At 46.4% G+C, this 243793-nt stretch overlaps 7 protein-coding genes across 11 annotated transcripts; 6 read left to right on the top strand and 1 right to left on the bottom strand.

Annotated features, from left to right (window-relative positions):
* Positions 1-1495: 1495 nt before the first annotated feature.
* Positions 1496-31053, top strand: IPPK (inositol-pentakisphosphate 2-kinase). 3 transcript variants are annotated; one of them, XM_068201544.1, is made up of 13 exons: positions 1496-1672; positions 15094-15141; positions 18212-18307; positions 19071-19137; positions 20626-20747; positions 21152-21241; positions 21838-21896; positions 22250-22322; positions 23477-23756; positions 24956-25106; positions 26183-26285; positions 26766-26845; positions 27851-31053. In XM_068201544.1, the coding sequence occupies exons 1-13, from the start codon at positions 1592-1594 to the stop codon at positions 28074-28076; spliced, it is 1476 nt and encodes a 491-aa protein (XP_068057645.1). In that variant the 5' UTR covers positions 1496-1591; the 3' UTR covers positions 28077-31053. The 3 variants fall into 3 exon arrangements, with proteins under 3 accessions (XP_068057645.1, XP_068057643.1, XP_068057644.1); XM_068201542.1 differs by lacking the exon at positions 1496-1672 and adding an exon at positions 1869-2028; XM_068201543.1 differs by lacking the exons at positions 1496-1672; positions 15094-15141 and adding an exon at positions 17257-17588.
* Positions 30845-143549, bottom strand: CENPP (centromere protein P). 3 transcript variants are annotated; one of them, XM_068201548.1, is made up of 9 exons: positions 143392-143549; positions 142054-142202; positions 141454-141611; positions 140967-141055; positions 138135-138223; positions 133030-133126; positions 33190-33269; positions 31447-31538; positions 30845-31200 (listed from the first exon to the last, which is right to left on the bottom strand). In XM_068201548.1, the coding sequence occupies exons 2-9, from the start codon at positions 142188-142190 to the stop codon at positions 31079-31081; spliced, it is 864 nt and encodes a 287-aa protein (XP_068057649.1). In that variant the 5' UTR covers positions 142191-142202; positions 143392-143549; the 3' UTR covers positions 30845-31078. The 3 variants fall into 3 exon arrangements, with proteins under 3 accessions (XP_068057649.1, XP_068057651.1, XP_068057650.1); XM_068201550.1 differs by lacking the exons at positions 142054-142202; positions 143392-143549 and having other exon boundaries at positions 140967-141049; positions 141447-141470; XM_068201549.1 differs by lacking the exons at positions 30845-31200; positions 31447-31538; positions 33190-33269 and adding an exon at positions 110941-111156.
* Positions 48523-63361, top strand: ECM2 (extracellular matrix protein 2). The gene is made up of 10 exons (XM_068201539.1): positions 48523-48752; positions 52119-52398; positions 56325-56513; positions 57767-58246; positions 58559-58674; positions 59356-59491; positions 60259-60416; positions 60735-60874; positions 61971-62297; positions 62959-63361. Exons 2-10 carry the CDS (start codon positions 52143-52145, stop codon positions 63161-63163), a joined length of 2007 nt encoding a protein of 668 aa, XP_068057640.1. The 5' UTR covers positions 48523-48752; positions 52119-52142; the 3' UTR covers positions 63164-63361.
* On the top strand, positions 76762-91447 carry ASPN (asporin). Its single transcript, XM_068201546.1, has 8 exons — positions 76762-77101; positions 81093-81363; positions 82736-82848; positions 85135-85348; positions 85726-85836; positions 88264-88357; positions 89499-89637; positions 90199-91447. The coding sequence occupies exons 2-8, from the start codon at positions 81117-81119 to the stop codon at positions 90394-90396; spliced, it is 1116 nt and encodes a 371-aa protein (XP_068057647.1). The 5' UTR covers positions 76762-77101; positions 81093-81116; the 3' UTR covers positions 90397-91447.
* Positions 104342-110454, top strand: OMD (osteomodulin). Its single transcript, XM_068201545.1, has 3 exons — positions 104342-104612; positions 106920-107875; positions 108416-110454. The coding sequence occupies exons 2-3, from the start codon at positions 106942-106944 to the stop codon at positions 108733-108735; spliced, it is 1254 nt and encodes a 417-aa protein (XP_068057646.1). The 5' UTR covers positions 104342-104612; positions 106920-106941; the 3' UTR covers positions 108736-110454.
* Positions 118011-130899, top strand: OGN (osteoglycin). The gene is made up of 7 exons (XM_068201547.1): positions 118011-118409; positions 119033-119285; positions 124452-124536; positions 126508-126666; positions 127191-127393; positions 127962-128057; positions 128358-130899. The coding sequence occupies exons 2-7, from the start codon at positions 119118-119120 to the stop codon at positions 128526-128528; spliced, it is 882 nt and encodes a 293-aa protein (XP_068057648.1). The 5' UTR covers positions 118011-118409; positions 119033-119117; the 3' UTR covers positions 128529-130899.
* A 1416-nt stretch (positions 143550-144965) lies between the features above and the next one.
* On the top strand, positions 144966-155491 carry NOL8 (nucleolar protein 8). Its single transcript, XM_068201538.1, has 17 exons — positions 144966-145012; positions 145460-145642; positions 145785-145847; positions 146650-146728; positions 147016-147163; positions 148033-148101; positions 148413-150287; positions 150572-150688; positions 151017-151136; positions 151466-151550; positions 151905-152049; positions 152558-152641; positions 153219-153493; positions 153705-153831; positions 154285-154355; positions 155029-155111; positions 155421-155491. The coding sequence occupies exons 2-17, from the start codon at positions 145504-145506 to the stop codon at positions 155472-155474; spliced, it is 3534 nt and encodes a 1177-aa protein (XP_068057639.1). The 5' UTR covers positions 144966-145012; positions 145460-145503; the 3' UTR covers positions 155475-155491.
* Positions 155492-243793: the final 88302 nt, after the last annotated feature.

Raw genomic sequence — 243793 nt, 5'->3', positions numbered from 1 at the left:
CACATTGGAAGGGACTGCCCCGGGGGATGGTGGACTCACTGGGAGTGACTGGAGGTGTTTAAGGAAAGACTGGATGTAGCACTCAGTGTCAGGTTTAAAGGTGGTGACTGGTTGTAAGTTGGACTTGATGGTGTCCTAGTTTAGGGCAAATTTGGGAGAAAACCTCCGGAAGGAGCCCCCAGAAAGCAAACCCCCCCACGGCCCTTCCCCCACCTGGTTCAGGAAGAATTTCCGCGGAGAGAAGTGGAAAAAACCTGTTTATTCAAATAGTAAAACACTCCCCCTACAAAAAAAAAAAAAACAAAAAAAAAAAAAAAAAAAAAAAAAAAAAAAACAAAAAAAAAAAAACCCAACACCAGATGACAAAACTCTTTCACCGCTCTGAAGAGATGACAAATTCAGAAAGTCTCTACTAGGAGCTGTTGCCCAGTTCTCGGTCTCCGGCGCTGGGGATGGCTGCTGCAGGCCACAAAATGCAGACTCTCGGTGTTTCTTGGTGTTTCCCAGGTCCCAGTCTGGAGCAGGTTCGGATGGTATCCAGGAAAGGGAAAGGAAAAAAACCAGTCCAGGGTAAAAAATTGGACTGCCTAGCTAAACTAACTAATAAGCAAAAGCAAGGGCAAAAGCAAAAAGCAGGAACAAGAGCAAAGCAAAAGCAAGCCAGCCAGCAAGCCAGCAAAACCAGCAAGCCCTAGCCTCTCCTAGACACCGACCGTGGGGGCAGGCGAGCCCGCTGATAACAAGACAAAACAAACCTTCACTTTTCGGAGCCAGTGCTGAAGGCACAAAACATGGCATCAAGCATAAACAGAACACACGACTGGGGATACAAGCACCATCATGTCACCCTAGGACAGATGGTCTTGAAGTCTTTTCCAGCCTAATTGATTCTGTGAAACGCAATCCCAAAGCGAGCATGTCATACGGGCACCCCATACCGCAGAACACACGGAGCTGCAAGGGCCCATTGGGATGAGAGTCCAGCTCCTGGACAGCCCCAGATCCCACCCTGTCCCTGAGAGCATTGTCCAAACTCTCCTTGAGCTCTGCCAGCCTCGGGGCTGTGACCGAGGGGAGGCTGTTCAGTGCCAGACCCCACTCTGGGTGGGTTACTGATAAACGTGAGGTCTCCCCCCAGTCTCCGTCTCTCTAGGCTGAACAAACCGAGGGCCCTCAGCTGCTCCTCAGAAGCCTTTCCCTCCCGGTCTTTCTGCAACCCTATGGCCTCCTTTGCATGCTCTCTAACAGCTTAGTCCCTATTTTTATAGAGTGGTGCCCAAAGCTACACACAGGAGTGAAGGTGAGACCGTTGCAGAGCAGAGCATCCCCTCCTTTGCCCGGCCGTTCTCGGAGGCAGATGATGCTTTTCCGCCGCCGGTTCTGCCCGGGCGGCGCCTGAGGGCTCCCGCTGCCCCGGCGGCGCTGCCCGGCCCCGCCATGGCGGCGGCGGCGGTGCTGCCCGGCTCCAAGATGGCGCCCGCGGCGGGCGGGACTTCCCGCGGCTGAGGGCGGGCGGCGCAGCCGCGATGGTGGCGGCGTGAGGCGGCGGGGCCGGCGGCTGCTCCTGCCCTCCGCGCGGCCCGGGCCGGGCATGGAAGTGGAGAAGATGGATGAGAATGAATGGAAGTACCATGGCGAAGGCAACCAGAGCCTCGTCGTCTCACACTGCCAGGTACGGGGGAGCCCCAAGCCGGGCCCGCGTGAAGGGGGCGGCCCGGCGGGAGCGGCCGCTCGGCCCCACCGCCCGCCCTCGCTGCTTTCTTTCCCGGAGGAGTTTTCTGTCCCGGGGAGGTCGGGCCCCTCCCGTGGGGAAGATGAACGGCCGTTTCTCCGGATCCTCCGTCACGGCCAGCAAGGATGGGAGGGACAGCAGCCGATGGCCGGGCAGCTGCCGCCTGGAGATGGGAGCTGTGAGGAAAAGTGCTAAAAATTCGCCTTTTCTCTCATCATTCCCGGGTGTGGGTGATGTGACAGGAGAAAGCGACCTGGTGAAGGCGTGTTTTTCCCTTTGTCACCGACTCTGGCTCTGTGAGGGGTTTGAGCACTCGCTGCAGTGCTGGGCCGGGCTCCCTACTCTAATTTAGGTTTTTGGCTTTGCCACGGAGCTGCTGGGATGTGACCCCGCCGGTCACTTCATCCCCATTTTCCCATGTACCTGTTGGTCTGGCTTTTTCTTTTGTTGATTTTTTTCCCCCTTTTTGTTTGTCTGGGTTTTTTTTTTGGGTGGAAGGGGCCACAGAGGATGGAGGTGTATTTTATTTAAAAATACCAGTATAATAGATTCAGCACTTGAAGCAGTAATGATTAAACGAAGCCGAATCCAATCAAGCAGACTCTGTGTCATTTTATGCTAACAGTGTATTCGTGCCCCCCTTGCACGTGCATTATTTACTTAATATATTGGGATACATGCCCCTTGAAGGAGTTTGTTCATTTTCTAAAAAGTTCCTGTGGCCGTGTTTGTGCTTTAAAGATGTATTTGTATTTTAGTTTAAAAGCTGGTATGGATTTGCCACAGAATGTTCTTGATGATTCATAGATCAAAACTCAACAAAGCCAGAATGTTGAAATTGAGGATTTTTGTAGAAAAAGAGCTATAATAAGAGTTGAATCTTGAGAATAATTTTTAAAAATTATGTCTAAATGAATGACTGAAAATAGTGCATTATTTTAATGTTTGTTTTCTGTGTTATAAGTATGGATTAGATGTAAAATATTAACAAACACCAAGCCTGAGAAAATGCTAGAAATCTTGTGGTGCTCTGCAAACTTTAGTAGAGGCACTTCTGTGGCTCTGGCTTTCCTCCCCCTCTTTTTCTTTATATCAAATACTATTTAAAAGCAATTTTTGGTGCAGGAAGAACATGTATGATTTTGTTTCCTGTCACATTTAACTTTGAAAAAGGCAGTGTAGAAACTACTCAGTCACTGGATGACGGGAGTCAGGATAAATAATGGATTATTAGTGATGTAATTGTGATTATCTTTAAAGATGTGGAAAGTGAGGAAGTCAGCCAGTGATTCAGAATAGCTGCTGAGCGTGCCAGTTCTCTTTTTAACAAGATGCTAAAACTTTTTAAAGATAGAGTGAAAGTGAAATAGATACAATTTTTCCTTTATAGACAACTTTGAAACAGTAAGGCTTACATTTTGGATTTTGTGTCTACTGATGACAAAGTCTGGTAAACTTGAAGCCTATAAATACTATTTAGATGTTAATTGTAACTTTGTGCCTCTTAGGAACAGGATATGCCTGCACCATTAATCATCGTTCTTGTGATCTGGTGTTAAGTTATTCTCAGGTTTGTTTGGATGGATCAGCAGCCCAGCTAAGACATTTTGACTGTCCTCTCTTCATTCTGTAGCTTCCCAGTTCATGTTTTTTGTGTATCAGTGCAAGAGGAGGGGATAGGGACTTGGTGGTGGTGGGAGAGACATGAATGGATGCTCAGATACAAGTGAGAGGCCAGACTGGAACAGTGCATGTGCTTGTTGTTTCCATGTTCTGATGTGTAGTGGCGTTTTGAAGTGTGGAGAGAAAGCTGCTCCCTGCTTCTCTTGGTCTAAGCCTCTCTTCCTTGCTTCTGGAAAATTTGAGAAGTTTTGTTTTTCAAACATGAACAAAAAAGTGAATCCCTGTCCTTTTGGAGAAGAGGGCATGAGCTGCTTTGCCTCTCAGAAAACGAGGTCTGGGGTGTTGTGTTTGAGCTCCTGCTCTCTGCACCGCTCCTTGGAGCACTGATAACAGCCGTGTGCAAGGTCATGTCTGCAGTGCAGGGTGTGTGGGCTGGGGTGGGCAGCCTGGCTGGACACTCCCATTCCTGCCTGCGAGGGCTTTGGCTGGCTTGGGGATGGACAGAAAGGGCTATAAGACCCATGTCTTCACAGGGTGCTCTCCTGTGTTTAAGGCTCTGCTTAATTCCTGGGGTTGCTCCATTCCCTGTAGGTTGCCCTTTAAGACATGAATGTAACGCATTGTTAATCCAGTACAGTACCAAATTAAAAAGTTGGTCATGGAAAAATCACATGCCCAACAAACAGCTCTGCTGGCAGTGAGCTGATAAGCCCTGGACGCAGGCGACACACAGCCGCTTTTCCAGTGTGTGTCCAGACAAAGCTTTGTCTGGCAGTGGGATGCTGGCATCCTATGGAAAGTGCTCTGTTGTTTCCATGAAAGTGCTGTCAGTGCTTGCTGCCCTTTTTCCTCTTGCTGGTTATTAATCCTGCAGGATGTAACAGTGACAGGAGTAGCACTGTGTGCTGAAATCACTGCAAGTGCATCTCTGTTCCTTATCGCTCCAGTGCAGGATAAGGATCCATGGCACGGGCTACTCAACACGTCTCTTCTTACAGTGGTAGTTTTATAGAGTTACTTTTATTAGTTCGGCAGTATTTTGACAGTGATCTGGTGAATAAAGATGGAATGCCTGCCGAGCATTTCCAGTTCCCATTGTTATCACTGGAGCTCTGTGCTTGCTTGCTTGATGAGCTCTCAAACTTCTGCTTTCATTAATTTTTAAAGTTTCGGTTCTGGAGAGTCTGAAATTCCAGAAGATGTACAGAACTATGGTACAAATTTCTCTGGTAGTCAGGCTTTTCCTTTCGGTTTTTATTGAAGCTGTGAATGAATTAAGTCAAATTGAAACTGAATTGTGGCTGAAAGGCCTTTGTGTAGTCTTGCAGTCTGCTGAAGTGCTAGAATGATCAGACAACTTTGCTACCTCATGATTCTGGTGTGAAATACAGCTGGTAACTCTGAGGTGTTGGTGAGACATCTGTGCTGCAGGACAGATACAGATAGAGCTCCACAAACCCCCAACCAAGCACCATCATAGCCATCCAGGTAGTTTAGAAAGGAGGTTTCTTTTTCCCAGAGTATTTATTGGAGAGTTGCTCCTTCTGCTTCAAATTTGGCTTCAGATTTAAAAAGAGAGCGAAGCAGTACTTTCCCTTCTCTTCCCTACTCGTGAGCAGTGGAGAGGGTTCAGAGGAACTGCTGCAGAAGTTATCTCCTGGTTAGCTGTTGTGTCTTTCTGCAGCTCAGCTCAGAAGTGAGCTGGAAATCCTCCTTTGGAGTTCTGCACCTCAGTCAGTTGTTTGCTCTTATGGGACACTTAACACTTCATTTCAAAAGGCTTCAGTAGATGTTTGTAGAAAGTAGTGTAAGCAACTCTAGGAATAATAACTTGGATTTCTTTCTGCTGTTGAAACATGTGCTTGTAGTCTGCAGTAGTTGCTCTATGACATGAAGTATGTACATTCCTCCTGGCCTCTGTTTTACTTCTTGTGTGTTGGGATACTGTGGTAACCAAAAACCTAATTTTGAAATACATTTGAACATTAAACTTGTATTTCAGGGTGAGTATGGAGAAGTGGAAAATAGGAGGCTTTTTCCTCCAGCTTGGTTTTTATTCAGTGAGATAGTCTAGAACAACCTTGTCATGTTGTTGCAAAAGGTTGTGGTTTATGACTTGAGATGCCTGGATTGTTAGTGTTCATCTACTTCATGTCTTGGAATGTTTGCAGCTCTAGCAGATATCTTTGGGTTTTGGTACAGGACTTAATTAGTAAATGCATAAACCATCTCCAGAGCATGTGTGAGCTTGTAAGTAGGAAAAGGGAGAGGAGGGGAGATGGAGAAGGGAAGGGAAAGCTTAAATGTAGCTAAGGAGTCTGGATGAGGGAGTCAAGCCAGGTAATGAAGCTTGCAGAAGATTCTCAAAATTGGTGCCTGTAGTAAACAAATAATATGTCTCTTCTCTGTGATGTTTATTTTCCCTTCAAGACCTGTGGTAAAGATGGAGGATGTCCAGTGCTACCTTAGAAGCATCCTTCCCCATCCTTGTGCTGGCTGCACAGGGGACTGTAGTGAGCGGAGGTGCAGGGAGAGAAGGGGATCTTGTGTTGTAGCAGCAGTCTCTGCTTTCACTGCATCTGTAGCTGCTTCTGCTGGCACCTGCATTATGATGCCTGCAAAGCAGGTGCAGGAAGTCACTTTCTGCATAGAGGGGAGGGGGACTTTGAAATAACTCTATGAGAAGGGGATTTGTGTCAAATCAGGGTAGATAATTGTTCCTCGTAGTGCCTTTGCATTATGAAATAGTTCTCCTGTGGCTGTTGATTGTTTTGTTTTTAAGAATAATGACAAGTTCAGTAATGTTGCAATAAACTTACTTGAAGAGAGGACAGGATTGTATGTTTAGACAGGAGGGTGTTGGTGAAAGAGTAGAAAGCTTCTAGTTGGAATTACTTAATTATCTGCAACTTTCCTCTGGTCTTGTTTGGCACAAAGGGATGATGCTGATCATTAATTGCTGTCTTGTTGAGAGAATCTTCTTAAGGTGCTTTTTCTGATGATGTCATTTTGTACATGTCCCAAAACTTGTGTGGCCTGTTTCTTCTGTTGTTTTTCTGTGTAGAGTTGCCTGAATCTGTTTTGTGCTGTTGAAGTTTGTGTAAGTACTGATGCCCCCCAAACTTCCAAGTTGTTCCTGAGAAATTCCAGATCGCTGACTATAAAACAGATTTTTAAAAGTTGTGTTCTGTTTTTTGTTTAATTGTGTTCTGATTGTTTTTTTTTTTTTCATTAATATCTATGTATGTCTTGATTTCATGGAAAAATAGAACAGGCTGATGATTCCTGTATTAAAGAATCTTCAGTTAGGGAAATTGTGCTGTTCCTGTGATTGTAAATACACTAGTTTATTAATAATGGCCTTCTTTGAACATTGCTCTGATTAAATATGGCCACATATATTGATTCTTTTACAGAAATATGTTACCAGAAAAAGTAAAATACAACTTGTATTTCTTGGATTTTAACTTAACTAATTGGGAAAGGCATAGTTATGGTAAGACTTGAACTTAAACATTTTTGTCTCCGTAATGAGATTCTAGTATTTACATTCCAAACCTGTGCTGATTCCTGCTTCTGATGGATTTGGCAATCATGTAATGTAGGGAGAAGTTCTGCATTTGATTCTGTCAAATTTTCTGCTTCTTCTGTTTGATATTTGGATGTTTTGGCTTGGTTGGTGGTTTTTTTTTTTTTTTTTTTTTTTTTTTTTTTTTTTTTTTAATTTTATTTTATTTTAAATTTCATAGGGCATTTGTTTGACCTGGATTCTCCAGCATTCTTTTTCTTTTTTTTTTTTGGTGTGTGCATATCTCAGCAGTGTCTTACTCTAAACATTGTTTAACAAAGCCCCCACACCTGCACATCTTTTGCCTGCTCAGACAAAATGACAGGAAGACAGCTTGAAGACTAAAGATAATAGTCCTTCTTTCTTAGTTGTCATTGCTTTTGATTTTTTAGCATTTTATTTACTTGTTGCAAACAAGTGGAGGAGCTTCTGCCCAAATTGACTGAAGCAGCTATGAAAAGCAGTTGAAAAAGCCAAGTATGTGATCAGATGTGTCATCAGTGAAAAGAAAAGAAGAGACGCCCCTCTTGCTGGGAAAAACAATGAAGTTTTTATGAACAGAGGGCAATCACCAGTTTGAGTTGGAATTTGGGAACCTTTGTGACACCTGTATGAAACTATAGGATTCCTTGCATCAGCCTTGGCTAATTGATATTTAGATTCACAACTATGGTCAGTGGATGAAAAAAAAGACAGTTTTGTATTTGTTTGTGTTTAGTTCTTTGACTAAACAGGTACAATGTGACTGTTGATGCCATAACTAATTGGCCTAACTCTACTTGAGTACAATCTACAAAGGTTTTATTATAAACAAAGAATTAAAAGTTGAAAGTACTTCCAGTTCTGTGAATTAGCTGTGAAGCTTTTTATTGACACATGCTTTCCCCATGTTATTAGGTTGAGTCAGCATCAAGGAATTTTAATTCTGTATCAGGATTTCAATTCAATATTGTACCAGTAGTTAAATTTAAAGTTTTTTTTGTGTTTACCAGGTTTCTGCACTGGAAGGATGCTCTGAATGCAGAGTGGTTTAGTGTCTTCCATGAAGTGAAAGGGAAGGTGGCACTGGGTAGCAGGGCTGAATGTAGAGAGGAGAGAGAGAAGAAAGGCAGCAATTAAAACTTCTCTTGTATGAGTGCCTTAAGTTTTGTAGATGCAGATGGGGAAACACAGCATGTGTGAGAGACAGAAGCTCTGTGGTCTAACACTAATCCCATATGACAGTGATCATTTAACTGCAGCAGCAGCAACACATCTCTCCTCCCTGCAGAATACTTGTTTCAGAGGTGCTATCTTTTGCTAATAATGAGTATTGGAGCAGACTTGTCTTTTGATGACCTTCTCTGGAAATTCAAACTCTACTTTGGGTCTATTTTTTTATTTTCTTTCTTTTTTTTCCTTTTTTTTTTTTTTTTTTTTGGTGGGACTTTTGAGAATGCTGAAGTCTATATTCAGTGAAAATGTAAAACAAATCCCAGTTTTGCAGTCAAGCTCACGAGGTCATTAGCCTTGATTAAAAATGATCCTGTTTTTTTTTCTGGTTGGGTTCAGTGCTGGCTCAAACTTGAATGAGTTCCTTTTGCAGTTGAGATCAAGTTGTTATCGCAGAAATATTTTGTGTCTGTTACAAGTGCTTGTAATGCAGTGATGGAGTTTCTGTGCCTTTTTTGTGTCTGCCCTCAGCTGACAGTGGCCGTGGGCTGGTTGCTTTGGATAAAGAAGCCTGGCTGACCCAAAGCTGTGTAGGAGTGCTCAGTCTTAAGATATGCTACTTTATTCACTCTTTTGGTTCTTCCTTCCTCCCAGCTTTTCAGTGGCTGCTCCTTTTGCCTCAGTGGGTTTGTCTGTGACATGGAATAAAGTGTCAAGGAGGTGTTCTGACCTCCTTGAAGTGTCCTCCCTGACCTGCTTTGACTTGGGAAGGAACAGTCACTGGATTCTACATGAGCACAAGGCTTGCTTAGGTGCCTTCTGGTTCACTTGTTCTGGATGCTGAGAATTATTCACTTGTTCTAACTGTCCATTTAATTATTTAACTTAATTCTGATCCCTCTTATTGTTTTGACTCTTTATTTCCTCCCCCCCATTAATAATTTCCTGGAATGCCTGGTTTCCCCAGCATAACATCAGATGACTTGGCAGCTCAGTGCTGGGAAATGTGTGTTGCTGATAGAGGGGGCTTTAGAGCAGCTTAAAGGGAGGAAGCTTAGGATGTGTTTTTATGTTTTGATTGGTACAACTCACCTGTTTGACAGATGGATGAGGTATTTGATATGCTTTTAAATGTTAAGGGCCATTTTTCCTTGTTTCACAGCAAGGACGTCAGGGCCATGTGCTGTGCTACCCAGACAGTGCTAATGCACACTGAGGACCAGGCATCAATGGGTTTATTCATCCTGTTCTCTCTCTGGTATGTGTTTCCACCTCATACCAGTGGGTGTTTCACTCGATATCATTTCAGGTGCTCTGATTAGTTGCTTTGGCTGAAGGGCAGACATTTCCTCCTCACTCTTGCAGAGTGAAATCATTAAATTCTCTTGGAATTGGTACCATCTGTGCATTGCAAGGTTATAGAAGCTTAACTATAAAGTGAAACCTGAAGTAGTGCTTGACTCTCACGGGAATCAAGATCATAACCAAGCAGAAAAAAAAAATTGTAATGAGCACCTGAGTCACAGCTCACAGAGCTGTGAGCTCTGTGCTAAAGAAAACAAGTGTCATGGGGGGTTTGCTTGCAAATAAGGGTTTGCCATATTGAATGGTGTAAAGCCAGATGCCATACCAGAAATCCTTTATTCATGTTAAGAAATAAAACCATTGTTCTTCAAGGACTCCTGTGCTAAATAAAAGAGTATTGTTCCTATTTCTGAATGCTTCTTTGCACTATGGGTGAGCAATTGCTAAACTTCCTCCATACTGGCAGGAAATGTAGCTTTCCTCACTTTGTTTTGTGTGATCTTATCCACCTTACGTAGAACAAAACTGAGTTGGAAAACAATTGTGTATGATACTACCAGTGTATTTAATTCAAAAGCTGCAAAATTTTCTAGTACTTAGTTTGTTTCCATCTCTCATAACCCTTCACATTGCACAGCACACTGACCCTGGATGAGGAGACCCTTAAAAATGTCTTATGTTGAGTATCATGAAGGTGAGCTTTGGCTGAAGTGCCCTGGGCAGCGTGGTGGGCATGTTTTCACTGAGGTCTACCATATCTCAGAGGGACAAACTCTCCCTGTCACTGTCTTCTCTGAGATGTGAAGATAACACTTCTTTGTCCATTTTTCTCCTTCCCAGAAATTGCATTTTCTGAATAGAAAACCATTGTTTTCTGTTCAAATCCCTAAAACTAGAATTGGAATTGAAGGGGTTGTGGGATGTAGATTTGGAATAAAAAAAGAATAATTTTTTTAGTTGGCAAATTCTGCATGGAGTGTGTTACTGCAGGAGTAGCTTAATATCAGCTAAACAATTCCATAGTTTATGTTGAGTACCCTTGGAACTGTCAATAATCAGTATTTGCATATCACTGTGTTCAGTTTGTTTCCCTCCCTTGGACTGGAAATTAGAATAATTAGAATGTACTTTCTGTAGGTGCCATTGCTGTAGGTTGTTGGGAACACTGAATAACCGCAGTGGTAGGTTCATCCTTAGAGCTGTGTTTGATAAGTTCTGGGTAGCTCTTCAGGGTCAGCAAAACAGTGAATTAAGTGACCAGTTACAAAGAAATTCAGAGCCTTTACAGACCCTATTTTCTCCAAAAGTATTTGACTTTGTATCTTCATCTCCTTTGGCCGTGGCTGGTGGGGGTGTGTGAAATTAGTTGCAAAAAATAGCAGAGTAAGAATTGCAGAGAAGATTTGTTACCAGTCTTTGAGAGTGTTTCACCCATGTTTATAATTGGAAACTTGTGACTTTTATACCCACAACTTTAAAAGAAAGATGGGTTTTCTTATCTGTTTCTGTATTGTGTGCCTTTTTAAGCAAGAGGTAGGTAACTGTGTCATGTAAAATTGCAGATAGTGCCTGCAAAAATACTGGTGAGTTTTTAGATGCCAGAATTTATGAGGTGTTGTGGAGTGAGGGAGATGGTGGGTGTGGGAAGGGGGGTGGAGTTCCTTTTGGGACTTAAAAGTCGCTTCTCAGAGTCTTGTTCTCTACCAGTCGGTCTTACATATGTGAGCCCAAGCTGGGAATCAACGAGATGAGAATCTTTTCCAGTTTCGGAAGGAGAGATGTCAGAGTAGTGCTTTGCCTCCAGACAAAAGCAGTTAATGTGAGCTGCTTAGAATAATAATAGAGTAATAACAAATGACGTGAACCTGCTTATTTGGAAAAGGAGAAGCTGATGTTTCCCAGGCTTTGTGTTTGGACAGGCTAATTCTCCGTATTTTTTGTACAGAAACTTATTTTGAACCCGTGTGAGCAGAGGTGGTAAGAGCAGAGGGAAAACATACATCTTTCTGTATATCTAAGCAACTTTACCAGCAGTTGAGCTAATTTTAATTTTTCCTATTTCTTTCACTGCCACCAACTCTTATCTGGATTTTTGTTACTAGTGTGGCAAGAGACCTGAAAAAAAATCTCCATGATGCAAACGAGGTTGTTCCCTGAAGGGGAATATAAAGATTATAGATTTGCCCCAGTTGCGTTTAACTTCTAAAAACTCTCCAGTTCAGGAGGCCTGCATTTTATAAGAGTGAGGTCATAGAATAAGGTCATTATCAAACACCAAGCTGGAAAGAAACAAACGTAAGCTTTTATCCTGGTTTCATAATTCTACTGCCTAATCCAAAGTACCTGGATTGATTCCAGTCATATTTTGGCCGAGCTACCAAGGATTACTTTATTTTTTGGATTTTATTAAGATTAATATAATAGCTGTATTAACTGCTCCGGAGAATAAAAATTCTTACAGGTAAGCTTTTGGGGACCAAGCCCAGGACACTGGTTTTCCCAGGACACACGAAGACAAGAGCTGTGTGTGTACACATGCCGCTGGTTCTGTGATGCCACGGATTTTGAGTATTTTCACAGCTCCTCCCACAGCTCCTTCTCTCCTTAATTTTGTTCTGCTCTAACCCAAACAATTGTTTGATGATGGGGTGCTAAAGAAATGTTTGCCTTTCTTGGTGGGGCTGTAAACTGCGGGCTGCAGACTCCAAAGCTGTGGCTTGGGATCGTGCTGCCCCGGAACACCGCTGGCTACATCATCGCCGGCCCAGCGCTTGTGGATGTGTTTTCAAGAGACCCGGGTTTTGGTATCCTTGTTGCTAGTGTTTGTTTTCAGTTTTCCATAACAGTTGGAAATGGTTGTTGTTGTAGGCCTAGTATGGGCCTGGAGCCACTAAGAACATTGTTATCTGCCATCAAGCTGCTCTGCTCTCATGTGAGAGTTGTCCTTAAATTCCTTATTTGAGAGTAGGAGCAGTAGTGTGTGATGTTCTGATGGGTTGGTTATTTTTAGTCTTTTGTCACTAAATGGAGACTGAAGACGTGCAGGGATAAAAAAAATTGTAGAGAATTCTTCCTTTGAATTAATTATTTTTCTAACTTATCTTTCATCAAAAGATTTGAAGGCTTTTACTGTTTTATGTGTTACATTTGCCTACATCCATGCACTGTTTCTTTTTTTTTTTTTTTTTTTTCCCTTTGCTTGCAGCCTGCTTTTTTCCTCTTTTTATCTCTCTGGGACTGTTATCCAGCTAACTAAATACTCTGATGGTGCCAGTGCTTTGATGGAAGTGGTGCTAGGTGCCTCTGTAAGCCCTTCCGCTGGTTGTGGAGAAGGAAATGTAGGGAGCATTAGGATCTAGTTGATCTGACTCAAAGTGCTAAGGAATAGTGACAGCCTCTTCAGAGACCCATTCCCTTTGGAATTTGGGCCATTCTCGTGCATGCAGATAAGTATGGCACATACTGGTGTTCAATCTGTAAATATAAAAAAATTGAAGGCATTTTAATATAACTGACAAAAAACCTCATGGCAACAACCACCCACAGTATTTCCAAGTAAAGAATCAGCCAAGTGAATCAGAAATGCAATAGCATGAAAAATGTGGGCCAATATTTTTGGTGGTGATACTTCTGAGGCAGTTGGCATCTGAGACATCTGATGGGTTGACCTTGGTGCTGTGGAACCGGTGTTGAAATGCACAAAGGGATGTATCTAGCTGGAAATTGCCTCAAAATAGGAAAGAAGTGTTTTGAGGGTTTTTTTGATGTTTGGTTTTGGGGTGAGTTTTTGTTAGGTGATGGTTTTGGTTTTTTATTTCCTCTAATCCTCTAATAGTCTTACTGAAATGTAGTTTGGGCTGGCTGGTTTAAGTGCATCTGTGAAGTTTTGTTTGAACAGTGCTGTGTTTCCTTTTGACCTCTTTAGGCCAGCAACATGTTCTTCTTTTGCCATATGTAATTTTGGTCATTTTGCCAAATCAGAAATGACTTGCTGATGAACAAATACCGTCCTGAGTCCTGTGAGAGCAAATCAGGTTTTCCAGAGCACTGGTTGGAATCTTGGCTGGGAACTGATTAAAATATAAATATCTACACTAGCCTTGAAAGATTACAGAATCATTCTGAACAGATTAGATGTAATAATCAGATCATTCCATCACTGATCCACTTACTTATGAATAAGTAAAGCAGGAGATCCAAATGGTTGAAACACTGTAAGAATAACACTCTGCGCACAGAGCAACAGGCTTATCAGGCCTGGGCTCTGTTACTCATGTGTAGGGCATAATGAGAGAGAGAGAGAGGAAATGTCACCAGGAATCTTGTCAAATCCAGGTGACTGTAATTACCACTCTGGTGTTATCTCCTTTACTTTTGGGGCACTCATCTTGCAGGACAAATCAAATTCACAGCAAAGTATCCTTTTATGTGAGAGTGTTTTCCACATGTGGGTGAACGCTGAGATTTATGGTGGCGTGAGACTTTATAGATCTGGAAGGGGCCTTGTCTGGTTTTCAGTGGCAATGTCTGAACCTGGACCTAGTCTTGTTATTGTTTTGGATGGCACATTGCCATTAGTTTTACTTCTTTCCTCTTTCTCTCCATGTTAGTAATTAAAGATATCTGCAACTCTCTCCCTCAGCATGTGCAGAAACAGCTTTCAGCTCTGAAATATGGAATAGATCTGGTGCTGTCATGCTATGTGAAGTTTTTTAATGGCAAATAATTTGGAAGGGAAAAAGCTTGGATTCCATAAACACGAAGTACAACTGGGACATTTTGTCTGCATTGCCTTTGTCAGCGAATCTGAATGTACTTCTGTGGCAGTGCTTTAAATTGATGTAATCCTTTTTGGTGTCTTGGGAAGGCCCAAATGGAGACAGACTGGCTAAGAGATAACTGGAAAACAGCTGTTTGTCTGTACCTTCTGTGATGCCCGCTTGTTAATATCCCTACTGTACCTGAATAGGCTGAACTACATCGGTGGAAGTAAGTATCTCTAGGATATTTAGGCAGACCAGAGGCAGGGCTGTGTGTTGCCTTTTAAGGCAGCAGGTGCCTTAACACCGTGTCAGACTTTGATTTTAATTTGTCAACTGTCAAGCTTTTTGAGTTGTTACAAAACTGATAACAATTGTAAAAATTACAAAATTTAGTGAGTTTTTCTATAGTTTTAAGGTAAAATACTTGGAAACATGCTATATTTGTTCCTGTGTTATGTATTTACTCTGCAGAAGTTTATAAGCAGGAGGGTTTCGTTTAGTGTTAAGTTCAGCTGTGTAGCTGCTGCTGGTAATTGGTGTCTCCTTTAATAATTTGTAATGCTCTGCTGATGCTGTAAATGAAATGGGCCTTGTGTCTCTTTTGGGGAGCTTTGGTGCACAAATGCCAGGGTGGGGGTGTTTGTGGTTCCATGTGAGCTTTCCCAGATTGTCAGAGCAGTGCTGTAAGCTAAGGTAGCATTTCCCTGGTGTCCTTGGTGACTGGAAATGCAGAGTGGCTGCCTCGTCAAACTGATGGCAGAGCTGGCAGTAGACATTGCTGTGTTTGATTTCAGCTGGCATATTTGATTTCAAGTTGAGTGAAATAACCATCTAAAATGTGCTTTTCTAGTTTTTTTCCCCCCTTAATTTCTCAGAGAGGTACACTGGGGAATCAGACAATTGTATTTATAAATGCTAATGAATCCCTATTCTTTCCTGTTTTCCTCCAGCGCTGTGTGGTGCTACGGTTTCTGAAGTCCCCCCCCAACCAGAATAAGGTAAGATTTAAACCTATCCTGTTGCTGAATGCCCTGGGGTAAACTAATAGCCAGTGTGAGGAGAAACAAGAAACCTGTGAAAGAGCTGTGACTGGCAGGAGTAAGAACGAATGGATGTTTTGAAATGTGCCTGTGTTTCAGGGGGTTTGTCAACAGGAGGAAATCTGAGGTTGTCTTATGTAACTGGGATGATGTGAGTGCTGATACCAAGAGCTCTGTGTGGGGCAGGGTGTGAGGCTGCTGTGTGTCAGAGGGCAGAGCTTTCAGCTGTGGCACAGTGTAAATGTTCCATAATGTTCCACGGGAGCACAGGGATGCTGAGGAAGAAAGGAGTTTTCCTGACTGTAGCCAGGTGGGACAGAAGAGGAGCCACACAGAACTGGTGTCATGGTCAAGGTCTGCTGTTGACCATCTGTTCAGTAGCTAAAAAGCCATGGAATCTGAACAAACACATGAAATGTTCACAGAGTACCCTTTGTCAGTGAGTGATTTAGTGTCCTAGCTGTTACAAAAAGAACCTGGCAGGACACATTCTTCCAGTTTCTTCCATGGTACAAAAAGGTTTTCCTGCTCGAGAAGGAACTGGAGTGAGTTACTTTAGATTTCTTCTAACAGGGATAAAAAATGATCAAAAACCAAAGGTGGAGCATAAACACAGTGTTCCAAGGAAGAAAAATAAGAAAAGAGAGCACAAGGTTCAAATTCTTTCATTTCCTCAACCTTGAGAGAAGTCTTTAGGGTGTGTTACCTGAGAGATACAGGGAATGGCTTGAGTTACAGCAGCCCCTGAAGCACGGCTTTGTGAGGCACAGTGACACGTTGTTCTGATGAGGGGAATTCAAAAACCATTGGGGTTCTACTGAGAACTGGTGTGTCTGCCTAATTTTAGGAAAAAAGAAACAAGGATGAATGTACACTAAACATCTAGAAAGGGCATTTTATTTCTTTAAATCAGGAAGATGAATGTGAAAAGCATTCAGTTTTACAAGGGACAAGTTGCTATAGCAGAGGAAAGCAAAATTAGTGAACACAACATAGGAGTTATTTGATGGTCTTTCTGCAACTATTTAACTTGAAAAAAGGTCTAGTAAAACCAGAGTATGATTGGAGTAGATTTTTGAGCTGCTTTTATTGGCAGGATTTCAAAAATGTATCTTGTGCTTTGGTAGCAGCCCAAGATAATAATGTTTAGTGTTAACAAGAAGAGTGATGAGTCCAGAGCACCACAAGAAAGGAAACAGTGCTTATCTCAATTTTTAGTATAGCAGGAGAGGACTAGACCACAACTTTACATAAAAATCAGTCTGTTGCAGATTATTTAAGAAAACAGAACACTGAATGCCTGCCCCTTTTCCTTTTTAGTTTTTCAATTTTTAAATTTTAAGTTCAAAGAGATTGTTGCATAGTAATTGTTTTTAAACAATTGACAAAGTGTGAGAGAGTCACAAAGGAAGGCAGGAAGTGACTTTTCAGTTACCCACCACAGCACTGAGGCTGGGCATACACATTCCAGCGTTGAATGTTGAGGAGAACTGGCTCCAGTGTTTTGCATTTGCCATGCGTTTGGGAGTGTGTGGACTTCGTGATACGCAATTCCCTCTAAATAGAAGGTTTTGTAATTTGAATATATTTACTTAATCTGGTGATTGATTTTTTTTTTAAAGGACCATTTTTTCTTGGAGCAGAACAGAATAAATATTTTGTCATCAGATCAGTAAACAAATCCTGGAGAATCAGTTTTGGGATGAACTTGCACCTTGCTCTTAGAAGACGTTTTAAGCTTGATTTATAATTTTATGCTTGTATTGATCTTTTTAATTGGTGAGTCTTTCCATGTAGTAAAGGTGACAGCAGTAAATTTTAATGAAATGCCCATTTCAAAGTGTGAGAGTGTGTGTGTATATGTTAACCCCAACCAAACCAAACACAAACCTGTGGGTGATGTGTACGTCAGCAAACAGGTCAGAACCATCTGTAAATGGGAATTAGCTGAGATTTCCGTTACTGATGAGATGGTGTAATGTTCCTTCTCACCATTCAGGATTTGTGTAAGTTAAAGAAGGGGCTGTTGTCATTTGTGATTAGTGCTGGATGTGGTCTTTCCTCCTTTCTCTAGGCTAGTCAGTGTCAGGGTGTTGTCCTCTAGTATTTTATTTCCTCTTACTCTGCTCTGTTTATTATTTTTCCTCCTGCTCTTGTTTTTCCTCTTTGATTTGCTGACATGTACCCAAGTGTTGCACTTTCTTTTCCTCCACTTAATCTTTTTGTGAGGTTTTATGAGGGTTTTGTGTGTGTGTGTGTTACAAAAGGACAGAGTAGCTTTGAGGTTATCTATTGTAACAATGAAATACCTTGCAGAGAAGCAGAGTGTGCTGGAGTGCTGGGAATGAGATGATGTTGCTGTAAAGCTCCTTTGCTCCCTCCTCAGTGAGTGAGAGTCTGTCCAAGTCTGACTGTGCAGTTGTCCCTGTCCTGCTTCCAGTACTCATGGAGCTTCTAGCTTTTGGCATCTTGTCTCATAGAAAACCTTTTCTTATGAAATTACAGAATATCACATTACAGTAAGATTTTTCACTGGCTGGGGCAGGATTTGGGACAGATGGCAAGTTCTGTACCTGTTCATGCCAAGGTTGGAATATGGCTCAGTCTTTGCAGCCGTTCTTCCCAATCTCCATGATGTATTTTGTAACACTCCAAGCCTCTTCTGCTCTGCAGCTGTTGGGTACCTCTTTGGACTGCTGGAGTTCTCTGAGCTGTTTTAAGAATAATGGTCAGAGTAGGTCTTGAGCAGTCTCCCCTTGCTCCACTTTTGTCACTTTCTCTCTCCTTTGTCCCCTGAAACCCAAGAAGAATCATCTTTTCTGACCATTTTTCTGTTTGTCCCAGCCCCTGAGGTGGCAGTAGGGAAACAAATTTAGCACGTTCGATGAGTCTGTTTGACTTCAGTGTGCACTGACCTGACAAGCTCAGCAATTAAGTTATTTGTTAAATCACTGACCAGGGTGAGTGTGTGTTCTAGAGTGTTGTTATCATTATTTTGGAGTTCATTTACTACATTTCTGTCTTCCAGACTCCAGAGGAAATACTACACCATCTGCAAAACATTGTAGACTTTGGAAAACACGTGATGAAGCAGTTCTTTGGGGAGAACTATGTTCACCATGGGGTAAATTATTTGTTTTTAAAATAAATGGCTTAGGCATGGTAAACACTGAAGTGTTTGGGGGAACACTGAGTTCCAGTGAAAGGAACTAACAGGGTTTGCAGACAGGAAGCATTTGGATGCAGACAGGGAGCCTGCTCTCTGCTTATGAGGTGATTGGATTGTACTCAGTGGTCTGGCTATTTCAAGTTACTGAAGAAAAGTGTGGTCATTTCTTTGCTCTGCCTAAGGCAAGAGGGGCATGTGTGTGAGAAAGATTTTTAGACTAACTGCAAAACAAGGGGAGAGACCTGGTTCATATCAATTGCTGAGATTTCTGTGCAGTCAGAGGTCACCTTTCCCCTTGCTCTGTTCTTCAGGGCAGCCAGATCTTGTTCACTGAACATCAGATAAGAGAAAAAGTTACAGCTTCACCTGGAACTTGAGTTACGCAGTTCTGTCTCGGAAGGGTGGGATGTGAGACATGGGACTTTTTCATTTGTGGAAAGGACAAAGTGATGCAGGTTCCTTCACACACATTAAACTTGCAATGAAAATGCTCTTTGTCATGCATTTATTTAAATTAGTCCTTGGTTTTTATAGAGGAGCAGGTGTTGCCTGTGATTGCAGGTACAGGTGTTCACAGAGTGAATCAGAGGAAGAAGCTGCTGACTGCATACTTCAGTGTACTTTGTGTGACCCACTGAACTTTGCTGTTCCATTTCAAGACTCCCAAACTGGGTATTAATTTTTGCATTAAAATGTTTTCTTTTTTGCCCCCCAATAGGAAATTATTCAACTGCCTTTAGACTTTGTAAGACAGCTGTGTTTGAAAATCCAGCCAGAGAGGCCAGGTAAGTGGCAGGGGTGAGATTAGAAAGGGGCTTCCTCAAGCTGTAAAGCATTTTTCTTTGTTCCAAAGTAAAAAAAGCATTACACTACAGAATATAAGGAAACTTTTTTTTAATATTTAGACAATGATAAGTTGAAAATTTGTTGTGGAAAAAATGGATTGTGTTCTGGAATTAAAAGTAGTATGTAATAGCTCTAAAATAGGCAAAACACCCTTGTGGTGTTTTATGTCCCCAAATGTTCCTGGAAGTGGCCAGAAACTCCTGCTTTAGCAAAACTCCTTGAAGATAAATACAGTGTTAAACCTAAGTACTGTGGTCAAGTGCTTTGATACCTTTGATCCAGGAAAAAAAAAAGGAATTAATTTATAGTGAGCACAGGAGACACTATTGTTGATTTCTCCTCACCTGTTTGAGTAAAAATTCCATAGGAACCAGTGAGTAAAGTTAATAGTGTCTAATAAAAGTTTAAAAACCAGTGATACTTTGGTGGAAGTGAATGATAGAATTTAGTTTTATTTTGCAAAGTTAAACTTTGTGTGTCCACAGCTGCTGGGGATTGCAGTGTGGTGGTGGGGAAGTGGCAGGTGCTTCACAACAGTGAATCTCACTTTTAGCAGGATTTTTTTTTAAACCTCAAGGATTTTTTTTTCAATGTTGCTTTTCATGTAGGCCTATGTAACACACAAAAGAGTTTCTCTAATACTTCAAAAATCTTTACCTTTCTGATTTGGCAAGTGGCTTTCAGCTGTGAAGGTGTGAAGGATGTACTTTTGCTTAAATTTAGAGAAAGAAAACAAACGTCAACATTTGGTTGGAGACAGAAGGCTTCTTGCTCATCCTGGTGAAGCAGTATGGCATGACAGGCTGGTGCCTGAGGCTTTGGTTTCTTAGATTTATTTTTTCTATTGCACTATTGCAATATATTTTTCAGAGTGAGCACTTTTCTTAGCAGTGGAAACTATAACAGGAACGTGTGTTCTTCGTGTCTGTTCAGTAACAGGTACTTGGAAAATCTGGGGGTGTGTGCTCTTGTTAACTTTGAACTACAATCTCACAGACCTTTCTGTGCCCCAAAGGATGCACGTGGAGAGAGGTTTTCAAAGGATTTTTATGCAGAATGCCTCTTGAATTTATGATATTCCTGCCAGTTTTCAGATTCTTTTGACTCAGCTGAGGGACGGTAGGTCATGCATAGGAAGCAAAGGGGAGATCACATCTTTGAATAAATACACGAATGGGTCACTTTATCTGTTGTTGGCCAGTCCATTTCCTTGCTGTTTCAGGCCTCACCTTTCTTGGGATGAGCTGGGAGCTGGCCTTTAACAGCAGCTCTTGGGACATGCATAATTGGCTGAAAGCTGATAAACCGCGTGTCCTGTCCTTCCACGCTTGTTCCCACGCCCCACCTGGTGAATGAGACTGCTCCAGAGTGAGCAAACACCCCAGAGCTAATCTCCCTGTGTTGTTGTTTGTCCCCTGCTGTCCCAGAGTGTCGCTGTGACAAGGACATGGACACGCTGAGCGGTTACGCGATGTGCCTTCCCAACCTGACGCGGCTGCAGCCCTTCCGCTTCGCCGAGCACCGGCCCATCCTCTGCATCGAGATCAAGGTGTGCAGGGGACAGAGCCTCAGGCCAGAGGGGTTTGTTTGCCTTCTTGAACTACACTGTGGCCCCAGCAGTTTTCAAGGACTGCAGCAGTGGGGGAAGGCAGAGCTCACTGCTTTCACTATGGCCCATAGGGGGAAACAGCCCCCTCTCTCTTCCAATTCCCCATCTTTTGAAACTTGGGAAATTCCCAGGTGTTACTAGGCTTTTCTGTAGGCCACAACAGTTTGGTGTGTTGTTATTTTTTAAAATAATAGGGAGTAATTCAGCGTTTAAGTGCTGGAACTTTTTATAATTTTAAAACAATTTCCTTTAACTGGAAAGTTTTGCATATTGCATGCCTTTATATTTCTAGAGAGAGAGAGATTTGTATTTACAATCTTATTTTGTTTGTTTGTTTGTTTTAGCCAAAGTGTGGCTTCATTCCTTTTTCCAGCCATGTTTCACAGGAGATAAAGCACAAGGTGTGTCGTTACTGTATGCATCAGCATCTAAAGGTAATTATTAAGTCACCCTGCTTTCCTTTGGCTGTACTGTGCTCTATTTGCTGTTCCAGGCTTGCTTTCCTGTTGAAACTTGCTCAAACTCTGATATGACTAAAGCTGGTAGGAGGATACACAGCTGAGTTGCTGGGTGTGAATTTGTTTAGTGAGAGATGGAACAAGTTCTGTGGGAAGCTGGAAGCAAACAAATACAATATCAGCCTTTGGGGACTATGAATGCTGTGACTGGGTCAACTCTGATGTGGAACTTCCTTCCCAGATCAGCTCACCAAGTGCATTCTGTGACTTAGAACAAACAGCACGTAACAGGCACGGAGATCATGGATTTGTGCCTGCTGTGACTCTGGAATGGTGTGACTGTGGCTCCCTGGCATTTAATGTGACCTTTCTCCCTTGTGAATGCAGTTTGAGTGACTTGAGTTTAAAATGACTGGGAAGCACCCCCAGTGGTCATGAGTTTTGTGTTCAAAGTTGTTTAAACGTCCTGACCTCTGAAGGCAGGATGTCAGTGCCACACACCTGACTGTTAAAATGGTAGAGCAGCTGTTCCAGATAGAGAGGGTAACAGCAATGCTCTGGGTCTTCCACAGGTAGCCAATGGAAAATGGAAGCGACCAAGTAAATATTGCCCACTGGATCTCTTCTCAGGGTAAGAATTCTGTGGTTTTGCTCCCCTCCCCCGCAAAAGGAATCTGCATTACAGATTTCTTGCTTGGATTACTTGCCTTTCACTGAGGTATTATGATTGATCAATGCTGGCTTGTCTGGACCTTTACAGTGATTATATCTGGTGCTATTTCCCCCTTTACACCTATCTCGGCAATCAGAGCTGTCTTTTGCAGCATAACATTGCACCCAAGAGCTGTTTAGTGTACTCAGATCTGAAGTTCCCTTTGCCTGTGCCATGACCTCAGTGGGAGTAATGTGCTCAGTGCATGTGCTCATGCCAGGTGTGAACATCCAAAGGCTGTGGTGAAACATTCTTGGCTTTGTTTTCCCTAGAAATAAACAAAGAATGCACTTTGCTTTGAAGAGCTTATTACAGGAGGCACAGAACAACTTGAAAATATTTAAGGTAAACAGTTACATCTCTTTTTGCTTTTTTGCCTTGGATTTTAAACAATTTGACTTGAGCATCTAAACAGTCAAGATCTTCCTTCAAACCTACCTAATCAGACCATCACTGTTGGAGCTCATCAAGAGGAGGAAATGGGGAAGTTCTTAGTTAGATTTCAGATGAGGACAGAGAAATAATAATTACCCAGAATTAACAGACTCAGAATATCCTGAGTTAGAAGGACCCATGGGGATTGTCCAAGTCTAAATTCTGGCCCTGCACAGGTACCCAAACAATCCCACCCTGTGGCTAAGAGCATTTTCCAAATGCTTCTGAAGCTCTGGCAGCCTTGGGGCTGTGACCATTCCCTGGGGAATGAATTACTGGGAAAGAATCACTGAGGAGCAATTAATAGAAAAGGACTCTTAAGATGACCAAAGTTTTAAAACTTTATGTACTGCTTCAGGAAGAAGAAAATGGAGAACTTTGCATATTGCTGCAAACACTTTGTTTTAGATTCCTGTTAGAGCACTGATGCAGGCCCAGGGCACAGCAGGCCTCACTGAGGAAGGAAAAAGTGGCATCCCATGGCACTCATGTAGGAAAAATATGAAGCAGTAACTAATGATTTGTGTAGATTTTCAGATTAATTCTAGGAAACAAGATACTTTCAGTTTATTTCCAATATTAAATCAACTATTTGAATTACTTAAACTTCTATGAGCTGCCCTCTTTTTGTACCAGTAGGTAGCTATCACATCTTTTCTGTTCCCTATCACAGCCTTCCCTTTGCCAGTCTGGGCTGGTAAAAAAGGGTGTTTCACATGGTGCTTTTTCACTCCTGACATTATTCAGAAAGAAGTGATTGGAAAATGTGCCAAGTATCATTCACCTGTATTGTTCTGATTCCTTACAAGCCATTAAGTTGGGAAAGTAGCTCTTGATTTAAACAGTGGTTTTGGTTTTCATTCAGAGGTTGTTACCTGCAGGTTCTGATTAGACTTAAGAGGACAAATCTTTAAGAGATTGGAAATGTGTGTGTCTGTATGCAGATTGTTAAGGTAATAACACTTTTCTATGCTTAAAATATTAGATCTGATGCTCTGAATAGCTCAGCATGAATAACTTGACTTCCTGATGTGCCTAAAGACTCCTTTTTCTCCTTGTTGCAGAATGGGGAACTAATTTATGGCTGTAAGGATGACCAGGACTGTGTCTCTGACTGGAATGAACTTGCTCGTCACTTAAAACCTTTCTTTTTCCCTTCCAACGGGCTGGTCAGTGGCCCCCACTGCACAAGGACAGTTGTTAAGGAATTAATCCACGTGATCACCATGGCTCTACTGAGTAGCACCGACAGCTGCAGGACAGGTGACATGAAGACAGTTCCCATTTCACAAGGGAGAAGCTACTGTGAAGCAAGTGCTTTTAATAAGGAGCTAGTAAGAAATGGTAAGGGATATAATTTTGTAAAAACTGCCCATAATTTACTGTTCATGGAATCCCAGAGTGGTGTGGGTTGGAAGGGAACGTTACAGGCCACCCAGCCCAGCCCCCTGCCATGGGCAGGAACACCTTCCATCCGAGCAGGTATCTCAGAGCCTTGTCTGATGTAACAATTCAGATCTTTGTCTCTTGGTTAGAAATACTGATATGAGAACAGAAACAGGGGAATTCTGGTGGCATTTAAAAAAAGAGTTCTGAGCTGCATAGCTGCCAGGTAATTGTTGTTAATATAATGTGATGTTGTAGTGAGCACTTACAGCACTGTATCTAATAAAAAATAAATTCAGGAGGTGGTGCAGGAAAAATTGAAGAAAATAGCAGTTTGAGCTGATAACAATCATAGATATTCCAAACAAGTGGGGAATTTTTATGTTGTATGTGATGAAGTTGGGCTGTTTTGGTTGGCTTATTGCAATACCTGTACTTTGCCTTTCTCTGCTCCTCCTGTCAACCCTCACCAGGGCACAGCTCATGTTCTTTTCTTCAGTTGCTCTTCTGGTGAAGAGGTCTGAATACTGGAGGGAAAAGCAATGGGAAGTGAGAAGGGGAAAACTGTAAATTATGTTAATTCCTCAGTGCATAAGTTCTGTAAACCTCTAATTATTCAAGATGCTGCCAGTTATCCTACTTACATAAACAGCACACTTCTTACTCTGCTTTTGAGGAAGACCTTTTTCACTGCCCATGGTTTGTTGTAGTGCTGGAGGAAGAGCTGTCTTAGAGAAATTATAGCAAATACAATTCTTGATACTGTACAAGAAAGATCCCAGAGCTGAAATGCTAAATTATGGTCAGCAGTTGATACTGTTCAAAGTGAATTTGTGGTGGCTTCAAACTCAGATGAGACATTTCTCCTGTGGACTCAAAATGAGTAGATTGCAGTGGATGTGGGTGTGTTTTGGTGTTTTTTTAGGTAGTTTGTAGAGTTGAATACCAGGTGTTTTATCCTGCAGTCCAAGATGAGCTGTTTAGATGTGCAGGTCAGTACCTGCACCTTGCACTTTTGTTTGGAAACTGAAGTGTTTTGAGGTTTCCCCCTACCCGTGACTGGACTGAAAATATTTGGACTTTTAAACAAGCACATGTAATGGCAAATTGAAGCTAAGACTTGTGTCTGCCTTATTTTAAAATGCATTTTCTTCTAGGTAAACATAAGTTGGAAAGCTCTGGTTTACCGAGGGGTTGTCTCCTTTATAAAACCCTTCAGGCTCAGATGCTTGACATGCTGGATATTGAAGGACTCTATCCTTTGTACAGTAGAGTTGAACAGTACTTGGAGGAATTTCCTGAAGAGAGGTAAGACTTGATGGCTTTTCTTTCCAGACCTGAGTAACCAGGACTGCAGGCAGGATTGGCTCTGTGCACACACTCTGTGGCACTGCACATTCTGAATTTCTAACTGAACTTCCAGCTGATGTTGGTCACTTTGGCCTGAATTTTAATGATTTTGGAATGTTCACAACAGGCTAAGAGAGGAGAATGCTCTCTAAGTACTGGGGGTTGTGTATTTGCAGAAAGGTACTGCAAATGAAAGGGGTGGTTTCTCCAGTCCCCAGTACCTGCTGGGAATGTCTGCAGGGGTAATAATGTTCTGCAATGATGAATGCAAGCTGCTGTGGTTTTTTTCCTCAAATAAGGCTTATTAGTGTAATAATAATTGCTCCAAGCAGCCTCCACTGGGGTGCTGTTCCTCTCCTGTGCTCACACGAGGGCACTCTGGCTTCGCTCAGGAGCTGCTGCTGCTTGTGCATAGCACTGGAAAATGTGTTCTTTGGTCTGTGGGGGGTTTGTGTGGGACAAACTCCCCTGGGAGGGTTCAGTTTCTCAGCAGGGGCTCAGCTCTTCAAAGGGGCAAAGAAGGAGGCCAGGACACCCCCCATTAGCACATGGTGTTGGAGCAGGGCCCTGTCAGATATGCCTTTGCCCCAGTTTATACTTTTTATGTACAAAATAATATAATATACATATAAAATAGATATCATTATACTATTATATATTTCTTATGTATGTATTTTCAGTAAGGCTTCTGGAGCTCCTGCAGACTGCTACAAATTTTGAAACTTACCCTTTTTTTTTTTTTTGCAAAAACCCCATAATTTTTCAGTGATACAGAGATTGCAGTAGATTAAGAATGATTCATGTTTATAAAACCCCGCACGACCCAGATCCTAAGCAGCAGCAAATCTTGAGTGATTTGAGAATAGCAGGGACTGTTGTGATGTTGGTTGGCAGTGGGTTAATACTTGGATATGTTTATCACTGTTATTGTTGGGTTGTTCTAATCTCAGTGTCTGGGCTGCTGAGGAAAGAGCACACTGAAAACCAGCACGTCATTTTGGCTGTCTGTAAATCTTCTTTTAACATTTATTTAGAAGTACATTACAGATAGATGGACCTTACAATGAAGTGTTTTATGAGAAGCTGCTGGACCTTTCCCTGGAAGATGATGGGACAGTGGCGTTTGCATTAACGAAGGTACTTCTCAACTTGTTGAGGGTGTTTGGTCTGTCAGTGTTAATTAACCTCTGTCTCACTGAAAGGGCTGGATAATTCATGGAGGCAGCACTGCTGGCTTGTCGGGGTCTGTGCAGTGAAAATTCTTCATTGTGTCAGGGTGCAGCTTTATACCAGAAGCAGTTAAAAACAAGCTTGTAGCACCAGTTCCTGAGAGAAAAATAAAACTGTTTATTTGCTTTCTAGACTGAGGAAACATTTGCAGGAACCGGTGCTGTTTGGCCTTTAGGAATATGATCTGTAGGAATTAAACGTGACTCTTATACAGGATGCTGCAAAAGCATCTGCTCCTGCCAACCTTCTGTTCCAGAGAGAATCTCCAGCTCTTGAAGTGCCAACATACCAATACAGGGGGTGCAGTGCTGCTTTTTGTAAGGAACAGGATGCTTTACTCAGGTAAACACCAATCTAAGAAAATGTGTGTTATTTTCTGTTGTACAGGTGCAGCAGTACAGAATAGCAATGACTGCTAAAGACTGCTCCATCATGATTGCCCTTTCCCCCTGCCTGCAAGATGAATGGTAAGAGCTGCCTGCACCTGCTTTGGAATGGCTCCAGTTGTTTAGAAATTGGGATGTTTGTACTGTTCAGGCAATTCAATCACTTAAAAAAAGTGTGGGGGTGTATGGGGGGGGGTGGTGTGTCCAAGTATTTGGCTGTGAGCATTTTAGTATAGTTCTGATTTAAGATATTTATGACCACTGTCTCTTTCTAAAGTTTTAAGTTGATCAAAAGGATCACAGTTTTATATGTATTCCCTTCTTAAACTTTGATTTGACTGTTCATAGTAGCACTGGATGGTTTTAACTAGGTACAGTTTTTCTGCCTTGGTGCTCTCATAGAAGAGATTTTTCAAGCTGAGTTGCCTTTAATGGCCTAGTTAGAATAAAACCAAAGCAATAATCAAGAGGTGACAGCTTTGGCTGTCAGGCAGGAGGCTTTGCCATAATATTATCCCTTTTGGTTTGTGTCAGCAGTGCTAATCTGTTCTTCTGCAGGGGGCTTTGCTTCACCAGAGCCCTTTTATTTTTAGAGAATGCTGTTTTCTGCATTTGTCCTGCAGTTCTCCAGTGAAGTGTTAGTGATGGACATGACTTGTGCAACATCTGACTTCAGAACTCCTCCATACCACAGCAGGCTTGGACAGCATACTAAATGTTTTATTACCTTGAGCCTAAGTAGGAGTTGCAGTCCCTTTTCTGCTTTTGCTGTTAATAAGGCTGTTGCTTTGTATGCACCACCTAGAAACAGCTTAGATTTACTAAATACAGTAAGTAAGAGTGATGTTTGCCTTCAGCTGCATGGAAGCTGAAAGGAAAATGAAAAGAAGAGATTCCAGCAAGGTCCCATCAGGACTGGTAGAGCTGGAGCTATAGTTTCCTAAGTGCTACATTAGCTGCAGTTAATTTTCTTGAGCTCCCACAAAAGTTCTAAGATAAACATTAGAGTCACTTCTGTAAAGGGACACATAAATTAATAATACTGGTTTCAGTGACTCAGATGTGCAATGTGGTTTTATTTTCCAGCTCTGAGCAAAGACCTGTGGTACTGACATCCAAATCCAGATTCACCTTCTCTGTTTCTGTGCTGGACTTGGACCTGAAGCCCTATGAAAGCATCCCCCACCAGTACAAACTCGATGGTGAAATAGTCAGCTATTACCTGAAAAATGTACAGGCCAAAGAGGACCCAGTTATGTCCAACCTCTTCAAGGAGAATGAAGACTGCACATTAGTTCTCCATAAAGTGTAACCATTCCCTTAAGGTTATTTTTATTCAAACACATGAGAAAGCGAAATATTATTGGAATACAGTTATGGTGATTTTTTTTTCCTTTTCTATTGTGTTCAGTGCAGTTTTCAGCTGTGAATGTTTTTGCTTTATGAAATGATTTCTAATGGGTAATGCCTTCTCAGAGACCTGGGATAGCTCTAAGCCACATGTTTGCTAGATAACCTTAATGAATGTATTTAATGTGACAGAACAGGTAATGTGCCATACCTTGGAACTAGAGGACAGATCAAATTAATATGAAAAGTCTACTTCCTTAGAATTGAAAGAGCACAGAATTAAAGGTTTCCTGAAGTATTGCACTAACATAGAAAGCCTAATTACTAACAAGAGAATTACCTTGGACCCTGTGCTTTGAGTCTCCCTCATCCTTATTAAAGGAGGGAATGCTCTGGCAAAACCTATACAACACTTTAGCATTAATCCACTGGAAATACAACCATGCAGTGGCTGCTCTGTGGAACTGCCCTGGCACTGCAGAACATTTCAGTACTAATGCATGGACTAGGAACACCATTTCCAGAAGCTCCAGAAGCTGTGTGATCACCTTGTATCTACTTAAAGCTTCTGAAGCAAAGTGCAAAGGGTTAAGGTAAGCAACCTTGAGTTTTACATGATAGTTGGGCTTAACTCACCTGCCATACTGGTTTTTATTGTCTCTGTACATTATATGCTGCTATTGGAGGTGAAACCACAACTTGCTCTTGCCTAATTTAAATTGAGCTATAAGAAGAATATGTTCTGAGTTTTACAGGTCATTTCAGGTCTTTCAGATAGTGTCAAACATTGGCACTATTACACTGATGCCCCACACACTGTGTAGCATGAGCAGCTGCTTTCAGGTTCTTTTGCTGTAAATGACATAGGAAAAAGGTGACAGAACCCCATTTTCTTCCCTACAGCTGCAGTGGGGTCAGTTTTGTGCCAGGGTGAGCTTGTGTCAATGCTGCAGATGAGCAGTGCTTTGTGCAGCTGAAAGCTGGGGAGGTGCTGCAGCAAAGCCATCCTTGGGGAAGATCCTGAGCTGGAACTGAAGGGTATTACCAAACCTGAGGGTGCAATGATAAAAACTGCAGCTCCTTTTCCCTCCAGGATTACACCCCCTGAATGGTGCAGAGATACTCCTCCAGCCCCCGTGAACAGCTCTTACCTGGATACAGCCTGTGCTTACCAGTAATAGTGTTCAGGGTCCTGAAAACAGTGTAACCTTTGAATTGTTCCACTTTACCTGAAATTCAAAAACAGGACCCCCTGTACCTTGGCACAACTCAAGGAAGAAATGTGAAACACAGAGCCACTACTGTCCCTGTGCCAGAAACCTGAGCTGGCAGTGCTGGCACCCAGTGCCAGGAGCCCTTCTGGGGCAGGGCCTGAGATGTGAGACTACAACAGTGCAATGAGCTGGCAGCAGGAATAACCCCTTCCTCCCAGAGAAAACCTGGAGGAGGAGAGCTCCTTACAAATCCAGAAACCCTCCAGCTATTAGAAAGAGGAGGAAGGAAGGGAAGTTCTGCACAGCTGGAAGTTCCCAGGTTTTTATGCTGTAACTTTACACACGTTTCATATGCAAACAGCGGTGTCTGTGCTGAGCAAACACTTTTGTTTTCAGGCAAGGAGGAAGGAGCTAAAGATGAACTGAAGGTTACACAAAACTGGCTCAACCAGTTCCATGTCAGTGGAGAAGTAGGAAGGAATTTTGCCTGTGTACTGGATTCTAATCTTGAAAAGAGCCTGCCTTATCTAACAAGATAGAGCTGCCATTAATCAAAACCCAATCTCTGGAGTTGCTCAGAGTCTGGCAGAAACCAGGCTCTGGTCTGTCAGTTTCTCCTAACCTACCAGAACAGTGGGACACCATTTCAGTGATCAAATAGTGGAATATTACATTTATGGGATTAGAAATATACTGTTGCTTTAGTTCAGACTTCACCTCTTTCCCCATTGCTGCATGGAGTGGGTGGTTGTTCTGCCAGGGGCTTCAGCAGCTCTGGCCTTGGAAAGGAGGGCTCTTCTTACCAGGAGAGCCCAGAGCTGATGGGTTTGGGCTCTTGGTTCGAGGAACTGTTACTCCCCACCTGAGAAGTACCTGACTTCCAGTCACATCAGTTTGGCTGGGGTGCAGTGCTAGTGCAGAGCAGGAACTCCTGGAAACACTGCGAGTTCCCAGGTGGGCTCGTGGCACATCTGATGGAAGTGAAGGGAGAGGCAAGACATTCGTCTGAGCTGTTTTATTTCTTCAGGGATAAATGTGTGAAAGGTGATGCTTAGGTAATGTGTTGCCGGGATTTCCTCCTGGAAGTCAGAAATGCAAAAGAAGTGCTGCAGTGGGCAGGAGGTGACTGGCTCACCTGTTCCCAGGGGTGCCATGGGCCTCTCTGGGTTAAGCTTAACGCTGTGTCAACACACATTGTGGAACAAAGTTACTTCATACAGTTACCTTTGGGTTTTTTAGCATTGTGTGTCTTTGAAATCTTCAAATTGTCTTCTTCTGCCCTAATTTAATGAGAAAGCTGTTTAACTCTTTGTTCTAGGAGTCTCTTACTGTTCTTTTGTCATTTTAAAATCACTGTACTTTTACAGAGCTGTGAAACGAATTGGATTTTTATGGACTTGATTTTGACAGTGCATGGTCTTTTAACAATTTCCAGGTATCTAGAAAATGTTAAGAAGATAAACCACTCTGGTACATTAATGATTCAGAAAGATAAATTTATAATGAAATCACTCTGTACATGTAACTATTTTATTTGGCATTTTTGTATTTAAATGGCTGTATTTATTTTCATGTCATGACAATTTATATATAACGTGCCATAATTGTACAGATAGCATGTTTTATGAGTATGGTTTCTAAATGGAAAATAACTTAATGTTTATATTCAATAAAATTACAGACTGTGTAACACAATATCTTAATTAAAACTACTTTTGAAATTGCTACCTGGTGTAAGTAATGCTGGCATTCATTCTTCTGAGCCCAGCACTTTGATCAGGTTCTCGATGGCTGCCTCGATCCCGAAGAGCCGGAGCGCGCTCCGGAAGTTGCCAGGGATGCTCTCCACACTCCTCATCTTCTGCTCCAGGACTGCAGGAGAAAGAGAGCAGTGCAGGTTATTTTCCAAGAGTTGCAGCAGGGCTGACAGCAGGTGGGTAAAGCAGGATGCCTGCAGGCAGACAGGGTTTGTGTGCCCTTGGAGATTACACAGGAGGTGAAGTGCAGCTGCTGCTGAATTGGGGTGGGTTTGTGTGGCTGGGCTCTGGGAGCTGGAGTTCCATGGCCAAAACCAAGGCCTGGCAGTTCAGGAACAGTCCCTGAAGTGATTGAGATTACCTTGCTCTGGTACTTTGGGCAGCAGGTCCAGGACAGGTGTAGTGATCCCTTCTTCATCAAGATGGATCTTCCAGACAATCATCAATTCAAACCTGTACCAGGTGCACAGGAAAAGCAGGGGTCAGGTTAACCAGGTGCTGTCTTTGAGGTTCCTTCAAAGCCAAAAGTGCAGCAGTCACGAGGCTCAACCTCGTGCTCTGCGACAAAATTCACCTCATATAATGCAAGAACCATCTCTGGATTCAGGAACACATAATCCAATGACAAGGAAAGGTTCTGGCTACATGCAGATTTGCACAGTGCAGTAAGTGAGAGGAAAGCAAAGGAGAGCACTGAGTGTCCCCTGGCTCTACCCCTCATGTAATAGCTACACTCAGGATCAGGTGCTGAGAACAGGAAACTTGTTTCAGAAGTGTTTGCATAAATAGTGATGTGCTGGGTTTGGAATAAGGACTATTCATGGCCTTTATAGACTAATGGCAGGTAGACATCTGTCCAAGGTCTACATTCCTGCAGTTCTTTGTTTTTAATTAAAAAAAAAAACCAAACAACTTAAGCCTAACAACATCATTACTTCTTCAGGAATTGTGTTGGTGGTTGTGCAAGGCCAGTCATGATTCCCAGCTTTCTCAGTGGGATGGGATCACTGCACCATCCCGAGGGAACAGTGAGGCAGGAGCTGAGTCCAGAACAAGATCCTCAGCAGAGCTGCTGCTTTACAGCTCCCTCTGTTCCCTCCAACCCTCACCTCCCTTACTGGAGGTAAGGCTTTCCTAATCCAAAGCTGGTCTGCACAGTGAGTCACTGTGAGGAGCAAGATCCCTTTCTCAGTGGTGTTCAACCCATCATGACTCTAAGAGTTTCCTTCCAATGTGATTTGTCAGCCTTTTGCCACTTTATTTTTACAAATCCTTTGGGAATTTGTGCACAGCTTGTTCTGTGATTTTGCAAACAAATTACCATAGCAGTTTGTTTTCTACCAAGCTACTGAAATGGCTTTTATATTCCTTTGTTTCATGACTGTGGGGTGAGAGGGAATGAGGGTAATGGAACTGGCACCAGAGGAGAAACTAAAATAAAGCAAGTTCTACCCTTTGTGGGATAGCCTAAGAACAATTCATTCCTGCACCCCCAAGCTGAAGCATTTAGATTTAAAGGGCAAGTTTGGCTGAATGAAGCAGCATCTTCTATTAGGGTTTGTTTGCTAGTTCTACACACAAACATAATGAAGGGAGCTGTGCCTTATTTTCATGTAAATTAAATCATGTTAAAGCAAGGTGTAACAGGAGAAGGGAATGCTCTGATCCTGTCACAAAATAATTGCTTTTCATGGCCCTTGCACAATTCCTGACAGTGATAGTTACACCATCTTACATTTAACTGTAAGGATTTTTTCCCCTGCTGAAAATCCTAAATGTACTGGAACATCTCTCATGGGGAGGCCAAACAAATCCCATGTGTCTGGTAGGTAATAATTCCTTCATCTAACTGATTTCCTTCTAAAACAAAAGAAAAGTATAGCCACAGTTGCTTTGCTTCCATTGCACAGTAAATGCCCTTGTCTTTCTGTTCTTTAATGGCAAGACACAAAGGCAATGGCAAGGAACTGGGCTTTGCTGGGAGGGGACTGGGATCTCTGCTCCTCCTGCCAGAGAAGGAACCCAGAGCTGCAGCACAAGGCTGCTGCTCTGCCTGTGCAATCCCTCCCCTGTGTAAATACAGAAATGCATTTTATTGGCTTACCCAGAAACTTTGGGGTTCCTTAGAATTATAAAATCTCCCAGCAGTCCTTCGGGAAGGGTCACGATGTCAGGATACTTGGCCTGTGAACAAAAAGGTTCAACTGTTCATAAAAATCACAGCAGATAAGGTGGTTCCTACCCAGTCACAGTGGATTGCACCAAGTTAAGAGTAACAATACTCACTCTCTGAAATTCTGACCTGGTGGTTTATTTTTTTAGAGATCCTTATATAAAACCCAGGAAACCTTGAAAGAAAATGTTTATTTTAACTAAGTGTGTTAATTGGATTTAATAACACCTTATAATACATCACAATGTCACCCCCCCACCTCTGTGAGTGATGACACCTCACTGGTACACTCTGGTTTGAGATGGACACCGAGCTGCACAGAAGGCTTTGAAAAGAGTAATTAAACCAATGACATACCAAAATAACCAATGTTAGCAACATGATCAAACAAAAATACTGGCTTCTATTAAAATTTCATGTTTCTGGGAATTATTTTCAGTTACTACAATGTGCAAAGGTTGCTGGTTGCTCCATTACTTTGTTAGTCCATATGATGTGTTTGACATGTCTTGTGAAAGCCTCAGAACTTCAGAGCTCTTTTAGAAGCACTCGTAGCTCTGTATGGATCCTGCAGGTGCCAGGTTACCCAGAGAAGGAGGGGATGCACAGACACCAAGGAGCAGCATCCTGCAGGGACGTGCTGCTGGAAAAGGAAATGGAATGGAGCCACAGACTCCAGGGCTGTGCCCTGCTTGTCCTGCCTCATATGTGGGACACAAAGCTGTGTTCCAAACCTTGCAGTTTATAAAGTGTGAGAAGTCTCCCAGCCTGAATCATTCCACAGAACTCCCAGTACAAGCAGCAGGTTTTATGGAAAAGGAGCAGGAGAGCTCGGCTTCGAGCAGCATTGGAGAAAATGAGTTTGGTTTTATGGGATTACGCCTCATCTGGCAGAGCAAAATTGCTACCAGATGTGACCTTGCTCTGGTTTAGGAATTTCTGACAAACTGAAGGGGGGCTGTGCAGGATGCCAAATGACATACAGCACATGGAATTTGCTCATTTTAATTTCTACCCAGTATTCAGTACTGTATTTACTGCGAGGATAACAACCAGGATCTATCCTGGGAACACAGACACAGGAGGGAGGACACTGAGCAGGGCAGTTACAGTGCTACAGGTGTGGCTGATCAAAGGTCACTCATCTGGCAGAGCAGGAATCCTCTTCCAGCTTCACTCCCTGTGGAAGTATGCCCCTCCGATAACAAAACAAGTTTTCCAGGCTTTCCTCCTCAATAACCCATGCCTGACTGCCACTATGAGCTCTCCTAGCTTGGTGTCAGAAGCCTGGGAGGATCCAGCAATCCTTTAGCTCCAAGCAGTAGATACTGGAAATGCAGAATTAGCTTCTACCTGGAACTCGGCTCGTGCATCCCTCATTTACAAGGGATCCCAAATATCCCGTAGCTAAACACTGAGTCACACTTCATCCACACACACCCAGACATTTGGGAATCACCAGAGAAAATAGATCAGAGGGAACCAGATAAGAGTTACAATTGCCAAAACACTGAAATGCTCCCAGGGCTGTCTCAGGAGTTCCTGTGCAGCTGGCACGTTCCCCCAAGCTGGGGGAGCGGGTGTTTATGTTCTGTGGAAGCCAGAGGGAACTCAAGGAAAGCCCAGTGTATGATTTTCTGTGGAAAAGCTTCCCTATACCTGGGAGAGGGAGCTCCAGTGAGCTCTGCACACAGCGAGGGCTGTTCTGTGCCTTCCCTCAGTGCCGGGGTTCTGGCAACCAACCTGAATGCTGTGAGAAACCAATCCTGTGTGAAATTCACAGGATTTGGGATAAAATCCAGCTTTTCAGTGGGAAAGGTAATATTTTAGCTATCCACAAAACACACAAAAAGCCAAACCACAAATACCTACATCCCTGTTTGCTATAACCCAAGCCCAGACCCGTGTGAGGATCCCGGCTGCCATTCCCACCTTCCACCAAGTGGGGACAGGAAGCAAAGCTACCACCCCCAGGCTCAAGCAGCAACCTTAAATACTGACAATTCCAGGAATGAGCTCTGGGAAATGCAATCACACAATCTGCCTCTTATATTCCACACAGAAAATACTGAATACAGGTTCTGAAACCCGCAGTTAAAGATGTGGGGATCTGACAGGTGACTGAACAGCCAGGCACAGGGTGAGCATGGACAGATCCCCAGTTCCAAACACTCTGTGGGTACCACATTACCACCTCATCTTCTCTCCTGAGCAACTTTCCAAGTTTTCCTTAAGGAAAAGAAAAGCTGAGCAATAAAACCGGAGTAACAGAATGAACTGAGCCCCTGAAATGTCTCTTGGGAAAGCCAGGAACTCCTAAGGGATCTTGTAAACCAGACCCAAGGCCAGGGAAAGAGATCCCATCAAGGACGTGACAGCAGATGGGAAGGATCAGCCTCAACTGCATCAAACAAAACCTGCCTTTAATCAAGAAATATCTTTCCTCAGATGACTTTTAAATGTCAGCTTATGATCAAAACCAAAAGCCCAAGCTATTATTATTACTCCTAGACGGAAATTGTTTTTCCAGCTCCTTCAGGAGTCCAAGCAGGGAATGTTATGGGAACTTTTGTCTCAAACAGGAATAGTCTCAAACCACAAAGGGACTGTGGTGATGGAGTGCACAGCTTTCCTCTGCTCCCATGACAGATTTTACACACACAAGGAGCCATCCCAGGGAATACACTTGTAGCAGCTATTTCTCAACAAAATATATTATTCTGCAGCTGTTTAAAGCTGCACTGCAATTTTCTGCACTTGAAGTCTCTGCTAAGGAAATTGTTATAAACGTGTTCAGCTTAAGAGCTGTAGCTACAAATGCAAAACAAAATTGGCAAGGGAGATGCCAGATAAAAGCAGATAAATTTGCTTCTGTCCCACTTAGCAAGAAAACACACGACTGCTCCCAGCTGGAACAACAGCTCCCTTTTACTGCTAATTCTGAACTTGCTGTTCTGGAAGAAGGATGTATATAAAGAGTTATGGTACCATGAGCTCCTCTACAGGGAGAAGCAATTTCTAAATCTGCCCAGGAGGCTCTGATCGGGCTCTGGTTGGGTAATTTCTCTGTATGGTTTGCTCAACTATGGCCACGTTATCACCCACTAAAATCACACATGGCTGGGAGCACCAAGACCTCAAATCCCAACACAGCCAGCACATCAGTAATTTTTTAAAGGAGTTTCACTAAAGCAATAAAGGCACATTTAGAAAGTGGAATTTTCTCACTTTGCAACTAAAGGAACTATAACCAAGAACCCTTCAACTAAATTACACCCCATAGAAACACTGTATTTTCAGAATGGATTTATGAAGCTTCACCACTCGTAATTAAGTCTCAGAATAAATACAGCTTCCATCTTCCCATCTTGAGGCAAAGTTCCTCAAGCAAACCAGTCCTGCTGGTGATCCCTGTGATGCCAATCACCCAAACCTCCGGCGCCGGCAGAACCAAGGACGAGAAGAGCACAAGGTCAAAGCGGTTTTGTCTAAAATGATAAAGTGGTTTTGTCCCCGTGGCAGTCCCAGCCCACCCCCCATGCTCAGTCAGGCTCAGTCCTCTGCTTTTAAAAGTAAAATCCCAAGTGACACAACCAGCATGCAAGTCTCACTTTTTAGAAGAGGAAAGGAGAACTTTGGGAGCAGTTTTGAGGGCCAATAAGAAGGTATGACAATGGCAAGTAGTGACAGGAGAACAGGGAACTGCTTCCCACTGCCAGAGGGCAGGGCCGGATGGGATATTGGGAAGGAATCGTTCCCTGTGAGGGTGGGCAGGCCCTGGCACAGGGTGCCCAGAGCAGCTGTGGCTGCCCCTGGATTCCTGGAAGTGTCCAAGGCCAGGCTGGAGGGGGCTGGGAGCAACCTGGGATAGTGGGATGACATGATCTTTAAAGGTCCCTTCCAACCCCAGCCATCCTGGGATTCTATAAATACCAGTTTGACTGTCACCCTGGACAGGGCAAATCTTTGCAAACATTTACCAGAATCTCTCCCAGGCTCAGGACACACCTGGTTCCCTCCTGCAGCACAAGCACAGCTGGTTGGTTACTTGGATAAAAAGTGCTCTGCACCCACCTGGTTTCAGACCTGCCCTTTTTATCAGCCCAGACCTGTGACCTGAGCCATTGATCCCTCTGCTAAGATTCAATCTTGCAGTTACCCCTTGTAGATCAGCCCATGCTCTGCACATGTACCTGAAACACTGACCACCAGCCCCAAATCCAGTGGCCTGTGCTCATTGCCAGGGAAATCCCTCTGCTTTGTTCTTTCTTTCCTTTTCTCTTCCCTTGCTCATAGCTTCTCTGTTTTGGTCCCCACTCTATTTCCATTGCCACTTATTTTCCTCCTTCCATATTTTCATAAAATTATTATTTTTCGTGCTTGACTCCACCATGAGTTTACATGACTCAATTTGTCACCATGCTCACAATGTGACCAATAATTTTCCATAATTTTTATATTTTTCCTAATTGGATCTAAGCTGTAGGTCTACAGAAGAGCCAACCCAGCATAACCAAGGCCTGAGTACACAAAATTCTGTACCTCATTTCCTTTCAATATCACTTTGTCATATGGCAACCATGTGTTTATCTGCAACTTAATTACAGCAGACTGGGAATAAATTAAAATACATAGTGGAGGTTTATTTTTGTGAGGAAAAATAGAATTAAATGAACATGAAACCTCAGGAAGAACAGGAGGGGGTAGATCATAAACAGGGAACACAGAGGCTACAGATGCTTTTTTTTCCACTTTTTTTCTTGCTGGGCAAGAGGCAAATCTTCTCTCCAGTATTTCTCTTTAAAATTGTCGAGGTAAAAGATTTCCACTAGTTTATGAATGTTTTAAGCCCTACATTTTACTAGATTAACATTATTTTTTGGCATTTTATTTAGATTTTAAAATACACTGTGTTAACACTGAGCTGGCAGTGGAGCCGGGGCCTGGCACAGGGCACAGGAACTCGTTGGGATGTCGTGGGAGAGCACTGACACTGCCCCATGACATTTATTTTGGGGGAAATACCCAGAAAACAAGCAGAGCTCAGCAGGTTCTGTGCTTCCTCCACAACTTTACTGATATATTAGTTTTCATTCTGTTGTATTTTGAGTCCCCTGCCCTCCCTCTGCAGCTAGGTATAATTAAATATTTCTTGATGATAAACTTTATGAACGGCACCGTGTGGAAGCCAGCAGAGATGTCTAATTTAGCAAGGGATGATGAGTAGCCAAGGACAATACAGAGATGAAAAATTATGGAAGGAAAAAAGATGTCATATTGCAGAGCAGCACGAAGCATCAACAGTCTGTGAAGAAACAATTGTGAGCCAAATTTTCAATAATCTGAAGGAAGTAGAGTGCAGGAAAGGCATTTTTAGGAGAGAAATTAAGCCAAGTTTGTGTTTTCTTCCATTATAACAGAAGAAAGATACCTCATAGATCTTTATTTTTTTCTGTATAAAAGTTGCTGCAAGATTCTCTATAAGCCTTTTTGATGTCTCAATAAAAGGATCCAGAATTGCATAAAGCAACTTGAAGTACCACACAAAAGTTGATTATCAAATGTGGCCCAACTTGCTTTTGTAGTTTACATTATCAAGCTTGTCCAGACAGGCCAATTTAAACTTCATCTAAATAAAAGCATCTGAATTTAGCTAATGACTTGGCTCTACCACTGTGTTAGGTTTTCCCCAAATAGGCAGATTAATTTAAAAAATAAACTATAGGACACAATGAAGAACATCTAGTTCATCTAAATTGGCTCAAGGTTAGGCATTTACTTTTAAAAAAGTGTGATTAAAGAAAGTTTTTAGACAAGGTACTCAGCTGCTGTGGATTTTTAATCTTTCTTGAAGGTCTGAAGAGTTATTTGCTTCTATGTGGGCCAATTTATCTTACCTGGTAAAGATAGGTACATCCATAGACCCACCTGGAATATCCCAAATACCATTTTCATTTCTCACCAGGAGCTCCAAATGGATTGAGAGGTCAGTCTATCACTTAGAGCAAAGTGTCCCACAGCACAGGGGGTTTGGCCAAAATCTGCCCCATCTGCCTGTGCTGTCCCATTGGTGTCCTCAGGAGCAGCTGTGCCTCCACTGCACACCAGTCACACAGGAGGAACGTGGGCTGGCACAAAACAACCCCAAAACCTCCTGTGGGACTGGCACTCCAATAAAGCTGTGCTCCAGTTTTAGCTCCACCTGTATTTGATACCAGTGAGGAATGGCAAAGTCCACAGCACAGCTCCTCCTTAATGTGTACAATAACCACCCAGCAGCCTCCAGAGGATCAGCTTTTTCCTTTAACACACACAGGTATGTCCATGTGCACCCTCCCTTCACAAATACCTCTGCAGTATTTCTAGTATTCTTCCTGAGCTTTACAAAAAGGTTTAACATCTGCATTAGATAAAAAGTAAAGCTTTACCTATAGACCTATATTTTCTCTAAAGCATATACTGCAGATCCACTGAAATCTTTCCCGCAAGACATCCACCCTCTTCTACAAAGCATTCCATTTTGGACAGACTCCACAGAAATTTGCCACCCAGTAGCTTTCATTTGTCTGGTTATTTACAATTATCAGCTGCTCATGTGAAAATAAATATTAACATGCAGTGCTGAAGTGCCTGTTGCTATCAACATGAGCAGGAATGGGTCCAGCTGAAAAGCCCTTGAAAGCTTTGAACCCACAGAATTCTTTTCATGTCATACCCAAATACAGTCCTTTAGATCTGGCTGTCAACAACACCACATTTCAGATTTCCAAACACATCCTTAGCACAAAATAGAGGGACACAGGAAATATTCTTGAGAAGACACAAACATCTCCAAGAAGAGATTCACCAATTTATAATTATTGTACGTGTGAGAGTGTAAAGTTGTCAATCCACTGGTAAATAACAGGCTTGCAAAATTGGTTAACTATCCTCAAACTTTGATCTACTCAACAACTTCCAAAAGAAAGCTGCAAAACCTCCCCAAAAAAACAAAACAGAAGCAAAAATAAGGAACACTAAAAACCTGTAGCACTGTACGTGTGCAAACTTTGTTATACTTTTGACCAAATCTCTCACAACAAACTGGATTTTGACTCAAATATCTGTGTACTGGTGAGTAGAAAAGAATTTAGGGCTGCAGGGAGAATTCTTTAGTGTATCCAGGAGCAGAAATCACAGGCGGCTGCCAGGCAAAAACATCTCCTTATGCTCCACCTTATTTGGTTTATAAAGGCCAAAGTTGCACTGCCCAGGAATGCTGTGTGATGCGTGTGGATAAATATTTGTTTCATTGCTTAGGTACTGCAACAACACAAAGAGAACTCACTGACAATACCAGTGCAGCTGTCAGTGCATTTCATTCACTCTCAATGCAAACTTGAGGCATTTCATAATTTGAATTTCAATTGCTGGCCTTGCAGAAGCATTTCAAAACTGTTGGTGCCAATATGTTTTGTTCTGGTAGTAGCCCAGTTGAAAGGAAAACCTTCTCTTTTTTCCTTCTTCAGTTTCCCAAGCAATCAGTTCAGTTCTCCTGTGTTTTTAAAGCTCAAAGGAAGTAAAGTGACCCAAACATTCCTGTGTGCAAACGTGGTGAATGTTTAAAGTTTTCCTTGTGTACAAAGCAAGAGATTTGTCCTAAAAGCTGTGGAATGCCCGCTGCAGCCTGGATCCTGGAGCACCAATCTTTCCCAGCCTTTCACACAGATAGATCTGAGGAAGGAGCCCTCAACCCTTTCGAGTAAAAATAGTTCAAGAAAAAGGAAATTAAAGCAACAGACAGAAGGAAGATTTCCATTCCCAGAATTTAAACATGGAGTTACCCCCAGCTCATATAAAAAACAAGGCTGTAACACTCAGTCTCCATTCCCAAACCCAGGCTGAGTCCCACAGCAGGAACTATAAGGGAAATCCAGACAATCCCTTGGACAACTCGAGAAGAAAGGCAAGCACCACCATGTTCTTTAAAATGGAGTTCTGATTACTTCCATATTCATTTTTCCACTGTAGAAAGACCTCTGGATGACTCTTCCCAAACACACTGAGCTCTAACATCTGAGGCCTCCAGCATATTCTTCACCTTTGGCTCTTCCTATTTTCCCCCCTCCCTGTTTTGGACTCAGCTCCTGCATTAGCATTTCTTGCAGCTGCCCCTGCCAGTGCAGAAGTAGCACTGTCTAGACTATGCACATATTTGTGCCTCCTAAAACCTCTTAAAACAATTCTAATTGTAGTTGTATAGCTCCTAGACCTCCAAAATCACGTTTCTGATCTCTGGCATATCCCTATGAATTCAGAATTATTGTCTAACAGTTCAAGCCTTATTAACTCACAGGATCTTTTTTGCTAATTGCCATGAGACAAAAATACCATAACGTTCAGTTCCCAAAGTACTTGCCGTGAATGGACCTTATAAAATGTCCCAGCTTGCTGAAACAAAATCAGTTTATTCCACCTTGGACAATTCACGTTGTGTAAGAGAAACAAAGGTCATGAAATACAGAAAAAGTAGCAAAGAAATCATAGAAAAATAGAATATTCAGAGGGGCAAGGGACCCACAGGGATCATTGATATCAAAGCCTGTGCAAGAATTTCCACAGGGATAGTCCAAAAGGGAAGCTGGGATTGTCTAGCACATGGGATATGCTGGTACAACAGGAATTACAAGGGAACCCATCTCTGTCCCCAGCCCCAAATTTCTCTTCATCTTGTATCATGAAAACAAAACTCAGTGTTTCAGAAATAACTCTCCTTGATCTCCAGCCATTTGATGATTCCTCCAGTTCCCAAAGGAAAGGGAACACACAGCATTTAATGTGAAGAACAGAGAGAAAAAATAATAAAAATTATTGGCAAAGTCTGTCTGATCCCGGGAAAAAACCAAACCATGCCAACGATCTCCTTCAACAAGAAATGTTTATAAACCATACACAGAGCCATCCAGAAAAACATAACCTGCTTAGAGGTCTTTTTTGTTTGTTTTTAACATTTCCCTCCTGGAAGATGACACAGGGGGAGCTGTGCTGGAGTGTCAGGAGATACACAACTCCTATTTGTTTGGAGTTGCCAAAGTTTGGCCACAAATGCCCATCAGACCATAAAGTGAACATAATTAATCACTTAATGGGTGTTTCTGACTCACAGTCAATTATGAATTTTGTGCACTCTGGAATAATAAATCTCTAGAAAGGTGATAATCAGAAATACCAATATGGTATGAATAGTTAAATTTAAAATTAGATATCTGTACATACACACACATACATTTATCCTGCCATTATGCCCCTTCAGACTCTCACTGGTAGCTGCAGAACTGCTGTACAAGTCATTTTTGTCATTGCCCATTAATTCACCCAAACAAACTATTTGATGCTACCGTTTGTAATGGGGAAAACATGAATCAACAGGCAAAGACAACTAATTTTTAAATCTAAGAGGAAACCACAAGCAAACTTTGTTCTTGTCCTCAAAGTGTCTTCTTGTCCCAGCTGCCAACAAATCCTTCATTTTGATGAAAATGCTTCAAAATATGTGTCCTCAGTTTGCATCTCCTTCCTGAGACAGTCTCTCAGTGGAGAGGCATCCTGTTACTAATTCCTGCTTAAATTTAAAACCAAGGGGAAAACATCTGAGGCCCCAAACAACAGGGATATCAGCAGCAAGTCACATGAACCCAACCCCATCTCCCTAATGACATTTCGAACCACCAGTTTTATCTGTAAGATCAAGCTGAATTTTCATGCCAATTCTGATACAGTCTGAGATGGAAATAGAGCACAAGAGAGGCTTAAAAAAAGATGCATTCACTTCTTTGAGAAGTACATAGTGTTTTATATGGAAATGGAAAGTGCAACCAAGCGCGAGCAAGAAAATGGAAACCAGACAAGAAGGGCATACAAATAGAGAAAGACCATTAGAATAATGACATACTCTTAATTTAGATAATTAATATATTTAAAATGCAGATTTTTAGGTATTTAAATACTTTCAGTATTTCCTATAAATAAATGATATATTTCTAGATATAGTTATTTAAAACAGAATTTTCTATCTGTTCATTATAGCCCAATCTTTATTTAAGAGAAACACTGTCCCTTTGCTCTGGGATGTAGTTGCCTTTTGAAGAAATGGAACTGGGTATGAGAAGCAATGACATCAATGAAAACCTACAGGAGGCCTATGGCTCATGCTGGAAACTGAACAACTGCTGCAAAACACAATTATTTTGGAAAAACGTTGGAAACCTCCAAGTGCTATTGATGAGTAACAATGCTCATTACTGGCACAGGAGAGAACCAAGCCCCAGGCTGAGCTCTTTGTGCTGTTTCAGACACACAGAAGATGTGCTGACTTGAGTATTTTGGAAAGACATGAGTCAGCAAATGGCTGAGACAGACCTACCCAATACACATGGAAGTGTGACCATTTGAACCCCAAAAAAGCAGTGATACTATTTGACAGGAAGGCAGGAGGACAGGGGAAATCTTTCACGTTTCCTTACAATGGCCAGGGGTTTAAAGTTGTATTTATTCAAGGTAGGTGGGCACCTTGCTTTGGACCACCACAGGGAACAGCTCCAGGTAATGATATAATAAAGATTCCACTACATTGCTTCACTAATGCACACAGAGTCAATATGTAAAAGCTTAAATTTCAGGCAGCTCTGAAGAAAGGCTTTACAAATTATTTAATCTGTTTGGTCACTGGCATTTCAGATATAATGCGAAAAAAAACATACCACAAATTAAAACTGATGCTCTGGGACTGAACAGAAACCTAACCAAGAGACAACAAGTTGTGACAATAATTAGTGTCCTCAGAAAGTTATACTAATGAATATTAATATTCTGTTCACTGCAGTAAAGAACTGGAATTAGGATGCAGTTACAGTTGAAAATTAAGCTTTTTAAAATGTAAATAGATCCCAGCCACACCCATCTCCCATTGCACTTTTAGGTTTATTCCCACCTAACAATGTACCCCATGCTTTTTGCAATGTATTGTTAATATTTTTAAATGTGAGGAAAATCTGTGTTTAATATCTCAAGGTTTACCAGCAGTATTTTGTCTTTTCCTGTATTTTTTTCCATAAGGATATTCGCGACCACTGATTACAGAAGGAATGCAGTAACTGGTACAGGTTTCAGAAATGCGGTGTACTGCCAATCCCAAATTCCTCATCTCATGTTTTGTGCTGACTTTAACAGTTATAAATTTTTTCCCCATTGCTACTTTTTTCCAACTATAAACTTGTGTGTTTGATGTTAAAAAAAGTAAACCACATAAGTAATTGCAAAGTTTAGGATTCGGTCTTTGTCTCTGATCAAAATCAGTCAGCAACTGCATGGATTCATCATGACAACTAAGAGTAAAGCAATTAAAAAATGTCATTTCATTCTTATATTTCACTGGAAGGTTAAAAAACTGCTGCTGTAATTTTCAGTTGTCTCTTTTTATTCCAATTCTTGAACAAAGCAGAAATAACCTCACATTCCTGAATGTGGATGTGTTTTTTGACTCATGGAAATGATATTTTGATCAATGTTTTAATTAAATAACAGATCCAACTTCAACACAGCCCTTCTGTAAATAACCTAGCAAGCCAGGAGGCATAAGGAAAATATCTATTCATGATACAATGTGAGAGAAAGCTGTTAAAATTAAGGATGACTTGTGGAACATTTAAATCTATAGAATGCACTCGTGGTGCCAGGTGAGACGTGGTAACAGGTACTGAGGTTTGGGGTTCCCCCCAAGGAAATGGATATTTTGCAAGCATATAAAATTATCAGAGGTCTGCATATGGCTACTGCTCACCTGTGGCACCAGGAGGGAGATACCACAAAGGGTTTCAGGACAGAGATAAGAAAAGGAAAATGCTGTATATGTAGGTGGCCACTGCCCTGCAGTGCCCCATACCAGGCTGTACCATGCAAAGGCAGAATATTGAAGAGTTAAAAAGGAAGGATGGGGAGTACCAGTTTTCCTCTGATGCTCAAGAAAAAGAGGATAGGACAACCAGATTGTAATTATTAAATAAAGGTATAAGTCTGCAAAATGGAGTCTGTAGGGAAGCTGTAAACCTTGGCTGTGTATTTTGAAATGGCTGAGGAAAGAACTTGTGAGGGTGAAAGGGGAGGAAAGGGAATAAAGGAATAGAAGGTAAAGCAAATAATGAGATCTGGGCAGCCAAGAGGAGCTGCCTCTGTCCTTGCTGCCTTTCAAAAAGCAGCTGGACAAAGCCCTGCTCTGGCCCCTTGCCCTGCTCCCAGAGCAGGCTGGACTTGCTGGCCTGCCCAAGCTCCTGAGTGCAGCCAGGTGAACTTTGGGGAGGCAATTCCAGCAACATGGAAATGATCAGGGCTGGCTGAAGTGAACTCTTGATTTCCTCTGCTTTGCTAAGCCAGGCTACACCTGTCATCCACTGCCTCAGTGAAGGCTATTCCTGCTCCCATCCTGCTTGGTGTGGCCATTATGCAGATAAAAGATTCCATTTCTGAAAGGTATGATACAGAACTGAGTTTCATGGTCTCTGTATGCTGTGACCATAAACAGTTATTTCAACTCTTCTTTCTCTGTACTCTTCCTACATACAGAGTACTCTGTACTCTTCAGACTTTCTATACTTAAGTTGGCTTAATTATTTTTATTTTCAAGATATTCTCCTTCTATTCCTTCAGCCTGCTGGCTTTCTTTGATGACAAAGATCACTGGAGGCACCTTGAAGGCTTTTGAGAAACAGAAGTTATTCCTCCTGTTTCACCATTCTCCATGTGTTTAAATGGCCTTTCAGACAGAAGATGAAAATTTATAAGCTCTTCTCAGCATCACAATTCTGTTAACTTATACATTAATTTGACCTCCTCTGAGGTTTAGAACAGGGGCACAACAGTAGTGAATGTTTTTCCTCCCTCCATTACCTCCTACATAAAGAAGCAAAATTGATAAGAAGGAAAACAACAACAGTATTATTGTACAATGACTAATAGTTCTTGTTGGGAGAGGAAAAGAGAAGAACCCATGCCAGAGGCTCCAGCCTTCCACAGCCATTTCTCACATCCTATGGCTCTTGCTCAAGGCACAAACCAACAGTGGCAGTTTGCCCTAAAATATAAAATCATAAAAAGTTCTAATTCTACTTATTATTCACTGCTGTTTAGTCTGCCTCTTCTCTCCTCAAAGGACACAATTCCACACTGAGGCATCTTAACAGACCATAGCATTCCCACTGCACAACTCATTCCAGCAACTGGCCATGGGATAGACGGGCATAACACGACTTGCAGATGAAGCAGAGATTGGCAGCTTGGTCTGTGCTCTTGGATGAACCATTCCCATAAAAACAGTCAATATCAGATCCCTGAGGACAAGCAGTGTTTGCACTCACACAGAAACTACCTGCACTGTGTATGTCTGAAAAAATTTGCCATCGTACTCTGAACTTTTAGCCGAATATATAGCATTTTTTCTTTAGTTATTATGACACACAAGTGTATGTGGAAAATTTTAATGTAAATAACAATATTAAAGCCAATCTAATTATTAATCTTACACAGATTTAAATCGTATTGAAAGGCAGAAGATTATGTCCATTTTCATACACATTTTCTTTCCAATTAAAAATCCTAAACCTTCTTGATATCAGGCAGCCATGGGCCACTCTTTAACAGTTCCTACAATTTTCAAGTGTTACTGCTCATTGCAGGAAGGTGCAATGCCATTTTCATGAAGAGGGACCTGTGTCTTTGCAGATCCCTCAGTCTGTCTTTACTTTTTCCTTCCTTGAGAAGTTAAGCAAGGGCCTCACAGACATACAGTGAAAATCCTAAATCCCCTAAGCTGACTGAAGGATCTCAAGGCGTGTTTGAACCTACACCTCGCTAATGAAGACAGGTTGAGAGACTTGGGGCTGTTCAGCCAGGAGAAGAGAAGGCTTTGGGGACACCTCAGAGCCCTTTCCAGGGCCTAAAGGGGCCCCCAGAGAGCTGGAGAGGGGCTTGGGACAAGGGCCTGGAGTGACAGGACAAGGGGGAAAGGCCTTAAACTGAAGGAGGGCAGGGTTAGATGAGATTGAGAAGAAATTCTTCCCTGAGAGGGACTTGGGCAGGCCCTGACACAGGTGCCCAGGGCAGCTGTGGCTGCCCCTGGTTCCCTGGAAATGTCCAAGGCCAGGCTGGACACTGGGGCTTGGAGCACCCTGGGACAGTGGAACGTGTCCCTGCCCAGAGCAGAGAGGCGGAAAGGGATAAACTTTAAGGTTCCTTCCATCCAGATTTTCACTCAATTTTTTATGTGACTGTCTCCTTTCCTTTCACACAACTCCAGATAAATTACCAAAGTTTAATATTTCTTCTTTTGGCTTTGCAACGCAGAGCACAGTAGGAACTGGATGCCTATTTTAAGAGACAATGTGTTCTCCCAGTATCTTTCCACCACACACCAGTTAACAATTATGGTTAACTCAATGGTTACACCATTCCATGACTATCTGTCTAAATATTCCTCAGGCTGTGAGTTCAAGGAAACGACAGATTTTTAATGTCAGCAGAACTCAGAAAACTCAGTGTCCCAGGTGAAATTGTCATTTTGAAGCTCAGCAGACCCATCCCATCATCCCCCGGACATTTGGAGCGACCTGGGGATGCAGGAAAAGGCTCTGCTGGCACACACAGGACTTGTGGTAATGTACCTTTAATTCCCTCCCTTCTCCTCTCTGGATCACCAACTTCCCTGCAAATTCTGCAGAACTGAGCTTCAGGATCATGTTTCAGGATGTAATTAGCCTTACAAAGAGAAAAAATGAAGGGAAAGTGCTTCGGTCGTTTTATTTTCCATGCATAAGCTACAACTTGCAGTGAAATCATCGCTGTAAATGGACAAAAGAAAAACTTTCCATGCTAAAACTTCAACAAAAAGGCTTGCTACTTATAGATGACAGGCTTTAAGTGCAGAAGTGGATTAGGAAAACATGAATTGAAAAAAAAGTTCTAATTTTAATAAATGTTTTAATGTTATGGCTACATCTGCCAAAGTGTATTAGATCTTATTATTTTATAAAAATCTACATTAAAGTCATGCCACCTGGAAACTGAACTTCTAAATACAGAAACCAGCACTGAATAAAACACACATTTTTGTTTCTTTTGCAAACATTCCATTTCCTTGTTCCTTATGTGACTGTAAGTACTGGAAAAGGATTTCCAGCTGTGCCTTGTCAGCCTCGGGACCGAAGGCATTGTGCTGCTCCTCATTTGCCCAAGCGAGGTTCCAGTGCTCCGAGCACCAGCACAGGCTGAGGCTCTGCACACAGAACTCGGCTCTGGCTCCCCAGGGGAAGAAGCTATTCCAGACTTAACTAAGGAATCATCTCACATGTTTCAACAATCCCTACAGTTTCTCTGTTTGTTTTAAAGATATCACTGAGATTTTGTTTCATTTGCAACGGGAGACTAAATGACAGCAAGCAGAATCTGCTGTTAGGTTAGATTTCAAGGTAAAATGTTTTACATTTTAAATTACTGCTTAAAGCATGGTGTTGAATGGCTTAAACTTCATGTTAACTTTGCAAATATGTAATATTTGAAATGAAATAATGTGGGCTGAATTTAGCAATACTGAACAGAAATGCCTTTCTAGATTAAGTGTGCAATACCCGTTGAGCTGCTTTATGTTCTGTCTGAATGTTTGCCACGCACATCCAACTTAAACTAACGGAAAGTGCAACTGCTCTGGCTGCTATGGATAAATGTAACTCATTTTTGTGCAATGCATTTAAAAAAGAGTGAGTGAAAAATCTTGGCAAAGCACTTTAAACCCTGTGTGTCATGAGAAATCACGCTGACATCTTGAGATGTGTTTGAATTTTGACTGAATGGATGAAGATAGATTATTTAATAAATTCTGATATTCTGGTATTTCTAACAGGTCTCTCCTTTAAAAATTAACTATTTCCATTAACAAAATAGCAAGCTGACAGGTACTGAAGATAAAGGTACAAATTACTGAACACATTACAAAGTAAATGTAAAGGTAATAAAGATGCTTTCACATACTGTTCCTGATCTAAATATTTATGGGTAAAATGAAAAAAGGTACAGCAATGCAGCCACGTTGAGACTTGTCTGGCAACACAAACAGTTAATAATTTTATTACACAGGCTATCTATAATTTTATTTTACTATGGAATGATTTATTATAAAAGTCATACATTGAATAGGCTGAATTTTCCCCAAATTAAAAATTGGCTGGCCCTATACAAAACCCAACCTCCTGAGAGATAATCTGAGGATCCCAGACATGGGCAGGAAAGGCCCAAAGCACCCAAGGCCTTTCACAATTTGGGCCTTAAAACGTGAGGCAACACTTATTAACAAAGCCAAGGAAAGGAATTCAGCAGCCCAGTGTTTTGCATGCAAAGAACATAATTTGGTTGAAAGTAGCAATATTAAGCTTTCAGTGCTAAAGAGTTAAATTGGTGTAAAAAATTAGCATATAAACACACATATGTGAACAAGATTAGTTTATAAAGACATTTTTTGGGGGTGTGTGGTGTGTTTTCTATTGTTTTGTTTTTGATTTTTAAAAATTTGTATTTATAAAGGACATTATAAAACCAAGTTTCACTTTAAAGTAATTTGCTTTACTATAGAATTTTACTCTTTAAGTTCCTAGCAAAACATCTTTTAATGTACGTTAACATCTGTACAGTTAATGTAATATAATTCACTCCATGTTATTCCTGACTTTTGAAAAGAAATGGAGAATGGAAAAAAAATTCAGTCATGCCTTTATGTGCCTCTGGTCACAGGAAGAAATGGTTAAATGTTAAAAAAGCCTAAGTGCAATGTAGCAGCATTGTAACTGCACAGCTCTGGTGTTATTATAGAGTATCCCAGAAAAATGGAACCATAATTAGGATGTCAGAAACTTGACAGAATGAACACACATGGCCAAGCCTTTCCTTTGTACATCCAGTTTTCCCTGAGGGCTCTCAGTGCGTTTCAGCCCAGCTTGTGGAACAGAAGTTTCCTGTGTAATTTTACAGCCACTCATTACCACGCAAGGCAGACACCAAAGGCTTTGGCTCATTTGTCCTGAGGCACTCAGAAATGAGCACTTTCTCAACAAGATCAGGCATTATCAGTGCAGAGGGCAAGCTCCTGCATTTACTGGAGATATTAATTAACAGTAATTGCTGTAAATAAAAAGCTATAGAGCCTACACAGCATTTTGGAATAAATGATTTCTGAGGGGCAGAAAGCAGCAAACTAAAGTCTGGATTGATTTCAAAACCTGCCATTCCAGGAGATGCTATGAGGATTTGTGTGAGACACTTGCATCTCAAATTCCCTTAATATAGAAATAAAAATATTAAACTTCAAGTCCTGCAAATGAATATCTAAATTTACAATAACATTTTAATTTTAAAATAGTTGAACACAGAAATGACAACATTAAAAAGAAGTAAAATGCATACTCTTAAGCTTATTTAGTGGCAACTTTCCATTTTAAAACATGAGAATAAAAAACCATATGAGAATCATGATGTAGAAAGCATGGAAATCAATCACATGCCTTATATTAAAGAACAGCTGGACAACTTGTACCAAAAATGTGACCTGTTCTATAAATCAGAAAATACCAAGATGAACAAGCTTTTAAACAAAATCTAATTCAGGCAAAACCACAGTTCAAGTTCCGGAAATAATACTGTCCAATATTTACACAATATAAATATAATAAGATTAACTCCAAAGTGAAAGATGACATGCAAAGCCAGGACTGATGAACATTAGGAAAAATGCATTTTTAATCCTCTCAAGACTTCCTCAGAGCAAAAACGTGGCCATGCTCTAAGCCTTGTCTTGGCCACAAAGCCCAAGAGCTCCAAGTCCTTCACTAATTCTCACTCTCCCAAGAACACAAATATCTCCTGTCTATGCTGTCTCAGTTAAAATAGGCCACAGGACAGCAGCATTGCCTTTTTGAAAGAATTATGCAACACAGCTCTGACAGATCATTAATGACCCTGGATGTACAGGCTCTTATTTCCACACTGGTACAGCAATCCACTGCTGGATATAGTTCCTTGTGTGTGCTCCTGAATCCTGATTGCTCTGTTTTGGAATGCCACCTATTGGTGACAGTAAATGTAATTTTTCTGTCACAAGCCCAATTATTTTGAATTTTTTAATAAGCAAATGCAGAACACAACCCATTCTAGATCATGCATACTAGAGCCTACACTTCATAAAAACGTGCACTGGAAAAGCAGTTGTGGGATGTCACAAATAGCACAAACTTCCTGAAAGTGTCCTCTGCAGAACCAAGTAGATCCTGTTAGAAAAATGGATGGTCAGAGATGGATGGAAAAGCAACATTTCTTCATTTACAGTGAAAAAACACCTTGCACAGAAATGCCAACACAAAAGGATTTGGGGCAGCACATCACAAATGAACTGGGCCTTTTTCTGTTACTTTTCCATTCCCACACTCAGAAGTTACAACATGCTGGAAGAAATAAAAAAAGGAAGACACACTTTACAGAACTCTCAAAAAGTCCCTTGCTGGGAGCAGCAACAATTACTGAACAGCCAACGCCTCTGGCACTGCAAATCCAAATCACCTCTTCAAATGCAGCCCCAAACACAAACCAACACCTGTTTGATGGCGACTGCTGAGAATCACTACAATCAAACTGGTCACTGTTGGTCTCAGAGGGCAATTTCTTTCCAAGGGGAACCTTGGTTATATGGACCTACCATTTCTTAGTTCACCTGCCTTGAAAAGTATTGTGTGCGACTGACATGGTCCTAAAAGTTTTCCAGGTCCCTGATTCCCCTCTTTTTCCCATTCCAGGACGCTCTGTGGGACCCATAGACGATGCAGGCACCAGCGCTGCTCTGTTATTTCCTGCTCCTCTGGCTGTGCAGGGATTTGTGCCCAGCTGAAGGCGCTGCTGGCAGGAGGCAGAGGAGGAGGATGCCCCCCAGGGCAGGGCACAGGAGCCCCAGGGCAGTGGGGATGGAGCCGCTGGGGCCCAGGATCCCGCTCATCACCATCGATGACAGCGTCATGGGCGTGTTTGACTCCCTGGTGGGGCTGGGGCAACACGAGAGCACCTACAGTGTCTTACCAGGTGAGAACACAGCTCCTCGGGGGGCTGACTTCTCATTTCAGACAGATGAGCTCATTAAAGCTTTATTTTAGCTCGACTTCCACACATACCTGCTGCCTTCTGCAGTGATTTTGTGGTTGGCATTATGAGGCTTTTTATCAAACCCTGCTTTGCTAGGTAACAGCAATATTGCCTGCAAGTTTATCTGCATTATTTTTTGATCTTAATGAACAAGAAATGGGGTATTTTCATAACTTCCAATGTGTTCCAAACTTGTGTTCCAAGTTTGAAGGCCATTTTAAAGAATTATTGCTCAGTATATCTCCTAAGTCAATTAACATTTCACTGAGGCCTCAACATCAGTAACAGCAGTGTTAATTAAAAAAGATTCAAGTTTTTATTTTTACTATGGGTTGCATTTTTGAAAATTGCAAACCTTCAGGAATAATTCTTGATTTTGTAAATAACTTAGTAACACTTGGTGGTGGCTGCAATAATGGAAGTTACACTATAAACGAGACCCTTATGACAGAAAACTGAGTTAAAATAGAAAAAATCCTACTCATTCAACATAAGACCACTCTTATACTCCATCTATATTGACAACCAAGATTTATTTAATAGAAGTTCAGTAGTGTGATGTATAAAAAACCTGCCTTTTTGGTGATCCAGAGGTTTTCACCTCTCTAGTAATATGTATTTTATGGATAGAGATATTTCCATTCTTCCATCAAGAGATCACACATTTAAGTAAAATGTTCATATGCAGTTCAATGAATTTTATGGGAAAAAAACCCCAAAGCAGAATGCCCTGATTCCCATATTCTATATAAAATAATAATAATCATCTATTTTTATGAGCAAGAATTTAAGCCTTTCAGTGTGTCACACAACAGACATGGCCACTGGGTTAAGAGGTCTCAAATGGCCAAACATAAATCAGACACATTTTCTTCACAATTACTGTTTGTTATGAGTCCTTACTTCAGAAAGGCTGAACCACTTCAAATCAAGTATTTGAAACTAAGGGGTTTGAATAGGAAAACTAGCATTTTCAGTGTGTATTACAACATTATACATATTACTAATGTCAAACATTTAATTTGAAAATATTTTTTAAACAGAGGAAAATCCCACGTAAGTAGCATACACTTCATGTAAGATATTCCAGAGTTTCTGTCAGGACCATCAGTCATGCTGAAATAATGCACAGCTCTTCCCCCTCCCCACCCTGCTTGTTTCTGTCTATCTGGACTTGCATCCAAAAGCTGAGCTAAAACCACTGAACTCATTTTATTTGGAACTCCATGCTGAATTTACACCATATTTCCAAAGGTTAAAAGCCCTATGCTCATCTGCCAAAGACTGGAACCACAAGGTATTTTTTAGTCTAGCTTTTAAAGTTCAAAATTTTTTCAAGTTAATGTCAGATTTGGAAAAAACAGAGCCTATTCAATAATATAACACTATTATTAATCATGCTTCAGAATAGAAGAAAATGCAATCCAAACATTAATTTCCATTCTCTTAGCTACTTTTGCTCTTAGTAGTCTAAAAAAAAAACCCAAACCCACCCCAATTTACAGATATATGCAGGATGAAAATTAGCTGCTAACTGGAGGTTTAACAGTAACTAGACATATCTAATTCTTCCAGATTGCAATCACGTGAACATTTAAATTAAATCAAACAGTTGGCCACAACATGAGGTCACTTGCAGTTGTCCATTAGGTAGAGCAGAGTAGGATGTTCACTGCTGCGCCATCTCTGATCTCTCACTCCCCACCTCTCCCTGCTCACACCACCAAGCTGAAGTGACTCAGTGGTCAGGAAATGTGAGGAGCATCTCAGCACAGCTTTTTTGTGTCTCACAGGGGTTCTGGGAATCCCCACAGTGCCAGACAGCAGCTCTGCAATGCACCCAAAGGGTAAAACCTTTGTCTTTGAGCACATGCAATTCTCGTGTACCCAGGGAAAAAAGGATAATTTGTTAAAGAAACCTGCAGAGGCCAAGCCTGATAACTCAGATCTTTATGCTTATTCAGACAAGATTTACACTGATTTCTGATACACTCTAGTAGCTAAAACAAAATAAAGAATTTTAGGAAGCACAGAAGAATTTCCTTCTCAAGCCAGATTATGTTCTTCTGGAACAGAAATTGTTTTATTGTTTAACATGAGTAAGTGCAGGATTCTTTTTGTGTTTCTTTTGGAGGTTATTTAAAAGAAGTATTGTGGCGTACTGGCAAGTACATAAACCCCAAAGTCAGGATCCAGCAAACAGCTGGATTGCAGATACCTGGGTGGAATGACAAGGGACTTAAAGCCAACTAACACTTGGCCCAGGCTAATTCCTCCTCCAGTTGACATGGTTGGACTTGCTTAGAGCACAACTTTATGCAGCTGAAATGAGGCAGAAATGTCCCAGACCTTTGAAAAAATAAGATGCAACTACTCGAAACTTTAATTTCTTGCCTTTTCTATCCTAAGAACAATTTAAATCAAAGCATTTTAAAAAATATATGGAATATAGAGGATCATCCAAACTGTGTGATTCTGATTATTTTTATTGTAGAAAACAGATTGATTTCCAATGGTCTTTGAGCAGAAAGACAAAGGAAGAACCTTTGTTATGAAGTAGGACTACCTTGAAAGACTTTGCAAAATGCCTCATTTTGAGACAAATATTAATCCCAGAGACATTTCAAATGAAATATTTACAATAGTCTTACAAGGTTATTTGGAGGCTATCCTGAATACTCTTATTAAAACTAAACACCCAGGCATGGAGCAGGGCAGAGCGTGGGAAACCAAACCCTGCAAAGAACCCCTCCAAAGACAATTCGTGCACCACAAGTAAAAGTCTTCTGGCATGCAGATTCAGGTGAGAAAAGATTTTTCCACCATATTAATTTTTATCTGAAGGAGGAAGTCAAACTGAATAGGAAAAGAGGAATTTTCTTTTTCTTTATATGCAGGGAAGTACAAAGTTAACTTGGAAATGGGTTTTCATCTCAAAACAACACTTCAGCAATGCATTCTTAGGTTGGTTATAAAGAGGAAAAGGAAGGCACAAGGGAGTTCAGCTTCTCAACAAGATTTAGAGGTACACGGAAAAATAGGAGTATTTGCATGAGATGAAGAGTCTCAACCTTGGTTTTCCTTCTCTCAAAAAACCAAAAATAAAAAAGCAATGTGCTAAAGTGCAATATTTATCCTGCAGTCTGGGTGAGAACCGCCCAGGGAAGATTCTGCTGAGGTGAACTCCACCACTGGAATAAAAGGAAGACTCGGGTTAGTTTCCTTCCCAAGTCTCTGTGCTCTCCAGATCACTTCCCTACTGAATATGTGACTAGAGCTTAAAAAATTACATTTCTTTCTGAAAATTTCAACCAGTACCCTGGGGAGATAATCTTTTGTAGGCACATGTCCAGAAATTTGAGAGGCAGAGTATTTCATGGCACAAGTTGTTCTAGATTACTGCTTTTCTAGAAAAGATTCCCCCCCCCCCCCCCAAGTTGAAGCAAGTTACAGGGAAGTGGAGATTTTTGCCATCTCATCAGTCTTCCCAGAATGGAGTTTACTTCCACCAAGCCTATGAACTGTCACTATAAATTGAATATTGTTACCCTCCCAGTTCTGCAGGGCCTTAATAAAATTTTCTCATTTAATGTACAAGGTATTAGAAAAGATCTGTAGTGCACAAGAGAGGAATAGAAGAAGGTCTGGAAAAAACATTCAAGTTTTCCATAACTGGAGATTACTAAAAAGCTGAAGAAAATACAGCTATGAAAAGTAAGGAATAGTGATAAGATCCTTTGAATAGAGTGTATTTTACATATTTTTAAATGAGAACACAATAGTAGTGCTTCTTTCCAAAGTTTTAAATGAACACTGTTGGTTTACTTTAAGCTGTTTAACTCCCATTTCCCACTTTCTGTTCCTAGGGAAGAAGGGGCAGTGCACAGCTAACGGCATGATCATGTTCGACAAGGCCGTGTGGTCTCCCCAGCCCTGTGTCACCTGCCTGTGCTCCAAGGGAGAGGTGATCTGTGACACAGCCATGTGTCACCCTCTGAAATGTCCCCAGACCATCATTCCTGCAGGAGAGTGCTGCCCAGTGTGTTCTGAAACTGGTATGGGACACCACAGATTTTTTAAAACCTCTACATAAACACTGCATTTAATGATCCCAAAAGTTACAAGGTACACATTATCCTGAATTCCATGATAAAAGCCGCTCTTCAGAGTTTCTACTCCAGTTGACCTCGGTTTCTCTGAGCACTCTGTTAGATGAGTTTGATGCCACATTTAAAGAAAAGATGATGCTATGTATGCAATAGCAAAGATAATTGTGTTTATTTTTTTACTTCCCCTTTGTGCTTCCCCCTATGTTTACAGAACTTTGTAAATGTATGAAGAAATAACATCTACTTATATTTTCTAACCCACTTCCATTTATAAAGGATCAATCAATAACTACTGGCCATTATTGATGTATTACACATACAGACTGGTAAATCTTTGTTAGGAGTTCAAAAACTTGTAGCACTTTGATGTAAATCAAGAGAAGAAAGTCAATTCACAAGAGAAGCCCCAGAACTACAATCCTGGTATTTCACAATAATTTAAATAAAACCGGTACTTTTAAAAAGAAAAGGAATGGAGGAGATAAATATGAGATGTGATTTTCTTTCCTTCCCACACTCCCAATATTTCATATCTGCAAAGTACTGAACTCAGTCTCCTCCTACTGTAAGAAATATTTGTCCTCATGTGTATATGCATGTGACACTCTGAGATGAGACATCATAGGAATTCATTGTAGAACTGTAGAAGTCATGTTGACTGAGATATTTAAACTCCTTTTATTAGAATTGTCCTATTATGGAAGTAAAAACTGCATTTTGGAAATGGAGTTAATGCATTTCCCTGGTGAGATCCCCACCTGCAGCCAACTCCTCCCCTGACAGTCCCTTTTGGAGGAGAACAAGTCTTGACCTTTGTGAATTTTTTCCAAATTAGCTCCCACTTCCAGACACATTATTTTTCCTCTTTAGACAACTCCATCAACAGAAAAACCATAATTAATAATAAGTCAAAATGGAAGATAATGAAGGCTATATTAATTTTTCCACCTTTTTGTCTGGAGTTCTCAGGAATTGCAGCTGTGCACAAACTCTTCTGTATGGCTGCCTCCATAATTTGTCAGTCCAGTTTGTCTTTCATCAAACAGCAATTTAAGACCTCATTTTTATTCTTTGAATCATATTCTAAGAGGAAAAATATTCTATAGGCATAATTTTCTACTATATGTGGGAGACAGTGCTTACTAATATTTTAGTTTATCAGACCCTTTTGTGTTGTTTTGTTGTTTTTCCCTCATTAGCCTCCTCGTTGGACTCCAATATAATTTCACTGGATGACATCAGTGAGTTGTCTGGTGACGCCCCAGACCCCAAGGACCTTGACACCACCAGTGTTCTGCCATCAGCACAAACTCAGATGGAAAAGGATGAGCTGCTTCCAACAGAAGTGAAAGAGGTTAGAGACAAGGAGGGTCACAAAAAAGGGGAGAAGAAAAGAAAAAGGAAAGGCAAAAAGAACCGCCAGAGGCACAAAGGGCGTCACAGAGAGAAGCTGCCTGTCCCCAGAACAGGAGCTGCAGGAGATGTGCAGTATGAAAGTGATGAAGATGATGGTGCTTTCAGAATTCCATCTCATTTCCCAATTCCTGTTCCACCCATAGAAGCTCCTCCTTTGCCTTCTGGATGTTCCACCTCGGACACCACAGTAAGCTGCATTAATGCCAAACTTACACAAATACCTCCCATCTCAGATCCAGACCTAACAAGTTTAGACCTTACAGGTAATTAATGGATCTACTTTGCATGACTTTTCTAACATCATCCACCCTCAAATGCAGTCAACAGCACTGTTAATGCTTTGTCATTCCTTAACAAAGAAAAGTTTTAGAACTAATTTTACAGCTAAGCCTTTAAAACAAGAAATGAAAACCATTAGATTTGCATGCCAGTGCTTAAATACTAAGATGAATATATCTACACAAAATTACTGTCCATAATGCTATTTTTGTGATATATTTTCCAGATGCAATATTACACACCTCAGGTGCAGACTGTATTTCATAACTCAATTTTTTTCTTGCCTTGTGTCCCAGGAAATAGCATCACTACTATCTCAGATGAAGCATTCAATGGTATACCTAATTTGGAATGGATTGATCTGAGTAAAAATAACATTACCTCTCCTGGCATAGGTCCCAAAGCATTCAAAGTAAGAAAGTCAACTCCCCTTCTGCTACCCTCTCAGTAATTGCTGCTTTTCTTTTTTAAACAATGTTTTTTGCTTTTCAGTTTATAGATCTAAATCACTTTGCACCTTGTATAAGTAAGCGTTGTATAATTCAATAGCTACTTGGAGAAATCTTTCACCATAAACAAGAACTAAAATTAAGATATGATAATTTTTCATACCAATTTTTTAAGCTGGCTTAAGCATAATAACCCTCAGTTACTGAAAGCTGCTTCTGCCTGAGTAAATTTGCTGACCTACAGAAAATCATCAGTTTACTCACAGATCAAGAGGATAAGCATGTAATTTCTAAATGCATGTACTTTGAAGTCCTAAATACTGCAGTGTAATGAGGCAATATTTCCAAAATTCACAGAGAGCAGCATGAATGCAAACAACGATCCTGGGGAGCTGCAGCAGGGCTGTGGGGAAGCTCTTTTGAGTTACATGTGACATTAACTGGCACTTTTGTTAGCATTTTGCAGAAACTAACCTATTAATTAGACTGACAGGAAAAAAAATAATAGTTTTTTAATTCAAAACACTGGATACTACTGCACTGCTGCTGAAAAACCTTACAGAGTGTGTGTTTAATAAAATCTTAATATTTAACTGCGTATTTTGCACCTTGATTATATAAATGCTCTTCATCCCTGTGATAAGATCCTGAAAAAGCTGAAACGTTTGTATTTGGATGGAAATATGCTGGTACTTATTCCCTCTGAATTGCCATCAACTTTGGAAGAAATAAAAATAAATGACAACCAACTTCATGCCATTGATGAAGACGGCTTAAAAGGTATTTTAAAAAATTAATGTCAATCATATGAAAAGTCAAAAATACATTTGAAAAACTGAATGTTGAACCTGGTTTGACATAGAAAAATAATTGTTAGCTTTAAGGTGCCATATCTTTAAAAGGCAGCACATGCTGAAAGACCTGCATGACAAAGTATTTTAAAATTATATCTTCCCTTATGCAACTGCTCCTCTCCCAAAGCAGTTTATATTTAAGGTCACTAAGTGGAGGTGAATTTGAAGCATGTTGAAGACAGCTACTATCCCCACCTTTAACCTGATGGCTTTATGTGTGGTGAAACCATTTTAGTTATTTTTAAATTGCATGGAAGTGAACAGATTTTGATGTCCATGAAAAATAAGAGAGAATATAATTGGAGTTAACCATGATAATTTGAAGCCAGTTTAAACACAGGCTGATAGAAAAAAGAGAAAGAAAAAGGAAAGGGTACCATCCATGTCAGAATTTGATGGACATTTTTGCTTCCTTTCCTCTCCTGCCAAAAGAGTCCCATCTAAACTGGATCAGCTGCTGCCCTTTCCATTTGGACTGGGAGAGGAAAATGTAAATAAAGCTGTGGTCAATCTCTAAAGCTCTACAAACTTATGAACAATTCCATGATTATGAGATAATAAAATCAGTTCATTTACATTGTTCATTGCTGTGAACTGATCTGGGTAATGTTTAAGACTGTTAAATTATGAATGTGCATTTTAACAAGATATAAGATGGCATTAATTAACTGAAATTAAACTTTTTCTCCTTAGATTTAAAGAACTTGGTCACTCTGGAATTAGAAGGAAATAAACTTAGTGAAGCAAATGTCAGTCCTTTGGCCTTTTATCCTTTGAAAAGTCTTTCTTATTTGCGACTGGGGAGAAATAAATTTAGAATTATACCACAAGGTCTTCCTGCCACTCTTGAGGTAAAAAAACCCAAAACAACCAAAATAAATACTAATGACAACAACCCCCTAACAACAAACACCTAAAGAGATGCAATTCCTTCTGTTTGCCCTTTCAAAGCAATATGTATTCTCACAAATGAGAAAACAAAACAATTGCTTTGAAAAATTGTGTTTCTGAAGATCCCACTGCAGCTACAAACTGACTCTGGTTCAGATTCAGAATTAACAGATAGACCAGGGGATACAGGGGGCAGGTAATTGCTGCACTTGGAATTTGCAATGGGAAAACTCAGCCTATTCTGATCTCACAGATTTTCTTCCCAAATGCACTTACAGGAGTTATATCTTGAACATAATCAAATTGAAGAAGTGTCAGAAATTTGCTTTAACCATACCAGAAACATCAACATCATTGGGCTAAAGCATAACAAATTAGAAGAGCACAGGATAGCACCTTTGGCCTGGATAAACCAAGAGTAAGTACCAGACATTTAAAATACATTTATTTCATTTTTCTCTCTTTTTAGTGAGTCGAATAAATATTTGCACTTCATTACTTTTAACTTAGAGTTGTAATTATGCTTTGATTTGTTTTCCTTTGCTAATTTTTCTAAATTTCCTTTGCCTAATTGTATAATCTAGAAGATAGTCAGCTGTCAAATAGAAAGATATTTTACCTCAAATCTGTACCATATTAACATAAAAGTCAATATTTTTTCCTGACCACCCATTCAAAATTGAACATTAACTATAAATAATACTATATACAATTACATGGTAATTTAGTATTGATACATAATTATCTCACAGGTAATTTAAAAATAATTTAATAATATCCTAGCCTTATTTCCCATTGGATTAAAAATGATAAAAGTAAGTAAGATGAAGGGAAGACTGTACATCTGCATTGTCTAAGAACAGAATATAAGCAGAGTGAGCAATGAGAATTTAAGTAGTAAAAGATGACAGTGCTTTTGATTTTCCTGCTACATAATTTGCCAAGCTGAGCAGGGTACCTGGCCATCACTGGCAGCTGCAGCCCTAACCCTTGATTCCTGAACTTGTAAATTCCTTAAGCTGAAAACAACCACGCTGTTACTACTGATGGCATCTCTCATCCCTGGAAGTGAAGCATGTGGGACTGATTCATTCACACAGTTCCATTTCAAATGGGCTTCAGAACAAAGCTTAAAACTCCCTGTTAATGGGATAGTGACTGAAATCCCAAGGTTATTCCAATTCTTCAGTGTAACTCTTTATTGCAGCAATCCCAAATAAGTCCCTTGGGATTCCCGTTCTGCCCCACCCCATCCCCCCCAGCCCCCATTACTGGAGATCTCTTCCCGTCAACAAAATCATTGTGCTTGATTGGTAATTCATGACTTAATTATTTCTATTCCCAGAGTAATTATGCATGATGATGTTCCATAAAACATATTCTGACCCATTAAGAGAAACAAATTTCCCTTGGAAATTTCATTCCCCGGTGATGCCGGGAAGCAGAGCCTTGTACAGAACACAGCACTGCCAGGGTAGGAGCTCAGCCTTTTTTTCTTTTCTCCTTTAATGCAGGAACTTGGAGTCAATCGATCTCTCTTATAATAAGTTGTATCATGTTCCCTCCTATCTGCCAAAATCTTTACTCCATCTGGTACTTATAGGAAATCAGATTGAACGAATTCCAGGCTATGTGTTTGGCCACATGAGGCCCGGGCTGGAGTATCTCTACCTGTCCTTTAACAAACTCACCGATGATGGCATTGACCCCGTGTCATTTTTTGGAGCTTACCACTCCCTGAGGGAGCTCTTTTTGGATCACAATGAGTTGAAGGCTGTACCCTTTGGGATTGATGAAATGCGAAAACTACGTTTTCTAAGACTGAACAATAATAAAATAAGGTAATTTCCAAGCTCTTTGTTTCATTAATGACATTAAAATAAGTAAGACATGCTTTGCTTTAGGAATTTGTTATTTTAAAGTAATTTTTTGTTAAAAAAAGTCTAAAGGAGGAGCTGAATCCTGAGTTTTCTTCTGCAGTGTTTCTTAATATGACAGAAGTGAGATTTCCCCCTTCTTCACAGTTACTGAAAATGCTCATCACCAGCAATCACCAGCTTTTCTGCTCCTGGAGCAGAGCCCAAAGTGACAACAAAATAATGTCAGCAGCTGGAGTCACCTGGTGAGCAGGTTCCACAAGCCCCAGCTGGGGAGTCACGTGTGCGATCCAGGCCCTCTGTGCTGATTTGTAAGGCAAAGGAATGACAAAGACAGAAATCCCATGTGTCAGACAAAGTTTTCATTCAGCAACACGTGGCAATACTTTCCTCAGGAAAACTCAGTATATGATATAAATGAGAAAACAATGCAAGGAGAGAATGTTCAAAATAATGGCTTTTGAAAGTCTTCAGTAAATATGTCATTGAGAAAATGTAATGTACTGATGAACTTAACATTTTCAAATATCTAAATAGACAGCAACTCTAAAATAAATGATGAAGTTAAGAGTTATCTGGAATGACTAGAACATGACTGTAATATGATCCGTCCCCTGTGTCACAGGACGGTGCCCCCAGAGCGCATCTGCAGGACTCAGACCCACCACGAGGACGAGCATGACCACAGTGAGGAGGAACAGGAAGATTCCCACTTGGAACATGTTCACCTTGAAAATAACTACATCAACACAAGGCAGCTCTCCCCACATTCATTTTCATGCATAAGATCCTATTGCAGTGTTGTTCTTAAACCACAGAAGACCAAATAAATCCTCCAAATTCTGCATTGTAGCCCCCATCTCTAGAAATGTAGTTTTATTTATTCTCTCTACTCATTGGTCTGCTTATTTCTGATTTAAACCCTTCCTACTACCATAAATATGATAATGTATATTATCTACTGAAGTAAAGTGCGTTTCTTCATATTGTTTCAATATAAAACCATTAAATGTAAAAATTGAAGCTTATGACATCTATTTTTATTTCTATTAACACTATTCTGCTTAAACACAACAAGGCAAACTGTGCCCCCAGGCACACCCTCTATAAGATCAGATTTTAGGACTGAAAAATATAACTAAACCCTCAGCTTGGTCCTATCTTATTTGATTAACTGAATTAAAACCATTTTAAGGGATACTATCAACTGTAAAAATTGTACATAAAAGATAAAAATCCTTGAGCTATGAACATTCTGGCAATGCAGGAATCAAATTTCTTAAAACACAGAAAGGATTGGATTTTCTACCATTTTGCAGTGTTAAGCTCTCTTCCAAGTGAAATTAAAAAAAAAAAAGTTAAATTATTTGTTTTAGATGACCCAAAAACCTTCCTGTATTCAAACACACATTGTGATGAACTAGAGAAATGAGCAATTAATTTCTATCTGGATTTTTTTTAACAAAGCATATTTTAGTTTTTTAAAATTATTTTTAAAGTCACAGTAATAGGTTCTACTCATCTGTACCATAGTTAGTTTGTTAGATTTTTACACTGTACAGGATGTGTAGTCTTACAATAAACTTAAGCAAAACACCACATATTGCTGCAAGTATTTTCATTCAAGTAGAATTCTTCTCTTATCAAACATTCAGAGAAATTCTCCACTGGATTTGCATGGGATAACACCACTAAAATACAGATTAATCAAGATTTATTGTGACCATTAACATATTTTTTCTCCAAGGCATGCTTTTTCACTATTAAGATACCATAAAACTGAACTTTATGCAACTAATTTGACCAAGATTATTCCTTTGGAGGTGTAGTACTGAGTAGTAATGAGTATCAAGCTTGCCTGACATCACGCTGTGGAAGTTGTTCTTATGAGAAGCCCTCAGCAGTGGAACATGACCTGAAGTGAAGTTACAATGCCAAAGTAAAGTCCCAGTAGCAAGACAGAGAATGTAGGAAAAATGTTCTGGAAATGGAGCACAACAGTAGCAGAGGCAGGAGACCAAGAAGGAGAAAGAAGCCAAGGGATGAAGGACACAACAAACGGGTGGGTGCTTGCTCACTTCAGAAATACACGGGCAATTAAACTTGCACATTTCCATATGTCAGATGAAAGTGTTATATACGTATAATTCCTGCAGTTACGAGTGCATGTAATAAACTGTAGTTATAAATGTTATACGCTGTAGCCATCAAATGTTTTAGAGTAACTGTAAAAAAAACCAAGGCGAAGGGAATTCACAGATTAAAAAGCCCTAGCCAGCAGAAAACAATAGCCAAAAGCTGGCCATTAAGTCACGCCTAAGCAAATCATAAGCAGGTGGAGTCGAGTACGGGACCTAGACTCAACATCAGGAGGAAAGACAAGGAAGAGGACATCTGGCTGATTATCTGCTGTTATGAAGACATCAGTGGCCAAAATGCCTTCTCTGTGAGAGAAGACTGCATGAATATGCAGCTTGCCACAATGACTTATAGCCAAAGGCAGAATAAAAGGTATAAAAACCCTCTGCAGAAATACAATGGTGCACAAACTTGACGGAGGCACTGATTCTGTCGGTTTGCACCCAGAGCTGCTCTGTAGACTGTGGGTGAATTCGAACTCTAAATTGTTGTGCGATCGCAAATAAATTTAGTTATTAATTATTAATCCAGATTGTCTTGTCTCTATGTATAACAGAAGCAGCTCAAATCTACTCTTCAAAATGACCAATAATATTAGAAGTGGAATGGGCTTTACTATAAAACTCTCATCACTTCTAAACAGTGAGCTTGAAAGAATTTTATAAACAAAGCAAATGAGATTGTCACCATTTTACAGCTTGTGACTCTAGGACACCGTGACCTGAGAATTCTTGTTCAAGAAAAACATGGGAACAAGTCTGGAATCTTTAGCCACCAGTACGATAAAAATATGCAAGGACAGATCAACATAAAACCACTGTAGTTAGTTTATTCTCTAAAATATATTTGAGCACATAATTAATTTTTGCAGGCTTACATTGTAAATGAATATACTTTGAGAAGGCCATTGGATTGAGAATGGACTAATAGTTTTGCTAAGTGTTATTGGACTCAAAAGTCATGTATATGTATATGTATATGTATATGTATATGTATATGTATATGTATATGTATATGTATATGTATATGTATATGTATATGTATGTGTAGGGAGAGCCTTCATGGCAAGTCCCTGATGAGAATTGCTTTGAGGGAGATCCTGCTAAGCCAATCCAGTAACATTGCTGCTAGGCAATGGGATCTGGGAGATGCATAGCAGCATTCTTATTTCTCCTGTTCTCCACACAGAGATGCAGCTGACTTCTATTAGTAGATAAATTCAAGAGTGAACCAGCTGCAACTTTCTAAGACTGCAGAGATGTCCCATCAGAATTTTTAAAACATTTCAGAGAGGAAACTGCTTATAGTACAGCAAAACCCTGAATATAATGTTTTCAGTAACCCAGCCAGAGACAAATGCAAGGTAAATGGATCTGAATATAAGGTGTGAATGTTGAAACTACAAGAAGGAAAGATATTTTGCAGTCAGTAAGAGACCAGAATAGGAGAGGTTAGGATTCAATACACATAGCAATTCCAGAACCACAATGCCTTGTGGCATAAGAGGATTTTTGGGGGTTTAGAATCTCAGTTAGGTTTCTAAGTTGTGACTTGCATTGTTGGCTCAAGTACCCACATCAGAATGTTGACAAGACTTGCTAAATCTCATATAAATTGAAATGGAGCAGAAGACATCCTGTGGTTATCACCAAATTAATACAAAAGGTATAGAAGATGTTGTTTTTACTGAGGAAATGATGACAGAACTTGGAGGATCTGCCTGAGCAAGGGCAAGGCACTTTTGTTATGATAAAAACTGTGGAGGTCTCCAAAAAAATAATGTTGCTTCCATGGAAGCTTGGACAGCTTTCTAAATTTGAAGGAACAATTAGAGGCAATGTTTTCTCTAAGCCAAGGTAAAAGAGCTTTCTTAGGAAAAAAACTCAACAAAAACCGCACAAAAACCTCAGAAAAATAAAGGCGTCAAATACCTCCCAAAATGAGATTTTCATTATTAATGCCCATGTGTTGAGGCTGTTAGACTCTCTGAGACCCCAAAAATGTTGAGTTCATGCTATCTACCCTTCTCCACTTTCCATTTCAATTTAATAGAGATCCCTCCACGACAAAGCTACAAATCACTCTGCCCTGAAAAGGAGTTGCTGTGTGAACACTTGCTTTCTATTTGCCTGTGACAAAGTGAATTTCACTCAGTTAATTCACTCTTACAGAGAGTATTGATGTAATTTCTGGATTTCAATTCTGAGATATCCATCATGCTTGCACTTACTGCAAAAACCCCTTAGCACGCTAAAAGAAAATAACTATCAGAACTAGGAAATAGAATGTTAACATTTTTCTACCAAAAATCTGGGCTTTTACTGAAAGAAATCAATGAACTTTAAAGCTCTTTCAAGTCACAGCTTCGTAAACAGTAACATCACAGCAAGAACATAAACAGTTTATAATTTGTGTCATGTGGTAATGCCAGCGTTAACTGGTGGAAACTCTCCTGAGAAAACATTTTCTCATTTAAGTACTATGTTTATATTCCAATGTATACAATTTTCAGACAAGTCTATAGTCAGAAAAATAGTAAAATTATGAGTAAACACTACCAAAATAGTTTTACACAATATCCCTGATAACTTTCTGCATGAAGCAGTTTGCAGAGAGCAACTCTGCTGACCGTGGGTTTGCAGACCTATACAATTTCTGGTGTTCTGGAAGGTTTCTCAGGAAGTTTCAAAATCTCTCCTCAGTTGGAAGTGTAGCCCCAGGGACCTGCTTTGGATTTACAGCCTCAAACAACCAACCAATGTCAAAATAACAAAGAACTTGAGGTACCAACATCTGATACAACTTCTACACCACCTCTCCTCACTGAAGTCATGGATTGGGTTTTGGAAGACCAAAGTTCAGGTCAAATCAGTGCTCTAAGGGGTCAGAACCACAACATGGCCACCTTGTAGAACATCCCAACCACAGAGGTGAAGCCAACTCTTTGGAAATAGTGAATGTTTTTAAAGAGATCTCCTTTAAAGCTGGTTTTGGCTGCAGGAAGCATTTAAAGGTTTAGTGAATGGTGTAACCAACCCTCATTTGGAAGAAGCCCTTCATAACAGTCTCACTGTCTTCTTGTAAAGTCAAAAAGGTACAAACATCCATGCAAAAAGATTTATAATAATACATTGGACTTGCTCAGCAGACACACATTTCTGTTTCCTAATGAACAAAAGAGATCCCTGCTTTTATTGCATCTTTAGTAACATGACCCCTGTCTTACAGTTAGTTACCATTGAATCCCAAACTCTATTTCAAGGCTTTAATTTTACTTCTCTTGGCACACTGAAGACCATTTTAAATGGGGAAAAAACAGCAGACATGTGAAATAAGAGCTCTGATTTAAAGATGTCAACAACTGCTGTTCAGTCTCAAGGCCCCAAAGTATTGTGGAAAAATGTTGGAACACTTTTTCCATCTAAAAGTAGCGAAGACGTCACTTAAAAACCTCTAAAATGTATTAAACAGATCTCCTTTTCCACATTAAGAAACAATCATATGATCAAAATGAATCTAGCTTTTTATTTCCCCAATAAATTAACATCCTACTCCTAAGTTTTATACCAATTCAGGTACCAAGAAGCTATGTTCAAATGCCTGCAAGTATAATTTGAACAATTTTTTTACAACTGCTATAATGAAATTCAATGGAAATATAGTGTTTAATGCTCCCACTAACCAGGTTACAAAGTCTCATTACAGATGCAATGTTCCTTGCTAACAGACACCCTGTTCTACATTAAAATTCCATCAGGAGAGACCCATAAAGACACAGCACTGTTCTTTTATTTTCAATTTAAGAAGTGAAGAGAGACCATCAAGCATAAAAATCTTCCATTCTTCATGATGCAAGAGTTACGGGGTCACTAAATTACCTTTAAAAACACATTCTGCACCATTGTGTGTCTCTGAAAGAACTTACAGACTTGAGTACTGCATAGAACATTTTGACCACCCCAGAAACCAATTAACGATAAATTATCATCCCTTTTATGATACTGAAATACTTCAGTTAGCAAAAGTAAACCAACAGATTCATTACTTCTATGGTATCAACTTTTTCACACAGTAAATGTGCTTCTCTCAACTGGACAATTTTTGATCAGTCTTAAAAGGATCCCAGAGTATTCTGAGTTGGAAGGGATCCATGGGGATTATTGATCCAACCCCTGCACAGACACCCCAACAATCCCACCCTGTGCCTGGGAGTGTTGTCCAAACATTCCTGGAGCTCTGGCAGCCTTGGGGCAGTGATCTTTCCCTGGGGAGCCTGGGCAGTGCCCAGCGCCCTCCTTCCTGATACCAACCTAAACCTCCCCTGACTCAGTTCCAGCCTCTCCCTTGAGAATGGCAGAAAAAAGCCAAACAACCTCAGGGTGAATCTCGAAACTAAATGAAACATCTGTCCCAAAACAACAGCTTTACTCTGCTTCAAGGAAAATGGAAGCAAACGAAGCCCAGAAACAGCAATGCCCTTTGTCACTGTCAAAGCTGGGGAACTGGCCGAGCTGGGCTCTGACCTGGGCCAGGACAGTTCTGCTTATGCGTTTCCCAGAGAGCCCAGCCTGATCTTTCCTCATCCTGCCTAACTGCTGCTGGACAGAATCCTCCACATTTCCATAAGTATTCACTCACTTTATCAGCCTCTGAACAGTTCATAAAGTTTCCCAACACACAATCTGGTCATTGCTCTGGAGTTCCTTGGAGCAGTACACGACTGCCTCTGCTCTGCAGTCAAGTCTGGTAAAAATTCCTACAGTGGGGTGTTGCAGGGTAATAAGGGGGAATAATAATAATAGTAACAATAACAACACCACCACCACCACAGGATACAAAGGGGAAACTCCTTTGAACAGAGAGATAGATGGGCTGGAGGCTGAGGGCAACTTCTCTTGCCACGGCCCAGTAGCTGAACATTGTTGTATGAGCCCACAAAGCTCACACAAACCATCCCATTTCAGTCCCTCACTAAAACCAGCAGCAGAGTTTGAGCTGTATTTCCTACAGGTCTGTCCTTCATTGATGCCTCCCTGTGGGAATCCAGAGGGCTACCCCCAAATCAACTGTCCTGGTGACTAAAATCAGCAGTCTTCACTTATTTTTATTTAGGGAGTTCTATGGGTAATAAGGCTTATCTGGGGCATTGAGTCCAAAGCTCTGTATTCAGAAACTGCAATTTTTTTCAGCTTGGGAAATGTTGTGCATTACAATTAATTTCAAGATCATATTAATGTCAAGAAAAAGGAACAAGGTCTCTTCCCCAGACTGCAGCTTCCTTCATAAAAATGTCTTTCTTTTCTACAAGAGCATAAATTATGCAAAACTATTCTGGCTATTAGAAGCAAGGCAGTTGGGGGAAAAGCCTGATTATTTATGGTAAGGTTCAGTAACCTTAGGCTGGACTCAAAAAATCCCCTGGTGTCTGGGAGGCAGAGAGGCTGTGCTATTCACTTTCCCCATAAAGGCCAGCGATGTTCCTGCCCAGGGCTCCATGTCCATTCCTAAGGCTTTGCAGCCACACTGGACACAAACATTCCCTGTAGACTCTACAAGTGAGCAAAATACTCAAGAGTTGAGAGAATCCCCCCAAACAATAATCTTCCAGTCGGCTTGAGCCATCCTGGCTCCATTCAATAAATAGTCTTTTTCTCCCAAGGATTTAAGGATTAAAGTAAATTAAAGCATTCAGAGATGGATTATTTAAAAGGTTCATCTTGAAAACCATTTACCTTGTAATTTATTCTCTAATAGTCTGTTATGTAAGGAACTTCCTACAGCCACTGAGTAAACAATTACTGTAGTTTGGTAGAATTTCCATCTGTTTGGTGTTTAATTCTTTGTGCAGGATGCAGATTTCCACACAGTTATTGAATGTAAACTTCTGATTCATTACTTCTGTTTTAGTCTGTTAATTATATTAATGTAATTTTGATAAAGTGAGTTATTCAGACCAGCTCATAACACAGTTTCCTACAAAGTACTTTGAAGCAGTTCTGTTAATTCAGTGAAAAGATCTTTCATTCCAGGTGTGCAGTATTATGAACATATGCACAGAAATCTGTAGGTTTTCCATGCAATATTACTGAAACAAATCTACGTTTCTCTGTGAGAATTTTTCACATGATAGTAATGCATAAAAGCTGACTTATTTTTTCCACAAGACAGATATTTTTCTCAAAGGAGCAATACTGAACACAGCTGTGGAAATATTAGATCTTCAACAACACTATCAACAAAGACAAGAACCTTCTAAGAGAGTTATGTAATGGTATTTTTAAAGGATTAAAATTAGGAAAAAGGATTAAAATGTGCTATTTTTTTCACAGCAATTTCTCCAAACCCCTGAAAGTTGGCTATGCCATTAGCTCTCATCCTCTGGCCTCACAAATTCTGTTCCTTAAAACTGACAGGGAATGGCAGCCCTTGGGAACATTTTGTGGTTCTCAACCCCTTTCCACTGACAGTTCCATATAAACATCTATGGATTCCCTCTAATGCAGGATGGTTCTGGACTTATTCACGTTATTCACTACAAGTCTTCCAGGGAAAACTCTCCCTTTTTTTCCAGCTCACTTTGGCTCTCATTACAAAGAACTCAGGAAGCAAAACTTTTCCTCTTTCAATTAGACCAATTACTTTTTGAGTCTATATGAAACATTAAAATCCATTTCACTTTCGTGCACATTTCCACAGCTGAACTATAAATGTTTCATGAACTATTTCCTACTGTTTTGAACCTGCCACCCACTGATTTCTTTAGTGTTGGTCTAGTTTTAACATTGGAAACATCAAAATAATCTCTTTCTTGACAACATATGGGTTCAAATAATCTGCATTGCCTGTATTCTGTATTTATTTTGAAGGCTATTTTGAGAGCTTCTGGTAAAACCTTAAAAGACAGAAACAGTGATTAATTCCCATTTTAGCTGAATTTAATTTCTTTCCAACCTGAGCAAAGAACATCCTCTGGTTTTATGTGAGGAGATGTACATCTTATGCATTAATTGGATAGAATAGAAATTCCAACAGACCGTGAAGCAAAAGTATAGTCACAGTATGAATTAAATGCTGAGAAATGTCCATGGCGGGAGGTTAGAACTGGATGATCTTTAAGATCCTTTCAAGCCCAAACCATTCTATGATTCTATGAAATTTCCTGTTAAACAAAATAAAAGTTATTCATTAGTAAGTTACTTTCTAAAGTCAAGGCTCCTTTGTTCTGCTGTGGTAAAACCAAATGGAAATCATCCTTTGTAGAACACAAGTGTTCAAGAAGAAAATAATACCCTTTACATTACAAATTACTCTACAAAAAAGATCTTCTTTTCCATACCACAAGTTAATATGCAATTATGACATATGTTTTCCTTCAGTTTACATAAATATTTCCACTGAGTGGTAAAAGGAGCTTCTGTCATCCAGTAGACTTCTGTCTCTGACAAAAAGCAGTGCAAACCCATCCATGGTACCAAGCTTCTTAACTAATACACTCCTGTATTTGCAAACAAATACTTTTGAAAATAGTGTATTAGGACATCTGTCTGACAATCTTTCTCTGTTAGTTTCTACATGGTCTTTTGGCTTAATTTAGGAGTCTTTATCTTCCTATTCTTTTCATTTTTCATGAAAAAAAATATAGTGATAGGACTTATTTGTGATTTTCCCCTACAGCTGAAAGGGGAAAAATGAATGCTAAAAATCAACAAAACACTTAATGGTATAGAAATGATTAAAGCAAATTTAATTGCCTTTTAAAAAATGCTCACTGGAACATAATATAGATTACATACTATCTACAATTTAAAAGTAGCATAATTATGAGAAAGTAATACTAAAACTGTAGCAGCAGTCATTAGCTAAAAGTAGATCAGACTTTTTCAGAAGGCTCCCAGTTTCTGGGGAGTACTTAGAACTAGACCCAACTCTGCATGACAGATTTACTGCTTTTGTGTTGACGAGAAACAAATGAAGCCCTCCCAGAAAATTCCCACAGATAAAAACAAACATCTGAACATAGGCTGAGTTAATTAATATGACAGGGAAATCACTCCTTGAATCAGAGTATACCTTCCTTATTATTAGCAATGATACTAAATGATTAGTAATGAAAGAAATGCTTTCATTTCTACTATTCCAAAGTGAAAAATTGTGTGCTTCAGAACTTGCAAACAAATTGAGTTTGGAGACCTTCCTAGAGACCTTGTTACTTTTTCCATCTACAAAACAGATGTGCTCAAAGTACACGCAAACATTTACAGACTCTGGTTCTTCATTAGACAAAGAAGTGCAGATTGTAGTTAATTACTGTCTCAGGAATGTGTTATTCACTGCTTCCACTTCTAACAGTCAATCACAAACTGAGTCAAAGTCATCTTCTTTAGGGCCTTTGTATTTTTAATTAATATAAATTACTTTTTTTGATAAGTAAAGCTCGGAAAAACTAATTCCAAATTAAATGATATTATCTTTTCACTCCAACACGCTTTAAGTATTTTTTTTTTCTGGACTAGATGGCCACATTTCTTTTTTCTTAAAACTAACAGCTCACTGGAACTTGATGACAATTTTGATTCCCATTTTAAGCGTTACCCTTTATGCCCTGAACAATAGGGATCTACCCAAAGGCTGTCTAAGAACATGAAATAATTTACATTCCATATTGTCCACCTGCTTTGGTAAAACCTAAGGGAAAATGGGGGAAATCCAGCATTTACAGGTGATCAAGGTTTGGGTTTTTTTTAAGGCATCGTTGAAATTTGGCAGAGTAAATGCTCGATGCCCTGTGAGGAAATGTTATTCTCAGTACAGTTTGTATTCCGGAACAGAAAATTTTCCTTTAGAACTTATTGTTGGAGTGATTCAGTAGTTTGGCCCTGGCTGCAGAGTTTTTTGATTTTAACTACTGTTTGATTTTCCGTGAAAGAATGTCTGGTGTTTGCAATGTCTCTAAGGCAGATAAATACCCATATTCCATAAAAATGCCATGTCACATCATCCAAACCTGTGAGCAGCATCACAAGCACGACTGATAATTGACACGTACTGACACCCAAACTAATTTCAAGACTTTCAGTGATCAGGCAAAGCAGTTTCCTGATCCAGTTAGGTGCACAAACCTTTCCACAGGACCAAGGAGAAGAGCATCAAGGTGGGAATAAGGCAGGTGGGAGCTTCTGAAATTGGCATTCCCATACTGAGGAATTCATATTAATCTGTAGTCTGAGACAAAACAAAGCTTCAGAGGCAACAGAAACTGTCTGCAAGGGTGAAAAACTCTTCAGGTGATGTTTTGCCTCTCCAGTCATTCCAGGTCAGCACATCCTTGCATCAATAAAAGCCATGATGAGCCTGACAACCCCATGGATGTACAGACATGTACACTTGACTTTATGGCTCTTTTTGTACACAAGCTCTCAATATTGCAAGTTATGATCCGCCCTGCAATATTGCTGTGTTGCTAACAAACACCAGGGACTGAGGACTTTTACTGCAAAGGAAACTGTATTTTGATGCAGTTTTTAAGTCATCTGCCAAAAACACGATAAAAACTATTAACAAGCAAAAGTTGATTCACGTGTGATGATAAAACAAAAAGATTTTTAATATATTTATATATAGATACTGAAGAATCAAACTGAACTACAAGAAGCTGAAGGGCAGATTTTGTATACTCAGCTGGGTAAATGGTGTAGTCCAGCCTGAGAGGAGCCAAAATTTAGCTAAAACCAAAATATGTGACCACACCGCACATGGACCGGTTGTGAGCACGAAATGAATATGTCATGTTATTAAAATGTGATGGGCAGGCTCCAAGGCAGCTTTGTGCAGTTGATGTTAGATTCATCACATTATGTAAACCACATTTATAAACAGTGCTAGAAAATGAAAAAGTACTTAGTTTGCTTTAGAATAACAAACGTATACAAGACTGGCTTAAAACAGAGATTGCAATGGTAGCATTAACCACATATGGCAGCATATGTTTGCTCTCGCAGACATATCAAGTAATACAAAATACAGTCATTTCCAAAAAGAAATTAAAGGCTGCAGTTTGTATCACTGATGAGATAATTTCAAACAGAAAACACCATCTAAATTATTTTTCATCTGCATATTTCACCATAGTGAGACATTATTCTGAATCACATATATGTTGGATATACTTCTATTCTTTGCTCAAAAATCAATCTCCATTACTCATAAATGTTGCATAAGTATTTTAAGGCAAGACAGAATTCTAATTTTCAACCAATTGTCTCATTGGTGGAAACAGAAATCACTGAAAAGTTCTGAGCAAACACACTGACCTTATATAATCTATTAGTTATTTAAACACATCTTTCTCTGGAAAACATACCAACTTTTGCTTGCAAAGAAAATACCCTCAGACTACTATTTTAAGTATCTCTCTTCATTAAACCCCTGATAACATGCATTAAAAACTTGAGACACTGAAATGTGCTGCAAATGTTTAAATGAACAGGCTCATAGAGTGGATTGTGAACCACTGGTTAAGTTTTAAGTACTGCTGTGAAAAGTAACATCTAAAGTTGAGAACTGAGTAGTCAAGAAACATGAGAAGGTGATTTCTGGGCATTTTATCCTAGATTGCAATTATATTCAAACCAAAATACTGGATCCATGTCTTGATATATTAATTTATATTAAGTTGCAGTACAAGTACAGCATGTGAGCGATGTTTATTTCTGCCCTACTGATACTATATACTGGACAAAACTGATGGATAATCCACTTTAAGGTAAGATCGTTGTATTTTTTTCCCGATACTACCACTTTGTATGTCACCTTCATTATGTAATTGGCTGTGGCAAACTATATACCCATAGGAATGTGTTCCTACCACGAGAATCAACTAAAAAAGAGAAAATAATAATAAAAACCCTGAGTATTCATCCAAAATTGAGATGTTACTAAACCGCAAAAATAGTTTGCTGTAAAACCAGGGTGAGCTGAAACTGCTGATTCAACACTTTGCTACTGAATGAAGTGAAAAAAGAAACCAGTACATTTATATCACAACCCTCAGGCCCTGCTCTCTTCTATTGAACAGCCAAGAAAATGTTGGAGGGTTTTTTAAAACAGCAATTTAATACTAATTTCCTCAAGTAAACCCATCCAAACCAAGCTATTCAAACACAGGGGAGTGTTTGCTTAGGAAGCTTGGTTTCTACAAGTAGGCAAGAGAATGCAGATATATGCAATTTGAGATTTCAAAAAAGCTTAAGATCATCCTTCAGATTTTTCTGTGGGAACGTGATTGCTTCTGAAACTGTAATTTTATTCCTTGGGAAAAGTGATAGGGAGACACTATATCATGATCCATCTGTGCTACTGGAACACATCAAAAGCAATGCTGCAGGTAACACAAGTCTTGTCTTGGTAGATATCACAGCCCTAAAGTTTTAATTTTTGGCATAGAATCTTTTTTTTTTCCCTAAGAAAGTAACAGTAGACAAAATAACTATTATGCAACATACAGGCATTTTGCAAACAGCACATTACATGTATAACAAAAAAAATATCCCAAGTAAAATTTCCAGGCTTTTTTTTTTTCCAAAGCAAGACAGACTTTTAACATAGAAAGCAACTAATTATAGAAAGAGATGAAGTCAGATGTGCACAGAACTGGGTATAATGTCCTGGAAATTTAAAGACACAAAGTGCTTCCCTGACGATGAAACTTGCTTTAGGTAAACTCCTGTAATTAAACATTTTTGAAGTTTACATAAACAGAGGCATACGAAAGGTAAACAAAGAATAACCCAGTTTCTAAATATTGTGATGTGCTTGTCAGTACAAACTTTGTAACAGGGCACATTCTCAAATACTTGATTTTAAACCCACAAGTTCAATCACAGAATGTTGTAAATATTGCCTCTGGTTTCATTAATAGATATGCTTTATTTCCCACACACAAGATACAGAAATTAGCTAAACTGATAAAAATCTGATCTCTAGTTTACATTCTTGAACCATTGTCCCCAGCCAGATTGCTGCCTCTTGAAAACAGAGCTAAAATTTATACATAGCTACACAATAAAGTCCTAATTTTCTAGCTTTAGAAAGGTTTGGCAGCCTGCAGGTCACTGCAGGCTACTGGTTTACTCTGCCACTGGCTGAAGTTTTATAGTTTTATTCAAGTCACACTTTTAAAAGAATAATGGCTAGTGAAATCATAAATAAGTGGGATTCCACAGCAGGAATGACCTGAAATGGACCTCACTGTACTTCCAATGGCCTGATGTCAACTATTATTAAACTACAGGTTTTATAAAGTCTTCCACTAGACGTCTAGAGTTAAGCCAGAAGTTTTGGCTCTAATACAGGCAGTGATGAAAAACATATGAGTGGTAACAAGTCGCCTTAATATCATTCTTCAGTGCTAAGATGGGCTAATCTGAAGCAGCACTTTACTCTGGTATCACCCACGGTGCCAGAAGGATCAAGAGGATTGGAAGTGGACTTTTTCTTTATATATACTTTTCATTTCACAGAACTCACTCTAGCTTCCTTTTCCCCTATTTTTTGGTAATATGAAATAACTGGACATAAGGACCTAAGGTGGATTATCCCAGTGCTTCTGGAAGAACTTCCAAACCTGCAAGGTATGTCCAGTTTGAATACCTATTCTATATAAACAGTAGCAAAGAGTTAAGGTTGTCAGTCACTATGTGCAGATTAATAATATCAGATAATTTAGAATTAGAAATACCACTTTTTAAATAGAAAATTTGAAAATTTACTTGCAGCTGAAATCCTTCTGTATTTACTACATGTGAGCTGAAAAACAAATAGAGATATAGTGAATTATTTAACCATCAAAGACTTGTCAGAAAAATGTTACAACTGACCATAACACTTTTTCTCAGTTATAACCATTGATGAAAATCTACTCTACAATAACAGCAACACTTATTTAGTAATAACTCAATGTTAACTTTCTGTAATTTGGTATTCAAGTTGGTGGGGGTTTTAAAGTACATATCAGCAAAATAATTAAAAACAACCCAGGAAAGAATGAACTGTAGATGCACTACAACCTAAAAATCCTCATAGATCACTCAATAACAAGAGTCAAGCAGCCCTCCATAAAAAGTAAATACTCTGTAAACACAACTTATTTTGTAAACATCCTCTTAACTATTACTGCTCAACTTCAATATTGGACTATTTCTGTCAACAGACATTTCTACAGTAATCTTACTAACAAAAAAATTCCTCCTGTTTTTCTTCAGCAATTTAAGTAAATAAATTGAGTAGATAAAGAGTTAAACAAACTCCTTTTATTTTTGGATTGGGACAATGACTAATAGAACCAGAACTATTTTTAAATAGAGATTTCAAAACAGTTATGGTCTTGCCTTTCTTTGGACAAAATCTGTGCACAGAGAAATGATTTGTGTTATTAATGAACACAGGGACTTTTCTTTGCCTCTGCAAAGACCACCACCAGGTCATTTAAACATTTCCTTTTCAGAAATAATGCCATGGGAAATTTGTCTCTGTACATCAGTACCAGGAGTGATTTCTAAATAGAATTTAGAGTCTTTTTAAAACTTAAAAATTTCATGTATTAACTCCTTCAGTATCATAACTGATAAGACACCAAAGTCCACATTGCTGGACTGATTTGCAGCTGCCAAGCAATTGAGAGTTATTTGTTGTTGGGTCTCTTTATGCACTCTTCCCACGCTAATAACACAACTTCTGTTCTCACTGAAAGGGATTTTCTTCCCATAACTCATGTTTAGAATTTTCCCATCACAGAAATATGGGAATTTTCCACATAAAATATTAAGGGTTTTAATAATCTTAAATTATACTGTGACATCACCTGTATTTAATTATTTATAAATTATAACTAATAGCATAAAAAGCGCCTGTGTTCCATGTGTAGTTTGGCAATATGAGTTTGGGTAGAGATGACCACATTAGTGAGGATAAGTGTGTCCCAAACAACCAGTGCAGTGATTTTTGGACAGTTAAAGACCTCAAGAAAGCACCTTAGAGCATCTCTCCATGTGAAGTGCACTCTCCGCATCCAGTCACCTCACCTTGGGGTGGCTCATGTTCCAGGGAGTAAGTACTCAAAAGCTTTTTGTGCTGAAGGATAAGAAGGATTGACATAAAGAAGGCGCAATGGGGCTTGAATTCACCACTCTCTTTGTCAAACTCATCCTCAATGTTCTGGTCTGTTAAAACAAGAATGGACAAAGCCTGGCTTTGTCCAAGTGACAACCAGCTGCTTAGGGGATTATTTAACAGAGCACTTAAGCCTGCCTAACAGCTTGAATATGTTAGGAATGGCTCCCCCATTGCTTCTCCTTCCTTCTCTTTCCATTTAATGTTCCAGCCCAGCTAACCAGGCTGTTCCACCCATTTTTTGTGCTGGTTCTTGTACTCCAAACTGACTCAGTTTCTTCACTTGGAAAGAATATGATGGGGTTTTCTGTTGTTCACATTAGTTTTGTGCTGGTGTAGTGAGTTCAACCAGCTCAGTGAACAGTCTGAAAGGAAGAGCTGGTACCAGAGACCTGGCAGGGAACACCTGGGAGCACAGTCAGGCTCAAGTGGCAGCAGGGGACCATTAGCACACCTATACCTTCTGAAACATCATTTCATAAAATCTTCATGACAGTACTTTCAAAAAGATCACTAGGATCTTGGATTTTATGCTTTCTTTTAATTCTCTTATTCTTGAAGTTTAAGCATGCAGTAAGTTTTTATAAGTTCTTTGAGAAGTGCTGCAGAGTCAGAGCATTTTAAAAGAGTCATATCAGCAACTGTTTACTGATGGTTTGGAAACTCCAAACCTCAGGCAGGAAAGAACCATCCCCACACCTTGATAAAACTCAGTTCTTTAGGATCCATTCCTTGGCATTTCTTTAGCCTATGCAAACCTGGATTCAAGCTTGGTGATCATTCCCAACTACAAACCAGTAATGATTTCCTAAGGGCAAGATGGGAAAATGAAGCAAGGACTTTTTTCTTTAAAACGAAAAAAATCACAACTCAGGTTTCCTTACATAAAGGGACTTGTTTTCAAGACATTTAACTCACAGGAGCAATATGTGCCACCAGTGACACATTTCAACACTACTTTTCTAGAACTTTGTGAGCAACACATGTTTTTCAAGAGTTCAAATTGGCCACTACTCCAGTCACAGCCTCAATCTTTTAATACTTTGAAATCCTAATTTTTGGCTATGTGAAAGGAAATATGCAATCCATTTGCTACAGATGCAAGTGTGGGAACAGATTTTTAGGTTGTTTCATAAGAGAACTTCCTAGCACCAGATCCAAAACAACATTTTAGGAACATACATACAAGTTTCTTTTAGATCCAGTAAAACGATACAGCCAGTGCCTTTCACAAATTGAAGTCAGCAGGGACTTGGGAAGTCCATGTCCCAAGACATCATCACACTTGATATCCTGCATATGGAAATGGTCTCATCACTGGATAAACCACAGGGCATTTTGGCACTTAGGACCTAAACTGCCAGGGAAGAACAGAGAGCCTGGGAGCTCAGGTGTGACAGCCCAGCCATTAAACCACTTGGCTAAGAACAAGGAGAACTTGGAAGTCTGAAAGACTTCCAACTCCTCATCTCCTAATTGATGGTATGACTAAAGTAGTGAAGATTTTGGCCTTCTTCTGAAGCTGAAATAGAAGACTGAAAAGCCCAAATATTCCAAAGGTGCACAGCCAGAGATGACAAGAATTCCCTCCAAAAAAACAGAGGTTCCTTCTTCCCAGCAATGTTGATATTCAAAGAGACTTTCAAGGACAGACCTTGAAAGGGATTGCAAGAACAACCACAACATTATTTCTAGGAGCATTGTAAGAGAACATTATTTTGAATACAAAGGAAATATATGGGGAAAAATACATGTGAAGATAATCTTGTGACATCAGTAAAAGTACATGCCCTACCCAAATGGGCATGCAACTAAACTATTATGGAAAATATTAAATTTAGCTAGATGTTGTTTACCTACAAGATACAAAGTACTTTGTGATTCTGATTTCAGGCATATATTTGGAGGAAAGAAGTCCCCCATTCTTTTTATGTTATCTGAACACTGTCAGCTTTCTTCTTTTTAAACTCCCTGAAACAGACACAGATAGGAGCAGCAAGGTATGCAGGATATTTGCATTTAATGCTATTGTGAACCCCCTCCAATAAACATCAAAATGACTCTGCACAGAAAAAAGTGGTACAAACAAAATCTCATTTTGAACAAGCCAAGTCAAGCCCCAGTACACAGCAGAGCACTCCTTTTCCTACAGTGGAGGATCAATGACAAAATGCCTACATAAAGGCATTTTTCATCTCCAAACAGATCAGCAAGCATTTAATTAGGTGATCAAACAAGAATTGACACCCAATTAGTATTTCCTTAAAGAGGCCTATGATAGTCTAAATAGAAACGTTTTTATAAACAGGACATGCACAATAAAATTTCCTGCAGCCTCTCTTAGTTTATGGAGCACATTTTCACTTCCAAATGACTTGTTCAATAGCTTCATCTGCTGTTCCTTATTCACTGATTCTGGTGTTTGTTTTTTTGTTCATTTGTTCACTTTCCAAGATTGGTTATCCTGATTAAGAAGATATGAAAGAATACACACTCCTTCTCTTCTTGGCTTTGTGCTCTGCCAAATCTCTCACTGGTCCTTCATATTTTACACTAAAGAATATGATGCTCCAAGATATGGAAGATGACGACGATGATGAGGATGATGACAATTCTCTATTTCCAACCACTGAACCCATTCTACCACTCATTCCTTTTGATCTGTTCCCAACATGCCCCTTTGGATGCCAGTGCTATGTGAGAGTTGTTCATTGCTCTGACCTAGGTAAGAATGAATTTGTGTGTCGGTTCTCAACTGGATTCTCCTTTGTAGGATTTGTCTTTTAAAAGATGAATTATTACACAGGAACATAAATGGGATGCAAAGTATTCCCTCAGCTTAACTTCCACCAAAGTGAGCATCCCTGGTAACCATTTAGCCAAAGGCAAATGTGTTCCTGTCACTGCTGCAGGTACATCCCAGTCCCTAAAAGTGAATTCATTATTAATTGTGGCAATTTGAATTAGTGCTCACTGAAGTTTTCCTGTCATTCACTAGCACAGTGATAATGCCATTTTTACTCATCACAGCCCTGCACCTTCCTAAACTTCATCCTGGACTCCTCATGTCTTAGAAACATTGTCCATACATAAATTGCTGGGGTTTTAAAAAAGTATTGTTATTAAGGAATCAAAAACTTTTGCTGACAAAACTGTGGTTAATGTATCCAGTCTACAGATTTCAAACTGCTTTACATGAGTTTACACACAGAAAAAACCCACATTAAATTACTTCATCTTTAGATAACTGCAATCTATTAATTACAGAATAATTGTTTAAAATGGACAGCATTTAGCATTTCATGCATCAGCATTTCCACTCAAAAGAAAATTACTGTCCCTGTTGAGTCCTTTCTGCTGATTCAGGATCTCAGATGGCCTGAACTGCAGTGGGTTTGTAACTGAACAGCAAACCGGGTTGGAGGAGCAATGCTACTGGTATTGATTTATGATAATGATACTGGTACTGATTTATGTTAATCATACTGGTAGTGATTTATATTAATGACTTCTGGCACCGATTTATGTTAATGACTACTGGTACTGGTACTGAAGTGCTGGCAGTGGAGACTCCCCTCTGCCCACACCAAGAACAGGTTTCTCAGCCCTGCCATGACCTGAATGAACCCTCAGCAGTTGCCCCATTGACATGGACAGGGCAGACCAGAGGTCTGAAGGAGCACTAAGCAGAGACCCCTGAATCTACAGCCCTGCTCCTCACCAAGGAACCACAGCCCTGGATTCCTGAGGGATCCTTTCTCCAGGGACAAAACAGTTGCCCTCTAAGACAACCCATGCTCTGAGGATTATTTCACAGATGCAAAGAGTCCACAGTGAGCAGTCCCCATTTTAAGATTTCATGGTCAGGGGCAGAAGCAATTCCTCCCAAAACTATGCACATGTTCGTGGTATATCCTTACATCATTAGTTTTTTCCACTATCAAAAATTCCCTTCTACTCTTTGCTTTATGGCTGTTCACATTTTCTTCCCCACCATATTCATTAACAATCTTACTGTGTTTTGATGTTTGGCAGTTAATTTCTTTGGACTTAAATACAGCACATATTGTTTCTGTTTATGTCACATACTTATGTAGGTTTGACATCAATTCCTCGCAACATCCCGCCAGATACTCGTATGATTGATCTTCAAAACAACAAAATCAAAGAGGTCAAGGAAAACGATCTCCAAGGACTCACATCACTTTATGTAAGCTTGCTATTTCCCAAGTTTGAAATCTTAGTTAGCAATCTGAAATATTTAGATACCTAAAAAACATAAATGTTATTTCCTTCTCCAATAATATAGACAAAAATAGTCTAATGTCTGCATATTTGAGTGCTTCCACCCAGTAAGAAGCAAATACCTTTGAGATGTAAGAACTACTTTCTACAATACCAAGAAAATGTACCATATAGATCTAACCAAAAAGATTTTCAAGATTTTTCAGTTCTTAGCATGCACAGAAACATTCCCTACATTTTAAAGGCTGCATGGCCTCCTTTTTATCAACTTAGATGGAAAATAGCAGAAATAATTTAACCTCACAAAATCTAACCACATTTTCTGAGGGTATTTTCAAAAGAAGAGAACAGAAAGCTAACACATACAGCACTGAAACCAATGGACAGAAAACAGAGAAACACTGGATTACTGGCAAAGTCGGGGGCTTTACTCCTAATTTGCTTCCATGCTCAATTATGAATGTAGCGACAGGCTTTGAAACAAATATCACTGGCAACTGATAAATCTAGATGTTTACAGTATGCAATAATCCCTTTTTATGATGAAAGGAAATGAGAGTCCCAGAGGGCTGGGAAGTAGATTAATTCTGCTTTAGAATATTTGTTTCTATTGGATGCCACTGTAGCTCCAGTATCCAGATCTAGTTCCACTAATACTGACCATTTAAAAATTTTCTCTCTAAAACCCAAATCTGTTCCACAACTGATAGCAAATTAATTACATTCTATTCTCCATTAGAAAGACACGAAACACATAAACTAACATAAGGATCATTCCTAAGACATTAGGAAGAAATTCTCCCCTGTGAAGGTGGTGAGGCCCTGGCACAGGGTGCCCAGAGCAGCCGTGGCTGCCCCTGGAAGTGTCCAAGGTCAGGCTGGCTGGGGCTTGGAGCAGCCTGGGACAGTGGAAGGTGTCCCTATCCACGGCAGGGGGTGGCACTGGATGGTATTTAAGGTCCCTGCCAACCCAATATCATTCTGTGATTCTATAAAAGAAATCCTTTCAGTCATATTTGGCTTCTGAGCAAGATCTGAAAATTTACCAGATCCAAGTGTTTATGAATGAGCTTGTTACTTATTATGGCCTAGGACAGAAAAAACAGGAACTATATAAATTCAGAGCTGGCAAGGAAGCATTTCCTATTCTCTTGTCTCGTGTCTGGGTGCAGAGTAGTCTTAGCAGCAAGCAAAAGGTAACTGCACAAACTGTGGTTTATATTGTGTAAAAGATCTAAGAGTCTCTTATCTCCAAGACTGAGAAAGCCACTGGAATCCATCAGCAAACACATTAAAGACCAGAGTCACCACTTAATTATGTGATAGCTGAGCACACTGAGCTGCTTTGCTTTTTCTCCACGCTTCATTTGTGGCAAGGCCAAACAACATTTTCACTGAGAGCAAAGTTTACTTTGTACAACTTCGCTCAGTCCTGGAGTCTCCTTAGCAAAGGCACAGATGGCAACTTGGATTAGGAAGGAGCATTTCCTGTTTATTTCCTTGAGCTAACCTCATTTTTTTTCTGGCAAAAATAATTCTTGTTTGCTTTACTTTTTTTCCTAAGAAGAGATGACTCCAAGAAATCAAAAGAAACAGAAATTAATGCTTAAGTATGGAAATAGAGAGGTGTGATTCGACATGCAAAATCATTTCAGATAGTGTGTATTTTGCTGTCTGTAGTAACTCATTACAAGCTCTCTGATAACACATAGCAATGAGGAAGAAGCTGTTCCCAAAAGACTACTGTACAGAAGAGAGAGACTGAAGTTCACAGGAGCTGGAAACACCATATAAAACATAAATTCATGTGTCATATACAGATACTAATGTCTAAGAAAGATTAAAAACTTCACTTTTGTTTTGCAGCATTATGTTAAAATAAAAGATGAGATTCTGAGTTTTGAGAATTTGTCTGCATTAAGGAACAATAGCAAAGAAGTATATAACCTCCATACAATCCCACAAAATATGTGAATACAAACATATTGTTTTGCCAATTCTCATGATCCATTGGCACCTTGTCAGCTCTACCTTCTGGTTAATGCTCCAGCTTTCAAGTTCTTCTTTGTTTTTCGTAATCAACTGAAATGCCTAAAGCATCTACAAAGTGCTGAAGTTTGGTAGGATGGAAAAATAAAATATTTTAAATACTTAATTGCTGAATTACACATCAAATCCATGACTTCAAATTCATAGTCATAAGACTCCTGGATAAAGAAAGCTTTCTAATTGCTCTTTCCATCTCTCATAGGCACTGGCTTTGAACAACAATAAAATATACAAGATCCATCCCAAAGCCTTTCAACCAACAAAGAGGCTACGACGACTGTATTTGTCCCACAATCAACTGACAGAGATTCCAACAAATCTACCCAGAACTCTTGCAGAGCTCAGAATTCATGCTAATAAGGTTAAGAAAATCCCCAAGGATGTATTTAAAGGAATGAAGTCTCTACATGTTTTAGGTAAGTCTAATTAAGTAGAACAAAAAATGTCTTTACCAAAAATGGAACATATTATACATCATTTCCATTCAAACATTTCCCCAAGGCACAGTGTCCTCTTAAAGAGATATGCATGCTGTGGGAATACCCTCCACAATTTAGTTTCTATGTGAAGTTGCTGCAAAGGTCAAGTTTTGGATAATCCTGCAAGCCAAGCAACACAGCCTTAATTCCCTGAGAGCTGTGACACCCCTCAGAACAGGCAATCAAAGCTAAACATTAATGAGTGCTTGCAATATCAGAAATCATAAATAAATTTAAATCAGCTCTTTATAACTTAGTCTAAGCTGCACAAAATTCCTATGCCATAAATGCTTTTCTTTTTCCCCCTTGGGCAGAAATGAGTGCAAATCCTCTTAACAATGATGGAATAGAGCCAGGGGCTTTTGAAGGGGTAAATATCTACCACATACGAATTGCAGAGGCCAAGTTAACTTCAATTCCTAAAGGTAGGTCTGCTTTCCCTTTTCTAGTTTACTTATACCAGCACACTCCTTAATAAAATGCTTTAACATCTGAAGGATTATTAAATTCATAAATTGTTTTCTATTGTCATTACTACCAAACCACTTCCTACCTCTTGTTTTTGAACTTTATATCCAATTTCCCATCCCAGAAGAGTTCATGCACAAACAGCACAAACACAGTGCACACAGGTTCCCTCTCACCTTCTCCCGGTCAGCACATCCATTCCTCTCACAGAATGTCCAGACACTTGTCTCAGGAGGAACAATACAAAGAAATTCATAATTTGATGTCACTTCACATCTTTCACTTGTCAGCCTGTCAAAAATCCTCACAGAGAAAGCATAAACTCCCCAAAATTTGTTCAGGGATATAAGGGATGCAAAATTCCCACTTCCTTTATGGATTTAAAATGTAACTCCAAAATTTCTAAAATTAATTTTTAATATTTCAAGTCACACTGCACCTCAAATACAATGGTCAATGTAGTTTTGCTAAGTAAAACTTAATTTTAATATTTAATTAAATTCACTATAACATAATTCAAAATCATATCACTTTTTCATATAGAAAACCCCCAACCTTGTAATTTGGAGGTAAAAATAAATTAAAACACTAATTTGATGAATCATGGACCTCCACACACACAAATGTAGCATAAAAGATTTCAGTACAATACTCCACCTGCTTTTTCTGCAGATCAGTGTGGAATTGAACCAAATTCTCATCATTTTCAACTGCTCAAAACTACCAGCTAAGAGAAAAAGGAAGGAAACAAAGCAAAACACTGTGTTCTATGCTCTAACTCACAGGGAAACAATGTTGGCCCCTGTATTTATTTCTGATCATTCAGATAAAGAACTTGTTTCTTATTAATCTCTTCCTGTATGCACATATATGCGTGCATGTATGTATGTATGTATACATATATGTATGTACATATAGAGATACAGGAAAGGAGAACACTAAAAGAAACCCGTAGAAGAGAACAGTAAAAAACTCTCAACAATAATCAAAACCAACTTACCCCAACTGTTCAGATAACTTTAAAATCAGAAAGCTTTTGTCTGCCTAACAAAAAAAAAAAGAAAACCCAAAAAACCAAAACAGTCTAGTATCAGCTCCTGTCACATAGCACTAAAAAAATCCCAATGTAAAATGAGTCTAATTTTGTCTTCGTTATAGAGAAATCCCCTATAAAGACACACAGCATGAGGTCCAAAATGTGGCGTCAGATACACAACCAAACCAAACCAAACAGGATTCCATGGTGAACTCCTTCACCCCAAATGCAAGCTGAGTTTGCAGATTCTTCTCTCTGCAAATGCTACAATGGCACAAAGGTTTAAAAAAATGTATCTTATAAAAGGTACTAAAAACGTGCAGCAGACAGGTAGGTGGCCTTTCCTCTGCATATTGTCACTCAGGCACCCCAACTGCGAGCTGGAGTGCAAACTGGAGCAGAGCCCAAACAAACAAACTATTCCAAGTTGAATAAAAGCAGGCTGGGAAGCAGCCACGTCCCTTCAGAGCCGGGAGCAGCGCTCTGCCAGCCCCAGAGGGCAGCGGAACCGCTCGGTGTCCGGGACCATCCACACACAGGCTGGGGAAACCGGGCCCAGCACCAGCAAACACATTCAGGCTGGGAGGAGTTCCCTTGCCCTCACTAAGACGATGTTGTGGAAAGATTCGCCACCTCCTGGTCCATTCACCAGTCTGGATTTGGAACTTTTGGAAATGCAACAGAAAATATTCTGGCATGGGAAAGAGCTACCAAATACCACAATTCTGCTTAGAATACTCCAAAACCTTTCCTTCCAGTCCCATCCTAGCAGCTGTGACAGCACAACTGCTACAGCATGTAGAAAATATTACAGATCTTCAAAAAACTGTCCCTTGTTCCACAGGCTTTGACTACAGACTCTGAGATAAATGTACAAAACACAGGATCAGTATCTTTCACAATGTAACCATGAGAGTTGTTATAAAGGAAGCCAGAAAATGTACCAAATTTTGGAACTCTTATATCTCTTAATTAGCATATATCCTTCCACAGCTAATTTTTTTTTTTAAATTATTCTTTTAAACCAAATTATACTGGTGATTTTCTTCATTAACATACTTATATGTAATTATATGTAATATAATTACATAATATAATTTTATATATAATACATATTATATATATGTCACATATATTACATATATACATAACATATATTACATAGATATGTAATATAATTATATATACTCCATTATTTGTAATGCCTATTTCTTTGATTCAGACAACCTCCCCAAGATTCTTCACCCAATTCTAAACACAAACGAAAGAAGCTTTTTGGAACATAATAAATGTTCCAAGAAAAAATAAGTTGACTTGGATTTTTCACAGTATGCATTTTTTCCATCAGATTTGCCCTCCAGTCTTCTGGAGCTTCACTTAGATGACAATAAGATCACAGGAATTGAACTTGAGGATTTTATCCGCTACAAAGACCTACAAAGGTAAAATTCCCCAGCTGGATCCCTTTATTTGTTAAAATGTCATGCCCAGCAAGATCTCATATTTGATACTTCTCTTGTTAATGGGAGAAAAAAGAATAAAAATTATAGGTGTTTTAGTAAGAGTTGTTCTAAAAAAGACCCAACTTTAAAATCCAAACACACTCCCAAACCCCCACATGAGTCTTGTTATTACATGTTTTGCCAACAGAATGCAACACAAAAGTAGGATAAAAACAAAATATAACTAACCTAAGATCTTCTAATTCTTATAAATTTATTCTTGTAAATACAGCAGCTGGTAAAGGAAACAACAGCTCTCAAATGCAATGAGGTTTAAAGAAAAATATGTGTTTCTGAGGAATATATCACTGAAATAGGAGAGAAGGAAATTCTCTCTGTAAAGCTCAGTTAAGAATGCTGAAAATATGGCTGAGCAGCACTGGGTTTGGTAACAGAAATTACTGAACTGCCTTTAGATACCAAATTCAGTTTCTGAAAATCAGGAAAGAATGGAGAAAAAGGGGCTAACAGGATGGGCAGAAAGAGCAATTCTGAATGACCTGCGGCTCCAGCTTCTGAAGCACCTGCTGAGCAAAGCAGGCTGAAGCCTTGTAGCAAAAAAAATAAGGAAAAACTGGAAATAGCAAAGAAGGTAGTCCTGCTTAGTAAAAAACCTTTATATTTTAAAAATAAGCTATACATTAAAAACAGCTTTCTAGACAAGACTTGCTATTTGGCTATTTATTAGAACTTATTACAAGTGATTACACTTTGGAGCTGCACTACTTGGTAAAATGATATGATTTATTCTACAAGCAACTTGATGTTTATAATTTAAACACTTGCCACTATAATTACAAAAACTGCATGCAAAACAGAACAATTGCTTACATAAGATAACTGATAACTGCTGTGAGCCAATCTCTAAGTGTAGTTTAAATTATGTTAGGACAATGCTGATTTTTTCCTATCAAAGGTAAGATTTCATAATCTTCTCCCAGTTCTTTTCTCCCTCTGTATTTACTCCTGTATATTTCAATCTTAAAAAAAAAAAGCAACAACAAAAAAAGTTCTTCAGTACTGTTGTGAATCTGTGAATCTCAATTAGTCTTTAATTAAATGTTCCTTGTACTATTTCTAGGCTAGGCCTTGGCAATAATAAAATCAAAGAAGTGGAAAATGGAAGTTTTGCCAACATCCCAAGTATACGTGAAATCCACCTGGAAAAAAACAAGCTGAAGAAGGTTCCTCCTGGATTACCCGAACTGAAATATCTGCAGGTCATACACTGAATTTATCAGACAGCTCTGGGAGTTCTGAGTTGTTTGGCTTTCCCACTATCACACTGATTAGGTCACAACCAAAAAACATAATTAACTGACATATATATTTTGCCATGAGTCTCCTACTCGGAGAGCCTCAAATCATCAAAGCTTATTAAAGAGATAAAAAAAATCAAATTGCAGGAACACTTCCTAGGAAAGGAAAAAAAGGACAAGAAACTGCTACACTCAATGTTTCCAGAAATGAGAATATAATACTGCATCATTATACTTCTTACTACAAGAGAATATAAAATTGCATTTTAGAACCAAGTTCCCTAAGAATAGAGTCCAGTTATTCTAAAAACACACTGACAAAATGCCATACGACTTTTCTTTGTGGAAAGACTGGGACAGGAGGAAGACTTTAAAAAAAAATTTAACACAAATTTTAAGCTCTTGTTACTCTCAAGGTCTGCACGGAACAGATGTTTTAGCAAACCTCAGTCACCTACATACTAAGGAATATTTTCCCCATTTTCATTCAACTCCTGTATTTTTCTGCTCCTATTGCTGCAGGTGGTCTTCCTTCATTCCAACCATATTGCGAAGCTGGGAGTCAATGATTTCTGTCCAACAGGACGAAGGAAGAAGAAAGCCCTGTACAGCGGCATCAGCCTCTTCAACAACCCTGTCAAGTACTGGGAGGTCCAGCCTTCGACCTTCCGCTGCATTTTAGCCAGGAACAGTGTTCAACTTGGGAACTTCCTCAAGTGAGACCCAAGTTGGTTGTTTCAAAAAGCAACTTGTCCAAATCAGTTTTACAATACTTGAAATTTGCAGAAAAAAGCTGATTTTATGCTATTTAACCGTTTACAAAGTATTTGCTATTTCAGAGGTAATTAATTAGAAACAATATGTTAAGTAGGATCCATTGTATTATTTGACAATGTTCAACCTACATTTGAATAATTTAAACAAAAGTCTTTATATCTTACAGAAGGACTCTTAGAAGTGGAACTGGAAACTGTATTTGATGTTTCCTATTATAGATGTTAAATGCCTTCCTTAAATCACATAGTTTGGACATATTCTTTCTTTCAAATAAATCCTGAAAATCACGTGGAAGTGACTTTTTCCACAGTTAGGAAAAAGAGACCTAGGTTCTTTCCCAGAAAGTGTTGTAAGAAAAGTTGCAAAACCAAAAATTACCAGACTTCAAGGGCAATTTCTTCTGCCATTTTTGATAATGAGCAAAGATGCAATAAAAAGCTATGATATTGTCAGGTAGCTGTCTCTAAACTAGAATGTATTCTTACAGTCTTTTAAGTGAGATAAAGACAAGTTTCATATCAAGAACAGACAAAAAGTCTTTAAAAGTTGTTGGTAATTTTTCCTTGCAACTTTAAGAAGAAAATGTCCTTCAATGTTTTGCTATTGGTAGAATTGGATGCAGTCTGAACATTAAAAGTAGGATTCAAGATTTATCATATGCTTCAAGCTTAATAGGAATGACTATTAAACTCCCTTTAGGCCAGCACAAATGTTTTTCTTTTATCTATAACAACTGTAATCGTGTTTTACTTTATTCTTTTCCTCTTTATATTTTGACATCACACGGGTTAAGGATCCCTCCTTAATGGAAGTACCTTACAATTGCCAAAACCAAGCAGCTGGAACTTGCCTGCCCTGCCCTTCCTGTGCAGGGCAGCACACAGAACTCTCAATACTGACAGTACTGTATAAAATGGATATTTTAGATATCTATTTAGTGTATATTTGCTATTGGGATTCAAAATAAATTAAATAAACTTACAGGATACCTGCATGTGTATACTTTATTACATGGTTGCTCACATCAAAATGTTCCGAGAATATAACCAAGCACCTTTGTGACTCTTGTCTAGACACTTCCTCTAGCGATCCTTTTTTCAAATCTACAGAGCTTACAGGTCATTTATCACTGCTGGTTTGCACAAAGTTCAAAATCCAGGACTTTGGGAAATGGCACAGACTCATAGAAGAAAATACTACAAATAACTCAATTTGTAACTACAAATAACCCAACCTCTCAGCCTTCCTACCACCCACCTAAGTACACTACAGCATCAAATCTGAATTCTATCTGCTTGATCTCGTGGTAGTTAATATTTTGGTAGCACCACTCTGCTGCTGAGACACAAAACTATGTGAAGAGAGGAGGCAGAGCAGACCAGGGGAGGCTTTTACTGAAGAACAATATTTGCAAATAGAAATTCCGCAACACTCTTCAAAGCAGAATAAAAACAGAAGACTAAACAGAACAGAAAACCTGAAATTTGCTGATGACCAAGCATCTTTCTATTCCTGGCTTCTGGAGATGTTTCTAAGGAGTGCATTTCCTTGCAAATACCAACATTCCCTTAAGGACAGACTCCCCTGCCGTAAGTACCATAAACAGCTAATAAACCCACACAATGTTAGTAAATACAATAAATAACAGAAAAATCATTACATCTTTATGAATCACTAGTTTATATGTGTTCATAAACACTCCTGCTATACTAGTTACATCATTCCAGCAATGTCAACACCAGCAGAAAAGCTGATTCCGATTCTGTAGCTTAACTGAAAGAACAAACTCACAATGTTGTGTAGTACACTTTTCTACACTAATTTACTGGTAAGGTTTAAAAGAAAACACAACAGAGAATGCAAACAATTCCTTATCTAATTGGGGTTAATGCAATGGAGAACAGGAACTCCATCCTTGTGCTCTCTAAATCTATGAATTCTTTACATCACTTGTGTAAGAATGTCACCAAATTTTTAAGTCTGCTACTGAACTCCTACTATAATGGGAAAGCTTTGTAAAAATATAGTAAAGTCCTAGGAGGTAGAAAACCATATAGTCTTGGTCTTATTCTTCCAGAGCCTTAAAAACTCTCTTGCCTTCTCACTCATTCCTGTGGCCATGCACCCAGATTAACAAACACTTTCCAGTCAGCACCCATGGATGCATAGAACATTCACAGAAGAAACTGCAGCACCACTTTGGAAGAAAATACCTCTACCCTTCCTCTAAATAAATAGCCTCCAGACTACTTTATCATCTGCTTAGGTTTGCACCATCCTCCAAGCAAATTCAGCCAGCTTAGAAGTTTAAAAAAATTTCATCTGTGACTTAAAACTACACTGACAATTTTTCATTACAGCAGGGAAGTATCAAATGGTTCATTTTAACAATTTCCTGTAGAATTTATTTATAGAGAAGAGCAGTAATTTCCTAGATCACCTCAAATTGATAGGATGCCTGTCACTTAAGAGAAAAAAAACTATGCTCAACGACCCTCCAGTATTTTCAGATATCATTCTTCAGCTGGCATTTGTGGTAATAATAGTTAATAGTTTCCATACCTTGCATCTTTGGCATGCTTTAACATAGACTCAGATGGATGTGTCAGTGGCACACAAACATTACGATAGAAAATGCACCTTACGCAGTTTCAGCAATGGTTTCTGAACGCGGACAAAAATGTAATTAACAGAATAGTAATTAACCGATGATAACACACTAGTGTTCAGTGATCTTCCCACAGAACAAGGCATTTCAGTATCAGCAGGTAGGAAGAAAATCTGTCAAGAAATCAACTCCACCTTTACATTCTCTAAAAATGTTACAGGGAAAGGAAAGAGGGGGAAAGAGAAACTTGATATAAATCCTTCTCAATACTTATTCCTTGTACAAGTATCTACATTTTTCTAATTAAAAAATATTTTTCCATCTAAGATTTTCAAACCTTAAAGGGCTTCTCTCTTCTGAAAATCTGCCAGGTCCCTACACGACAGTTAACAAATTTCACCAGAGGGTGGCAGCCTGTTGCTACAAATAGAAGGAAAAGCAATTCTAAAGAATAAATGACAAAGATTGTCAGAGCACTGGAAGAGCTCAGTAAACATCACAAACACTGATTAAGCAGAGGGGCCTGTTTGAGTACTAAAGTACTATTTGAGTGCTGCTAAACCCTGCGTTCTGTGTCCTGCTCTACACCATTAAATTACCAAGGGATGAAATAGTCTCATTTTTCCAAGTCTTTCCCCGCCCCTTTTCCCAATTATCAACCTACTTAATGCAGTACTTCAAACACAGCAATACAAAGAATACTGCAGCATTAGCAGACAAAGAGAAGGAAAATTAATAAGATACAAAAAGTTTAAAGAATATAAGATACTACTAAATCATTATTTTATCTTCCACCATCAGCTGTGGCAAATATACACAATGTAAATCAAAACATACCTTCAATAAAACATATTTTCTTTCATATGATCTAGGGTTAGATCTAGGGATCTTTCTCCTGCTGCTAGACTGAGCCAAAGAAGGTGAAGAAGTATTTATTTTCTTTTTCCAGTATTAATAGTGTCTTCCTGCTCTGCCCAGGATGAAACCTGCAGGAATTCAGTGTATCAGACAAGCTGGCTAGAAGTGTCAGGAAGGAGAAGAGGACAGATGGACAGAGAAGGAGCACAGCTTTTGGATCTCACTGCCTGATGTTAAGAACAAAGAGCTGCAAATTCCTAAAAGCACAGTAAAGTTTGGGCTGGATGAGCAGATTGGGATGAGGTGGGTTGAAAATGGGCTGGAAGGCAGCGAGCGCAGAGAGGGCATGTGATGAATTCCAGCTGGAGGTCAGGAACTGCCAGCGTACCCCAGGCGTCAGTGCTGGCTCCAGCTCTGCTCCCAGCTTCATTATCTATCTGCATGACAGGGCAGATCACCCTCACAAGGTCACTGGTGACCGATATGTGACTCTCTGGGGTTATGCTGCTGGAGAAATGGCCAGCAGGGGCTCGTGCAGCTCAGCTTAGGGAAGTCCAAAATCTTGTCCCTAGTGAGGGATAACCCCATGCACTGGTGGCTGATGGCTGACCTGGAAAGCAGCTTTGCAGGGAAGGATCTGTGGGTTCTGGTGGACAAACTGGACATGAGCCAGCAATGTGCCCTTGTAGAAGGATGGCTCACAGTATCCTGGGCTGCTTTAAAGGGATAAGGACAACTCTTCATTCCCAGTGTTGCTGTCACTAAGTTATTCCAAGAGCTAAGAAGCTCCAGAAGTCTGGATTCCTATGGATTTGAGTCATGGAAGCCTCAGGTCCCTCCAGCTGCTCTCTGCCTCACACCACAGCACCTCTCTGCTGCCAAAGACCAGAGCCAGCCATGTACCAAGGGGTCACTCACAGCTCTGTCCTCTCCTGGCTTCCGACTGCTCCTAAGCAGGATTTGGAACTGTCCCTTCCCAGCTGAAGGACCTCTCTGGAGCACTTTCCTCTGCCCAGCTGCTATTTTCCACAAGTTAATAACAAGCACATAAATATTTCTCTCTCTCCTGTGTCAAAATTGGTTATATTTGGTAATAAGGATTAAAAGATACTGAGTGAAATAAGTGACAAAGATAAAAGGTTCTTTTCTTTAAAAAAAACCAAGAAAGGTAAGTTTGACTATTTTAAACATAATGGAAATTTCCAAAATGTTTCATGAGTATCCCATTAGGAATTCCTGCACCTGCATTTCCCAAAAGTGAGTGAAATGACTCAGACCAGAGCAGTTGAAAAATATAAACTAAGAAGTGCAATTTTTAACCCTTCATATCTGTTTGCTAAAGCAGCAAAATATCTCAGCTACCTAAACCAGGTTGTGCATAGAAAATCTGATATGACTTCACTGTTAAGCAATTTTAGAATAATTTAATGTAATCTCAAAAAGCTTTTAGCATGTCCTAAAAAGAAATTTCTGTTATCTCTTGAAGACACTCATTCCATATTCATTCAATTGCCAGTTAAAATATTGCAGTATTTATCCAGAAAAACTATGGTACACTGCAACATACAAAATAAACATTAATATTTTCATTTAATGTAGATTAGAATTTAACAGCAGCATAATAATAAAAACAGTACTAAACTAAAAATAATGAATTTCTGTTCTGAAGGCTCTTTTTTTCCTCATTCTCTATGCTTAGAATTTAACATTGCTTCTTGGGCTTGTGTTGGGATTTTTCCCTCTTTTCTGGGGAGATTAGAGATTTGAGAACAATGCTGCTAATAGGAAACATATGGAAAAGTTCTGGAGTAAGTGAAAATCTGACTTGAATTCCAAATGCCACGTATCACATACCACACTCTAAATTATCTGCTAAGATAAATGCAAGATTTACCTTCCATACTCAGTGAATCACATGAGATGGAAGACAAGGTTATGTATGAAATAAACAAAAACAGACTTCCATGATATTTAAGAGACTTCCAAAACTAATCAATATTTTGAAGCAAGCTGGGATGTTTCTCAAAGCCCATGTGAGCCAGTAAAAGATTGGCTCAACAGAACATGCTGCCTTGCTGCAGACAGCCTTGCTGCAGTTTTTCATATAAAATATGTACATTTCTACCCAAGTGAACAGTCAGGCTCTGGATTTAACCACTGTGCTGCTGTGGTTGCAGTGGGAACCCCTCACAGCCAGGTTTTCCTATGCATAAACACTTTCCTGTCTCAAGTCCCTGTCCAGGGGAAATGTGACAACAATGAGATTTCTGGCACAGCAGCACTGAAGACTCAGTTTTGATGAGAATCTCACACATTTCCCCAGGCATCCAAGCCTTGCCCCAAACTCCCTGTGCAGCAGCCGGGAATTTAACAAGCCTGGATGCACCAGACTAACCACACGTACAGAGAACCCCTCAAGAAGTGATTCACACACCTGGTTCATGCCACTTGTGCTACCCACCACCTGCACAAAGGTTTCTATCAGAATCAAGCAGAAACACTGAAATCAACAGTTTCTCCTCACAATTTCATTTGCAGGAACTATTACGGTGTTACAGTCTCTGCTAAGAATGGAAAAAATCTTGAGCTGTCAGGCTGCCAGAGGATGGAAAATTTCCAGAGGGACAGAGAGGGAGAAAGTCACAGACACAAGCATGGACTTGCCTCTTAATTCTTCAGCTGGTGGCATTTCCAAAAGTTGTTTAGACATAAAGACCAATGAAAATATTTTTCTTCCAGAAACACTCTTCACAGTGCGTGTTAACTCATTTGTGGAAAAGAAAACTGGCCAGCCATTCCAAAAGATAATATTTAACCAACATTTATATCTTATTTAGGCCACCAAGAACATACAGTCACCATTATTATCCTTCTGTCACCTCTATCTTATTTTCCAGGTCAAAACAAGGAACAACAAAGGAGTCACAAGTCACTAAAAAGGGCCTAATTTTAGCATGAAGAAACCACTTTTGTATTAACCTTGTGAGAAGATGTCCAGACTCAGGAAGTGACAGAATAATGTATTATTCTGCAAGAATAATAAAAGCAACTGTCTATACTAATTTGTCCAGCAGCAATACTGTGATGCAGCTTAATTATTACTTGCTTAAGAAAAACTAAGTGATAAATACCTAGAAATTAATAACTTCAGGAAAGCTTACTTGGCTTTTTGGAATGCATATTTTTTCATTTATAGTTTAAGCTAATACATTCAGTTACTATTTAGATGTTACCCTCCTGTAAATTAATATTACTGGTATCTTATATTTCCTCAGATACTAGATTTTACAAGGAAAAAGACTTTTGACTTAACTCCATTAAAAAATTTACTAACATAGAAAAAAGAAAGCCAGATAATTTTCAAGAAAACAGCAAAACTAAATATCAGTACAAAAGTAGAATATTTTACCCCCATAGTCCCTGACTGCATAATGCTGCCCTTTAATGCAAACCAGCAGAACCATCACGTAATAGGATAAATTTTGAGATGAAAGAATCGGGATACTTTAGGGCTATTTTCCATGCAAACACCTACCTAACCTGGACAGTTAATAATCTCTCTGACAAACTATGCTCCTGTACAGTGGCCTGTAAATGTGAGGTATTTGATATGAAGATAAAAGTCTGTCATGATGCCATACGGAAGAAAACACTTCAAACCTCACACCATCATTATCACACCCAGCCCCCCAAAGCACTTTCTTAACCAACATGCCAAGAGATCCCTTGTTTCCCCTGTCAGGACAACAGTTAACAATTAGCATTTATAAACCCACAGCCTTTTATTTCAGAAAAATAGAAACTAAGTCTGATCTAAACCAAATCTTCAATATCCTACTTATTCCCTCTAATAGATGGAAGGAAAAAAGTAGTTACCCTTTATGAAAGCTCTGTATCATTATTTATGATAAAGTCACAAATAAAGCGAGTATTTTAAAAATATAAAATGTTTCTTACCATAAACTAACTACAACTCTTGGTGCTGTTTTCCTTGAGCGCGTTCCATTGGAGCACACATGTGTAAGGCAATATTTCATTACTCCTGTTTTAGGAATGCTTTGCCTTAGCAACACTGTGTTTTATGGATTTATACTGCTTCTAGTGCCTTGTGCTTAGGACAGAAAGGGTAATGTATGCTTCCCACTTGAACAGTTCCCTCCCAAAATCAGAATGCACAGGAACTGAGGAGAAAATGTGAGCATGGAAAACACATCTGTCAGATGTGCAACTGCTTCGTAAAGGCCCTGCTCTGTCTTTCTAAAGGGTACGTTTCTACTCAAACATCTCACCATGGCTAAACCCAGTATCTAGTTCAGTCATTAGCAATTCAAAACAACTACCCCAGTCCCCATTCTGGGGCTGCTTTCACAACACACAAACTTATTTATAAGTTTCAGCATTAAGCCAAGTGTTTGGCAAAGATGTGAAGGGAGATCTGGACAGCTGTCTTGCATTAAAACTGACATTTTTAAAGGGAGCTACTACTACCAGCTCAGTTCTGTTAAAGTTTAATCACTCAAAGCACCAATTTCATGCCATTCCCTTACTAAGACCCAGTTAATATTTTTTTTAGTAATTGATTTTTTTAGAACAAAAATGTTATGAATGTTAATATTTTGGCTACAATCAACTTTAGGCATTTACTCCACTCTGCAAAAAGCAATAGGACGAGGCAAGAGAAGGCATTGAAAGCAAGACAGAACAAGGACACACTTGCCAGATTACCATGGAAGGTCTGTAATGCCCAGATCAACTTTTCCTCCTTAATGAAATGGAAAGAGAGGCTGTGGCTGCCCCATCCCTGGCAGTACCCAAGGCCAGGCTGGACAAAGCTTGAAGCAACCTGGGATAGTGGATGGTCCCTGCCCATGGCAGTGGCTGGAACGGGATGAGCTTTCATCATTCTATGATTCTCTGAGTACTGGTTTTAGTGTGAGCCTTGCTCAAGTCTTCACAGTACGGCCTTTTAAGGATCCCAGAACAGGTAATAGAAGAAACAACTTCCAGCCAGAGTGATTGGATCAAAATAAGACCCTCCCCAGAGCTCTGCTAAGGAGGAGCTGTGACTCACAGATTATTCCAACAACAGAGAAACCCTTTTGATTTGATTAACTCCCATAAATCAAAAGACACACTGGTTTTGTATATCAAGCACAAGCATCGCTTCCAAAGGACTGTTAATATTAAAGAAAGTTCAAACAAAATGGAGATAATAATGGAGAGTAACCAAAGGAAATAAAGGATAGAGATGATATCTTTCCTTATAAGAAAATATGCTAGGGTACAGAATGATGTGTAATAACACCTGGTGTTTCTATGAAAGCTTCCAAGTCACAGATTCTGGCTGCATAGTAACTGCACTGCAGGCCATAAAGGCAATGTGGTGCCGGCATTTCAAGGTCTGTGCTAAAAGGAGAGGATTTATTCTCTTTAAAAAAGAAGGGATAATAAAAATTAAGAACCATTTTAAGGCTGATGTTCACTTTCCAGACTATAGGAGAGAACTGAGCAGCTGCCTGGCAGAATCCTCTGCACCACCAGGCTGGACAGTTGTATTTGTTTGAATATTTCTAGAGCAATAGGTATTTAAGAAAAGAAACACATTCTGTAGTCACTGTAAAATCAAAGACCATCACTCTTAAACACACTCCGAAGCGTAAATAGGAAGCACTTTCCATCACGTACAAGGAGAAAATTTCTGCTAATGCAAAACACTTTCCTACTCATGATCATTCAGGAATGCTTTGGCAACTAACTTAGACAACTACTCTTTATCCTTGCCTGGAAGTGCCTAAAAAAGCTTATAAACATATGATTTTTAGATTGGATGCAAACCTGAGAACAATCTGAAGTTGCAAGCACATTTACTAACTCTTTAACCAAAATTGCAGGAAGTCCTTAGCTATAAATGAATGAAACAAGCTAATGAATAAGGTATTAATATAAATTATTATGGTAGAATTCACATGATCTCTTTTAGACATCTACCAGTTTAGGGCACTAAGTCAGCAGTTCTGCTCAAAATAAATGAGAAGTGCCTGCTTTGGAACAGACACTCAGTTCCATTACCTTTCCTCACTTTCCTCCCTTCCAGAACACTGTGTTCTTTTATTTACAATGTTATTAGCGAGTGCAGGACACCTGTCATATACTGTGATCATTTATATAATTTTATATAAGACACAAATCAGGCAAACTAAAGACTCTGTTAAAGTTTGAGGTCCAACTGCTATTACTGCCTCAAGAAAATGAATATACCTGCACCAGTAAACAGTGGTTGCAAAACCAGACAATTATTCCCAGAACTCCACATGGGAGGAAAGCACAGCCCAAAGTCATCTTGGAACAACCAAGGCAGGCTGTATAAAAATACAGAGTATAACGCAAAGCATATTTATTAAACAAGCTACTCAATTACTAAAAACACAAGTGTCAGCTGACAACAGTGACTCTCCTCAGCAGAGATTTATAATGTCATACAATTCAGGGTATTTTAGAGTAACCAGACACTATTTGCTACAGATAATATTGCTTACATCAATTTTCAACTTGTTTAATTATTCCAGTGTAAATTGTTTATGACTACTTGTTACTGTGTTAGTAGAAACACCACAGGATGAGTACAACCTTATTTAGATGCCTCTACTGTAGAAAGTAAAATCCATTCTAAAAAAACCATAACCTCTCCCAATATACTATTAAATCCTTCTAAGATTTCTAACACAGCAGTATATTCAGAAAAAATGTTACATCCCTTCTCTTCTGTCAGTCCTTCAAAGTCAATTATCACTACCATAAATTGATATTGTCATACAAAAACCCTCACATATTATAAATTTGAACATGCCAGGAAACTTGATACTTTGCTTTTGCAGTACCAATTGTTCCTTGCATATGGTCATGCACAAGTGTAACCAATCATCCTAATGTATTGCTTCTAAATGCATTGATGCTTCTAGTGAATTCAGCCCTAAAAATTCAGTGTATCACTGTTCATTAGTAGAAGTTACTCAATAATTTCCTATGAGATTGTAATTAATTCCCATGCTACAAGGTCAATAAGCTCAACTGTTTTCAGTTGCTCAACATGTTCTTCCCAGGAGCTCTTAGCAAAATAAAGCAAAACATTGAAAACAGGCTGCACAAGATGTGGACTGCCAGAGTTTGGATCTCATAATACCACCTACTAAATGGGAAATAAATAGGGACCACACAACAAGGTTCAGGTCAGAGGCAACAGAAAGCCCCACACAGGGCACAGCTCTGTCCTTTGCTTTTTCAAACAGATCAGGCCTTGTCTCAGCTCTGTTGATATGATTTGATGGCCCCTTTTCCATAGCCTTTAAAAACACACGTTCCCACAGGGACATGCTCCTGGAATGACTTTCCATTCCATGAAGAGCAGAACACCACCAAAGCCTGTGAGGCCTCAGGCTGGACTGGAGGCTCTGCAAGAACAAGACCTTCAGCATCTCCATTTACTGAGCTCTACACTTCAGTCAGTGACTTTTCAGAGGAGTTCTGGCACAGGATAAATAAATCCAGCAGCCACTACAGCCCCAATGTTCAGTCAGCTCTGCCAAAGGCAAGCACAGGTAAGAAGCACATTTGCAGATCATCCATGGAATTCACAGAGGCTGCAGGTGGCTGCTGACAGCAGCGCCGGGCTGCCAGTTAACGCTTGAAAATTGGGATGCCAAGAGCTTCTGTGCCTACAATGTGACTTTGAAGAGCAGCCCAGCCTCAATGACATTGCCAACAGCCGTTTCCTACCCACAGGCTTTACAAGGAACCAAATTACAGCCTTCACAGCTCCTTGTTATATCTGACTATGCACTCCCTTTTTTACTGTGCTCTCACTCACAGGAACAAACATCACCAATTCTTATCTAAACCACAGAATTCCTTCAACTTTTTTGAAGCTGACAACTTCAAAGTTGTCAACTAAGGATTTTTAAATTTTGAGCAGGAGGCCTTTTCTGACATCTGATAGCAGGGCCAGACTTTTGCCATTCTATGAAGATCATGTTTCCAACACAGTCCTCAGGTCTAACTTCCCCAGCCTGGCTTCATTTGAGTTCCCTAAACCCTCTATAAACAAAATGTACTTTTTTTTTTCCTTTATACTTAATATGACCATTATAAATTTTGGATGGAAAGGAAAAAAGAACTCACGACGATAAACCCACCAAAAACAAAGAGACCTAAAAATCTTTTACAGTCAGACAGTGAATATAAGGAAAAGGCCCTATAATTGAAAGTAATTTATACCTTCTTATTATCAGGGCCATTCACCTCAAGGCCACTGTTGATCTTTTCTACTTTATCCCAAGAATATTTTGACTAAAATTTGGAAATTTAAAATGTGTTCAGTAGACCATACTCAACTAGCTAAAAACCCCTAAATTAATAAAATAATAGAACAGTCTCTCTTGTGTCTTCAGCTCAGAAACAAAATTGGAAAAGCTGACAAGTCTAATAAGTTGAATGTAGTTAATGGGGATGGTGAAATTCCAAAGATTTTAATTGATGAAAAGGATCCATCCAAGTTTAGCTAAAGAAAATAAATCAGCTTGAAGCCAACTCAGACTTCTAGCTTGCCATACATCCCACTTTGCATCACAACTGCATAAATAAAATTACAAATCAACATTAGAAATAATTCCTTCCAAAGCATTCTTAAAACTAAAAAAACAAAACATGCTGAACATTCAATAAATTTTTACAGCCTCTGAAACAAGAAGTCTAACATGAAGGATGCTAAATTTAATCCCCTAATTATCTGCCTTGTAAGGAAATGCCTGCCACACCACAAATGAAAAAGAAGATCAAACCACACAATCTGACCAAGATCACAAAGTATAGACTTGTTTGTCTCCAAAACAGCTCTTGCAACAAAACAGGAACTGAGTCTTAATATATTCCATGACTAGAGCTGCATCAGCCTCTGAAGCTCAATATGCTTCAAATCAAGAGCTTTACCACAATTTTTCAAAGGACAGATTCTTCTGTCCAGCCACCATGGATTTTTAAATTCGTCATGAGATTTTAGATCTCCTAAGAGCTTAAGAGACTTTGGGACAAAATCAGTAGTAGAAAACAATACAAAAATATCAGGTATGAAATTGGAACTCTAATTCTTATCTTTGGATAAAATAGTTTTATGTATGTTTTACTTATGGCTGTTACTAGAACAAAAACCATGTGCCATGTTCTTTGTCTTGTGCTTAAAAAATACCCAAACCTTGTAGCACTCAGTAACATTTTACTAACTGGTCATGAACTTGGTGGGGCTTTTTTCATCTCTCACTGTGTATGTATTCTATTAATTATTTAAGAAAAAATAATTACTCATTTTGATTTAGAGGTACAATGTAGCTATTCAACTATTTGTGGCACTATTAATCAAAGACTATGGGGTTTTAATTTCTCTCTTTCAACTTCTCCCTTGTATTCTGTATTCCCTACATAAATATATGACTGCTTTAGTTTATTTCTAGTATTGCCAACTCCTACAATATCACTTTGGTCATGACTTCTGGTGCTTTTGTTTGTACCCCAAATGTTAGAATTACGTATGATTTAGTTCCTTAAAAATATTATTGTCCTCAACATTAGAGAAGAAACTTGAAAAGGCTGAGCAAATCATGAGCTTCATGAAGCTCAAAGACAAAAAACGTAAAGTACTGCATTTAAAAAACAATTATGATACTTCCAAGGCACTTTTTAAGAAGAATTTTTAAGAACCAGATTCTTCCTTGTGAACAGATTTTGAAAGAAAGTAATTCTTTTACCAAGCCAAAAGCATAATTAAATGCTTTGGATAAATCATACACTTAAATCACGTCACAAAAAAAATTTTTCCATTTTCTCAATTTTTTGCATATATCACAGTTATTTAAGTATCATATAGCAGCAAAGGCAGATAACTGTACCTTCTTTCTTTAATTCATCTTAAAACCTAAGATAAATATTTTTCTTGAGCAAAATGGTTTATGTTTCATGTCATAATTATCCTTTGCACAAGATTTATGCTCTCTCTATGCAACTTATCAAATAAGATGTTGGAAAGTTACTGTGAATGCTCAACTTTAACACCACCACACCGACAGCACCTCATAAAACAAATCCTCTGCAGGAAGGAGATAGGACACAGACATTGTGGAGGGGAAAGTAAGGAAGAGGTATAAGGGCTTATTTATAGCACATACTTCCCCTTGATTTTGGTAAGGTTAATTTTTTTACTGTTTCTTAACTTCATCCTCAGAGGACAAACCCTTCACAGAACTGAATCACTGCAGCTGAAGCCGCATGATGAACTAATAACCTCTGTAATAATTTTTGAAGCCTTATTCTCTTTTTTTTTTAAATGGGAGTTGGTAACTAAAAGGAATCCTGCCAATTATATTGAAGGGATTTGAACAAAAGGAGAAATTGCTTCACAGCCTTATGACACAGCATCTACAGCAAGTGATGATGTGGCACAAAGCAGTTTTTTTAATTTTACTGGCAAATCAGAAGAGGGGCCACAGGGCTGTTATTTTGTGTTGCCTTCCCACAAGGCTCCTTACCACAAAATATGGCTTAGACAGACCTTTTGTTCCTCCAGCTGGGGTAGGCTATGTCTTAGATGATTTCACCAGCACAAGAACTTGCTGCCCTCTACAACTTGAACTTCTCAGACTTCCAAAGAGTAAGTTTTCTTGGTAAGCAGGAATAAAATGAACTGATTGTGTTATTTTTCAGTGAAGAGTGATTCATGCATGTTATATAATATTTAGCTTTCAGCGAGTAAACTGCTTGCAAATACAATTACTGAGCTCAGACTTGATTACAGATGGTAAAGAATCAAGCTTCCAAGATTTTCTATTGTTTTTCAACTTTGTAATTATGTGTTTTATCATATTGTGTGCATTTGACCTGCATTTCCTGTTATCAAGTTTCACCTGACATGAGTGTTTTAAAGCTAGTTAAATTCTTAGAAATACTTCATGAAGATATTTCATGAGGTGTCAGTGTCTCAGTGTTTTGAGACACAACCGGCAAACCTGGCAGGACAGTTACTATTCTACCAGTAAGATACTCAGCTACAGCCAAAGTATCAAAATGTCTCCCTAAAACCAGCTCCTCCCTCTCCATTAAACCTGTGGGAGACTTTGGCACATACTACTTCTTATTTATCATTTCATCTGACATGATGGGAGCGCTCTTCACATTGTCCACATGGCAAGCAGATCAACCCCACAACAGCCTTATTCCTCGAAGTGAGAAGACTTACCTGAGTTGTCCCTCATGGTTTCTAAGGACAATTGCGGCACCAAGAACAAAAATTATTAACTGAAAGTTTTGTGACATGGAGTAGAAGTGCTGAGAGAATAGAACCAGAAGGTGAAGCTCAAGTTCTGGACCGCAGCTGAAGAGGGAGGAATCAAAAGGAAACAAAGAGCATGAAATAGGCAATGGGGACAGACTGGGATCTGTTCCACAAAACCAGAAAGCAGTCATGGGAGTTAGAAACAGATTTTAGATAGACACCAACTGGACTGATTAGAAGATATTCTGATATACACTGCCTGAAATATGAAACGCAGGGAATTCCTCCTGAAGCACAGAATTCTTTCTCAACTCAGCACAGTGCATTTATGCAGCACTGTGGTGCAAGGCTCCTCTATGTCTCTGCTAATTGCTTAATTAGCTCGGACATCCCACAATGCTGCAGGGATACAGAGTCCCTGGCTTTGCAAAGGACCTACCTGGAGAGGAGTTCCTGACTCCAGTCAAACCTAGTTTTAAGGTTTTCATCAGTTAAGAAACTCGACTGCATTCAAATGCAAAGTTAGATATGCAGGTTAGGCAATACCATATGGTGACACCCAGCCACTGGCACACACAGGCTGTGTCTCACAGCACGATTACAAGGATGCACCAAATTCCAATAGTTTGTTACTATTTTTCTACTTAGAATTCTCTCTTTCCTGTTCAGTTCATAGAATGCATCACACATTAGGTAATCAATGCTAGGAATCACCAGAAGTGACTACTTGTCTCACCTCCTTTCTTACTGAGTGTACAGTAAACAAATATTGACAAAGAGTCCCTGGGGTACAAAACATATATGAAAAAAAAAAAAAGAGAATAACTGCTTTTCTCTCTCTGCTTCAGGGTATACTGAGCAAAGTCTCTTAAATTTTTCCATTATTTCTGTGGTTTGACCTGCAATGTAACATTTTGACTCGTTGCTGCTTAAATTGATCAGCTTGACATGATTCACAACTCTTATTCTGCCAAATAACAAGGTTCCTTTGACTGCATAAAGTAATCCAAAAGGTTAGACTGGTTCTGGGCATCAGAAATTTGACCTACAAAATGATTTTGCCTTTCACAGCATCAGGATTTCACCTCAGAAGGGTATTTGGAAGGTAAACTAATTCACACCTATAATGAACATATGATTACATAAGCAGAAGAAGTCTACTACTTATCACTAAAGATTTTATACCATGTGCAATGTACGATGGTTGAATTGTACTGGCTTTAAATAAATTATGGGAACAGAAAAATCACACCATCCTTAACACAGTACTAAGTCAGTCATGTTTTGTGGAAAATAAAAAAACAACACAAAATGCCACAAAACAGACAATTTGCAGAGCCACACAAATTTCTATTTTACTTCACATACAATATTTCCAAGTAATCTATTTCAATGTTCTTTTTATAGAAACAATCCTGTTATGGTACCTTCAGTACCAAGCACAGCACAGATGGACAGCTGTTCCTTGCCTGAAGTCAGACCAGAAAACCTCTGTTTACTTCAAGGACAGTAAATTTGTTTGTTTTTTACATGGAAGGTACAGATCAAAACTTGTGTTTCCTAGTAATGTCACAGTGTTGCCAAAAAAAGGCATTATTCTACTTCATTATATATTGCTGCTACTTAAATCTTCTGTGCTATTTACTTTATAACTATCTAAAACTTAATGTTTCTTCTCATCAACAGGTCACAACATATCAATTTAAATATGGGGATTCTGAGCCACCTATTGATCCTCCACCTCCTCGGGGCTGCTTTGGTCTTTTGTCAGTATGAAGACTATGATTTTGAGGATGAATATGGTGGGGAGCCAGATCATCAACTTCCATATTATTTTAACCCAAATGCCCAAGCTGAAGTTCCTCGTTTTCCTTTTCCAGTTGAGTGTGCCAAAGAATGCTTTTGTCCACCAGCTTTTCCCTTATCCATGTACTGCGATCACCGGAAACTCAAGACAATACCAAACATCCCCAGTCACGTCCAACAACTTTATCTGCAAAACAACAACATTGAAGCTGTGCCTGCAGGACCATTCACTAATGTTACATTCATAAGGGAAATTAACCTCAGCTACAACAATATTAAATTCCATATGATCGACCTCGGTGTTTTTGCCAAACTTTCACACTTAGTGCAACTTCATTTACAACATAATGAATTAGAAGAATTTCCATTCCCTCTGCCCAGCTCTCTGGAGAGACTCCTCCTTGGTTTCAATAAAATTTCCCGGTTGCCTGGAAATGCATTGGAAGGCTTGCCCAACGTGACCACGCTTGACCTTTGCAGTAACTTTCTTGATGACTCAGTATTCAAAGAAAGACCCTTCTCAAACATGAAAAATTTAATGCAGCTCAACTTATGCAACAACAAATTACAGACAATGCCTCCTGACCTGCCACCATCACTTCGGCATCTTTCTCTTGAAAATAATTCCATTTCTCATATTCCAGAAAACTACTTCCACAGACTTCCCCACATCATTGCTCTAAGATTGTCCCACAATAACCTGCAGGACATTCCACACAACACCTTTAATCTACCCAACCTTCTAGAACTTAATCTTGGACATAACAAATTGAAACAAGTGTTCTATATTCCAAGAAGTTTGCAGCATTTGTACATTGAAGGCAATGACATTGAAAGTAGGTTGATGGTTAAACTTTGTAAAAAGCAATAAACTTAGAGGATTTTGGCACTGGTCGTGGGAGAAGTGTGGGGAGAATATCATCCTATATCCTTTGGAATGCAATATAAACACATCCTCAGTCACTTGAGACCAATGTGAAATTAGAGAAGATTTAATTTTTGAAGCTTTCCTCTAATTCACAGTTCTTTGTAAAAGTTAATACCAGTTTTTAATGTAACAGCTAAAATTTTTTTGAAAATTGCTTCTGATTTAGCAACTGAAAAAAACATACAGAAAAAAGGAATTATGAAAATATTTCATTCTCATAAAACAGTAATTATACATCCCTTACCTCACAACCATATATTTTGCAAGCCCCCAAACTGGTACCATTGTCAGTTACAAAACTGATTTAAAACATAGAGAAAGGTTGTATTACGATGCGCCATGAAAACATTTTCAATTTTAAATTTCTAAACCCAAGTTTCACTTTTGCAATAGATCTAAAACATAACCACTTTCTGCATTTTAATTAATATTTTTTACTCTCTTACAGACATCAATGTTACTGTGATGTGTCCAACTCTGGACCCACTGAACATCAAGCAGTTAACCTACATACGAGTGGACCAGAACAAGCTCACAAGCCCCATCAGCACCTACGCCTTCTTCTGCTTCCCTCTCATCAGAACCATTTATTATGGAGAGCAAAATGTCACTGTCAGCAGGCCAAGTCAGCTCAGAACACCAGTGTTTCGGCGGTTTCTAACACCAGAGGAATTCCAGGAAGCAGAAGACAATAATGAAATGCTCAATCAAGAAACCGAAGAAGATCATGAAGCGGAAGACAGCTATTTTCATCCTTACTATCACTGAAGTAATCATTGTTAATAAGTATATATGGACATTTCTCATTAGTCTGGGTTATTCATATCTATTCTAGAACAACTGGGCAATTTGGGATATTCAAGATGCATGGATAAAGTGGAAATAGGAGTTTAAAGTAGGTAAACGTCCTATTATTGGTATAGCAAAAAACAACACTAGGAACAAAGAGAACTCTCCTGAGCATTAGATAAAGGTCTGACACATAACCTGGGTTGATGATGGGCTCACCTTTGGGTGAGCAACCAAAGTGAAAGAAAAATGACTTGAAAAGCTTCTCTTTTCTAAGGTGATCCAATTGCAAAATGACTAAAATACAAATCAGTGTCATAATTCAATAGGAACAAGTGACTAAGGCAAAAAATCCATCCAGCTCTACATACTACTGCTGACAGCAGTAGCAAAGAGACGCTCTAGAGAAAAGGACAAGAGATTGAGATTACAAAATAATTCCACAAGGTTCCTCTTTTGGAATACAGGTATTTCTTCTTCCAGTTTCTAACTGGACGAGGACATCACAACTATGGAGCTTCAAACCTTCCTGATATTATGTTTCAAGTGTCCTGACAAGCTGTATTATAATACTCACTTCTTTGGTTGTCCTTTAATTATCACAATCTTTCAAAGTAGATTTCAGCTTATTACTAACACATGCAATAAACAATCTTTCACCAAGCTGCTGGGATCTAGGGAAAAGCATGTGCATTTACACAACTGAACCATTAGCATTTCTATTTTCCCTATGCTTCAGCCCATGTTATTTTACAAGACACATAGAAATGTAATGTAATCTTTGCATTTAGAATTATTCATCAAGTAGGACAGGTACAATGAAAAGCATTACAGGTTTTTTTAACTATTAATTTATCCCTCTGCACAGCTAATACCAATTAGCTGTATTCTGCTTCAAACATTGCTTTAAGTAACCTGAAGAAAACTTCGAGCGATGCAAATTTTTTTATATCTTATGTCTAGAAACAGATCCAGATCACTACAGGGGAAGATAACACTATAGAGCACCACACTGCCTTTTTTTATCACTTCTTTATTTTTCAGCCCTTTTTCTTTGATAGATCTTTACTAGCTGTGAGGAAAAAAATCCCTGTTTTCAACAGCAAAATTAATTTTTTGCAAGTGATAGATTCATACATCATACTACCAACTTTGCATAATTTTATGTAGTCTTTTTAGTTGTCCTACACTTAAAGTACAATGTAATCAGATTTCTATTAGAATTTGAAAAGCTAGGCAGGCTTCATTTTTTGTCTTAGAATTTCAGGGGTTTTATTTAGGCCCATATTAATATTTATGGTTTCTGATGTATCAACTGAAATATTAAGAAAATGAAAATACTTAATTACTTCTTTTTAAGATAAAGATTTATTTTAAGGCTATGAATATAAACTTTAAGAATATATATAGACTTTAAGGACAACTGGTTGTAAGAATTTGTGGGTACAAAATTTATTCTATTGTTATTAATTAGTGGCTCTTCAGCCAACTAACTTGAGAAATCTGCTCCTCTCTCCTTCCCCTTTTTCTTATTTGCATTTTGAGCAGATCCAGCATTCAGAGCAAACTATTTTATTGTCACCTTACAAATTCACAGCACTACAGAATGTCTGCTTTTTTAAAAAAATTACTAATGTTTATCACCCTTAAACACCTCTGGGTTTCTAAAAAAGGAACACATGCATGTATTCATTCCTTAGGTACTCAATATCACTTATGTACATTATATATAAGAATTTAGATACATCTATAACTTTGCTTTATTAATATATACATGTAGCACATTAACCTTTCAACTATTTCAGATTTTAAGTGAATGGTGCACAAAATGCAAATCTAAAATAAGAGGCTTTTTTGAAAGGCTTGCTCAGCTTTAAAAATAAAAGAACACTATCCTGCTGTAGTACATTACATCTTTTATCACAAACTTTCTGCTTTTTAAAGACATTTATGAAACAAAGCTTAGCTTTACTTTTAAAGTAGAAGTCAAAATATTGACATTATATACATTTCTCAAAGTCAAACTGGAAATTATTGAAAACTTCAGAGCTGTATTATTACACTTGACTCATTCAGGTGGAACATGAAATTTGTATTACAAGCAGAACTATTATAACTCACTTTTCTTTCAATTAATATTATCATATAATCTGTAGCACATAGGACAATTATTCCAGAAGGCTTTTACAGTGCCCAGAGAACTAAAGACTTGGTAGCCTTAGAGAAATGAGAATTATAATAAAGTACCGGATTAATGGAATCTAACTGAGTGAAATTTGCTCTGGTAACGCAGGGGATGCTGTCTGTAAAAGTCATGATGTTTTTGCCTTCCAAGTATCTTGGGAGTTCTCTGAGGGAATCATGAAGGATGTGGAAAAGGGAGATCCTGGTCCAAACAGCCTACAAAAATTCCTAAAGGTTTTTAAGAAAATTAAGTTGCCACAGATCAAAAGGCAACATCACAAACAAAAATCAAACTAAGTATGAGAAACAGCCTAAGAATAAATGGCCAGTTCTTGCTGTGGAGGGGATCCCACTGGTGGGAACTTTGCAGAGAGCCTGTGCTGGAATTTATTCAATTTAAAATGCTAGCAAGAGATAGACAAACCAGGCTGAGAAGTGAGATGCCAACAATGAGTGCTAAGTGTTGCTGAAGAATGGCTGCAAATGTCCTCAGGATGCTAAAACAGCCAGTGGAGCTCATCACAGTTAAATGAGAAGTGATGTCCATGGAAATGATGATCTTAGTTCCACATTAAAACTAATGAAGGATGACCTCACCAACATCACTCAGGGAGCAAGACTCAGAAGTGCTTCAGTAGCAATAGGAGTTCAGTGAAAACACTGGCTCAGTGCCCAGGAGTCACAAAAAGGAAACTCAAAAGTAGAGAGTAACTAGAGACAAATGGAAAACAAGAGACATCAAGACACTGCCATAAATCTGTGGCTCACCCAGACATTAAATGCAGTATTGATTTCCAAAGCCTCAGGTAGCTGGTGTAATTACACAGGGCATGATTGGAAAAGAATTAGAGCAAGGTCACCCAAGGTAAGGACTGGCTTCTATATCAACAACATGGAATGCACTTCTAGGGCTCAGCAAAGAGATGGCTGAGGGGGATACAGAAGATACCCACAAAATTATGAGTTGCATTGACAACAAGGGGCTGGGGATCTGCTCTAGTACAAGGGAAGGAGCCATCAAATGAAGCGCATATGTCCCATGTACCTGAGGACATGGATGCAGCAGCAATTTTAGACATGGTGTTGAGAAAAGACATAAACAGTAATTGTGTTCCTTGGAAGAGATCCTTTAAAGGTTGTTAAATGAAACACAGTAGGTACAAAAGTGCTGAGCTGAAAATAGCTGGAGAACAGAAGAACATTTGAAGACAGGATAGAGACAAGGATCATACATCATTGTTCTCTGTCTTCCCAAAGCATCTGTTCATGGGCATTGCTGGACACAGGACATTGTACACTAACCTTTATTATTAATTCCACACCAGTTCTTTGTTGTCACAATCCTGAACCATGCTAATGTGCTGGTACTGCTCCTCACTGCCACTGCCTAGAGACAGTGTAAAACATGCTTGCTTCATTTTTGCTCTGGTACTTACTTACAAACTATACAGTGTTTTTAAAGGAGGAAATAGGATCATAAACTAAGAACTAAACATGCTATTTATTTCATTAGTAACAGCAAAACCTAACAATGAAATAGCTTAATGAGTTTGTTTACAGCACAGTGAGAAAATACAGAAACAAAGCTTGATCTAAGTTTTAACTCTGCATCTCCATGAGCAATTCAGGTAAAGTGCCAACCACCAGAAGTTATTATAAAAATCAAAAGAAAGAGAAATAAAAGTTGTTTAATCCAACTCTTTATATTTTTTTCTTTAGCCCCAAAAAAGTGGGAATATATTTTGCTTTTTCCCCGATAAATATTTTTTACACTTTGCTTCAGTACTTTGATAATAAAAGTCATATGGATGAGGACAGAAGCTCCTTTATAGAAAACAGATGTTTTGCAGTTCACGTTTTCTGACTTAGTTTAACATATTCACATTCCACTTTTACAATCCATCTCCTTCTTTGTTGCCCAACCTGATCATTGTGAGTTATTAAGCATAGGCATTTCCTACCTGAAAAGCAGGAAAGGGGAATATACTATATTTTTAACCAAAAAAGTACACATTGAAGAGATTTCACTATCATTTTCCAGTACTGCTGCAAGAGTGTGAACTATTCAGCTATAAGCCAATTTGTGTATACACTATTGAAACTTATGGAATTCCACAAATACAAACATTTTTAATGTTTTAACGGTTTTGCCCAAAATTTATATTTCTAAGAACCTAATTAATTTAAAAGGAAAATAAATAGAAACACAACCTTGTAATTCGTTGCATTAATTCATTATCTACAGAGAAAAAAAAAATCAATTACCCTATTCTAAAAGTAGAACACAAGGAAAACAGATAAATGTGAAGATGAGCCACGAACACAGAGAGTAAACAGATGCTATGAACAACACAAGGAACAGATGCCTGGAACATTGAAGTAAAATATGGATAAGGCCAATGATTCTTGGAGCCCTGGCTCAAATGTCCCTGTGGACATAGTAACAGCTCTCAACAAATGATGGTATTGTCATAAGGAAGTAATGCCAACTCTGGAAGGAATTCTAAGAAATTGTAATAAATTGCAGTAGGTTGGCTTTTGTTTCAGGATATAACTGATGTCACCTAGCAAAGCTCAGGAGGACATGTGTTCAACAGAGGGGTCTGGGTAGATATACAGCACTGTTACTCTGGTTATCATTTGTATTTATTAACCATATTTTAATTTCTGTTTAATATTATGCATGATTTTTGCAATGTGCTTTATTCATTTATAAAACAGTAACTGATAAATTTTTTTCTTTACCAGAAATGCAAGAAATAAAGGTAATGTCTTCAGCCTTTAAAAATTCTGATTATAAATCAGAAACATATGGAAGGATGTTCATACAATCACGTGGTCATTTTTCAGCTGTCTTCATTTTGCAGCTTGTAGCCCTAACAGTGACCTAAACTGATTTAATTCAGAGTCTTGCAAATAGTTGCAACTTTTCATAAAAATCTGGAGGTATTTATGCATAACTATTTCATTTCAGGTACTTCTTTAGTGATTCTGAATCTTGAAAAATGTTCTGTGTATTCTCTAGGACATGATGACATTTGTTTTACATTTAATACTACCTCTGAACTCTCCTCCATCCCTCAAGGATGCTGAGTTTGAACTGAGTTTGCTTTACACAATGACTCTTCTATAGCACCACCTTCAGTTCTCAAACCAGCAAAGAAACCAGGAGATTGCTCCCTCCTCCGTGATACCTTTAGTTCCCAGAATAAATGCAATTCCATCATCATTACTGGCATTAAACTGCCTTAAAACACCCTCTATCAGGACCTTAACAAAAAGCAGAAGGGAATGAAGGAGTCTGAGAAGTTTCATATCATACATTTATGCAGCAGCAAAAAGTAGTTTTAGAGAGTAGAATTAATCCCATATAAATATCAAAAGAAAAGGCCTGTGTTTTAGAAAATAAAACTTGTGTAGAGAAGCATTCCAAAATGTTATTTCTTTTAGGTTAAAAAAGGAGAAAATAAAAATAGAACCATCGAGTTCAGTTCTAACATCACTTAATGCTTTTGCCCTCTTTAACAGTCAATTTGCCACAGCTTGCAGATTATTATGTACATGTACATTATCAGGCTGGTGCAATAACTGTCTTTTCCTCCATAAAACCTTTTCGAGTATAATTACTCCAATCCAGAACAGCTGGTCAACATTGTGAGGTGTTTAAATCACACTCCACACAAGTTATGCCAAGGAACCTCCAACATGTTACCTTCCACATGAAGCAGAAATATCACACACAAAAGAAAATCCCGCATTGTGCCCAGGTCTATAAATACCCAAGAATCTTTAAAAGCTTTCCTAATTTGTCCTCAATCTCATTTTTTCCTACACAGATGTCTGGCCAAGAGAAGACACTGACTGTGAGCATTCTGTGTAAGGGATTCCCAGCACCCACCATAAGCACAGGTCAGCTGAGCAATAATCCATAGTACTTTTTTCAACAACACTTATAATTAGTAAAACTCAGAAATGGCAGATGTTGCCAGTATCATCCTTTAGAAATTGTGATACAAGATGAAAGCCAAGGTCTTTAAGCAGCTGCAAAATACACTTCCTCTGTCTAAACATAGAACAAACCTGAGTGATTGAAAAGAATCTCAGCTTTGGTTTATTTCATAAGGAATATCTTGGAGCAACTTTATGGGACTCTTCCTAGTGCTGCCTCATAGCCTTACTAACCCCTGCACCCCAGAGGTAAGGCCCTATGTTTTTTCCTCCCCATTTTTCTTTTTCCAGTGTTCCGCCTCCCACTGCACAACCTCAAGTCTTTATATAGGCAGCACCAGCTCCTGCCCCCTTTAATTCCTACAGGCACCTTAGAGAAGTCATTTCCAGCCTGTCTTGCACAGATGAAAGTCTACCCCACTCTGTATTAACATATAAACTAAATACTAGATTCTTTCCCAGATGCTGAAGATTTAGTCAGCAACGTATATCCTTTGGATAGTTACCCTCATTTCTGTCTTGCTCGCCTACATTTTTTCTGCTTCTGCCATCCACACCCATCCAACTTCTCACTTTTTCTCTCCTATTATTTGTTGTCTAACATGACAGAAGAAAACCTTGGGGAACAAATTTTACACCTATTCTGTATGCAACCCTTTTCACCTAAAGCTAAGTTTTCCTGACAGCAGAATCCAGAGACCAGAATTCAAACCCATTAATCTGGCTTGGGTTCTATCCACTACAAGAAAAGAAGTCTTGTGGTTCATTTACACCTTCAGCTACACTTTATCTCCTTACAAAATGACAGGAAATGACTACTGTTCAAATTTAAGCAACAATTCCATGTCAACAAAATTAGCAAAAATAACCTTTTAAAATGCGTAACAGTCTAGCTGAAAGTATTTTATGGGGAAATCAGAGCAAATGAGATATCATGGGGAAAATAAAAAACCACACCATGGACACATTATTAAGGTCCTCTTCAAAAACTGGAGCTCAATGAGTTAACAACACAGCACGCTTAGGTTTCCAGGAAAGAAACCACCTTCCAAGTACATTGATCCTTGTAACCAGAGTCCAAGCAAAAGACACTTACACATCCAATTTCTGAGCACTAACAGTGCCTAGAAAGCACTCTCTGCTTGTCAGGGTGTTTCCTGTGAGCTCCCCTACTGCCAATGCATATGAACCACATATTTCATCTCACATGATTTGGATATTGTGGTTATTTCTAATCACTCTGAGCAGGAATAAAGCAGTTGAAGGAAGCAATACTCCCCTTCCTTGTTTGCAGTCACCCGTACCACCTCCATCCTTGTGCTAATCTGAGCATCTGGTACGTGTTCAGATAAAAACTGGTTTTATCTGACATTATTTGCTGATATATTATCTTCTTTCATGACAATGCCAACAAACTATGGGATAAGGTTACTACTTTAATTGGCACTGTGAGCTAGTCCTTCATGGCATCATGCCAAATAAACTACTTAACATCTCCCTCTTTGAACGTATTTGTAAGGAAGTATTCATGAGCTTCTGAGAAGTGCCTCTATTGCAGTGAGTACACACACAACAACCTTTTTAAGATAAGCACAGAACTGAAATCTTGTGACCCTGATGAACACAGACTTTTCACATTTTGTGCAGAAGCTGTTCCTGAAGTTGTCTAAAAATTCAGAGCCTCTTCTCTTGTAGATCAAAATAAACAAGTGTTTCTTTGAATGAAGACTTCCTACATTTTCAAGGCCTCATTTATCTAGTAGTTTTCCCTCATTTTTAAAAGCTGTCATATGTAAGGAAAAGATAAAGCTATTCCTAAGACAGTCTATGTAGCTGTGAAATCTAGGATTTCAGTACTTACAAAATAAATTATCATAACACTATAATAAATATACTTATTATTTTATATCTTGCTTTCAGCTTCAAAATACTTAATATTTTTTTTTCTCCCTTAGGATAGTTATCCTTTTATTACATTCAAGCACGGGAAACATTTGGCTGCCCCAGAGACAGAGGAAATCCTAACATGGATGTTTGGCAGAGGGGTGGCAGCTGGAAAGGGTAAATACAAAGCAGAAATGTGTCATTACTTCCCAGACACGCATGAAGGCAGAAGGGATGCTAAGATGGTACTGACACTGCAGTTTAACCACTTCCAAACTCCTGGTGTCATTGTTCCAGCAGAATAGCATCCAATGGGATTCATTCCAATGGCCCAATTTCCATTATTACTGAGCCTCTTCCCTCACATCTCCATTATCATAGAGCAAGCTTCAAGTCCGAACTATCACATTGTTAAATGTGCATATGAACTAAGCTACAAACATTTTTAAAAAATCCAAATGAGTTCAGAAACTGGTGGGATTATAAACCCGAAAAGATTTTAGACAGCAACTGGCTGTAGCCACTCTGCAGATTTCCTACAGACATTTGGCTGCTAAACAAGGCAGCATTTAAAAGAAAACTTAAATTCCACAGTTTATCATCAGTATTACTCTAGAAAAAAAAAAAGAAAATAGGTATAACAACAAAAGAGAAATGAGAGAAATGTAAATCTGGATATATTCCCACTAGATTTTATTGCTACATACTTTTTAAAGACTTGAGAAAGCTACTCTATAAACTTTCAAAGTTGGTCTGTCTGTCTCCCATTTGTGCTGACTGCCAAAAATTCATAATGAGGAAAAGGATGGGGGAGGAAGAAATGCATTACAAATCCAGAAACTGCTGCTCATAGTTCAGATGGAAATTCTACACCTGGAGAGTGCTCACTGAGTTATCTGTAAAACTGAAACAGAACTTTATTCAAAGAAAGTATTTTCTGTGAAACCCATTTTCCAATAAATGTCTAATAAGTCAATTAATGAAGGATTCAGACATTGATTGTCTAAAAATCTCAACACAAACACAAGAAATTCCAAAAAATGTTTTTCCAGAACTCCTCAGACTGAAAAGTTTCCATTTCATAGATAGGTAAAATTTCTCTAAACATACACAACTTGTAATAAAACATTTTACTATTCACAAAATGTGACTAATACAACAGACGCGTGTTTTGGCTCTACCTCTGTCTCAGAAAGCAGCTGCTTTGTCTCTAGGCTGAAACATTTCACAAAATGGATAACACATGCCTTATTAGAGACCTCCAGTTTCCACAATTAATATTTGATTTACAGAAAAAGCCTTAGCAGATATAAAGAGCAAATCACCACAAAGAAGAAAGCTGCCATTTTAACAAGGAACACCAAAAGTAGGATGAGCTACACAGGCTTAGCATTTGCAAATGTTATGCAGAGTACAACCCCCTGCCCCAGGATATTACCTCTCACTCTGGGAGAGAATGCTGGCAAAGCATTTTTACCCCATGGAAAGCACTTTTCAGACTGTCAAACTTTGAGAGAGTACTCAGTTCAACAATTTGGATGTAATGCATAACTTGAACCTAAAGTACACTGACAAAAGAGTAACTATAGATAAGGATATCTGTTTTTTCAGTGAAGAGCTTGGAATCTGCTAAAAAGGTAGGTGGACTTTTTTCCTAAAAGTAGATTAACTTCGAGCTTAAATAAAACTACAGTGAAGAGGAGAAAAATGCTCGGCAAAGATTTATTTTTTAAAATAGTGCATGCATATTTGTAATGTTTCAAAGATCATGTTTGCAGCCTCTTCCCCTTTCCTGCCTGAAAAGTGCCCAACCTGTATAATATTCTGAGGGTATTATCTTCTCTTGTTTAGTCTCACATGTAAAGTATAAGACATTGAGAGGCTTTTGTTATAGAGCATTTAAGTTTGAAAACCCTTATTTTGACAACAAAGAAAAATGCATTTGAACCTCACATATTTTAATTAGTTAATCTACATATATGCCAAATATTTAATAGTAACAAAATTGTCTTGCTTTTAACAAAAATAACAAACTGGGAAACAAACAAATGCAATAAAGAATATTTTCCTTATTTGTTATAAAATGTTTATTATTTCCCAGTTTCTTCTCATGTTAAGAATAGGTTTTATAAAGTTAGAGTCTAATTAAAGGATACCAAGAGTTAAAAGTTGTTCCATGTTCCTTATGTGTTAGAAACCACTGCCAACAAGTACTCTAGGCTTTAAATACTGTTTTGACGGATTGCATTTTCATTTCCAGTCCCAAAGAAAGTGTTCTTCAGGGTCCAGGCACGAGCAGATCTTCACCAGCTCACTGAAAACCACATACATTGTTCTGGGCAAGAATGGAGACTTTGCAGGCTACTTTTTTTTTGTTTGTGTTTGTACCTTTGGTTAATCCAGCACCACCTCTACAGCAAGAATCACTCCAGTTTTATGAGTATGATACAGATGTTTCCATGGGAAGCCTCACCCAACAAGATTATGAAATGCAATCCAAGGATATAAGAAAGGTATTTTATTTATATTTTCCTTTTAATATTTTTAACTAAAACAAGCATTATATGAAAAAGGTGTTATGTGCATGCATGTGAGTTTTATGAAAAAGTCCTAAAATAACAGGGAAACCTACAACTAGTTCAGACATCGGGAAAGCCACTCAAACTAAAACCACAAAAAAAAAAAAATTTACCCTTGCTACAGTCTGAGTAAGCCACAGAAGGCAGGCTTGCACAAATAAGGCTAAAGCATCATTTTAAACATCTGCTGTTCTTATGTGCCTGCAATCCTAAGAGTTTCAAGAACCAGATATATTAATTATTAGCTCAACAGTTTTAACTATGCTGTATTAACTCAGTGAGTTTGCTTAAGAACAAGGAAGGTGATTTTTTTTTTAACTACCAAAGTAATAATTTGAAACCCCCCCCCCCCTTTTTATTGAACATAATCTGCCAGTATAAACCACAGTTCCTCTTTTAACCTGCCAAAAAAGTTTCTTGCCTAAGTTTTTCAGAGGTGGGTGGTTTGGGTTTTTTACAGTTCAACAGTTCAGCAGTCCTGAACTTCTATAGACTGTCCAGTGCTGGAGGAGTCACTTATGCATTAACACTTTGAGGGGCTTAATAAAGAGAATATCCCCCCTACATCTCAGGGCATTCACCAGCATCTCCAAACAGAATGTTTTTGCTGGGTGCTCCACATTCCTGCCTCTGAATTTCAATACAACAGCAGAAGACACAAAGCCATGGGAGAATTAAGTGAAGTGCCACAACCTCAGCTGCCAGGGACAGTTACAAACGTCACATCTCCATTCAGACCCAACCAGTACACACCAATAGAGAAGGAGATACAACACTGCTCAGGGAGATAAAACAGCAGCAATTGTCCCAAGAGAAGTTGCCAATGAAAATACCACAGATCCAAACCAAGTGGTAACAGCCCAGTATGAAAAGCTCAAGGAGGTTTTCATTAATATTCACTGTACTTGTTACAATAACTTAGACTGATAAGCAAGAAAAATAAAACAGCAAAAGATAGTAAGTAAAAAAAATTGCAGTCTAAATACAGAAAAATCCCTTTTGTATACCTTTTTACTATTTCCCAAATCTACTTAAATTACAGCCCTCCAATGTTGATTAAAACAATCAACTACATATTTATATCAAATAAATGTCTAAGGTATTTTTAAATCTGACATCTGCCACAGTGATGAAGTAACATGTGTTCATACACCCATGAAAAAGGGACTATATAAATGACTCCTAACTAATTGGTGACTATCCACTCAGAAGTAAGTCTTTAAAAAATTACTAAACCTGTTAACTTTAACTAGCCAGGCACAGCATCAGATGACACTGATCAATAAGTTGCTTGCAGAAGATTGCTGCTGCTTCAGTAAAGGAACAAGGAGTATACCTACATGGAAATGGTTCCCACAAATGTGCCACAGACAAATCAAAGTCCTGGCATTGCAATAAGCTGGTGGTCTTCCGAAGGCCAACAGTTCTGCTTAGGATAATTCTAGGAATGTAGTCAGTCATTATTTCCATCAGATCAGGTCTCTATTGACATGTTTTCATTGCAAAATAATAAATGAGTTCCTTATGTGCAACAACTACATTGACACAAGTGCCAGTGTTCCCAGTTTACATCATGGGGTGCACAAACAGATCTCCTATTCATTTATTGCACCAATTTTACTCCCCAAATATTCCAAGTGTTAAATGAAACTGAAATGCATGCCAAACGTTTCCTCAAGCATGCCCAGTCAGAAATCTGTCTTGCATATAAATTTAACTCCTTACTGTATGCTTGAACAAACCATTAGACTTTTACTAAAAACATCAGAAGAAATTTATTACTATGATTATTTGAAACCACAGTCACACCAGTCTTGAATAAAATTTTAGCAATTTAAAACACAAAATCTTAATTTCCACAAGAGAACAGAACCACTAAATTAGATGCTGTCTCACATCTGGAATAACTCATTTCATTGAATATAACCTTTGTGTTATAAGATGAATAAATTATTTTGTAGAAATTTGAAGATGGTTAGAGTATTTAGATGCAAAGTGTTAATGTGTCTGTGCAGTACAGTGGAAGAGGCAGGTGGAATTTAAGTACGTGAGTAGGCCAATATTCCTTCAGTGCATTCCTTACAAACGCAAGTAATGAACTTGTGGTTATAATCCAAACAATCTTTTGCACTGACACTTCATAGTGAGGAATTTTTATGGCTGATCAGCAAATATTTTTTAATTTTAGGAATTTAATGGTATTCTGCAAATTACCAGTTTTAATTTTAATGACATTTCCCACTGGCAGAGATTAGCAGTACATTATATTCTGCTAAGAATGCCCACCAAAGACTACTTTGATGGCTCAAGTAGGAGACTGTGCTAGAAACCTTCACCTGGGACAGATAAGCTGTGCCAGCAAATGTTATTAAATGTCCCTCAGGAGCCAAACCAGCAGCAGCCATACAACACCACTTGTTCCATGAGCAGTCCACGCACTCAGAAGTCTCTACTGGCACAGATACCTTAATGTCCACGTCTTCATGTGTCTAATCAACCTATCTTTGTGAGCTAACTTCTGCAGAAAGCTTCTGGGAAATTTGCTGTTTGCTGGAGTGTAGCTGGTAAGCTGACGCCCCCAGCTTCCCTCCACTTAGCATTCTGGCCAAACTGCTGCCAGAATCCTACTGAGAACCTTAAATTTCCTCAGCGCGAACCCAAAAACTTCACTAGGACAAACCAAACTAGTCCGAAGCAGAGCCAGAGCCTGGAGAGGCAGACACAGGGGAGAGCCAAGGGATGGATGATTCACAGGCTAAAAAGGGGTCAAAATTACAGAGGCTGGCCAAGATATTTGTTTCTCAGGCTTTATATCAAGCCTGAGGGGTTTATTCTGCAGAATAAAAAAATTCCCACAGTAAAGTATATGCAAGCAACTAAATACCAAATAAAACAGAGTATCAGAAGGAGTTTGAAAGCTCTTACCTGCACTCTGCACTTGCAGATGAACCACTGTGTGCCTGAAGGAGGGGAGAGTGGGGGGGGATTAAGAAAATTAAAAGGGTTCGTTTGTCAGCACTCAGTGTGCAAGCAGCTTTTCCACAGAGCACTCCTGCCAGAGCCTGATCCTTAAGCATGTTTAAAGCAAAACATCTTCCACATCTCACAATGTTCTTTCCTGCATGTGTTTCCAATAGCCATGCAAACCAAAAAACATATTGGCTTGTTCTATCCTACAAATATTCCCCATAAAAAAAAAAAAAAAAAAGCAAGCAAGCCAAACACAACTACCACAGTCAAACTGAAATCCCCTTAACTTTACTGCATGCAAATCACAGTATAAGCCACTGTATTTATACTGTAAATACAGTAATAATAGGTAATTCTCTAAAATTCCTCCAGTATCCAGTGAAAACCTGACTGTGGCTCCTTGCATCACAAGAGGCCACAATAACCCCCTACAACGTTATAGGCTGGGGACGGTGTGGCTGGGCAGTGCCCAGGCAGAAAGGGACCTGGGGGGAACTGGTCGACAGCTGGCTGAACATGAGCCAGCAGTGTGCCCTGGTGGCCAAGAAGGCCAATGGCTCCTGGCCTGGATCAGGAATTGTGTGGCCAGCAGGAGCAGAGAGGTCATTCAGCACTGGTGAGGGCACACCTTGAGTGCTGTGTCCGGTTCTGGGCCCTCAATTTGGGAAGGACATTGACACACTCGGGTGCGTCCAGAGGAGGCAACGAGGCATTGTTGAGGGTCTTGGAACACAAACCCTGTGAGGAGCAGCTGAGGGAGCTGGCGGTGTTCAGCCTGGAGAAAAGGAGACTCAAGGGTGGCCTTATCACTCTACAACTTCCTGAAAGGTGGCTGTGCTCTTTCTCCAGGCAGCACTGAGAGAACCAGAGGACACAGTCTTAGGCTGCGCCAAGGGAAATTCAGGCTGGATGTTAGGAAAAGGTTTTTTACAGAACGGGTGATAAAGTTCTGGAATGGTCTGCCTGCGGAGGTGGTGGAGTCACCATCCCTCAATGTGTTTAAAAAAGATTGGATGTGGCACTTGGTGCCATGGTAGAGTTGAAGTGTTAGGGCTGGACTTGATCTTGAAGGTCTCTTCCAACCTGGTGATTGTGTGAAGAGGTCCTTTCTGTGAGCAGCCCACACCTTAAAACAGACTAACATAGAGATCATGGAAACAAATTACTCAATTTCAGCTAATACCTGCAAGGAACGTGTTTATAAACTAAGTTGTCCTGCAATTGAAAAGATGCAATGACTATCTCCAGGAAGAATTCTGAATAACTTTAAATGCAAGGTCATCTCAGTCATTTTACTGAGATTATTTGGGTACAACAACAAAATACAACTTATACTCACAAGAATCCTATTTAGTTTTTCATTATATGCAAAATCTTGATTGTCAAAACTGTTTGTAAATACCCACCTACTGTAAATGCAGGTGAACCTGGTGGGAAGAAATGATGATTGACTCCAGTTCAGAAGGCTGAATGATTTCTTTATTATAACCATACTATAATACATTAATATACTATTTAAAGGAGATACTAAAACTACATACTTACTTTTTCTAACTACCATATCTAACTCTCACAACTCGTGACCCTCTTCACGAGAGTCCAGACACAGGGGGATTGGATTGGCCATCAGGCTCAAACAATCCTCACCAGAATCCAACCAAGCAATCACCCCAGGTAAACAATTCTCCAAACACATTTCACATGGGAAAAACAAGGAGCAGAAATAGAAATTGTTTTCTCTTTCTTTCCTCTGTGCTCCTTTATGAAAAAATCCTGAGAGAGAGAAGAATGTGCCTGCCACACCACCACTTAGATATTCCTTCCCACCATACAGACTATATTTTCTATTTCTATTTTGTGTGTACTCTGCTTTCCTGAAGAACTTCAGTTTTCTGAGATGCACTGGCAGCATCTTCCCTTCTTGCCTTTTAAAGTGAATAGTTCACATGTAAAAGTAACAATACATCACAATAGTCAGCCAACCTATAAAAGCATTTTAAAAATTAAGTGCCATAGGTAGGTATATTGTAGGATGTTCACTTTAAAAGATGTTATTTCAAATGCATGTAATGCTCTGTGGCTTTTTGTCTGAGGTTTGTATTTTAAAACAACAATTGCTCTCTCACAAAGGATGGAACAAATGTTTCTCTTGACACTTCCCTAATGCTGCAAAGAGATGACAGCCAACTTGATGTCCCACCAACAAAGGACACAAGTAAGTTAACTGATATGAATATTGCGATGTATAAGATATCCAAAAGAATATATTTTAACATACAAATATAAAGTGCAAAAGATAACAAATCATACAGAATGAATCTTTTCATTTATGAATATCTTTCATATCTACTGTGGAAAACCTTGTAACTTCTGATGGAGCAGGCTGAAAAATTTAAAGGATCCTCAGGGAAACTCTGAATACACAAAGCACAGCTTGTAAGCATCTCCACAGACCTGTCCAGTCATATTTGCCATTGAGATGTACCCAAGTTAAATAAGTTAGACAAGACAACGAAGAAAAACAAAATACATCCTCCAGTAAGTTGCACAGTTTAACCAAGTGATGATGAAATACTATGTGCTTAAATGATTTCAACAGATTTATTTGAACTATTGGCTATTCTCAAAGTTTACATCTGATGATCAGGGAGGTCAATGTTTAAAATACATCAGCAACATTCTTCACTTGCCAAAGCTTCCTACAGGCTCTGGGTACATTGTCCAGGTTTCTCCTAACAAGCTCCAGTGCTCTCTGCACATGAAAAGGACAAAGTTTTTCTGCCAAACAGAGCAGTGAGAAAAAGAGACACTTATTTTGTGTGTCTGTGATATAAACTTCCAAAAATAACTGATCACTCAGCAAGACCAGTGGACTGTCAATGTCTACCAAAGTGCTAATTCAAGGTTAATTATTGCCAAACAGCACCTGTCAACAAGCCCCCATCAAAAGCTGAGCAAGTCTCCAAGAACATCAGAGCTTCTAGACAGACATGCATAAAAACTATTGCCTTTTTAACAGTGACAACGTTGTTTGACATTTTCCATTTCCTACACAAACATATGAAAACAAGCCACTAAATTAAAAAAAAAAAAAACGCAAACCACCAAATAGGGCAGAACTCTGAAGCCTAAAAACGATGATATTCACAAAGCTAAACCTCAAAATCCTCATTCTATTCTCTGCAGTGCTGCTGTAAGAAAAAGATTTACTGTTACATGCTGGCTTCCCAGTCCTCACTGGTTGTAGAGGCTCCTGTTTTGCTGTGTAGTGACAACTACCACATGGAATGACCCTGCTGTCTGTACTGCATTCACTGCAGGGTGGAACCAACCAAAACTCTCAAAATATAGAAAACACAGCACAAGACACAGCAGTGGTGATAAAACAGAATTCAAAGCCACATTCATGACATGTATTTGAATATTGCTGGCAGAAAAGATTAGAGCAAAGCAGAAGTTACTGATACTTTACTACTCTCCATAAGGACTAGGGCAAGCCAGAAAGGTCTTGAACTATATTACAAAAAGTTTCTCTCTCTACTTGAAACAGCAGCTGCGAAAATCTCAGTATAAAACCAATAGAGATTGTGCACAGGGCTCTGAGCAACCTGGTCCAGTGGAAGGTGTCCCTGTGGCAAGGGGGTTGGAATGAAATAATCTTTGATGTCCTTTCCAACCTAAACAACATATGAAATATAAACATAATTGCTGGAGTTTTTATCAAAAGGTTTAGACAAAATAGTAGCTAGGAATAACACAGGATATTGTGTGACCTGCCAGAAATGCTCCAATGCACTTACAGTACCAAATGCATGCACTGCCAGGTGTTTCTCCTTTTGGGTTTGGTTCCAGATGTGATATTTAACATGGTCACAAACTTGCAGTTGTCACACTCACCATACTCTTCGCCCACTACAGATTTAAACTGAATTCAGGTCAATTAATAGCATTTCACATGCTCAGGTAAGAACAGAGATTATACTCAGGGAAATCACACACAATAAAAAGAACAAAAAAACCCAAGACAGCTGAGAACATAAATCTTCTCAGAACTTGATGCAAATAGAACTTCTTAAAAACCTAACAACGGGAAATCTCAAAAGACACTAGAGAAAACTCTATTTTGAGTAACCAAGCTCAAGTGAGTTGAGTGTGCTGTAACTGTGTGCTCTGCCCTTGCTGGCAGACCTGCCCACGTGTTTGCTGTGCGTGTGCCTGAGCGGCTCCGTGTACTGCGAGGAGATCGACATCGAGGCCGTGCCCCCCCTGCCCAAGGAAACCGCTTATCTCTACGCTCGCTTCAACAAGATCAAAAGGATTGCAGCCTCAGACTTTGCTGACATTAGTAAGTGACACCCCGATTTCCATCTGTTTTAATATACAAAATGGAAAGGCACAATGGATACGCATTTTGGACCCTGTAAACATCTTAATACTCCCAAACAATCAGGCAAAGAGCAGATTGCTAAAAATAAAATTCAGCTCTGTATCCCAGACATTCTTAAATGACTAGGCATTATTTTTCCTTCAAATGCTCTAGGGACAGGTCTGCCAGCTATCTCACTCCACAGCATGACAAATTCTTTGAATATCTGAAATCATGTTATCTCTAAGACCAAAAGAAGGATCCAGAGTATTTCTTTAAGACAAAAACAAGGGTCCAGAGCATTTGAATATTTCCCTTTTTTAATTTTTCAATTTAAGACCAGGAAGAAATCCAGATGTCAATTTTAATGGTATTTGCATTTGTAGATCACAATTTAGATGCTGCAGCCAACAGTATAACATTTAGCATATACAGCCATACACATTTCAAATGCCATGTAATTATGAAGTTAATACTTAGATTTAAATTTCTTTTGTGCAAAGCTACCTTAAGAAGAATTGATTTTAGTGGAAATAGGATAGAAGAAATAGAAGATGGAGCCTTTTCAAAGCTTCTGCTGTTGGAAGAACTTTCTCTTGCTGAAAATCGACTTGTAAAACTTCCTGTTTTACCTCCCAAACTAACAACATTTAATGCAAACCAAAACAGAATCAAGAGCAGAGGAATCAAAGCAAATGCTTTCAAGGTAAGGAAAAACACAATAATCTAGGTAATCAAAGTAACCAAAATTAGTAACCAGACTATTCAGTCTGCCACCAAATTATTTTTCTGTATTTTTTGTACTCTAAGAAACAAACTATGATGAAGCAGTTTTTGCTTTGCTTTTAAGGCACTCTGGACTATCAGTCATTTGTGCACTCACTCCCTCATGTCCTCCATGTAGAAAAGAATTTTCTATGAAATCTCTCACCTGCTTGCTTTCCCTCTAACATGTAAAGAAAACATATTCAAAAATTGATGGCTCAGAGTTCTGAGGACTACAGAAATACTAATAAACAACATACATAAAGTAATTTATAGTGGTCTCAACTTTTATAACCAACATGCTGTCACTGAAATTTCCCAAACATAGAAGGTCTGTTCTGTGAATTTCTTGATATAATAGAATTCAAGATTCATAGTAAAAGAATGGCATTTGCTACATCAGTTTACAGGCTATGTGATCAGAAAAAATTACTGATGTCTTGTAACAGGCATGAGTTCCTTAACCTTAAGTAATCCCAGCATCAGTAACCTCTCTTTCTGTTTAACAGAAACTCACAAATTTGGCCTACCTCTACTTAGGACACAACGCACTGGAATCTGTCCCCCTGAACTTACCGGAGAGTCTGCGCATTCTTCACCTTCAGGTATTCCCAAAGGATTTCCTTAACATTCTCTTAGGAAACACCCCTGAAGTTACACACTTCAGTCAAACTTGCTCTATTTTAAATCACTTCCCAGTACAGTTTTCCACTGCACCTCTGAATAAAACAATTTACCATATTGATGTGTATGGCCACAACCATCCAGAAGTTCAGAAGCTGCTAATTCCCATGCAAGGATTTATTACTGGTTTCTGTACATCAGGGATAGGAAATGGCAAAAAGAAGCTCTAATCTTTTATGAACAATGCATGTGTGCATTTATGAAAATGTTTTGGTTTGCAGTACAACAACATCACCACCATCACGGATGACACGTTCTGCAAGTCCAACAACACACGCTACATCCGCACGCGGATGGACGAGATAAGGATGGAGGGCAACCCCATCGTCCTGGCCAAGCACGTCAACGCCTTCTCCTGCCTGAGGATGCTGCCCGTGGGAACATACTACTAGCACTGCTCGTGCCACCCCACATGCCAGACCTAGGCATGCTAACAAGGATCACTTCTTCCTCTGTTTACAAGTTCATATCCTCTCCCTTACTAATGCTCTTTTCCCTGCATACCCAGGACCACCTGCTATGTTGCACTGTTCTCCTCTGAAATAACCATTTCAAACCAGTCATTTCAGTAGTTATGGTGTCCCTCATGCTTTCAGAATCTTTTCTGTTAATGAAAGTGTAAAAATATATATATGCACACACATTATCTCAACTACTATTTCACCACGTACTCTTTAGATAAAAATCACACAAAACTGGTTGTTCTCATTCTTTACCAGCACTCAGAACAAACACCACATTTTATTTTCAAATAAATGAAAGATTTTCTTTGAGCAAACCAAAGAGGAAAAATACTTTTGAATTCTAATCCCACTCGTTTAATCTGGAGTGAAATCTTTTTAGTTAACCTTCAAAAGTATATTGGATGAAAATGCAGATGAGAGAAAGTTATGTTTAGAAACAGAACTTCTCAAAGCTTAAATTCATTAACATTTCCTTAAAAACTTAATTTGTGGTAAATGGAAATGACTCCTATTTAGGTTTAGTACACCGAGCAACATAGCAACTGGAACTTTGCAAAGATGTTTTAGATTTCCTTCTACTATTCTGCTTTGAAAATAACATGTTTTGTTTTTACACAATGTATTTTAAGTGAAATATATCTGTTTTGCTGAGCTGTTCTCACAAGAGCTGTTTTTGCAACATCAGCTTCCTATTTTAAAAACGGTCTACATACAACATAAGAGACTCAAATACCTTTGTTATTAACTAATGATGTAGACCAAGCCTTGGTTCCACAGCTTCTCCTGACAGGAAATGTGACAATATAGTTAGGAGCAAAGCTGAATTCATGTGTTTACCTGTAAGTAAGCATGATTTCATCTAGATGTCAGACCAAAGAAAGAATTACCCTTCTACAACAATACTTCTGATCATTAGGGAAAAATCAAATCAGACTTTGAAGTTACAAAGAAGAGTTGATTCCATCATTTATCTGAAATCAGAGGTAACTTCAAGCATTTCACTCAACTACTTGAACCTCTGCAGCATATTAAGAACATAAATTGACACGTGCAGACCTCGACACTCAGTTAATCTAAAACTGGCCATCACTGATAAGGGACACCATGTTTTTAATTCCACAACTGTACATTTCTGAAATCCAGTTTCTCTCCTCCAATACCTCCCACAGGTGTAAAGCCTCCAGACAAATGAATGGCAAAGGTGTGCTAGTTACTATTGTCACATCCACTTTGTACTAACTTTGAAGCTAGTATAGATTCCTAATTAGCAGAAATAGTTAAGCATCAAATGCATGATGAAGTATCACTACATCTAAAACATTGATTTTACAAGATATTTTGTATTAGTTTTATTTATCTTATTTAGCTAAGCCTTGATTTGTTAGTGCTTGTGCTGGGAGGAATTGATGCCCACCTAATTCTGAACACATATTTTTGCCCTGAACCTGTTACCCAAGAAAAACAGCAACCCCCAATATTTTCCATTTTAAGTTATTTAGTGTAACAAGAAGGAAATTCCATTGTCTTAATTGAGAACTAAACCAAGTCTGGCAGCAATACTAGGTTTTCATTTTTCCACATAAATAATAAAACTTTGATGTTCCCAGGTTTTTAGCAAAATGTAAAAAGCAACTTCAAGCACGTAAAAATACATTCCAATGTCAAGCCAAATTTCTATTTGGAAAAAATTAAACCCATCAATTCTCTCACGTCTCTTGTGATAAACGCCTAAGATGGAAAAAACCCAGCTGTAAGTGTAATAGTGTTACATAAGCAACAGGCTGTGATCTTATTCTCATCACAAATCATTGCTACTAAAACTCTTTTCAGTAAATCACCAAAAATTAATAAATAAATACCAGTAAATATCACCAAATATGCATATACACAAATAAATGCGTATTTTTTGTAAAATATACACACATGTAAGCATTCTAAAACCTACCACATGATTAATTTTAAACTAAAATGTTGTATATACTTTTGAAACATACTAATTATCATCAGTAACACTAATTAATGCGCTTAACACTCTGTGAGCAAACCAAAATAGACAAGTGGTACCTTCTGAGTGTCTCATGAAGGCACCAAGTTCTCTGATGGGTTTTACTTTACTTTCCCTATTCACAGGAAGTTAATCAAAACATGAAGTGAGAAAGGCTTCAGTAGGGAGGATTTCCACCTCCTGTTTCTGTGACCAGTACTAGTATCAAGCTGAATGTAAACCATTTCATTTTTTTTCCTATCACTAATTTCTGTTTTGTATTTCAAATAAAACTTGAATTTTTGTTCTTGTTTACCTGTATCAGGTTCAACAACCTGCTCTTCCAGCCATGCCAACATGTTTCAGTTGTTCAGCCTCACAGCAGACTAAGGTTAGAAGGTTATTTGTAGATGTAAATCCATTTTACAGACATATTTATTGTGACAAATATAGAATACAGAATACTTAGTGAACACTACACTTGCTCCTTCAAAACCTATTTTGAATCGACCTCAAATTGCCATTAATCTCAAAACATTCAATATTACTTGAAGTACTCATCCACTTCTACATTGTCCCTTTCTTCTCAAGTACCAAAAGAGGAAAGAAAAAATAAACTACCTTTGGTGTTTTTACACTACACTCTGAGGAAAGTATCAGGAACTACTTTATTTCTACATAGAAGCCTTGGCAAATCTCTTTAAAAATAACCAAAACAGATTAATAGAACAGCTATAAACCCTAGACTCCCCCCCAAAAATTTTCTCTCAGAAACAGGGGAAAAAATAAATACAAAGATTACAGACTCATTTTAATGTTGTGTAAGTTTGAATATTAACAGGATTGACTCTTGAGTTGGTTTTATGCATATATTAGCAACATATATCTAATTGCTTTCCCACAAATTACTAAATCATAAAATTACAAATATACATTCTCCTTGGCAATCTAGTTATTTGAATGGTCAGATTTATCTTTGAACCCTTTTATTAATTCTCTTACCTGAGAAAGTTTTCTGTTTCGAGATTAAATGATTAGCAATGCTAACAAAAATAAGAAGGTCTAAAATACTCTTCCATAAGCACACAGTCAGTCATATTTGGTAAAAATTCTCCCAAACTGGTTTGTCTTTCAACTTTGTCTTTGACCATGGAAATAAACATACCTTTAGAAAGAACATCTGTAATACTGACCAACTTGTAATGTCTTCAATGAATTATCTTCACACAATTTTCAGTAATTAGTAGATAATTTCATTGTTTATACTCACCATCTGAACAAATACTTTCAAAAACTGCTTATATAGCAACAATTTGAAAATTGTCTCCAAAATGCTTTCCTATTTTTGTCTTTTTATTATATTTTTAAATGAGAACTATTTACAACAGTTCACCAAATCACTGTCCCAGAAACCACAGTCACTGGTGATCTAAGGATCAGAAGGCATCAAGGGAGGCTGGAAAAAACAGTTGCAGAGCCCTAAAGCTCTTGGTGCTCTACCTTTTTTATGGAGGGATTAGAGAAAAGCCCTTAGACAAAAGCCAGCAGTATTAGGCAATGCCAGTTCATTGCTCACCTGAGGACTGGATTTTTTTTTTTTTAGTGCTATCAGAAAATAAAACACTTTTTTGTGTTCTGGTTGATTGGATAATAGAAATTGATTAATTTGGCACAGAACTCAAAGGCCTAAAAGACTGAAAAAACAGGAAATGTTGATACTTGATACTACAGCTGAAAAGTAAAGATGGTGTTGAGTTTAATGACAGTAAATTCTTGAGGTACATAAAACTCAGCCAAGAAACCACAAACAATTAAGCAGCTAAAACATTCTTCTCTAACATAAAGCATCATGTAAGATGTTTTATGTCTGTAAGACTGTAGTATTTTTACTCCAAGGATTAGTTGTTGATCTTAAAACCAGCACAAAGCCAAAACAAACAAGCCAAATACTGGTAATTTAAAACTAAGCTCAAATACTATGTTCCAGTTAGGAGGGAATAACAGTTTATTTCCCACACAAGTAAAACACTCTAGAACTGCAAATGCTGTCATCCAAACACACCCTGACACATCTTCAAGAGAAACAGATCTAATCCTTCAAAACCAACATTTATATGCCAAAGACTACAAGTGTTATTTTCTTTTAATTTCTTCTTTTCCTTTTTTTAAAATCAAAATAAAATATAATACCAAAGCAAACTGTCTGACTTCTTCACAGAAAGGCACAGTCTTATTTTCTTTCACCCATGAGGAGCACAGCAATTGCTGCTCAATTGCCCCTTGAACACAGCACAAATTTTTAGCTCATATTCTCTTCACCACCACATACAAAGCTAAGATCCTATATTCTGCAAAAGACAGCCAGTTTCACTTCCAATGCTCTGTCTTACTAAACTTCTTAAACAATAAATATTGTACAAAAAAAAAAGGCTTGATAGACACTACCTTGAAATGCAGGAAGGTGTGTCTACGATGTTCATACCACTCAGCATATGTTGAAAGGCTTCTAAAAAATGTTAGAAGATCTCCACGTTCTTCAGTGCTATAAAACAAAAATATATTGTTTAACCCACTCATAATCAGATGTATCAATTTGATCTCCTAAAATTCAAGCTTAAAAAATTTCATTAGTATTATTTGAATATGAAGTAGAAATCACCCAAAATAAGAATTGCAAAGCTGAAAAAAAGCTGTAATGATTGAAAAAGAGGTTGAAGAACACATTCTTAAACCAGTGCTTCTAGTGTTAGTCTTATGTGTAAAATGTGGGAACAAAGTAGTCACTTGCAAAGTCTTAGTTTGATTTTATTCTTGTTCAACTTCTTTTCTAAATAAATTCTAAGATGTTGCATAGTAAAACCTAAACGGTAAGATTTCTCAAATTGCATCATTAACCTTCAAATATTCCCAAAATCTTTGTCCTCACCAACTACTTGCCTCTGCCCACATGACATTCAGCTTTTCAAGATTAACCTTGCAGCTTCACTAGGAAAGGAGGCCTCATGACACAGGGCATCTAAACCAAGACTTTTGTCAGACAGTTAAATCTTGATGTGATATTGTTTTCAGAGCAGAGGGGCTCCAGCCCTCTGAACATCTTCCTCACTCTCCTCTGGACTTGCTATAACAGGTCCACCTTCCTTCTTATGCTGGGGAGAGAGAGTGGGAGGGAAAGATAGATATAAATGTTTATTTTTTGAATTACTAGTAAGAATCAGGATGGAGAAAGGAAAAGAGACAATATAAGGTGACAAACTGTCAGGCAACAAAAACCACACATGCAGAGTTGCTGGGGAAAAGAGGAAAAAAAGCTCATAAAGGGTGTGCAGTTTTCACTAAGCAACTGCAGCCAGAATGCAAAGGATGCAAAACTCCACAAAAACCACATGTCAGAATTCCTGAAGTAACATGATTATTTAAACATAAGGGTGAAAAGCTTCATGTCATTGTTGATATGAAGCCACAGACTGTTAGCCATCATCAAAACACACCTGGCAAGCACTGTTTTGGAAGTATAAATATTTCTTTTGGTTACTAATATAGGATTTTACACGTTTACAAAACCTGACTGAGGAAGATACCTGACTGATATTTGAAAATATTTCATGAAGTTACACTATTTAAATTCTAATGTAAATTTGACTTCTAACTTCCTTTCTGAGATTAGCTATTCTTTTTGGATTTTCAGAACAGCTGAGAGCAGACTTGAGGCATTCACAGAATGGCTGCAACAGTGGATTACCAAGTCAGTTCACCCTTCCCAGGGAAAATTGTGCTTTCAATCCTGCTCTATTTAATACACAAGAACAGCAAACCTTAACCAATTACTCAAAGAAACTGGAAAAAAAATACATTAAGGTCATTCAGATATTGAAAATGTGAAAGAAAAGCCAAACAAATTTTATCCCAGCCTGGAAAGAACAGCATCATTAAAGGAAGTTACCACAGTAGTCACAGCTGCCAACAAAGTCAGGCCAAGATGAAAAAAACGCTGGCAGCACTGGGAAAAGTGAGTCCCTGGAAGGACACAGACATTGATTTACAATAGCTCATTAGCCCTGGTCTGGGAGCTGTTTTTAACCACAACTCTGAATTCTACATGTCAAAGCCTACACATTCCATAGGAACTGTGGACCCTTGGTAACAACTGCCCACATCCATGCCTGGAGAACAGATTCCATACAAAGTGCACTGGGCTTTTTCAATCTCCACTCGTGGAACAGGACAACACAAACCTTTGTTACAAAACTACACACTTGAAATTATTTTTCAAGAACTTGGCTATTTTTATAAAATCCACATTTATGCTATTTAAAATACTACCACAAACACTGTGACCTTGTTTTACCATGGTTTTAGTTTATTTATTTTTTGCCTCAAAATCATTTTTTGGTGATGCAGCAGATTAAAAGTTTCAAGGCTAGATCATCAACAGAAATAAAAAGTTTTGTGTAGAAGTTCAAAGAACCAGTTTCAAATGCAGTAGTTAGTCAACCAATATATGTGAGGATGTACTTTTCTCACATAGCACTGGCTAAATTCAAGATAGAAAACTTAAATCAGCGTTTAGAAAGGGGGAATCTGTTGGCAAAATCAGCTGTATGTAAATCCATACTGGCAAAAAAGTAAGAGACTGCATAAGAGCACCAGTTCAGTGACCTCTCACAGCATCAAATCTACCCATAAACACTAATTCCTAATTAGCCCAAATTAACCTAATTCCTCCTGCTGAAGTCAACTACACCACATGTCAAGGAAACATGGAATAAAATAACAAGGTAGTAAGAGAGTGGATGGCAAAATTCAAGTATTTTATTTTGAAAGAATTTAGCATCACAAAAATCCACTTGGAGCAGAAAACACTTGTCTCCAATGCCAACATCCATGTTACAGAGAAGTCATCCAAAACCAGCTAAAAGGATATTCAGGCAGAGAGTAACTCTGTCAGGTTAAAATCATGAGCTCTTCATCCAAATACTCTTTCACTTTCACAAAATATCAACAAAATACAGAAGTAGATAAGAAATGTAACTGTTGTAAAAGTACCTATGCCTCCTTTAATATGTTCCTTTATGTATTTTAAGGCAGAAAATATTTTTAACTCACTGCAGAACGCAAGACTTCCTACAATAGCATAGAAAACCAAAGCACGACTCAAAGCTGGGGATGGAATTCCTACTTCCCTTCACTTGCAATAGACTTTGCCCATGCAGCATTTAATATAATGCATATTTTCTAAATCCTGCACTCTGACTTACAGATTCTAACTAGTTAGTAAAAAGTAAGAGCAATTTTCATACCACTTAAAATTTCTATTTGCCTAAGTAACCCAGACAAAGGTGAACTCCTCCAACAATTAATGGGGTGTCAAGTCAAAAAAAGGAAAAAGGACTGACAAGAGTTTTTTACATGTTGTGGCTCTCAACACTAGTAAACTATAACATAAGTAGTAAGTGGTTCAAAGGGGACACAAGTGAAATCCAAAAATGACAACTAAATACTGTGATTCCATTTGCATACATCTGCCATTGCCACAAAATAATTAAGAAATTATATTAAAATATACCCGCTTTTAAAAAATGTACAATTCTTATATAGAGATTTTTCATTTATAAATTGCAGCAGTACCTGCAGACTGCTGAATTTTGCTTTATTTAAAAAGATATTGCTCAAGTGTTCCAGCATTCCCCTATTTTCTTCCAAAGCAGGAACTGAATGCCAGGTTTTTAACTCTGCTGCTGTTAAAGACAATTTTCTGACACGTATTATGAAAAAAAAAAAAAAAACGAAACAAAAAAAAAAAATAGAAAACTGGTGAGGAAAAAAATCCCAGCCAGGGGACAAAACAGAACAGAACTAGACAATGGATTAGGCAAGACTGGGCCAAGGAAGCAAAAGAAGAAAACAAACTGGTAGGGAGGCTGAAAATTAACAAAACAGCAGGAGACCAGATTCAGCTGGTCAGAAATGGAGGGAAAAGAAGAGAAGAGGTAGGAATTTAAGGAGCAGACTAAAGAACAAAGGGCTAGTTGGGAAAAGTCTGAAAATGGACACGAGGGGATTACAACTTGGAGAAAGAAATGAGGAGTAGTCCAACAAGGGGATTGGGAAAACAGGCCCTGAAGGGAGATCACAGGCTCAATGGAACAGGGAGGGTGTCTCAAACAGGCACTGCAGGCATCAGCCATGGGCTCACTGCCTCACACTGGCAGCGCACACCATAGCCAGGACAAGGCACACAGGAAAAGTGAAATTTGAAGGTGTTATGGGGGACAAGTTTAGGTTGTTCCCCACCCCCAAAAGTATTTTTCAGCCTACTGACCACGTTGATCCTATTGTCCATGTGGCTGCAAGGGTATCTACAGACACAAGGCCAACAGGTGGCACGTGCAAAGGGAGGTTCAGGAGAAGGCAGTGCCTGTTTTGTTGACATCTTCTATCATTCATGAAAACTTGTGCTTATTTAATACTGGCACAAGGTGAAAAAGGAGAAGACACAGGGACAAGACAGCAGCTCTCCAACCAGGATGAAATAAAGTCTGCCACTACTTCAACACATTCCTTTCCCGTGTGACTATTAAGTTCCAATACACTTCTGCTCTCATAAAATACTAATGAATAAAAACACAGCAATTTCCTTTTCTAAATCCCACTTCTTGAGAGTAGTCAACTGTTCTTCCCAGTTTCACCACAAGCTTTAGCAGATTTGTATGGAAATCTCAAAGCCTTTAAGTAAAATAATCAGTTCTCAGTAGAGACTACTGAAGCGTGAGGTAGCTCAATAGACCTCTGTCTTCACCCATCTGTTGGCCCTTTCTCTCCCTCCCCCACCTAAAAATAATAGAAAACAAAAGAATTAAATCAATGACTCAGTGATAATGGATTTCTCAGAACAGTGTGCTTGCAGAATTCAGTGGAATACTGCAGATAAATAATTTGATTGTTTACTCATCATGTTACCACAAGAAGTTGGCACACTCCAGAAAATAATTAAAACCAGCATTCATTCATACATTTAAGTTTGAATATGTTAATTTTCTTAAGTCATTGCACAAATACACTATTCCATGTTTTTAAATTGTATTTTTTAAGATGTCAGTGAAATAAATCCTGTTGCCAATAAGAAAAATGGAATTGAGAGCTGAGAATCATAAACAGGCAAATACTGGAGTGGGGTTCTGGATGTGCACTTTAGGCATTACCCACACAGCAGCGCACATGTGAGGAACAACATCTGAGGAACAATTATATTGAGATGTAATAGTTGAGGCTGTAATGTTACTTTTCTCTTCAAACAGCTAAAACACACTATAATCCAAAACCTGGCCCTGTTTAACATGAATTTGTAATGGTCCTTCCAGATCTTAACAATCACATGCTTTTCATCTCCTCTCCAGGATACAGATAAGGGATGGGAAGTGTTTAGGTTGGGCTAAGGACACATCACATAAAGACACTGGCTGCTAGCAATTTACATGAAAACTCAGTACTGCACTTAGTATCCCATATCCCACACAATAACTTGCCTTGAGCAAATAATTCCGTCTTACCGTGACAGAAACTTGCTCACATTTGAATCTTTTGTGGATTCCATTATAATGCGGAGATCGCTAACAACAGCAGACACTTTCTCGTTGTTCTAGATTGGAGAAGTAACAACAAAATATTTTAGAAATTGCTCTGGCAAGGAGAAAAGTGTGTTAATTGCATATAAAAATATAGAAAAAGACTAGATATAAAAGATGCTAACTACTATAATCTTAAAATAGCATTTTTAAAACTACAGTTTGTGTGTATAAACAGTTTCTTTAATTTCAAGAGTAGCACTATTATCCACACAAGGCTTTTAGAATAACACCTGAGTTTGTCAGCATAGTCTATATATATATATATATATATATAAAAAGGAAGGTTCATTACTTCTTTTCACATCTATCCCACTTCCTGAGGATTCTTATATTCCAACACCACCTTGAGCTGCCACATATACCAGAAAATTTGCATATAAGGTTTTATCTGTTAGTTTTGGGCTGTTTTTTAAATTTTATACCCTACAGTTTTGTCTCAAAATATTGTCTTTTTTACAATTGCTGTAACTCAGAAATATGTGTGGGATAATAAAATAATTCTCAATTAATTAATAAGCTGTGAAAGAATGAGAAAAGGTGGTTGGAGTAGAAATGAAGACACAAAATAAATTAATTCTCTTTTCTATGCATTCTTGAACACACCAAAGTAATGGATTACATAATAGTGAATGAAAAAGCTTAAACTCATGGTTTAACGACCACAGGAAATGCCTCACTTTAAACTTCTTATACCAAGTCACTACAAGCAAATAGAAATGGCAAGAGAGGACTACACACACATCTCAGCAGTCCCTGTACTGCTTGGACAGAAGCCCTAACACCTCCATCACTAAAGATGGGAAACGCAAAGCAAGGCACTAGAGAGGTTAGTGGATGTACTAAATAACATCAGGAAAAATAATTTTAGGTTTAAAGCACAAGGTTCAACAGGGGGGTGGAGCTGTGGAAAAGCTGCCAGCAGTCACAAGCGAACGTGCCACTTTCTGAAGGGACTGGTTTGCTAATGAGGGGTTACTAACATGCTAAAATGCCATTGTGGGGCTAAATAAAAAGATTTAAAAGGAAAGCTCTGGGCAAGAAAGAAACTATTTTTAAATTATTGCTTTCCCAAAAGGCTTAGACTTGTTTTGGCTGATTTTCAAGCTCATGTCCTCTCCTAATACTTAATACTACGGAGGCTGAGTTAACTCTATTGTGACTTCACTACTAGAATAAATAGCTACAGTTAACAGTGTGAAAAAACTATTCCTGATCTTCTACTGCATACCAACAGACCTGTTACCTGCTAGGCACTTCCCAAAACCAGCACTGACTCCTTGGGACAGGTGAAACTGGTTATAACTGCACTACCTTATCCATGCTAATGTCAGGACAGGTTATTTTAAGTACGATGTACTTCTAGCAAACAAAAAAAATTCATACAAAAATCAGCTCAAAATTATACTTTTACAGCTGAAGTGAGGGTTTTTAAGTTTATATACACCGGGTATTCCCTATCTTATCAGCATTCAAAGTAGCCCAAATTTCAGACATTAGGCAGCCAAGTGCTGCCGCTCAGTGGTGCAATGGCTTTAAGCACCAATACCACCGGCAGTAAATTTAACACCCAGTAACGCCTCTGAGCCCCACTGACACCAAAAGATGTCATCATGCTGCAGGAGATGCAGCTGAGAAACATTCTAAGTGCAGTTTTATATAAAAAAGTGTAAAGAGGCATCATGAAGTCTACAAGTTTAAAGTCACAAATGGATTTCAGAGATTGCTCATTCAGCTGAACTACTGCAGTTTCAAAGGATAAAATCCATGTGTGGCTATCTAAATATTCAATTCCCAAATTAATAATATGGCTTTTCTAAAGAATAGGAATGACAGGATAGAATAGAATAGGAATGAATGAATCTTTACTGTTCACTCTCAGTCCCATATCATTAAATTTAAAAAAAAAAATCAAACAACTTTAAAGCTGAGCTGAAAAATCAAGTTTTCGTGATGTTAGAAATACCATTACAAAGTACAACAGCATTAGAAAAATACTATTGAAAATTGGGGTAGAAGCTGTTTTCCTTTGCTTAGCATCGTGAATTCTGTGCTTAGAGTCTTATGAAAGAGCTCCCTCACAGAAAGTCTGCAATCATTGGTGTAACTTGTGGCAGTGCTGCAATGACTACTCACATTAAACAAGCCCACACAAATATAACCAAAGGGAAAAAAAAAAACCAAACCCAAACCAACAAAGAGTTGCTGAAGTTTGTAGTGTTTTAGCTTTTCCTCAGTTTCTTCCAGAAAGGTAACGTTTGGCATCTTCCAATTTCCAGAATAAGATATGTGACTATAGAACATGCCGTGTGGGATGAAAGCTGTGCTGGGCCAGGGTGAGGCCCCAGCAGGCACCTGGCAGAGCTGAAGGACACCAAGTGCTCCCAGGGCTTTACCTCAGTGTCAGTCTGCAAGAGCATTCTGCAGGGAGCACCTTTTGGGAAGGAAAGGTGATAAAGGCCTGGCAGTACTGGGTTAACAGCTGGTCTTGATCTTGAAGGTTTTTTCCAACATAAATAAGTCTGTGGTAACCATTTTGTGGCTGATCACTAAACCTGAACTATCTACTAGCAACTATCTTGCTCAGATGCACACAGAATTCCTAAGTTGGGTCCAGATGTTAAAGAGCCAAAAGAACACACTGAAACTTAGATTAAACAGTTGAAGGTTTCAGCTGGAAAAGGAAGCAGTGACATTTGTCCATTTGAAGTTTTGCTTGGTAGTGGGGTTTTTTTAAAAGCATACATAGACCCTTACCTGCATTTCAAGAAGCTGGAATTCCAGTTGAAAAGACAGGGAGTGACACTTCCCTGATAATCTGTGCTTCTGCACTGTGCCATCTTGAGCTGTTATAAAATCAAGTTAACAAAATAATCAATTACACATCTTGAGCTGTTATAAAATCAAGTTAACAAAATAATCAATTACACATCTATTCAATAACTACTGCATTTTTTCCCTTAGTCATATTTAAAGTACCAACTGTTACCATTCTTCATGTAAAGAAGTTTAAGATGCTAATAAACACCAACAACTAACTCCACTTTCCCCCTATGCAAAGCACAATAGTAGTCTGTCACTTTCCCATGAAGGAAAGGACGATATTCACATAGAAATTATTTTGTCAATGAACCAAATCTTACTGTAGTTCAAGTAATTGTCTTTCTGCTAACAGTAAATTAGAACAGAGGTTTGCAGATGAACTGCAACCAGTATGGTCAGTAAAGGGCACAAAACTGCTTACTTTTTTCCACTGTTTTCTTGGAATGACTAGTGAAATGAAACCCAGTAAATTCCGTTAAAAATAAGAGATCTGCTTCTAGACTTTCAAGCTGAGCTTTCAGGTCAGATAGAGATTCATGTCCCTTGGTTTCTCCCTGAGTTTCTCTTTGGAATGAGTTTCTAGAATAGAAAAAAAAAAATCAAAAGGGCAAAATACCCAGACATAACATGTCAGTACAGCAATATAATTAAATAAAAGGCATTGGTAATGGGATCTGATGGCTTTCAGACCCAAATCAGTTTCTAAGGGGTCAAGTTTCCGTTGGATCACATTGCTGGAAACAGTAAACTATTCTGACTTACATGAACTCTTTCCATCCACTGCCAGGCAGACACAGTTTTTATTCCAAGTCTGGAAGTGCAAGTGTCCATTTTGAGAAATGTGCAAAAACACACAAGAAAAGGGAGCCAAGATGCCTTTACTCATATAAGTGACTTATTTTATCCATGGAGTCTACATTTACTAACATAAGGAAAGTCCTAACACAGAGTCAAAAGCTTATCCCAAACAATTTTGACAAAGAAATTCTATTAATCTAACAAATGAAAAAAAAAGGCATACATTAACTTCAGTATCTCCTCATCAGAAAAGAAGGTGGATTCTTGTTGCATATCTTCATACTTTTCTGTCAACAGCCTAATTTCTTCTTCCAGTGCCTGGATTTCATCTTCATAAGCTTGAAAAATACCCTTGTCCATTTCTCAGAATCACTGCATAGTACAAAAGAAGGATTTTTCTCAGGAACAAACAAGGAATCAATTTTTAAAGAACACAAATATAACATTAGGCAATTGTTTCAAGATACAGAACGCTGCACAGCCTCCAGAGACAGAAGTTAAATCAGGGATCTAATGGAGTCAGAGGCTTTAAGAATCTTTTTAATTAGTCATTATCTGATCCAGGAGTGCACTCAGCTGTTTTACAGTTGCTGTAATAGAACAACAAGCTGCTCCACAGGTAAAAACCAACTGCAATCAGATACAAAAATGGAACTCAGCTTTGATCAACTGACCTAACGACTCACCTGGGCAGACGAGGCACAGCTGCTCCTAACACAATCTGCCTTCAGAGTAAACAGCAGTACAGAGACACTAACTGCAAACACGTTTCACCAAAAATTTAAAAAATAAACCTCAGTTTTCAGGAAATATAATCATCTGGCATTCAGCCTCACTACAATACATTCAGAAGTGTGTGGAAGATATATTCAGCTCAAAACTAATGTGCTACTTTTTTTGACCTGGAAAAACCCAACATTTAGTTCTGTGTGCCTTGACACCATCCCTACTCTATATGGGGTGGTTTACAATGTGAGATGTTTAAAATGTTTTAGGCCACCCCTACTCTACGTGGTGTGCAAGCTACACACTAACATCATTCAGTAAAAGGGGATGAGGGAGAAATTGGATTTTACTCATTGATTTGATAGGTAACAGTGCCTTTATAACACATAAGAAAACAACATCGAAAGCATGCTTTGCATTAAAAGCCTGCTTAATGAATAAAGGAAGAATATGCAATTAAATAATCATCAAGTCATCACCAGATTTTTTTGAACTGGATATGGTGAAGAAAGTCATTATCACAATAAAGAGAATGGGGTGAAAAAGAAAAACATTACCACAGCCGGAACATTACCCCAAATCAGCTGATCCCTCTTTTAACAGCATGAACAGAAGACATAAACTACTTACAGCTACTTAAACTCAAGGATTTCACTAGGCGGCAGAAAACTCAAACACTATTCCGACTTCAAAGATTCTATATCTAGGAAAAAATACCTACTCTTGAATCAAGTAAAACAAAACTTTTACAAATAATTCTCCTCTTATATCTCATACGTGTGTACATTTATAAATATTTGTGCATTAACAGCACATGTTTCAGATTTTTACGCACCTGCTCGTTTACAGTCCCGAGTATTTGACTTTATGCAGCTACAGGAGGAGCTGGGAAGCGCTTTGGAGCGTTTGTGAGAACCGGACTGGTGCGTTCCGTGCCCTGCTTCCCTGCGGCCCTTCAGACCTCGCAGGGCGCTGCTGAAATCGCGACTCGTCCGAGGAGCCGGGGCTGACCCGCGCCGAGGCTCGCAGGTGACAGAGGTGCCCCAGGGGCGGAACGGGTGTCCGAGCAGCGCAGTCGGGAGCCCTGGGAGCACCGGCAGCCGCCGACACCCGGCCTTGACAGCCGGCGCTGCAGGGAAGGGAAGGGGCGCTGAGCGGAGGGAGCTGGGCTGAGGGCGCGGCGGCGAAGGGAAGGGGCGCTGGGCGGCCGAGGGAAGGGAAGGGGCGCTGGGCGGCCGAGGGAAGGGAAGGGGCGCTGGGCGGCCGAGGGAAGGGAAGGGGCGCTGGGCGGCCGAGGGAAGGGAAGGGGCGCTGGGCGGCGAAGGGAAGAGGCGCTGGGCGGCGAAGGGAAGGGAAAGGGCGCTGGGCGGCCGAGGGAAGGGAAGGGGCGCTGGGCGGCCGAGGGAAGGGAAGGGGCGCTGGGCGGCCGAGAGAAGGGAAGGGGCGCTGGGCGGCCGAGGGAAGGGAAGGGGCGCTGGGCGGCCGAGGGAAGGGAAGGGGCGCTGGGCGGCCGAGGGAAGGGAAGGGGCGCTGGGCGGCCGAGGGAAGGGAAGGGAAGGGGCGCTGGGCGGCCGAGGGAAGGGAAGGGAAGGGGCGCTGGGCGGCCGAGGGAAGGGAAGGGAAGGGGCGCTGGGCGGCCGAGGGAAGGGAAGGGAAGGGAAGGGGCGCTGGGCGGCCGAGGGAAGGGAAGGGAAGGGGCGCTGGGCGGCCGAGGGAAGGGAAGGGAAGGGAAGGGGCGCTGGGCGGCCGAGGGAAGGGAAGGGAAGGGAAGGGAAGGGGCGCTGGGCGGCCGAGGGAAGGGAAGGGAAGGGAAGGGGCGCTGGGCGGCCGAGGGAAGGGAAGGGAAGGGAAGGGGCGCTGGGCGGCCGAGGGAAGGGAAGGGAAGGGAAGGGGCGCTGGGCGGCCGAGGGAAGGGAAGGGGAGGGAAGGGAAGGGGCGCTGGGCGGCGGGAGCCGCGCTGAGGGCGCGGCGGCGAAGGGGCGCTCAGAGCCGGCGCGCGCGCCCCGCACTTTTCGAACCGCGCGCCAACCCACGAGCCTGGGCGCTACCACAGCTGCTGCCCGAGCGGGGGGCGCCGGCCGAGCCTTCCTTCCCCTCCCTGTCGAACAACAGAGCCGCTGGGGAATAATTCCCGAGCTCCAAATTATAAATGAAAGCGAAAAAGCCTTGCTTTGTCGGCTGTTCCCTTGTTCGCGTTAATTTTTGCTCACGTGTTCCGGAAAACACCCCCGCTTTTCCTCCTGCCTAGTCACGTTCAAAGCGTCCGCTGTCACGGGACCCAGCCCCCGTGTTCCCACCACACCTGACCGGCCGGAAACAGGAACCCAGCAGAGGCGAGCAGCCGATCAGCATCCAGCAGCGCCAGGAGGCGGAACCTTTTTTTTCGAGGGAGGTCTGGGAAGAGTTGCTGGGGGGGAGGTAAGGCGGTGGCGCTGCGCGGCTCGCACATGGCGGCGGTGAGGCCGGGCCGGGCCGGGGGCACCTCCCGGGGCGGCGCGGCCCTCAGGCCGGGGGCTCTCAGGCCAGGGCTCCCTCGACATCCCCCGGGAGGCAGAGGTTGGGCTGTGGGCGGCTCGCGTTCCCGCCATAGGGAACCATTGGGTTGTATTGTAAAGAGCTATTTGCGCTTATTCTCGTGCGTACAGTTACGTGGTTCAGTTCTATGGTTCAGTGTTAAAAAAAAAAACAAACAAACAACCCAATACCTGAGCTCTGGTTTCCTGCAGCAGCGCGGGGTTTGCTGTCGCTGCTCTGGAACAGAGCGTGTTACCTACTGCAAGTCAAAGGAGTGCGCTGCTCATAAGGTTCTTCAGGGCTTTTTAATGCGCTCATTTGTACCTAATTCGTTATTCTAATCACATTAATTTCCGTGAATATCGCTGAACTGTTTTGTCTCTTTATAGAGGAACAGAGTGTGTATTCTGGTGTGACACCTGAACTTAGCAGCATGGAGAAGGAACAGGTTTCCAAACGTCTGTATGTTGGAGGGCTTGGCCATACGATTTCCAAGGCTGAGCTGGAAGAAAAATTTGGCAAGTTTGGGCGTGTTTTGGAGGCAGAGATTATTACCAGGAAAGATGATCAGGGTAACAGTTTTCTTTCATCTTTTAAAAATTATTTGCTTTTCTGTTTGGAGCATGAAATGGAATTTTTGCTTTAGAGACATTTCAGTTTTAAAAGAAATTATGAAACTACATAGAAACTAACCTAATGTTTGTCATTTATCAGGGAATCCTACAAAAACTTTTGCTTACGTCAGTGTCAACATTTCTGATGCAGATCTGAGAAAGTGTAAGTACTTTGGTTTTGGTTTTTTATTTTCCTTAGTTATGTTTTTGACCAAGTTACATTGCTGATAGCTCATCTCATGTTGTCAAATCCAGTTGTGGCCATGGTAGAGCCTCTTTCATTTTCTTGTCAGGTTGATTTTATTTTCTTTAAGCTGCAGTTTTGTGGAAGCTGCTTTGCTGAAGTTTTCAGAAATTGCTGTGAGCAGATTGAAAAGATTCCTTGTGACTGAAGTAGGGGATTTGTGAGTTTCAGAGACTCAGAGAATGATCTGGCTTGGAAGGGACCTTAATGATCATCTCATTGCACCCCTGTGCCGTCGGCAGGGACACCTTCCATTGTCCCAGGCTGCTCCAAGCCCTGTCCAACCTGGCCTGGGACACTTCCAGGATGGGGCAGCCACAGCTGCTCTGGGCACCCTGTTTGTTTGTTCTAAGCCTTTTATGCTTCAAGTGCTTTCATCAGATCTATAAAACACTGAAATTGATTTCTGTGGGAGGAAACCCAGAAGAAGAGCTGATGTAAAGCTTCTTTTTCCATGTGCCCCTGGATCTGGGGAATGCTGCCATTAGGCACTTTTGAAGGGAGAGCTGCAGTTTTGGATGTAAACCTGCTGGTTTAAGATTTGGGTATTGGCCCTTTCAGATACAGCCCTAACCCATGTGAGCACTCAGGTATAAGGTCATGCTGAGGGAACCTCAGGCTGTCATAGGAGGAGGCCTTGTGAAGTCTGTGATGTGCTTTTTTTTTTTTTTTTTTTCTTTTTTTATGTAGAAAATACTCATTTCCCATCTTTGTTTTGCAGGCATGTCAGTTTTAAATAAAACAAAATGGAAAGGGGGGACACTGCAAATTGAGTTGGCCAAAGAAAGCTTTTTGCACAGGTAAAAACGAATCATTTAAAATGTATGTTGTTGCTAAAACTGCCTTTCTTCTGCTTATCTGATAATGTTATGGCTGTACTTTCGTCTTGTACACTCTTATTGTTTCTGTTTTGATAGACTCTCTGGGCTGTTGATTTATCTTTGATGCTGTAACACGTTTTGCATCATTATTCCCTCAGAGGTGATGGGTGTTAATTCCCTGAGCAGTGAATGGCTGCTGTGGGAGGGGATCACTGCCAGCTCCAATTCTGCACCTTTTTCCATGTGTGATGTACTTTCTGGTACAGGCTGGCCACGGAGAGGGAGGAAGCAAAGCTGCAGAAAGAAAAACGACAGAGAAATGACCAGATGTGTCTGTTGGAATCACTGAAAAAGAAGGGAGTTGTGGACTTCCACATGAGAGCAGTACCAGGTACAGAGGTGCCAGATCATAAGGTATGGTGGGGTAGATGTATAAGAGAAATAAAACAACAAAAAGCAAGCCTCTTGCATCTAAATTCATGCCAAATGTATGCTTTATGTAAAGAAGCTTCATTATTAAGAGTGACAGTCCAAGCTGTGAAAAGTACTCTCAGGAAATGCCTCAAGTGCAGACATGGAGAGGGCTCCTGTCATTCTTTGCAGTGACTGGAAATAATCATGATCATACTGTCCACTCTTGCCATGTGCAATGAGGAAATGCTTTGTTCCTCATTTATACTGGGAATATTGATTGTGTCACCCTTAAAAGCCTGTAAAGGGAATTATTTCTATGCACCACATAACTTTGGTGGCTGGGTTGGGCTTCAGCACAGGATCAGGGTCTGCCCATGCTTACAAAAGTAGGAATGAAGTTACCTGACATGCAAATTTAGGTAACTAAATTTATATTTACTACAAAACTTTCAAAACTGTTTGCTAAGCACAGAATGGTTTTGGAGGGATTTTTTTTTTTTTTTTTTTTTTTTTTGTGAGAAGGGGCAAAAGAGCAAAATAATAGTGATTCTGTAGGTACCACTGTTAATTCATAAACCAAAAACCCTGTGCTAAAAACAGCACTTGTAAAGAAATTTAGTTCTTTATTATCACTCTTTATTTATAGGTTGCAGAAATTTTTTTTTTGGTTGGCTTTGGTTTATTTTGTTTTTGAGAAGAATGCTAGCCAAGTCGCATGGTAGGGCTCACTAGAGGGAATAAAGAAAAAAGAATTAATCACATGTGGTTCTTTATTAGTGTTTTTGTTATTCAAGAATAAACATTTGTTTTATTCCAGAGTTACTTCTACTCTCTTTTTTTTTTTTTAACACTGATTATTTTTCTTTCAGAAATGGGTTGTTGGAAAATTTGGCAGAGTCTTGCCTATCCTGCACCTCAGGAATCAACAAAAAAATAAAATATCCTTTTCTGATTGTTTGGCCTTAAACATAATTTTCTTCCTTCTTTTCTCATACGGAAAAACAGTTGCTTGAGAGTCCTAACTTTTATTCCTCTGTCAGGCTTAATTTACTGAATCCACCAAGTAAATCCTGCAGTAAGTTTGTGTGACTTGAGTAGTTGTTTTACGCTGCACTCAGTTGCTTAAAGGCTTATGGTCATGGCATGAAAAGGGATTCTTTGCAGTCCTTTCCTGCAGAATGTGGCCTGTTCATAAAGCCCTGAGTCTGCTGAAAGAATTGGGTCTTTCAAATCCTTAACTCAGACTAACGTGGTCAAGTATGACCCCTCAAAGTATTGTCACAACCTGAGGAAGCTGGAGCCAGAGCTGGCAGATGCAGCTCCTGTATCCCAGCTCACCTGGAGCCTGGAAGGGGGAGATGACAGCATGACCAGGAAACGGCGAGGGGAATTCCCTGGGATGAGGAAACCACTGGAGAAAAGGAGGCAGCTGGGCAGAGAGGCCCTGAATGGAGCAGCTCTGTCCTCTGTCCTCTGTCCTCCAAAACACACGGTCTCACCCCAGCTCTGCCAAAGATCAAAACCTAAACCTGGTGGGGAGTTGGAATTGCCTCCAGCAAGGAGACTGGATGGGAAAATATCTAAAAACACTAATGGAGTTACAGCTAAAAATACAAGTGTTTCTGATAGTGACATTGATTCTGAAGAGGAGATCAGAGCAATGGTAAAGAAAGAGGTAGAAAGACAAAAAGCTGAAAATGTTGAGACTGAAAGTGAGCACTTGGAAATTGTTGGGGATAATTTTGAATTGAAATACAGTAGCCACTGGTCCTTATGCAATTTGGATACCATGACGAAAGCTATCGAAGGCAGTAACAAAGAGAAAGAGACTGTAGAATGTGATAATGGTTATGATTCAGCAGATACTGATGAAATTATTGCTGAAAGTAAAACTCCAGAAGACTCTAAACAGGGGAGGGTGAAAAATAAAGAAATACTAGCTAAAAAAAAAAGTGGTTTGGTAAATAGCTCCTCGCTGAAACCTCGCAGTTTAAAAGAAGAACACATTGAAAGAAGAGGGAAAATTAAAAAATCCAGGATTGCTGCCTTGCAGCGTACAGCAGCCAGCAATACACCAGAGACTTGTGATAGTGACAGCTCTTGTTCAGAGTCTGAGAAATGGGAGTCTGAAATCGGCTCTGATTATGAGTCTATGATGCAAAACTGTTACCATGTAAACCTTACTTTGGATGACTTAAAAGCATTGGCTACAGAAAACACTGGGACACCTGTAGAGGGGTCAGGCAGTGAACAGAGTCCTTGTCAGTCCAGTGTTGAAGATAATCCCAAGGATAATACTGTAAATAAACCAAAACTTTCTAAAGTTAACCCTGCAGTTAAAAAAAACCCCATCTGTCCTGAAGATGTGCTGGCTGATATTTTAGCAGGGGAGGAGGATGCTGTTGAGGAGAGCTCCAAGGGACAGAATAATTCACATTTGAAGTATCAGCCCTTCAGAGGAATAAGGTCCCTTTGTGTAAAAGAGTTAAGTAAGGACAGCACTTGCTTAAAGAAGTCTGTAGAAAGTTTGGGAGTTGAAGCTTGTACATCTTATTTTGGGGAGGAATCATCTAAAAATCAGCCAAAGAACCATCCCTTGTATTCACTTGAAGTCAGCAGCAAAAAGAGACACAAAGTGCCTTGTGACCAGCATGAGAAATTGCCAGCTGCTGCCTTCTCAGCAGGTCAGAGACTTCAGTCTGGTTCTAGGCCTCATTTGCAAGGGAAGAACAAAGGTGTGAGTTCTCTACAAGACCAAAATTCAGAGCATGGAGCTGCTGCTGCCAGTACTGATCATGGTGATGAGAGCAGTGACATGGACAGTGATGCTGCAGGGGCCCGGGAACACATTGAACAGCAGCTGAAGAGCCCAAAACTACTTTCCAAAACATTAAAGAGGAATACAAGCAAAAAAAATACAGAATGTGAAGGTAATAAAGGTGGAAATGAGAACACAAGCCTTCTGGAAGATAAGGAGCTTTGTCTTCATGCTACTGCCTCAAAGGAGCCCAGTACAATAGAGAAAAAGCTCCAGGACAACCAGAGGAGGCTGGCAGCTCTGGAAGAGAGACACAGAGAGAGGGAATTACAGAAGAAACTCATTAAAGGAGCTCTTTCAAATCTGGTAATTACAACTTCTACCTGAATAGTACACAGTACAAGGAAGAGGGTAATTAATACTTGTGGAGTAAGGTGTTTTAAAATCATAATCTGGAATTTTTAATGACATTGCCAGTTTTCTTTTGAGAGTATACAAAATGCTCCATACCTTCTCCCTGGAATACCTGTAGAGTTGCAAGAGGCATAGCGGGTTCCTACTTTTTGTGTCATGAAAACATCTTTTAGATAGTCATGTCTGAGTGCAGCAAGTATTTGATGTGTTTGACTTGATAGTTGACTCTTTCCTAGGACAGGCAGCCAGCAGGACAGCACAAACACATCATATTCGATTCTGATGTGGAAGATGAAGCTGAAGGGGATGAGATGTTGAAAAAGGATGCAAGTTTGGGAAGTGGGCATGGAGAAGTAAGTGCTACTGGGAAAAAATCAGTATGATGTAATCAGAAAGTTGAATTTTTATACCAAACTATCTCATATTGTAATACCTGTGTTTTCCTTTGCATGGGTATTTTGCCTGTGGTAAAACTGAATAGTCATAACTCTAAAGCAGAATTGTACAAGGTGTGTGGACAAGGTAAGATTTGAAGCACATGGATCAGGAAGGATCAGGTTGTGCAAGAAATCAGCTTTGTCAGCTAAACTGGAGAGCACATGAACAAAGTTGGTACTGATTTACATTCTCAAACTTATGTGAACAGCTGCTTTTCTCTTCTTTTCTCTTTGTGTAACAAAGGATAAGTCAGCTCCCAAACCTTCGAGCAGACTGTTTGAAAGTAGTGAGGATGAGCAAGAGGATATGGATGATGAGCGATTCAAAATTAAACCCCAGTTTGAAGGCAAAGCTGGTGAAAAAGTGAGTGAACCCATTACTGTAATTTAGTTTTCCTCTAGGTTTCCATAGCAGCACTTCAGAAGAACATCACCTGTGTCTTTTCATTCTTGCTGAATATGATTTTTATGAACTTAAAACAGAATTCCCTTAAAGGAAGGACATAATGTGTGTTGGGGAGTGGGAGGCATTTCTCTGACATTGTCATCTTCATATACAAAGAAATTACTGGAAAAGGCATCAAAAGCTAAGCATAAAGAGTATGTTGCCATTGTTTAGTAAAAAAAAAAAAAAAGTTACTGAATTATGATTTTCTTCTCCAGTGCTTAATAGCAGCTTTTTCATTTGTTCAGCTCCTGCAGCTGCAATCTCGCTTTGGCACCGATGAAAGGTTCCGCATGGATGCTCGATTCCTTGAGAGTGACAGTGAGGAAGAAGGTAAAGCTGATCGTATTTCCTGTTTACTGGTAGCCATAGAGCCTTTCAAAGGCCTTTCTTACTTTACTGGGATCTTGCATAGAGAATCTGTCAGTGGCAGGGGAGTTGCACAGTTGTGTGATGCAATCAGGGAACAGATTAAATAAATGTTCTGGCTTTGCCGTGAAATAGATGCCTGTGACATTTCTAATGAAAGGTTTTCTACAGTGCATGGCAGAAAACTTTCAAGTAGCTTCAAGATAAAAGGAAGTGATGTGTTCATAGATGTGAACTCTTCTAGTACTATAGTAAATATTATGCATCCCACATTGCAGGCTTAGCAGAGTAAATAGAATGTATTTATTTTTCTCTTAGCAGAGACAAACAGCCTGAAGCCAGATGAAGAAGAGGAGCTTGCTGCGGAGAAAAAGAAAAATCTGCAAATACTGGGAAGCCTCCTGAATATCAACCTGGAGCAGCCCAAGCCAAATAAAACAGCCACAAGTGTGAAGAAATTCAAGTATGAATCATCTGCTATCAGTAAAGAAGGAGGTTTAGGAAAGCTTAGGAAGGAAGCTGAAAGACCCTGAATTCTTTGAATTTTGGAAGATGGGTATAAAGGGTTCTTGTGTGTTGTTTTGGGTTTTTTGCTCCTTTGGACTATTTGAATTAATGCAGTGTTTGGTACTAGAAGAAATATATCCACATCTATATAGATAGCTGTATTTATGTAGCTCCTCAAGAGATTATCAGGTGCAGGTATAAACTCACTGCATAACACACAAGTGAGGGCTATGTTTTATCTGAAACATCACAAATTGATTAAATCCACTTCTGACTATATGTTTCCTGACCCAGACTCTGACTAGAGGGTGCTTTCTAACTGCCAGTCACATTTTGGAATGATTTAGACTGTTTTTGGTAAGGGAACAAATGTGAATCTTGGTCAGAATGTAAAATTTTGAGGTAGCTTTTATTTTGGTATTTAGATTGTACACTGGTGTTTCTTTTCCTTTCTATTTTTATAGAGATATTAATGCCCTCCGTTATGATCCAACAAGAGAGGACCATGCAGTTTTTGAAAGGAAACTAAGTGCTACAGAAAAGGAGAGGTAGTATTACAGCTTGCTAAGTACAATTGTGTTTCTTCCCCTGGAAAGATGGTTATAGCAACAAACTGAGTTTGAAACTATGCAGATTGATTGATTTTAATTTAGTTCTCTCTCCAGTTGCTAAAATCAAGATATAATAGGAATTGTGACAACTAAAACCAACAAGTAGTGTCATCTTTCCTTTCTAATCCATCTGTTTTCTGGATGCCATTTTCTGTCCTTACTGAAGGTGAGAAAGGTAAATTCATGGACTTGGAGATTTGCAGGTCTGTGGGAAAAGCTTAAGAAATCTGTGCTACAGAGTGATCACATTAAAAATATGTGCTATCTTGATTTCTGTCTTACCATGTATTAAGTGAAAAGTCACTTAAATGATGTGGCTAATTAAAAAGGACTCTTGTTCCTGCCTTTAGACTCCAACCTCAGATGCTTCCGCACTGCTTTCTCTTGAAAGTGAAGCACTCCTTGATGGGCTTGGATAGGGTTAGGGAGACATTCAGAGCAAGGTGGCTCTTAGGGAAGCTCTCTTGGAAAAGGATGTGTGCTGTCTTGCTATCCTTGAACAATCTCATTTCAGTAAAGCCAAAAGGAAGAAGAGAGAAGAGAGTGACACATTGCCTCAAGTGTCTGAAAAAATCTATTATGATATTGCTACTGATTTGAAAGACTTGTTTGGATCCTCGAAGAACAGACCAGAAAAGACAGTGGAAATACCCTGGGACAAAGAGGATGGGCAGGACTCTGCCCCCGATGACCATTTGGGACCTTTGCCTGAGAACGACACAGCTCAGGAGTCGAGTGCTTTCAAGTTTTCCTTCTTTGGAGACACAGAGGAGTTGGGCATCAAAGAAGGTAACAGCAGAATATGTAAGAGATCTCTAGAACAAAGTGGAAAATTCTGGAGCAGAGATGTAGCTCAGAAAATGGGGCAGGAATAGGTTCTGTCCTTCCTAAATCTGTCTACTCCACTGTAAGTATTTGTCTTGAAAGGAGGAATTTTTCCTGACAAGTGGAGGGATAATCTGGTTTTGGCTTTGTTTCTTTTTTGGTGCTGTTATTGCAGAGCCGTACGTCCTTGGAACAATAAAGCCGGTAAAAGTCACATGGCAAGAGGATTCACGTTTCCAAGACAGCAGTTCTGAGGGTGATGATGAGCCTGAGATGTCAGAAATTGAAAAGGACCAAGAAATGCAAGTTCCGTTTCTACTTGTTGTCTGCTTGGCTGTAGTAGTTGGATGCTATGGGAATATTAATAGCAGCACTCAGGAAATGGGAAACTGGCATTGCACACCCCTGAGTAATGAAAGTCATCTTGGAAAACCATTTGTGCTGCCCAGAGTCAAAATTCCCAGCAGCCCACTTGATGTGAAGTTGAATATGAAAAGAGAGACGTTGAGCACAAGCAATTAACTGGGTCGTTTTGGTTTGACCAATTCCAAACTGAGTTTGGCCAAATGCCAAAGACACAGTCAATTTTCCTTTAAGAAGCGTTTTGGGTTTTTTTAATAGAAGGCTTTCCTTGATTACTAGGGAATAAAGCTTTTCAATGTATACCATTTCTCTGAAGCGCTACAGTTTTAAGTTGTGTTCATGGAATTTGATAGTCCAATTTAGGGTGCTAAAATCCCTTTGTACTTGTCTAGGTTTCTTTCTTTACCACGCACAGAAAGTGCTAGAGTTTTCTTCTTCTCCAAAGATGATGAACGCTTAAGAGGTACGACAGAATTTCTTCAGCACCTTTTGTATTTTTTTTTAACTGTTCCTGGAATTCTGTGAGGAGGAAAAATGCTGCCTGCTTATGAATGTTTTCTAGTCAAAATTTGGCATCCTTACTTGAGGTCAAATTAGTGGTAGAATCCCGTGAGAAAGTCCTGGTAAAATAAAGGCCAAGCAGATTTCTGGCTTTCTTTTCTTTCAGGTAAATGCGTAATTGGAATCTGGACTTTTAGAGCTTATCAAAAAAATAGTCACTTGACAAGTTACGTAGACATTTTGGATCCTTGCAGGCATAGCTTGGTGCCCAGCAATCTCCCAACCTATGTACAGGGTGTGTTAAAATGGAGAGCTCAATCCTTAGCAGGCCTCAATTCTGGGGGAAGATGGGCGATCCTGGTGCTGAGCTTCTAACGAAACAGCTGCTATTTCACTGCAATTTAGATTGCAGCACGCTGAGGAAAACTGCTGCTGCCTTTCCTGGTCCTTCGTACACCAGGCTGCGGTAGGGAACATTTCTGTTGGAGCCAACGACTGGTGGGGGGCAAGAGAACAGGAAGGATGTGAAGAATTGATTTCTGAAGAACATTATTGCTGTGTTGTCCATGACTGTTAGAAGCAGCAGCACTATCAGAAGTGGTTAAGCCTATTAATTGGTTCTTTGTTTTGTGCAGAGGGCCCAACGTTATTTTGCAGATCAGCAGAGCTCAGTGAAGAAAAAGAGGACTGGGAAGACAGACGTAGATTATTGCTTGAGGTGAGTATCTAAGATCTGTCCCCTGGGAACTCCAGGGAGCACGGGGAGGGAATGCAGGTATGAAGGGGCATGCAGAATTAATTAAGCCCCTTGAGAAGAGCCTGCAAGTTTGTAACTCCCCGGGAACAAAAGCGTTTTAGTGTGCCGGTGTGGATAACATCATGTGGGGTTGTCCAGTCAGGTAAACCAGGACATCTTTGTCTGTTACAGAAGCAGCTACTTAACTCTATGTAAAGAATGTATTTAAGAGAAACAGTGAATTTAGAGACTTCTCATAATAATACCTTGTTGGATATTCACTCTTTTCAGGAATGCAAGAAAAAGCACAAGGATGCCAAAAGAAAAGTGAGAGCAAAACAATAAATTTTCTTTCAATGATCGCAACCTTTGCCTTTTTGTTCCTCGAAGAAGTTGCCAAAGAATGTTACTTTCAAAATCCCTTCAACGATCTAACAGGAAAAAATATTGGCAAACCCTGTTAGGCAGTGTTTCCGAGCTGGGGCTGATGGTCTTGGGTGCTGGGGAGCCACGGGAAGGCTCCAGTCCTGACTGTCCGGCCAGGCTGGGGCCATTGAGCTCCGGCTCATGCCTGGCAGCTGTAAGGGCAAGCGGGAATGCCAAAGGCTCCCATGGACCCAGGCCAGGCCGGAACAGAGCAGAGCCCCCAGCCCTCCAGGAGCGGACGGGCTCTGCCAAGCCCGGCCTGGGCACTGCCCCCAGCCCAGGGACACGCGGGTGCTCTGCCCGAGAGCCGTGCCCAGAGCAGCAGAGCTGTCACGCCCCAGCTGGTTCTGGTCAGAGTGAGAAGCTAGCAGCGGCTGTGGGTGCCCTGGGCAGCACAGGAGCTGTTGCCAGGGCCTGGGGAAGCACAGGAGTCAGCCTCTACACAGCGACACAGCACGCAGGCTGCAGGGGACAGAGCCAATGGCAGCGGGCATGAGCACCTCTGCGGGGCTCTTTGGCTGCAGCAGCATCGGCCCCAAGGGCTGCTCCGTCCCTGCCTGCCTGCCTGCCTGCCTGGCTGATGGGCAGGGCCGGAGGCCTTGCAGAGCAGGGGCCATTGCGGGCACGGGTGTCCCAGGAGCTGCCCCCCGGCCCAGCTGGGCCCCACTTGGGGAGGAAGGAGGCTCCCAGCCACGGCATGGCTGAGCAGCTCCTGCCTCCCCCTGCCTCTGCCCTGGGCCCCACATCGCCTGCCACAAGCGTCCCTGGGCCAGGCTGTGGGAGGGCGGCTTTGCCCTCACCTGGCTGCCGGGCACCAGGGCCCTCCTGCTTGCTGTCGCGCATGGCAGCTGTCGGCGGGGAGTCCCTGTCCAGAAATGCCACAGTCTCCTCCAGGTGCTGGTCCTCTCTCTCTGTGGGAGAAAGAGGAGTGTGGGGAGTTTGCAGAACAGGCCCAGGGCCACGAGGGCACTGCTCCCTGCTCAGCCCCGCGTGAGCCCTGCTCCTGTCCGCCTTCTCCTCCCGTCGTCGCCTCGAGGAACACCGCTGTCTGCTCCGCTTGTTCCTCCGCCGATTCTGGGAAGGGAGAGGCAGGTGAGCCTGCAGCACAGGCCCAGAGCCCCGAGGTGAAGGTCAGATTGAAATCTGCATGGATTTCCTAGTAGGATAAGTGGAGAAGATGGTGCAGTCTGCTGTGGTTGCTTTGGTTTTTACCCTAGAACAGAACGTGTTGGTACGAATTTGCCGGCTTGTTGTATTTTGCAACAGCCTGCTACTAAAAAATCCTCTTCCTTTGAGACGCTTTCGGGAAGGCCTGCCAGGACCCTGCCTTCCTTTGGAACAGAGGAGGCCACGTCCCATGGTGTTGCCTGTCCTACCGGTACTCTGTGCCCCCTCTCTTCCAGAAGGACTTTTGCCCACTTCATCACTTGTCTGTCCCTCCAGCTCCAGGGCCTCACATCCGCTCTGTAAGGTACCAAACCTCTACGTCTGCTGCAAGTTTTGAGAGAGAATAAGGCAGTGAGCGTGGCTCTAACTAGGGTTTTTTAGTCAGGCTTACAATAGATTTTGAGAAGAAGGAGAGAGAAGGGGTCGATACCACACAAGAATGCAGCACAGTCTCACCAGCTTTTTCAGCCTGGTTCTTGAAGCACAATGCCCAGAGCTTGCACTGCGCCGACTTTTTGTGTGTTCTGGTGACCAGAACCATCCCATGGTCAGGCCCAGGATCATTTGGGTGCCAAAGTCCCGTTGCCTGCAACCATCACACTTTTTTACCCAGCTGGAGCTGATTTCAGCATATTTGCCGAGTTGACTTTAGGAGTGTTTTCCTTATCTCGGCAGTTCTAGCAGGTGGCCTTATGGCCCCTAAATTCTGGATCCCTTGTGTCCACTACCAGCAGGCATCCTTCTTCCCAAGCTTTGTCAACTTCCCTCGGGGTCTGAGATCAGTGAAACGTGCCCAGCCCTGAGTCTTAAAAGACAATTCTAGCAACAAGTACTTTGCTTTTTCTAACACCTGGCCTTCGAGCTTGCAGGCTGCTATGTGTGTCACAGGTTAAATGTCTCTTCTTGTTGATCAGGCTTGGACGTGTGCAAAGCTGAAGCATTACAGGACATGCTTTTTTCAGGAAATGGGACCTCTCGCACAGTTTGCAACGGGTCCCCGCCCGCGCCTTCCAGACTTCCAGAACGTTCCCGGCACCATTGCCGGGCTCAGGGCGCGGCCTTGTGGGCGAGAGCCGCCATGACAGCGCTGGCGCCGCGCGGCGGGGCCGGAGGGCGGGAAGGGGGGGCGGGGGTGAGGGGCGGGGCGGCTGCCGCCCGGAGCCGAGCGCGCGCGGCTCCCTCAGCGCATTCCCGCCGCGCTGTTGGGAGCGTGCGGACGTTCCTCGGGCTCTGGGAGAAGCGGGTGGCCGCTGCGGGGTCCCAGCGCGCAGATCTTGCTGCTGGCCGAGGCTGCAGGGCCAGAGCTGCCGTGCGCCGTGGCACTGCCCCAGCCCCCCGGCAGAGCCGGGCCGGCAGTGCCGAGACCCGAGGGAAGCGCTGCCGTGGCACGGCCGGGGCCGCTCGGCAGAGCCGGGCCGGCAGTGCCGACACCCGAGGGAAGCGCTGCCGTGGCACGGCCGGGGCCGCTCGGCAGAGCCGGGCCGGCAGTGCCGAGACCCGAGGGAAGCGCTGCCATGGCACGGCCGGGGCCGCTCCTGCCCCGGGGCGGCCAACAGGAGCGACGGCTGGGACCTGCTGACAGCCCGGCATTGCTTGGCCCTCTTCAGTAGATCGAGAGAGTGGCACCACGAAGCAGCAAAATATTGCGCCTGATTTAAAACACCAGAGGGAAGCTGTAGAATTGAAAGGAAAATGAAGGTGTGTCAAAAGATAATAGGCATGAAAGGGATGGCTGAAAACATATTGAATCCTAATCTTCACATTATTCTCATAAGTGTATCAGGAGAAACATGATGCTGAAAAAACCTACTAAAGGTTTTGCCATTGAAAAGGGTCACCTTCATCGTTTTGCAAGTATGTTAAACTCTTAAAAAGCAGTCGGGCATTCCTTTGTCCGGTGCTACCAATTTAATGATGAGATTTGGTACAGTGTTCCCTCCAGTACTCCACATCAAGGGAGCTGAGGGCTTAGATTCCAGGGAAGCCATGAGTTGGTAAAAGAAGTCCTCCCTTCTGTCCTAGTTCTGTAGTAAGTACTTGTCGCTGTTGAGGCAGGGACGGCAATGAAAATGACTCCTAGTTCAGAAGGCAAAGAATGATCCGAACTTCATTAACAGCTAGCGTTCCTCTTTTATAACCAGGATCGCTAAGGTGAGGTATGGCTGGTCTCAGAGTGAAAACCTTCCACACCACTGGTGCACTATGAGTAGCACACCGTGGTAGAAGATGCCTATAAACAATATGAACAGAAGAGAGATAGTGGCTAGTTTACATGCCTCTTGGACTTTTCCCCAGGCTTAGCCTGGTAGAAATCTCTCTCCTTTTCTCTCTGACTGTTCTGGGAATATCTGTAAGTACTTAGTAAAAGAAGTCATCATTTTGCCAACAGGTGCTGATCCCTAATCCATCTGTTACACGTACATATTAAAGTACTGGCTTTTCACCAATATGAAAGTGGATGCTATATGTATAATGTTAAAGTAACGTTGCTATAAAGATATATATTTTATTTCTGCTATAAAGTTAACTTAGAGTAGTGAAATAGCGGATATAGTTACGCCTGTGGTAATTGAACTGCCTGCTTGCTTGGGATAACATCCAGTGAACGTATGATGAAGACCCCTGCTACTGACATGCCAACTGTCAGCACCTACCGTCTGTAGAAAGCATGGACCAAAGCCCAGGCTGAAGACGGTAATAAGAGCAGACTAAAACCACAGCCAAACAATGTGCATGCTCTAAAAGGGTGGACCCGAGGAGGAGCCAGGCTAAACACTCCTTGGAACATCTAAACTAGTTTGGGGGAAGGTTTAAATACGCAGAATTGCTTATACGATAGGCTGATGCAAAGAAAAGCTATGTAGAGGGGGTCTCCGAAAGAGCCGGGTGCGCTCTTGGCTGAATGCCAAGCAACCGGCCGTTAAATTTTGCTTAATTTTATATCCTATTGTCCTTCATTAAACTGCTACGTTTACCAGGAAAGTGAACCTCGTTTTTCACACATCTGTGCAGGTTTCCTGGACAGGCAATTTTTTAGTAGCAGGCTGTTGCAAAATACAACAAGCCGGCAAATTCGTACCAACACGTTCTGTTCTAGGGTAAAAACCAAAGCAACCACAGCAGACTGCACCATCTTCTCCACTTACCGTACGTGGAAATCCATGCAGATTTCAATCTGACCTTCACCTCGGGGCTCTGGGCCTGTGCTGCAGGCTCACCTGCCTCTCCCTTCCCAGAATCAGCAGAGGAACAGCCAGAGCAGACAGCGGTGTTCCTTGAGGCGACGACGGCAGGAGAAGGCGGACGGGAGCAGGGCTCACGCGGGGCTGAGCAGGGAGCAGTGCCCTCGTGGCCCTGGGCCTGTTCTGCAAACTCCCCACACTCCTCTTTCTCCCACAGAGAGAGAGGACCAGCACCTGGAGGAGACTGTGGCAGTTCTGGACAGGGACTCCCCGCCGACAGCTGCCATGTGCGACAGCAAGCAGGAGGGCCCTGGTGCCCGGCAGCCAGGTGAGGGCAAAGCCGCCCTCCACAGCCTGGCCCAGGGACGCTTGTGGCAGGCGATGTGGGGCCCAGGGCAGAGGCAGGGGGAGGCAGGAGCTGCTCAGCCATGCCGTGGCTGGGAGCCTCCTTCCTTCCCAAGTGGGGCCCAGCTGGGCCGGGGGGCAGCTCCTGGGACACCCGTGCCCGCAATGGCCCCTGCTCTGCAAGGCCTCCGGCCCTGCCCATCAGCCAGGCAGGCAGGCAGGCAGGCAGGGACGGAGCAGCCCTTGGGGCCGATGCTGCTGCAGCCAAAGAGCCCCGCAGAGGTGCTCATGCCCGCTGCCATTGGCTCTGTCCCCTGCAGCCTGCGAGCTGTGTCGCCGTGCAGAGGCTGACTCCTGTGCTTCCCCAGGCCCTGGCAACAGCTCCTGTGCTGCACAGGTCACCCACGGCCGCTGCTGGCTTCTCACTCTGACCAGAACCAGCTGGGGCGTGACAGCTCTGCTGCTCTGGGCACGGCTCTCGGGCAGAGCACCCGCGTGTCCCTGGGCTGGGGGCAGTGCCCAGGCCGGGCTTGGCAGAGCCCGTCCGCTCCTGGAGGCCTGGGGGCTCTGCTCTGTTCCGGCCTGGCCTGGGTCCATGAGAGCCTTTGGCATTCCCGCTTGCCCTTACAGCTGCCAGGCATGAGCCGGAGCTCAATGGCCCCAGCCTGGCCGGACAGTCAGGACTGGAGCCTTCCCGTGGCTCCCCAGCACCCAAGACCATCAGCCCCAGCTCGGAAACACTGCCTAACAGGGTTTGCCAATATTTTTTTCCTGTTAGATCGTTGAAGGGATTTTGAAAGTAACATTCTTTGGCAACTTCTTCGAGGAACAAAAGTGACACGCTTCTAAGCAGTAAAAGGTTTATTGGTTTCCTCGTATTTTCTATCTGGTACCCGTCTGCTTCCTTCGGTGTTCCGGAAAATAATGAAAATCTAACAAATTCTTCGGAGAAGGTTCTGGATCCGCTATGAGGAGAGGTCTCTAAATTCACTCTTTCTCTTAAATACATTCTTTACATAGAGTTAAGTAGCTGCTCCTGTAACAGACAAAGATGTCGTGGTTTACCTGACTGGACAACACCACATGATGTTATCCACACCGGCACACTAAAACGCTTTTGTTCCCGGGGAGTTACGAAGTTGCAGGCTCTTCTCGAGGGCCTGAGTTAATTCTCAGGCAAAGGTCCCAAATGGTCATCGGGGGCAGAGTCCTGCGCATCCTCTTTGTCCCAGGATATTTCCACTGTCTTTTCTGGTTTGTTCTTTCAAGGTCCAAGCAAGTCTTTGAAATCAGCAGCAATATAGTGATCGATTTCTTCAGGCGCTTGAGGCAGTGTGTCACTCTCTTCTCTCTTCTTCCTTTTGGCTTTACTGAATGAGATTGCTCAAGGATAGCAAGACAGCACACATCCTTTTCCAAGAGAGCTTCCCTAAGAGCCACCTTGCTCTGAATGTCTCCCTAACCCTATCCAAGCCCATCAAGGAGTGCTTCACTTTCAAGAGAAAGCAGTGCGGAAGCATCTGAGGTTGGAGTCTAAAGGCAGGAACAAGAGTCCTTTTTAATTAGCCACATCATTTAAGTGACTTTTCACTTAATACATGGTGAGACAGAAATCAAGGTATTTAGCATAAGACTACTTTCCTGCCAGTAGAAATGCCAAGAGCGAATTCAGTTTGCTCACAGACCTGCAAATCTCAAGGTCCCTGTACGGACCGTTCTCACCTTCACTTCCGGCAGCGAACAGACGGACCAGAAAGAAAAGACGACACTAGGTGCTGCTGTTGGAGGTCCCAGGTGAGGCCCGACGTCGCTGGCGGGAGCGGTTGCTCCTGCGGGACATCCCTGACGGCGTCCCCCCTGCGCCTGGGCCTCTCAGCGCTGGCTGCTGTCCTCCTGCTCCTGCCACGGCGACTCCTGGGGCAGGCAGGTGCACTTAGGGCCCGGCCTTGCTGGCGGGCACGGCTGCGTCCGGGGCATGCCCGTGGCGATGTTTGCCTTCGCCTGGGCCTCTCAGCGCTTGCTGCTGTCCTGTGGCTCATGTCACGGCGACTCCTGGACTGGACAGGTGGGCTCTGGGCCTGACCTTGCTGGTGGGCGCGGCTGCGTCCGGGGGATGCCCGTGGCGATGTCTGCCTTCGCCCGGGCGTCTCAGTCCTTGGTCTTGTCCTGCTGCTCCTGTCACGGCGACTCCTGGGGCGGACAGGTGCACTTAGGGCCCGACCTTGCTGGCGGGCGCGGCTGCGTCCGGGGGATGCCCGTGAAGGTGTCTCCCTTCGCCTGGGCCTCTCAGCCCTTGTTGTTGTCCTGCTGCTCCTGTCACGGCGACTCCTCAATCGGACGGGTCCATCTGGGGCCCGACCTGGCTGGCGAGAGCGGGTTCGCCTGCGGCCGGGCCCAGCACGTCTGGAATGGACCCTGTCCCCAGAGTCAGGGGAGTTGTTGTACGTTGACCTTGATGTGCTGGGGCTGCTGGTGGCCAGCGAGGAAGACGGCAGAGACTGCTGCCATGCTGTGTGTTGCTGGCTGCTGCGGCCGCTGGGCTCTGCAGAGGAAGACTGGGGATCCAGCCCCGATGGCACCGGGGTGCGGGAGCTGGGGCTGATGGCCTCAGATTCTGGGGAGCCATGAGCAGGCTCCAGTCCTGACTGTCTGATCCGGCTGGGGCCACTGAGCTCTGACTCATCCCTGGAAGCTGTAAGGCCAAGCAGGAATGTCAAAGACCACCCAGGCCCGAGGCAAGCCAGGCCAGAGCAGAACCCCCAGCCCTTCAGGAGCAGAGGGGCTCTGCCCAGCCCGGCCTGGGCACTGTCCCCAGCCCAGGGGCACCGGCTGCTTTGCCTCATACCCGTTCCGAGACCAGCACAGCTGTCACACTCCCAGCTCTGTATGCGGTTTCTCAGGCCAGAGCAGCGCCTGTGGGTGCCCTCAGCAGCGCAGGAGGAGCACAGGAGCAGTTCCAGGGCCTGAGGAGGCAAAGGGGCTCATGGACAACGTGTCCACAGCACAGGATTGTCCAGACACGTTCTTCTCTTTCTTTCCCCCTTGAGCCCTTGAAGTGACACACGTACCCTGCAGAGCCTCAGGTGCAGCTCCCCAACTTACCCCTCTTCCTCTGCCTCCTCCCTGCCTCCCGGGTAAAGGCAGTCCCTGGCATTGCACCTGCTGTGCCGCTCTCCTAGATCCGCAAAGGCGTCGTTGTCCTCCCATGTTGGCAGTCTGATGGAGAAAGGAAAAGCTGATGAGTTTCTGATGTCGTGCCCTCATGGAGGTATAGGTTGTCCCTGCTCTTTCTCCAGCGCTTTTCCAAGTCCTGCGTGAAGTTGAAGCCCAGACTCACGGGACAGGGCAGGGCCAGGACTGCTGGGGCAGGGCCTGGCACAGCACAGCACTTGCACCTCCTGTCCTGGGAGCCAGGCAGAAGGACACCAACCTGAAAGGGATTCGGATCCCCACGATGAACATTTGTACAAGAAATTCTCCCGTGTCCCTGCACAGGGGCAGCGGAGGGAAAAAAGACCAGCGCGCATGGCCTGTCCCTGCAGGGCAAACAGAAGCAGGGTGAGCAAGGCCCTGGTGCCGCTGGGCACCTGCTGTGGCCCGGGGCTGAGGGGATGGCTCCTACCTGGATGCAGTCCCTGTGGAACCAGGCCCTTTTGCACGCTGGGCACACCAGGGTTCGGAAGGTCTTTCTATCCTCCACAGGCTCCATGCAGATGGGGCAGTCGGTGCCCGGCTCTGGAGTCGCCTCCACGTCCTGCTCTGGACGGTGCTCAGGGCAGAAGGAGCTGGAGGAAAATGGATGGGCAAAGTGAGAAATGCAACACCGTTCCACAGGGGTGGCCAGAAGGGGCGAGGAGGTACCTGTATGGGGTAACGTATACATTGACACAGCCGCCCTCCTTGGCACAGGGCAGGTGGAACCATCTGTCACAGTCCTCCTTGCAACACATGATGGTTGCCCCGCTCTGGCCACAGACGCAGCAGCGCTGGAAAGAGCCAAGCAGCGCCATCAGCAGCAGCCTCGGGGCCTCCCCAGGCAGCCCCACGGCTCCGGGCAGGGCGTAGGATGTGGCCACTGCTGGGTCTCAGCCCACAGAGCCGTCTGGTGGAGGAGCCTCCTGTGCCAGAGCCTCGGTGCAGCTGCCGGGAGCCAGACTTTGTCCCCCAGCCGGCCGGAAGGGCAGGCCTTTCATTCCAAGTGTCTGGGCTCAGCTCTGGCAAACCTCGCCTGGCACAAATCTCCCTGCTCTTGTCAGGCGCTCACCTTTTGTGCCGCCCGCCAGACTGCAATTTGGATATCTCGAGGAAGAAACCCCATGAGTCCGACACGACGGTTCTCTTGACGAGAAAGTAGAGTGGCAAAGAACTGCAGCAAAGGGGACGAGCAGATGAGGAGAGAGAGGCAGGAATTGCCCGTTGCAATGGTGGAGGGAGCACCCAGAGCCACTCACCAGGCAGAACGCGTGGGCACAGAGCCCGCACTTCTCCAGTTGGTCGCCGCAGATGTCCGGGTCGGCCTCTGCACGGTGACACAGCACGCAGGCTGCAGGGGACAGAGCCAATGGCAGCGGGCATGAGCACCTCTGCGGGGCTCTTTGGCTGCAGCAGCATCGGCCCCCAAGGGCTGCTCCATCCCTGCCTGCCTGCCTGCCTGCCTGGCTGATGGGCAGGGCCGGAGGCCTTGCAGAGCAGGGGCCATTGCGGGCACGGGTGTCCCAGGAGCTGCCCCCCGGCCCAGCTGGGCCCCACTTGGGGAGGAAGGAGGCTCCCAGCCACGGCATGGCTGAGCAGCTCCCGCCTCCCCCTGCCTCTGCCCTGGGCCCCACATCGCCTGCCACAAGCGTCCCTGGGCCAGGCTGTGGGAGGGTGGCTTTGCCCTCACCTGGCTGCCGGGCACCAGGGCCCTCCTGCTTGCTGTCACGCATGGCAGCTGTCGGCGGGGAGTCCCTGTCCAGAACTGCCACAGTCTCCTCCAGGTGCTGGTCCTCTCTCTCTGTGGGAAAAAGAGGAGTGTGAGGAATTTGCAGAACAGGCCCAGGGCCACGAGGGCACTGCTCCCTGCTCAGCCCCGCGTGAGCCCTGCTCCCGTCCGCCTTCTCCTGCCGTCGTCGCCTCGAGGACCACCGCAGACGGCTCCGCTTGTTCCTCCGCCGATTCTGGGAAGGGAGAGGCAGGTGAGCCTGCAGCACAGGCCCAGAGCCCCGAGGTGTGGGGTTCCTCTGGTCGCTGGGCAGCAGCGTCCCTGCCCTGCCTTCTCCTCGCGTTGTCAGGTCGCACTGAGCCACGGCCTGAGCCCAGCGTTGCCTCTTGTGGCCTTGGTCGCACGGGTCACAATGGCCACGCTGACATCAGCATCGTGCAGCCAACATTGGGCAGCCATGGCCTCAGGTGCCTGGCAACCACTTGAGGCGGCCCCCTTGGGAACCCAGGTTCTGGGATGGCTGCGAAGGTTTGGTCAGCAGGGAACCAGGCAGGGACTCCTGCAGCAAGTGCAGGGTCAAATGCCAGGCCCCGAGGCAACCATCGGGCACTGCTCTGCTGCTGCTCCTGGTGCTGCTCCTGCAAGTTTCATACAGACACGGAGCTACCTGCTCTGTCTCAACCCTGTTCAGCACTGGACAGCAGGACACAGTAAAATGTTGTCTTGGGTATATGATCGAATTATTCAAAGTCCTGCAAAGACTCACATTCAAAGCACACACACGAAAAAAAAAAAAACCAAACCCTGCTACAAACATTGAATTGACACAAAAAGCATATTCCTCTTCAGAAACACAGGCTAACACTTGGGGCCAATGCTTTTTCCTATTAGATCTTTGAAAGGATTTCAAAAGTAACATTGGCAACTTCTTCGAGGAACAAACGGGAAATGCTTCTGACCTCTACAAGTAGATTTATTAATTGGCTTTCACTTTCCTTTTGGAATCCTTACGCTTGGCCTGGCATTCCAGAAAATCATGGAAATCCAACATAATATTAGAGGAAGTTTCTGAAGTCAGTGTTTTTCTCAAAGGCTTTCTTTACATACGTACAAGAAACTGCTCCTCTAACATAAAGAGATGCAGTGGTTTCCCTGACTGGACATCACAAGATGACGTTATACACTCCTCTATACTAGAAAACTTCTGCTGCCTGGTAATTACAAAGCTTCAAGCTCTTCTAGAGGCTTTCCCCTGTGCAACTTCACGAGGCCCCTCTCTGCTCAACCCTCAAGCCTGTCCAGGTCTCACTGAAAGGCAGCACAGCCGTGTGGTTCACCAGCCCCTGCTCCCGCTTCTGTCCCATCCACAAACGTGCTGAGGGAGCGCTCCGTCCCTTCTGCCAGGTCGCTGGGGAATAAGGCAAACAAGAGTGGCCCCAGCACGGCCCCCTGAGCTCGCAGCTGTCTGGGTTTGGAGCTCCACTGCCCACTTCTCCACGCCACTGTCCCTGAGCTGCCCCATGACCGTGATAAGGGAGGCCGGAACAAAGCCTTGCTGGAGTCCCGGCTGACAACAGCCACTGCTCTCCCCTCACAAACCCAGCCAGTCAGTGCAGCAGAGGTGGCTATGAGATTGGCCAAGCATGGTTTTCTGTCGCAGTAGAGATGGACACGAGACATACACATACACCTGTGCAGTGACAACAACGGCTTCTTCTTTATTACAAGTTGTTCTCAAGTTTTATACCCCTAAAAAAGTGTGATCCTAAGCCACTAGTTACATCAAAACAGCTCATCCTATTCAATGGGCAAAGCAATAGCTTATTGTATTCTATTGGTGCAAAGCATTTAACGTCAATAATTCATCGGCAAGAGCTTACCACAAATTATTAAGGCACGTACGCTGCCGACTAAGGCACGTGTCCTCTAACTACAAGTAACCCTGACGTGTTTTCCCAGTTTCCATGCGGACGGCCTTGTTTGCGTCCTTGCCATGGATAAACCCGTATTTTATGAATTTCTTCTTCTGCGAACTCAGTTGTTTGCCCTGCAGAACAGCTGCTAAGCCCATCCAGTTTTCTCTTCCTGCTATTCCACACGCTTAGAGATGACATCCAAGAGGAGATATTCTGTCACCTTTCTGGGGATGGAGCTGAGGCTGATGGGCCTGCAGTTTCCTGGCTCCTTCTTAGTGCCCTTTTGGAAGACTGGAGAGATGCTGGCTTTCCTCCACTGCTCACGCCTCTCTCGGGGGGTACAACCTTCCCTGACCTGCTGGCAGAATGCCCTGTGCCAGAGGCAGGAGCAGAGATTTCCCTTGGCCCCAAAAGGCAACGCTGGGCTCAGGCCGTGGCTCAGTGCGACCTGACAACGGGAGGAGAAGGCAGGGCAGGGACGCTGCTGCCCAGCGACCAGAGGAACCCCACACCTCGGGGCTCTGGGCCTGTGCTGCAGGCTCACCTGCCTCACCATTCCCAGAATCGGCGGAGGAACAAGCGGAGCCGTCCGCGGTGTTCCTCGAGGCGACGACGGCAGGAGAAGGCGGACGGGAGCAGGGCTCACGCGGGGCTGAGCAGGGAGCAGTGCCCTCGTGGCCCTGGGCCTGTTCTGCAAACTCTCCACACTCCTCTTTCTCCCACAGAGAGAGAGGACCAGCACCTGGAGGAGACTGTGGCAGTTCTGGACAGGGACTCCCCGCCGACAGCTGCCATGCGCGACAGCAAGCAGGAGGGCCCTGGTGCCCGGCAGCCAGGTGAGGGCAAAGCCGCCCTCCCACAGCCTGGCCCAGGGACGCTTGTGGCAGGCGATGTGGGGCCCAGGGCAGAGGCAGGGGGAGGCAGGAGCTGCTCAGCCATGCCGTGGCTGGGAGCCTCCTTCCTCCCCAAGTGGGGCCCAGCTGGGCCGGGGGGCAGCTCCTGGGACACCCGTGCCCGCAATGGCCCCTGCTCTGCAAGGCCTCCGGCCCTGCCCATCAGCCAGGCAGGCAGGCAGGCAGGCAGGGACGGAGCAGCCCTTGGGGCCGATGCTGCTGCAGCCAAAGAGCCCCGCAGAGGTGCTCATGCCCGCTGCCATTGGCTCTGTCCCCTGCAGCCTGCGTGCTGTGTCGCTGTGTAGAGGCTGACTCCTGTGCTTCCCCAGGCCCTGTCAACAGCTCCTGTGCTGCCCAGGGCACCCACGGCCGCTGCTGGCTTCTCACTCTGACCAGAACCAGCTGGGGCGTGACAGCTCTGCTGCTCTGGGCACGGCTCTCGGGCAGAGCACCCGCGTGTCCCTGGGCTGGGGGCAGTGCCCAGGCCGGGCTTGGCAGAGCCCGTCCGCTCCTGGAGGGCTGGGGGCTCTGCTCTGTTCCGGCCTGGCCTGGGTCCATGAGAGCCTTTGGCATTCCCGCTTGCCCTTACAGCCGCCAGGCTTGAGCCGGAGCTCAATGGCCCCAGCCTGGCCGGACAGTCAGGACTGGAGCCTTCCCGTGGCTCCCCAGCACCCAAGACCATCAGCCCCAGCTCGGAAACACTGCCTAACAGGGTTTGCCAATATTTTTTCCTGTTAGATCGTTGAAGGGATTTTGAAAGTAACATTCTTTGGCAACTTCTTCGAGGAACAAAAGTGACACGCTTCTAAGCAGTAAAAGGTTTATTGGTTTCCCTCGTATTTTCTATCTGGTACCCGTCTGCTTCCTTCGGTGTTCCGGAAAATAATGAAAATCTAACAAATTCTTCGGAGAGGTTCTGGATCCGCTATGAGGAGAGGTCTCTAAATTCACTCTTTCTCTTAAATACATTCTTTACGTAGAGTTAAGTAGCTGCTCCTGTAACAGACAAAGATGTCGTGGTTTACCTGACTGGACAACACCACATGATGTTATCCACACCGGCACACTAAAACGCTTTTGTTCCCGGGGAGTTACGAAGTTGCCGGCTCTTCTCGAGGGCCTGAGTTAATTCTCAGGCAAAGGTCCCAAATGGTCATCGGGGGCAGAGTCCTGCGCATCCTCTTTGTCCCAGGATATTTCCACTGTCTTTTCTGGTTTGTTCTTTCAAGGTCCAAGCAAGTCTTTGAAATCAGCAGCAATATAGTGATCGATTTCTTGAGGCAGTGTGTCACTCTCTTCTCTCTTCTTCCTTTTGGCTTTACTGAATGAGATTGCTCAAGGATAGCAAGACAGCACACATCCTTTTCCAAGAGAGCTTCCCTAAGAGCCACCTTGCTCTGAATGTCTCCCTAACCCTATCCAAGCCCATCAAGGAGTGCTTCACTTTCAAGAGAAAGCAGTGCGGAAGCATCTGAGGTTGGAGTCTAAAGGCAGGAACAAGAGTCCTTTTTAATTAGCCACATCATTTAAGTGACTTTTCACTTAATACATGGTGAGACAGAAATCAAGGTATTTAGCATAAGACTACTTTCCTGCCAGTAGAAATGCCAAGAGCGAATTCGGTTTGCTCACAGACCTGCAAATCTCAAGGTCCCTGTACGGACCGTTCCCACCTTCACTTCCGGCAGCGAACAGACGGACCAGAGAGAAAAGACGACACTAGGTGCTGCTGTTGGAGGTCCCAGGTGAGGCCCGACGTCGCTGGCGGGAGCGGTTGCTCCTGCGGGACATCCCTGACGGCGTCCCCCTGCGCCTGGGCCTCTCAGCGCTTGCTGCTGTCCTGTGGCTCATGTCACGGCGACTCCTGGACTGGACAGGTGGGCTCTGGGCCTGACCTTGCTGGTGGGCGCGGCTGCGTCCGGGGGATGCCCGTGGCGATGTCTGCCTTCGCCCGGGCGTCTCAGTCCTTGGTCTTGTCCTGCTGCTCCTGTCACGGCGACTCCTGGGGCGGACAGGTGCACTTAGGGCCCGACCTTGCTGGCGGGCGCGGCTACGTCCGGGGGATGCCCGTGAAGGTGTCTCCCTTCGCCTGGGCCTCTCAGCCCTTGTTGTTGTCCTGCTGCTCCTGTCACGGCGACTCCTCAGTCGGACGGGTCCATCTGGGGCCCGACCTGGCTGGCGAGAGCGGGTTCGCCTGCGGCCGGGCCCAGCACGTCTGGAATGGGCCCTGTCCTCAGGGTCAGGGGAGCTGCTGTTCGTTAACCTTGATGTGCTGGGGCTGCTGGTGGCCAGCGAGGAAGACGGCAGAGACTGCTGCCATGCTGTGTGTTGCTGGCTGCTGCGGCCGCTGGGCTCTGCAGAGGAAGACTGGGGATCCAGCCCCGATGGCACCGGGGTGCGGGAGCTGGGGCTGATGGCCTCAGATTCTGGGGAGCCATGAGCAGGCTCCAGTCCTGACTGTCTGATCCGGCTGGGGCCACTGAGCTCTGACTCATCCCTGGAAGCTGTAAGGCCAAGCAGGAATGTCAAAGACCACCCAGGCCCGAGGCAAACCAGGCCAGAGCAGAACCCCCAGCCCTTCAGGAGCAGAGGGGCTCTGCCCAGCCCGGCCTGGGCACTGTCCCCAGCCCAGGGGCACCGGCTGCTTTGCCTCATACCCGTTCCGAGACCAGCACAGCTGTCACACTCCCAGCTCTGTATGCGGTTTCTCAGGCCAGAGCAGCGCCTGTGGGTGCCCTCAGCAGCGCAGGAGGAGCACAGGAGCAGTTCCCAGGGCCTGAGGAGGCAAAGGGGCTCATGGACAACGTGTCCACAGCACAGGATTGTCCAGACACGTTCTTCTCTTTCTTTCCCCTTTGAGCCCTTGAAGTGACACACGTACCCTGCAGAGCCTCAGGTGCAGCTCCCCAACTTACCCCTCTTCCTCTGCCTCCTCCCTGCCTCCCGGGTAAAGGCAGTCCCTGGCATTGCACCTGCTGTGCCGCTCTCCTAGATCCGCAAAGGCGTCGTTGTCCTCCCATGTTGGCAGTCTGATGGAGAAAGGAAAAGCTGATGAGTTTCTGATGTCGTGCCCTCATGGAGGTACAGGTTGTCCCTGCTCTTTCTCCAGCGCTTTTCCAAGTCCTGCGTGAAGTTGAAGCCCAGACTCACGGGACAGGGCAGGGCCAGGACTGCTGGGGCAGGGCCTGGCACAGCACAGCACTTGCACCTCCTGTCCTGGGAGCCAGGCAGAAGGACACCAACCTGAAAGGGATTCGGATCCCCACGATGAACATTTGTACAAGAAATTCTCCCGTGTCCCTGCACAGGGGGCAGCGGAGGGAAAAAAGACCAGCGCGCATGGCCTGTCCCTGCAGGGCAAACAGAAGCAGGGTGAGCAAGGCCCTGGTGCCGCTGGGTACCTGCTGTGGCCTGGGGCTGAGGGGATGGCTCCTACCTGGATGCAGTCCCTGTGGAACCAGGCCCTTTTGCACGCTGGGCACACCAGGGTTCGGAAGGTCTTTCTATCCTCCACAGGCTCCATGCAGATGGGGCAGTCGGTGCCCGGCTCTGGAGTCGCCTCCACGTCCTGCTCTGGACGGTGCTCAGGGCAGAAGGAGCTGGAGGAAAATGGATGGGCAAAGTGAGAAATGCAACACCGTTCCACAGGGGTGGCCAGAAGGGGCGAGGAGGTACCTGTATGGGGTAACGTATACATTGACACAGCCGCCCTCCTTGGCACAGGGCTGGTGGAACCATCTGTCACAGTCCTCCTTGCAACACATGATGGTTGCCCCGCTCTGGCCACAGACGCAGCAGCGCTGGAAAGAGCCAAGCAGCGCCATCAGCAGCAGCCTCGGGGCCTCCCCAGGCAGCCCCACGGCTCCGGGCAGGGCGTAGGATGTGGCCACTGCTGGGCCTCAGCCCACAGAGCCGTCTGGTGGAGGAGCCTCCTGTGCCAGAGCCTCGGTGCAGCTGCCGGGAGCCAGACTTTGTCCCCCAGCCGGCCGGAAGGGCAGGCCTTTCATTCCAAGTGTCTGGGCTCAGCTCTGGCAAACCTCGCCTGGCACAAATCTCCCTGCTCTTGTCAGGCGCTCACCTTTTGTGCCGCCCGCCAGACTGCAATTTGGATATCTCGAGGAAGAAACCCCATGAGTCCGACACGACGGTTCTCTTGACGAGAAAGTAGAGTGGCAAAGAACTGCAGCAAAGGGGATGAGCAGATGAGGAGAGAGAGGCAGGAATTGCCCGTTGCAATGGTGGAGGGAGCACCCAGAGCCACTCACCAGGCAGAACGCGTGGGCACAGAGCCCGCACTTCTCCAGTTGGTCGCCGCAGATGTCCGGGTCGGCCTCTGCACGGCGACACAGCACGCAGGCTGCAGGGGACAGAGCCAATGGCAGCGGGCGTGAGCACCTCTGCGGGGCTCTTTGGCTGCAGCAGCATCGGCCCCAAGGGCTGCTCCGTCCCTGCCTGCCTGCCTGCCTGCCTGATGGGCAGGGCCGGAGGCCTTGCAGAGCAGGGGCCATTGCGGGCACGGGTGTTCCAGGAGCTGCCCCCCGGCCCAGCTGGGCCCCACTTGGGGAGGAAGGAGGCTCCCAGCCACGGCATGGCTGAGCAGCTCCCGCCTCCCCCTGCCTCTGCCCTGGGCCCCACATCGCCTGCCACAAGCGTCCCTGGGCCAGGCTGTGGGAGGGTGGCTTTGCCCTCACCTGGCTGCCGGGCACCAGGGCCCTCCTGCTTGCTGTCACGCATGGCAGCTGTCAGCGGGGAGTCCCTGTCCAGAACTGCCACAGTCTCCTCCAGGTGCTGGTCCTCTCTCTCTGTGGGAAAAAGAGGAGTGTGAGGAGTTTGCAGAACAGGCCCAGGGCCACGAGGGCACTGCTCCCTGCTCAGCCCCGCGTGAGCCCTGCTCCCGTCCGCCTTCTCCTGCCGTCGTCGCCTCGAGGACCACCGCAGACGGCTCCGCTTGTTCCTCCGCCGATTCTGGGAAGGGAGAGGCAGGTGAGCCTGCAGCACAGGCCCAGAGCCCCGAGGTGTGGGGTTCCTCTGGTCGCTGGGCAGCAGCGTCCCTGCCCTGCCTTCTCCTCGCGTTGTCAGGTCGCACTGAGCCACGGCCTGAGCCCAGCGTTGCCTCTTGTGGCCTTGGTCGCACGGGTCACAATGGCCACGCTGACATCAGCATCGTGCAGCCAACATTGGGCAGCCATGGCCTCAGGTGCCTGGCAACCACTTGAGGCGGCCCCCTTGGGAACCCAGGTTCTGGGATGGCTGCGAAGGTTTGGTCAGCAGGGAACCAGGCAGGGACTCCTGCAGCAAGTGCAGGGTCAAATGCCAGGCCCCGAGGCAACCATCGGGCACTGCTCTGCTGCTGCTCCTGGTGCTGCTCCTGCAAGTTTCATACAGACACGGAGCTACCTGCTCTGTCTCAACCCTGTTCAGCACTGGACAGCAGGACACAGTAAAATGTTGTCTTGGGTATATGATCGAATTATTCAAAGTCCTGCAAAGACTCACATTCAAAGCACACACACGAAAAAAAAAAAACCAAACCCTGCTACAAACATTGAATTGACACAAAAAGCATATTCCTCTTCAGAAACACAGGCTAACACTTGGGGCCAATGCTTTTTCCTATTAGATCTTTGAAAGGATTTCAAAAGTAACATTGGCAACTTCTTCGAGGAACAAACGGGAAATGCTTCTGACCTCTACAAGTAGATTTATTAATTGGCTTTCACTTTCCTTTTGGAATCCTTACGCTTGGCCTGGCATTCCAGAAAATCATGGAAATCCAACATAATATTAGAGGAAGTTTCTGAAGTCAGTGTTTTTCTCAAAGGCTTTCTTTACATACCTACAAGAAACTGCTCCTCTAACATAAAGAGATGCAGTGGTTTCCCTGACTGGACATCACAAGATGACGTTATACACTCCTCTATACTAGAAAACTTCTGCTGCCTGGTAATTACAAAGCTTCAAGCTCTTCTAGAGGCTTTCCCCTGTGCAACTTCACGAGGCCCCTCTCTGCTCAACTCTCAAGCCTGTCCAGGTCTCACTGAAAGGCAGCACAGCCGTGTGGTTCACCAGCCCCTGCTCCCGCTTCTGTCCCATCCACAAACGTGCTGAGGGAGCGCTCCGTCCCTTCTGCCAGGTCGCTGGGGAATAAGGCAAACAAGAGTGGCCCCAGCACGGCCCCCTGAGCTCGCAGCTGTCTGGGTTTGGAGCTCCACTGCCCACTTCTCCACGCCACTGTCCCTGAGCTGCCCCATGACCGTGATAAGGGAGGCCGGAACAAAGCCTTGCTGGAGTCCCGGCTGACAACAGCCACTGCTCTCCCCTCACAAACCCAGCCAGTCAGTGCAGCAGAGGTGGCTATGAGATTGGCCAAGCATGGTTTTCTGTCGCAGTAGAGATGGACACGAGACATACACATACACCTGTGCAGTGACAACAACGGCTTCTTCTTTATTACAAGTTGTTCTCAAGTTTTATACCCCTAAAAAAGTGTGATCCTAAGCCACTAGTTACATCAAAACAGCTCATCCTATTCAATGGGCAAAGCAATAGCTTATTGTATTCTATTGGTGCAAAGCATTTAACGTCAATAATTCATCGGCAAGAGCTTACCACAAATTATTAAGGCACGTACGCTGCCGACTAAGGCACGTGTCCTCTAACTACAAGTAACCCTGACGTGTTTTCCAGTTTCCATGCGGACGGCCTTGTTTGCGTCCTTGCCATGGATAAACCCGTATTTTATGAATTTCTTCTTCTGCGAACTCAGTTGTTTGCCCTGCAGAACAGCTGCTAAGCCCATCCAGTTTTCTCTTCCTGCTATTCCACACGCTTAGAGATGACATCCAAGAGGAGATATTCTGTCACCTTTCTGGGGATGGAGCTGAGGCTGATGGGCCTGCAGTTTCCTGGCTCCTTCTTAGTGCCCTTTTGGAAGACTGGAGAGATGCTGGCTTTCCTCCACTGCTCACGCCTCTCTCGGGGGCTACAGCCTTCCCTGACCTGCTGGCAGAATGCCCTGTGCCAGAGGCAGGAGCAGAGATTTCCCTTGGCCCCAAAAGGCAACGCTGGGCTCAGGCCGTGGCTCAGTGCGACCTGACAACGGGAGGAGAAGGCAGGGCAGGGACGCTGCTGCCCAGCGACCAGAGGAACCCCACACCTCGGGGCTCTGGGCCTGTGCTGCAGGCTCACCTGCCTCACCATTCCCAGAATCGGCGGAGGAACAAGCGGAGCCGTCCGCGGTGTTCCTCGAGGCGACGACGGCAGGAGAAGGCGGACGGGAGCAGGGCTCACGCGGGGCTGAGCAGGGAGCAGTGCCCTCGTGGCCCTGGGCCTGTTCTGCAAACTCCCCACACTCCTCTTTCTCCCACAGAGAGAGAGGACCAGCACCTGGAGGAGACTGTGGCAGTTCTGGACAGGGACTCCCCGCCGACAGCTGCCATGTGCGACAGCAAGCAGGAGGGCCCTGGTGCCCGGCAGCCAGGTGAGGGCAAAGCCGCCCTCCCACAGCCTGGCCCAGGGACGCTTGTGGCAGGCGATGTGGGGCCCAGGGCAGAGGCAGGGGGAGGCAGGAGCTGCTCAGCCATGCCGTGGCTGGGAGCCTCCTTCCTCCCCAAGTGGGGCCCAGCTGGGCCGGGGGGCAGCTCCTGGGACACCCGTGCCCGCAATGGCCCCTGCTCTGCAAGGCCTCCGGCCCTGCCCATCAGCCAGGCAGGCAGGCAGGCAGGCAGGGACGGAGCAGCCCTTGGGGCCGATGCTGCTGCAGCCAAAGAGCCCCGCAGAGGTGCTCATGCCCGCTGCCATTGGCTCTGTCCCCTGCAGCCTGCGAGCTGTGTCGCCGTGCAGAGGCTGACTCCTGTGCTTCCCCAGGCCCTGGCAACAGCTCCTGTGCTGCACAGGTCACCCACGGCCGCTGCTGGCTTCTCACTCTGACCAGAACCAGCTGGGGCGTGACAGCTCTGCTGCTCTGGGCACGGCTCTCGGGCAGAGCACCCGCGTGTCCCTGGGCTGGGGGCAGTGCCCAGGCCGGGCTTGGCAGAGCCCGTCCGCTCCTGGAGGCCTGGGGGCTCTGCTCTGTTCCGGCCTGGCCTGGGTCCATGAGAGCCTTTGGCATTCCCCGCTTGCCCTTACAGCTGCCAGGCATGAGCCGGAGCTCAATGGCCCCAGCCTGGCCGGACAGTCAGGACTGGAGCCTTCCCGTGGCTCCCCAGCACCCAAGACCATCAGCCCCAGCTCGGAAACACTGCCTAACAGGGTTTGCCAATATTTTTTTCCTGTTAGATCGTTGAAGGGATTTTGAAAGTAACATTTTTGGCAACTTCTTCGAGGAACAAAAGTGACACGCTTCTAAGCAGTAAAAGGTTTATTGGTTTCCTCGTATTTTCTATCTGGTACCCGTCTGCTTCCTTCGGTGTTCCGGAAAATAATGAAAATCTAACAAATTCTTCGGAGAAGGTTCTGGATCCGCTATGAGGAGAGGTCTCTAAATTCACTCTTTCTCTTAAATACATTCTTTACATAGAGTTAAGTAGCTGCTCCTGTAACAGACAAAGATGTCGTGGTTTACCTGACTGGACAACACCACATGATGTTATCCACACCGGCACACTAAAACGCTTTTGTTCCCGGGGAGTTACGAAGTTGCAGGCTCTTCTCGAGGGCCTGAGTTAATTCTCAGGCAAAGGTCCCAAATGGTCATCGGGGGCAGAGTCCTGCGCATCCTCTTTGTCCCAGGATATTTCCACTGTCTTTTCTGGTTTGTTCTTTCAAGGTCCAAGCAAGTCTTTGAAATCAGCAGCAATATAGTGATCGATTTCTTCAGGCGCTTGAGGCAGTGTGTCACTCTCTTCTCTCTTCTTCCTTTTGGCTTTACTGAATGAGATTGCTCAAGGATAGCAAGACAGCACACATCCTTTTCCAAGAGAGCTTCCCTAAGAGCCACCTTGCTCTGAATGTCTCCCTAACCCTATCCAAGCCCATCAAGGAGTGCTTCACTTTCAAGAGAAAGCAGTGCGGAAGCATCTGAGGTTGGAGTCTAAAGGCAGGAACAAGAGTCCTTTTTAATTAGCCACATCATTTAAGTGACTTTTCACTTAATACATGGTGAGACAGAAATCAAGGTATTTAGCATAAGACTACTTTCCTGCCAGTAGAAATGCCAAGAGCGAATTCGGTTTGCTCACAGACCTGCAAATCTCAAGGTCCCTGTACGGACCGTTCTCACCTTCACTTCCGGCAGCGAACAGACGGACCAGAAAGAAAAGACGACACTAGGTGCTGCTGTTGGAGGTCCCAGGTGAGGCCCGACGTCGCTGGCGGGAGCGGTTGCTCCTGCGGGACATCCCTGACGGCGTCCCCCTGCGCCTGGGCCTCTCAGCGCTGGCTGCTGTCCTCCTGCTCCTGCCACGGCGACTCCTGGGGCAGGCAGGTGCACTTAGGGCCCGGCCTTGCTGGCGGGCACGGCTGCGTCCGGGGCATGCCCGTGGCGATGTTTGCCTTCGCCTGGGCCTCTCAGCGCTTGCTGCTGTCCTGTGGCTCATGTCACGGCGACTCCTGGACTGGACAGGTGGGCTCTGGGCCTGACCTTGCTGGTGGGCGCGGCTGCGTCCGGGGGATGCCCGTGGCGATGTCTGCCTTCGCCCGGGCGTCTCAGTCCTTGGTCTTGTCCTGCTGCTCCTGTCACGGCGACTCCTGGGGCGGACAGGTGCACTTAGGGCCCGACCTTGCTGGCGGGCGCGGCTGCGTCCGGGGGATGCCCGTGAAGGTGTCTCCCTTCGCCTGGGCCTCTCAGCCCTTGTTGTTGTCCTGCTGCTCCTGTCACGGCGACTCCTCAATCGGACGGGTCCATCTGGGGCCCGACCTGGCTGGCGAGAGCGGGTTCGCCTGCGGCCGGGCCCAGCACGTCTGGAATGGACCCTGTCCCCAGAGTCAGGGGAGTTGTTGTACGTTGACCTTGATGTGCTGGGGCTGCTGGTGGCCAGCGAGGAAGACGGCAGAGACTGCTGCCATGCTGTGTGTTGCTGGCTGCTGCGGCCGCTGGGCTCTGCAGAGGAAGACTGGGGATCCAGCCCCGATGGCACCGGGGTGCGGGAGCTGGGGCTGATGGCCTCAGATTCTGGGGAGCCATGAGCAGGCTCCAGTCCTGACTGTCTGATCCGGCTGGGGCCACTGAGCTCTGACTCATCCCTGGAAGCTGTAAGGCCAAGCAGGAATGTCAAAGACCACCCAGGCCCGAGGCAAGCCAGGCCAGAGCAGAACCCCCAGCCCTTCAGGAGCAGAGGGGCTCTGCCCAGCCCGGCCTGGGCACTGTCCCCAGCCCAGGGGCACCGGCTGCTTTGCCTCATACCCGTTCCGAGACCAGCACAGCTGTCACACTCCCAGCTCTGTATGCGGTTTCTCAGGCCAGAGCAGCGCCTGTGGGTGCCCTCAGCAGCGCAGGAGGAGCACAGGAGCAGTTCCCAGGGCCTGAGGAGGCAAAGGGGCTCATGGACAACGTGTCCACAGCACAGGATTGTCCAGACACGTTCTTCTCTTTCTTTCCCCCTTGAGCCCTTGAAGTGACACACGTACCCTGCAGAGCCTCAGGTGCAGCTCCCCAACTTACCCCTCTTCCTCTGCCTCCTCCCTGCCTCCCGGGTAAAGGCAGTCCCTGGCATTGCACCTGCTGTGCCGCTCTCCTAGATCCGCAAAGGCGTCGTTGTCCTCCCATGTTGGCAGTCTGATGGAGAAAGGAAAAGCTGATGAGTTTCTGATGTCGTGCCCTCATGGAGGTATAGGTTGTCCCTGCTCTTTCTCCAGCGCTTTTCCAAGTCCTGCGTGAAGTTGAAGCCCAGACTCACGGGACAGGGCAGGGCCAGGACTGCTGGGGCAGGGCCTGGCACAGCACAGCACTTGCACCTCCTGTCCTGGGAGCCAGGCAGAAGGACACCAACCTGAAAGGGATTCGGATCCCCACGATGAACATTTGTACAAGAAATTCTCCCGTGTCCCTGCACAGGGGGCAGCGGAGGGAAAAAAGACCAGCGCGCATGGCCTGTCCCTGCAGGGCAAACAGAAGCAGGGTGAGCAAGGCCCTGGTGCCGCTGGGCACCTGCTGTGGCCCGGGGCTGAGGGGATGGCTCCTACCTGGATGCAGTCCCTGTGGAACCAGGCCCTTTTGCACGCTGGGCACACCAGGGTTCGGAAGGTCTTTCTATCCTCCACAGGCTCCATGCAGATGGGGCAGTCGGTGCCCGGCTCTGGAGTCGCCTCCACGTCCTGCTCTGGACGGTGCTCAGGGCAGAAGGAGCTGGAGGAAAATGGATGGGCAAAGTGAGAAATGCAACACCGTTCCACAGGGGTGGCCAGAAGGGGCGAGGAGGTACCTGTATGGGGTAACGTATACATTGACACAGCCGCCCTCCTTGGCACAGGGCAGGTGGAACCATCTGTCACAGTCCTCCTTGCAACACATGATGGTTGCCCCGCTCTGGCCACAGACGCAGCAGCGCTGGAAAGAGCCAAGCAGCGCCATCAGCAGCAGCCTCGGGGCCTCCCCAGGCAGCCCCACGGCTCCGGGCAGGGCGTAGGATGTGGCCACTGCTGGGTCTCAGCCCACAGAGCCGTCTGGTGGAGGAGCCTCCTGTGCCAGAGCCTCGGTGCAGCTGCCGGGAGCCAGACTTTGTCCCCCAGCCGGCCGGAAGGGCAGGCCTTTCATTCCAAGTGTCTGGGCTCAGCTCTGGCAAACCTCGCCTGGCACAAATCTCCCTGCTCTTGTCAGGCGCTCACCTTTTGTGCCGCCCGCCAGACTGCAATTTGGATATCTCGAGGAAGAAACCCCATGAGTCCGACACGACGGTTCTCTTGACGAGAAAGTAGAGTGGCAAAGAACTGCAGCAAAGGGGACGAGCAGATGAGGAGAGAGAGGCAGGAATTGCCCGTTGCAATGGTGGAGGGAGCACCCAGAGCCACTCACCAGGCAGAACGCGTGGGCACAGAGCCCGCACTTCTCCAGTTGGTCGCCGCAGATGTCCGGGTCGGCCTCTGCACGGTGACACAGCACGCAGGCTGCAGGGGACAGAGCCAATGGCAGCGGGCATGAGCACCTCTGCGGGGCTCTTTGGCTGCAGCAGCATCGGCCCCAAGGGCTGCTCCATCCCTGCCTGCCTGCCTGCCTGCCTGGCTGATGGGCAGGGCCGGAGGCCTTGCAGAGCAGGGGCCATTGCGGGCACGGGTGTCCCAGGAGCTGCCCCCCGGCCCAGCTGGGCCCCACTTGGGGAGGAAGGAGGCTCCCAGCCACGGCATGGCTGAGCAGCTCCCGCCTCCCCCTGCCTCTGCCCTGGGCCCCACATCGCCTGCCACAAGCGTCCCTGGGCCAGGCTGTGGGAGGGTGGCTTTGCCCTCACCTGGCTGCCGGGCACCAGGGCCCTCCTGCTTGCTGTCACGCATGGCAGCTGTCGGCGGGGAGTCCCTGTCCAGAACTGCCACAGTCTCCTCCAGGTGCTGGTCCTCTCTCTCTGTGGGAAAAAGAGGAGTGTGAGGAATTTGCAGAACAGGCCCAGGGCCACGAGGGCACTGCTCCCTGCTCAGCCCCGCGTGAGCCCTGCTCCCGTCCGCCTTCTCCTGCCGTCGTCGCCTCGAGGACCACCGCAGACGGCTCCGCTTGTTCCTCCGCCGATTCTGGGAAGGGAGAGGCAGGTGAGCCTGCAGCACAGGCCCAGAGCCCCGAGGTGTGGGGTTCCTCTGGTCGCTGGGCAGCAGCGTCCCTGCCCTGCCTTCTCCTCGCGTTGTCAGGTCGCACTGAGCCACGGCCTGAGCCCAGCGTTGCCTCTTGTGGCCTTGGTCGCACGGGTCACAATGGCCACGCTGACATCAGCATCGTGCAGCCAACATTGGGCAGCCATGGCCTCAGGTGCCTGGCAACCACTTGAGGCGGCCCCCTTGGGAACCCAGGTTCTGGGATGGCTGCGAAGGTTTGGTCAGCAGGGAACCAGGCAGGGACTCCTGCAGCAAGTGCAGGGTCAAATGCCAGGCCCCGAGGCAACCATCGGGCACTGCTCTGCTGCTGCTCCTGGTGCTGCTCCTGCAAGTTTCATACAGACACGGAGCTACCTGCTCTGTCTCAACCCTGTTCAGCACTGGACAGCAGGACACAGTAAAATGTTGTCTTGGGTATATGATCGAATTATTCAAAGTCCTGCAAAGACTCACATTCAAAGCACACACACGAAAAAAAAAAAAACCAAACCCTGCTACAAACATTGAATTGACACAAAAAGCATATTCCTCTTCAGAAACACAGGCTAACACTTGGGGCCAATGCTTTTTCCTATTAGATCTTTGAAAGGATTTCAAAAGTAACATTGGCAACTTCTTCGAGGAACAAACGGGAAATGCTTCTGACCTCTACAAGTAGATTTATTAATTGGCTTTCACTTTCCTTTTGGAATCCTTACGCTTGGCCTGGCATTCCAGAAAATCATGGAAATCCAACATAATATTAGAGGAAGTTTCTGAAGTCAGTGTTTTTCTCAAAGGCTTTCTTTACATACGTACAAGAAACTGCTCCTCTAACATAAAGAGATGCAGTGGTTTCCCTGACTGGACATCACAAGATGACGTTATACACTCCTCTATACTAGAAAACTTCTGCTGCCTGGTAATTACAAAGCTTCAAGCTCTTCTAGAGGCTTTCCCCTGTGCAACTTCACGAGGCCCCTCTCTGCTCAACTCTCAAGCCTGTCCAGGTCTCACTGAAAGGCAGCACAGCCGTGTGGTTCACCAGCCCCTGCTCCCGCTTCTGTCCCATCCACAAACGTGCTGAGGGAGCGCTCCGTCCCTTCTGCCAGGTCGCTGGGGAATAAGGCAAACAAGAGTGGCCCCAGCACGGCCCCCTGAGCTCGCAGCTGTCTGGGTTTGGAGCTCCACTGCCCACTTCTCCACGCCACTGTCCCTGAGCTGCCCCATGACCGTGATAAGGGAGGCCGGAACAAAGCCTTGCTGGAGTCCCGGCTGACAACAGCCACTGCTCTCCCCTCACAAACCCAGCCAGTCAGTGCAGCAGAGGTGGCTATGAGATTGGCCAAGCATGGTTTTCTGTCGCAGTAGAGATGGACACGAGACATACACATACACCTGTGCAGTGACAACAACGGCTTCTTCTTTATTACAAGTTGTTCTCAAGTTTTATACCCCTAAAAAAGTGTGATCCTAAGCCACTAGTTACATCAAAACAGCTCATCCTATTCAATGGGCAAAGCAATAGCTTATTGTATTCTATTGGTGCAAAGCATTTAACGTCAATAATTCATCGGCAAGAGCTTACCACAAATTATTAAGGCACGTACGCTGCCGACTAAGGCACGTGTCCTCTAACTACAAGTAACCCTGACGTGTTTTCCAGTTTCCATGCGGACGGCCTTGTTTGCGTCCTTGCCATGGATAAACCCGTATTTTATGAATTTCTTCTTCTGCGAACTCAGTTGTTTGCCCTGCAGAACAGCTGCTAAGCCCATCCAGTTTTCTCTTCCTGCTATTCCACACGCTTAGAGATGACATCCAAGAGGAGATATTCTGTCACCTTTCTGGGGATGGAGCTGAGGCTGATGGGCCTGCAGTTTCCTGGCTCCTTCTTAGTGCCCTTTTGGAAGACTGGAGAGATGCTGGCTTTCCTCCACTGCTCACGCCTCTCTCGGGGGGTACAACCTTCCCTGACCTGCTGGCAGAATGCCCTGTGCCAGAGGCAGGAGCAGAGATTTCCCTTGGCCCCAAAAGGCAACGCTGGGCTCAGGCCGTGGCTCAGTGCGACCTGACAACGGGAGGAGAAGGCAGGGCAGGGACGCTGCTGCCCAGCGACCAGAGGAACCCCACACCTCGGGGCTCTGGGCCTGTGCTGCAGGCTCACCTGCCTCACCATTCCCAGAATCGGCGGAGGAACAAGCGGAGCCGTCCGCGGTGTTCCTCGAGGCGACGACGGCAGGAGAAGGCGGACGGGAGCAGGGCTCACGCGGGGCTGAGCAGGGAGCAGTGCCCTCGTGGCCCTGGGCCTGTTCTGCAAACTCTCCACACTCCTCTTTCTCCCACAGAGAGAGAGGACCAGCACCTGGAGGAGACTGTGGCAGTTCTGGACAGGGACTCCCCGCCGACAGCTGCCATGCGCGACAGCAAGCAGGAGGGCCCTGGTGCCCGGCAGCCAGGTGAGGGCAAAGCCGCCCTCCCACAGCCTGGCCCAGGGACGCTTGTGGCAGGCGATGTGGGGCCCAGGGCAGAGGCAGGGGGAGGCAGGAGCTGCTCAGCCATGCCGTGGCTGGGAGCCTCCTTCCTCCCCAAGTGGGGCCCAGCTGGGCCGGGGGGCAGCTCCTGGGACACCCGTGCCCGCAATGGCCCCTGCTCTGCAAGGCCTCCGGCCCTGCCCATCAGCCAGGCAGGCAGGCAGGCAGGCAGGGACGGAGCAGCCCTTGGGGCCGATGCTGCTGCAGCCAAAGAGCCCCGCAGAGGTGCTCATGCCCGCTGCCATTGGCTCTGTCCCCTGCAGCCTGCGTGCTGTGTCGCTGTGTAGAGGCTGACTCCTGTGCTTCCCCAGGCCCTGTCAACAGCTCCTGTGCTGCCCAGGGCACCCACGGCCGCTGCTGGCTTCTCACTCTGACCAGAACCAGCTGGGGCGTGACAGCTCTGCTGCTCTGGGCACGGCTCTCGGGCAGAGCACCCGCGTGTCCCTGGGCTGGGGGCAGTGCCCAGGCCGGGCTTGGCAGAGCCCGTCCGCTCCTGGAGGGCTGGGGGCTCTGCTCTGTTCCGGCCTGGCCTGGGTCCATGAGAGCCTTTGGCATTCCCGCTTGCCCTTACAGCCGCCAGGCTTGAGCCGGAGCTCAATGGCCCCAGCCTGGCCGGACAGTCAGGACTGGAGCCTTCCCGTGGCTCCCCAGCACCCAAGACCATCAGCCCCAGCTCGGAAACACTGCCTAACAGGGTTTGCCAATATTTTTTCCTGTTAGATCGTTGAAGGGATTTTGAAAGTAACATTCTTTGGCAACTTCTTCGAGGAACAAAAGTGACACGCTTCTAAGCAGTAAAAGGTTTATTGGTTTCCTCGTATTTTCTATCTGGTACCCGTCTGCTTCCTTCGGTGTTCCGGAAAATAATGAAAATCTAACAAATTCTTCGGAGAAGGTTCTGGATCCGCTATGAGGAGAGGTCTCTAAATTCACTCTTTCTCTTAAATACATTCTTTACGTAGAGTTAAGTAGCTGCTCCTGTAACAGACAAAGATGTCGTGGTTTACCTGACTGGACAACACCACATGATGTTATCCACACCGGCACACTAAAACGCTTTTGTTCCCGGGGAGTTACGAAGTTGCCGGCTCTTCTCGAGGGCCTGAGTTAATTCTCAGGCAAAGGTCCCAAATGGTCATCGGGGGCAGAGTCCTGCGCATCCTCTTTGTCCCAGGATATTTCCACTGTCTTTTCTGGTTTGTTCTTTCAAGGTCCAAGCAAGTCTTTGAAATCAGCAGCAATATAGTGATCGATTTCTTGAGGCAGTGTGTCACTCTCTTCTCTCTTCTTCCTTTTGGCTTTACTGAATGAGATTGCTCAAGGATAGCAAGACAGCACACATCCTTTTCCAAGAGAGCTTCCCTAAGAGCCACCTTGCTCTGAATGTCTCCCTAACCCTATCCAAGCCCATCAAGGAGTGCTTCACTTTCAAGAGAAAGCAGTGCGGAAGCATCTGAGGTTGGAGTCTAAAGGCAGGAACAAGAGTCCTTTTTAATTAGCCACATCATTTAAGTGACTTTTCACTTAATACATGGTGAGACAGAAATCAAGGTATTTAGCATAAGACTACTTTCCTGCCAGTAGAAATGCCAAGAGCGAATTCGGTTTGCTCACAGACCTGCAAATCTCAAGGTCCCTGTACGGACCGTTCCCACCTTCACTTCCGGCAGCGAACAGACGGACCAGAGAGAAAAGACGACACTAGGTGCTGCTGTTGGAGGTCCCAGGTGAGGCCCGACGTCGCTGGCGGGAGCGGTTGCTCCTGCGGGACATCCCTGACGGCGTCCCCCTGCGCCTGGGCCTCTCAGCGCTTGCTGCTGTCCTGTGGCTCATGTCACGGCGACTCCTGGACTGGACAGGTGGGCTCTGGGCCTGACCTTGCTGGTGGGCGCGGCTGCGTCCGGGGGATGCCCGTGGCGATGTCTGCCTTCGCCCGGGCGTCTCAGTCCTTGGTCTTGTCCTGCTGCTCCTGTCACGGCGACTCCTGGGGCGGACAGGTGCACTTAGGGCCCGACCTTGCTGGCGGGCGCGGCTACGTCCGGGGGATGCCCGTGAAGGTGTCTCCCTTCGCCTGGGCCTCTCAGCCCTTGTTGTTGTCCTGCTGCTCCTGTCACGGCGACTCCTCAGTCGGACGGGTCCATCTGGGGCCCGACCTGGCTGGCGAGAGCGGGTTCGCCTGCGGCCGGGCCCAGCACGTCTGGAATGGGCCCTGTCCTCAGGGTCAGGGGAGCTGCTGTTCGTTAACCTTGATGTGCTGGGGCTGCTGGTGGCCAGCGAGGAAGACGGCAGAGACTGCTGCCATGCTGTGTGTTGCTGGCTGCTGCGGCCGCTGGGCTCTGCAGAGGAAGACTGGGGATCCAGCCCCGATGGCACCGGGGTGCGGGAGCTGGGGCTGATGGCCTCAGATTCTGGGGAGCCATGAGCAGGCTCCAGTCCTGACTGTCTGATCCGGCTGGGGCCACTGAGCTCTGACTCATCCCTGGAAGCTGTAAGGCCAAGCAGGAATGTCAAAGACCACCCAGGCCCGAGGCAAACCAGGCCAGAGCAGAACCCCCAGCCCTTCAGGAGCAGAGGGGCTCTGCCCAGCCCGGCCTGGGCACTGTCCCCAGCCCAGGGGCACCGGCTGCTTTGCCTCATACCCGTTCCGAGACCAGCACAGCTGTCACACTCCCAGCTCTGTATGCGGTTTCTCAGGCCAGAGCAGCGCCTGTGGGTGCCCTCAGCAGCGCAGGAGGAGCACAGGAGCAGTTCCCAGGGCCTGAGGAGGCAAAGGGGCTCATGGACAACGTGTCCACAGCACAGGATTGTCCAGACACGTTCTTCTCTTTCTTTCCCCTTTGAGCCCTTGAAGTGACACACGTACCCTGCAGAGCCTCAGGTGCAGCTCCCCAACTTACCCCTCTTCCTCTGCCTCCTCCCTGCCTCCCGGGTAAAGGCAGTCCCTGGCATTGCACCTGCTGTGCCGCTCTCCTAGATCCGCAAAGGCGTCGTTGTCCTCCCATGTTGGCAGTCTGATGGAGAAAGGAAAAGCTGATGAGTTTCTGATGTCGTGCCCTCATGGAGGTACAGGTTGTCCCTGCTCTTTCTCCAGCGCTTTTCCAAGTCCTGCGTGAAGTTGAAGCCCAGACTCACGGGACAGGGCAGGGCCAGGACTGCTGGGGCAGGGCCTGGCACAGCACAGCACTTGCACCTCCTGTCCTGGGAGCCAGGCAGAAGGACACCAACCTGAAAGGGATTCGGATCCCCACGATGAACATTTGTACAAGAAATTCTCCCGTGTCCCTGCACAGGGGGCAGCGGAGGGAAAAAAGACCAGCGCGCATGGCCTGTCCCTGCAGGGCAAACAGAAGCAGGGTGAGCAAGGCCCTGGTGCCGCTGGGTACCTGCTGTGGCCTGGGGCTGAGGGGATGGCTCCTACCTGGATGCAGTCCCTGTGGAACCAGGCCCTTTTGCACGCTGGGCACACCAGGGTTCGGAAGGTCTTTCTATCCTCCACAGGCTCCATGCAGATGGGGCAGTCGGTGCCCGGCTCTGGAGTCGCCTCCACGTCCTGCTCTGGACGGTGCTCAGGGCAGAAGGAGCTGGAGGAAAATGGATGGGCAAAGTGAGAAATGCAACACCGTTCCACAGGGGTGGCCAGAAGGGGCGAGGAGGTACCTGTATGGGGTAACGTATACATTGACACAGCCGCCCTCCTTGGCACAGGGCTGGTGGAACCATCTGTCACAGTCCTCCTTGCAACACATGATGGTTGCCCCGCTCTGGCCACAGACGCAGCAGCGCTGGAAAGAGCCAAGCAGCGCCATCAGCAGCAGCCTCGGGGCCTCCCCAGGCAGCCCCACGGCTCCGGGCAGGGCGTAGGATGTGGCCACTGCTGGGCCTCAGCCCACAGAGCCGTCTGGTGGAGGAGCCTCCTGTGCCAGAGCCTCGGTGCAGCTGCCGGGAGCCAGACTTTGTCCCCCAGCCGGCCGGAAGGGCAGGCCTTTCATTCCAAGTGTCTGGGCTCAGCTCTGGCAAACCTCGCCTGGCACAAATCTCCCTGCTCTTGTCAGGCGCTCACCTTTTGTGCCGCCCGCCAGACTGCAATTTGGATATCTCGAGGAAGAAACCCCATGAGTCCGACACGACGGTTCTCTTGACGAGAAAGTAGAGTGGCAAAGAACTGCAGCAAAGGGGATGAGCAGATGAGGAGAGAGAGGCAGGAATTGCCCGTTGCAATGGTGGAGGGAGCACCCAGAGCCACTCACCAGGCAGAACGCGTGGGCACAGAGCCCGCACTTCTCCAGTTGGTCGCCGCAGATGTCCGGGTCGGCCTCTGCACGGCGACACAGCACGCAGGCTGCAGGGGACAGAGCCAATGGCAGCGGGCATGAGCACCTCTGCGGGGCTCTTTGGCTGCAGCAGCATCGGCCCCAAGGGCTGCTCCGTCCCTGCCTGCCTGCCTGCCTGCCTGATGGGCAGGGCCGGAGGCCTTGCAGAGCAGGGGCCATTGCGGGCACGGGTGTTCCAGGAGCTGCCCCCCGGCCCAGCTGGGCCCCACTTGGGGAGGAAGGAGGCTCCCAGCCACAGCATGGCTGAGCAGCTCCCGCCTCCCCCTGCCTCTGCCCTGGGCCCCACATCGCCTGCCACAAGCGTCCCTGGGCCAGGCTGTGGGAGGGTGGCTTTGCCCTCACCTGGCTGCCGGGCACCAGGGCCCTCCTGCTTGCTGTCACGCATGGCAGCTGTCAGCGGGGAGTCCCTGTCCAGAACTGCCACAGTCTCCTCCAGGTGCTGGTCCTCTCTCTCTGTGGGAAAAAGAGGAGTGTGAGGAGTTTGCAGAACAGGCCCAGGGCCACGAGGGCACTGCTCCCTGCTCAGCCCCGCGTGAGCCCTGCTCCCGTCCGCCTTCTCCTGCCGTCGTCGCCTCGAGGACCACCGCAGACGGCTCCGCTTGTTCCTCCGCCGATTCTGGGAAGGGAGAGGCAGGTGAGCCTGCAGCACAGGCCCAGAGCCCCGAGGTGTGGGGTTCCTCTGGTCGCTGGGCAGCAGCGTCCCTGCCCTGCCTTCTCCTCGCGTTGTCAGGTCGCACTGAGCCACGGCCTGAGCCCAGCGTTGCCTCTTGTGGCCTTGGTCGCACGGGTCACAATGGCCACGCTGACATCAGCATCGTGCAGCCAACATTGGGCAGCCATGGCCTCAGGTGCCTGGCAACCACTTGAGGCGGCCCCCTTGGGAACCCAGGTTCTGGGATGGCTGCGAAGGTTTGGTCAGCAGGGAACCAGGCAGGGACTCCTGCAGCAAGTGCAGGGTCAAATGCCAGGCCCCGAGGCAACCATCGGGCACTGCTCTGCTGCTGCTCCTGGTGCTGCTCCTGCAAGTTTCATACAGACACGGAGCTACCTGCTCTGTCTCAACCCTGTTCAGCACTGGACAGCAGGACACAGTAAAATGTTGTCTTGGGTATATGATCGAATTATTCAAAGTCCTGCAAAGACTCACATTCAAAGCACACACACGAAAAAAAAAAAACCAAACCCTGCTACAAACATTGAATTGACACAAAAAGCATATTCCTCTTCAGAAACACAGGCTAACACTTGGGGCCAATGCTTTTTCCTATTAGATCTTTGAAAGGATTTCAAAAGTAACATTGGCAACTTCTTCGAGGAACAAACGGGAAATGCTTCTGACCTCTACAAGTAGATTTATTAATTGGCTTTCACTTTCCTTTTGGAATCCTTACGCTTGGCCTGGCATTCCAGAAAATCATGGAAATCCAACATAATATTAGAGGAAGTTTCTGAAGTCAGTGTTTTTCTCAAAGGCTTTCTTTACATACCTACAAGAAACTGCTCCTCTAACATAAAGAGATGCAGTGGTTTCCCTGACTGGACATCACAAGATGACGTTATACACTCCTCTATACTAGAAAACTTCTGCTGCCTGGTAATTACAAAGCTTCAAGCTCTTCTAGAGGCTTTCCCCTGTGCAACTTCACGAGGCCCCTCTCTGCTCAACTCTCAAGCCTGTCCAGGTCTCACTGAAAGGCAGCACAGCCGTGTGGTTCACCAGCCCCTGCTCCCGCTTCTGTCCCATCCGCAAACGTGCTGAGGGAGCGCTCCGTCCCTTCTGCCAGGTCGCTGGGGAATAAGGCAAACAAGAGTGGCCCCAGCACGGCCCCCTGAGCTCGCAGCTGTCTGGGTTTGGAGCTCCACTGCCCACTTCTCCACGCCACTGTCCCTGAGCTGCCCCATGACCGTGATAAGGGAGGCCGGAACAAAGCCTTGCTGGAGTCCCGGCTGACAACAGCCACTGCTCTCCCCTCACAAACCCAGCCAGTCAGTGCAGCAGAGGTGGCTATGAGATTGGCCAAGCATGGTTTTCTGTCGCAGTAGAGATGGACACGAGACATACACATACACCTGTGCAGTGACAACAACGGCTTCTTCTTTATTACAAGTTGTTCTCAAGTTTTATACCCCTAAAAAAGTGTGATCCTAAGCCACTAGTTACATCAAAACAGCTCATCCTATTCAATGGGCAAAGCAATAGCTTATTGTATTCTATTGGTGCAAAGCATTTAACGTCAATAATTCATCGGCAAGAGCTTACCACAAATTATTAAGGCACGTACGCTGCCGACTAAGGCACGTGTCCTCTAACTACAAGTAACCCTGACGTGTTTTCCAGTTTCCATGCGGACGGCCTTGTTTGCGTCCTTGCCATGGATAAACCCGTATTTTATGAATTTCTTCTTCTGCGAACTCAGTTGTTTGCCCTGCAGAACAGCTGCTAAGCCCATCCAGTTTTCTCTTCCTGCTATTCCACACGCTTAGAGATGACATCCAAGAGGAGATATTCTGTCACCTTTCTGGGGATGGAGCTGAGGCTGATGGGCCTGCAGTTTCCTGGCTCCTTCTTAGTGCCCTTTTGGAAGACTGGAGAGATGCTGGCTTTCCTCCACTGCTCACGCCTCTCTCGGGGGCTACAGCCTTCCCTGACCTGCTGGCAGAATGCCCTGTGCCAGAGGCAGGAGCAGAGATTTCCCTTGGCCCCAAAAGGCAACGCTGGGCTCAGGCCGTGGCTCAGTGCGACCTGACAACGGGAGGAGAAGGCAGGGCAGGGACGCTGCTGCCCAGCGACCAGAGGAACCCCACACCTCGGGGCTCTGGGCCTGTGCTGCAGGCTCACCTGCCTCACCATTCCCAGAATCGGCGGAGGAACAAGCGGAGCCGTCCGCGGTGTTCCTCGAGGCGACGACGGCAGGAGAAGGCGGACGGGAGCAGGGCTCACGCGGGGCTGAGCAGGGAGCAGTGCCCTCGTGGCCCTGGGCCTGTTCTGCAAACTCCCCACACTCCTCTTTCTCCCACAGAGAGAGAGGACCAGCACCTGGAGGAGACTGTGGCAGTTCTGGACAGGGACTCCCCGCCGACAGCTGCCATGTGCGACAGCAAGCAGGAGGGCCCTGGTGCCCGGCAGCCAGGTGAGGGCAAAGCCGCCCTCCCACAGCCTGGCCCAGGGACGCTTGTGGCAGGCGATGTGGGGCCCAGGGCAGAGGCAGGGGGAGGCAGGAGCTGCTCAGCCATGCCGTGGCTGGGAGCCTCCTTCCTCCCCAAGTGGGGCCCAGCTGGGCCGGGGGGCAGCTCCTGGGACACCCGTGCCCGCAATGGCCCCTGCTCTGCAAGGCCTCCGGCCCTGCCCATCAGCCAGGCAGGCAGGCAGGCAGGCAGGGACGGAGCAGCCCTTGGGGCCGATGCTGCTGCAGCCAAAGAGCCCCGCAGAGGTGCTCATGCCCGCTGCCATTGGCTCTGTCCCCTGCAGCCTGCGTGCTGTGTCGCTGTGTAGAGGCTGACTCCTGTGCTTCCCCAGGCCCTGTCAACAGCTCCTGTGCTGCCCAGGGCACCCACGGCCGCTGCTGGCTTCTCACTCTGACCAGAACCAGCTGGGGCATGACAGCTCTGCTGCTCTGGGCACGGCTCTCGGGCAGAGCACCCGCGTGTCCCTGGGCTGGGGGCAGTGCCCAGGCCGGGCTTGGCAGAGCCCGTCCGCTCCTGGAGGGCTGGGGGCTCTGCTCTGTTCCGGCCTGGCCTGGGTCCATGAGAGCCTTTGGCATTCCCGCTTGCCCTTACAGCTGCCAGGCATGAGCCGGAGCTCAATGGCCCCAGCCTGGCCGGACAGTCAGGACTGGAGCCTTCCCGTGGCTCCCCAGCACCCAAGACCATCAGCCCCAGCTCGGAAACACTGCCTAACAGGGTTTGCCAATATTTTTTCCTGTTAGATCGTTGAAGGGATTTTGAAAGTAACATTCTTTGGCAACTTCTTCGAGGAACAAAAGTGACACGCTTCTAAGCAGTAAAAGGTTTATTGGTTTCCTCGTATTTTCTATCTGGTACCCGTCTGCTTCCTTCGGTGTTCCGGAAAATAATGAAAATCTAACAAATTCTTCGGAGAAGGTTCTGGATCCGCTATGAGGAGAGGTCTCTAAATTCACTCTTTCTCTTAAATACATTCTTTACATAGAGTTAAGTAGCTGCTCCTGTAACAGACAAAGATGTCGTGGTTTACCTGACTGGACAACACCACATGATGTTATCCACACCGGCACACTAAAACGCTTTTGTTCCCGGGGAGTTACGAAGTTGCAGGCTCTTCTCGAGGGCCTGAGTTAATTCTCAGGCAAAGGTCCCAAATGGTCATCGGGGGCAGAGTCCTGCGCATCCTCTTTGTCCCAGGATATTTCCACTGTCTTTTCTGGTTTGTTCTTTCAAGGTCCAAGCAAGTCTTTGAAATCAGCAGCAATATAGTGATCGATTTCTTCAGGCGCTTGAGGCAGTGTGTCACTCTCTTCTCTCTTCTTCCTTTTGGCTTTACTGAATGAGATTGCTCAAGGATAGCAAGACAGCACACATCCTTTTCCAAGAGAGCTTCCCTAAGAGCCACCTTGCTCTGAATGTCTCCCTAACCCTATCCAAGCCCATCAAGGAGTGCTTCACTTTCAAGAGAAAGCAGTGCGGAAGCATCTGAGGTTGGAGTCTAAAGGCAGGAACAAGAGTCCTTTTTAATTAGCCACATCATTTAAGTGACTTTTCACTTAATACATGGTGAGACAGAAATCAAGGTATTTAGCATAAGACTACTTTCCTGCCAGTAGAAATGCCAAGAGCGAATTCGGTTTGCTCACAGACCTGCAAATCTCAAGGTCCCTGTACGGACCGTTCTCACCTTCACTTCCGGCAGCGAACAGACGGACCAGAAAGAAAAGACGACACTAGGTGCTGCTGTTGGAGGTCCCAGGTGAGGCCCGACGTCGCTGGCGGGAGCGGTTGCTCCTGCGGGACATCCCTGACGGCGTCCCCCTGCGCCTGGGCCTCTCAGCGCTGGCTGCTGTCCTCCTGCTCCTGCCACGGCGACTCCTGGGGCAGGCAGGTGCACTTAGGGCCCGGCCTTGCTGGCGGGCGCGGCTGCGTCCGGGGCATGCCCGTGGCGATGTTTGCCTTCGCCTGGGCCTCTCAGCGCTTGCTGCTGTCCTGTGGCTCATGTCACGGCGACTCCTGGACTGGACAGGTGGGCTCTGGGCCTGACCTTGCTGGTGGGCGCGGCTGCGTCCGGGGGATGCCCGTGGCGATGTCTGCCTTCGCCCGGGCGTCTCAGTCCTTGGTCTTGTCCTGCTGCTCCTGTCACGGCGACTCCTGGGGCGGACAGGTGCACTTAGGGCCCGACCTTGCTGGCGGGCGTGGCTGCGTCCGGGGGATGCCCGTGAAGGTGTCTCCCTTCGCCTGGGCCTCTCAGCCCTTGTTGTTGTCCTGCTGCTCCTGTCACGGCGACTCCTCAGTCGGACGGGTCCATCTGGGGCCCGACCTGGCTGGCGAGAGCGGGTTCGCCTGCGGCCGGGCCCAGCACGTCTGGAATGGACCCTGTCCCCAGAGTCAGGGGAGTTGTTGTACGTTGACCTTGATGTGCTGGGGCTGCTGGTGGCCAGCGAGGAAGACGGCAGAGACTGCTGCCATGCTGTGTGTTGCTGGCTGCTGCGGCCGCTGGGCTCTGCAGAGGAAGACTGGGGATCCAGCCCCGATGGCACCGGGGTGCGGGAGCTGGGGCTGATGGCCTCAGATTCTGGGGAGCCATGAGCAGGCTCCAGTCCTGACTGTCTGATCCGGCTGGGGCCACTGAGCTCTGACTCATCCCTGGAAGCTGTAAGGCCAAGCAGGAATGTCAAAGACCACCCAGGCCCGAGGCAAGCCAGGCCAGAGCAGAACCCCCAGCCCTTCAGGAGCAGAGGGGCTCTGCCCAGCCCGGCCTGGGCACTGTCCCCAGCCCAGGGGCACCGGCTGCTTTGCCTCATACCCGTTCCGAGACCAGCACAGCTGTCACACTCCCAGCTCTGTGTGCGGCTTCTCAGGCCAGAGCAGCGCCTGTGGGTGCCCTCAGCAGCGCAGGAGGAGCACAGGAGCAGTTCCCAGGGCCTGAGGAGGCAAAGGGGCTCATGGACAACGTGTCCACAGCACAGGATTGTCCAGACACGTTCTTCTCTTTCTTTCCCCCTTGAGCCCTTGAAGTGACACACGTACCCTGCAGAGCCTCAGGTGCAGCTCCCCAACTTACCCCTCTTCCTCTGCCTCCTCCCTGCCTCCCGGGTAAAGGCAGTCCCTGGCATTGCACCTGCTGTGCCGCTCTCCTAGATCCGCAAAGGCGTCGTTGTCCTCCCATGTTGGCAGTCTGATGGAGAAAGGAAAAGCTGATGAGTTTCTGATGTCGTGCCCTCATGGAGGTACAGGTTGTCCCTGCTCTTTCTCCAGCGCTTTTCCAAGTCCTGCATGAAGTTGAAGCCCAGACTCACGGGACAGGGCAGGGCCAGGACTGCTGGGGCAGGGCCTGGCACAGCACAGCACTTGCACCTCCTGTCCTGGGAGCCAGGCAGAAGGACACCAACCTGAAAGGGATTCGGATCCCCACGATGAACATTTGTACAAGAAATTCTCCCGTGTCCCTGCACAGGGGGCAGCGGAGGGAAAAAAGACCAGCGCGCATGGCCTGTCCCTGCAGGGCAAACAGAAGCAGGGTGAGCAAGGCCCTGGTGCCGCTGGGCACCTGCTGTGGCCCGGGGCTGAGGGGATGGCTCCTACCTGGATGCAGTCCCTGTGGAACCAGGCCCTTTTGCACGCTGGGCACACCAGGGTTCGGAAGGTCTTTCTATCCTCCACAGGCTCCATGCAGATGGGGCAGTCGGTGCCCGGCTCTGGAGTCGCCTCCACGTCCTGCTCTGGACGGTGCTCAGGGCAGAAGGAGCTGGAGGAAAATGGATGGGCAAAGTGAGAAATGCAACACCGTTCCACAGGGGTGGCCAGAAGGGGCGAGGAGGTACCTGTATGGGGTAACGTATACATTGACACAGCCGCCCTCCTTGGCACAGGGCAGGTGGAACCATCTGTCACAGTCCTCCTTGCAACACATGATGGTTGCCCCGCTCTGGCCACAGACGCAGCAGCGCTGGAAAGAGCCAAGCAGCGCCATCAGCAGCAGCCTCGGGGCCTCCCCAGGCAGCCCCACGGCTCCGGGCAGGGCGTAGGATGTGGCCACTGCTGGGCCTCAGCCCACAGAGCCGTCTGGTGGAGGAGCCTCCTGTGCCAGAGCCTCGGTGCAGCTGCCGGGAGCCAGACTTTGTCCCCCAGCCGGCCGGAAGGGCAGGCCTTTCATTCCAAGTGTCTGGGCTCAGCTCTGGCAAACCTCGCCTGGCACAAATCTCCCTGCTCTTGTCAGGCGCTCACCTTTTGTGCCGCCCGCCAGACTGCAATTTGGATATCTCGAGGAAGAAACCCCATGAGTCCGACACGACGGTTCTCTTGACGAGAAAGTAGAGTGGCAAAGAACTGCAGCAAAGGGGACGAGCAGATGAGGAGAGAGAGGCAGGAATTGCCCGTTGCAATGGTGGAGGGAGCACCCAGAGCCACTCACCAGGCAGAACGCGTGGGCACAGAGCCCGCACTTCTCCAGTTGGTCGCCGCAGATGTCCGGGTCGGCCTCTGCACGGTGACACAGCACGCAGGCTGCAGGGGACAGAGCCAATGGCAGCGGGCATGAGCACCTCTGTGGGGCTCTTTGGCTGCAGCAGCATCGGCCCCAAGGGCTGCTCCGTCCCTGCCTGCCTGCCTGCCTGCCTGGCTGATGGGCAGGGCCGGAGGCCTTGCAGAGCAGGGGCCATTGCGGGCACGGGTGTCCCAGGAGCTGCCCCCCGGCCCAGCTGGGCCCCACTTGGGGAGGAAGGAGGCTCCCAGCCACGGCATGGCTGAGCAGCTCCCGCCTCCCCCTGCCTCTGCCCTGGGCCCCACATCGCCTGCCACAAGCGTCCCTGGGCCAGGCTGTGGGAGGGCGGCTTTGCCCTCACCTGGCTGCCGGGCACCAGGGCCCTCCTGCTTGCTGTCACGCATGGCAGCTGTCAGCGGGGTGTCCCTGTCCAGAACTGCCACAGTCTCCTCCAGGTGCTGGTCCTCTCTCTCTGTGGGAAAAAGAGGAGTGTGGGGAGTTTGCAGAACAGGCCCAGGGCCACGAGGGCACTGCTCCCTGCTCAGCCCCGCGTGAGCCCTGCTCCTGTCCGCCTTCTCCTGCCGTCGTCGCCTCGAGGACCACCGCAGACGGCTCCGCTTGTTCCTCCGCCGATTCTGGGAAGGGAGAGGCAGGTGAGCCTGCAGCACAGGCCCAGAGCCCCGAGGTGTGGGGTTCCTCTGGTCGCTGGGCAGCAGCGTCCCTGCCCTGCCTTCTCCTCGCGTTGTCAGGTCGCACTGAGCCACGGCCTGAGCCCAGCGTTGCCTCTTGTGGCCTTGGTCGCACGGGTCACAATGGCCACGCTGACATCAGCATCGTGCAGCCAACATTGGGCAGCCATGGCCTCAGGTGCCTGGCAACCACTTGAGGCGGCCCCCTTGGGAACCCAGGTTCTGGGATGGCTGCGAAGGTTTGGTCAGCAGGGAACCAGGCAGGGACTCCTGCAGCAAGTGCAGGGTCAAATGCCAGGCCCCGAGGCAACCATCGGGCACTGCTCTGCTGCTGCTCCTGGTGCTGCTCCTGCAAGTTTCATACAGACACGGAGCTACCTGCTCTGTCTCAACCCTGTTCAGCACTGGACAGCAGGACACAGTAAAATGTTGTCTTGGGTATATGATCGAATTATTCAAAGTCCTGCAAAGACTCACATTCAAAGCACACACACGAAAAAAAAAAAACCAAACCCTGCTACAAACATTGAATTGACACAAAAAGCATATTCCTCTTCAGAAACACAGGCTAACACTTGGGGCCAATGCTTTTTCCTATTAGATCTTTGAAAGGATTTCAAAAGTAACATTGGCAACTTCTTCGAGGAACAAACGGGAAATGCTTCTGACCTCTACAAGTAGATTTATTAATTGGCTTTCACTTTCCTTTTGGAATCCTTACGCTTGGCCTGGCATTCCAGAAAATCATGGAAATCCAACATAATATTAGAGGAAGTTTCTGAAGTCAGTGTTTTTCTCAAAGGCTTTCTTTACATACGTACAAGAAACTGCTCCTCTAACATAAAGAGATGCAGTGGTTTCCCTGACTGGACATCACAAGATGACGTTATACACTCCTCTATACTAGAAAACTTCTGCTGCCTGGTAATTACAAAGCTTCAAGCTCTTCTAGAGGCTTTCCCCTGTGCAACTTCACGAGGCCCCTCTCTGCTCAACTCTCAAGCCTGTCCAGGTCTCACTGAAAGGCAGCACAACCGTGTGGTTCACCAGCCCCTGCTCCCGCTTCTGTCCCATCCGCAAACGTGCTGAGGGAGCGCTCCGTCCCTTCTGCCAGGTCGCTGGGGAATAAGGCAAACAAGAGTGGCCCCAGCACGGCCCCCTGAGCTCGCAGCTGTCTGGGTTTGGAGCTCCACTGCCCACTTCTCCACGCCACTGTCCCTGAGCTGCCCCATGACCGTGATAAGGGAGGCCGGAACAAAGCCTTGCTGGAGTCCCGGCTGACAACAGCCACTGCTCTCCCCTCACAAACCCAGCCAGTCAGTGCAGCAGAGGTGGCTATGAGATTGGCCAAGCATGGTTTTCTGTCGCAGTAGAGATGGACACGAGACATACACATACACCTGTGCAGTGACAACAACGGCTTCTTCTTTATTACAAGTTGTTCTCAAGTTTTATACCCCTAAAAAAGTGTGATCCTAAGCCACTAGTTACATCAAAACAGCTCATCCTATTCAATGGGCAAAGCAATAGCTTATTGTATTCTATTGGTGCAAAGCATTTAACGTCAATAATTCATCGGCAAGAGCTTACCACAAATTATTAAGGCACGTACGCTGCCGACTAAGGCACGTGTCCTCTAACTACAAGTAACCCTGACGTGTTTTCCAGTTTCCATGCGGACGGCCTTGTTTGCGTCCTTGCCATGGATAAACCCGTATTTTATGAATTTCTTCTTCTGCGAACTCAGTTGTTTGCCCTGCAGAACAGCTGCTAAGCCCATCCAGTTTTCTCTTCCTGCTATTCCACACGCTTAGAGATGACATCCAAGAGGAGATATTCTGTCACCTTTCTGGGGATGGAGCTGAGGCTGATGGGCCTGCAGTTTCCTGGCTCCTTCTTAGTGCCCTTTTGGAAGACTGGAGAGATGCTGGCTTTCCTCCACTGCTCACGCCTCTCTCGGGGGGTACAACCTTGCCTGACCTGCTGGCAGAATGCCCTGTGCCAGAGGCAGGAGCAGAGATTTCCCTTGGCCCCAAAAGGCAACGCTGGGCTCAGGCCGTGGCTCAGTGCGACCTGACAACGGGAGGAGAAGGCAGGGCAGGGACGCTGCTGCCCAGCGACCAGAGGAACCCCACACCTCGGGGCTCTGGGCCTGTGCTGCAGGCTCACCTGCCTCACCATTCTCAGAATCGGCGGAGGAACAAGCGGAGCCGTCTGCGGTGTTCCTCGAGGCGACGACGGCAGGAGAAGGCGGACGGGAGCAGGGCTCACGCGGGGCTGAGCAGGGAGCAGTGCCCTCGTGGCCCTGGGCCTGTTCTGCAAACTCTCCACACTCCTCTTTCTCCCACAGAGAGAGAGGACCAGCACCTGGAGGAGACTGTGGCAGTTCTGGACAGGGACTCCCCGCCGACAGCTGCCATGCGCGACAGCAAGCAGGAGGGCCCTGGTGCCCGGCAGCCAGGTGAGGGCAAAGCCGCCCTCCCACAGCCTGGCCCAGGGACGCCTGTGGCAGGCGATGTGGGGCCCAGGGCAGAGGCAGGGGGAGGCAGGAGCTGCTCAGCCATGCCGTGGCTGGGAGCCTCCTTCCTCCCCAAGTGGGGCCCAGCTGGGCCGGGGGCAGCTCCTGGGACACCCGTGCCCGCAATGGCCCCTGCTCTGCAAGGCCTCCGGCCCTGCCCATCAGCCAGGCAGGCAGGCAGGCAGGCAGGGACGGAGCAGCCCTTGGGGCCGATGCTGCTGCAGCCAAAGAGCCCCGCAGAGGTGCTCATGCCCGCTGCCATTGGCTCTGTCCCCTGCAGCCTGCGTGCTGTGTCGCCGTGTAGAGGCTGACTCCTGTGCTTCCCCAGGCCCTGTCAACAGCTCCTGTGCTGCCCAGGGCACCCACGGCCGCTGCTGGCTTCTCACTCTGACCAGAACCAGCTGGGGCGTGACAGCTCTGCTGCTCTGGGCACGGCTCTCGGGCAGAGCACCCGCGTGTCCCTGGGCTGGGGGCAGTGCCCAGGCCGGGCTTGGCAGAGCCCGTCCGCTCCTGGAGGGCTGGGGGCTCTGCTCTGTTCCGGCCTGGCCTGGGTCCATGAGAGCCTTTGGCATTCCCGCTTGCCCTTACAGCCGCCAGGCATGAGCCGGAGCTCAATGGCCTCAGCCTGGCCGGACAGTCAGGACTGGAGCCTTCCCGTGGCTCCCCAGCACCCAAGACCATCAGCCCCAGCTCGGAAACACTGCCTAACAGGGTTTGCCAATATTTTTTCCTGTTAGATCGTTGAAGGGATTTTGAAAGTAACATTCTTTGGCAACTTCTTCGAGGAACAAAAGTGACACGCTTCTAAGCAGTAAAAGGTTTATTGGTTTCCTCGTATTTTCTATCTGGTACCCGTCTGCTTCCTTCGGTGTTCCGGAAAATAATGAAAATCTAACAAATTCTTCGGAGAAGGTTCTGGATCCGCTATGAGGAGAGGTCTCTAAATTCACTCTTTCTCTTAAATACATTCTTTACATAGAGTTAAGTAGCTGCTCCTGTAACAGACAAAGATGTCGTGGTTTACCTGACTGGACAACACCACATGATGTTATCCACACCGGCACACTAAAACGCTTTTGTTCCCGGGGAGTTACAAAGTTGCAGGCTCTTCTCGAGGGCCTGAGTTAATTCTCAGGCAAAGGTCCCAAATGGTCATCGGGGGCAGAGTCCTGCGCATCCTCTTTGTCCCAGGATATTTCCACTGTCTTTTCTGGTTTGTTCTTTCAAGGTCCAAGCAAGTCTTTGAAATCAGCAGCAATATAGTGATCGATTTCTTCAGGCGCTTGAGGCAGTGTGTCACTCTCTTCTCTCTTCTTCCTTTTGGCTTTACTGAATGAGATTGCTCAAGGATAGCAAGACAGCACACATCCTTTTCCAAGAGAGCTTCCCTAAGAGCCACCTTGCTCTGAATGTCTCCCTAACCCTATCCAAGCCCATCAAGGAGTGCTTCACTTTCAAGAGAAAGCAGTGCGGAAGCATCTGAGGTTGGAGTCTAAAGGCAGGAACAAGAGTCCTTTTTAATTAGCCACATCATTTAAGTGACTTTTCACTTAATACATGGTGAGACAGAAATCAAGGTATTTAGCATAAGACTACTTTCCTGCCAGTAGAAATGCCAAGAGCGAATTCGGTTTGCTCACAGACCTGCAAATCTCAAGGTCCCTGTACGGACCGTTCTCACCTTCACTTCCGGCAGCGAACAGACGGACCAGAAAGAAAAGACGACACTAGGTGCTGCTGTTGGAGGTCCCAGGTGAGGCCCGACGTCGCTGGCGGGAGCGGTTGCTCCTGCGGGACATCCCTGACGGCGTCCCCCTGCGCCTGGGCCTCTCAGCGCTGGCTGCTGTCCTCCTGCTCCTGCCACGGCGACTCCTGGGGCAGGCAGGTGCACTTAGGGCCCGGCCTTGCTGGCGGGCGCGGCTGCGTCCGGGGCATGCCCGTGGCGATGTTTGCCTTCGCCTGGGCCTCTCAGTGCTTGCTGCTGTCCTGTGGCTCATGTCACGGCGACTCCTGGACTGGACAGGTGGGCTCTGGGCCTGACCTTGCTGGTGGGCGCAGCTGCGTCCGGGGGATGCCCGTGGCGATGTCTGCCTTCGCCCGGGCGTCTCAGTCCTTGGTCTTGTCCTGCTGCTCCTGTCACGGCGACTCCTGGGGCGGACAGGTGCACTTAGGGCCCGACCTTGCTGGCGGGCGCGGCTGCGTCCGGGGGATGCCCGTGAAGGTGTCTCCCTTCGCCTGGGCCTCTCAGCCCTTGTTGTTGTCCTGCTGCTCCTGTCACGGCGACTCCTCAGTCGGACGGGTCCATCTGGGGCCCGACCTGGCTGGCGAGAGCGGGTTCGCCTGCGGCCGGGCCCAGCACGTCTGGAATGGACCCTGTCCCCAGAGTCAGGGGAGTTGTTGTACGTTGACCTTGATGTGCTGGGGCTGCTGGTGGCCAGCGAGGAAGACGGCAGAGACTGCTGCCATGCTGTGTGTTGCTGGCTGCTGCGGCCGCTGGGCTCTGCAGAGGAAGACTGGGGATCCAGCCCCGATGGCACCGGGGTGCGGGAGCTGGGGCTGATGGCCTCAGATTCTGGGGAGCCATGAGCAGGCTCCAGTCCTGACTGTCTGATCCGGCTGGGGCCACTGAGCTCTGACTCATCCCTGGAAGCTGTAAGGCCAAGCAGGAATGTCAAAGACCACCCAGGCCCGAGGCAAGCCAGGCCAGAGCAGAACCCCCAGCCCTTCAGGAGCAGAGGGGCTCTGCCCAGCCCGGCCTGGGCACTGTCCCCAGCCCAGGGGCACCAGCTGCTTTGCCTCATACCCGTTCCGAGACCAGCACAGCTGTCACACTCCCAGCTCTGTATGCGGTTTCTCAGGCCAGAGCAGCGCCTGTGGGTGCCCTCAGCAGCGCAGGAGGAGCACAGGAGCAGTTCCCAGGGCCTCAGGAGGCAAAGGGGCTCATGGACAACGTGTCCACAGCACAGGATTGTCCAGACACGTTCTTCTCTTTCTTTCCCCCTTGAGCCCTTGAAGTGACACACGTACCCTGCAGAGCCTCAGGTGCAGCTCCCCAACTTACCCCTCTTCCTCTGCCTCCTCCCTGCCTCCCGGGTAAAGGCAGTCCCTGGCATTGCACCTGCTGTGCCGCTCTCCTAGATCCGCAAAGGCGTCGTTGTCCTCCCATGTTGGCAGTCTGATGGAGAAAGGAAAAGCTGATGAGTTTCTGATGTCGTGCCCTCATGGAGGTACAGGTTGTCCCTGCTCTTTCTCCAGCGCTTTTCCAAGTCCTGCGTGAAGTTGAAGCCCAGACTCACGGGACAGGGCAGGGCCAGGACTGCTGGGGCAGGGCCTGGCACAGCACAGCACTTGCACCTCCTGTCCTGGGAGCCAGGCAGAAGGACACCAACCTGAAAGGGATTCGGATCCCCACGATGAACATTTGTACAAGAAATTCTCCCGTGTCCCTGCACAGGGGGCAGCGGAGGGAAAAAAGACCAGCGCGCATGGCCTGTCCCTGCAGGGCAAACAGAAGCAGGGTGAGCAAGGCCCTGGTGCCGCTGGGCACCTGCTGTGGCCCGGGGCTGAGGGGATGGCTCCTACCTGGATGCAGTCCCTGTGGAACCAGGCCCTTTTGCACGCTGGGCACACCAGGGTTCGGAAGGTCTTTCTATCCTCCACAGGCTCCATGCAGATGGGGCAGTCGGTGCCCGGCTCTGGAGTCGCCTCCACGTCCTGCTCTGGACGGTGCTCAGGGCAGAAGGAGCTGGAGGAAAATGGATGGGCAAAGTGAGAAATGCAACACCGTTCCACAGGGGTGGCCAGAAGGGGCGAGGAGGTACCTGTATGGGGTAACGTATACATTGACACAGCCGCCCTCCTTGGCACAGGGCAGGTGGAACCATCTGTCACAGTCCTCCTTGCAACACATGATGGTTGCCCCGCTCTGGCCACAGACGCAGCAGCGCTGGAAAGAGCCAAGCAGCGCCATCAGCAGCAGCCTCGGGGCCTCCCCAGGCAGCCCCACGGCTCCGGGCAGGGCGTAGGATGTGGCCACTGCTGGGCCTCAGCCCACAGAGCCGTCTGGTGGAGGAGCCTCCTGTGCCAGAGCCTCGGTGCAGCTGCCGGGAGCCAGACTTTGTCCCCCAGCCGGCCGGAAGGGCAGGCCTTTCATTCCAAGTGTCTGGGCTCAGCTCTGGCAAACCTCGCCTGGCACAAATCTCCCTGCTCTTGTCAGGCGCTCACCTTTTGTGCCGCCCGCCAGACTGCAATTTGGATATCTCGAGGAAGAAACCCCATGAGTCCGACACGACGGTTCTCTTGACGAGAAAGTAGAGTGGCAAAGAACTGCAGCAAAGGGGATGAGCAGATGAGGAGAGAGAGGCAGGAATTGCCCGTTGCAATGGTGGAGGGAGCACCCAGAGCCACTCACCAGGCAGAACGCGTGGGCACAGAGCCCGCACTTCTCCAGTTGGTCGCCGCAGATGTCCGGGTCGGCCTCTGCACGGTGACACAGCACGCAGGCTGCAGGGGACAGAGCCAATGGCAGCGGGCATGAGCACCTCTGTGGGGCTCTTTGGCTGCAGCAGCATCGGCCCCAAGGGCTGCTCCGTCCCTGCCTGCCTGCCTGCCTGCCTGGCTGATGGGCAGGGCCGGAGGCCTTGCAGAGCAGGGGCCATTGCGGGCACGGGTGTTCCAGGAGCTGCCCCCCGGCCCAGCTGGGCCCCACTTGGGGAGGAAGGAGGCTCCCAGCCACGGCATGGCTGAGCAGCTCCCGCCTCCCCCTGCCTCTGCCCTGGGCCCCACATCGCCTGCCACAAGCGTCCCTGGGCCAGGCTGTGGGAGGGTGGCTTTGCCCTCACCTGGCTGCCGGGCACCAGGGCCCTCCTGCTTGCTGTCACGCATGGCAGCTGTCAGCGGGGAGTCCCTGTCCAGAACTGCCACAGTCTCCTCCAGGTGCTGGTCCTCTCTCTCTGTGGGAAAAAGAGGAGTGTGGGGAGTTTGCAGAACAGGCCCAGGGCCACGAGGGCACTGCTCCCTGCTCAGCCCCGCGTGAGCCCTGCTCCCGTCCGCCTTCTCCTGCCGTCGTCGCCTCGAGGACCACCGCAGACGGCTCCGCTTGTTCCTCCGCCGATTCTGGGAAGGGAGAGGCAGGTGAGCCTGCAGCACAGGCCCAGAGCCCCGAGGTGTGGGGTTCCTCTGGTCGCTGGGCAGCAGCGTCCCTGCCCTGCCTTCTCCTCGCGTTGTCAGGTCGCACTGAGCCACGGCCTGAGCCCAGCGTTGCCTCTTGTGGCCTTGGTCGCACGGGTCACAATGGCCACGCTGACATCAGCATCGTGCAGCCAACATTGGGCAGCCATGGCCTCAGGTGCCTGGCAACCACTTGAGGCGGCCCCCTTGGGAACCCAGGTTCTGGGATGGCTGCGAAGGTTTGGTCAGCAGGGAACCAGGCAGGGACTCCTGCAGCAAGTGCAGGGTCAAATGCCAGGCCCCGAGGCAACCATCGGGCACTGCTCTGCTGCTGCTCCTGGTGCTGCTCCTGCAAGTTTCATACAGACACGGAGCTACCTGCTCTGTCTCAACCCTGTTCAGCACTGGACAGCAGGACACAGTAAAATGTTGTCTTGGGTATATGATCGAATTATTCAAAGTCCTGCAAAGACTCACATTCAAAGCACACACACGAAAAAAAAAAAACCAAACCCTGCTACAAACATTGAATTGACACAAAAAGCATATTCCTCTTCAGAAACACAGGCTAACACTTGGGGCCAATGCTTTTTCCTATTAGATCTTTGAAAGGATTTCAAAAGTAACATTGGCAACTTCTTCGAGGAACAAACGGGAAATGCTTCTGACCTCTACAAGTAGATTTATTAATTGGCTTTCACTTTACTTTTGGAATCCTTACGCTTGGCCTGGCATTCCAGAAAATCATGGAAATCCAACATAATATTAGAGGAAGTTTCTGAAGTCAGTGTTTTTCTCAAAGGCTTTCTTTACATACCTACAAGAAACTGCTCCTCTAACATAAAGAGATGCAGTGGTTTCCCTGACTGGACATCACAAGATGACGTTATACACTCCTCTATACTAGAAAACTTCTGCTGCCTGGTAATTACAAAGCTTCAAGCTCTTCTAGAGGCTTTCCCCTGTGCAACTTCACGAGGCCCCTCTCTGCTCAACTCTCAAGCCTGTCCAGGTCTCACTGAAAGGCAGCACAGCCGTGTGGTTCACCAGCCCCTGCTCCCGCTTCTGTCCCATCCGCAAACGTGCTGAGGGAGCGCTCCGTCCCTTCTGCCAGGTCGCTGGGGAATAAGGCAAACAAGAGTGGCCCCAGCACGGCCCCCTGAGCTCGCAGCTGTCTGGGTTTGGAGCTCCACTGCCCACTTCTCCACGCCACTGTCCCTGAGCTGCCCCATGACCGTGATAAGGGAGGCCGGAACAAAGCCTTGCTGGAGTCCCGGCTGACAACAGCCACTGCTCTCCCCTCACAAACCCAGCCAGTCAGTGCAGCAGAGGTGGCTATGAGATTGGCCAAGCATGGTTTTCTGTCGCAGTAGAGATGGACACGAGACATACACATACACCTGTGCAGTGACAACAACGGCTTCTTCTTTATTACAAGTTGTTCTCAAGTTTTATACCCCTAAAAAAGTGTGATCCTAAGCCACTAGTTACATCAAAACAGCTCATCCTATTCAATGGGCAAAGCAATAGCTTATTGTATTCTATTGGTGCAAAGCATTTAACGTCAATAATTCATCGGCAAGAGCTTACCACAAATTATTAAGGCACGTACGCTGCCGACTAAGGCACGTGTCCTCTAACTACAAGTAACCCTGACGTGTTTTCCAGTTTCCATGCGGACGGCCTTGTTTGCGTCCTTGCCATGGATAAACCCGTATTTTATGAATTTCTTCTTCTGCGAACTCAGTTGTTTGCCCTGCAGAACAGCTGCTAAGCCCATCCAGTTTTCTCTTCCTGCTATTCCACACGCTTAGAGATGACATCCAAGAGGAGATATTCTGTCACCTTTCTGGGGATGGAGCTGAGGCTGATGGGCCTGCAGTTTCCTGGCTCCTTCTTAGTGCCCTTTTGGAAGACTGGAGAGATGCTGGCTTTCCTCCACTGCTCACGCCTCTCTCGGGGGCTACAGCCTTCCCTGACCTGCTGGCAGAATGCCCTGTGCCAGAGGCAGGAGCAGAGATTTCCCTTGGCCCCAAAAGGCAACGCTGGGCTCAGGCCGTGGCTCAGTGCGACCTGACAACGGGAGGAGAAGGCAGGGCAGGGACGCTGCTGCCCAGCGACCAGAGGAACCCCACACCTCGGGGCTCTGGGCCTGTGCTGCAGGCTCACCTGCCTCACCATTCCCAGAATCGGCGGAGGAACAAGCGGAGCCGTCCGCGGTGTTCCTCGAGGCGACGACGGCAGGAGAAGGCGGACGGGAGCAGGGCTCACGCGGGGCTGAGCAGGGAGCAGTGCCCTCGTGGCCCTGGGCCTGTTCTGCAAACTCCCCACACTCCTCTTTCTCCCACAGAGAGAGAGGACCAGCACCTGGAGGAGACTGTGGCAGTTCTGGACAGGGACTCCCCGCCGACAGCTGCCATGTGCGACAGCAAGCAGGAGGGCCCTGGTGCCCGGCAGCCAGGTGAGGGCAAAGCCGCCCTCCCACAGCCTGGCCCAGGGACGCTTGTGGCAGGCGATGTGGGGCCCAGGGCAGAGGCAGGGGGAGGCAGGAGCTGCTCAGCCATGCCGTGGCTGGGAGCCTCCTTCCTCCCCAAGTGGGGCCCAGCTGGGCCGGGGGGCAGCTCCTGGGACACCCGTGCCCGCAATGGCCCCTGCTCTGCAAGGCCTCCGGCCCTGCCCATCAGCCAGGCAGGCAGGCAGGCAGGCAGGGACGGAGCAGCCCTTGGGGCCGATGCTGCTGCAGCCAAAGAGCCCCGCAGAGGTGCTCATGCCCGCTGCCATTGGCTCTGTCCCCTGCAGCCTGCGTGCTGTGTCGCTGTGTAGAGGCTGACTCCTGTGCTTCCCCAGGCCCTGTCAACAGCTCCTGTGCTGCCCAGGGCACCCACGGCCGCTGCTGGCTTCTCACTCTGACCAGAACCAGCTGGGGCATGACAGCTCTGCTGCTCTGGGCACGGCTCTCGGGCAGAGCACCCGCGTGTCCCTGGGCTGGGGGCAGTGCCCAGGCCGGGCTTGGCAGAGCCCGTCCGCTCCTGGAGGGCTGGGGGCTCTGCTCTGTTCCGGCCTGGCCTGGGTCCATGAGAGCCTTTGGCATTCCCGCTTGCCCTTACAGCTGCCAGGCATGAGCCGGAGCTCAATGGCCCCAGCCTGGCCGGACAGTCAGGACTGGAGCCTTCCCGTGGCTCCCCAGCACCCAAGACCATCAGCCCCAGCTCGGAAACACTGCCTAACAGGGTTTGCCAATATTTTTTCCTGTTAGATCGTTGAAGGGATTTTGAAAGTAACATTCTTTGGCAACTTCTTCGAGGAACAAAAGTGACACGCTTCTAAGCAGTAAAAGGTTTATTGGTTTCCTCGTATTTTCTATCTGGTACCCGTCTGCTTCCTTCGGTGTTCCGGAAAATAATGAAAATCTAACAAATTCTTCGGAGAAGGTTCTGGATCCGCTATGAGGAGAGGTCTCTAAATTCACTCTTTCTCTTAAATACATTCTTTACATAGAGTTAAGTAGCTGCTCCTGTAACAGACAAAGATGTCGTGGTTTACCTGACTGGACAACACCACATGATGTTATCCACACCGGCACACTAAAACGCTTTTGTTCCCGGGGAGTTACGAAGTTGCAGGCTCTTCTCGAGGGCCTGAGTTAATTCTCAGGCAAAGGTCCCAAATGGTCATCGGGGGCAGAGTCCTGCGCATCCTCTTTGTCCCAGGATATTTCCACTGTCTTTTCTGGTTTGTTCTTTCAAGGTCCAAGCAAGTCTTTGAAATCAGCAGCAATATAGTGATCGATTTCTTCAGGCGCTTGAGGCAGTGTGTCACTCTCTTCTCTCTTCTTCCTTTTGGCTTTACTGAATGAGATTGCTCAAGGATAGCAAGACAGCACACATCCTTTTCCAAGAGAGCTTCCCTAAGAGCCACCTTGCTCTGAATGTCTCCCTAACCCTATCCAAGCCCATCAAGGAGTGCTTCACTTTCAAGAGAAAGCAGTGCGGAAGCATCTGAGGTTGGAGTCTAAAGGCAGGAACAAGAGTCCTTTTTAATTAGCCACATCATTTAAGTGACTTTTCACTTAATACATGGTGAGACAGAAATCAAGGTATTTAGCATAAGACTACTTTCCTGCCAGTAGAAATGCCAAGAGCGAATTCGGTTTGCTCACAGACCTGCAAATCTCAAGGTCCCTGTACGGACCGTTCTCACCTTCACTTCCGGCAGCGAACAGACGGACCAGAAAGAAAAGACGACACTAGGTGCTGCTGTTGGAGGTCCCAGGTGAGGCCCGACGTCGCTGGCGGGAGCGGTTGCTCCTGCGGGACATCCCTGACGGCGTCCCCCTGCGCCTGGGCCTCTCAGCGCTGGCTGCTGTCCTCCTGCTCCTGCCACGGCGACTCCTGGGGCAGGCAGGTGCACTTAGGGCCCGGCCTTGCTGGCGGGCGCGGCTGCGTCCGGGGCATGCCCGTGGCGATGTTTGCCTTCGCCTGGGCCTCTCAGCGCTTGCTGCTGTCCTGTGGCTCATGTCACGGCGACTCCTGGACTGGACAGGTGGGCTCTGGGCCTGACCTTGCTGGTGGGCGCGGCTGCGTCCGGGGGATGCCCGTGGCGATGTCTGCCTTCGCCCGGGCGTCTCAGTCCTTGGTCTTGTCCTGCTGCTCCTGTCACGGCGACTCCTGGGGCGGACAGGTGCACTTAGGGCCCGACCTTGCTGGCGGGCGTGGCTGCGTCCGGGGGATGCCCGTGAAGGTGTCTCCCTTCGCCTGGGCCTCTCAGCCCTTGTTGTTGTCCTGCTGCTCCTGTCACGGCGACTCCTCAGTCGGACGGGTCCATCTGGGGCCCGACCTGGCTGGCGAGAGCGGGTTCGCCTGCGGCCGGGCCCAGCACGTCTGGAATGGACCCTGTCCCCAGAGTCAGGGGAGTTGTTGTACGTTGACCTTGATGTGCTGGGGCTGCTGGTGGCCAGCGAGGAAGACGGCAGAGACTGCTGCCATGCTGTGTGTTGCTGGCTGCTGCGGCCGCTGGGCTCTGCAGAGGAAGACTGGGGATCCAGCCCCGATGGCACCGGGGTGCGGGAGCTGGGGCTGATGGCCTCAGATTCTGGGGAGCCACGAGCAGGCTCCAGTCCTGACTGTCTGATCCGGCTGGGGCCACTGAGCTCTGACTCATCCCTGGAAGCTGTAAGGCCAAGCAGGAATGTCAAAGACCACCCAGGCCCGAGGCAAGCCAGGCCAGAGCAGAACCCCCAGCCCTTCAGGAGCAGAGGGGCTCTGCCCAGCCCGGCCTGGGCACTGTCCCCAGCCCAGGGGCACCGGCTGCTTTGCCTCATACCCGTTCCGAGACCAGCACAGCTGTCACACTCCCAGCTCTGTATGCGGTTTCTCAGGCCAGAGCAGCGCCTGTGGGTGCCCTCAGCAGCGCAGGAGGAGCACAGGAGCAGTTCCCAGGGCCTGAGGAGGCAAAGGGGCTCATGGACAACGTGTCCACAGCACAGGATTGTCCAGACACGTTCTTCTCTTTCTTTCCCCCTTGAGCCCTTGAAGTGACACACGTACCCTGCAGAGCCTCAGGTGCAGCTCCCCAACTTACCCCTCTTCCTCTGCCTCCTCCCTGCCTCCCGGGTAAAGGCAGTCCCTGGCATTGCACCTGCTGTGCCGCTCTCCTAGATCCGCAAAGGCGTCGTTGTCCTCCCATGTTGGCAGTCTGATGGAGAAAGGAAAAGCTGATGAGTTTCTGATGTCGTGCCCTCATGGAGGTACAGGTTGTCCCTGCTCTTTCTCCAGCGCTTTTCCAAGTCCTGCGTGAAGTTGAAGCCCAGACTCACGGGACAGGGCAGGGCCAGGACTGCTGGGGCAGGGCCTGGCACAGCACAGCACTTGCACCTCCTGTCCTGGGAGCCAGGCAGAAGGACACCAACCTGAAAGGGATTCGGATCCCCACGATGAACATTTGTACAAGAAATTCTCCCGTGTCCCTGCACAGGGGGCAGCGGAGGGAAAAAAGACCAGCGCGCATGGCCTGTCCCTGCAGGGCAAACAGAAGCAGGGTGAGCAAGGCCCTGGTGCCGCTGGGCACCTGCTGTGGCCCGGGGCTGAGGGGATGGCTCCTACCTGGATGCAGTCCCTGTGGAACCAGGCCCTTTTGCACGCTGGGCACACCAGGGTTCGGAAGGTCTTTCTATCCTCCACAGGCTCCATGCAGATGGGGCAGTCGGTGCCCGGCTCTGGAGTCGCCTCCACGTCCTGCTCTGGACGGTGCTCAGGGCAGAAGGAGCTGGAGGAAAATGGATGGGCAAAGTGAGAAATGCAACACCGTTCCACAGGGGTGGCCAGAAGGGGCGAGGAGGTACCTGTATGGGGTAACGTATACATTGACACAGCCGCCCTCCTTGGCACAGGGCAGGTGGAACCATCTGTCACAGTCCTCCTTGCAACACATGATGGTTGCCCCGCTCTGGCCACAGACGCAGCAGCGCTGGAAAGAGCCAAGCAGCGCCATCAGCAGCAGCCTCGGGGCCTCCCCAGGCAGCCCCACGGCTCCGGGCAGGGCGTAGGATGTGGCCACTGCTGGGTCTCAGCCCACAGAGCCGTCTGGTGGAGGAGCCTCCTGTGCCAGAGCCTCGGTGCAGCTGCCGGGAGCCAGACTTTGTCCCCCAGCCGGCCGGAAGGGCAGGCCTTTCATTCCAAGTGTCTGGGCTCAGCTCTGGCAAACCTCGCCTGGCACAAATCTCCCTGCTCTTGTCAGGCGCTCACCTTTTGTGCCGCCCGCCAGACTGCAATTTGGATATCTCGAGGAAGAAACCCCATGAGTCCGACACGACGGTTCTCTTGACGAGAAAGTAGAGTGGCAAAGAACTGCAGCAAAGGGGACGAGCAGATGAGGAGAGAGAGGCAGGAATTGCCCGTTGCAATGGTGGAGGGAGCACCCAGAGCCACTCACCAGGCAGAACGCGTGGGCACAGAGCCCGCACTTCTCCAGTTGGTCGCCGCAGATGTCCGGGTCGGCCTCTGCACGGTGACACAGCACGCAGGCTGCAGGGGACAGAGCCAATGGCAGCGGGCATGAGCACCTCTGCGGGGCTCTTTGGCTGCAGCAGCATCGGCCCCAAGGGCTGCTCCGTCCCTGCCTGCCTGCCTGCCTGCCTGGCTGATGGGCAGGGCCGGAGGCCTTGCAGAGCAGGGGCCATTGCGGGCACGGGTGTCCCAGGAGCTGCCCCCCGGCCCAGCTGGGCCCCACTTGGGGAGGAAGGAGGCTCCCAGCCACGGCATGGCTGAGCAGCTCCCGCCTCGCCCTGCCTCTGCCCTGGGCCCCACATCGCCTGCCACAAGCGTCCCTGGGCCAGGCTGTGGGAGGGTGGCTTTGCCCTCACCTGGCTGCCGGGCACCAGGGCCCTCCTGCTTGCTGTCACGCATGGCAGCTGTCAGCGGGGAGTCCCTGTCCAGAACTGCCACAGTCTCCTCCAGGTGCTGGTCCTCTCTCTCTGTGGGAAAAAGAGGAGTGTGAGGAGTTTGCAGAACAGGCCCAGGGCCACGAGGGCACTGCTCCCTGCTCAGCCCCGCGTGAGCCCTGCTCCCGTCCGCCTTCTCCTGCCGTCGTCGCCTCGAGGACCACCGCGGACGGCTCCGCTTGTTCCTCCGCCGATTCTGGGAAGGGAGAGGCAGGTGAGCCTGCAGCACAGGCCCAGAGCCCCGAGGTGTGGGGTTCCTCTGGTCGCTGGGCAGCAGCGTCCCTGCCCTGCCTTCTCCTCGCGTTGTCAGGTCGCACTGAGCCACGGCCTGAGCCCAGCGTTGCCTCTTGTGGCCTTGGTCGCACGGGTCACAATGGCCACGCTGACATCAGCATCGTGCAGCCAACATTGGGCAGCCATGGCCTCAGGTGCCTGGCAACCACTTGAGGCGGCCCCCTTGGGAGCCCAGGTTCTGGGATGGCTGCGAAGGTTTGGTCAGCAGGGAACCAGGCAGGGACTCCTGCAGCAAGTGCAGGGTCAAATGCCAGGCCCCGAGGCAACCATCGGGCACTGCTCTGCTGCTGCTCCTGGTGCTGCTCCTGCAAGTTTCATACAGACACGGAGCTACCTGCTCTGTCTCAACCCTGTTCAGCACTGGACAGCAGGACACAGTAAAATGTTGTCTTGGGTATATGATCGAATTATTCAAAGTCCTGCAAAGACTCACATTCAAAGCACACACACGAAAAAAAAAAAAAACCAAACCCTGCTACAAACATTGAATAGACACAAAAAGCATATTCCTCTTCAGAAACACAGGCTAACACTTGGGGCCAATGCTTTTTCCTATTAGATCTTTGAAAGGATTTCAAAAGTAACATTGGCAACTTCTTCGAGGAACAAACGGGAAATGCTTCTGACCTCTACAAGTAGATTTATTAATTGGCTTTCACTTTCCTTTTGGAATCCTTACGCTTGGCCTGGCATTCCAGAAAATCATGGAAATCCAACATAATATTAGAGGAAGTTTCTGAAGTCAGTGTTTTTCTCAAAGGCTTTCTTTACATACCTACAAGAAACTGCTCCTCTAACATAAAGAGATGCAGTGGTTTCCCTGACTGGACATCACAAGATGACGTTATACACTCCTCTATACTAGAAAACTTCTGCTGCCTGGTAATTACAAAGCTTCAAGCTCTTCTAGAGGCTTTCCCCTGTGCAACTTCACGAGGCCCCTCTCTGCTCAACTCTCAAGCCTGTCCAGGCCTCACTGAAAGGCAGCACAGCCGTGTGGTTCACCAGCCCCTGCTCCCGCTTCTGTCCCATCCGCAAACGTGCTGAGGGAACGCTCCGTCCCTTCTGCCAGGTCGCTGGGGAATAAGGCAAACAAGAGTGGCCCCAGCACGGCCCCCTGAGCTCGCAGCTGTCTGGGTTTGGAGCTCCACTGCCCACTTCTCCACGCCACTGTCCCTGAGCTGCCCCATGACCGTGATAAGGGAGGCCGGGACAAAGCCTTGCTGGAGTCCCGGCTGACAACAGCCACTGCTCTCCCCTCACAAACCCAGCCAGTCAGTGCAGCAGAGGTGGCTATGAGATTGGCCAAGCATGGTTTTCTGTCGCAGTAGAGATGGACACGAGACATACACATACACCTGTGCAGTGACAACAACGGCTTCTTCTTTATTACAAGTTGTTCTCAAGTTTTATACCCCTAAAAAAGTGTGATCCTAAGCCACTAGTTACATCAAAACAGCTCATCCTATTCAATGGGCAAAGCAATAGCTTATTGTATTCTATTGGTGCAAAGCATTTAACGTCAATAATTCATCGGCAAGAGCTTACCACAAATTATTAAGGCACGTACGCTGCCGACTAAGGCACGTGTCCTCTAACTACAAGTAACCCTGACGTGTTTTCCAGTTTCCATGCGGACGGCCTTGTTTGCGTCCTTGCCATGGATAAACCCGTATTTTATGAATTTCTTCTTCTGCGAACTCAGTTGTTTGCCCTGCAGAACAGCTGCTAAGCCCATCCAGTTTTCTCTTCCTGCTATTCCACACGCTTAGAGATGACATCCAAGAGGAGATATTCTGTCACCTTTCTGGGGATGGAGCTGAGGCTGATGGGCCTGCAGTTTCCTGGCTCCTTCTTAGTGCCCTTTTGGAAGACTGGAGAGATGCTGGCTTTCCTCCACTGCTCACGCCTCTCTCGGGGGCTACAGCCTTCCCTGACCTGCTGGCAGAATGCCCTGTGCCAGAGGCAGGAGCAGAGATTTCCTTTGGCCCCAAAAGGCAACGCTGGGCTCAGGCCGTGGCTCAGTGCGACCTGACAACGCGAGGAGAAGGCAGGGCAGGGACGCTGCTGCCCAGCGACCAGAGGAACCCCACACCTCGGGGCTCTGGGCCTGTGCTGCAGGCTCACCTGCCTCTCCCTTCCCAGAATCGGCGGAGGAACAAGCGGAGCCGTCTGCGGTGGTCCTCGAGGCGACGACGGCAGGAGAAGGCGGACGGGAGCAGGGCTCACGCGGGGCTGAGCAGGGAGCAGTGCCCTCGTGGCCCTGGGCCTGTTCTGCAAACTCTCCACACTCCTCTTTCTCCCACAGAGAGAGAGGACCAGCACCTGGAGGAGACTGTGGCAGTTCTGGACAGGGACTCCCCGCCGACAGCTGCCATGCGCGACAGCAAGCAGGAGGGCCCTGGTGCCCGGCAGCCAGGTGAGGGCAAAGCCGCCCTCCCACAGCCTGGCCCAGGGACGCTTGTGGCAGGCGATGTGGGGCCCAGGGCAGAGGCAGGGGGAGGCAGGAGCTGCTCAGCCATGCCGTGGCTGGGAGCCTCCTTCCTCCCCAAGTGGGGCCCAGCTGGGCCGGGGGGCAGCTCCTGGGACACCCGTGCCCGCAATGGCCCCTGCTCTGCAAGGCCTCCGGCCCTGCCCATCAGCCAGGCAGGCAGGCAGGCAGGCAGGGACGGAGCAGCCCTTGGGGCCGATGCTGCTGCAGCCAAAGAGCCCCGCAGAGGTGCTCATGCCCGCTGCCATTGGCTCTGTCCCCTGCAGCCTGCGTGCTGTGTCGCCGTGCAGAGGCTGACTCCTGTGCTTCCCCAGGCCCTGGCAACAGCTCCTGTGCTGCCCAGGGCACCCACGGCCGCTGCTGGCTTCTCACTCTGACCAGAACCAGCTGGGGCGTGACAGCTCTGCTGCTCTGGGCACGGCTCTCGGGCAGAGCACCCGCGTGTCCCTGGGCTGGGGGCAGTGCCCAGGCCGGGCTTGGCAGAGCCCGTCCGCTCCTGGAGGGCTGGGGGCTCTGCTCTGTTCCGGCCTGGCCTGGGTCCATGAGAGCCTTTGGCATTCCCGCTTGCCCTTACAGCTGCCAGGCATGAGCCGGAGCTCAATGGCCCCAGCCTGGCCGGACAGTCAGGACTGGAGCCTTCCCGTGGCTCCCCAGCACCCAAGACCATCAGCCCCAGCTCGGAAACACTGCCTAACAGGGTTTGCCAATATTTTTTCCTGTTAGATCGTTGAAGGGATTTTGAAAGTAACATTCTTTGGCAACTTCTTCGAGGAACAAAAGTGACACGCTTCTAAGCAGTAAAAGGTTTATTGGTTTCCTCGTATTTTCTATCTGGTACCCGTCTGCTTCCTTCGGTGTTCCGGAAAATAATGAAAATCTAACAAATTCTTCGGAGAAGGTTCTGGATCCGCTATGAGGAGAGGTCTCTAAATTCACTCTTTCTCTTAAATACATTCTTTACATAGAGTTAAGTAGCTGCTCCTGTAACAGACAAAGATGTCGTGGTTTACCTGACTGGACAACACCACATGATGTTATCCACACCGGCACACTAAAACGCTTTTGTTCCCGGGGAGTTACGAAGTTGCAGGCTCTTCTCGAGGGCCTGAGTTAATTCTCAGGCAAAGGTCCCAAATGGTCATCGGGGGCAGAGTCCTGCGCATCCTCTTTGTCCCAGGATATTTCCACTGTCTTTTCTGGTTTGTTCTTTCAAGGTCCAAGCAAGTCTTTGAAATCAGCAGCAATATAGTGATCGATTTCTTCAGGCGCTTGAGGCAGTGTGTCACTCTCTTCTCTCTTCTTCCTTTTGGCTTTACTGAATGAGATTGCTCAAGGATAGCAAGACAGCACACATCCTTTTCCAAGAGAGCTTCCCTAAGAGCCACCTTGCTCTGAATGTCTCCCTAACCCTATCCAAGCCCATCAAGGAGTGCTTCACTTTCAAGAGAAAGCAGTGCGGAAGCATCTGAGGTTGGAGTCTAAAGGCAGGAACAAGAGTCCTTTTTAATTAGCCACATCATTTAAGTGACTTTTCACTTAATACATGGTGAGACAGAAATCAAGGTATTTAGCATAAGACTACTTTCCTGCCAGTAGAAATGCCAAGAGCGAATTCGGTTTGCTCACAGACCTGCAAATCTCAAGGTCCCTGTACGGACCGTTCTCACCTTCACTTCCGGCAGCGAACAGACGGACCAGAAAGAAAAGACGACACTAGGTGCTGCTGTTGGAGGTCCCAGGTGAGGCCCGACGTCGCTGGCGGGAGCGGTTGCTCCTGCGGGACATCCCTGACGGCGTCCCCCTGCGCCTGGGCCTCTCAGCGCTGGCTGCTGTCCTCCTGCTCCTGCCACGGCGACTCCTGGGGCAGGCAGGTGCACTTAGGGCCCGGCCTTGCTGGCGGGCGCGGCTGCGTCCGGGGCATGCCCGTGGCGATGTTTGCCTTCGCCTGGGCCTCTCAGCGCTTGCTGCTGTCCTGTGGCTCATGTCACGGCGACTCCTGGACTGGACAGGTGGGCTCTGGGCCTGACCTTGCTGGTGGGCGCGGCTGCGTCCGGGGGATGCCCGTGGCGATGTCTGCCTTCGCCCGGGCGTCTCAGTCCTTGGTCTTGTCCTGCTGCTCCTGTCACGGCGACTCCTGGGGCGGACAGGTGCACTTAGGGCCCGACCTTGCTGGCGGGCGTGGCTGCGTCCGGGGGATGCCCGTGAAGGTGTCTCCCTTCGCCTGGGCCTCTCAGCCCTTGTTGTTGTCCTGCTGCTCCTGTCACGGCGACTCCTCAGTCGGACGGGTCCATCTGGGGCCCGACCTGGCTGGCGAGAGCGGGTTCGCCTGCGGCCGGGCCCAGCACGTCTGGAATGGGCCCTGTCCTCAGGGTCAGGGGAGCTGCTGTTCGTTAACCTTGATGTGCTGGGGCTGCTGGTGGCCAGCGAGGAAGACGGCAGAGACTGCTGCCATGCTGTGTGTTGCTGGCTGCTGCGGCCGCTGGGCTCTGCAGAGGAAGACTGGGGATCCAGCCCCGATGGCACCGGGGTGCGGGAGCTGGGGCTGATGGCCTCAGATTCTGGGGAGCCACGAGCAGGCTCCAGTCCTGACTGTCTGATCCGGCTGGGGCCACTGAGCTCTGACTCATCCCTGGAAGCTGTAAGGCCAAGCAGGAATGTCAAAGACCACCCAGGCCCGAGGCAAGCCAGGCCAGAGCAGAACCCCCAGCCCTTCAGGAGCAGAGGGGCTCTGCCCAGCCCGGCCTGGGCACTGTCCCCAGCCCAGGGGCACCGGCTGCTTTGCCTCATACCCGTTCCGAGACCAGCACAGCTGTCACACTCCCAGCTCTGTGTGCGGCTTCTCAGGCCAGAGCAGCGCCTGTGGGTGCCCTCAGCAGCGCAGGAGGAGCACAGGAGCAGTTCCCAGGGCCTGAGGAGGCAAAGGGGCTCATGGACAACGTGTCCACAGCACAGGATTGTCCAGACACGTTCTTCTCTTTCTTTCCCCCTTGAGCCCTTGAAGTGACACACGTACCCTGCAGAGCCTCAGGTGCAGCTCCCCAACTTACCCCTCTTCCTCTGCCTCCTCCCTGCCTCCCGGGTAAAGGCAGTCCCTGGCATTGCACCTGCTGTGCCGCTCTCCTAGATCCGCAAAGGCGTCGTTGTCCTCCCATGTTGGCAGTCTGATGGAGAAAGGAAAAGCTGATGAGTTTCTGATGTCGTGCCCTCATGGAGGTACAGGTTGTCCCTGCTCTTTCTCCAGCGCTTTTCCAAGTCCTGCGTGAAGTTGAAGCCCAGACTCACGGGACAGGGCAGGGCCAGGACTGCTGGGGCAGGGCCTGGCACAGCACAGCACTTGCACCTCCTGTCCTGGGAGCCAGGCAGAAGGACACCAACCTGAAAGGGATTCGGATCCCCACGATGAACATTTGTACAAGAAATTCTCCCGTGTCCCTGCACAGGGGGCAGCGGAGGGAAAAAAGACCAGCGCGCATGGCCTGTCCCTGCAGGGCAAACAGAAGCAGGGTGAGCAAGGCCCTGGTGCCGCTGGGCACCTGCTGTGGCCCGGGGCTGAGGGGATGGCTCCTACCTGGATGCAGTCCCTGTGGAACCAGGCCCTTTTGCACGCTGGGCACACCAGGGTTCGGAAGGTCTTTCTATCCTCCACAGGCTCCATGCAGATGGGGCAGTCGGTGCCCGGCTCTGGAGTCGCCTCCACGTCCTGCTCTGGACGGTGCTCAGGGCAGAAGGAGCTGGAGGAAAATGGATGGGCAAAGTGAGAAATGCAACACCGTTCCACAGGGGTGGCCAGAAGGGGCGAGGAGGTACCTGTATGGGGTAACGTATACATTGACACAGCCGCCCTCCTTGGCACAGGGCAGGTGGAACCATCTGTCACAGTCCTCCTTGCAACACATGATGGTTGCCCCGCTCTGGCCACAGACGCAGCAGCGCTGGAAAGAGCCAAGCAGCGCCATCAGCAGCAGCCTCGGGGCCTCCCCAGGCAGCCCCACGGCTCCGGGCAGGGCGTAGGATGTGGCCACTGCTGGGTCTCAGCCCACAGAGCCGTCTGGTGGAGGAGCCTCCTGTGCCAGAGCCTCGGTGCAGCTGCCGGGAGCCAGACTTTGTCCCCCAGCCGGCCGGAAGGGCAGGCCTTTCATTCCAAGTGTCTGGGCTCAGCTCTGGCAAACCTCGCCTGGCACAAATCTCCCTGCTCTTGTCAGGCGCTCACCTTTTGTGCCGCCCGCCAGACTGCAATTTGGATATCTCGAGGAAGAAACCCCATGAGTCCGACACGACGGTTCTCTTGACGAGAAAGTAGAGTGGCAAAGAACTGCAGCAAAGGGGACGAGCAGATGAGGAGAGAGAGGCAGGAATTGCCCGTTGCAATGGTGGAGGGAGCACCCAGAGCCACTCACCAGGCAGAACGCGTGGGCACAGAGCCCGCACTTCTCCAGTTGGTCGCCGCAGATGTCCGGGTCGGCCTCTGCACGGTGACACAGCACGCAGGCTGCAGGGGACAGAGCCAATGGCAGCGGGCATGAGCACCTCTGCGGGGCTCTTTGGCTGCAGCAGCATCGGCCCCAAGGGCTGCTCCGTCCCTGCCTGCCTGCCTGCCTGCCTGGCTGATGGGCAGGGCCGGAGGCCTTGCAGAGCAGGGGCCATTGCGGGCACGGGTGTCCCAGGAGCTGCCCCCCGGCCCAGCTGGGCCCCACTTGGGGAGGAAGGAGGCTCCCAGCCACGGCATGGCTGAGCAGCTCCCGCCTCGCCCTGCCTCTGCCCTGGGCCCCACATCGCCTGCCACAAGCGTCCCTGGGCCAGGCTGTGGGAGGGTGGCTTTGCCCTCACCTGGCTGCCGGGCACCAGGGCCCTCCTGCTTGCTGTCACGCATGGCAGCTGTCAGCGGGGAGTCCCTGTCCAGAACTGCCACAGTCTCCTCCAGGTGCTGGTCCTCTCTCTCTGTGGGAAAAAGAGGAGTGTGAGGAGTTTGCAGAACAGGCCCAGGGCCACGAGGGCACTGCTCCCTGCTCAGCCCCGCGTGAGCCCTGCTCCCGTCCGCCTTCTCCTGCCGTCGTCGCCTCGAGGACCACCGCGGACGGCTCCGCTTGTTCCTCCGCCGATTCTGGGAAGGGAGAGGCAGGTGAGCCTGCAGCACAGGCCCAGAGCCCCGAGGTGTGGGGTTCCTCTGGTCGCTGGGCAGCAGCGTCCCTGCCCTGCCTTCTCCTCGCGTTGTCAGGTCGCACTGAGCCACGGCCTGAGCCCAGCGTTGCCTCTTGTGGCCTTGGTTGCACGGGTCACAATGGCCACGCTGACATCAGCATCGTGCAGCCAACATTGGGCAGCCATGGCCTCAGGTGCCTGGCAACCACTTGAGGCGGCCCCCTTGGGAACCCAGGTTCTGGGATGGCTGCGAAGGTTTGGTCAGCAGGGAACCAGGCAGGGACTCCTGCAGCAAGTGCAGGGTCAAATGCCAGGCCCCGAGGCAACCATCGGGCACTGCTCTGCTGCTGCTCCTGGTGCTGCTCCTGCAAGTTTCATACAGACACGGAGCTACCTGCTCTGTCTCAACCCTGTTCAGCACTGGACAGCAGGACACAGTAAAATGTTGTCTTGGGTATATGATCGAATTATTCAAAGTCCTGCAAAGACTCACATTCAAAGCACACACACGAAAAAAAAAAAACCAAACCCTGCTACAAACATTGAATTGACACAAAAAGCATATTCCTCTTCAGAAACACAGGCTAACACTTGGGGCCAATGCTTTTTCCTATTAGATCTTTGAAAGGATTTCAAAAGTAACATTGGCAACTTCTTCGAGGAACAAACGGGAAATGCTTCTGACCTCTACAAGTAGATTTATTAATTGGCTTTCACTTTCCTTTTGGAATCCTTACGCTTGGCCTGGCATTCCAGAAAATCATGGAAATCCAACATAATATTAGAGGAAGTTTCTGAAGTCAGTGTTTTTCTCAAAGGCTTTCTTTACATACCTACAAGAAACTGCTCCTCTAACATAAAGAGATGCAGTGGTTTCCCTGACTGGACATCACAAGATGACGTTATACACTCCTCTATACTAGAAAACTTCTGCTGCCTGGTAATTACAAAGCTTCAAGCTCTTCTAGAGGCTTTCCCCTGTGCAACTTCACGAGGCCCCTCTCTGCTCAACTCCCAAGCCTGTCCAGGTCTCACTGAAAGGCAGCACAGCTGTGTGGTTCACCAGCCCCTGCTCCCGCTTCTGTCCCATCCGCAAACGTGCTGAGGGAGCGCTCCGTCCCTTCTGCCAGGTCGCTGGGGAATAAGGCAAACAAGAGTGGCCCCAGCACGGCCCCCTGAGCTCGCAGCTGTCTGGGTTTGGAGCTCCACTGCCCACTTCTCCACGCCACTGTCCCTGAGCTGCCCCATGACCGTGATAAGGGAGGCCGGAACAAAGCCTTGCTGGAGTCCCGGCTGACAACAGCCACTGCTCTCCCCTCACAAACCCAGCCAGTCAGTGCAGCAGAGGTGGCTATGAGATTGGCCAAGCATGGCTTTCTGTCGCAGTAGAGATGGACACGAGACATACACATACACCTGTGCAGTGACAACAACGGCTTCTTCTTTATTACAAGTTGTTCTCAAGTTTTATACCCCTAAAAAAGTGTGATCCTAAGCCACTAGTTACATCAAAACAGCTCATCCTATTCAATGGGCAAAGCAATAGCTTATTGTATTCTATTGGTGCAAAGCATTTAACGTCAATAATTCATCGGCAAGAGCTTACCACAAATTATTAAGGCACGTACGCTGCCGACTAAGGCACGTGTCCTCTAACTACAAGTAACCCTGACGTGTTTTCCAGTTTCCATGCGGACGGCCTTGTTTGCGTCCTTGCCATGGATAAACCCGTATTTTATGAATTTCTTCTTCTGCGAACTCAGTTGTTTGCCCTGCAGAACAGCTGCTAAGCCCATCCAGTTTTCTCTTCCTGCTATTCCACACGCTTAGAGATGACATCCAAGAGGAGATATTCTGTCACCTTTCTGGAGATGGAGCTGAGGCTGATGGGCCTGCAGTTTCCTGGCTCCTTCTTAGTGCCCTTTTGGAAGACTGGAGAGATGCTGGCTTTCCTCCACTGCTCACGCCTCTCTCGGGGGCTACAGCCTTCCCTGACCTGCTGGCAGAATGCCCTGTGCCAGAGGCAGGAGCAGAGATTTCCTTTGGCCCCAAAAGGCAACGCTGGGCTCAGGCCGTGGCTCAGTGCGACCTGACAACGCGAGGAGAAGGCAGGGCAGGGACGCTGCTGCCCAGCGACCAGAGGAACCCCACACCTCGGGGCTCTGGGCCTGTGCTGCAGGCTCACCTGCCTCTCCCTTCCCAGAATCGGCGGAGGAACAAGCGGAGCCGTCTGCGGTGGTCCTCGAGGCGACGACGGCAGGAGAAGGCGGACGGGAGCAGGGCTCACGCGGGGCTGAGCAGGGAGCAGTGCCCTCGTGGCCCTGGGCCTGTTCTGCAAACTCTCCACACTCCTCTTTCTCCCACAGAGAGAGAGGACCAGCACCTGGAGGAGACTGTGGCAGTTCTGGACAGGGACTCCCCGCTGACAGCTGCCATGCGCGACAGCAAGCAGGAGGGCCCTGGTGCCCGGCAGCCAGGTGAGGGCAAAGCCGCCCTCCCACAGCCTGGCCCAGGGACGCTTGTGGCAGGCGATGTGGGGCCCAGGGCAGAGGCAGGGGGAGGCAGGAGCTGCTCAGCCATGCTGTGGCTGGGAGCCTCCTTCCTCCCCAAGTGGGGCCCAGCTGGGCCGGGGGGCAGCTCCTGGGACACCCGTGCCCGCAATGGCCCCTGCTCTGCAAGGCCTCCGGCCCTGCCCATCAGCCAGGCAGGCAGGCAGGCAGGCAGGGACGGAGCAGCCCTTGGGGCCGATGCTGCTGCAGCCAAAGAGCCCCGCAGAGGTGCTCATGCCCGCTGCCATTGGCTCTGTCCCCTGCAGCCTGCGTGCTGTGTCGCCGTGCAGAGGCTGACTCCTGTGCTTCCCCAGGCCCTGGCAACAGCTCCTGTGCTGCCCAGGGCACCCACGGCCGCTGCTGGCTTCTCACTCTGACCAGAACCAGCTGGGGCGTGACAGCTCTGCTGCTCTGGGCACGGCTCTCGGGCAGAGCACCCGCGTGTCCCTGGGCTGGGGGCAGTGCCCAGGCTGGGCTTGGCAGAGCCCGTCCGCTCCTGGAGGGCTGGGGGCTCTGCTCTGTTCCGGCCTGGCCTGGGTCCATGAGAGCCTTTGGCATTCCCGCTTGCCCTTACAGCTGCCAGGCATGAGCCGGAGCTCAATGGCCCCAGCCTGGCCGGACAGTCAGGACTGGAGCCTTCCCGTGGCTCCCCAGCACCCAAGACCATCAGCCCCAGCTCGGAAACACTGCCTAACAGGGTTTGCCAATATTTTTTCCTGTTAGATCGTTGAAGGGATTTTGAAAGTAACATTCTTTGGCAACTTCTTCGAGGAACAAAAGTGACACGCTTCTAAGCAGTAAAAGGTTTATTGGTTTCCTCGTATTTTCTATCTGGTACCCGTCTGCTTCCTTCGGTGTTCCGGAAAATAATGAAAATCTAACAAATTCTTCGGAGAAGGTTCTGGATCCGCTATGAGGAGAGGTCTCTAAATTCACTCTTTCTCTTAAATACATTCTTTACATAGAGTTAAGTAGCTGCTCCTGTAACAGACAAAGATGTCGTGGTTTACCTGACTGGACAACACCACATGATGTTATCCACACCGGCACACTAAAACGCTTTTGTTCCCGGGGAGTTACAAAGTTGCAGGCTCTTCTCGAGGGCCTGAGTTAATTCTCAGGCAAAGGTCCCAAATGGTCATCGGGGGCAGAGTCCTGCGCATCCTCTTTGTCCCAGGATATTTCCACTGTCTTTTCTGGTTTGTTCTTTCAAGGTCCAAGCAAGTCTTTGAAATCAGCAGCAATATAGTGATCGATTTCTTCAGGCGCTTGAGGCAGTGTGTCACTCTCTTCTCTCTTCTTCCTTTTGGCTTTACTGAATGAGATTGCTCAAGGATAGCAAGACAGCACACATCCTTTTCCAAGAGAGCTTCCCTAAGAGCCACCTTGCTCTGAATGTCTCCCTAACCCTATCCAAGCCCATCAAGGAGTGCTTCACTTTCAAGAGAAAGCAGTGCGGAAGCATCTGAGGTTGGAGTCTAAAGGCAGGAACAAGAGTCCTTTTTAATTAGCCACATCATTTAAGTGACTTTTCACTTAATACATGGTGAGACAGAAATCAAGGTATTTAGCATAAGACTACTTTCCTGCCAGTAGAAATGCCAAGAGCGAATTCGGTTTGCTCACAGACCTGCAAATCTCAAGGTCCCTGTACGGACCGTTCTCACCTTCACTTCCGGCAGCGAACAGACGGACCAGAAAGAAAAGACGACACTAGGTGCTGCTGTTGGAGGTCCCAGGTGAGGCCCGACGTCGCTGGCGGGAGCGGTTGCTCCTGCGGGACATCCCTGACGGCGTCCCCCTGCGCCTGGGCCTCTCAGCGCTGGCTGCTGTCCTCCTGCTCCTGCCACGGCGACTCCTGGGGCAGGCAGGTGCACTTAGGGCCCGGCCTTGCTGGCGGGCGCGGCTGCGTCCGGGGCATGCCCGTGGCGATGTTTGCCTTCGCCTGGGCCTCTCAGCGCTTGCTGCTGTCCTGTGGCTCATGTCACGGCGACTCCTGGACTGGACAGGTGGGCTCTGGGCCTGACCTTGCTGGTGGGCGCGGCTGCGTCCGGGGGATGCCCGTGGCGATGTCTGCCTTCGCCCGGGCGTCTCAGTCCTTGGTCTTGTCCTGCTGCTCCTGTCACGGCGACTCCTGGGGCGGACAGGTGCACTTAGGGCCCGACCTTGCTGGCGGGCGCGGCTGCGTCCGGGGGATGCCCGTGAAGGTGTCTCCCTTCGCCTGGGCCTCTCAGCCCTTGTTGTTGTCCTGCTGCTCCTGTCACGGCGACTCCTCAATCGGACGGGTCCATCTGGGGCCCGACCTGGCTGGCGAGAGCGGGTTCGCCTGCGGCCGGGCCCAGCACGTCTGGAATGGACCCTGTCCCCAGAGTCAGGGGAGTTGTTGTACGTTGACCTTGATGTGCTGGGGCTGCTGGTGGCCAGCGAGGAAGACGGCAGAGACTGCTGCCATGCTGTGTGTTGCTGGCTGCTGCGGCCGCTGGGCTCTGCAGAGGAAGACTGGGGATCCAGCCCCGATGGCACCGGGGTGCGGGAGCTGGGGCTGATGGCCTCAGATTCTGGGGAGCCATGAGCAGGCTCCAGTCCTGACTGTCTGATCCGGCTGGGGCCACTGAGCTCTGACTCATCCCTGGAAGCTGTAAGGCCAAGCAGGAATGTCAAAGACCACCCAGGCCCGAGGCAAGCCAGGCCAGAGCAGAACCCCCAGCCCTTCAGGAGCAGAGGGGCTCTGCCCAGCCCGGCCTGGGCACTGTCCCCAGCCCAGGGGCACCGGCTGCTTTGCCTCATACCCGTTCCGAGACCAGCACAGCTGTCACACTCCCAGCTCTGTATGCGGTTTCTCAGGCCAGAGCAGCGCCTGTGGGTGCCCTCAGCAGCGCAGGAGGAGCACAGGAGCAGTTCCCAGGGCCTGAGGAGGCAAAGGGGCTCATGGACAACGTGTCCACAGCACAGGATTGTCCAGACACGTTCTTCTCTTTCTTTCCCCCTTGAGCCCTTGAAGTGACACACGTACCCTGCAGAGCCTCAGGTGCAGCTCCCCAACTTACCCCTCTTCCTCTGCCTCCTCCCTGCCTCCCGGGTAAAGGCAGTCCCTGGCATTGCACCTGCTGTGCCGCTCTCCTAGATCCGCAAAGGCGTCGTTGTCCTCCCATGTTGGCAGTCTGATGGAGAAAGGAAAAGCTGATGAGTTTCTGATGTCGTGCCCTCATGGAGGTACAGGTTGTCCCTGCTCTTTCTCCAGCGCTTTTCCAAGTCCTGCGTGAAGTTGAAGCCCAGACTCACGGGACAGGGCAGGGCCAGGACTGCTGGGGCAGGGCCTGGCACAGCACAGCACTTGCACCTCCTGTCCTGGGAGCCAGGCAGAAGGACACCAACCTGAAAGGGATTCGGATCCCCACGATGAACATTTGTACAAGAAATTCTCCCGTGTCCCTGCACAGGGGGCAGCGGAGGGAAAAAAGACCAGCGCGCATGGCCTGTCCCTGCAGGGCAAACAGAAGCAGGGTGAGCAAGGCCCTGGTGCCGCTGGGCACCTGCTGTGGCCCGGGGCTGAGGGGATGGCTCCTACCTGGATGCAGTCCCTGTGGAACCAGGCCCTTTTGCACGCTGGGCACACCAGGGTTCGGAAGGTCTTTCTATCCTCCACAGGCTCCATGCAGATGGGGCAGTCGGTGCCCGGCTCTGGAGTCGCCTCCACGTCCTGCTCTGGACGGTGCTCAGGGCAGAAGGAGCTGGAGGAAAATGGATGGGCAAAGTGAGAAATGCAACACCGTTCCACAGGGGTGGCCAGAAGGGGCGAGGAGGTACCTGTATGGGGTAACGTATACATTGACACAGCCGCCCTCCTTGGCACAGGGCAGGTGGAACCATCTGTCACAGTCCTCCTTGCAACACATGATGGTTGCCCCGCTCTGGCCACAGACGCAGCAGCGCTGGAAAGAGCCAAGCAGCGCCATCAGCAGCAGCCTCGGGGCCTCCCCAGGCAGCCCCACGGCTCCGGGCAGGGCGTAGGATGTGGCCACTGCTGGGTCTCAGCCCACAGAGCCGTCTGGTGGAGGAGCCTCCTGTGCCAGAGCCTCGGTGCAGCTGCCGGGAGCCAGACTTTGTCCCCCAGCCGGCCGGAAGGGCAGGCCTTTCATTCCAAGTGTCTGGGCTCAGCTCTGGCAAACCTCGCCTGGCACAAATCTCCCTGCTCTTGTCAGGCGCTCACCTTTTGTGCCGCCCGCCAGACTGCAATTTGGATATCTCGAGGAAGAAACCCCATGAGTCCGACACGACGGTTCTCTTGACGAGAAAGTAGAGTGGCAAAGAACTGCAGCAAAGGGGACGAGCAGATGAGGAGAGAGAGGCAGGAATTGCCCGTTGCAATGGTGGAGGGAGCACCCAGAGCCACTCACCAGGCAGAACGCGTGGGCACAGAGCCCGCACTTCTCCAGTTGGTCGCCGCAGATGTCCGGGTCGGCCTCTGCACGGTGACACAGCACGCAGGCTGCAGGGGACAGAGCCAATGGCAGCGGGCATGAGCACCTCTGCGGGGCTCTTTGGCTGCAGCAGCATCGGCCCCAAGGGCTGCTCCGTCCCTGCCTGCCTGCCTGCCTGCCTGGCTGATGGGCAGGGCCGGAGGCCTTGCAGAGCAGGGGCCATTGCGGGCACGGGTGTCCCAGGAGCTGCCCCCCGGCCCAGCTGGGCCCCACTTGGGGAGGAAGGAGGCTCCCAGCCACGGCATGGCTGAGCAGCTCCCGCCTCGCCCTGCCTCTGCCCTGGGCCCCACATCGCCTGCCACAAGCGTCCCTGGGCCAGGCTGTGGGAGGGTGGCTTTGCCCTCACCTGGCTGCCGGGCACCAGGGCCCTCCTGCTTGCTGTCACGCATGGCAGCTGTCAGCGGGGAGTCCCTGTCCAGAACTGCCACAGTCTCCTCCAGGTGCTGGTCCTCTCTCTCTGTGGGAAAAAGAGGAGTGTGAGGAGTTTGCAGAACAGGCCCAGGGCCACGAGGGCACTGCTCCCTGCTCAGCCCCACGTGAGCCCTGCTCCCGTCCGCCTTCTCCTGCCGTCGTCGCCTCGAGGACCACCGCGGACGGCTCCGCTTGTTCCTCCGCCGATTCTGGGAAGGGAGAGGCAGGTGAGCCTGCAGCACAGGCCCAGAGCCCCGAGGTGTGGGGTTCCTCTGGTCGCTGGGCAGCAGCGTCCCTGCCCTGCCTTCTCCTCGCGTTGTCAGGTCGCACTGAGCCACGGCCTGAGCCCAGCGTTGCCTCTTGTGGCCTTGGTCGCACGGGTCACAATGGCCACGCTGACATCAGCATCGTGCAGCCAACATTGGGCAGCCATGGCCTCAGGTGCCTGGCAACCACTTGAGGCGGCCCCCTTGGGAACCCAGGTTCTGGGATGGCTGCGAAGGTTTGGTCAGCAGGGAACCAGGCAGGGACTCCTGCAGCAAGTGCAGGGTCAAATGCCAGGCCCCGAGGCAACCATCGGGCACTGCTCTGCTGCTGCTCCTGGTGCTGCTCCTGCAAGTTTCATACAGACACGGAGCTACCTGCTCTGTCTCAACCCTGTTCAGCACTGGACAGCAGGACACAGTAAAATGTTGTCTTGGGTATATGATCGAATTATTCAAAGTCCTGCAAAGACTCACATTCAAAGCACACACACGAAAAAAAAAAAAAACCAAACCCTGCTACAAACATTGAATAGACACAAAAAGCATATTCCTCTTCAGAAACACAGGCTAACACTTGGGGCCAATGCTTTTTCCTATTAGATCTTTAAAAGGATTTCAAAAGTAACATTGGCAACTTCTTCGAGGAACAAACGGGAAATGCTTCTGACCTCTACAAGTAGATTTATTAATTGGCTTTCACTTTCCTTTTGGAATCCTTATGCTTGGCCTGGCATTCCAGAAAATCATGGAAATCCAACATAATATTAGAGGAAGTTTCTGAAGTCAGTGTTTTTCTCAAAGGCTTTCTTTACATACCTACAAGAAACTGCTCCTCTAACATAAAGAGATGCAGTGGTTTCCCTGACTGGACATCACAAGATGACGTTATACACTCCTCTATACTAGAAAACTTCTGCTGCCTGGTAATTACAAAGCTTCAAGCTCTTCTAGAGGCTTTCCCCTGTGCAACTTCACGAGGCCCCTCTCTGCTCAACTCTCAAGCCTGTCCAGGTCTCACTGAAAGGCAGCACAGCCGTGTGGTTCACCAGCCCCTGCTCCCGCTTCTGTCCCATCCGCAAACGTGCTGAGGGAGCGCTCTGTCCCTTCTGCCAGGTCGCTGGGGAATAAGGCAAACAAGAGTGGCCCCAGCACGGCCCCCTGAGCTCGCAGCTGTCTGGGTTTGGAGCTCCACTGCCCACTTCTCCACGCCACTGTCCCTGAGCTGCCCCATGACCGTGATAAGGGAGGCCGGAACAAAGCCTTGCTGGAGTCCCGGCTGACAACAGCCACTGCTCTCCCCTCACAAACCCAGCCAGTCAGTGCAGCAGAGGTGGCTATGAGATTGGCCAAGCATGGTTTTCTGTCGCAGTAGAGATGGACACGAGACATACACATACACCTGTGCAGTGACAACAACGGCTTCTTCTTTATTACAAGTTGTTCTCAAGTTTTATACCCCTAAAAAAGTGTGATCCTAAGCCACTAGTTACATCAAAACAGCTCATCCTATTCAATGGGCAAAGCAATAGCTTATTGTATTCTATTGGTGCAAAGCATTTAACGTCAATAATTCATCGGCAAGAGCTTACCACAAATTATTAAGGCACGTACGCTGCCGACTAAGGCACGTGTCCTCTAACTACAAGTAACCCTGACGTGTTTTCCAGTTTCCATGCGGACGGCCTTGTTTGCGTCCTTGCCATGGATAAACCCGTATTTTATGAATTTCTTCTTCTGCGAACTCAGTTGTTTGCCCTGCAGAACAGCTGCTAAGCCCATCCAGTTTTCTCTTCCTGCTATTCCACACGCTTAGAGATGACATCCAAGAGGAGATATTCTGTCACCTTTCTGGGGATGGAGCTGAGGCTGATGGGCCTGCAGTTTCCTGGCTCCTTCTTAGTGCCCTTTTGGAAGACTGGAGAGATGCTGGCTTTCCTCCACTGCTCACGCCTCTCTCGGGGGCTACAGCCTTCCCTGACCTGCTGGCAGAATGCCCTGTGCCAGAGGCAGGAGCAGAGATTTCCTTTGGCCCCAAAAGGCAACGCTGGGCTCAGGCCGTGGCTCAGTGCGACCTGACAACGCGAGGAGAAGGCAGGGCAGGGACGCTGCTGCCCAGCGACCAGAGGAACCCCACACCTCGGGGCTCTGGGCCTGTGCTGCAGGCTCACCTGCCTCACCATTCCCAGAATCGGCGGAGGAACAAGCGGAGCCGTCCGCGGTGGTCCTCGAGGCGACGACGGGAGGAGAAGGCGGACGGGAGCAGGGCTCACGCGGGGCTGAGCAGGGAGCAGTGCCCTCGTGGCCCTGGGCCTGTTCTGCAAACTCTCCACACTCCTCTTTCTCCCACAGAGAGAGAGGACCAGCACCTGGAGGAGACTGTGGCAGTTCTGGACAGGGACTCCCCGCCGACAGCTGCCATGCGCGACAGCAAGCAGGAGGGCCCTGGTGCCCGGCAGCCAGGTGAGGGCAAAGCCGCCCTCCCACAGCCTGGCCCAGGGACGCTTGTGGCAGGCGATGTGGGGCCCAGGGCAGAGGCAGGGGGAGGCAGGAGCTGCTCAGCCATGCCGTGGCTGGGAGCCTCCTTCCTCCCCAAGTGGGGCCCAGCTGGGCCGGGGGGCAGCTCCTGGGACACCCGTGCCCGCAATGGCCCCTGCTCTGCAAGGCCTCCGGCCCTGCCCATCAGCCAGGCAGGCAGGCAGGCAGGCAGGGACGGAGCAGCCCTTGGGGCCGATGCTGCTGCAGCCAAAGAGCCCCGCAGAGGTGCTCATGCCCGCTGCCATTGGCTCTGTCCCCTGCAGCCTGCGTGCTGTGTCGCCGTGCAGAGGCTGACTCCTGTGCTTCCCCAGGCCCTGGCAACAGCTCCTGTGCTGCCCAGGGCACCCACGGCCGCTGCTGGCTTCTCACTCTGACCAGAACCAGCTGGGGCGTGACAGCTCTGCTGCTCTGGGCACGGCTCTCGGGCAGAGCACCCGCGTGTCCCTGGGCTGGGGGCAGTGCCCAGGCCGGGCTTGGCAGAGCCCGTCCGCTCCTGGAGGGCTGGGGGCTCTGCTCTGTTCCGGCCTGGCCTGGGTCCATGAGAGCCTTTGGCATTCCCGCTTGCCCTTACAGCCGCCAGGCATGAGCCGGAGCTCAATGGCCCCAGCCTGGCCGGACAGTCAGGACTGGAGCCTTCCCGTGGCTCCCCAGCACCCAAGACCATCAGCCCCAGCTCGGAAACACTGCCTAACAGGGTTTGCCAATATTTTTTCCTGTTAGATCGTTGAAGGGATTTTGAAAGTAACATTCTTTGGCAACTTCTTCGAGGAACAAAAGTGACACGCTTCTAAGCAGTAAAAGGTTTATTGGTTTCCTCGTATTTTCTATCTGGTACCCGTCTGCTTCCTTCGGTGTTCCGGAAAATAATGAAAATCTAACAAATTCTTCGGAGAAGGTTCTGGATCCGCTATGAGGAGAGGTCTCTAAATTCACTCTTTCTCTTAAATACATTCTTTACATAGAGTTAAGTAGCTGCTCCTGTAACAGACAAAGATGTCGTGGTTTACCTGACTGGACAACACCACATGATGTTATCCACACCGGCACACTAAAACGCTTTTGTTCCCGGGGAGTTACAAAGTTGCAGGCTCTTCTCGAGGGCCTGAGTTAATTCTCAGGCAAAGGTCCCAAATGGTCATCGGGGGCAGAGTCCTGCGCATCCTCTTTGTCCCAGGATATTTCCACTGTCTTTTCTGGTTTGTTCTTTCAAGGTCCAAGCAAGTCTTTGAAATCAGCAGCAATATAGTGATCGATTTCTTCAGGCGCTTGAGGCAGTGTGTCACTCTCTTCTCTCTTCTTCCTTTTGGCTTTACTGAATGAGATTGCTCAAGGATAGCAAGACAGCACACATCCTTTTCCAAGAGAGCTTCCCTAAGAGCCACCTTGCTCTGAATGTCTCCCTAACCCTATCCAAGCCCATCAAGGAGTGCTTCACTTTCAAGAGAAAGCAGTGCGGAAGCATCTGAGGTTGGAGTCTAAAGGCAGGAACAAGAGTCCTTTTTAATTAGCCACATCATTTAAGTGACTTTTCACTTAATACATGGTGAGACAGAAATCAAGGTATTTAGCATAAGACTACTTTCCTGCCAGTAGAAATGCCAAGAGCGAATTCGGTTTGCTCACAGACCTGCAAATCTCAAGGTCCCTGTACGGACCGTTCTCACCTTCACTTCCGGCAGCGAACAGACGGACCAGAAAGAAAAGACGACACTAGGTGCTGCTGTTGGAGGTCCCAGGTGAGGCCCGACGTCGCTGGCGGGAGCGGTTGCTCCTGCGGGACATCCCTGACGGCGTCCCCCTGCGCCTGGGCCTCTCAGCGCTGGCTGCTGTCCTCCTGCTCCTGCCACGGCGACTCCTGGGGCAGGCAGGTGCACTTAGGGCCCGGCCTTGCTGGCGGGCGCGGCTGCGTCCGGGGCATGCCCGTGGCGATGTTTGCCTTCGCCTGGGCCTCTCAGCGCTTGCTGCTGTCCTGTGGCTCATGTCACGGCGACTCCTGGACTGGACAGGTGGGCTCTGGGCCTGACCTTGCTGGTGGGCGCGGCTGCGTCCGGGGGATGCCCGTGGCGATGTCTGCCTTCGCCCGGGCGTCTCAGTCCTTGGTCTTGTCCTGCTGCTCCTGTCACGGCGACTCCTGGGGCGGACAGGTGCACTTAGGGCCCGACCTTGCTGGCGGGCGCGGCTGCGTCCGGGGGATGCCCGTGAAGGTGTCTCCCTTCGCCTGGGCCTCTCAGCCCTTGTTGTTGTCCTGCTGCTCCTGTCACGGCGACTCCTCAGTCGGACGGGTCCATCTGGGGCCCGACCTGGCTGGCGAGAGCGGGTTCGCCTGCGGCCGGGCCCAGCACGTCTGGAATGGACCCTGTCCCCAGAGTCAGGGGAGTTGTTGTACGTTGACCTTGATGTGCTGGGGCTGCTGGTGGCCAGCGAGGAAGACGGCAGAGACTGCTGCCATGCTGTGTGTTGCTGGCTGCTGCGGCCGCTGGGCTCTGCAGAGGAAGACTGGGGATCCAGCCCCGATGGCACCGGGGTGCGGGAGCTGGGGCTGATGGCCTCAGATTCTGGGGAGCCATGAGCAGGCTCCAGTCCTGACTGTCTGATCCGGCTGGGGCCACTGAGCTCTGACTCATCCCTGGAAGCTGTAAGGCCAAGCAGGAATGTCAAAGACCACCCAGGCCCGAGGCAAGCCAGGCCAGAGCAGAACCCCCAGCCCTTCAGGAGCAGAGGGGCTCTGCCCAGCCCGGCCTGGGCACTGTCCCCAGCCCAGGGGCACCGGCTGCTTTGCCTCATACCCGTTCCGAGACCAGCACAGCTGTCACACTCCCAGCTCTGTATGCGGTTTCTCAGGCCAGAGCAGCGCCTGTGGGTGCCCTCAGCAGCGCAGGAGGAGCACAGGAGCAGTTCCCAGGGCCTGAGGAGGCAAAGGGGCTCATGGACAACGTGTCCACAGCACAGGATTGTCCAGACACGTTCTTCTCTTTCTTTCCCCCTTGAGCCCTTGAAGTGACACACGTACCCTGCAGAGCCTCAGGTGCAGCTCCCCAACTTACCCCTCTTCCTCTGCCTCCTCCCTGCCTCCCGGGTAAAGGCAGTCCCTGGCATTGCACCTGCTGTGCCGCTCTCCTAGATCCGCAAAGGCGTCGTTGTCCTCCCATGTTGGCAGTCTGATGGAGAAAGGAAAAGCTGATGAGTTTCTGATGTCGTGCCCTCATGGAGGTACAGGTTGTCCCTGCTCTTTCTCCAGCGCTTTTCCAAGTCCTGCGTGAAGTTGAAGCCCAGACTCACGGGACAGGGCAGGGCCAGGACTGCTGGGGCAGGGCCTGGCACAGCACAGCACTTGCACCTCCTGTCCTGGGAGCCAGGCAGAAGGACACCAACCTGAAAGGGATTCGGATCCCCACGATGAACATTTGTACAAGAAATTCTCCCGTGTCCCTGCACAGGGGGCAGCGGAGGGAAAAAAGACCAGCGCGCATGGCCTGTCCCTGCAGGGCAAACAGAAGCAGGGTGAGCAAGGCCCTGGTGCCGCTGGGCACCTGCTGTGGCCCGGGGCTGAGGGGATGGCTCCTACCTGGATGCAGTCCCTGTGGAACCAGGCCCTTTTGCACGCTGGGCACACCAGGGTTCGGAAGGTCTTTCTATCCTCCACAGGCTCCATGCAGATGGGGCAGTCGGTGCCCGGCTCTGGAGTCGCCTCCACGTCCTGCTCTGGACGGTGCTCAGGGCAGAAGGAGCTGGAGGAAAATGGATGGGCAAAGTGAGAAATGCAACACCGTTCCACAGGGGTGGCCAGAAGGGGCGAGGAGGTACCTGTATGGGGTAACGTATACATTGACACAGCCGCCCTCCTTGGCACAGGGCAGGTGGAACCATCTGTCACAGTCCTCCTTGCAACACATGATGGTTGCCCCGCTCTGGCCACAGACGCAGCAGCGCTGGAAAGAGCCAAGCAGCGCCATCAGCAGCAGCCTCGGGGCCTCCCCAGGCAGCCCCACGGCTCCGGGCAGGGCGTAGGATGTGGCCACTGCTGGGTCTCAGCCCACAGAGCCGTCTGGTGGAGGAGCCTCCTGTGCCAGAGCCTCGGTGCAGCTGCCGGGAGCCAGACTTTGTCCCCCAGCCGGCCGGAAGGGCAGGCCTTTCATTCCAAGTGTCTGGGCTCAGCTCTGGCAAACCTCGCCTGGCACAAATCTCCCTGCTCTTGTCAGGCGCTCACCTTTTGTGCCGCCCGCCAGACTGCAATTTGGATATCTCGAGGAAGAAACCCCATGAGTCCGACACGACGGTTCTCTTGACGAGAAAGTAGAGTGGCAAAGAACTGCAGCAAAGGGGACGAGCAGATGAGGAGAGAGAGGCAGGAATTGCCCGTTGCAATGGTGGAGGGAGCACCCAGAGCCACTCACCAGGCAGAACGCGTGGGCACAGAGCCCGCACTTCTCCAGTTGGTCGCCGCAGATGTCCGGGTCGGCCTCTGCACGGTGACACAGCACGCAGGCTGCAGGGGACAGAGCCAATGGCAGCGGGCATGAGCACCTCTGCGGGGCTCTTTGGCTGCAGCAGCATCGGCCCCAAGGGCTGCTCCGTCCCTGCCTGCCTGCCTGCCTGCCTGGCTGATGGGCAGGGCCGGAGGCCTTGCAGAGCAGGGGCCATTGCGGGCACGGGTGTCCCAGGAGCTGCCCCCCGGCCCAGCTGGGCCCCACTTGGGGAGGAAGGAGGCTCCCAGCCACGGCATGGCTGAGCAGCTCCCGCCTCGCCCTGCCTCTGCCCTGGGCCCCACATCGCCTGCCACAAGCGTCCCTGGGCCAGGCTGTGGGAGGGTGGCTTTGCCCTCACCTGGCTGCCGGGCACCAGGGCCCTCCTGCTTGCTGTCACGCATGGCAGCTGTCAGCGGGGAGTCCCTGTCCAGAACTGCCACAGTCTCCTCCAGGTGCTGGTCCTCTCTCTCTGTGGGAAAAAGAGGAGTGTGAGGAGTTTGCAGAACAGGCCCAGGGCCACGAGGGCACTGCTCCCTGCTCAGCCCCACGTGAGCCCTGCTCCCGTCCGCCTTCTCCTGCCGTCGTCGCCTCGAGGACCACCGCGGACGGCTCCGCTTGTTCCTCCGCCGATTCTGGGAAGGGAGAGGCAGGTGAGCCTGCAGCACAGGCCCAGAGCCCCGAGGTGTGGGGTTCCTCTGGTCGCTGGGCAGCAGCGTCCCTGCCCTGCCTTCTCCTCGCGTTGTCAGGTCGCACTGAGCCACGGCCTGAGCCCAGCGTTGCCTCTTGTGGCCTTGGTCGCACGGGTCACAATGGCCACGCTGACATCAGCATCGTGCAGCCAACATTGGGCAGCCATGGCCTCAGGTGCCTGGCAACCACTTGAGGCGGCCCCCTTGGGAACCCAGGTTCTGGGATGGCTGCGAAGGTTTGGTCAGCAGGGAACCAGGCAGGGACTCCTGCAGCAAGTGCAGGGTCAAATGCCAGGCCCCGAGGCAACCATCGGGCACTGCTCTGCTGCTGCTCCTGGTGCTGCTCCTGCAAGTTTCATACAGACACGGAGCTACCTGCTCTGTCTCAACCCTGTTCAGCACTGGACAGCAGGACACAGTAAAATGTTGTCTTGGGTATATGATCGAATTATTCAAAGTCCTGCAAAGACTCACATTCAAAGCACACACACGAAAAAAAAAAAAAACCAAACCCTGCTACAAACATTGAATAGACACAAAAAGCATATTCCTCTTCAGAAACACAGGCTAACACTTGGGGCCAATGCTTTTTCCTATTAGATCTTTAAAAGGATTTCAAAAGTAACATTGGCAACTTCTTCGAGGAACAAACGGGAAATGCTTCTGACCTCTACAAGTAGATTTATTAATTGGCTTTCACTTTCCTTTTGGAATCCTTATGCTTGGCCTGGCATTCCAGAAAATCATGGAAATCCAACATAATATTAGAGGAAGTTTCTGAAGTCAGTGTTTTTCTCAAAGGCTTTCTTTACATACCTACAAGAAACTGCTCCTCTAACATAAAGAGATGCAGTGGTTTCCCTGACTGGACATCACAAGATGACGTTATACACTCCTCTATACTAGAAAACTTCTGCTGCCTGGTAATTACAAAGCTTCAAGCTCTTCTAGAGGCTTTCCCCTGTGCAACTTCACGAGGCCCCTCTCTGCTCAACTCTCAAGCCTGTCCAGGTCTCACTGAAAGGCAGCACAGCCGTGTGGTTCACCAGCCCCTGCTCCCGCTTCTGTCCCATCCGCAAACGTGCTGAGGGAGCGCTCTGTCCCTTCTGCCAGGTCGCTGGGGAATAAGGCAAACAAGAGTGGCCCCAGCACGGCCCCCTGAGCTCGCAGCTGTCTGGGTTTGGAGCTCCACTGCCCACTTCTCCACGCCACTGTCCCTGAGCTGCCCCATGACCGTGATAAGGGAGGCCGGAACAAAGCCTTGCTGGAGTCCCGGCTGACAACAGCCACTGCTCTCCCCTCACAAACCCAGCCAGTCAGTGCAGCAGAGGTGGCTATGAGATTGGCCAAGCATGGTTTTCTGTCGCAGTAGAGATGGACACGAGACATACACATACACCTGTGCAGTGACAACAACGGCTTCTTCTTTATTACAAGTTGTTCTCAAGTTTTATACCCCTAAAAAAGTGTGATCCTAAGCCACTAGTTACATCAAAACAGCTCATCCTATTCAATGGGCAAAGCAATAGCTTATTGTATTCTATTGGTGCAAAGCATTTAACGTCAATAATTCATCGGCAAGAGCTTACCACAAATTATTAAGGCACGTACGCTGCCGACTAAGGCACGTGTCCTCTAACTACAAGTAACCCTGACGTGTTTTCCAGTTTCCATGCGGACGGCCTTGTTTGCGTCCTTGCCATGGATAAACCCGTATTTTATGAATTTCTTCTTCTGCGAACTCAGTTGTTTGCCCTGCAGAACAGCTGCTAAGCCCATCCAGTTTTCTCTTCCTGCTATTCCACACGCTTAGAGATGACATCCAAGAGGAGATATTCTGTCACCTTTCTGGGGATGGAGCTGAGGCTGATGGGCCTGCAGTTTCCTGGCTCCTTCTTAGTGCCCTTTTGGAAGACTGGAGAGATGCTGGCTTTCCTCCACTGCTCACGCCTCTCTCGGGGGCTACAGCCTTCCCTGACCTGCTGGCAGAATGCCCTGTGCCAGAGGCAGGAGCAGAGATTTCCTTTGGCCCCAAAAGGCAACGCTGGGCTCAGGCCGTGGCTCAGTGCGACCTGACAACGCGAGGAGAAGGCAGGGCAGGGACGCTGCTGCCCAGCGACCAGAGGAACCCCACACCTCGGGGCTCTGGGCCTGTGCTGCAGGCTCACCTGCCTCACCATTCCCAGAATCGGCGGAGGAACAAGCGGAGCCGTCCGCGGTGGTCCTCGAGGCGACGACGGGAGGAGAAGGCGGACGGGAGCAGGGCTCACGCGGGGCTGAGCAGGGAGCAGTGCCCTCGTGGCCCTGGGCCTGTTCTGCAAACTCTCCACACTCCTCTTTCTCCCACAGAGAGAGAGGACCAGCACCTGGAGGAGACTGTGGCAGTTCTGGACAGGGACTCCCCGCCGACAGCTGCCATGCGCGACAGCAAGCAGGAGGGCCCTGGTGCCCGGCAGCCAGGTGAGGGCAAAGCCGCCCTCCCACAGCCTGGCCCAGGGACGCTTGTGGCAGGCGATGTGGGGCCCAGGGCAGAGGCAGGGGGAGGCAGGAGCTGCTCAGCCATGCCGTGGCTGGGAGCCTCCTTCCTCCCCAAGTGGGGCCCAGCTGGGCCGGGGGGCAGCTCCTGGGACACCCGTGCCCGCAATGGCCCCTGCTCTGCAAGGCCTCCGGCCCTGCCCATCAGCCAGGCAGGCAGGCAGGCAGGCAGGGACGGAGCAGCCCTTGGGGCCGATGCTGCTGCAGCCAAAGAGCCCCGCAGAGGTGCTCATGCCCGCTGCCATTGGCTCTGTCCCCTGCAGCCTGCGTGCTGTGTCGCCGTGCAGAGGCTGACTCCTGTGCTTCCCCAGGCCCTGGCAACAGCTCCTGTGCTGCCCAGGGCACCCACGGCCGCTGCTGGCTTCTCACTCTGACCAGAACCAGCTGGGGCGTGACAGCTCTGCTGCTCTGGGCACGGCTCTCGGGCAGAGCACCCGCGTGTCCCTGGGCTGGGGGCAGTGCCCAGGCCGGGCTTGGCAGAGCCCGTCCGCTCCTGGAGGGCTGGGGGCTCTGCTCTGTTCCGGCCTGGCCTGGGTCCATGAGAGCCTTTGGCATTCCCGCTTGCCCTTACAGCCGCCAGGCATGAGCCGGAGCTCAATGGCCCCAGCCTGGCCGGACAGTCAGGACTGGAGCCTTCCCGTGGCTCCCCAGCACCCAAGACCATCAGCCCCAGCTCGGAAACACTGCCTAACAGGGTTTGCCAATATTTTTTCCTGTTAGATCGTTGAAGGGATTTTGAAAGTAACATTCTTTGGCAACTTCTTCGAGGAACAAAAGTGACACGCTTCTAAGCAGTAAAAGGTTTATTGGTTTCCTCGTATTTTCTATCTGGTACCCGTCTGCTTCCTTCGGTGTTCCGGAAAATAATGAAAATCTAACAAATTCTTCGGAGAAGGTTCTGGATCCGCTATGAGGAGAGGTCTCTAAATTCACTCTTTCTCTTAAATACATTCTTTACATAGAGTTAAGTAGCTGCTCCTGTAACAGACAAAGATGTCGTGGTTTACCTGACTGGACAACACCACATGATGTTATCCACACCGGCACACTAAAACGCTTTTGTTCCCGGGGAGTTACAAAGTTGCAGGCTCTTCTCGAGGGCCTGAGTTAATTCTCAGGCAAAGGTCCCAAATGGTCATCGGGGGCAGAGTCCTGCGCATCCTCTTTGTCCCAGGATATTTCCACTGTCTTTTCTGGTTTGTTCTTTCAAGGTCCAAGCAAGTCTTTGAAATCAGCAGCAATATAGTGATCGATTTCTTCAGGCGCTTGAGGCAGTGTGTCACTCTCTTCTCTCTTCTTCCTTTTGGCTTTACTGAATGAGATTGCTCAAGGATAGCAAGACAGCACACATCCTTTTCCAAGAGAGCTTCCCTAAGAGCCACCTTGCTCTGAATGTCTCCCTAACCCTATCCAAGCCCATCAAGGAGTGCTTCACTTTCAAGAGAAAGCAGTGCGGAAGCATCTGAGGTTGGAGTCTAAAGGCAGGAACAAGAGTCCTTTTTAATTAGCCACATCATTTAAGTGACTTTTCACTTAATACATGGTGAGACAGAAATCAAGGTATTTAGCATAAGACTACTTTCCTGCCAGTAGAAATGCCAAGAGCGAATTCGGTTTGCTCACAGACCTGCAAATCTCAAGGTCCCTGTACGGACCGTTCTCACCTTCACTTCCGGCAGCGAACAGACGGACCAGAAAGAAAAGACGACACTAGGTGCTGCTGTTGGAGGTCCCAGGTGAGGCCCGACGTCGCTGGCGGGAGCGGTTGCTCCTGCGGGACATCCCTGACGGCGTCCCCCTGCGCCTGGGCCTCTCAGCGCTGGCTGCTGTCCTCCTGCTCCTGCCACGGCGACTCCTGGGGCAGGCAGGTGCACTTAGGGCCCGGCCTTGCTGGCGGGCGCGGCTGCGTCCGGGGCATGCCCGTGGCGATGTTTGCCTTCGCCTGGGCCTCTCAGCGCTTGCTGCTGTCCTGTGGCTCATGTCACGGCGACTCCTGGACTGGACAGGTGGGCTCTGGGCCTGACCTTGCTGGTGGGCGCGGCTGCGTCCGGGGGATGCCCGTGGCGATGTCTGCCTTCGCCCGGGCGTCTCAGTCCTTGGTCTTGTCCTGCTGCTCCTGTCACGGCGACTCCTGGGGCGGACAGGTGCACTTAGGGCCCGACCTTGCTGGCGGGCGCGGCTGCGTCCGGGGGATGCCCGTGAAGGTGTCTCCCTTCACCTGGGCCTCTCAGCCCTTGTTGTTGTCCTGCTGCTCCTGTCACGGCGACTCCTCAGTCGGACGGGTCCATCTGGGGCCCGACCTGGCTGGCGAGAGCGGGTTCGCCTGCGGCCGGGCCCAGCACGTCTGGAATGGACCCTGTCCCCAGAGTCAGGGGAGTTGTTGTACGTTGACCTTGATGTGCTGGGGCTGCTGGTGGCCAGCGAGGAAGACGGCAGAGACTGCTGCCATGCTGTGTGTTGCTGGCTGCTGCGGCCGCTGGGCTCTGCAGAGGAAGACTGGGGATCCAGCCCCGATGGCACCGGGGTGCGGGAGCTGGGGCTGATGGCCTCAGATTCTGGGGAGCCACGAGCAGGCTCCAGTCCTGACTGTCTGATCCGGCTGGGGCCACTGAGCTCTGACTCATCCCTGGAAGCTGTAAGGCCAAGCAGGAATGTCAAAGACCACCCAGGCCCGAGGCAAGCCAGGCCAGAGCAGAACCCCCAGCCCTTCAGGAGCAGAGGGGCTCTGCCCAGCCCGGCCTGGGCACTGTCCCCAGCCCAGGGGCACCGGCTGCTTTGCCTCATACCCGTTCCGAGACCAGCACAGCTGTCACACTCCCAGCTCTGTATGCGGTTTCTCAGGCCAGAGCAGCGCCTGTGGGTGCCCTCAGCAGCGCAGGAGGAGCACAGGAGCAGTTCCCAGGGCCTGAGGAGGCAAAGGGGCTCATGGACAACGTGTCCACAGCACAGGATTGTCCAGACACGTTCTTCTCTTTCTTTCCCCCTTGAGCCCTTGAAGTGACACACGTACCCTGCAGAGCCTCAGGTGCAGCTCCCCAACTTACCCCTCTTCCTCTGCCTCCTCCCTGCCTCCCGGGTAAAGGCAGTCCCTGGCATTGCACCTGCTGTGCCGCTCTCCTAGATCCGCAAAGGCGTCGTTGTCCTCCCATGTTGGCAGTCTGATGGAGAAAGGAAAAGCTGATGAGTTTCTGATGTCGTGCCCTCATGGAGGTACAGGTTGTCCCTGCTCTTTCTCCAGCGCTTTTCCAAGTCCTGCGTGAAGTTGAAGCCCAGACTCACGGGACAGGGCAGGGCCAGGACTGCTGGGGCAGGGCCTGGCACAGCACAGCACTTGCACCTCCTGTCCTGGGAGCCAGGCAGAAGGACACCAACCTGAAAGGGATTCGGATCCCCACGATGAACATTTGTACAAGAAATTCTCCCGTGTCCCTGCACAGGGGGCAGCGGAGGGAAAAAAGACCAGCGCGCATGGCCTGTCCCTGCAGGGCAAACAGAAGCAGGGTGAGCAAGGCCCTGGTGCCGCTGGGCACCTGCTGTGGCCCGGGGCTGAGGGGATGGCTCCTACCTGGATGCAGTCCCTGTGGAACCAGGCCCTTTTGCACGCTGGGCACACCAGGGTTCGGAAGGTCTTTCTATCCTCCACAGGCTCCATGCAGATGGGGCAGTCGGTGCCCGGCTCTGGAGTCGCCTCCACGTCCTGCTCTGGACGGTGCTCAGGGCAGAAGGAGCTGGAGGAAAATGGATGGGCAAAGTGAGAAATGCAACACCGTTCCACAGGGGTGGCCAGAAGGGGCGAGGAGGTACCTGTATGGGGTAACGTATACATTGACACAGCCGCCCTCCTTGGCACAGGGCAGGTGAAACCATCTGTCACAGTCCTCCTTGCAACACATGATGGTTGCCCCGCTCTGGCCACAGACGCAGCAGCGCTGGAAAGAGCCAAGCAGCGCCATCAGCAGCAGCCTCGGGGCCTCCCCAGGCAGCCCCACGGCTCCGGGCAGGGCGTAGGATGTGGCCACTGCTGGGCCTCAGCCCACAGAGCCGTCTGGTGGAGGAGCCTCCTGTGCCAGAGCCTCGGTGCAGCTGCCGGGAGCCAGACTTTGTCCCCCAGCCGGCCGGAAGGGCAGGCCTTTCATTCCAAGTGTCTGGGCTCAGCTCTGGCAAACCTCGCCTGGCACAAATCTCCCTGCTCTTGTCAGGCGCTCACCTTTTGTGCCGCCCGCCAGACTGCAATTTGGATATCTCGAGGAAGAAACCCCATGAGTCCGACACGACGGTTCTCTTGACGAGAAAGTAGAGTGGCAAAGAACTGCAGCAAAGGGGACGAGCAGATGAGGAGAGAGAGGCAGGAATTGCCCGTTGCAATGGTGGAGGGAGCACCCAGAGCCACTCACCAGGCAGAACGCGTGGGCACAGAGCCCGCACTTCTCCAGTTGGTCGCCGCAGATGTCCGGGTCGGCCTCTGCACGGTGACACAGCACGCAGGCTGCAGGGGACAGAGCCAATGGCAGCGGGCATGAGCACCTCTGCGGGGCTCTTTGGCTGCAGCAGCATCGGCCCCAAGGGCTGCTCCGTCCCTGCCTGCCTGCCTGCCTGCCTGGCTGATGGGCAGGGCCGGAGGCCTTGCAGAGCAGGGGCCATTGCGGGCACGGGTGTCCCAGGAGCTGCCCCCCGGCCCAGCTGGGCCCCACTTGGGGAGGAAGGAGGCTCCCAGCCACGGCATGGCTGAGCAGCTCCCGCCTCCCCCTGCCTCTGCCCTGGGCCCCACATCGCCTGCCACAAGCGTCCCTGGGCCAGGCTGTGGGAGGGTGGCTTTGCCCTCACCTGGCTGCCGGGCACCAGGGCCCTCCTGCTTGCTGTCGCGCATGGCAGCTGTCAGCGGGGAGTCCCTGTCCAGAACTGCCACAGTCTCCTCCAGGTGCTGGTCCTCTCTCTCTGTGGGAAAAAGAGGAGTGTGAGGAGTTTGCAGAACAGGCCCAGGGCCACGAGGGCACTGCTCCCTGCTCAGCCCCGCGTGAGCCCTGCTCCCGTCCGCCTTCTCCTGCCGTCGTTGCCTCGAGGAACACCGCAGACGGCTCCGCTTGTTCCTCCGCCGATTCTGGGAAGGGAGAGGCAGGTGAGCCTGCAGCACAGGCCCAGAGCCCCGAGGTGTGGGGTTCCTCTGGTCGCTGGGCAGCAGCGTCCCTGCCCTGCCTTCTCCTCCCGTTGTCAGGTCGCACTGAGCCACAGCCTGAGCCCAGCGTTGCCTCTTGTGGCCTTGGTCGCACGGGTCACAATGGCCACGCTGACATCAGCATCGTGCAGCCAACATTGGGCAGCCATGGCCTCAGGTGCCTGGCAACCACTTGAGGCGGCCCCCTTGGGAGCCCAGGTTCTGGGATGGCTGCGAAGGTTTGGTCAGCAGGGAACCAGGCAGGGACTCCTGCAGCAAGTGCAGGGTCAAATGCCAGGCCCCGAGGCAACCATCGGGCACTGCTCTGCTGCTGCTCCTGGTGCTGCTCCTGCAAGTTTCATACAGACACGGAGCTACCTGCTCTGTCTCAACCCTGTTCAGCACTGGACAGCAGGACACAGTAAAATGTTGTCTTGGGTATATGATCGAATTATTCAAAGTCCTGCAAAGACTCACATTCAAAGCACACACACGAAAAAAAAAAAAAACCAAACCCTGCTACAAACATTGAATAGACACAAAAAGCATATTCCTCTTCAGAAACACAGGCTAACACTTGGGGCCAATGCTTTTTCCTATTAGATCTTTGAAAGGATTTCAAAAGTAACATTGGCAACTTCTTCGAGGAACAAACGGGAAATGCTTCTGACCTCTACAAGTAGATTTATTAATTGGCTTTCACTTTCCTTTTGGAATCCTTACGCTTGGCCTGGCATTCCAGAAAATCATGGAAATCCAACATAATATTAGAGGAAGTTTCTGAAGTCAGTGTTTTTCTCAAAGGCTTTCTTTACATACCTACAAGAAACTGCTCCTCTAACATAAAGAGATGCAGTGGTTTCCCTGACTGGACATCACAAGATGACGTTATACACTCCTCTATACTAGAAAACTTCTGCTGCCTGGTAATTACAAAGCTTCAAGCTCTTCTAGAGGCTTTCCCCTGTGCAACTTCACGAGGCCCCTCTCTGCTCAACTCTCAAGCCTGTCCAGGCCTCACTGAAAGGCAGCACAGCCGTGTGGTTCACCAGCCCCTGCTCCCGCTTCTGTCCCATCCGCAAACGTGCTGAGGGAGCGCTCCGTCCCTTCTGCCAGGTCGCTGGGGAATAAGGCAAACAAGAGTGGCCCCAGCACGGCCCCCTGAGCTCGCAGCTGTCTGGGTTTGGAGCTCCACTGCCCACTTCTCCACGCCACTGTCCCTGAGCTGCCCCATGACCGTGATAAGGGAGGCCGGAACAAAGCCTTGCTGGAGTCCCGGCTGACAACAGCCACTGCTCTCCCCTCACAAACCCAGCCAGTCAGTGCAGCAGAGGTGGCTATGAGATTGGCCAAGCATGGTTTTCTGTCGCAGTAGAGATGGACACGAGACATACACATACACCTGTGCAGTGACAACAACGGCTTCTTCTTTATTACAAGTTGTTCTCAAGTTTTATACCCCTAAAAAAGTGTGATCCTAAGCCACTAGTTACATCAAAACAGCTCATCCTATTCAATGGGCAAAGCAATAGCTTATTGTATTCTATTGGTGCAAAGCATTTAACGTCAATAATTCATCGGCAAGAGCTTACCACAAATTATTAAGGCACGTACGCTGCCGACTAAGGCACGTGTCCTCTAACTACAAGTAACCCTGACGTGTTTTCCAGTTTCCATGCGGACGGCCTTGTTTGCGTCCTTGCCATGGATAAACCCGTATTTTATGAATTTCTTCTTCTGCGAACTC

The sequence above is a fragment of the Anomalospiza imberbis genome, chromosome 11 (genome assembly GCF_031753505.1).
Source record: "Anomalospiza imberbis isolate Cuckoo-Finch-1a 21T00152 chromosome 11, ASM3175350v1, whole genome shotgun sequence".
Lineage (NCBI taxonomy): Eukaryota > Metazoa > Chordata > Aves > Passeriformes > Viduidae > Anomalospiza > Anomalospiza imberbis.
The sequence above is the reverse complement of the archived record's forward strand: the minus strand, read 5'-3'. Positions and strand labels throughout refer to the sequence as shown.

Excerpts from the sequence above, each read along its gene's own strand:
- CENPP (XM_068201548.1), bottom strand. The coding sequence starts at position 142,190 with ATGGACAAGGGTATTTTTCAAGCTTATGAAGATGAAATCCAGGCACTG. Across the intron at positions 138,224-140,966 it reads TCCAGCTTCTTGAAATGCAG|AACAACGAGAAAGTGTCTGC; the intron begins GTAAGGGTCTAT and ends TCTCCAATCTAG. Across the intron at positions 31,201-31,446 it reads GCCCAAAGTACCAGAGCAAG|TCCTGGAGCAGAAGATGAGG; the intron begins GTAATCTCAATC and ends TTTCTCCTGCAG.
- IPPK (XM_068201544.1), top strand. The coding sequence starts at position 1,592 with ATGGAAGTGGAGAAGATGGATGAGAATGAATGGAAGTACCATGGCGAA. Across the intron at positions 18,308-19,070 it reads AGAACTATGTTCACCATGGG|GAAATTATTCAACTGCCTTT; the intron begins GTAAATTATTTG and ends GCCCCCCAATAG. Across the intron at positions 21,897-22,249 it reads CCACTGGATCTCTTCTCAGG|AAATAAACAAAGAATGCACT; the intron begins GTAAGAATTCTG and ends TGTTTTCCCTAG.
- NOL8 (XM_068201538.1), top strand. The coding sequence starts at position 145,504 with ATGGAGAAGGAACAGGTTTCCAAACGTCTGTATGTTGGAGGGCTTGGC. Across the intron at positions 145,848-146,649 it reads TGATGCAGATCTGAGAAAGT|GCATGTCAGTTTTAAATAAA; the intron begins GTAAGTACTTTG and ends TTTGTTTTGCAG. Across the intron at positions 154,356-155,028 it reads AGATGATGAACGCTTAAGAG|AGGGCCCAACGTTATTTTGC; the intron begins GTACGACAGAAT and ends TGTTTTGTGCAG.
- ECM2 (XM_068201539.1), top strand. The coding sequence starts at position 52,143 with ATGCAGGCACCAGCGCTGCTCTGTTATTTCCTGCTCCTCTGGCTGTGC. Across the intron at positions 59,492-60,258 it reads TGATGAAGACGGCTTAAAAG|ATTTAAAGAACTTGGTCACT; the intron begins GTATTTTAAAAA and ends TTTTCTCCTTAG. Across the intron at positions 62,298-62,958 it reads CTGAACAATAATAAAATAAG|GACGGTGCCCCCAGAGCGCA; the intron begins GTAATTTCCAAG and ends CCTGTGTCACAG.
- ASPN (XM_068201546.1), top strand. The coding sequence starts at position 81,117 with ATGAAAGAATACACACTCCTTCTCTTCTTGGCTTTGTGCTCTGCCAAA. Across the intron at positions 82,849-85,134 it reads AAGGACTCACATCACTTTAT|GCACTGGCTTTGAACAACAA; the intron begins GTAAGCTTGCTA and ends CATCTCTCATAG. Across the intron at positions 85,837-88,263 it reads GTTAACTTCAATTCCTAAAG|ATTTGCCCTCCAGTCTTCTG; the intron begins GTAGGTCTGCTT and ends TTTTTCCATCAG.
- OGN (XM_068201547.1), top strand. The coding sequence starts at position 119,118 with ATGGAGACTTTGCAGGCTACTTTTTTTTTGTTTGTGTTTGTACCTTTG. Across the intron at positions 119,286-124,451 it reads AATCCAAGGATATAAGAAAG|GATGGAACAAATGTTTCTCT; the intron begins GTATTTTATTTA and ends TCTCTCACAAAG. Across the intron at positions 127,394-127,961 it reads TCAAAGCAAATGCTTTCAAG|AAACTCACAAATTTGGCCTA; the intron begins GTAAGGAAAAAC and ends TCTGTTTAACAG.
- OMD (XM_068201545.1), top strand. The coding sequence starts at position 106,942 with ATGGGGATTCTGAGCCACCTATTGATCCTCCACCTCCTCGGGGCTGCT. Across the intron at positions 107,876-108,415 it reads TGAAGGCAATGACATTGAAA|ACATCAATGTTACTGTGATG; the intron begins GTAGGTTGATGG and ends ACTCTCTTACAG.